This window comes from Loxodonta africana, chromosome 4, assembly GCF_030014295.1.
Source record: "Loxodonta africana isolate mLoxAfr1 chromosome 4, mLoxAfr1.hap2, whole genome shotgun sequence".
Taxonomy (NCBI): Eukaryota; Metazoa; Chordata; class Mammalia; order Proboscidea; family Elephantidae; genus Loxodonta; species Loxodonta africana.
Window position 1 is genome coordinate 55,071,603 of NC_087345.1, and position 243,793 is coordinate 55,315,395.

The 243,793-nt window shown below is 37.8% G+C and overlaps 1 protein-coding gene across 1 annotated transcript; it reads left to right on the plus strand.

Moving 5' to 3' along the window:
- The first annotated feature begins 72,166 nt into the window (after nucleotides 1-72,166).
- Nucleotides 72,167-221,466, plus strand: PAWR (pro-apoptotic WT1 regulator). Its single transcript, XM_064283788.1, has 6 exons — nucleotides 72,167-72,967; nucleotides 170,218-170,349; nucleotides 197,761-197,795; nucleotides 211,531-211,678; nucleotides 213,440-213,544; nucleotides 217,984-221,466. The coding sequence occupies exons 1-6, from the start codon at nucleotides 72,452-72,454 to the stop codon at nucleotides 218,068-218,070; spliced, it is 1,023 nt and encodes a 340-aa protein (XP_064139858.1). The 5' UTR covers nucleotides 72,167-72,451; the 3' UTR covers nucleotides 218,071-221,466.
- Nucleotides 221,467-243,793: the final 22,327 nt, after the last annotated feature.

Below are 243,793 nucleotides of genomic sequence, written 5' to 3' on the forward strand. Positions count from 1 at the left end.
ATTAGTTACAGGATTAGTTCCAAAATATGAACTATGAATATGCTGAAAGATATGAACAGAAGAGGAAACCTGGAAAGGCTGATAAACATACAAATGATGATACAGCCTCATGTACAACCTCATTATTAATGAAATGCAAATTAAAACAACAATGAGATATTTCACAGCCACTAGATTGACAAACTTTTTAAAAATATTACAGAACTGAAAAAGGCCAGACTTAATGGTCTGACTGGGACTGGAATGATTCCGGAGGTCATGGTACCCAGACCTTTTGTTAGCCCAAGACAGGAACCATTCCTAAAGCTAACTCTTCAGACAGGGATTGGACTAGACTATGGGATGGACAATGATACTGGTGAAGAATGAGCTTCTTGAATCAAGTAGTCACATGAGACTATGTTGGCATCTCCTGTCTGAAGGGGAGACAAGAGGGTAGAGAGGGTCAGAAGCTGGCCGAACGGACAGGAAAAGAAATAGAGGCGGGAAGGAGCGAGCTGTCTCGTTAGGGGGAGACCAATTAGGAGTATACAGCAAGGTGTTTATAAATTTTTGTATGAGAGTCTGACTTGATTTGTAAACTTTCACTTAAAGCACAATAAAAACTAAAGAAAAAATTACAAAACTTAAGTGTCAGTGAGAATGTAGAGCAAATGGAATTTTTATATGTTTGGATGTGTCCTTTGGACTCTCCCTAGAAACATAGCTAGTGAGTTTTCTGCAGGGCTTCGAATCAGTTCATTGCAGAACAAACTGGTTAGAAGCCCTAGTTTTCTGGAATATTATAAAAATTTCCTCCTCCCTGAGCTTTCTTACCCCTTCATGAAGACAGTATGAAGGCAGTTCTGGCATTTCCGGCTGGTACTATTAAGTGGGCCATTATCAAGTCCAAGTTTCAAGGAATCATCTCAGCAACATTAGGACCAGCTCTAAGAGTCCTTTCCTGGTCACTGAATCCTGAATCACAGGAAATTACTCCCATGTCAATCAGTTCTCCCTGATTTCAATCTTAAATTCTTCCCTTCTATGTAACAAACACCCTTCAAATCCACTCCCACAGGTTTCCCTGGTTTCTGTTGGTATATACAAGGTAGGTAGTAAGAAGGAATGTGTTATTTCCTCCTAAACTAGGGAGTATATAGCTCTGTTTGGCTGGTTTTGTGTCCTGATCCTAGTTATTATTCTAAATGCAATGAGGGGCTTGAGGTAGATATTGAGGAGGATAAGCATCACTTGAGAAGCATGAGATTCAGGTAAAGGTTTTCAGGATCCTCAAGTAAAGAATGCTATTCTCTAGCAAAGAGAAGGAAGCTATTTCAGCCAACCTGGTATGCTCACGAGAATCTGGGGATTCATGATTTTCAGTCCTGTCCACCTAGATGTTCCCACTCCAGGTCTTAGGATTCCACTCTTTTCCTATCAGGGCCCTAACTGACATAGGAGACCTGTCAAGGTTGTAAATACAATCTACTAGTCTTACAATAAAATCCTGGGCCTGATTTTCAGCCCAAATTGCCCTGTGACTATGCATGATAAAGGTATCTTTAAATAGATAGAGGGCTTCTAACTCTTGAAGAGTGTTCTGAATTAATTGGCCAACCTTTGTCGTTTTCTTCTTTTCTCAAAGTTTCTAAAGCCATTAACAAAAGCCATTGAACTCCACAGTCATAATTAACATTGTCCTGTACAACGCTGATCACATGAGCTAATGCTTTATCTTCTAGCTAGTCAGTCTTGATCACTGTAATGCTCCTAGAGGCCAGAGGTTATCATCACTCCCACTTACCACCAGTAAGAGGGTCTCTCTGATGGATTAACAATTCTGAATCATCCTGAGGCTCTGTTTTGGTGCCATTTCTAGTGCTTAGTGTCTTACCCTGAGTTTCCCCTAGAAAGCAATGCTTGATACAGATAGTTTATTTTGAGAAGTTCAATGAGATTCTTTCAACTGTAAGTTAATATTTTTCACCAAAGTTGGGAAATTTCATCCATAATCCTTCAAATATTTCTTTTCCCCTGTTACATTATTTTTCCCCTCTCCCTCTAGGATTCCAATTGCATACTTGTTAGGCTGCTTGCTCAGCTTACTAAGGTTCTGTCCGTTTTTCTTCGTTCTTTAAATATTCATATTGGATATTTTCTATTAATCTGTCTTCAAGTTCACTGACCCTTTTGCCATCTCTAATCTGGTGGTAAGCCCATCAGATAATTTTTCATTTTGGATATTATACTTTTTAGTTCTAGAATTCCATTTTAGTTCTTTATAGTTCTAATTTTTCATCTGAGAGTCCCCCATCTGTGACTTATTATGACTATCTTTTCCTTTAAATCTTTGAAAATATTTGTAATAACTGCTTTAAAATCCTTGTTTCTAATACCAGCATATGGGTCATTTCAGGGACTGTTCCTATTGACTTTTTCTCCTAACGATGGGGTCCAATTCTTCTTTTCCTTTTTTTTTATACTAGACATTATGGATAATACATTAATTAATCATCCTCCCAGTAAAATTGGTTTTCATTCTAACAGACATTTAAATTACTGGTTGATGATCTTGAAATTGTGTAAGCTTGCTTTTTAAATTTTGTTTGGATAGCTCTATCTCAATTTTACCCTTAGTTTTAGAGCAAATTCTTAGTCCTAGGAAATAGTCTTTACTACAAAGGTGTGTCTCCTATCGGACATTTATTGACAGCTTGAGGTATCTATCAGGGCCCTCAGGCTTGGTAGGATTCAAACCCCAAACGCTACCTCTCCTGAGGCAGGCAACAACTGAAATCTCTGCTCAGCGTTTTCTATCTTTTGCTTTCCACTAGGCTCCTTTGAGATCACGTGTATGCAACTCAGGGGTCAGGCAAGAATTTGAAGAAAGTTGGTGTACAGATTTTGGGACTCTCATTCTCTATGGCTTTCTCATTTCCAGAACTGCCTTTCAATTTACAGTTGTGGTAGTCCCAACTTCTGCCGTTTGATACCTCAAGCCAATAAGACTGCAGCCTGAGTTCTAGTTGTCCTCTGCTAGGGAATGCCCGTAGGCGTAAATCTGTTTAAGCTTCCATCTCCCAAAGTACGATTCCCTTATTTCAAGGGTTGAGTCCCCACCAGTTTGTGCCTGTGTTTGATCACGCTCTTTTTTTTTTTTTTTTTTTGGTCCAATTTATAATTATTACCTGCAAGAGGCTTAGTCCAATGCATACTCTTGTAGAAACAAAACTGCTGTATTTTATAATTCAAAAGCTAGCTTTAAAAAATGACGAGAACAAATGAACCAAAATATAATACTTTGTGTTAGGGAGTAGCTTTATAGGTGATATTTTCCTTTTATCTTCCAAATTTTCTTTAAGAAGATATTTATCTTTATAATTAAATGTTTTATTTTTTAATAGGTGTGATTTGCATGGAATTGAGAGGCATCCCAGATGGTAGGAAGTGTGTAAGTTAGGCGCAAGGTGTGTGTGTGTGAAGAACATGAGTCATTTTTGGGTCACCTGTTGGGTGGAGCAAGAATGGTCTTGCAGGGGTGGGAGGTGCTCGGAAAGTGTAAAGAAACAATGAAACTTTACCATGTACAAAGGCCATTAGCCTCAACCTACTGCCAAATGCTAGGTTGTAAACCTGCTGAATCACCTCATATAGTGAAAGAATCTGCCATAGAAAACCTTGAATATTTTATTTAAAAGCTCAGACTTTATATTACATAAAATAATGACTACAATTAATATGTATGCATTTGTATGCAATTTTAGAAAGGGATAACCGCTGATTTGTAGAGTGATTTGGGGCTGATTTTTAAGGCCTGGGACACATATAATGGGTGATTTTCACATTCCCATGGAATTCCTAGATAGTGGGCTCTGGTATATAAAAAAAAATAAGGCAAACTGTAGGTTAATGGGAAATTTCCTTTTAGCCTGCAGTAACATCCCTCCCCATTTTTCTCTCCTATTACGAAAGTGTATTAAAATTCAAATAAGCAAGAGGAACATTATTATGAGAAAAAAATCAATTCTGCTCTAGCTTACTAAAGTAAATAATTATAAAACCTCGTCCATTCACTTAGCAAATACTGAATGCCTACTATGTGCAAAGCACTGATTCTATTTCAACTGTTACTGCAAATGATTTCTTAACACAGTTCATGACTGATGTAACATAGAGATTGAGAGAATTCATGCTCTCATAATTTTCATTGTTGTAATGTTGCTTATAAAATAAATTAAGATTTTTAATAACTTAAAAATATCAAGCTTCGGTCAATACTCAATTTCTTAGAAGTCTTAACAGCAGACTAAGTAATCCTATCACATTCTCAATAGTGAGGGTAAACAGACCAGAAGGTAGAAAAAAAAGCAGACATCCAAAACTTTTGTCTTGCCTTTATTCACCATATCCAATCACTGCCCAAATCCTTTTTCCCTACTTTCAAAATATGTTTCATGTGCATCCCTTTCTCCTAGCCCTGAGTGCTAACCTTCTTACCTAGTTTACCTTGCATACCTTTATCACCTAATGTTTTCATCCATAATGTAACCTCCGTGAGGGTAGGGACTTTGTTTTATTCAGTGCTGTATTGTCACTTAGTAGTGCCTGGCAGGTGCTCAATAAATATTTGTTACTGATTTCATTATTCCCTGACATTTTACTTTCATTATTTCCCAGTCGTTATCAAGATAAAGTTCAAATTCCTCAGGCTTGCTTTCAAGGGCCAACTTTTATAACTGAGCACTAGATCTTACCACTCACCCCTCTCTTACTTTAACACTCTAAGCAAATATTTACTGAATACCTACTATGTGTAATGCGTTCTGTTTCCCAAAATACTGTTTCTACTCCCCAAAACACCTGTGCTCCTAATTAGAAGACTTGTCCCCTCTCTGGCTACCTAGCCACATCCAATCACCTTTCCAAGTCCGTGCTCACATCACATCTCCTTAAGGGCTTGCATGTAATTTCATCTCACACTCATTTTTCTCCTTTTCTGTTGAATTAACAGTCTGTTTCACCAAGTGAAAAAACCTCTGGCCTCTTTCCTATCGTCCTTTGCACTCTTATTTACCGGTCCTAAATGTCTATGTCTTACCTCCCCACCTGGATTTTTAGAATACTAGAAATTTAAAGGCTCCATGCATACCAAACTTTGATTTTTTCCTACTCTCCATGCCTTTTGCCCTGGACTTTCTTTTGTTTCCTCATTCCCAGAAACTCTTTACTCTCCCTTTTGTTTGACTAGCTCACTTCTCAGGCTTCAGCTTGAAATCCTTTCCTCTAGGAAGCTCTCATCTCCTAAACAAGAGTCCCTACTCTGCTACACACAAAAATACTCGTTATGCTTCACTGTAACTCTCCCTACTTGACTATAAGCTTTGTGAGGGTAAATCTATCTTGTTCATTGCTATACTCCCAGCATCTAGCCCAGCACCTGACAATAATAAGTCCTCAACAAATATTTGTTGACTTAAAGAATTATCTGCTTATTTCTTTTGCTTCTTCCTCATACATAATTATTAATATGTATTAAATATTTAATATATTCCTATTTAATGAAGGAAAGGGTAATAAACATTTATGGAGGATCCATTTATAAACCCAGAGATGGATAAACATTATGACTACTGGGACAATGTCCTGCAGAGTAATTGGACAGAGTTTTCAAAGCCCTCCACCAATTGGTCTCTCATTCTCTCTTTCCCCCCCAAATTTATTGAGACCTACTATGTGCAAGACATCAGATATGCAATGGTAAAAAGATGAAGTCCCTATCATTCAGAGACAACTTAAAGCCTAGTAGGGGAAGATAGAATATTAACCAATAAATAATTTAAGGTAAAATCCAGAAACCCAGTGCCATCGAGTCAATTCCGACTCATAGCGACCCTATAGGACAGAGTAGAACTGCCCCATAGAGCTTCCAAGGAGCGCCTGGCAGATTCAAACTGCCGACCTCTTGGTTAGCACTACACCACCAGGGTTTCCAATTTAATGTAAGGCGGTGATAATTATTACAAAGAAAATCAAAGTAGTAACTGGGGGGAATGGGAATAACTAACTATTCGAGATGAGGTGGCCAGAGACCTGAGGCAAGTGAGAGAAAGAGCTGTGTGAATACATGCAGTCCCTGGGTTACAAACAAGATCCATTCCTGAGTGTGTCTTTAAGAATTTGTAGTTAAGTCCAAACAAGTGCGCACTGTTGTTATTTAGCCTTACTTTAGTGCAAGAAAGGAAACCCTGGTGGCATAGTGGTTAAGAACTACAGCTCCTAACCAAACTTTTGGCAGTTTGAATCCCCCAGGCGCTCGCTCCTTGAAAACCCTATGGGGCAGTTCTACTCAGTACTGTAGGGTCGCTAAGAGTTGGAATCTTGAATAGCAGATTGCATCAAGTGAAGGTGATTGTGATGAGAATTTGGTTTCAGTAGGGATTGGTTCGATCCTTTCAAAGTGAGGGCAAATTTACATAACGTTAAAGGGCAAGCACAAGTTGTCCTTGAGTCAGAGACATTCCTTTTTGTTCCTTATCCTGAGACTGCCTGTATCTGAAAGGAACTAGTGGTGGGAAATGCAAATCCCTGAAGGAGGACTGAATTTAGCTTGCTTTAGGAAAAAGGAAAGAGACAGTGGGCTAGAGCAGAACTAGCCCGGTGAAGATCCCTTGCCATTGAGTCGGTTCCGATTCATAACCCCATAGGGTTTCCAAGGAGCGGCTGGTGGTTTTGAACTGCCGACCTTTTGGTTAGTAGCTGAACTCTTAACCACCGTGCAGCCAGGGTGAAGAGTGGTAAGAAATTAGGTGAGAGAGGTACGAGGGCAAGTAACACAGGTCCTCATGGACCAGTGTAAAGTCCTGGGAGCAAAGGAATGACATAATATATCCTCTTATTTTTCATCATTGACTCAGCTTCTGGTATATATCAGGCACTGTGCCAGGCCTACTTCTTCAACCTCTGAGCTCCATCCAGGAGCCCTGGCAGTGCCATGATTGGCGGTTTGAACCCACCAACAGCACCTGGAAAGGAAAGCCCTGGCAATCTGCTCCCATAAAGATTATAGCCTAGGAAACTGTATAGAGCAGTTCTACTCTATCCTACAGGATTACTATAAGTCGAAATCAACTCAATGGCATACAATATGCTCTATCCACACTACCATATTTGTGGCTGTCAGAACAGGCCCCAGACTTTCCATGCCTTTGCCCACAGTATACCTTGTTTCCCCTATGCAGCTTTCAAGACTCAGCCAAAATGGCACTCCTTTCCCTGAAATCTTGTTTTCCTTGGGCTCCCACAGCACTGCTTTGTGCTTCTCTCACAGTAGTTATAATTAGGAGCAGATCAGTTTCTTCCACCAGACCATAAATGAACAGCATATCTTACTTTTGTCTGAGGCCCTGAAATGAGTCATTTATTCCCTTTACAGTTGTGCAAGTTGAACTCATTCTAGCTAGAGGGCATTTTAAGCATAAAAGAACAATATGTGTAATATGATAGGAAACAAAATGTTTTCAGTAAAAGAAAAAAAAAGATAATCATTGAATTTAAAGAAATACTAACACAAGACCTGTGTTTAATGAAGCATTTTATCATTTATAAATATTAATACAAAGATTTAGTAAGCACCACATAATTAGAATTCGTCTTGTAGCCTCTCCTTGTCAAGTCAGAGGTTGGTGGCTAAAGAGTTTGTTGAGTAATCAGTTACTACAGCTAAACCGTCAGGTAAATTGGCTAGAATGTCAAAGACATAAATAAGGAAAGGAAGAGCAAAAGGAAACCCTGGAAGATGGGTGCTAACAACTTAAAAATCACAAATGTGAAAAAGCCTATCCATTCTTGTACCTTCAGGGCCTGCATATACATGCTAGTGGGGCTCAACCTGCACATGTCCTCTTGTCTGTAGGTCTGGATGCGGGGATACTCATTTCCAGAGCCGTGATGGTGCAGTGGTTAAGTGCTCAGCTGGTAACCTAAATGTCAGCAGTTTGAATCTACCAGCCACACCAAAGGAGAGATGTGGCATGGCAGTCTGCTTCTGTAAAGATTTACAGCCTTGGAAACCCTATGGGGCAGTTTTACTCTGTCCTGTAGAGTTACTATGAGTCAGAGTGGACTCAAGGGCAACTGGTTTGGGTTTTTTTTTTTTTTTTTTAATATTCATTTCCATACTTGTTCCCCTGAGCTAGGAAGAAAAAAGTATTGTGTAAGAAAACCAAAAGCCAAACCAAACCCCTTGACTTCGAGTTGATTCTGACTCAGCGACTGTTTAGGACAGATTAGAACTGCCCCATAGGACTTCTAAGGAATGGACGGTGGTTTCAAACTGCCGACCTTTTGGTTAGCAGCCTAATGCTTAACCACTGTGCAACCAGGGCCCCACTGAGGGGGACTGTAAATACACCGAGGGTAAGTTCAGATGACTGCCCATAATAGTTAAAGACATACACTTGCAAAGTGTTTCTTCTGCAGCCTTGGTTAGAATATATGCATCAGAGAGACAGGCAAATCCAAAACTCCCCATACATACCAAAAACTAAGTGAATAAATAAATAAATAGAACGATGATAACAACAACAAAAATCTGTTGCCCTCAAGTTGATTTTGACTCATAACCTCCCTACAGGACAGAGTAGAACTGCCCCACAGAGTTTCCAAAGAATGGCTAGTAGATTCGAACTGTCAACATTTTGGTTAGCAGCCAAGCTCTTAATCACTACGCTACCAGGACTCCTAAACAATCATAAGCGTAAATAAATAAGAAATAGAAATTTGCAAATAGCAAAAACAATACTTGATGGACTTTTCATTTTTAAAAGAATCTGGTTGAATTCTAGTGATAAAAATAAGGACACAAAAAAAATTCAGAAGTCTAGCAAGGGAAATCTTAAGCAAGATTTCAAATGCAAAGCTATATAGTTCTACTTAAGTACTACTTCTTACACATAATTAGTACTCAAAGTTTTCAATTTTAAAAAACTTTCTGTTATAATTTTACTTTAAATATAGTGAGATGAGTTTTTTTTTTTTAAAGGGCTCAGTTTACACTTTACCAGTATGAAAGTCTTTTTTTTTTTTTGCTAAGTTAATCAATAAACCACTAAGTTAGCAACATTGTTATTGTGTGCTGTTGAGTGAATTCTGATTCATAGCCACGCTTTAGGACAGAGTAGAACTGCCCCATAGGGTTTCCTAGCCTGTAATCTTTATGGGAGCAGATCACCAGGCCTTTTTTCCAGAGGAGTCACTGGTGGGTTCAAACTGCCAACCTTTTGGTTAGCAGCCAGGCACTTAACCGTTGTGCACCAGGGCTTATGGAGTTAACAATGGATGTGTCTATAAGCATAATTTATTAATGCAAGAATGTGTATTAGTTGCTATGCATCCCAAATATAGACACTACATATTAGTAGTGATATTTTATTTGTTACATGTTTATATTTCTGGTTTGGGGACAGTAATAACATTGGGAGAGGTAGTGAGTCTTGAATGGATCCGTAACTTAAAAATTATCACCTGTATTCACTTATGTATCTTTGCAGATGTTAGTAAAAAGCAAGGATGTTTTCTCAAATCATGGTGTTAAAATTTCTATAGAAACCACCAGCATTTCTCATTTAGTTGATATGGATCCTAAAAATAGAAATATAGAAATATTCATTTTATATTCCACATATTTATTACCCTCTTATTCTTTAAAATGTTGTATGTTGGCTCCAAGCTAACGAGTTTACAACCTCAAGTTAAAATGTAACAAGTTAGTTTCACTATCTTGTAATCATTAGGATTTTAAAATATGTATCCCCAGGCACAAAATCTACAAGTTATAATTACATAATAATAGATTCTTTGGGCATTAAGAATTTTACGTGAAACTTATGAGAAACAGCTTATGATGTCTTTGCCAATGCGAGTCTGTGCTGCCAGTGAAACCAAAAGACCATGGGAAAGAACTTTGAAAACTTTGTTGATTGCCCTACTAAATATTATCTTAGGAAAAAGATAACGTCCCACCTAAGCCAAGGAAAAATAAATGAACATTTCACGATCGCCCATTATGTGTGCCAAGCATTAATAAGCACCTTATGTACATTATGTGATTTAATCCTCACAACAACCATGAGAGGCTTTATGATTCCTTCCTGGTTTACAAGGGAAGAAATTGAAGTCGTGAGTTTAGGGCGTAAGCAGTGAAGCCAGCATCAGAATAATATCTGTGTGAGTCAAGTATTCATTCCACCTTATGTAGCTTCAAGAAGTCAAAATAATGGCTTCATGTACTTTTCCTTCAAACCTATTCTGTTCCCACCTGTCTTCAACATGCAGTCTGAACCATTTTACCTGGAGAATTCTGACGGTGGTCTATTGTTTAGGTTTTGTTTGTTTTAGGATAAAACAGGTGTCAATTTGTCAGTATAATTTACATGAAGAATTTAATTCCTGGCATGACTAATGAGTAGTGCCCATAACCTCATCTCTGACCCTAGCCCTTGAAGATGAGTTGTATTTTTGTCATGTTTTCTTAATAAGTCTTTTTTTGAATTGGCAGTCTGAAAATATGCTTCTAGTAAAAAATATTGGAACAACTGAGAACATAATTTGTATAGATTGAAAGTTTTAAATGGGCATTTATATTTGTTTTCCAAATTTTTCTTGTTAGCTAGACTTTTTCAGCCCTCTCAAACATTATCTCAGACCTTTTTCTCTTTTGCTACAATTGTACCTCACCTCTGTTCCTGAAATGTCTTTTTCTTCTCTTTCTGTCACTGGTCCCATTCCTCTCAATGGCTGCTATTGTACAGTGCTATTCTTAGGTTTATTCACCTTCACTTTACAGACTTGTTAACAACTTCCCCTTTCCTTGTCTACCAAATATCTTTCAGGTACTTGAGTATTTAGTCATCATTGTCATAACTGTTCTGAAAATAGCTTTGATAAGTGGGCCAACCCAGAGGACTAGCAATTTCTAAAGTGAATAACACCTTGGGCAAACAAATTATTTTATGATTCACTACTTTCATGACCCCTTATGAGAGAAAGAAAATTGTTATATGGTGAGAGTATAGGTGTAATTAACAGTTTAAATATCCAATAGTTGTAGAAATTGGTTTGGTCTGCTCAGATAATTGTTTTGATGCGAGAACAAGGATTATATTTGCTAAGTGTAAGTTTTCATTGAAAGACATAAATGTTCATTTCAAATGTATGTTCATCGAAGAGTTAAAAACCTTCTAATGATCACATTGTGCACTGAATTCTAATTGAAGCCCTGATGACATTAGTCTTTCATATGCTTACAAAATTTCTTACACAGGTTAATACCTGATTGAGTAAAAGAAGGCATTTTTAAGTATCCACTCTAACCTGATTATTAATTTTACAGAGATCCTAAGCCTATCTACTAAATAAGAGTTCACTATTATAATTTAAGATTAAGTTGTAATTAACAAAAAATTTGGGCCTGCAAAAAATTTATTAAGAAATTTGCTTTATAAAGAAGAAATATTTTAATTAGCAGAGATAAACTTTATAGCAAAACCAAAAATGAGCCACCTCCTTTGTATTCTGAAAAGAAATTTTCACATAAAATATCATAAAGTGACTAAGCTAGTTATCAATGACTGTTAATAATTGAATTATCATTAGCAAAAGAGATCTAAAATGTTCTGAATTAGTACTATTGGAAATATATATCACTCAAACCACTAGGTGGCACCAACAAGCTTTTTCCAAATATGTACACTAAAAAATTATTAAGATAATCCTTGAATTCTAACCACCCATAAAAAATATCTGATACAACCACTACCAACATATCTATAAATTTTACTCATCTGCTTAGGAAAACTTTGTAAAAACCATACCTCTAATAAAAACAACAATAAATAACAAGGTTATTACCTTGACAAATTACTAGCTGCTTAAGAAGCCATTTGTGTCCTTGACAAAAATGTTGATAAATCAATCAAAATAAAAAATAGGGGAGGTGGGGAAACACTGGACTGAAGGTCAATAGCCCTGGTTCTGTTCTCAGCTCCACTATCTCAGTGTCTTGAGTAAATCACTAAACCTCTCTGGTTCCTAGTCTTCTGGTCTGTACAATGACAGATTGGGATTCGAAGAGTTGTTTTCACAACTAACTAAAAAACACTTTATCACAAAACCCCACAGATTTCTAATACAGAAAATAGATGGAAATAAGGATGAGGGTGCAGGGGAATAGAGATTGGAAGTTGGAGGGAGTACAGACAAGAAGCTCCTGCTCAGCTTCCCACCACCTCCCCAGTGTTTAACTTGTGGCCCCTATAGCATAATTTGGAGACAAGTGATACATAAAATTACTAGGTTCCTTCTGCTCCAGGAGTCTTGTGACCCCAAGTACAGGCAGTAACCGGGTTACAGGTTACTAATGTCTTACAGACAACTCTTACTTGCCGTTTAATGGTACGTAAATTTGTCTTCATTTTAAAATGATTGAACCAACCCCTACTGGCAACAAATTTTTCATCATAATCACCTTCGCTTGCTGCATATGAAGTTTGGAAATCATTGGAAAGGCTTTTGAGCCTTTTCTTGCACCAAAGTAAGGCTAAATGAGAACCAAATGCACCTGTTCCAACTTACCTACGAATTCAACTTAACAACTTAAAGACACAGGAATGGATCCTGTTCGTAACCCAGGGACTGCATGTAGTTAGCATTATATGCAAATTCTTAACCATTTTTCCACGTAATTTGCCAAATTACATGAGGTACATAGTACGGTGAAATCTGTGAGAGCCAAAACTCCACTCATTGTTTTTCTGGGTCCTGCAGCTTTTCCTCCTTTGACAGGGTGCAGTCTTACCACTTGTCTATCACTTGTTTTAGTGGAAAATATTCGAGTTTTGCTTCTATGACAGGTTTCTACCTTAATAGTTTCTGGCTTTCACAGGTCTTACTCTACAACTCTTATTTCCTCCACTTTACAGATGAGTAAACTAAAGCTAAGTAATTTATGTCTTTTTAATAATCACTTAGACATAGCATCAGAACACAGGATTTCTGGTCTTTTTTTTCAATTAAGCTTTTTATGATGAGAAAATTGTAGATTCACATGCAGTTGTAAAAAATAATACAGGGAGATCCCATATACCATTTATTCAATTTCCCCCAATGGTAACATCTTGCAAAATCATAGTACAGTACAGGAGAGGTGGAGCCAATATAGCAACGTAGACAGATGCACCGTGCCATCCCTCTGCAGCAAAGACCTGAAAAACTAAAACAGATACAAACTTCAATCCTGGAACCCTGAACATAAAAAGAAGGAATAAAGAACTAGGTCAAACACCGAAAGGAAGAAGAAACTGATGGAAAACAGAGAACAGAGAGAGATGGAGTGGAGCTCCCCTGTCAAATAACATGGCATAGCATCACTGTGTTGGAACATAGTCAGCAATGACCCTGCACAGGGAGTATGGGAAGGCAACTTCAGGGAGCTCCCAACAGGAGACAGACCACCTGCCCCATACAATATCTCCTCGCCTTCCTGCCAGCCCCCCGGTCTATGCCAAAGGATAAAAAATATATATATCAAGCAAACAGCAACCAAAACAGAAGTAGCAATACTAATCTCATAAAATAAACTTTAAGGCAAAATATATCATAAAAGACAAGGAAGGACATTATATAATCAATTAAAGAGATAATCCACCAAGAAGACATAAACTTAATAAATATCTACACACCCAATGACTGGGGTCCAAAATACATAAAACAAACTCAGCACTGAAAAGAGAAAAAGATAGTTCCACAGTAATAGTTGAGACGTCAACACACCACTACTCTCAATAAAGGACAGGATCTAGAAAGAAAACCAACAAAGATACAGAAGATCTAAAGGCCCAAATCAACCAACTTGACCCCATAGACATACATAAAACACTCCACCCAACAGAAGCAAAGTGTACATTCTTTTCCAATGCACATGGAATGTTCTCCAGAATAGACCACATTTTAGGCCACAAAGCAACCCTCGATAAAATCAAAAACATCAAAATAATACAAAGCATTCTCTCTGATCACAACATGATAAAAGTGGAATCAGTAACGGGAAGATCAAGGAGAAAAAAAAATCAAATATATGGAAAATGAGTAACACCTTGCTTAAAAACAATGGGGTAATAGAAGAAATCAAGAGGGAATAAAAGATTCCTAGAATGAAATGAGAATGAAAACACATCATATCAAAACCTTTGGTGCTCAAAGGTCAATTTATAGCAATAAATGTACACATCAAAGAAGAATGGGCCAAAATCAAATGTTAGCCTTACAACTCAAGCAAATAGAAAAAGAACACCAAGAGAAGACCACAGGCACTAGAAGAAAGGAAAGAATAAAGGTGATAGCAGAAATAAATGATAGAGAACAGAAACACAGAAGAAAAACTAACAAGACCAAAAGTTGGTTTTTTAAGAGATCAAGAAAATTGACAAACCATTGGCCAAGTTGACAAAACAAAAACAGAAGAGGAAGCAAATAACTGAAATAAGAAATGAGATGCAAGACATTACAACAGATGCAAATGAAATAAGGATCATGACACAAAGCAATGAAAAATTGTACTCCAACAAATTTGAAATCCTGGAGTAAATGGACGAATTTCTAGAAACACACTACCTACCTAAACTAACATAAGCTGAGATACAAAATCTGAACAGACCCATGACAAGAGAAAAGATTGAAGAGGTAATATAAAAAGAAAACTCCCAACAACAAAAAAAAGCCCTGGCCTGGACAGCTTCACTGGAGAATTCTACCAAACATTCAGAGAAGAATTCACACCAATACTACTCAAATTATTTCAGAGCATAGAAAATGAAGGAATATTCCCAAATTCATTCTATGAAGACAGCATAACCCTGATACCAAAGCCAGGCAGACACCTCCAAAAAAGGAAATTTCAGACTAATATCTCTCATAAATACAGATGCAAAAACTCTCAGAATTCTAGCCAGTAGAATTCAGCATCGTTAAAAAAAAAAAAAAAAACACTATGAACAAGTGGGATTTATACTAGGTACACAAGGGTAGTTCAACATTAGAATATCAATCAACATAATCTACCACATATAGAACAAAAGAAAAGAATCACGTGATCATCTCAATTGATGCAGAAAAGGCATTTGATAAATTCCAACACCCATTCCTGATAAAAACTCTTGATAAAATAGGAATACAAGGGAAATTCCTCAACATAATAAAGGACATCTGTACAAAACTAGGAAACCCTGGTGGTGTAGTGGTTAAAAACTACAGCTGCTAACCCAAAGGTCTGCAGTTCAAATCCACCAGGTTCTCCTTGGAAACTCTGTGGGGCAGTTCTACTCTGTCCTACAGGGTCACTATGAGTCGGAATCGACTCAATGGCAGTGAGTTTGGTTTGTTTTTTTAATACAAAACCAAGAGTCAACATCATTCTCAGTGGAGAGAGGCTGAAAGCATTTCCCCTGAGAAGGGGAATAAGACAAGGATGACCTTTATCTTCTCTTATTCAACACTGTGCTGGAAGTCCTAGCTAGAGCAATAAGGCAAGAAAAAAGGCATCCAAAATAGAAAGGAAGAAGTAAAACTATTCCCATTCATAGATGATGTGATCCTATACATAGAGAACCCTAAAGATTCCACAAGAAAACTACTGTAAATAATAGAAAGATTCAGCAGAGTAGCAGGATACAAAATCAGCATACAAAAATCAGATTCCTGTACAGCAACAAAGAGAGTTTTGAAAGAGATATCAGGAAAGCAATGCCATTTATAATAGCCCCTAAAAAGATAAAATACTTAGAAATAAATTAACCAGGGATGTAAAAGATCTATACAGAGAAAACTACAAAACACTATTACAAGAAACCAGAAGAGACCTACATAAATGGACAAACATACCATGCTCAGGGATAGGAAGACTCAACACTGTGAAAATGTCAATTCTACCCAAAGAGATCTACAGATATAATGCAATCCCGATCTAAAAACCAACAGCATTCTTTTAACGAAATGGAAAGAAAAAGGAATAAGCAAAGCATTGCTGAAGAAAAAGAACAAAATAAGAGGCCTCACACTACCTGATCTCAGAACCTACAGCCATGGTGGTCAAAGCAGCCTGGTACTGTTACAATGACAGACACATAGACCAATGGAACAAAGCTGAGAACCCAGGTGTAAATCCATACACCTATGGTCAGCTGATCTTTGACGAAGGACCAAAGCCCATGAAATGGGGAAAAGACAGTCTTTTTAACGAACTGGATGTCCATCTGCAAAAAAATGAAACAGGACCCATATGTCACACCATACACAAAACTAACTCAAAATGGATCAAAGACCTAAATATAAAACCTAAAGTTATAAAGCTTATGGAAGAAAAAATAGGAACAACACTGGGAGCCATAATATATGGCATAAATATAGTGCAAACCATACCTAAAAATGCACAAACACTAGAAGAGTACTAGATAACAGGGAGCACCTAAAAATTAAACACTTATGCTCATCAAAAGAAAGACTTCACCAAAAGAGCAAAAAGAGAACCTAAAGACGGGAAAATTTATGTCTAAAATTTGTAGAATACTTGGACACCTCAATAACAAAAAGACAAATAATCCAATTAAAAAATTGGCAAAAAATATGAACAGACACTTCACTAAAGAAGAAATTCTGGAGGCAAACAGACATGTGAGAAAATAAGTGCTATCATTAGTCATTCCAATAAATCAAATCCATTGCTGTCGAGTTGATTCTGACTCATAGCAACTCTATAGGGCAAAGTAGAACTGCCCCATAGGTTTCCAAGGAGTGATTGGTGGACTCAAACTGCAGACCTTTTGGTTAGCATCCAAGCTCTTAATCACTGCGCCACCAGGGCTCCTCATTAGCCATTACAGACATGCACATCAGAACTACATTGAGATATCATCTCACTCCGACATTACTGGCACAAGACCAAACAACAGAAAATAACAAATGTTGAAGAGGTTGCAGGGAGATTGGAACTCTTAGGCACTGCTGGTAGGAATGAAAAATGGTACAACCATTGTGCAAAATTATATTGCTCCTCAATACCATACAATCCAGCAGTCCTACTCCTAGGAATAAATATATCCTAGAGAAATCACATGAATAGACATACGCACACCCATGTTCTTTGCAGCATTATTTACAATAGCAAAAATATGGAAACAACCTAAGTGCCCATCAACAAATGGATAAACAAATTATAATACATACAATGGAATACTGTGCAACAATAAACAACAATGTGAAACTGCAAAACATCTCACAGCATGGATGAATCTGGAGAACATTATGCTGAGCGACGAGTCAATCACAAAAGGACAAATATTGTATGAGACCGCTATTATAAAAACCCAAGAAAAGATTTACACACAGAAAAAAACAATCTTTGATGGTTACGAGGGAGGGGAGGGATGGAAAGGGGAAATCACTAACTAGATAGTAGACAAATGTTAACTTTGGTGAAGGGAAAGACAACACACAATATGGGGGAGTCAGCACAGCTTGACCAAAGCAAAGTCAAAGAAGCTTCCTAGACACATCCAAAAACCTTGAGGGACTGAGTTACTGAGGCTGAGGGCTGGGGACCATGGTCTCAGAAGGTATATAGGTCAATTGGGATAACATAGTTTATAAAGAAAATGTTCTACATCCTACTTCGGTGAGTAGAGTCTGGGTTCCTAAAAGCTTGTGAGCGGCCACCTAAGATACATTATTGGTCCCAGCACGTTCAGAGTAAAGGATAATAAAGAAAACCAAAGACACAAAGAAAATATTAGTCCAAAGGACTAATGGACCACATGAACCATAGCCTCCAGCAGCCTGAGCCTAGCTACCACCACCAATCCCACTGACAGGGATCACAATAGAGGGTTCAGGACAAAACAAGACAAAAATGTAGAACAAAATTCAAATTCATAACAAAAGACCAGACTTACTGGTCTAACAGATACTGGAGGAACCCCTAAGACTATGGCCCCCAGACACCCTGCTAACTCATAACTAAAGCCACTACCAGAGTCCACTTTTCAGCCAAAGATTAACCAAAACCAAACCCAGTGCCGTCGAGTCAATTCTGACTCATAGTGACCCTATAGGACAGAGTAGAACTGCCCCATAGAGTTTCCAAGGAGCGCCTGGCGGATTCGAACTGCCGACCCTTTGATTAGCAGCCTTAGCACTTAACCACTATGCCACCAGGATTTTCAAGCCAAAGATTAGACAGGGCTATAAAACAAACAATAACACTCATGAGGAACATGCTTCTTAGTTCAGTCAAGTATATGAAACAAAAGGGACACCACCTTCTCAAAAGCAAAGACAAGAAGGCAAAAGGGGACAGGAAACCTGGACAAATGGATGTGGGGAACCCAGGGTGTAAAGGGAAAGGGGGAAAGTGCTGACACATAGCAGGGATTGAAATCAATATCACAATAAAATTTGTGTATAAATTTTGGAATGAGAAACTAATGTGTGCTGTAAATTTTCACTAAAACACAATAAAAAAATTTTTTAAAAAAAGCTCTTAAAAGATAATAGTACATCACAACTAGGATATTGACATTATTACAGTCAAGATACAGGACAATCCTAACACCACAAGAAATCCGTATGTTACCTTTCTCTAGTCACGCATGCTTCCACCCACCCCTTACTAAGCCTCTGGGAACTACTAATTTGTTCTCTATTTCTATAATTTTTTTTTTTTCATTTCAAGAATGTTATATAAATGGAGTTATATAATATGTAACCTTTTGGGATTTGCATTTTTACACAGCATATTCTCTGGATTCAGCCAGATCGTTGCATGTAACAAGAAGTTGTCCTTTTTTATTGCTGAATAGTATTCCATGGTATTGATGTACCATAGTATTTTAAACTATCACCAGTTGAAGGACATCTGGGATGTTTCCAGTTTTGGCTACTACAAATAAAGTTGCTTTTTTTCCAGTTTTGCTTATTGTGAATAAAGCTGCTATAAAAATTTATATACAGATTTTTGTGTAAACATAAACTTTAATCTCTCTGAGATAAGTGCAATTGCTGGGTCACGTCATAGTTGTATGTTTAGTTTTTTAAGAAACTGCCAAACTTTTCCATAGTGGCTGTACCATTTTACATTCCTACCATCAGTGTAGGAGTGAGCCAGTTTTTCTACATCGTCTTCAGAATTTTGTGTGGTCATTATTTTTAGTTTTTTATTTAAGCCATTCTGATAAGTGTATCTCATTGTGATTTTAATTTGCATTTACCCAATGGCTAATGGTGTTTAAAATCTTTTCATGTGCCACCACCAACCGCTCTGACAGGGATCACAATACAGGGTCCCAGACAGAGCTGGAGAAAAATGTAGAACAATATTTTAACTCATAAAAATAAAAAAAAATGACCAGACCTACTGGTCTGATATTGACTGGACAAACCTGAAGCATATGTCCCACAGACACCCTTTTAACTCAGCAATGAAGTCACTCCTGAGGCTCACCCTTCAGTCAAAGATTACATAGGCCCATAAAAAAAAAAAAAAAAAAGAGACTAAATGGGCACACCAGCCCGGGGGCAAGGACAAGAGGGCGGGGGGGGGACAAAAAAGCTGGTGACGGGAACCCAAGTTCAAGAAGGGGAGAGTGTTGACATATCGAGGGGTTGCAACCAATGTCATAAAACAATGTGTGTATTAATTGTTTAATGAGAAATTAATTTGCCCTGTAAACCTTCATCTAAAGTACAATTTAAAAAATCTTTTCATGTGCTTATTTTTCAACTGTATATCCTCTTTCCCCACCCATCTTTCAGTTTTTTGTACTGTGGTAGCTTTCATGTTGCTATGATGCTAGAAGCTTTGCCACCAGTATTCAATTACCAGCAGGGTAACCCACCGTGGACAGGTTTCACTGGAGCTTCCGAACTAAGACAGACTAGGAAGAAGGATTTGGTGGTCTACTTCTGAAAAGAATTAGCCAGTGAAATCCTTATGAATACCAGCAGAACACTGTCTGATATAGTGCCGGGAGATGAGCCCCCCAGGTTGGAAGGCACTCAAAAGACGACCGGGGAAGAGCTGCCTCCTCAAAGTACAGTCAGCGTTAATGAGATGGATGGAGTAAAGCTTTCAGGACCTTCATTTGCTGATGTGGCATGACTCAAAATGAGAAAAAAAAAAGCTGCAAACATCCATTAATCATGGGAACGTGGAATATATGAAGTATGAATCTAAGAAAATTGGAAATTGGAAAAAATGAAATGGAACACTTAAACATCGATATCCTAGGCATTAGTGAGCTGAAATGGACTGGTATGGGCCGTTTTGAGTTGGACAATCATATAGCGTACTATGCTGGGAATGACAACTTGAAGAGGAATGGCATTAATTTCATCGTCAAAAAGAACATTTCAAGATCTATCCTGAAGTACAACGCTGTCCGTGATAGGATAATATCCATACACCTACAAGGAAAACCAGTTAATATGACTATTATTCAAATTTACGCACCAACCACTAAGGCCAAAGATGAAGAAATTGAAGATTTTTATCAGCTTCTGCAGTATGAAATTGATCGAACATGCAATCAAGATGCATTGATAATTACTGGCGATTGGAATGCGAAAGTTGGAAACAAAGAAGAAGGATCAGTAGTGGGAAAATATGGCCTTGGTGAAGAAACAATACCAGAGATTGAATGACAGAATTTTGCAAGACCAATGACTTCTTCATTGCAAATACCTTCTTTCACCAACATAAACGGCGACTATACACATGGACCTCACCAAATGGAATACACAGGAATCAAATCGACTGCATCTGTGGAAAGAGACAATGGAAAAGCTCAATATCATCAGTCAGAACAAGGCCAGGGGCCCACTGTGGAACAGACCATCAGTTGCTCATATGCAAGTTCAAGTTGAAACTGAAGAAAATAAGAGCAAGTCCACGACAGCCAAGATACAACCGTGAGTATATCCCACCTAAATTTAGAGACCATCTCAAGAAAAGATTTGACGCATTGAACGCTAATGACTGAAGACCAGATGAGTTGTGGAATGACATCAAGGACATCATACATGAAGAAAGCAAGAGGTCATTGAAAAGACAGGAAAGAAAGAAAAGACCAGGATGGATGTCAGAGGAGACTGAAATTTCCTCTCGAACGTGGAGCAGCTGAAGCAAAAGGAAGAATTGATGAAGTAAAAGAACTGAACAGAAGATTTCAAAGGGAGTCTCAAGAAGACAAAGTAAAGTATTATAATGGCATGTGCAAAGAGCTGGAGATAGAAAACCAAATGGGAAGAGCATGCTCAGCATTTCTCAAGCTGAAAGAACTGAAGAAAAAAATTCTAGCCTCAAATTTAACAGTGGAGGACTCTACAGGGAAAATGTTAAACGACACAGGAAACCTCAAAAGAAGATGGAAGGAATACACAGATTCGTTATGCCAAAAAGAATTAGTCAACGTTCAGACATTTCAGGAGGTAGCATATGATCAGGAATCGATGGTACTGAAGGAAGAAGCCCAAGCTGCACTGAAAAAAAAGGCACTGGCAAAAGACAAGGTTCCAAGAATTGATGGAATCAATTGAGATGTTTCAACAAATGGATGCAGCACTGGAAGTGCTCACTTGAGTATGCTGAGAAATTTGGAAGACACCTACCTGGTCAACCAGCTGAAAGAGATCCATATTTGTGCCTATTCCCAAGAAAGGTGATCCAACCAGATGCAGAAATTATCGAACAATATCATTAATATCACATGCAAGCAAAATTTTGCTGAAGATCATTCAAAACTGGCTGCAGCAGTATATTGATATGGAACTGCCAGAAATTGAGGCCGGATTCAGAAGAGGATGTGGAACCAGGGATATCATTGCTGATGTCAGATGGATCCTGGCTGAAACAGAGAATATCAGAAGGATGTTTACGTGTGTTTTATTGACCATGCAAAGGCAGTCAACTGTGTGGATCATAACAAATTACGGATAACATTACAAAGAATGGGAATTCTAGAACACTTAATTGTGCTCATGAGGAACCCATACATAGATCAAGAGGCAGTTGTTAGGACAGAACAAGGGGATACTGAGTGGTTTAAAGTCAGGAAAGGTGTGCTTCAGGTTTGTATCCTTTCACTATACCTATTCAATCTGTATGCTGAGCAAATAATCCGAAAACTTGGACTATATGAAGAAGGATGGGGCATCAGGGTCGGAGGAAGCCTCATTAACAACCTGCGTTATGCAGATGACACAACCTTGCAGCCTTTTGGTTAGCAGCCAAGCTCTTAACCACTGTGCCACAAGGGCTCATGTCTGTCTATCTACCTAGTTATCATCTATCATTTATTTGTCTGACTGCCCATCCATCCATCCATCCACCCATCTATTTATCTAGCTATCTATCTATCTAACCGACTCTATGTACAACAGAACAAAACACTGCCTGGTCCTCCGCCATTCTCACAATCATTAGGCTTGAGCCCGTTGTTGGAGCCACTGTGTCAATTCATCTCATTGAGGGTCTTCCTCTTTTTCACTGACCCTCTTCTTTACCAACCATGACGTCCTTCTCCAGGGGCTGATTCCTCCTGATGACTTGTCCAAAGTATGTGAGATGTAGTCTCGCCATCCTTGCTTCTGAGGAGCATTCTGGTTGTACTTCTTCCAAGACAGATTTGTTCATTCTTTTGGCAGTCCATGGTGTATTCAATATTCTTCTCCAACACCACAATTCAAAGGCATCAATTCTTCTTTGGTCTTCCTTATTCATTATCCAGCTTTCACATGCGTATGACGCGATTGAAAACACCATAGCTTGGGTCTGGCGCACTTTAGTCTTAAAGGTGACATATTTGATTTTTAACACTTTGAAGAGGTCTTTTGCAGCAGGTTTGCCCAAAGCAATGCATCGTTTGATTTCTTGGCTGCTGCTTCCATGGGTGTTGATTGTGGATCCAAGTAAAGTGAAATCCTTGACAACTTCAATCTTTTCTCCATTTATCACAATGTTGCTTATTGGTCCACCTGTAAGGATTTTTGTTTTCTTTATGTTGAGGCATAATCCACACTGAAGGCTGTGGTCTTTCATCTTCATTAGTAAGTGCTTCAATCAAGTGTTTACAATCAAGAAAGGTGTGCATCAGGGTTGTATCCTTTCACCATACTTATTCAATCTGTATGCTGAACAACTAATCTGAGAAGCTAAACTATATGAAGAAGAATAGAGCATCAGGATTTGAGAACGACTCATTAACAACCTGCATTATGTAGCTGATACAACCTTTCTTGCTGAAAGTGACATTATGTAGATGATACAACCTTTCTTGCTGAAAGTGACATTATGTAGATGATACAACCTTTCTTGCTGAAAGTGACATTATGTAGATGATACAACCTTTCTTGCTGAAAGTGACATTATGTAGATGATACAACATTTCTTGCTGAAAGTGAAGAGGATTTGAAGCACTTACTGAATGAAGATCAGAGACCACAGCCTTCAGTATGGATAACACCTCAACATAAAGAGAATAAAAATCCTTACAACTGGACCAGTAAGGAACATCATGATAAGTGGAGAAAAGATTGACGTTGTCAACAATTTCATTTTACTCAGATCTATAATCAACATCACAGAAGCAGCAGTCAAACAACACATTGCATTGGGCAAATTTGCTGCAAAAGGCCTCTTTAAAGTGTTGAAAAGCAAAGATGTCATTTTAAAGACTAAAGTGTGCCTGACCCAGGCCATGGCATTTTCAGTCACCTCCTGTGCATGTGAAAGCTGGACAATGAATAAAGAAGACCATAGAAGAATTGATGCCTTTGAATTGTGGTGTTGGAGAAGAATATTGAAAATAACACAGACTGCCAAAAGAACGAACAAACCTGTCTTAGACGAAGTACAACCAGCATGTTCCTTAAAAGCAAGGATGGTAAGACTATGTCTCCCATACTTTGAACATATTAGCAGGAGTGACCAGTCCCTGGAGAAGGACATGATGCTTGGTAAAGTAGAAGGTTAGTGAAAAAGGGGACGACCCTCAATGAGATGGACTCACACAGTGACTGCAAAAATGGGCTCAAGCATAAGCATAATGAGGATGGCGCAGGACCGGGAAATGTTTCATTCTGTTGTACACAGGGTCACTATGGATCAAAACCAACTCAACTGCTCCTAACAACTTATCCTGTTTGGTGAAATATGTCCATGTCTTTTGCCCATTTTCTAATCAGATCTGTTGTTTCACCGTGGAGTTTTAAGAGTTCTTTATATATTCTATATGCTATTCTTTTGTCACATATGTGGTTACCACATATTTTTTCCCAATATGTAGCTTGTCTTTTCATTCTGTTAACAAGGTTTTTCATAGAACAAAAGTTTTTCATTTTGATGAAGTTCAGTTGTTCAATTTTCCTTTAATGGATCATGTTTTCATGGTCAAGTCTAAGAACTCTGCCTAGCCCTAGAACTTAAAGATTTTCTAAAAGTTTTGTACATTTCCATTTTACATTTGTGTCCATGATCCATTCTGAATTAATTTTTGGGTAAGATGTGAGTGTTATGTTGAGATTCAGGGTTTGTTTGTTTGTTTGTTTGTTCTTATGAGTGTCCTACTGTTTCAGCACCATTTTTTTAAAGGCTATTTTTCTTCCGTTGAATTACATTTTCATTTTTCTTCCATTGAACTACATTTTTACCTTTATCAAAAATTAGTTGGGTACACATCTAAATGTATAAAATAAGAGGAAATGTTCGTTCTATATGGTGTCATGATACATTATATACATAAAACTACATATATGAAAGTTTGTCTCCAAAAGTTAGTTGGGCACATTTCTGTGGGTGTTTCTGGACTTTCTATTTTGTTCCATTGATCTATGCGTCTGTACCTTCACCAGTACCACACTGTCCTGAATAATGTAGCTATATAATAAATCCTGAAATTGGTTGGACTAATTCTCCCACTTCATTCATTTTCAATATTGTTTTAGCTATTTTAGTTCTTTTGCCTTTCTATATAAATTTCAGAGTAATCTTATCTACATCTACAAAACTCTTGCTGGGATTTTCATAGAAATTGCATCAAACCTGCATATATATTTGGGGAATATCAGTGTTTTATAGTTTTCAGCATAGAAGCTCTGAACATGTTTTATGAGATTACCCCTACATACTTCAATTTTTTTTAAACAACTGTAAATTTTATTGCATTTTTTACTTTGGTATCCACATAATAATTGTCAGTAGATAGAAGTGCAGTTGATTTTTGTATGTTTGTCTTGTATCCTGTGACCTTGCTGAACTCAATTATAGGAGTTTTTTTGTAGATTCCTTGGAATTTTGTAAACAGCTATTCATCTGCAAATAGGGTCAATTTTATTTCTTCCTTTCTAATGTAAGCCTTTTATTTCCTTTTCTTGCTTTATTGCACTGGGTAGAAATTCCAGCACTATGTCGCATAAGAAGGGTGAGGCCAGACATTCTTGATTTATTACCATTCTTAGGAGGAAAGCATTCAGTCTTTCACAATTAAGTATAATATTTCCTGTAGGTTTTTTAAGATGCTCTTCATTGTGTTGAGGAAGTTCCTCTCTGTTTCTATTTTCCTGAGAGTTGTTACTGTGAATGGGTCTTGACTTTTTTCAAAGCTTTTTTCTACACTGATATAATCATGTAGGTTTTTTCCATTTTACACATTAATACTGTGGATTACATTGATTGATTTTCAAGTGGATTTATTCCAGGGATGTAAGGATGGTTCAATATCCACCCTTACATCCCCGGAATAAACCCACTTGGCCATGGTGTGTAATTCTTTATATACTGCTGAATTTGATTTGCTAATATTTTATTAAGAATTTTTGTCTGTATATTCATGAAGGATATTGGTCTGTAGTTTTCTTTTTTTCTTTTTTGTATTGTCTTTAGTTTTGGTATCAAGGTAAAAGTAGCTTCATAAAATAAATTAGGAACTGTTTCCTTCTCTTCTATTTTCTCAAAGAGATAAGAGATTGTGTATAATTGGCTTGTTTTTCTTAAATTTTGGTTAAAATTCTCCAATGATACTATCTGAGCCTGGAGATTCATTTTTTTGAGTTTTTAAATTATGAATTCAGTTTCCTTAACAGTTCCATGGCTATTCAAATTATGTACTTCATATTGGGTAAGTTGTGATGGTTTGCATTTTTCAAGGAATTTGTCCACTTCATCTTAGTCGTCAAAGTTATATGTGTAGAGTTGTGCTCATTATTCCCTTACTGATGTCTGCAGGGTCTGTACTGATATCTCCTTTTCCATTCCTTTTGTTAGCACTTGTGTCTTCTTTCTGTTTTACTAGAGATTTGATTGAGCTTTTTAAAGAAACAGGCATTTGTTTCATTGATTCTCTAGATTTTTTTTTCAGCTTAAATTTCATTGATTTCTACTGTTACCTTTATTATTTCTTTCCTTCTGCTTGCTTTGGTTTTATTTTGCTCTTCCATTTTAGGCTCCTGAGGTGGGGGCATAGATTATTGATTTTTGAGTTTTCTTCTTTTCTATTGTATGCACTCAGTACTTAAAATTTCCCTCTCAGCACTGCTTTATCTGTGTTCCACAAATTTCTATATGTTGTTTCTTTGTTTTCACTCAGTTCAATATATTTATTGATTTCCCTTGAGACTTCTCACTGATCAATGAATTATTTGGAAGTGTATTGTTCAGCTTCTAAGTGTTTTGAGATTTTCCTGTTATCTTTCTGTTATTGGTTTCTACTTTGATTCTATTGTGGTTAAAGAGCACACTCTATGTGATTTCAGTTTTTTTAAATCTATTGACGTCTATTTTCTGGCCCAGGATATGTTTATCTTGGAATATTTTCCATGAGCACTTGAAAAGAATGTGTATCCTGCTGCTGTGTGCTGAGTGTTCTATTAATGTTGATATCTTCAACTACAACTGTGAATTTCAGTTCTATCTGTTTTTGCTTCACATATTTTGTAGTGCTGATTTTTTGTGCATACACATTTAGTATTGCTATGTCTTCTTGGTGAATTGGCCTTTTTTTCATTTATAATATTACTCTCTGGTAGTTTTTTTTTTTTTTTTTGCTCTGCCCAAATCTGTCTTTTAGTTGGTATTTTAGACCGTTTACATTTAATGTTATTACTGATATTTTAGATTTTAAGTCTGCCATTTTAATTTTTTGTTTGGCTTTGTTGTTTTCCTTTTCTTGCCTTCCTGTGGGTTACCTGAACGTTTTTTAAAATTCTACTTTGATTTATCTATAGTTTTTTTTTTTTTTTAGTATAACTCCTCGTATAGCTTTAAGTGGCTGCTGTAGATATTATATTATGTATACTATAAGTTATCACAGTCTATCAGTGTCATTATTTTACCAGTTTGAATGTATAGAATATTACCTCTCTTTATGTCCCTTTATACTCCACCATCTATAATATAGTTGTATTAACTATTCCTCTACTTACATTTAAAACCACATCAGACAGTGTTATAACTTTTGCTTCAACCATCAAACAATTTAGGAAACTTAACAGGGAAAGGAGAGTCTATTGTATTTACCCACATTTTACTTATTGTGGTCTCTTTTCCTTCTTGATGTTTCAAGTTTCCTTCTTCTATCATTTTCTTTCGAGAACTTCCATTAGCCATTCTTCTAGCAACACTTCTCTTAGTTTTCTTTTTCTCTGAGAATGTCTCTATTGCACCTTCATTTCTGCAAGATAGTTTCACTGGATTATGGGTCAATAGTTCTTTTCTTTCAGCACTTGAAAAAAGGTTGCACCACTTCTTTCTGCTGTGCATGATTTCTCATGAGAAATCCACTGTCATTTAAATTGGTTATTTCCTACAGGTAAGGTGTCATTTCTCTCTTGATGCTTTCAAATATATATATATTTGTCTTCAGTTTTCAGAAGTTTTACTATGATGTGTCTTGTTGTAGGTTTCTTTTGGTTTATCCTGCCTGGGGTTCTCTCATCTTCTTGAATCCGTAGGTTTATGTCTTGTCAAATTTGAAAAGTTTTCAGTCATTCTTTCTTTGAGTACCTCTTTATCCTTTCCCTCCAAACTCTGATGACACAAATATGAGAGCTTTTGTAATAGACCCACAGTTCACTGAGCCTGTATTCATTTTTGTCAGTCTATTTTTCCTTGATTATTCAGATTTTGTAATTTCTATCATTCTCTTATCCAATTCACTAATTCCCTTTCTTTGTCTTTTCCACCTGCTGTTGGGCCAATCTGTTGAGTTTATTTCAGTTATTGTACTTTAGTTCTAAAATTTCCAGTTGATTCTTACTATTGTTCTATTTTTCCTATTGTCTCCTATTTCTTTGCTGAGACTTTCTATTTTTCAGTTGTTTCAAGCATGTTTGTAATTGCTCATTGAATCATTTTTATAGTGGTTGCTTTAAAATCTTTACCAAATAATTCTAAATTCTCTGTCATTTTAGTGTCGCACCTATTGATTTTCTTTTTGTCATTCAGTTTGAGATCCTTCTGGTTCTTCATATGATTAGTGATTTCTTTTTATTGAAACCTGGACATTTAGGGTATTAAGAGACTCAATCTTATTAAACCTGTATTTTTTGCTGGCTTCCTTTGACACCACTCTAGCAGAGGACTAGATGAGGGATGGGGAGACGCCACCTTCTTACTGCCAGGTGGGAGTAAAAGTCCAGGTTCCCCACTCAGCCTTCACTGACACCTGACGTGGGGGGCTCCCCATTACTGCTGGGTGGAGGTACAAGTTCCAGCTCCCTACCACGTCTCACTGATATCTTCCTGGTGTGGAGGGGATAAGAATCCTCATTATTGCTCCTCATGTGGCTTCCACTGGGGGATGGGGATGGCCTCATTATTGCTAGGCAGTGGTAAAAGTTCTGACTCTTCACTAGACCTCCTCTGGCACCACCACAGTGGGAAAGAGAAGGAATACCTCATAATGGCCAGGTGTGGTGGAAGTCTAGTCTCCCCACATGGTGTGTACTGCCATCTCAGAGTGTGTTTGTGGCTCATTACTGCCTAATGGCGATGAAAATTCTACCTACTTAACCTTTCTCTCCCACCACACTGGCAGGACAGTTGGGGCTCTCTATTTCAGCCTGGGAAGGTGGAAGTCTAGGCTCCCAATTTTGCCTTTGCTAGTGCAAGTGGAGGGAGGACCACAGTTTTTGTCTGTGTGTGTGTGTGTGGTGTTTGGATTGAGTAGAATACTTATTGTCTTAAAATTTTCTGTCTTGCTATGCTATCCCCTTCCTGGTCCTTTGGTTAGAGACAGCAGGCCTTTTTTTTTTTTTGTCTGTCCTGTTGGTGTTTCTAAGCTACAGGGTTCTCCAGCACACAGTTCAGGATATATGAGGCAAAAGGAAAACCCCAGAAATTCATCACTGTGTTATTCCTTGGGCCCTGGTTGATCTTACTTCTCTTCTCCACCTTACAGAGCCTATATATATATTTGAGATACTCCAGCACTTTAACTTGTACTTAGTGTGAGGAGGTGGGTAAAGTATGTGTATCTTCCCAAAAGCAGAAGTCTCAATTCTGGTCTTTTTATCTCACACTTGGAGACAATAATCTCTACCTTCCACAGAAATATAATGAAGGTGTCTCAAAGTATGTGATTAATGTCAGATGCAGAAGAGATCATTATAGTTTAAAGATACTTCATGATGCAAGAACTTGAGTTCCCATTCTAATAAGTGAATGGTATCATATGTCCTATAACTTTTCATATAGTGTCTAATAAATGGTTGACAAAGAATTATCATGTATTTAACTTTTACTATGTTTCAGACACTTTGTCGTGTTTTGCATGCAACAAACGCTCTCAACCACCAATTGTAGTAAGTACAATTACTACATTTATTATATCTACTTTACAAATTAGGAAACTAAACCTTAAAGACTTAAAGTAAATAATCCAGGACTTGAATTTGATCCAGTGCTTTCTGAAACCAAAAACTGAACTTTAACCACTTTGCCATAATGACTCATTCCTTTAGAAATCAAGACAAATATATGTAGAAGGGTCCTCCAGGCACCATCTGCCTAGTTCAACCAAAACTAAACTGTTGCAGACTGATAGACAGACAGATGGATATAAATATTGAATGCAGAAACTTCAAAGTAAGGTATAGAGATACCAAACAAGAAATGAACAAAAGTATTTAGTATAGAAATGAAGATCCTGCTCCCGACAGTGTCGTTTGCCTTCATGTTCCTCAGCGTCTCTGTGGGAGGTGATGTGTGGAGACAGATACTGTTCTTTAAGTGAGTGTGATGTAAGGTGTGCCTGAACTATATGAATCACAAGATGTGAAATATTTTATGTGGCTTTAAAGTGCTCAAGCCTGAGGGGAAAATACATTCCTGGTCCATGAAGTGTTTTGAAGTTGTATATCAATTTCTACCTTTTCAGGTTACACAAAAGCACTTTTCCTATAACCATTAATGTTGTCCTTTCCATTAATCAAATGCTAGCAATGATATCATCTTTGAATTCATTTTGTCTTTGAACATATGAATCCCTAGGAGTGTCTTTCTAAACAAATACTTCTCACAACTATTTGAAGACTCAGTCTGAGCTGATCTTGTTCATATTGTTTCTTTCCCAAATTTTCCAAGTTAATTTCGGTAAATGTTCTTGATCTTTCTTCCCCACCTTTTAAACTACGTCATTTGTAAGAACATTCTGGTTGGAAGAATATTTCCTAAGAGTTGAAGCCTATGAATCAAAACACCACTGTGTAGAGATGTACAGAGATATAAAAAGGGGAACAGACTATGAGCTACCCCTACAGATATATGGAACCTCTGTCAACGCCTTTTTTTTTTTTTTTTTTGGCCTCCCCTTCATCATAATGACCAACAAAATTTATTTACCTGAATGTTAAAAAGTTTGTTTCATTCTCTCACACTTTTCTGCCATAGAACTTTACAGCTAGATATTGTGATTTTATAAGACATTGAGTAATATTTTCAATGTTTCTATATTATATACATTTTGAAATAGCAACATTGTTCATACACTTGAATTTATATAAAATGGAGTGTATTCCTACTCTGAGTCTAAATTGATATATTTTATAAAGTTGCGATTTGCCTTTTTAAAAATTAGCTAGATAATGACATTTTATTACAGAATTTTCAAGGATAAATTTGTGAAATGACATTTTAAACTTTTTGAATTGGATAATTTTAGGAAACTTTGGTGGCACAGTAGTTAAGCATTCAGCTACTAACCAAAAGGTCGGCAGTTTGAATCTACCAGCCATTCCTTGGAAACCCCACAGGGCAGTTCTACTCTGTCCTAATGGGTCACTAAGCGTTGGAATAGACTCGACGGCAGTTGGTTGGGTAGGAAGATATATTTGTACCATCTGGGTCAATTTAGATGATTATTATCAATAGCAATAGCTACCATATATTAAGAACTTGGCGGGTTCTTCATTAAGGATATTACATATTTTTATTTTCTCCTCACAACAACCACATGAATTAGGTACAATTTTTTGACCATTTTACAGATGAAAAAGGTGATGCTTAGAAAAGGCAAATTAATTCCCCGCAAGTTAAACCCAAATCTGACCTCAAAGCCTGATCTCTCCTAGTAAATCTTTAAAAATAATCAGGAGCTCCTCATTCTTACTTGTCCCCTACATGAACAGCTGCTAGCTTTATGATTTCCTTTCTGCTTGAAGAGGACTGAGAGAAATAATATCATTCTTCTTCTGGGAACTTGGTATGTGCCAGGCACAGGTCTAGGCTCATTACAGTTTTATTCCATTTAATGCGCACAAAAAAATCAATGAGATAAGCATTATTATTTTCCCCTTTTGTAGGTAAAAAAAAAAAAAAAATGATGCAGAAGAAATTAAGTAACTTCCCCAACATCACACAGTTAATTTTGTAGGCAGGATTCAATTAACGGAATTCTAACTCCAAAATTCCTTTCTTAACTAATACGCTATACAGCCACAGCTGATACTGATACTGAAGGGCCATGTTCATTTCTGTGGAATCCTGCAGAGCACTAATACGGCATGCACTTTTAGAAATATTTTTCTCCAATTTTCCCTTTTGCTATTGGGTTGAACCATACGAGATTGCTGATATTCACCCATTTTTTGACCTACGACATGGCAGTGTCTCATGGCTCCACATAATGTAACTTGTGTTTCTCAGAATAACTTTTTTCCCCTCCTTGGACTACTTTAATAGCTCTTGTACTCTCTCTTACTGTTCAAACCTCTTACAACTCTATAGCCAAAACAACTAGAATACTAACACATAAGGAATTGGGGCTCGCTTTCCCTGTAATACAGGCCTATTGTTTTCTGACCTTCTACCTTTTGAACACCACTTTATACATTTATTGTGATAACACAGGGTAACAGGGAAATAAGTTATGATGTTAGTGGTTTAGACACTAATGAGTATGTTTTCCCCGTTATTTATTTAGGTTTGAAAAAAACAAGCCTAAGGCAAAAATAGAGCTGGAAAAAATTTCAAAGTAGGTTTCTCCTTTCAACATTTTTCAATCAACATGTATTAAGTACCCCACAAAGTACTGGCACTCTATGACGTGCTAAAGTGTAGAAAGATGTGAAATGGAAAATAATCATCACCTTGGCCCTAGAAGAATTTTACATATTGAACTATTAAGCTTTCTCTGGAATTTTCTGGTTTCTGATTATTTGTCCTTGAGGGAGAGTTATACAAAAATCTTACCAGGGGCCATTGCTCATTCACATTATCGCTGACTGTCTTTGCTAATTAGCAATTATGATTTTTTGAAATGGTGGTCAATAGTTCATAGAATAATTCCAAATGAAAAGCCATATGGATCAACTGCTTGTAAATCCAGTCTCCTTTTCTTGAATATGAAGGTGGCAGGTGAAATGGCATCCCCAAATTCTGTGGTCACCCAGGTTGCTCTGCATCACAAATGTAGATTCAGGGAACACTGCAGGCACAAAAAGTTTGCAGATCAGATTTTCATTGTGCTCTAGGACCCCACACAACACTAAAAAAAAAAAACACTAGTGGACTTTTATTTGGGGCTGAGGAAAGCGAGAGGGACAAGGTTTTTTCTTTGGCCCAAACTCCCTCTTTGAAGTCAGAGTGATAGATATTTTATAACTTCTAGATTTCATTTTATTTATTAACGGTTCTTTTTCAATTTCACATTATTTATTTACCTGGAAAACATTTGCTAAGGGTCTGCTCGTGTGCCAAGACCAATGCTAGGTGCTAAAGGATACGAAAATGTACAGAATATGGTCATTCATTTTGAATGATTCACAATTCAGAATCACAAATAATTATAACATAAGATGAAGGCTAAAGTAGGAACCTATAAGTCAACTACTAAGGAGGAGTAAGTGCTAATACCTTTGGGAGTAAACACAGGTGGGGTCAAGGAGGCAACATTTGTGAGCTCATTCTTAAAGGATAAGCAGACGTTTTCCAGGCAGAAAAGGGGGCAGAGGAAGCCACTAGCAAAAAAAAAAGAAGGAACAAAATCTTTCCATACTAGTGTGTTTGTATGTACCTGAACCTACTTAAAAAGGAGGCGGGGGGGCGGGGCCAAGATGGCAGACTAGGTGGACGCTACCGCGGATCCCTCTTGCAACAAAGACTCGGAAAAACAAGTGAATCGATCACGTACGTAACAATCTACGAACCCTGAACAACAAACACAGATTTAGAGACGGAAAACAAACAAATACGGAGAGGCAGCGATTGTTTTCAGAGCCTGGAGCCAGCGTACCAGTCAGCGGATTTTCTGGAAAAACTAGTTTCCCAGTGATGGCTCGGAGACAGCAGTCCATATCAAACCACATAAAGAAGCAGACCATGACAGCTTCTCCAACCCCCCAAACAAAAGAATCAAAATCTTTTCCAAATGAAGATACAGTCCTGGAATTATCAGATACAGAATATAAAAAACTAATTTACAGAATGCTTCAAGACATCACAAACGAAATAAGGCAAACTGCAGAAAAAGCCAAGGAACACACTGATAAAACTGTTGAAGAACTCGAAAAGATTATTCAAGAACATACTGGAAAAATTAATAAGTTGCAAGAATCCATAGAGAGATAGCATGTAGAAATCCAAAAGATTAACAATAAAATTACAGAATTAGACAATGCAATAGGAAGTCAGAGGAGCAGACTCGAGCAATTAGAATGCAGACTGGGACATCTGGAGGACCAGGGAATCAACACCAACATAGCTGAAAAAAAACAAAGAATTTAAAAAAATGAAGAAACCCTAAGAATCATGTGGGACTCTATCAAGAAGGATAACTTGCGTGTGATTGGAGTCCCAGAACAGGGAGGGGGGACAGAAAACACAGAGAAAATAGTTGAAGAACTCCTGACACAAAACTTCCCTGACATCATGAAAGACGAAAGGATAGCTATCCAAGATGCTCATCGAACCCCATTTAAGATTGATCCAAAAAGAAAAACACCAAGACATATTATCATCAAACTCGCCAAAACCAAAGATAAACAGAAAATTTTAAAAGCAGCCAGGGAGAAAAGAAAGGTTTCCTTCAAGGGAGAATCAATAAGAATAAGTTCAGACTACTCAGCAGAAACCATGCAGGCAAGAAGGGAATGGGATGACATATACAGAGCACTGAAGGAGAAAAACTGCCAGCCAAGGATCACATATCCAGCAAAACTCTCTCTGAAATATGAAGGCAAAATTAAGATATTTACAGATAAACACAAGTTTAGAGAATTAGCAAAAACCAAACCAAAGCTACAAGAAATACTAAAGGATATTTTTTGGTCAGAAAACCAATAATATCAGATACCAGCACAATACAAGGTCACAAAACAGAATGTCCTGATATCAACTCAAATAGGGAAATCACAAAAACAAACAAATTAAGATTAATTAAAAATAATAATAATAATACACATAACAGGGAATCATGGAAGTCAATAGGTAAAAGATCACAATAATCAAAAAGAGGGACTAAATACAGGAGGCATTGAACTGCCAGATGGAGAGTGATACAAGGCGATATAGAACGATACAAGTTAGGTTTTCACTTAGAAAAATAGGGGTAAATAATAAGGTAACCACAAAAAGGTATAACAACTCCATAACTCAAGAAAAACGTAACGACTCAACTAACATAAAGTCAAACACTATGAAAATGAGGATCTCACAATTTACTAAGAAAAACGTCTCAGCACAAAAAAGCATGTGGAAAAATGAAATTGCCAACAACACACATAAAAAGGCATCAAAATGACAACACTAAAAACTTATTTATCTATAATTACGCTGAATGTAAATGGACTAAATGCACCAATAAAGAGACAGAGAGTCACGGACTGGATAAAGAAACACGATCCATCTATATGCTGCCTACAAGAGACACGCCTTAGACTTAGAGACACAAACAAACTAAAACTCAAAGGATGAAAAAAATATATCAAGCAAACAATAAGCAAAAAAGAAGAGGAGTAGCAATATTAATTTCTGACAAGATAGACGTTAGACTTAAATCCACCACAAAGGATAAAGAAGGACACTATATAATGATAAAAGGGACAATTGATCAGGAAGACATAACCATATTAAATATTTATGCACCCAATGACAGGGCTGCAAGATACATAAATCAAATTTTAACAGAATTGAAAAGTGAGATAGACACCTCCACAATTATAGTAGGAGACTTCAACACACCACTTTCGGAGAAGGACAGGACATCCAGTAAGAAGCTCAATAGAGACACGGAAGATCTAATTACAACAATCAACCAACTTGACCTCATTGACTTATACAGAACTCTCCACCCAACTGCTGCAAAGTACACTTTTTTTTCTAGGGCACATGGAACATTCTCTAGAATAGACCACATATTAGGTCATAAAACAAACCTTTTCAGAGTCCAAAACATCGAAATATTACAAAGCATCTTCTCAGACCACAAGGCAATAAAACTAGAAATCAATAACAGAAAAACTAGGGAAAAGAAATCAAATACTTGGAAACTGAACAATACTCTCCTGAAAAAAGACTGGGTTATAGAAGACATCAAGGAGGGAATAAGGAAATTCATAGAATGCAACGAGAATGAAAATATTTCCTATCAAAACCTCTGGGACACAGCAAAAGCAGTGCTCAGAGGCCAATTTATATCGATAAATGCACACATACAAAAAGAAGAAAGAGCCAAAAGCAGAGAACTGTCCCGACAACTTGAACAAATAGAAAGTGAGCAACAAAAGAACCCATCAGGCACCAGAAGAAAACAAATAATAAAAATTAGAGCTGAACTAAATGAATTAGAGAACAGAAAAAGAATTGAAAGAATTAAGAAAGCCAAAAGCTGGTTCTTCGAAAAAATTAACAAAATTGATAAACCATTGGCTAGACTGACTAAAGAAATACAGGAAAGGAAACAAATAACCCGAATAAGAAACGAGAAGGACCACATCACAACAGAACCAAATGAAATTAAAAGAATCATATCAGATTACTACGAAAAATTGTACTCCAGCAAATTTGAAGACCTAGAAGAAATGGATGAATTCTTGGAAAAACACTACCTACCTAAACTAACACATTCAGAAGTAGAACAACTAAATAGACCCATAACAAAAAAAGACATTGAAACGGTAATAAAAAAACTTCCAACAAAAAAAAGCCCTGGCCCGGATGGCTTCACTGCAGAGTTCTACCAAACTTTCAGAGAAGAGTTAACACCACTACTACTGAAGGTATTTCAAAGCATAGAAAAGGACGGAATACTACCCAACTCATTCTATGAAGCCACCATCTCCCTGATACCAAAACCAGGTAAAGAATTACATAAAAAGAAAATTACAGACCTATATCTCTCATGAACGTAGATGCAAAAATCCTCAACAAAATTCTAGCCAATAGAATCCAACAACACATCAAAAAAATAATTCACCATGATCAAGTGGGATTTATACCAGGTATGCAAAGCTGGTTTAATATCAGAAAAACCATTAATGTAATCCATCACATAAATAAAACAAAAGATAAAAACCACATGATCTTATCAATTGATGCAGAAAAGGCATTTGACAAAGTCCAACACCCATTTATGATAAAAACTCTTACCAAAATAGGAATTGAAGGTAAATTCCTCAACATAATAAAGGGCATCTATGCAAAGCCAACAGCCAATATCACTCTAAATGGAGAGAACCTGAAAGCATTTCCCTTGAGAACGGGAACCAGACAAGGATGCCCTTTATCACCACTCTTATTCAACATCGTACTTGAAGTCTTAGCCGGGGCAATTAGGCTAGACAAAGAAATAAAGGGTATCCGCATTGGCAAGGAGGAAGTAAAGTTATCACTCTTTGCAGATGACATGATCTTATACACAGAAAACCCTAAGGAATCCTCCAGAAACCTACTGAAACTAATAGAAGAGTTTGGCAGAGTCTCAGGTTATAAAATAAACATACAAAAATCACTTGGATTCCTCTACATCAACAAAAAGAACACCGAAGAGGAAATAACCAAATCAATACCATTCACAGTAGCCCCCAAGAAGATAAAATACTTAGGAATAAATCTTACCAAGGATGTAAAAGACCTATACAAAGAAAACTACAAAGCTCTACTACAAGAAATTCAAAAGGACATACTTAAGTGGAAAAACATACCTTGCTCATGGATAGGAAGACTTAACATAGTAAAAATGTCTATTCTACCAAAAGCCATTTATACATTTAACGCACTTCTGATCCAAATTCCAATGTCATATTTTAAGGGGATAGAGAAACAAATCACCAATTTCATATGGAAGGGAAAGAAGCCCCGGATAAGAAAAGCATTACTGAAAAAGAAGAAGAAAGTGGGAGGCCTCACTCTACCTGATTTCAGAACCTATTATACAGCCACAGTAGTCAAAACAGCCTGGTACTGGTACAACAACAGGCACATAGACCAATGGAACAGAATTGAGAACCCAGATATAAATCCATCCACGTATGAGCAGCTGATATTTGACAAAGGACCAGTGTCAGTCAATTGGGGAAAAGATAGTCTTTTTAACAAATGGTGCTGGCATAACTGGATATCCATTTGCAAAAGAATGAAACAGGACCCATACCTCACACCATGCACAAAAACTAACTCCAAGTGGATCAAAGACCTAAACATAAAGACTAAAACGATAAAGATCATGGAAGAAAAAATAGGGACAACCCTAGGAGCCCTAATGCAAGGCATAAACAGAATGCAAAACATTACCAAAAATGATGAAGAGAAACCCGATAACTGGGAGCTCCTAAAAATCAAACATCTATGCTCATCTAAAGACTTCACCAGAAGAGTAAAAAGACCACCTACAGACTGGGAAAGAATTTTCAGCTATGACATCTCAGACCAGCGCCTGATCTCTAAAATCTACATGATTCTGTCAAAACTCAACCACAAAAAGACAAACAACCCAATCAAGAAGTGAGCAAAGGATATGAACACACATTTCACTAAAGAAGATATTCAGGCAGCCAACAGATACATGAGAAAATGCTCTCGATCATTAGCCATTAGAGAAATGCAAATTAAAACTACGATGAGATTCCATCTCACTCCAACAAGGCTGGCATTAATCCAAAAAACACAAAATAATAAATGTTGGAGAGGCTGCGGAGAGATTGGAACTCTTATACACTGCTGGTGGGAATATAAAATGGTACAACCACTTTGGAAATCTATCTGGCGTTATCTTAAACAATTAGAAATAGAACTACCATACAACCCAGAAATCCCACTCCTAGGAATATACCCTAGAGATACAAGAGCCTTCATACAAACAGATATATGCACACCCATGTTTATTGCAGCTCTGTTTACAATAGCAAAAAGTTGGAAGCAACCAAGGTGTCCATCAACGGATGAATGGGTAAATAAATTGTGGTATATTCACACAATGGAATACTACGCATCGATAAAGAACAGTGACAAATCTCTGAAACATTTCATAACATGGAGGAACCTGGAAGGCATTATGCTGAGCGAAATGAGTCAGAGGCAAAAGGACAAATATTGTATAAGACCACTATTATAAGATCTTGAGAAATAGTAAAAACTGAGAAGAACACATACTTTGGTGGTTACGAAGGGGGGAGGGAGGGAGGGAGAGGGTTTTTTATTGATTAATCATTAGATAAGAACTGCTTTGGGTGAAGGGAAAGACAACACTCAATACAGGGAAGGTCAGCTCAATTGGACTGGACCAAAAGCAAAGAAGTTTCCGGGATAAAATGAATGCTTCAAAGGTCAGCGGATCAGGGGCGGGGGTCTGGGGAAAATGGTTTGAGGGGACTTCTATGTCAATTGGCAAAATAATTCTATTATGAAAACATTCTGCATCCCACTTTGAAATGTGGCATCTGGGGTCTTAAATGCTAACAAGCGGCCATCTAAGATGCATCAATTAGTCTCAACCCACCTGGAGCAAAGGAAAATGAAGAACACCAAGGTCACACGACAACTAGGAGCCCAAGAGACAGAAAGGGCCACATGAACCAGAGACCTACATCACCCTGAGACCAGAAGAACTAGTTGGTGCCCGGCCACAATCGATGACTGCCCTGACAGGGAGCACAACAGACAACTCCTGAGGGAACAGGAGATCAGTGGGATGCAGACCCCAAATTCTCATAAAAAGACCATACTTAATGGTCTGACTGAGACTAGAGGAATCCCGGCGGCCATGCTCCCCAGACCTTCTGTCGGCACAGGACAGGAACCATCCCCGAAGACAACTCATCAGACATGAAAGGGACTGGTCAGCGGGTGGGAGAGAGATACTGATGAAGAGTGAGCTAATTATATCAGGTGGACACTTGAGAGTGTGTTGGCAGCTCTTGTCTGGTGGGGGGATGGGAGGATAGAGAGAGAGGGAAGCTGGCAAAATTGTCACGAAAGGAGAGACTGAAAGGGCTGACTCAATAGGGGAAGAGCAGGTGGGAGTACGGAGTAAGATGTATGTAAACTTGTATGTGACAGACTGATTGGATTTGTAAACGTTCACTTGAAGCTTAATAAAAGTTAATAAAAAAAAAAAGGAGGCAGAGACAAGATTACAATGTATGTTTACATTATGGTGAGGCAAACTAGAGAAAAATGAATGATTTTAATACAATTGTGTAATCATCAGATTTACATTTTGGAAAATCATTCTGGTTTTAATGTGGAGAATGACTTAGTGGTTAATGAAGTTATCCAGGCTAGAACAGGTAAGAGTTTTTACAAATGGGAGATAGAAGAGGAATTTACAAGATTTGGGAAATAGAAACTCCAAGGGCTGGTTATCAATAAGATGTAGGAGTTCAGAGAGCTACTGATAATCTCTGAGGTTTTGATTGGGGGAATGGTGATGAAAATACATATTTCATCAATTCTAAGAAGCACATTTTTTTACCACATTTTAACATCTTTGAAATTGAGATCTATTTTATATTCAATGTTGACAACATTTTTTTTCTTTCTCTATGATAACAATAAATAATGGTGCATCATCTACAAGATGACATTCTAAATTTAGTAAAATACAGGAAATAAGAAAAAATGCAGGACAATCAGATTTGGGATGGAGAGGTGAGAAGAAGAAAGTCATCACTTATGAGAGATGAAGGGGATGGTTCTTGCAACCATTATGAATTACTGTATTATTTAAACCAAGAGCACATTCAGGTCCTACTGCTTGAGTTGCTCTCAGCACATAAAATACTTGATTATTCTAGATAGATGGTATTTTCTACTCTGGTATCTGGACATTGGGATATGGAGGTCAAACTATTGCTGTACTGGGGCTCACCGGGGAAACGGGGTTTACAGAAGAATGGGGCTATCTATTACATATTTTTCAGTGGCTTACCTTTTATTGAATTTAGCATCTTGTATTATTAGGTGTCAATTATCAAAAAAGCTGTCAATATAAATGAATATCTCCATATTTTCATTCTTGTAGCACTTCAGCAATATAAAATATTTTAACTTGTCCCCATTCTAAAAATAAATGGGCACAAGTCTATCAGCAGAAACAATGAGTCGATTTCGATATGGGCTATTGCAATAACTCACTGACCAAAATACTAACCTGACCAATATACTTCTATCCTTGTCCTTCTGTAGTTGATTTGCCACATATCTATCAGAGTGGTCATTCAAAACTGAAATTTCATGCCATTTTTCTGCTCAAAACCCTACTATAGACAGGCAGGAAGTAGAGGAAAAAAGAGGCTCACTGCTTAGGGGACACTTAGCTTCGGTGTAGGGTGATGAAAAACCTGGAAATGAATAATGATGATGAGTGAACATAATAAATGTAATTAATGCCACTGAATTGTACATGTGAAGAATGGTTAGATGGCAAATGTTTTCTTACGTATATATTTACCACAGTGAAAAACCAACCAACCAAGCAAACAAAACTCCTCCTGTATTTCCCATATCCCTTTAAATAAAATCCAAAATTACCTTAGCCTTATGGTCTATATGATGAGGGTTGCTTACTAACTGACCTGATGTTTTACTTCTCTTTCTACCTATTCACCTCTGTGCATACCTACACCTTTTAGCGGAACCTTCCAGCATCACCAGTTTTGTCCCACCTCAGTGCCTGTGTACTTGCTGTTCCCTTTGTCTGGATTGTCCTTCCTCCAAATCTTCTCATGGTTCCCTCCCTTCAATCAGGTCTCAGTCAAATGTCTCTGGCCCACTGAGACTTTGCCTCAATGCCTAACTAGAAACGTCCAATGTCCCACACTGCCATTATCTGTCTCCTTACCCTTTTTTATATTTCTTAATTCTACTTACTAAAAAAAAAAAAAAAAAAAGTACCTAAAAAATACTATATTTAATTGCCCCCTCCCCCCGCAAATGTAAAATTCAAAGAGAAGGACTTTATTTTATTCACTATACCTGGAACTGTAAGTATAATTAGTAAGTACTCAATAAATAAATATTTATTAAGTGAATTTATTAGTCTTTAAAACCTAAACTAAATGTCATTGTACTAGGTAAAAGTCTATATTGCCCTAAATGGCTACCAAAGCCACAGCCCCCTGTATTAGCTTCCTAGGGCAGCTATTAAAAAAAAAAAAAGCACCACAAATTGGGTATCTAATAAGAACTGAAATGTATTGCCTCACAGTTGTGGAGGCTAGAAGTCCAAATTCGGAGTATCGTCAGAGCCATGTTCTCTCAGAAGGCTCTAAGGTTTCTGGTAGCCACAGGCATTTCTTGGCATTACGTGACTTACAGGTGCTTCTTCATGTGGCCCTGTCTCTGTTTCTCTGTGTCTCTTCTCCTCTTTTATAAAGATAACCCTCAGATGGGATTACAACCTACCGTACTCTGGTATGACCTCATATTAACTGATAAAACTTCAGAGACCCTATTTCCAAATAAGGTCACATTCACAGGTACTGGGGCATTGAGACTTCAATATACCTTTTGGGGGGAATACAATCTATAACAGCCCCTTTCTCAACAAAGTGACCAAAGATCTTGATGTGTAGATCTTCATGCTTTATTTTAAGATTTGAAGATCCTAGCCTTGGCTGATTATTAAACCAGAAATTGGGCCACAAGAACCAAAGACAATTATATACAGTTTTGCTTCTGAAAGTGTGATCTCACAGTGGCACTAGCATCACTTGCCAGTTTGTTAGAAATGTAAAATTTCAGACCTATGGAATCAAAATCTACTTTACAAGATTCCAGGGTGACGTGCACATAGATTAAAGTTTGAGAAGCACTGATTTAAACCATTGTTTTTTTAAGTTGCAGTTATGAAATCACTTTAATGAGTCACAACCAGCAATTTTTTTAATGAATAGAGCAGTATGGAATAGGATAGGATTAAGAACATAAAATGTCAGTGCATCTCATGTACTACAGTTAAGTATTATTTTAAGAAACTATATGCATAAGGGAAACCCTGGTGGCGTGGTGGTTAAGTGCTACGGCTGCTAAGCAAAGGGTTGGCAGTTCGAATCCGCCAGGTGCTCCTTGGAAACTCTGTGGGGGCAGTTCTACTCTGTCCTATAGGGTCACTATGAGTCGGAATCGACTCGACAGCACTGGGTTTGGTTTTTGTTTGGTATATGCATAAGATCATAGTGCAAAATATATTTATTACTGTGGGTTGTGGTCAAAAAGTTTGAAAACTACTGATCCAAACTTGAGGTGAGAATTCAACCCATGGAGGAAAGTGATACTGTATTTTGGCAACTGAATCAATTAGATCTTTTTCTCCTGGACTTTTAAGGCAAGATATACCAGGAGTAGTGGACTAGTAAGGAAAACTATAGAGAGAAACAGGAACTGATGAGTCATGAGAATGGAAGATTACTGAATCTGCTGTTGTATTTAAAACTAGGTTTTAGTTTCTGAGGCCTGATCTTTCAACTGCTGCCTTCTTTCTTGTTTTCCTTACTTTCCTGAACATCCTTATGATAAATCCCCATCACCAGACAGACCCAGTATACTCTTTATACTAAGCTCTTCCTTGTAGCCTGAGAGAGCCTAGCACACTGGCTATTGCCTATACAACACTGTGAGAAGCCAGCCTCTAATCCATCTGGAGGATCCCTCAAGGACTGGAAATTTATATGGCTTAATTTGAGAACCCCTGCCCTAAAGATACTGTTAACATGAACACATCATATCTACTTAACCGCTCTGGGCCTAATCTGTAAAATAAAGGTTTGAACTAAAATTCAGTGCTCAAATAACCTCAGGGACCAGGAAGGTAGGAAAATATTCAAGGCAGCTGGAAGAAAATCCTGGGAGATAATATAGAGTTTAGGAATTTACAGAACTGGGTGCTTGACCCTTTTAAAAGGTCTAAAATCACATTAAAAAACAAAACAAACAAAAAGGGAAAGTCATGTGCTGGTGAAGCAAAACCTGCCTGGGGCCATCCTCAGCCTGCTAGTCACCAATTTGAGAGTCCTATGTTATGTGATGTCTAATGTTGCTTACAACTGATTCTAACATTCCTCTCAGTGAACAAGTAGAACAATAAGTATCAACTGAATAGCATTTCATTTTTTGATTTTCTTAAAATTCTAAAACATTTACAATGGTACATATTAATGTTAATATTAATATTTTCTTATTTCAAATAAAAATCTCGGGTATGTTTTGTGAAACATTTCTTCCTAAATCTGTAATTCATATATCAGTAATTAAATCTACCAATTCTGAACTCTAAAGCCAGATAGCCACGCTAGAATTCCAAAGAAAATCCTCTCTAAAGTTTATTCATTCTTTCATTTATTTATTCATTCATTCAACAGCATTTATTAAGTGTCTACTAACTGATTTCAAGATGAATTATATAGTATTTGCATTTCTGGGATTATTTGCGTTTCTTTTATTTACAATGGTTCGAAGCAAATGAATAACTAAAGAGTTTAGAGAATGAAGACAAAGGAGCTGTTTTTACAAACATTTTTCCAAACTCTTAAAATTTTTCTACTTTTTTCTTATCACGTGCGGAGTAACACATAAATAATTCAGGTCTTTATTCCTAACATTGCAACCTGGAAAAAAAAAAAAAAAAATCAGCCAGAGACTGAAACATCTGAAAGTCAGCAATTTGAGGCCTTTGAAATGTTCTTAACCTCAAAATAAGCATTGTTAACGAATAACAGATTTAGAGGATCATAGTGTCTTTTGGCTGTTTCTGTAGGGAGAAAAATAGGAGAAGATAGAGTGAATTTTAACCATAATGATTGATAATTCCAGTATAAATCCAATTGTTAGCAATCCTTAAACATATTTTTATAGTAATATGACATTTTGAAACTACCCATATTCATCATTTTTTAAAACTGATGCATATGTCAGACTAACTAAAGCCTTTAGTTGCTTCAACAGATATCGCAACATTGCAAAGCCACACAGGGTGCACTAATTACCTAACATTTACTCATTCAACAGATTTTTTTTTTTAATCATCTGCTATATTCAAGGCACTGTGGAGGTTAAAAATGAAAGCCTTTGTACAATCTCAAAGCAGTTTTTGTAGGCCAGAAATATTGAGTATTAATAGATAAAATAAGTAGAGGCCAAATTTTTATGTTTGAGAGAAGAAACACTCTCTAAATTAGGGCCAATTTGTGGCTAATTAGCAGGTGATGAGTTAGTGTATTACTAGGTCCCTTGGATCTCATTCTCCCTTCTTATTCTTGTTTGGCAATTTCATTATCCATATCCTTTTAAGAATGAGCAATTTCAGAGCAAGAAAGTAAAATTTCTATCAATTAAGTTTCCTTTTGGAACATTTTGCCTCTGTATATAAACTATAACTGTTGAGGAAATTATATTTAGGCAACCTCATATGTGTAAAAATGCTAGGGTTAGGCTGGCAAAACAAGACAGAGTAATTAGCAACCATGCTGCCAAGGCATCTTATTTCCCTCACATTCCCAAATACCCTTATAATAAACATGTATCACCAGAAATAACCTGTGTATAAAGCTCTTCACTTCCAAGGTATATGATGACTAGTTAGCATCCCAATTTTTATGATTAAAAAACTGTGAATGGATATTTCTGCTTCTGGCTATGACAAATATGCTTATATTAGATCAACTCTCCCCCTGAGAACACCTATAAATGCTGTATAAAATACGCACACACACACACAAAAGTTGAAAGATTAGAGATCAACCAAGGCAGTCAGGACTTGAGGGGCCACAATCTCAGAGAAAAGGAAAATGCATTGAGGTGAGTGCAACATTCTCTGCTGCTTTTCCTTTTGTGAGGTATTTGCCTATCCACAAGCATAACGGAGGTAAGAGCTTGATTTGAAAGTTGTGGTTTAGAGCTTTTGGCAATCTGATGGAGCTAGAAGACAAAAACTGGAGTTCAAAGCTACTACGAAGGCAAACAAAAAAGATATGACATATAGAAAACAAGCAAAATGGCAGATATAAATACCACCTTATTAGTAATTATGTTAAATACAAATGGCTTAAACACTCCTATTAAAGGCAGAGATTGACAGAATGGATTAAAAAAACATGATCCAATGATAAGCTTTCTGCAAAAGACACATTTTAGTTTCAAGGAAAACTAAATGGAAAAACATTTAGGCCATGCAAACAACAATCAGAAGTCTGTTTTGTCTGGAGTGACAAAACAGACCTCAAGACAAAAATTATTACTAGAGACAAAGAAGGACATTTTATAATGATAAAAGGATCACTCTATCAAGAACATAAAATAATTATAAACATAAATACACCTAACAACACAGCCCCAAAATACATGAAGCAAAAACTGATAGACTTAAAGAGAAAAATAGCCAATTCAATGTAACAGGTGGAAACTTCAATAACCCACTTTCAATAATGGATAGAAGAACTAGACAAGATTAATAAGGAAATAGAAGAATTGAACCAACTGAAACTAACAGACACCTATAAAGCACTTTACCCAACAACAGCAGAACACACATTTTGCTTAAGTGCACATGAACAGTCTCCAGGATAGGCCATAAAGCAAGTCCCACTAAGGTTAGAAGCATTGAAATCATGCAAAGTATGTTCTCTAACCATAATGGAATGAAATTAGAAATCAGTAATAGAAAGAAATATGTGAAATTTACAAAGCTACAAAAGCAACCAAGACTTGAATGCCATGATTTCAGAGAAAACAGAACTGCAGGGAGGGACATGAACTCAACATTCTATACTACTTTTCACCTCAAGACATGAGCTGATTCCTACATTATACAGGGTGAGAGGATGAGAAGCAGCAGAAGGCATCAGCAAAAGGTCTATACAGTTAATTAGAGCTTTCAGCAGTCTCACACAAACTAGGGAGTAGAATCCATCATAAGCACCCCTGATTTTCAATTAAAAAAAAAAATTAAGACCCCTGAAAAGTCATGATCTACAAGAAAGGTGAAACTGGAAATAGGCCAGCCCTTACAAAGCCTGAAATCCCATCCTGAATCATTGATTTAATTAAAGTTATGTGTCTCCTACTCTACTGCCTATACCCCTCAAAAATACAAAGAATCCTATTTGGAAGAAGAAAACATCATCCAGGCCTTCTAAAAATTTTTTTTATATACAATGTTAGTCATTCAATACAAAATTACCAGTTGTGCCAGAAACTAAAAGACTGAAAGATTTTAAAAAATGAAGATGGCAATAGAAACATGCCCCAAAATGACCCCAGACACTGAAGTTATATACACACTTTAAAATAATTGTGATCAATAGGTTTTAGAAAATTAATGAGAGCTGGAATTTATTTAAAAAAAAAAAGCAGAAATTCTAGAAATGAGAAATTTGGTAACCGTAATTATGGTAGATTGATTGCATTGTTGGTCCCAATTGTTCATCCTTCCTTGTTTCCATTCCCTTTACCATGTGGTTTTGTAGTTCCTTCTACTACGAGTATTTTTCCAAGACTTGATTTCAAGTTCAGGCCTGTGACTTGCTTTAGCCAATGGTATAATAACAAATATGACGCAGCAGAGGCTTGAAAAGGTGCTTATGTATTTCTGCTGGTGTGCTTGTCCTCTACCATGAGAACATTTTTGGGATAGTCTACTGGATGATGACATACATGGAACACCCCAGATGCCCCAAATGAAGCTATCCTGAATTTTCCAACAGCGAGTCAATTCTCAGACATGTAATTTAAGCCAAGATCGACATTGATCTAGCTGACATGATGTTAACACAGATGTGTGAGTGAGCCTAGCTAAGATCAGCTGAACCCTGACTCATGACCTATATAACATCTGAGTAAGGTGGATTCTAAATCTAATTACTTCTGCAGATTAGACACAGAGACACACACAAATGGAGGAAGACATGTACCATGTGAACATTGCCTACAAGCCAAGGAATACCTGGGACTACCTATGAGGAAGGAAGGAATCAACACAGTTGAGAACCTTACTTATGCTTTAAGCCTCCAGAACTGTGAGAAAATAAGTTTTGCTCTTTAAAGCTACCTATTTGTGGTATTTGTGTTACAGCAGCAGTAGGAAGCTAAAACAGGACAGGAAACAGATGAGTGGTTGCCAGAGGCTGTGGGTAGGAGGAGGAATTGACTACAAAGGGGCACAGGCAAACTTTTTGCAGTGCTGGAACTGTTTTATATTTTGATAGCAGCAGTGGTTACACATATTTGTTAGTCAAAACTTGCAGAACTGTATATTTAAAAGGTGAATTTCACTGTATTAAATTATACTTTAATTTTAAAAACAGAAAAAAATATAAAGGAAGTAAAAGTCTACAGAATTTAGTGACATTAACTTGGGATACTAACTGAAATGGAACACTTTAGAATAGCTTCCAGATTTCTACATAAAGTGGACGGAGATACCACTGAGGTAGTAAATACAAGAGGAAAGGCAGGTTTGGTTGGAAAATTAAGTAATTTATCTTTGGACATACTAAGTTTGAGGTGTCTGTGGGATACTGAAGAGGAGATATAAATTTATAGATATGCAAGATTGCAAAAATGGACACAATCTATCATTCTTTTCTTTTTCTGTGCCCTTTGATACAATTGACTTTGCAGCTTCTCTCATCAAGAGGTAAAATCTATTTCCCTGCCCTTTGTATCTGGCTTACCTTGTGACTTGCTTTAGCCAATAGCATGCAGCAGAAAAGACGGTGCTGCAGAACAAATCACCGCAAATCTTAGTGGGTTTACTTATTACTTATTAGTATTATTGCCTTCTTCCTAGTCTGCCTTACTCTAGAAGCTCCAATGAAACCTCTCCCCTATGGGTGATCTTGCTAATATTTGAAATAATGATGGTATAGCTTCTAGCATCACAACATGCAAGCCACCACAGTATGACAAACAGACGAGTGGTGGATATAAGAAAGATATTTACCTATGTCTTATTGACTATGCAAAGACATTCAACTGTGTGGATCATAACAAATTATAGATAACATTGTGAAGAATGGAAATTCCAGAACAATTAATTGTGCTCATGTGGAACCTGATAATGGACCAAGGGGCAATCGTTTCAACAGAACAAGGGGATACTGCGTGGTTTAAAATAGGAAAAGGTGTGTGCCACGATTGTATCCTTTCACCATACTTATTCAATCTACATGTTGAGAAAATATTTTGAGAAGCTGGACTATATGAAGAAGAATGCAGCATCAGGATTGGAGGAAGACTCATTAAGAACCTGCGATATGCAGATGACACAACCTAGTTTGCTGAAAAAGAAGAGAACTCGAAGCACTGATGAAGATCAAAGACTACAACCTTCAGTATAGAAAACAAAAATCCTCATAACTCGACCAATAAGCAACACCATGATAAAGAGAGAAAATATCAGTATCTATAAATAAAGTTTTATTGGAACAGAGCTCTACTCGCTCTACTCATTTGCTTCCATGCTGTCTATGGCTACTTTCACAGTGGCAGAATTAAGGAGTTGCAACAGAGGCTATATGGCCCACAAAATCTAAAATATTTACTATCTGGCCTTTCACAGAAAAAAATTGTAGATCCCTGTTATAATTTTCACAAAATCAACTTATACACTTTGAAAAAAAATATAGATAGGGAGAGGCAAAGAGAGAATAAACAATTTAAATAGTTCTGCTATGCCACTCCAGGAGCCTGTGGACTGGATGGACTGAGAATAAGATAGGAGATATTAGGGCTCCATTGCCTCCCTGGGCTCTGTTCCCAACTGCTCTTTCAGCATCAATATTTCTCTGACAGAATATAATTTTAATATTTTACGCACACATACAGAACGTACACACTTCAAGCTGTATACTTCAAAGGAATAAATGATCTCTTCCTATGTGAGAAGCAAGCCGGTTATTACTGAAACGCTGTGTTTGGATTACAACATGGTGCCTTTCAGAGATATTTTCAAAAGTAATTTTGATTATATAGATTAGAGTAGTAGAGTAGAACCTAATCTCTGAGCAAGAAACATATCCGTGGTATGCAAAAATTTTGTGTGTACATACACATGTACATTTTTCTCTAGGGAGAGGCTCTGTCACTGATTATCAAAGGGATTACTCAAAGATAGATAACATTCACTGATTGCATATAATAGAAAGTCACAAAAAAACTACAAAACAATTCTTGTTTATAAACATCAATGCAAAAATCCCAAACACCAGCATACAGAATCTAGTAGCACATTAAGAGAACGATGCATGACAGTAAAGTGATTTTATTGAAGAATGATTCAATATCTAAACATGATATAAAAGCCATAAAAACATAAAACTTATCCTATTTATAGATCAAAAGAAAAAAATTATCTCACAGATACTGATAATGAACGTTATAAAATTAAAAAAAAAAACCAACAACCAACTCTTAAAACGGGAATGGATTGATACCTTTTCTGGTACACATACAAAAATTCCAGAACTAGCATCATACCTAATGAGTGAAAACAAGCAGTACTTCCATTAATATCAGGAATAAATTAAGGATCTTCTTTATCGCCACAATTGTTTAACCAGTACAATTAGATAACAGAAATGAATAAAAATAAAAATTGAAAAAAGTGTTATTATGTGCTGATGATATTACCATTTATCCAGAAAACTCAAGATAATCAAATGAAAACCTTTTAGGAACAACAAGAGAATTCAAAATTAATACAATGAAACCTGTGACAGGAGGGACTTGATGGGATTGTCTTGTTTTTCTGGGTCTCACAAGTTTTCCATCATTGACAAGGCACAGTCTTACCACTCTTCTAACGCTCGTTTTAGTGGAAAATACTTGCGTTTTCCCTCTCTGACAGGTTTCTACCTTACACAGGTTCCAACTTTCACAGGTTTAATGCATCTGGAAACAAAAGGCTTTTATACAACTAGTTAGAAGGAAAAAAAAAATTTTTAAATACCTAGGAAATTGCATGATTTACATGAAGAAAACTAAAACATCGTGGAATGCAAAAGAAGATCTTTCAAATGACATACTATGCCCTTGCTCAGGAAATTTCAGCCTTACAAAAATGTCAATTCTCTTTCATCTATAAATTTCATGTAGTCCCAATAAAAATAACAAGTGATTTTTTTTGTAACTAGACAAACTTATTCTAAAGTTTCAGTAGAAACCAAGCAAACAAGAACCAGAGAAAAAATTTTAAAATAAGAAAAATGAGATGTATTTTTCTATCAGATAGTAAGATATATTATAGCTAAAACATTTAAAACTGTGGTACTGATGCATGTGTAGAACAGTCCTGGCACATATAATCCATGTTTGTTAAATAAATGAACAGTCAAATCAATGGAGTTGAATAGAAAACCTAAATTGGACTCAAATAACCACCAAAAAAACCCACTGCCTCAAATACTTACTGGAATTTGCCGTATCAATAAGTTGGATTTCAAAATAGGAATTTTTCTATAAACGGTGTTGGAAAAAAATAACTGGACCACACACCTTACACAGAATGAATTCCAAAAAAGAAAAAAACTAATCCCGTTGCTGTCGAGTCGATTCTGACTCATAGCGAACCTGGGTCAAATGTTTAAATGTCAAAAACAAATCATAAAAGTACTAGAAGAAAATACAGAATTTCTAAAGCCATAAAAAAAAGATTGACTATATAATAATAAAAATTTTCTGCATCACAAAACCATTTATTGTAAACACAGTCAAAAGAGAACTGACAAATTTGGCAAAATATTTGCAATGTAAATCCCAGATAAAGGACTACATCCCTCACTAAGCACAGAATTTTTACAAACCAAAAGTAAAAAAAACAAACAAAAAAACACAATAGAAAACTGGATAAAGGACATGAACACACAGTTTACAGAAATAAAAATGGCCTTTGAATACCTGAGAAAACATTCAACTTCAGTCATGCAAATACAAATAGAAATAAGACTTATAATACAATTTCATGTTTTATTCATCAGGCAGGCAAAAATCAAATCTTGTGTTGATGAGGATGTGGCCTACTCATACATTGCTGAAAAAAGTGTAAACTGGTGCTGTTCAGAGAGCGATTTGGAAATATCTGTTAAAATTAAAATTGTACAGACCCTTTGCATTGGCAATTCCACTTCTAGGAACTTAACAGACAAATATACTCTTAGATGTGCCAAATGACATATGTGTAAGGACTGATCACCGTAATAACAAAAGATTAAAAATAACAGAAATGTCCATCAACTTAAACAAATGATGGTACAATAATCTGACACAGTGCCGTGGGACCACCAAGTTACAAGGCAGCAATCTCTCTACTTCCTTTGGATCCCTGCAGCCGCTCTCCAACTTCCACTACCCTCACCTTAACACCCCACTTTATTATTCTCCATAGTACTTAACTCTCTGGCATACTATATATATTCCATTGCTTATTTGGTTTTTCTCAGTCTTTCTTGCACCCCTTCTACTAGAATGTAAGCTCCGTGGGGGCAGATATTTTGCCTATTTTGTCCATTGTTGTATCCTCTACACCTAAGAGTGCCTGGCACATGGTAGACATTCAATAAATACTTGTTAAATAAGCAAATTAAAAAAAGAATGGATATGGAAAGATCTCCAAGATCTATTTTAAAGTGAAGCAAGATGCAGTAGCATTACACTCTCTGTTTAAAAAAAAAAAAAACATATATATGCATACACACATACACACATGGGTACACACACACACACATGCTTGCTTATCTAGAGACCCTCTGGAAGAATATGCAGGAAGTTAATACCAGCAGTTGGCCCTGGGAGCAGTAAGGAATTGCATGGCTTGCCATCAGAGGTGGGAGGGGAACTTTATTGTTTAGTCTTTGCTTTTATAGCTTTTGAATATCGTACTACATACATACCTTATGTATTCAGAAACTAATTTTTTTAATTGCAGATTTGAGACAGAAAATCAGTAGCCAGAGGCACAAGAGACAACTAAGAAATGTGCTGTTCCAGCAGTAAAAAGAAAGGAGTTTCAGGGTGGTAAGAAATCTCCAGTGCCTTTGGCCCTGAAGAGCTCAAGTATCCTCTTCCCTACGTAACAGTCCCCTTCAGGGAGCCTTTGTCTCAAGCTGCACTACCTTCCCCATTCCTTGTAAGCACTTCTACATCTTTGTGGCTTTGCACAAGTGGTTCCATTGTTGGAATACATTTCCTATCTTGTCTACTTGAAAAATCTCCTATTCTTTATTGCTGAAGTCATGTCTTCCTTATTCTGTGGTTCCCATAGCAATTTGTTCATATTTTTATTTAGAACCAAATATCATCATTTTGTTTACAAACCTTTTTATACATTCTTTTATGTATCTGCCTTTGTTTAGATGTCTTTACATATCTGTGCGCAGTCTGCTTCCATAAAAATTACAGCCTTGGGAACCCTAAGGGCAGTTGTACTGTCCTACAGGGTATTGACTCCATGGCAAAGGGTGGTCGTGTGGTGGGTGAGCTCCTTCAAAATTCAAGCTGTTATTCATCTCTGTACTCCATTGCTAAGAACAGTAACTTGCATAATACAGGCCTTGCACACAATAGGTGCTCTCCCAAAATGTTCCTTGAGTGAATGACTACAGCTCCTTTCTTCAAGTAGTTTATGTGTTGACTTTAAAATTAGGAGCAATTTCTAATGAAAGATAAAGGAACTAAGACCATTTCAAGTGGTCTTAGAAAACATTAGTCATTAGTACACTGAAGTTATAGTAAATAACTTTTGCCAATAAAATTGCCCTTGGAGGATTAAACTTTTAAAAGTTCAAAAACTGGATTTTGCAGAGAGATGCCAAAATCACCTGAAAGCCATCTGACCAATAAAACCTGACCCTAACCAGATCAAAATCATTAACATATCCAAAGAAAGAATGTGTCCATCAGTAGCAGGGCTAGTCAGCTTCTTTAGCAAACAAAGAGTCGGAATACAAAGGTCCTGGGGAGAGCCTCTCTGTTCTTCGGTTTGGCAGAATTCTCCTTATTTGTGGACATGCGTGCCTCAGGCTCTCTTAGCTGAGGCCAATAAACACTGGATTCCTCTAATTAACCCCTGTTGTTCATTTTCCATATTTACCAAGTAAACTTGCAGTTATGCTGTTAATCCCCTGTGGGTCTGCCTTCTTGGGGAATGCATGCTGATCATGACGACTTTAAAATTTCTATGTTTCCGACATTCATATTTTTCAATAAAAATCAGTAAGTTATTCAGTTGTTATGCATCAGGCAAGTGGGCTACATTAATGTGACTCGGTCTCTGAGACACAAACATGCTCTTCTATTGCTGGTAAAACCAGAGCCTGAAGCCTCCCAATTAAACCCGGCTATGGGTTTTTATGGTGCATACACCAAGGGATGTTTCCCCACCCCAATCAGTGACACGGTGAGATTATTTCCTGGGTAACCTGCACATGGAAACCCTGGTGGCGTAGCGGTTGGTTAAGTGCTACACTACGGCTGCTAACCAAATGGTAGGCAGCTCGAATCTGCCAAGTGCTCCTTGGAAACTCTATGGGGCAGTTCTACTCTGTCCTATAGGGTCACTATGAATTGGAATTGACTCGACAGCACTGGGTTTGGTTTTTTGGTTTTTCAACCTCCACACAGCCATCCTGACTGTGCCAATGACAAACATTTATCTATAGAGCACCTGCTGTATTCCAGACACTGCAAAGCCAAAAGAAAAGAAGCACTTGATAAGTGCTAGTCCAGTAATTCTTAACCTTTTACTGGTTATAGAGCCCTAACATTTTGATGAAATCAAAACAAAGTTTTATAGAAAGGCACACAGAAACTGAGCTTCAATACTTTTTACCTAGTTTAATTCATTGCATTAAAAATTAATTCATTTGATGTAGAATATAAGGATGGGTTCTGGAATCAGACAAATATGTGCTGAAAATTTTGACTTTATCATACACCAGCTGTTTGACACTGAATAAGTTACTCAATCTCTCTAGGCCTAAATTTTTTAATCTATAAAAGGGAAGTAATATTAGTTTAATGGTTAAACTAAATCTATATGTGAAGTGGTAAGCACAGCACCCAGCTTGTTGTGAGGCGTCATAGCGACACTACGTACCACAGGACAAAACACTGGTCCTGCACCATCCTTACAATCAATTGTTATGCTTGAGCCCATTGTTGCAGCCACTGTGTCAATCCGTCTCATTGAAGGTCCTCCTCTTTTCCGCTGACCCTGTACTTTACCAAGCATTTACTCAGCTTGTAGTAAGCAATAAATTATTGCAATAAACATTATTATGTAAAATACTATCTTCATTAATTTGAATGAAATCCAAGTGTGTCGATAACATAAAAGACAACATTAACTTTGCTCAATAGTAAAACCCAGTGAGAGGAGAGTTAAAAAAAAATTTTATTCACTTGAATAATAAATTGGATTGTGTCATCTGTATTATCTGATTTCAACTTTTTTATTTTCATGGCAAGAAGTGCTGAAAACATTGACTTCTATAGGTAAAAGAACATGGTCCAAGACTGAGTGAATTCATGTCTCATCATCACTAAAGCAAAAACCAAACCAAACCTGTTGCCGTTGAGTTGATTCTGACTCATAGCGACCCTATAGGACAGAGTAGAACTGCCCCACAAGGTTTCCAAGAAGTGGCTGGTACATTCGAACTGCTGACCTTTTGGTTAGCAGTCAAGTTCTTAATCACTGTGCCACCAGGGCTCCATTGTCTGTAAATCAATGGAAACATCTTTGGTGTGGTAAACACCATTGAAGTTTTCTATGGGCCAAAATAGAAAAAGAAAAGATAAATTTGTTTCAATTTTTTAGTTTTTTCAGTAGAAGTAACATTCAAAAAATTCTGTGGTGTTTTTAGGTATTGAAGATTTCTTCTTGCAGAGGAAGTAACAAGACTTTCTCACTCATAGTCCACAGAAGGTCCTTTCTCCACACTGGAAAGTTTGCATCATTGTTTGCCTTATCTCCACTTCCTGAACTGATGGCTGAGTTGGTGGGGTTTCTTTTAGCAGCAATCATATTTTGTAAGGAGCCCTGGTGGCACAGTGGTTAAGAACTTAGCTGCTAACCGAAAGGTCTGTGGTTCAAACACACCACTTCTTCGTTCTGTAGGAGAAAGATGTGGCAACCCACTTCTGTCAAGATTTACAGCCTTGGAAAGTCTATGGGGGCAGTTCTACTTTGTCCTATGGGGCACTAAGAGAATTAACTAGCTGGGTTTGGTTTTTGGTTTTATAGTGCCTGTGTAGGACCTTGAATGACAAGATTCACCTTAACGAAAGCATAAATAAACTGTTAAATTGTTCTGAGTAGGCTACCCTTCCTCTTAAAGCAAAACAACAGTGAAATTTATGCATGAAGTTTAATCATATTAAGATTTGGTCCCTGGAAAAGTGAGTGAACTGTGTGTAATGGAGAAGCACTGCCTACTCTGCTCTCTCCTCTAGCACAATTTCTTGAAAAGGCTGAGGTCAGCACTGGGCTCTGATAAGGCTGATGACTTTCACAGTAGTAGACAAGACTACTTTCAGAACTGCTGGCACAGTCCAATTGCTGTTGATGCTAAGACCAATGAGTCATGCCAATGTATGGATCATCTTCAGCAAAGCAGACAAACCAGGTATCTAGCTGAACTTCTCAGGCACTCCATCTGTGCCCAGAGAACCAAAACATTCTTTCTAAACCAAGTTTGCTTCACAAAGACATTTTTTCACATTTTTGAACATAACAATGGCTTATAAAGATTCCAAAACAGGAATATTTCTTGATGGCACCACTGTGCAAATAAAGAATGATAACGAGGAACTGGTTAAAATGAGATGCATCAGCAATTTCGTCCAGTTGCTTGCCTGCTAAAGGAAGGTAGCTTGGGAGGCAGTTTAGTGATCTGTATCCAGATATTTATCCAGATATTATAAGAAAGATCAGTGATTCTAGAGATCATGGCTTTTGAAATTGACATGGCTTCAGTTTTCTTCCTTTGCCTCAAGCCACAAACCAGCTCAAATATTTCCAGAGTATGTGGCTTCATTAAGTTTTCTCCAATTTTGTGGCTTTCACTTGGCAAAAAAATTGGGACATTTTAGGTTGCCTTAAGACAACTTGGAGCAAGTCTAGTTTTATTAAAGTTGTAACTTTTAAAAGCAAACCTAAAGTTGGAGGACAATCAGGAAAGGGTGAGAAGAATGTTATAAGAAGGAGGGTTTAAAGAAGGAAATAGTCATTGTTTGTGCCAAATGATCCTACTGAAAAGTCAAGTAGGAAAAAGAAAAAAAAAAAGAATATGAACACTGGTTTGGCAACATGGAGGTTGTTAATATTTTGACAGAGTAGCCAGTGGTCTGTGGAGTGGTGAGGACCAAAGACCATTCAGAATTTATCAAAGAAAGAATGGTAAGTCTGGAAGTAGCAATACTGACTAAAGATAATTTTTCAAGAATTTTGTCTATGAACATGAACAGAGAAATGACACATCAACCACATGGGATTCTGGAGCCAAGGGACATATTTTTCTTCAAGAGGGTATGCTAGGCAGAATAATGCACCTCCCCGCAAGAGGTCCACATCCTGATCCCCAGAACCTGTGAATATCAATTAAGGTTATTAATCAGCTGACTTTAAGAAAGAGAGATTCTCCCGGATTATCTAGGTGGACCCAAAGCACTCACAAAAAAACTCCATTGCTGTTGAGTCAATTCTGACTCATAGTGGCCCTATAGGACAGAGTGGAACTGCCCCATAGAGTTTCCAAGAAGTGGCTGGTGGATCTGAACTGCAGGCCTTTTGGTTAGCAGCTGTAGCTCTTAAACATTCTGCCACCAGGGCAATCACAAGGGTTCTTAAAAGTGGGAGAGGCAGAATCAAAAGGAGATATGACTATGAAAGAAACTCATAGAAAGATGTAACTGCTTACTTTGATAATGGAGGAAATGAACCACAAATCAAGAAATGTGAGTGACGTTTAGAATTTAGAAAGGGCAAGGAAATGGATTCTCCCCTCAAAAAACCCAAAACCATTGCCATTGAGTCGATTCCAACTCATAGCGACCCTACAGGATAGAGCAGAACTGCCCCATACAGTTTCCAAGGAGCGCCTGGTGGATTCAAAACTGCTAGAGCCTCCAAAAAGGAATGTAGCCCTGCCAGCTCCTTGGTTTTACCCTAGTGAGATTCTTATTGTATTTTTATCCTACAGAACTGTAAGATAATAAATTTCCGTTGCATATGCTGCTAAATTTGTGGTAATTGGTTATATCAGCAAACAGAAAACTCATTCAGAGAGGATATACTAGAGTCCATTTGTATGCTGAAGGGAATGATTTAATCGGGAAGAAATTGATTATGCAGAAGAGAATGAGAATCTATTGTAGGAGCAATGTCCTTGAAAATGGAAAGACACAGATGGGAAAACTGTCTTTTAGAGGAGGAGGGAATGTCATCTAAAAGGAAGAAGGCAAAGAGCAGATCCAGATGCAGGAATGTGAGAAGAGCTGTCTTGAGAAGATTAGCTTGACTCTGATTGATCCTACTTAGTCAATGAAGTATGGAGGCGAGTTCATCAACTGAGAGTCAGGTTGGGATGAGGAAGTACTGAAGGTTTAAAGGAATTATGTGGACTACTCATTTGGGAGCACAGGAGAGTAGGTGTACTAGGATTGTAGGACTGCTGAACAGTATGGACTTCCCAGTTGAGAGTTTAGGAAACATACCATACTGTTTTTAACTAACCTTATTTAGCTGTGCAGGTGCAGGCGCAGAAGAGGCTAATAATGATAAACTTTAAGCTGAGTAGGAAGTTAGGACATGAAAAGGAGTTACAGATAATGAAAAGCTGGGAGGATCAATAGATTAATATATGGTTGGAATGGGGGTGGGAATAAGTGTGCTGGAGGGGGAGAAGGTAGTGGCTGGAAAATGGGATGTTTAAAACTGAGATGTTAGAGGAGCATTTACTGGAGATGACAGTCAAGAGACTAACTGTGGGAATGCCTGACTGAAGAGGGGTAAAGAGGAAAAGGTTATTGGACGCAAGGAGTCAAGTACCTGAAGTGCCAGAATTGATTGGATGGATTACCTCTTTGGATGTAATCACCAAGAATTGGACTTAAAAAGGGATGGAAAGGAAACAGTCAGCCAAGAACTAAGGTCATCAGTGAGTAGAAGAGACTAGGAAGTTGGTTGATGGCAGCAAAAAGGTTACTCCTTGTAGGGGATTGTATAGTCTGGTGGCATTAAAGCTAGTCTGTGGGAAATTCTTCCAAATATCAGATGTGCAAAGTTACAAACAGAGAATTCTGTTGTCACTGATATCTAATTAAAACAGAAGTTCTCTTCTATCAGGAATATATCTGGCATTCAGTTATATACAATTATAGTATACAATTATACCATACATTCTTTTTTTTCCCCCCAGAGAAATTTTATTTAGCAGACAAAATTTCCTTCACATTTATCACTGTTGAAGAAGATAGATCATCTTCCTGGTCATCCTACTTTAACTCATCATAATTAGTTTTAGGCACAAAGGTTTTAGTTTTCTCTCAAAATCAAATTTTAACTATTTGAAGTTACTGCTATAGCAAGCAGATTTTGTGAGAAGATGTGTTGAATAGTTTTCACTGTTAATACAGATTAATCTTCTTTTTAAATAAAGTTATTTTTGGTTTTATAATTGATTTCCATCAGAATATAACAGTGAGACTTTTTTTTTTTTAATGGGAATAGTGTGAAATAGAATTATGAGAATTACTGGATCTATAGTATAATTGAATCTGCCAGGCGCTCCTTGGAAACTCTATGGGGCAGTTCTACTCTGTCCTATAGGGTCCCTGTGAGTCGGAATTGACTCGATGGCACTGGGTTTTTTCTGGTATAGTATAACCAGGGAACCCTAGTGGCATAGTGATTGAGCAAAAATTTACTGGATGGCAATGAGTTTTTTTGGTTTTATAGTATAACCCATTGCTTTTGAGTCAATTCCAACTCATAGAGATCCTACAGAACAGAGTACAAGTACCCCACAGAGTTTTCAAGGCTATAATCTTTAAGGAAGCAGACTGCCACATCTTTCTCCTGTGGAGTAGCTGGTGGATTCAAACCTCTAACCTTTCAGTTAGCAGCTAAGCACTTAACCACTGTGCCACCAGGGCTAAACTATTTATTTGTACTACAAATAGTAGATACATCTGTATGTGAAGTCATATATTTCATGCATCTCAGCTATCAATAATAAAAATGCAGACAAAATAGTATAGAAATGTCAGAGAATAATAATTTAGGTTAATTTTCTGAGTTTTTGTAACATTTGATATTTGTCCAATTATTACAATTATTTTTCGTTGATTTCTTGCTCATTCTAAATGTTTATTTTCTTATCTATTCTTTTTCTCAAAGAGGGTCTACCAAATTATATAATCTTCAAGCACCACAAAACCTAGATCTACCCTAGATAGGCCACAGACCTGGCCCTAAAGTTACCTGCAGCCAATTGAGAAAAAAAAAAAAAAAGTCACCACTTGTCTGTCAGTTTGTCATACTGTGGTGGCTTGTCTTGTGTGTTGCTGTGTTGCTGGAAGCTATATCCCCATATTTCAAATACCAACAAGCCCACCCAGAGTGGACAGGTTTCAGTGGAGCTTTCAGACTGACAGACCAGGAAGAAGGACCTGGTGGTCTACTTCTCAAAAAATTGGTTAGCGAAAACCTTATGAAGATCAGCAGAACACTGTCTGATACAGTGCTGAAAGTTGAGCCCCTCAGGTTGGAAAGCACTCAAAATATGACGGGGAAGGGGCTGCATCCTCAAAGTAGAGTTGACCTTAATGACGTGGATGGAGTCAAGCTTTCTTGACTTTCATTTGCTGATGTGGCACAACTCAAAAGGAGAAGAAACAGCTGCAAATATCAATTAATAATTAGAATGTGGTATGTACAAATTATGAATCTAGGAAAACTGGGAACTATCAAAAATGAAGTGGAACCCATAAAGATTGATATCCTAGGCATTAGTGAGCTGAAATGGACTGGTATTGGCCATTTTGAATTGGATAATCACATGTCTACTATGAAGACAATGACAAGCTGAAGAGGTATGGTATCACATTAATCATCACAAAAGGCATTTCAAGATCCATCCTGAAGCATAACGCTGTCAGTGATAGGATAATATCCATATGCCTACAAGGAAGACCAGTTAATGCAACTGTTATTCACATTTACCCACCAACCACTTAGGCAAAAGATGAAGAAATTGAAGTTTTTTTAATCAACTTCTGCAGTCTAAAATTGATCAGACATGCAATCAAGATACACTGATAACTACTGGTGACTGGACTGTGAAAGGTGGAAGCAAATAATGGCCTTGGTGACAGTAACAACGCTAGAAACTGCATGATAGAATTTTGCAAGATGAACTACTTCTTCATTTTAAGTACCTTTTTTCAGCAAAATAAATGGCAACTATATAGGTGGACTTCGCCAGATGGAACACACAGGAATCAAATCGACTACATCTGTGGAAAAAGATGATGGAGAAGCTCAGTATCATCAGTCAGAACAAGGCCAGGGGCAGACTGCAGAACAGACCATTAACTACTCATATGCAAATTCAAGTTGAAACTGAAGAAAATTAGAACAAGTCCACGAGAGCCAAAGTACGACCTTAAGTATATCCCACCTGAATTTAGAGACCATCTCAGGAACAGATTTGACGCACTGAACACTACTAATGACTGGAGAGCAGATGAGTTATGGAATGACATCAAGGATGTCACATAGTAAGAAAGCAAGAGGTCATTGAAAAGGCAGGTAAGAAAGAAAAGGCCAAAATAGATGTGAGAAGAGACTCTGAAACTTGCCCTTAAACACAGAGTAGCTAAAGCAAATGGAAGAAATGACAAAGTAAAAGAAGTGAAGAGAAAATTTTAAAGAGCAGCTCAAGAAGACAAAATATTACAATGACATATGCAAAGACCTGGAGTTAGAAAAGCAAAAGGGAAAACACAGTCAGCATTTCTCAAGCTGAAAGAACTGAAGAAAAAATTCAAGCCTCAACTAGCAATATTGAAGGATTCCGGGGGGGAAAATATTGAATGACACAGAAAGCATCAAAAGAAGATGGAAGGAATACACAGAGTCGCTATGCCAAAAAGAATTGGTCAATGTTCAGCCAGTTCAGGAGGTAGCATTTGATTAAGAACTGATGGTACTGAAGGAAGAAATCCAAGCTGCACTAAAGGCATTAGCAAAAAACAAGACTCCAAGAATTGACGGAACACCAATTGAGATGTTTCAACAAACTGATGCAGTGCAGGAGGTGATCACTTGTCTGTGCCAAGAAATTTGAAGGACAGCTGTCTGGCCAACTGATAGGAAGAGATCCATTTTTGTGCCCATTCCAAGGAAAGGAGCTCCAACAGAATGTGGAAATTATTGAACAACATCATTAATATCACACACAAGGAAAATTTTGCAAAGATCATTCAAAAGCAGTTGTAACAGTATGTCCACAGAGAACTGCCAGAAATTCAAGCTGAATTCAGAAGTGGATGTGCAACAAGGGATATCACTGCTGATGTCAGATGGATCTTGGCTGAAAGGAAAGGATACCAGAAAGAAGTTTACGTGTGTTTTATTGACTATGCAAAGGCATTCAACTGTGTGGATTATAACAAATTATGGGTAACATTTTAAAAATAGGAATTCCAGAACACTTAATTGTGCTCATGTGGAAACCATACATAGATCAAAAGGTAGTCTTTCTAACAGAACAAGGGTATAGTGTGTGGTTTAAAGTCAGGAAAGGTGTGTGTCAGGGTTGTATCTTTTCATCACACTTATTCAACCTGTACGCTGATCAAATAATCTGAGAAGCTATACTACATGAAGAAGAACTCAGCATCAGGATTGGAGGAAGACTCATTAATAACCTATCATATGCAGATGACACAATCTTCCTTGCTGAAAGTGAAGAAGACTTTAAGCACTTACTGATGAAGATCAAAGGCTACAGCCTTCAGTATGGATTGCACCTCAACATAAAGAAAACAAAAATCCTCTCAAATGGACAAATAAGCAACATCATGATAAATGGAGCAAAGATTGAAATTGTCAAAGATTTCATTTTACAAATACAATCAACACCCATGGAAGCAGCAGTCATGAAATCAAATGACGTATTGCATTAGGCAAGTCTGCTGCAAAAGACCTCCTTAAGGTGTTAAAAAGCAAAGATGTCACTTTGAGGACTAAGGTGCACCTGACCCAAGCCATGGTATTTTCAATCACCTCACATGCACGCAAAAGCTGGACAATCAATAAAGATCAAAGAAGAACTGACGCCTCTGAATTATGGTGTTGGCAACAAATATTGAACATATTGTGAACTGCCAGAAGAATGAACAAACCTGTCTTGGAAGAAGTACAAACAGAATGCTCCTTAGAAGCAAGGATGATGAAACTTCGTCTTGCGTACTTTGGACATGTTATCAGGGTGGACCAGCCCCTGGAGAAGGACATCATGCTTGGTAAAGCAGAGAGTCACTGAAAAAGAGGAAGATCCTCAATGAGATGGATTGACACACAGTGGCTGCAACAATCGGCTCAAGCATAACAACTAATTGCGAGGATGGCACAGAACGAGGCAGTGTTTCATTCTATTGTACATAGGGTTGCTATGGCTTGGAATGAAATTGATGACACCTAACAACAATTGAAAAAGAGAAAATTTGTTAGCTATATAGCTCCCGGTTTTACTATGATTAAAAAAACAAGTTGCAAAGGAAAATACACTATTCTTAATACTAATATCAGATGTACTGAGTTACATGTTCAAAATCAGTCTACAGAAGATACATTTCATAGAATTCTTTCTTACAGTGTCAATCAATATGAGTTTATGATTTAATCCAGTGTAGAGGGAAATAAGGTACAGAGATCTCTGCTATCCTGGCCTTATATGGAATAGTCTAGAAAGTATCTGGAAATACAAAAAATGCATGAACTGGGCTCCTGTTAAACATAACAGATTGAACACACATATCTCTACCCTCTCAAGTAACTCCATTAAAATCAAAGTAAAACAATAAACCATTAACAACAAAGATGGTGGGAGATGAGAAGATATGTAAACAAAAGATGGAAAGCAGCTAGACTTTAGTAGAGCAGAGAAGGATGAATTCTATCCATCTGCAGGAGACAAAACCAATAAGAAGCAATTCCTGTTCGTACTGCAGAACTCCAGAAAGGCTCAGAAATTGGAGGAGCAGCATACGTCTCTGAAAGACAGCAAAGGATGGGGGAGAAAATGAGAGGTTAGTTGAAAAATCTACGCAACGAATAGTTACATTCTCAAGTCCTCTCTACAAGTCCCAGCAGCAAGGACTTGAAGTTCATGCTGTGCTAATACCGAATCACAAATGCACTGACTTGGGTACAGCAGGCATGCTGACCACAGGGACTGAGTAGTGAAAACTGAACATTGAATAATGAGGCCCCCATAGTCGCCTTCTTCTGCTTGGTACTCAAACAGCTGGCAACTGACAACAAAAGCAGAAGTTTGAATGTTTCCCTCCTTGGGGAACTAATCAGGCTATGAGAAAAGCTGTACAAATACTGACATTTGACACTTTCCTCCACAAAATGCCTGGGTGCAAACACCAAAAAAAAAAAAAAAAAAACCAAACAAAAGCCCAAACCTGTTGCCATCGAGTTAATTCTGACTCATAGCAACCCTACAGGACAGAGTAGAACAGCCCCATAGAGTTTCCAAGGAGCAGCTGGTGGATTCGAACTGCAGACCTACTTAGGTTAGCAGCCATAGCACATAGCACTTAACCACTATGCCACCAGAGTTTCCAAATTAGTCTCATCAGTCAACAAGCCCTGCCCTTTCACAAAGCACGTCCAATCAGCTTTTCAGCGCTTTAGTCTTAAATATGAACAAACAGCAGACTGATAATGAAATTTTCTAAGATCAAAGATGAAGACTAAAAAAAGCAAAAAGAAGAAAGGAACGCATATGCAAGAGAAACAATGCAAAAGACCAGCATGAGGGGGAAAAGAGAAAAGATGCTGAATCTGTGGCACAAGAATAAGGTGCTGTGGAAAAAGGTAATTTAGAGACAAGAAGGAGATCTTAAGGAAAAAAAAGTGATGGCAGAAACAAAATTCAATAGAAAGATTGGTATACAAGGTGAAGGAAATTTCCCTAAAAGTGGAATAAAAGAAGAGATGGAAAATAGGAGAGAAAAGATTAAAGTTTATTATACATCTCCTAGAAGTCCAACATCTGCTTAACAATAGTTTCAGGGAGACAGAACAGACAAAACGGAGGAATTATCAAAGATATTGGATAAGAAAATTTCCCAGCTGAAGCGCATTTTTTTAAAAAATGATTTTTATTGTGCTTTAAGTGAATGTTTACAAATCAAGTCAGTCTGTCACATATAAGCTTATACACACCTTACTCCATACTCCCACTTACTCGCCCCCTAGTGAGTCAGCCCGCTCCCTCCATCCAGTCTCCCCTTTCGTGACCATTTTGCCAGTTTCTAACCCTCTCTACCCTCCTATCTCCCCTCCAGACAAGAGATGCCAACACAGTCTCAAGTGTCCACCTGATACAAGTAGCTCACTCTTCTGCAGCATCTCTCTCCAACCCATTGTCCAGTCCCTTCCATGTCTGATAAGTAGTCTTCGGGAATGGTTCCTGTTCTGAGCCAACAGAAGGTTTGGGGACCATGACCGCCGGGATTCCTCTAGTCTCAGTCAGACCATTAAGTCTGGTCTTTTTATGAGAATTTGGGGTCTGCATCCCACTGATCTCCTGCTCCCTCAGGGGTTCTCTGTTGTGCTCCCTGTCAGGGCAGTCATCGATTGTGGCCGGGCACCAACTAGTTCTTCTGGTCTCAGGATGATGTAAGTCTCTAGTTCATGTGGCCCTTTCTGTCTCTTGGGCTCATAGTTATCGTGTGACCTTGGTGTTCTTCATTCTCCTTTGATCCAGGTGGGTTGAGACGAATTGATGCATCTTAGATGGCTGCCTGTTAGCATTTAAGACCCCAGACACCACATTTCAAAGTGGGATGCAGAATGTTTTCATAATAGAATTATTTTGCCAATTGACTTAGAAGTCCCCTTAAGCCATAGTCCCCAAACCCCCGCCCTTGCTCCTTGAAGCGCAGATTTAAAAAAAAATTTTTTTTATTGTGCTTTAAGTGAAAGTTTACAAATCAAGTCAGTCTCTCATACAATTTATATACGCCTCCTATATATTTTTTTTCCCTATATACTCCTAGGAAACCCTGGTGGAATAGTGGTTAAGTGCTACGGCTGCTAACCAAAGCGTCAGCAGCTCAAATCTGCCAGGCGCTCCTTGGAAACTCTATGGGGCAGTTCTACTCTGTCCTATAGGGTCACTATGGGTCGGAATTGACTCAACGGCACTGGTTTTTTTATATATATATATATACTCCTAATTGCTTTCTGTCTAATGAGACAGCACATTCCTTCCCTCCACTTTCTATTTTAGTGTCCATTCGGCCAGCTTCGGACCCTCTCTGCTGTCTCATCTTCCCTCTGAACAGGAGATGCCAACATAGTCTCATGTGTCTACTTGAACCAAGAAGCTCATTCTTCACCACTATCATTTTCTATCCCACAGTCCAGTCCAATTCCTGTCTGAAGAGTTGGCTTTGAGACTGGTTCCTGTTTTGGGCTAACAGAAGGTCTAGGCACCATGACCTCCGGGGTCCTTCTAGTCTCAGTCAGATCATTAAGTCTGTTCTCTTTACGAGAATTTGGGGTCTGCATCCCACTGCTCTCCGGCTCCCTCAGGGGCTCTCCGTTGTGCTCCCTGTCAGGGCAGTCATTGGTTGTAGCCAGGCACCATCTAGCTCTTCTGGTCTCAGGCCAATGCAGTCTCTGGTTTATGTGGTCCTTTCTGTCTCTTGCGTTCATAATTACCTTGGGTCTTTGGTACTCTTCATTCTCCTTTGCACCAGGTGGGTTGAGACCCTTTGATGCATCTTAGATGGCCGCTCTCCAAACTGGGATGCAGAATGTTTTCTTAATAGATTTTATTATGCCAATTGACTTAGATATCACTTGAAACCATGGACCCCAAACCCCCGCCCCTACTACACTGGCCTTCGAAGCATTCAGTTTATTCAGGAAACTTCTTTGCTTTTAGTTTAGTCCAGCTGTGCTGACCTCGCCTGTATTGTGTGTTGTCTTTCCTGAAGTGGAGATTTAAAGGGTCCAATGAGTGCCTAACATAATAATGAAAAAAGACCACATCAGGGCATATCTTCAAGATATTTCAGAAGACCTAGATGAGAAGATTCAAAAACTTCAAAAGAGAAAGGACAAAGGAATGAGAATGACATTGGTCTGCTCAACAGCAATTCCAGAAACTAAAGACAGTATAGTAAAATCATATTCTGAAGGAAAATGATTTCCAACCTAGAGTACGAAACTATTAATCAAGTGTGAAGATAAATTAAAAACATTTTCCAACATGCAAAGTCTCCAAAAATGTCTCACCTTACCTCTGGAATACACTGATGATGTATTCCACTAAAATGGGGGGAAGGAACAAAGCAAGAAAGAGTAAATTGCAGGATTCAAGAAACAAGGGATCCATATAAGAAAGGAATTCTCAGGATGACCACTGAGCAATGAGTTTAGAGAACAATCAGTCAAGACTAGACCAGAAGATGGAGCGCTCCAGGAAGAATGCTCCCAGAAAAAGAGAAGTAAAACTAATAAATTACCCAATGTGTTTTAACTACACTTAAGGGAGGAGAGTTTGGGTATAAATTTGTGGCTGGTATATAGACAAATGGAGCATTGGTGGCACAGTGGTTAAGTGCTTGGCTGCTAACCAAAAGGTTGGCCGTTGGAATCAGCAGCCGCTCCTTGGAAACGCTGTGGGGCAGTTCTGCTCTGTCCTATAGGGTTGCTATGAGTTGGAATAAACTCAGTGGCAATGGGTTTGGTTTTGTTTTGGTTATATAAAAAAATAAGGAGTCCTGGTGGTGCAATTGTTAAGCGCTCAGTTCCTACCCTAAAGGTTGGTGGTTCAGACACTCAGCGGCTCTGTCTGTACCTGTGAAAATTACAGCCTAGAAAACCCTATGGAGCAATTCTACTCTGTCACATGGGGTCACTATGAGTCAGAATCAACTTGATGGCACTTAACAGCAATATAGAAAAATAAACAAATGGTAAAAAAGGCAAGTTTTAACTCCAGGAAAAAGAAATAGCTATGCAACAAGGAAAAGCAGCTGTTAAACGAGAAAGAAAGAAAGAAATGCAATCATAGTATGTATAATACATGTCTTAGCTCTGAACATATGCATAATCATGATACTCTAAACTCTAAACGTTTTAATAAAAATTGTGATAAAAGCATAGACGGGAGTTTGGAAAAAGAAAAGTATATATTTAGTTGGTGTAAAAGAGCTGATTCCTTTTCTTCTACAGAATGAAGTCAATAAAAGATATCTAAAAATTGGAAAACTAAGAAGTAAAATAGCAGATAAGCGTATTTTGAAAAATAGGAAGACTGTATTAGTAGAAACAGCTAAGAGTGTCAGAGTTCTGGGAGTGGGGAGGATAGTGAGGTAATTGCTGTTTTTGTTATAATCCTTGCAGAACTAAAGACTTTGATTTTTAAATTTGTATTTTTTGATTAAAAAAAAAAGAGGATGGATTGCATATGCTCCAGAAATATTTGCATTGAAGACAAAATGGCTATTTCCCAATATGTTATTATTTCAACATGTACAGCCTATTTCACTTCATTAAGACTTGCTATTTAGAATAAGTATTCTGACATATTAAAATGAATCTTTTGTTAGCATCATCATATTTCCTCTTATTAAGATCAAGTAATTAGCTTGATCAAGTAAGACCAAAATTAGCTATTTTAGGCTAGCTTGGAGGTTCTCAATTTGGGATGATTTTGTCCCCCAGAGGACATTTGGCAATGTCTGGTGACAATTTTGTTTGTCACAACTTGGGGGAGTATGCTACTATTATCTAGTGGGTAGAGGCCAAGGATCCTGCTAAATATTCTACAGTGCACAGGATGGCCTCCCACAACAAAGAATTATCCAGCCACAAATGTCAATAGTGCTGACGTTGAGAAACCAAGCTCAGAGTCTTGAGGACTATTTCATCAGAATGCTATACATGAGATTGAGAATATGCACACATCTTGCAGTTTAAGACTGACTCAGCTAAATATCCTGGTGCAATGTTGGAAGCAGCGTGGATGAAATATATACTTGGGAATATTGAGAATGGTAAGGTAAAGACAAAAAAGGTATATTAAATGATAATAATAACAAACAGTGCTTTGTACCCCAATAATCTCCTTTATCCATGGCTTCTAGGGCACTTTATAGGCTACTAATACCGACCCTGGTACTCACAGACAACCTTTTATCTAAGGGTCACAAGCACTTTCATGACACTCGCACAATGTAGGAAGTCTTATTATGCCCACTTTATATGTTTAAGTAAACAGAGGCACAAAAGTTAAGCAACTTGCCCAAAGCCACACAAGTCAGTAGTGGCCAACATTCCTAACTCAGAGTCTATTAATACTAAGACAACTGGTCTAAGATGAAGTGATAAATGTATGTGGCATAAGTATTATTCTAGCTCAAAGTCTATTGTTTTCAAGTTAATATTGTGTGTTCAGTAACTCTCATTTTATTTGCCTGCCACACACACTTTTTAGAGACCCATGGCTTTGTTTGATAGTCTGTTAATGTTTACTGAGGGCACCTTTCTTGCATTTATATGCAGTATCAATTAGTTGTGGTAATAACTCAAAAATATATGTTGTTATTGCTGATTTTGTAGTAAAGAAAGCTGAGTTTCAGAGAAGTTAAATAGCATGCCAAAGATCTTTCAATTACTTAATATATGTTTGTGTTCAGGCTGACTATATGCTCTTTCCTCTATATGGTGCAGGCCCCGAAGAGCACACTCTGATAAATTAAAAGATTACTGTGATTATGTTTAATACCCAGCCCTTATCCCCTCCCCACTTTAAAACTCAGAAAACAAAAGAATGAATCTGCAATTGAGGAATTTCAGGTGTGGCATACGGTGTTGGTACCAGCTAGGCAATCAGACACCCAACTTTTAAAAACCATTCCCAAAGAGGCCTTTATTTTTCCAATGAGTATTCCAGAGCTCTCTCACACCCGTATGTCTACCTCAAAGCATAGACCAGAATTGTGACATTCCCTCTGAAAAATAAATAGCATGTGAATCACTTTCTCCTGCTCCCATTCCTGTCTCAGGCACACACTGACTGCCCACCCACATGTGCCACCTGGGCAAAACAGGCATATTAAGTAGGAAGAAAGATCTGTTAAGTAAGAGTGTGACTCAGAGCTCTCCTAGTTTTTACAAAATGGTGACCTGGCATTTGTAGCCTATGACAATGATGTGCTCTGGCACTATTTGCATAGTGTGAGGTCTTCTCAGGTGTCTGTCAGCAGCAGCTCACCTAGCCCTGATACAGACATTTTTGATGACTTACATCTTAGGATAAGATTTACCCTTTGGCATGTTAAGGATGGAAAAACAGAGACAGTCACCTCCCTAGCTTCTCTGAAATCAGCATCAGTACAGCTTTAGTACTTGCCCTAGGGATCTTTGCTGGTAAATTCACTATCTGTAAAGAGGAGGCGGTGTACAGAAAAGGCTAACAAGAAAACTCCAAATAGGACTGTGTTAGCCAATACAACATGCTGTAGAAACGAGTTTTTAATTTTCTCTTGCAAACCTAATAGTTGGTGTTAGTTGCCACCGAGTCATTCAGACTCACGGCGACACTGGCTGTTACAGAGTAGAACTGTTCATAGGGTTTTCTTGGTTATAATCTTCAAGGAAGCATATCGCCAAGGACTCTTCTTCCTTGGGAAGGTGGGTAGGTCCAAACCGCCAGCATTTAGGTTAGCAATGACAATTTAAGTTTCTCCTTTTAGGCAACTCTTTCATAAGGATTTACAGACCCTTCTTAGAGGGTACTGGGTTTGTTTTGGTTCTTTCCGTCCTCTTGTCTGCCACCCTAGTTCGTCTGAAATTCAGTGGAGCAAGGACTAGGAAAAGGGACGCGTGGGTATTTCCACATCCTCGCTACTCAGGCCCTGAATCACCACCAGTTGACTACACTTTCGCCTCAGCCAGCAGCAATGGAGACTTTCCCCTAGAAAAATTTGGTCTTGTACTTAAAAGGAAGAGTAGTGGGAGACGGGAGAGGCGGAGGAGAGGAGAGGGGTGAAGGGCGTGGAGGGCCGCTCCCGCCCCGGAGTCAGAGGCGCCGAGAGGCTGGACGCCCGGAGGCACCGAGCCCAGGAATGTGCAGTACGACCCGCGGGCGGCAGGCACGGAGCACGGGGCTTCCAGCAGCAGCCGCCTGGACGCGGCGCCGCGCACCTGAGCGCCGGGGGCGGGGCGTCGGCCCGTACGACCCTCCCGGTCCGCGCCGCGCCCCTCGCGCGCTGCCTCGGCCCTTTCCGCCCGAGCTTCGGCGCCGTTCGGCTCCCCTCCCGCCCCTTGTTCTTTCCCTCCTTCTGTCCCTCCCTCGTCCCCTCCCTCCTATCCCAGGAAAGCCGCGAGCACGGGACCGCGAGTTTGCCGCGGCTTGTTCCGCGCCGGCTGCGCGGCCGCTTGGGCTCACCTGGGCACGCCCCCCCGCCCCCTTGCTCCGTGCTCGTTACCCCAAACTCTTCCAAGGTAAGGAGTTCACCGGCCGCCCACGCTGGGGCCGGTCGCCCGCCCCCTCCTCGGCTTGGCCGGACAGCTAGTGTCTGCTCGGGTCTCCGCTTCCCCCGCGAGCCGGAGAGGGGCTCCGCGCCTCGCCCCCGAATCGGGGTGTCTGTAGTGGAGACTTCGGACCGGCGGCGGCCAGAGAGAGGGGGCGGGCAGTGAAACAGGCCGACAGGTGGCGAGGTCTGGTCCCGACGCGCCGACCGCTGCAGGCGCTGATCCTGGGGAGAAAGGGGCGGGCGGCCCGGGCCCTCGGAGGTGGGGTCATCGCTTTCCCCTCCCCTCGAGGCGCGGCGATCCCGGGTCGGGGTGCAGCCCGTCGCCCGCCGTGTAGGTGCGTCGGGGAAACTTTGTTGGGTGGAGACGCGGCAGCCTCTCGCGGTCGGGAAGAAGCGGGCACGCTCTGCGGGAGCTCCCAGGGGCACGGCCGAGGAGGAGACCCTCGGGCCGGGCGAGGACCTCACGTTTCCTTTCCCCGCTCCCCTCTTGTGTTTCCCCTCAGACCTGCCAGCTGCTGAGGGAGCCGCGGCTGTCCCCGCGCCGGGGGGTCGTTCCCTCGCATCCTCCGGGCTGTGGGAAGGAAGAGGCGGCGGCGCCTGGAGCGGGGGTGGGCGGCCTGAGGTGAGAGCTCGGCCGGCCCCGCTGGGAATATGGCGACCGGTGGCTACCGGGCCAGCAGCGGCAGCACCACAGACTTCCTGGAGGAGTGGAAGGCGAAGCGCGAGAAGATGCGCGCCAAGCAGAATCCCCCGGGCCCGGCTGCCTCGGGCGGCGGCAGCAGCGACGCGGCCGCGAAGCCCCCAGCGGGGGTGTTGGGCACCTCGGCAGCAGCCGTGGCCAACGAGCTGAACAACAACCTCTCGGCCGGCGCAGCCGCACCTGCCGCCCCCAGCCCCGGGGGCGTGAACTGCGCTGTCGGCCCGGCGCCTCTGGCCCGGGCCGTCCCGGGCTCGCGGAGGCCCGAGGATGATCCCCCTGCCGCCGCCGCCCCCGCCCCCGCCTCGGGGCCACCGCCGCCCCGGGGCGACGAGGAAGAGCGGGACGGCGGCCCCGAGAAGGGCAAAAGCTCGGGCCCCAGCGCCAGGAAAGGCAAGGGGCAGATCGAGAAGAGGAAGCTGCGGGAGAAGCGGCGCTCCACCGGCGTGGTCAACATCCCCGCGACAGAGGTGAGCCGGACCTTGGCGGGCCTCCTTGTCTCTTCCTCCAGGGAGCTCCCAGGTCTCCGGGCCCGCAGTTTGCCCACCCTAGCTTCGTTGTTCATATCCCTTCACCGAGTTGTGCAGGCAGAGGGTGATGGAGTTTTACTCTGGAACAAATGCTTCCTGGGAAGTTCCCCCCGATCCAAAGTTAGGACATGTGCTTCTCGGACATCCGGACTAAGGGCTCTGGCCCAGGCTACTTTACAGTGGTGGAAAGACAACTTGTGGCTCCAGGACTTGCCTACCTAGGCTAGTCTGTTTATGCTTTATCAGTTAGAAAAATTGACTAGTGGTGATGACGACATATTCAATTTAGTTTCCCACGTGTTCTTAAGCTACCAGATTGCTTTTCTCTTCTTACCGTCTTGACAGTGTTTAATGGCACCTGTGAAGTAAATGTCACCTCAGCAATATCCAAGACAGCTCTATTTTGCAGTGAATCCAAATGCGTATATGCACTATTTCATATGTAAAACAACTTTTTTGGAAATAGTGTTCCCCAACACACAGTTCTTTCTAAGTAATATTTAGGGCAGTAGGAAAACAGCAACCCACAATTCTTTTACTTTAGATGATCTCTTCTCCTATTTGTTTGGTTCTGTGTATTCAGGAACACACTTATGGTCGGGTTTTTTTTTTTTTTTTTTTTTTTTTGGTGTTTTTGAGCAGTCTCAACATTTCTGCTGGAAGGGCATCTTCCCTTTAGAGTGGTGAAACATTTTTACTTAGTGTATGACTGTTTACCACCAACAAAACAATCCCAAATAAAAAATCAGAGCTCACCGGTTTTGGGAAATGATTCATCTATCTTGTTTTACCCAAAGTAGCTGCATCTTTTTTCTCATTGGCTCTCTAGGTTTCACATTTTTTCACTCATGGCCTTCTGATTTACCCAACTTTGACATTTAGTAAATAAAAAAGCTATTAAGAATTACTAACTTTATTTGTGGTTTTAAATAAAAGCATTTGCAATAGACTAGGGCGTATATGAAACATTCCCAGAGTTTTAAGCCTTACCTATGATTTACCTGGAAAATCAGAGTTTTTCTTTGTAGGACATGTTTTTCTAAGAGTGTTTCAGAGAGATTTTTATCAGCCAGCAAAACTGTCCTCTGTGGTTTGCTACTTGCACAAAAGATCTGTTATTCATTAAATTGCTTTAAAAGGAATTCATAAGAGTGGTAATCAAATTTCTAGGTTTTTTTTTTTTTTTTGAGCGAAAAACATGAAGGTTAAGGGGAAAATGAAGACAAGGCTTTGGAAAAGCTACATTCCTCAACTTTATTTTTAAAATTAGCTGATGGTCCAAATAGAAGAATTTGTCATTTTCAATCTTTTCCTCACTCTTCATCTGACAGGGGCTTTATTTTGGGAACTATCTTGGCAGATACTAAACTTCACTTTTTGTGTGTCTGCTTGTGCTAAAATTATTTTAAGTACTTTTTTTTTTTTTAAAGAAGGGTAATGTTTACTGTGGTAAGTAAGTAGAGTGTATCTTGTGAAATCCTGAGAAACATCCTTTGTTAATATTCCTGTTCTGGATAAGGGAACATAGTGCTGAGAATGTAGATGACTCTCCACTACCATTGAGTCTGATACTGTGGAATGTTTTTCGTTTGGGTGTTGGCAACTCCTAAATTTAATCTTACTTAAAAACAAACAATCCAGGGCACCATTTTTGTCTGTGGAATTTGATCCTTTTTAATTGAACAGGGAGTTGAGAACTGCTTTCTTCAGTGGTAACTGTGGCTCTATAGGCTTTGTGCCGGTCTGACCCAATAACACAACATGGTAATGTTTTACCACAGTATCTAATTAGTAGGCACACTTTTTGAGTGCCTCATCTCCATATTTGGCTTTTTAGAAATAACTCAAATATTTCACATTATTTTAATAGTGGTAAAATATGCAACACAGAACTTTGAAAGTGCACCATTTTCAAGTTTACAGATTGTCCCCTTTTAGAATTATGTACTGTTTCTCTTAGTAATTTCAACCTTGAGAATACCTGTTGTGAAGTTTATTGTGTATTACAACCTGGCACTTTTGTTTGAAAAAGTCATATTGCATTTTACAAAATTTTCGGGTATGAAAATATTGTACAGGTGAAAATCTGCCTAGAATCTGTCAATATTCAAAAGTAGAATTGTATTATATCTAATACTAAGATTTTTATACAGTATTCCCAACCAAATTTATGTTAATAGATAAGCATGTAGCTTGTATGTAGTCTGTTTTAATAGTTGATAAACATTAAGTTCTTTCAAGAAGTGGTTCTTAAACATCTGTATGACCCATTCATTGAGACTTTCATTAACTCTTTTTACTAATTACAGAGTGTTATAAAATTATTATAAAGGCACCTGACAGCAGCTAAAGATACCAAAATCAACTAGAAGATTGTTTTAGTAAGTAAGCAGGTCAAAAACTGAAAATGACAGGTGGGGGTGGGAGACTGTGTGTGATGACTGTAATAAAATATGTAAATATCCAGATGTTCTCTAATGAGATAAACTAGTTCTTATATATTAGACTAGAGGTATTTTAAAATGTTTTTTCTCATTCTTTCACCTTTTCTATTTTCTTGGTAATAGTAAGCCCAAATTGGATAATTTGGATGTGACATACTTCCTGCCAGTAACTTTTGTACTTTTATAAGATCAGTCAAATGTTTATTACATGTCTATGTTCAAGGCACCATCCTAAGCACTGTAGAGAAAACAAGAATAAGGCAGTGCATATTCTCAAGAAGCAAACTGTAATCTAGGAAGAATGATAAGGCATAATTACATGAAAAAGCTTAAGTATTGAGCTAACAGTTTAAAAGCCATCTTAAGGCAGCATGTAACCAATGTTTATTAGATATATCGTGTGCTTAAAGGGAAGAGATGATTGGAGTGGGGAAGCTATTGAGGATCAGAGTCTTAAACTGAGTATTTTATATGTATATGTATTTCTGTATGTATATATCTGCATAGAAAGTGAGCCCTGGTTGCTCAGTGGTTAAGCACAAGGCTGCTAACCAAAAGGTGGACAGCTTGAACACACCAGTTGCTCCTCAAGAGAAAGATGTGGCAGTCTGCCTCTGTAAAGTTTTAAAAAAAAAACAAAACCAAACTTGCCGTTGACTTGATTCTGACTCATAGCAACCATATAGGGCAGAGTAGAACTGCCATATAGGGTTTCCAGGGAGCCGGCTGGTGGATTCAAACTGCTGATCTTTTGGTTAGCAGCCAAATTCTTAACCACTGTGCCACCAGGGCTCCTCCATAAAGATTACAGCCTTGGAAATCCTATGGGGAAGTTCTACTGTGTCCTGTAGGGTTGCTATGAGTAGGAATTGACAGCACCGTGGTTTTTTTTTTTGTATTTTGTATGTTAAATGTTAGAATGCAGTGGTTAACACTAGCAGCATATTAATATCATATGAAAATTAAAAAAAAAATACCCCCGCTCAAGCTGTTTCCCCCTCCCCTCCAGTATGATTTAATGGATCTGGGGTGTGGGGTGGATCCCAGGCATTAATATTTTTATAAGGTCCCCATGTGATTCTAGTGTGAGTCAGGGTTAAGAACTATTGGGCTGTAGTCTGGGGATATAGGAATGAATAAGACATAGTCCTTGCCCAGAAGGAGATCTCAAGTAATGTAAGGAAATATGGTAAGAACAGTGATAGCATAGTGCCCTGACCACATTACCTAATTCAAAGAGGAGATGCATAGTCCAGGAAGGCTGCTGAGAGACTCAGACACCTGTTCTCAGAGTACTTCTGAAGTTACTGCTATTTAGTAGGTTTCCATGAATGGGTTGATGGAGATGGTTGCCACAGAAAATATAATCTTTGAATAGGTAGAGGTCATATTGCAGTGAAGTTTTGATTTAAATGATAACAGTTAGCATATATTGAAAACTCACTGTATTCACAGTGGTTGGCTAATGTGCTCTATGTGCTGTTTTAATAATCCTTTCAACAATCCTATGTGGTAATTAAAGCTTCTCTTATTATCTTTTTTTCCTGAGGAGAAAACTGAGGCTTAGAGAGCTTAATTGGCTCAAGATCACATAGAAAGTGAGAAAATGGATAGAGTAATTTTAAATGTTTTTGTGCTTCTAGAAGAAGAATTGCTTTTAAGAATTAATCTGTCTTGCATTATTTAGCATATTTTCCTGTTTTTTCCCCATAATATTTTATTAGAGGTTATTTTAAATAATTCAGCCTGTGGATGAGGAAAACTGTGAAAGCGTGGAATTTCAATAGAAATTAAGGTCAACTTTGTAGACCCAGAGAATGCTTCTCACCCCGTAATCTATATATAGTTTATTCAGCAAAATTTTGAATACCAGCAAAATATAAATCTGTCTTTGGCTGTTGTTGTTAGGTGCCATCTAGTCACTTCTGACTCATAGTGACCCTGCGTACAACAGATTGAAACACTCATAGTGACCCTATGTACAACAGATTGAAACACTCCCTGGTGGCGTGCCATCCTCACAGTCGTTATGCTTGAGCCCAATGTTGCAGCCACTGTGTCAAGCCCATCTCGTTGAGGGTCTTCCTCTTTTTCACAGATCCTGTGCTTTACCTAGCATGATGGCCTTCTCCAGGGACCGATTCCTCTTGAAAACACATCCAAAGTATTTGAGACAAAGTCTTGCCATCCTTGCTTTTAAGGAGCATTCTGGCTGTACTTTTTCCAAAACAGATAAGTTAGTTCTTTTCGCAGCCTGTGGTATGTTCAATATTCTTCAACAGCAGCATAATTCAGAGGCATCAGTTCCCTTTTGATCTTCCTTATTCATTGTCCAGCTTTCGCATGCGTATGAGACTATGGAAGATAGCATGGCACACCTTAGCCTTCAAGGTGACATCTTTTGCAGCAGATTGGCCCAATCCAATGCATCGTTTAATTTTTTTCATAAATGTTTCAATACTTGTTCCAGAACATAAGGACTGTTTTTTTTAACATAACTATGTGTAATTATTTACACATAAGATTAGCAATAAATCCTTACTGTCAAATACCCATTAAGTATTCAAATTCCAGTTGTTTCATAAATGTCATTAATTTTTTTTACAGTTTGTTTGGGTTAAGTTCCAGATGAGGTCTACACATTGGAATTGGTCGGGAGGTTTTTTAAAAAAACGTTTAATCTATAAATTTCTCCTCTAACTCCCCTTTTTCTGGCACTTTATTTTTTCTAATTCTTTTAAAATTGTGCTTTAAGTGAAAGTTTACAGTTGAAGTTAGTTTCTCATACGAAAACTTATACAGACATTGTTATGTGACCCTAGTTACACTCCTCTTCTCCATCCCGAATTTCCTGTGTCCATTCAACCAGCTTTTGTCCCTTTTTGCCTTCTCTCACCTCTGGGCAGGAGCTGCACATTTAGTCTCATGTGTGTACTTGAGCTAAGCAGCACCCTCTTTCAAAGTATCATCCTATGTCTTATAAAAGTCCAGTCTAATCTTTGTTTGAAGAATTGGCTGGACAGAGTCTGTGGCCGTGTCTTCTGCGGTCCTCTCAGTTTGAGTCAAACCATTACATCTGGTCTTCTTACTAGAATTTCAGTTCTGCACCCAACTTCTGTTCTGTCAGGGACTCTGTTGTATTCCCTTTCAGGGCGGTAATTAGCGTCCTTTGATTTCTTGACTGCAGCTTCTATGGGTATTGATTGTGGATCCAAGTAAAATGAGATCCTTGACAACTTCAGTCTTTCTTCTTTTATCATGATGTTGCTTACCGGTCCAGTTGGGAGGATTTTTGTTTTCTTTATGTTGAGGTGTAATCCATACTGAAGGCTGTGGTCTTTGACCTTCGTCAGTAAGTGCTTCAAGTCCTCTTCACTTTCAGCAAGCAAGGTTGTGTCATCTGCATGATGCAAGTTGTTAATGAATCTCCAATTCCGATGCCCGCTCTTCTTTGTATAGTCTGGCTTCTCGGATTATTTCCTCCTCATATAGATTGAATAAGTATGGTGAAAGTATACAACCCTGATGCACACCTTTCCTGACTTTAAACCGTGCGGTATCCCCTTGCTGTATTTGGATGACTGCCTCTTGGCCTATGTACAAGTTCCTCATGAGCACAATTAAGTGTTCTGGAATTCCCATTCTTAGCAAGGTTATCCATAATTTATTAGGATCCACACAGTCGAATGTGTTGCGTAGTCAAACACAGGTAAACATCTTTCAGAACACCAGAATCTTTGGCTAGCAGTCAGAAGATGTGGATCTTTGATTTTAGTTAGATAATAATATGTTGTTTTTCTGTCAAGGTGGGGTTATAGCACTTAGGATAGTAAAAGGAAGGATAAAAAAGCGTTTAATATATCAAAAGCACTTTTAAGTGAATGCAGTTCAGGTTATAATTATTCAGCGTATTTGTTGATCATTATATAGGACAAGTTCTGCTTATAAATCCAGGTAGATTAAGAAATGCCTTTGGTATGCCCATTATGTTCCAGACTGTCTACCTTTCTATGTGATGAGTCAGGAGGGGAACTAACAGTGATTCAGAACTGGAGAAAATTAAACTTGTGAATGGGGTAGATGTAGTGGAAACACTGAGACTGCTTAGTATGAGACTGCTTAGTATGATATTAAGCCTGGCTTTCCTAAACATTTGAGCTTGTTGATAAAGTAAATGGAAATTTTAATGTTATCAGGATTTGTAATGAGTTGTCTGAGCTGAGGTGCTTTTTCCTATGAAAACAATAATTATATAATTAAAGGAGATGATATTTATAAGGTATGTTTATGTTCTAAGCACTTTACATATATTGATTCATTTAATTCTTACCACAGCCCTATGGGAAAATGGAGTAGAGAGAGTAAGTTATTTACTTGCCAGAGGGTCATATATGTGGTAAGAAGCAGAGTAGAGAGAGTCTGTATTCATACCAAAATCTAAAACCCACTGCTGTCGAGTTGACTCTGACTTAGTGACTCTATAGCCTGGTGTTTAATAACCATCTCATCATACTTCATTGTATTACCAACTATAAACTTAGTTTAAGAAAGACAGAGATTATTTTAGTGGTAAAATAAAGGATGCTAATAGGAATCCCTGGGTGGCACAGACAGTTAAGCGCTCGACTACTGGCCACAGGGGTAACAGTTCAAACCCACCACCCATATGCACTTCAGAAGACAGGCTTGGCATTCTGCTTCTGAAAGGTCACAGCCTTGAAAAATCTATGAAGCGGTTCTACTCTGCACACATGGGGTCACCATGAGTTGGAATTGATTCAGCATCAACTAACAACATCATGTTCCTGTAGAATGTGAAAATAGATCTTTCATAAGAGTTGGAGGAAGTTGGAACTCCGTTGGAAAAAATTTGAGAACAAATAAACATAAATTTAGTAGCATCCAAGTTCCTATTTAAAATCATGCTGGGGGCCTGTATATGCCCTTTATTGTTTTGACATTGGTTTTTAGTATCTGTAAGGTAGGCCAGAAAACAGTTGTGCTGCATAACAGTAATGCTGATATAATGTTTTAGAAGTTTAAAATTATTGGCAAATATTAGGGTTTGAAATTTTCTAAGTGCTTTTTTTCTTCTTTTTAAAAATTGAGGTATAATCCACATACCATAAACTTCACAATTTTAAAGTGTACAAGTCAGTGGTTTTTAGTAAATTCACAAGGTTGTGCTTTAAGTGCTTTTATATTTTCATCTTAATTTTTCATTATGTGCCTGGAACCTGTAGTACTTAAAGTTTTAGCATTCCACTCAGTAAAGTGCAACAGTGTTCAAACCAAAAATACTGATGGATATGTTTTATGCTATTTGATTTACCTGTAGGCAAAGGTGTTTCTTGACTAGCCAATTCACTCTTACGATAATTTGTTATTGCTGAGGCAAATTTCAGTTTAAGTCTTAGATATTTGTGTTTATACCCATGTACCTACTGATACAGAATTGACCCTCAGCCATCCGTTACATTCTCCTTCGGTTACTTAAAATTATACTGAGCACCACCTCTGGATAATATTGTAAGAATATTTAATTTCTAAAAGCAACAAAATTATACATTTTAAAGGTAGAAATAGCTTCAATGAGTTTAAATCTTCTCGTGAATTGGCTAATAAATGCTTATTTTACTTTGATAGTCTTAAGAAATATCATTCACTGAATTTTTATGGGTCACAGTATATTTTTTAACAATAATCTCTTATTTTATACAGTTAAATTTAAAGAAAAAGTTGTATTCTGAAAGTGAATACTGTGTTAACGATTTTGCTGAATTGAATAGATAAAGAAATTTTATGTTATAGATTACAGTTCTGTGTGTCCAAACCCATTGCCTTTGAGTTGATTCCGACTCATAGTGACCTCGTATGGAAAGGGTAGAACTGCCGCATAAGAGCAGCTGGTAGATTCAAACTGCTAACCTTTTGGTTAGCAGCCGAGCTCTTAACCACTGCGCCACTGGGGCTCCATCCATATGTATAGGAGTTAGTATCTATAACAGATATTTTTTAATATTGATAGCACACACAAGTGAAATTTTGCTGAAGATAATTCAAAAACTGTTTTAGCAGTACATTGACAGGGAAGTGCCAGAAATTCAAACCAGATCCACAAGGGGATGTGGAATGAGGGGTATCATTGCTGATGTCAAATGAATCTGAACGGAATTCAGAGCGTATCAGAAAGACGTTTACCTGTGTTTTATTGACTGCAAAAGCATTCAGCTGTGTGGATCATAACAAAGTATGGATAACACTGCAAAGAATGAACATTACAAAACACTTAATTGTGCTCATGGCATGCCTGTACATAGAACAGAATAAGGGGATACTGCATGTTTTAAAATCAACAAAGGTGTACATCAGGGTTGTACACTTTCACCATACTTACTTAGTCTGTATGCTGACCATATAATCCAAGCAGCTAGACTATATGAAGAGGAATGGGACATCAGGAGTGGAGGAAGACTCATTAACAACTTGTGTTATGCAGATGATGTAAACTTGCTTCCCAAAAGCGAAGAGAACTTGAAACACTTACTGAGGAAGATCAAAAACTGCAGCCTTGCAGCCTTTAGTATGGATTAAATCTTAACATAAAACAAAAATCCTTACAACTGGACCACTAGGCAACATCATGTAAATGGAGAAAAGATTGAAGTTGTCAAGGATTTTGTTTTACTTGGATCCACAGTCAATGCCCATGGAAACAGTAGCCAAGAAGTAAATGACGTATTGCATTGGGCAGATCTGCTGCAAAAGGCCTCTTTAAAGTGTTGAAAAGCAAAGATGTCACTTTGAGGACTGAGGTGAGACTGACCCAAGCCATGGTATTTTCAGTTGCGTCATATGCATGTGAAAACTGGACACTGAGTAAGGAAGACTGAAGGGAGAATTGATGCCTTTGAATTTTGGTGTTGGCAAAGAATATTGAATATACCATGGACTGCCAGAAGAACAAACAAGCCTGTCTTGGAAGACTTATAGCCAGAGTGCTTTTTGGAAGCGAGGATGATGAGACTTGGTCTTGCATACTTTGGATATGTTATCAGGAGGGACCAACCCCTGGAGACGGTTCTTTATATAAACGCTAAGGGACTCAGTGAGTAGGATAAATAAAATTAAAATACACGTTTTGTAATAAAATCAATATATGCCATTTAAAACCAAGCTTGTCTGTGGGTATATGAGTGAACTACTTAATCTTACTTCTTTGAGAAATTTGCTGATTATGTAAACTATGAAGTACATTTCTCTTTTGGAATTTTTTGTAGAATACTTTTTAGCAGTATTTAAAAGAATGGAAATCTCAGTTATAAAGAAAGACTTAATATTCAGGAGATGAAACTTGAGGAATATGGATAAAAAGTAAGATATTAGTGGGAACAGTCAAATTACTTTTGGCTTTCGAAAAAAGTTAATTTTACTGTACTTGAGGTAAAAATTCACAGCGTAAATTAGTTTCTCATTAAAAATTTTATACACAAATTGTTCTGTGGCATTGGTTGCAATCCCTGCATTGTATCAGCACTCTCCCCCTTTCCCATTGGACCACAGATTCCCCCATGTCTAGTCCATTTATCCAGTTTTCCTGTCCCTTCCTGCATTCTCATGTTTGCTTCTGACTTGTCATTGTCCATTTGGTCTTGTATACTTCATTGTATACAATCACATCAATTGTTGGTTGTTTTATACGCACGTCTAACCTTTGGCTAAAAGGTGAGCATTTGGACTTTAGCTTCATTTCTGATTTAGTAGGGTGTCTGGGGCCTCTAGTCTTGGAGGTTCCTCCAGTCTCTGTCAGACCAGTAAGTCAGGTCTTTTTTGTGTGTGTGAATTAGAGTTTTGTTGTACAGTTTTCTCCTGCTCTGTACAGGACCCTCTTTCGTGATCTCTGTCAGAGCGGTCGGTGGTGGTAGCCAGGCACCATCTAGTTATTGTGGGCTCAAGCTGGTGCAGGTTGTGATTTATGTGATCCTTTAGTCCTGTGGACTAGTATTTTCCTTGTGTCTCTGGTTTTCTTCATTCTTGTTGCTCCAGAATGGATGGGACCAATAGATGTATCTTAGATGGCTGCTCGGAAGCTTTTAAGACCCCAGATGCTACTCACCAAAGTAGGATATAGAACATTTTCTTTATGAATTATGATATGCCAGTTGGCCTAGATGTCCTCTAAGACATTGGTCCCCAGCCCTCAAGGTGTTTGGATGCATCTGGGAATCATCTGTGACTTCGCCTTGGTCAAGTTATGCTAACTTCCTTATATTGTGCATTGTCTTTCTCTTTACCGAAGTTAACACTTGTCTGCCATCACCAGGAAACCCTGGTGTGGCAGAATGGTTAAGAGCTATGGCTGCTAACCAAAAGGTCAGCAGTTTGAATCCGCCAGGCACTCCTTGGAAACTCTTACGGGGCAGTTCTAGTCTGTCCTATAACCCATAAAAAAAACCCATTGCCACTGAGTCGATTCCGACTCATAGTGACCCTGTAAGACAGAGTAGAACTGCCCTGTAGAGTTTCCAAGGAGTTCCTGGTGGATTGGAACTGCGGACCTTCTCGTTAGCAGCTGTGGCACTTAACCACTACGCCACCAGCATTTCCCTTTGTCCTGTATAGCTTCACTAATACTCGAAATTGACTCGACAGCAACGGGTTACCATCACCTTAGTGATTTCCCCTCCCCACTCCTCCCCTTCTGTGTAACCATCAAAGATTGTTTTTTTCTGCATGTAAACCTTTTCTTGGGTTTTTATAATAGTGGTTTCATACAATATTTATCTTTTTGTGATTGACTTGTTTCACTCAGCATAATGCCTTCCAGATTTATCCATGTTGTGAGATGTTTTGTGGATTCATCATTGTTCTTTATTGTGGAATAGTATTCCAGTGTGTATGTATCGTAATTTATCCATTCATCTGTTGATGAGCAGTTAGGTTGTCTGTCTTTTTGCTGTCGTGAATAATGCTGCAGTGAACATGGGTATGCATCTCTCTGTTCATGTGATGACTCTTATTTCTCTAGGATATATTCCTAGGAGTATGATTGCTGGATTGTATCATAGTTCTGGTTCTAGCTTTTTAAAAAAACGCTGTATCATTTTCCATAGTGATTGTACCATTTTACATTCCCACCAGCCGTGCATGAGAGTTCTAATCTCTTCACAACATCTCCAACATTTGTTATTTTCAGTTTTTTTGATTACTGCCAGTAACGTCAAGTGAGATGATATCTCATAGTTTTGATTTTCATTTGTCTAATGGCTGATGACCATTAGTGGTTCCTCAGATGTTTGTTAGCCACCTGAATTTCTTCCTTAGGGAAGCGTCTGTTCGTGTCCTTTGCCCATTTTTTAATTGTATTATTTGTCTTTTTGTTTTTGAGGTGTTGAAGTATTTTATAGATTTTAGTGATTAGTCCCTTGTCATATATGTCATAGCCCAAATTTTTTTCCCAATCAGTAGATTCTCTTTTTACTCTTCTGGTGAAGTCTTTTGATGAGCATAAGTGTTTAAATTTTTAGGAGCTCCCAGTTATCTAGTTTCTCTTTCTGGTGTTCATGCATCGTTAGTTACGGTTTGTATTGTATTTATGTCATGTACTAGGACCCCGAGTGTTGTCCGTATTTTTTCTTCCATGATCTTTATGTTTTAGGTTTTATATTTAGGTCTTTATCCATTTCAAGTTAGTTTCTGTGTATAGTGTGAGATATGGGTCCTGTTTCATTTTTTTGCAGATGGACATCCAGTTTTGCCAGCACCATTTGTTAAAAAGACTGTCTTTTCCCCACTTAGTGAACTTTGGTCCTTTGTCAAATATCAGCTGACCGTAGGTATATGGGTTTATATCTGGGTTCTCGATTTTGTTCCATTGGTGGGTTTCGAATTTTTGACAAGACTTTTTTTTTTTTTAATTGTGCTTTAAGTGAAAGTTTACAAATCAAGTCAGTGTCACATAAAAACTTACATACACCTTGCTACATACTCCCAATTGCTCTCCCCCTGATGAGACAGCTTGCTCCCTTCCTCCACTCTCTTTTCGTTTCCATTTCGCCAGCTTCTAACCCCACCTACCCTCTCATCTCCCCTCCAGGGAGGAGATGCCAACATATTCTGAAGTGTCCACCTGATTGAAGAAGCTCACTCCTCACCAGCATCCCTCTCCAACCCATTGTCCAGTCCAATCCCTGTCTGAAGAGTTGGCCTCAGGAATGGTTCCTCTCCTGGGCCAACAGAAGGTCTGGGGGCCATGACCACCAGGGTCCTTCTAGTCTCAGTCAGACCATTAAGTCTGGTCTTTTTATGGGAATGTGGGGTCTGCATCCCACTGCTGCCCTGCTCCCTCAGGGGTTCTCTGTTGTGTTCCCTGTCAGGCCAGTCATCGATTATAGCTGGGCACCATCTAGCTCTTCTGGTCTCAGGCTGATGTAGTCTCTGGTTTACGTGGCCCTTTCTGACCCTTGGGCTCGTAATTACCTTGTGTCCTTGGTGTTCTTTGGACAAGACTTCTTGATATTTCATAATGCAAGCAGAAGTTGATCCAAACCAAATGTATAGAACCTGAAATTAATCTTCTTCTGCTGGTAAAAGTAACTTGTTAATGTGTTTATTTTAGTCCCCTGTGGAAATATAAGTATGGAGAAAATCATCACCTGTTCTGTTATACATATATTTTTAATACTTTTCTGTGTATCTACATAAAAAAAGAAGAACCATGTTTTAAATACAGCGTAGTATATATTTGATAATTTATCGTGTATATTTTCATACTCCAGAAATAGGGGTGGATATGTTTTTTGCTGTTTGATGTTAAAATACTTAAACATTACTTAGTTGGGAAAGAACTTAACTGCTTCTCTGCCTTATGATGTGGTTTTTGGATTGTCACATTTGTAAATTATCTTAAGATAAATAGCTGTTTACTTCTTTCCATATATTGTGTTTACTGAGACATTCTTCAATTCAGAAAAAGTGTCTGGGTCATTCAAAGTCTTATAGGTACTAGAACCTTCAGATAGTTGTGAGGTGTGTATAGTTTTTTTTTTTTAACCTTGTTTGTAGCTTTTGACTTTGGTTTGAAATCAGTGGTCAGAGCTCCAGTAATCAAACTGTGTGTATGCTATAATGCAACATACTGGTTCCTAAAACTCATCACAGTGTGAAAAATTGCACTATAAAAACCATAAGGATGTATGGGAAAATGGAGTTAGAGGAACAACACTCAAAAATTTTGTCAGTGGCACATCAAAAAATAGAAACCAAATAAGGACGATAGTCTAATTCTACACTTTAAGTGGTTAAGACATACAGAAATACTACAATAAAATGGGACTTCGGGAAAAACATAAAATTTGCTTGTACAAGTGGATATTGGAAGAATTTTAGCTTCTGTGGTATTGTGAAGTGGGGAAGGAGCATTATCTGAAATCAGACTGAAAGTATTACCCCAGATGTAGATGAGTGTGGCATCTAAAACGTGCAGCGAATTGAGGTTACCTGTAGATGTTTGAGGTGTGTGTGTTTTGCATATTTTTATGTGGCTGGATTGCAATTTTCTGCACTTGACTAGTATTTCTTCTAGTTGAGCATAAGCAAATGCAAAGTTTATATTATGCTCAAATTGTTCCCTAACATATCATTTGCATATGTATATATATGCCCGTACATATATAACCATCTGCATTGGTATCTATGTCAACATCTACATTAATCTATGTGAAATATGTAGAACAATGGTTTGTGAAGATCAAGTAGTGAGATGAAAAAGGGATGAGGAGCATACAGTGACTAGAGGTGGGAATACTCATTTAAGAGTTTTGTAATGGTGATTGCTAGGACAAAGATAGTAGAAAAGGAAAAGAAGGGATGGATTTGAGAGATTTTGCTTTGGTATGAAAAATTACATAACGGAATATTTTGAACTGGAAAAGTCTTTAGAGATCATCTACTCCATTATAAAAGGTATTAACTGGGTTTTCCCAGACTGCTCTTCAAAACCTATGTTGCATTTCAACCTCAACCTTTTTATGTCTAGCAGAGCCTAGCAGTATGTTGTTCCAGGGCCAACTTCCCCTCCCCATCTCCATTCTTGCTTATTTTGTTTCTTGTTTCTGAAATATTTAGCCTCTACCTCTTGGTTCATCCAGTCCTGCAAAGATATTCCCTTAATTCTGCCTCACCTTCAAGTTATTGGTTTTCCTCAATTGTTCAACTTCTTAAAGGCCTGACCTCTACCTGTTGTTGTTAGGTGCCATCGAGTCAGTTCCGACTCATAGCGACCCTATGCATAACAGACCGAAACACTGCCCGGTCCTGAGCCATCTCTACCATCCTTGTTATGCTTAAGCTCATTGTTGCAGCCACTGTGTCAGTCCACCTCATTGAGGGTCTTCCTCTTTTCTGCTGACCCTCTGCTCTGCCAAGTGTAATGTCCTCCTTCTCCAGGGACTGATCCCTCCTGACAACATGTCCAAACTATGCAAGACGCAGTCTGGCCGTCCTTGCTTCTAAGGAGCATTCTGGTTGTACTTCTTCTAAGACAGATTTGTTCGGTCTTTTGGCAGTCCATGGTATATTCAATATTCTTTGCCAACACCACAATTCAAAGGCATCAGTTCTTCTTTGGTCTTCCTTATTCATTGTCCAGCTTTCACATGCATATGATGTGATTGGAAATACCATGGCTTGGGTCAGGTGCACCTTAGTCTTCAAGGTGACATCTTTGCTCTTCAACACTTCAAAGAGGTCCTTTGCAGCATATTTACCCAATGCAACGCATCTTTTGATTTCTTGACTGCTGCTTCCATGGCTGTTGATTGTGGATCCAAGTAAAATGAAATCCTTGACAACTTAAATCTTTTCTCCTTTTATCATGATGTTGCTCACTGGTCCAGTTGTAAGGATTTTTGTTTTAAGTTGAGGTGCAGTCCATAGTGAAGGTTGTGGTCTTTGATCTTCATTAGTAAGTGCTTCAAGTCCTCTTCACTTTCAGCGAGCAAGGTTGTGTCATCTGCATAACACAGGTTGTTAATGAGTCTTCCTCTAGTCCTGGTAGCCAGATCTTCGTACAGTCCAGCTTCTCGTATTATTTGCTCAGCATACAGATTGAGTAGGTATGGTGAAAGAATACAACCCTGACGCACACCTTTCCTGAGTTTAAACCAATCGGTATCCCCTTGTTCTGTCCGAACAGCTGCCTCTTGATCTGTGTAAAGGTTCCTCATGAGCACAATTAAGTGTTCTGGAATTCCCATTCTTTGCAGTGTTATCCATAATTTGTTATGATCCACACAGTCGAATGCCTTTGTATAGTCAGTAAAACACAGGTAAACATCTTTCTAGTATTCTCTGCTTTCAGTCAGGATCCATCTGACATAAGAATTGATATCCCTGTTTCCACATCCTCTTCTGAAACGGGCCTGAATTTCCGGCAGTTACCTGTCAATATACTACTGTAGCCTTTTTTGAATGATCTTCAGCAAAATTTTGCTTGCGTGTGATATTAATGATACTCTTCTATAATTTCCATTCGGTTGGATCACCTTTCTTCCAGATGTGTTGTGGAATGACAACAAGGACATAATCCATGAAGGAAGCAAGAGGTCATTGAAAAGTCAGGAAAGAAAGAAAAGTCCAAGATGGATGTCAGAGGAGGCTCTGAAACACCGTCTCGAACGTCGAGCAGCTAAAGCAAAAGAAGAATTGATGAAGACAAGAACTGAACAGAAGATTTCAAAGGGCGTCTCACGAAGACAAAGTGAAGTATTATAATGACATGTGCAAAGAGCTGGAAATGGAAAACCAAAAGGGAAGAACATGCTTGGGTTTTCTGAAGCTGAAAGAACTGAAGAAAAAATTCAAGCCTCGAGTTGCAATAGTAAAGGATTCTATGGGGAAAATATTAAACGATGCAGGAAATATCAAAAGAAGATGTCAGGAATACACAGAGCCATTATACCAAAAAGAATTAGTCGATGTTCAGCCATTTCAAGTGGTGGCATATGATCAGGAACCGATGGTACTGAAGGAAGAAGTCCAAGCTGCTCTGAAGGCATTGGTGAAAAACAAGGCTCCAGGAATTGATGGAATATCATTTGAGATGTTTCAACAAACAGATGCAGCGCTGGAGGTGCTCACTCATCTATGCCAAGAAATATGGAAGATAGCTTCCTGGCCAACTGACTGGAAGAGATCCATATTTATGCCTATTCCCAAGAAAGGTGATTCAACCGAATGTGGCGTCTACCTACGGACTCCTAGTATTCACCACTCAGTTCCTACTACTTTTTTGAAATCGATCTTGCCAAGATTGCTTGTGACGTCTTATTTGCCAAACATGACAGCTTCTTTTTCTGTTTTCATCTTATTTGACCTCTGTGTAGCATTTGCCATTGTCACTCCTCTCCCTCGTATGCTATAACATTTTTTATTAGGCTCTTTTTTGGTTGGTTTATTTAGAAACATGTGAGTGCCTGCTATGTGATGCAGGTACCAAGCTAGGTGATAAAAAGATCAAACTTCCGGTCTTTGTCAGGGAAAAAGATTAAAAAAAAAACAATTATAGTTTGGAGTCCTGGTGGTGCAGTGGTTAAAGCGTTTGGCTGCTAACTGAAAGGTTGGTGATTTGAACCCACCAGCCACTCTGTGGGAGAAGGATGTGGGAGCCTACTTCTATAAAGATTTATAGCCTTGGAAACCCTATGGGGCAATTCTGCGGTGTTCCATAGGGTCACTATGAGTTGCAGTGACTCGATGGCAATGCGTTTTCCTGGTTTAGTGATAAGACCTTTGGTGGAGAAAAGAACAAAATACTGAACTGAACAGAATAACCAGTTTCTGTCGAGTTGATTCTGACTTATGGTGACCCCACGTGTGTTCAGAATGGAACTGTCCTCTATAGGATTTTCAATGGCTGAGTTTTGGGAAGGAGTGTACCAGGTCTTTGTTCTGAAGTGCCTCTGGGTAGACTCTAACCTCCAGCCTTTTGGTTAGCAGCCAATTGTGTTAACTATTTGCACCACCCTGGGACTCCCAGCACAGAATAGGGAGCCACTGATGAGGAGCCCTGGTGGTGCAGTGGTTAAGTGCTCAGCTGCTAACTGAAAGGTCACTGGTTCAAACCTGCCAGCCATTCCATGGGAGAAAGATGTGGCAGTCTGCTTCCATAAAGATTATAGCCTTGGAAACTCAATGGGGCAGTTCTACTGTGTCCTATAGGATCGCTATGAGATGGCACTGATTCGGTGGCAGTGGGTTTGGTTTTTTGGTTTTAATTACTTAAAGGAGTCAAGGAAGGCTTTATATATGACGAAGGTTGTATTGTGCCCTGGCTTTTGACTAGCAAAAAGAATTTCCCAAGTAGAGAGGGGGACAGAGTAACATTCTAGGCAGTGAACAGCATGTGCAAAGGCACAGAGCTGGGAAAGAATAGCATATATTGCATGCCTACTGTATGCCTGGAGCCCTGGTGGTGCAGTGGTTGTGGTGGGGACTTTACAGGTATTATTTCTAATCCTCACATTTGCTCACGAGGTAGGTTTTTTTTTTTTTGGAATAATTTTTATTGTGCTTTAAGTGAAAGTTTACAAATCAAGTCAGTCTCTCACACAGAAACCCATATACACCCCGCTACACACTCCCAGTTACTCTCCCCCTAATGAGACAGCCTGCTGTCTCCCTCCACTCTCTCTTTTCGTGTCCATTTCGTCAGCTTCTAACCCCCCCCACCCTCTCATCTCCCCTCCAGGCTGGAGCTGCCAACATAGTCTCAAGTGGCCACCGCACCAACATCCCTCTCCAACCCATTGTCCAGTCCAATCCATGTCTGAAGAGTTGGCTTCAGGAATGGTTCCTATCCTGGGCCAACAGAAGGTCTGGGGGCCATGACCACCAGGGCTTTTCTAGTCTCAGTCAGACCATTAAGTCTGGTCTTATGAGAATTTGGGGACTGCATCCCACTGCTGTCCTGCTCCCTCAGGGGTTCTCTGTTGTGTTCCCTGTCAGGGCAGTCATCAGTTGTAGCCAGGCACCATCTAGTCCTTCTGGTCTCAGGATGATGTTCATGTGGCCCTTTCTGTCTCTTGGGCTCATAATCGCCTTGTGTCCTTGGTGTTCTTCATTGTCCTTTGGTCCAGGTGGGTTGAGACAGATTGACGCATCTTAGATGGCTGCTTGCTAGTGTTTTAGACCCCAGATGCAGTGGGATGCAGAATGTTTTCTTAATAGATTTTATTATGCCAATTGACTTAGATGTTCCCTGAAACCATGGTCCCCGGCCCTTGCCCCTGCTATGCTGGCTGGCCTTTGAAGCATTCAGATTTTTCAGGAAACTTACCTAAACTAGTTTTTTTTTTTTTTACAAGGTAGGTTTTTATATTCCTCATTTGATCCTCAAAAAGGTTGTGAGTTGCCCAAAGGCCATACAAGTAAGTAGCAGAACTTGGTTTTGACTCCACATCTGTTTGGTGCCAATGCTCACACACTGGTTATAATTGTTGGAAGGAAGGGAGATATGTTATAGCAGGGAAAACTTTGATGTATAGAGAATTCATGATGGGGAGTGAATGAAGAACAGCTAAAGAGTAATGATATGGCCCAGTTGTGATGGAGCTAAACGGCCATGCCAAGGAATTCAGACTTTAATGTACTGTTCTTCGTTAGTATTGTTGGCTAGACAGGACACTTCCCCTGTCCATATCTGTTTATGTAATAATTTTGGCAGTTTTTAGAAGTGAAAAATTTTGCCTGCTTAATTTGAAGTCATTAAGATGATTTTCTTGTTCAGAGACAAGTATCTATTCAAGAGTTGTAAACAGTACCAAATACTGTAAAATAAAATTGTGTAGAACAGAATAAATATGTACTTCCACATGGGTTAAAAAGAAATGAGAGAATAGGCTCTAAACAAAGTTGTACCATGTAATTCTTTCAAATACAAAATAATTCTGTACTGAAAAAATTTGGGAATGACTTTTTTGGGGAGGGGGCAGGAGAGAGTGGAGGGTGGCGGACTGTGGTGATATTGAGTTGCCAGAGTCAGTTCTGAGTATAACCATGTCCAAGTTTATAGGTTGTTATGTCCCTGGGTTTGGCCTTTGCCCTGTATTTAATACAAAAGCAGATGTTTATTTCATTCTTAGGTTCTTTTAGTTCATTTTGGAATACAGGTGGTAAAGACATGGCCTTGGAATCATTTCCCAGATATTAACTATTTGTTCAGCTTCTAAAAAATATTTCCTTCCTTCCTTCTACTCTCCCTTTCTCTCTATTTGGTTATAAAAAGTAATGTCTTATTGTAGAAAATTTGAACAAAAAGGAAAAAATCAAAACAGCAAAATCAGGATTGTGCAGAGATCATCTATAGACTACCACTGTTAATCTGTTTGACATGTTTTCTCCCATTTTTATTTTGATACATTGGGATTATATCCTGTGGACCTATTTATAATCTACCTTTAAATTATGTCATGAATATTACTTTACTTTTAACTTTTTTGAAAAAAGATGTTAATTACTATATAATATTTTTTGTTTCTTTAGCAAATAATTCCCACTATCCAGTGATAAAGGAACTTGGTGGCTCAAGCAGTTGGTGATCAGCTGCTAACCTAAAGGTTGAGTCCTGGTGATGTAGTGGTTAAGCACTTGGTGGCTAACCTAAAGGTCAGCAGTTCAAACCTGCTAGCTGCTCTTTGGGAGAAAGATGTGCCAGTCTGCTTCCATGAATATTCACAACAGCCTTAGAAACCCTGTGGGGCAGTTCTGCTCTGTCCTATAGGGTCGCTATGAGTCAGAGTTGACTCCAGGGCAACAGGTTTTTTAATATACAATAAATACCCAGGAATTTAATGATTCTACAAGTACTACTATAACCTTTTTGGTATCGATGTCTTGTAGACATCTTTCGATATTAACAACATATAATTATGTTGTTATTAATAGTTAAAGAATACTGCATAATTTAGATGTTGTAATATAGTGGTCATATTATTTACCACCTACTTACTGTACATGGGAGCCCTGGTGGCACTGTGGTTAAGAGCTCAGGCTGCTAACTAAAAGGTTGGCAGTTAGAATCCTCGGGCTGCTCCTTGGAAACCATATGAGACAGTTCTCCTCTGTCCAATAGGGTCTCTATAAGTTGGAATCGACTCGATGGCAAAAGGTTTGGTTTTAGTTTTTTATTATATATAATTTTAGATGTTGTGCTCAAACTTTTTCCTTATCAGTTCTGTTAATTAGCGCTGTCAGGATTTAGATGGTTTTTGTCCTTGAGAGGAAACCCTGATGGCATAGTGGTTAAGTGCTACAGCTGCTAACCAAAGGTTGGCAGTTCAAATCCACCAGACGCTCCTTGAAAACTCTATGGGGCAGTTCTACTCTGTCCTATAGGGTCGCTATGAGTCAGAGTTGACTCGACGGCAGTGGCAGTGTCCCTTGAGAAATTCATAATCTAATTTGGGGAACAAAGATCATATGTGACAACTAGAACATTTAAAAAGTGTTTAATTAAATGTTATGCCATATTCTTGGTGCAGGGAAGTGAAAGATTACTAGACGACCGAGTGGTCTAGGAAGTTTTGTGGAGGGAGTGAGATTTGAGCTGGATCTTGAAGGATTGATAAGGGTTGGACAGGTGAAGAGGAGTGTCGTATTGCAGAGAGCACACTAGGCAGTGGTACAAAGGAGAGCAGCCTGGTTGGAATTGGGGGGTTTATAACATGAAATAATAATAGTAAGTGAAATTGGGGAGCAGAATTGTGAAGGACTTTAAACACTAGGCTGAAGATTTTTGGCTTCACATGTCAGGTTATGAAGCATAGAGCCGGGTGTTCACATGTTGAGAGCAGGATTTTGACAATATCACCTGTTGGACAGTGGTGTGCAGAGTCGATAGGAGGAAGGAGAGAACCAAGGCAAGAAGACTAGTTGGAAAGTTATTGCCACAATCTCTTTGGGGAGACATTATTTGTGAGACCATTAGAACACTGTAAAAGCCAAATCCACTGCCGTCAAGTCCATTCCGACTCATAGCGACTGTATAGGACAGAGTAGAACTGCGCCCATAGGGTTTCCAAGGCTGTAAATCTTTACGAAAGCAGGCTTCCATATCATTCTTTCACAGAGTAGCTGGTGGGATTGAATCACCAACCTTTCAATTAGCAGCTGAGCACTTTAAGCACTATACCACAAGGGCTCCTTTAGAACAGTGTAGTAGACTGCAGTTTATTAGCATTCGGTCAGTTTTGTGCCTTGATTGACTGTTAGTGTCCTCACTTGGAGTGCATGAAAATATAATGTCCCTTAAACTTGGCAAAACTTGATTACCAGAATTAGGTAAGAAATCTTAAGTTAGAAGTGAGGGTTATGGAGGTCACTCTTCCACCGAATACTTTGTGCAGTGTTCCTAACAGATAGGCATACAGCTTGACCCACTTTCTGCTTAGAGTCACTTGATAATTTCAAACAGAATGATTCAAATCGGAAATCACATATACTACAAGTTGGTGTCTGGAATATTTTGTTATTTTGATTATGGGTGAAGGAGAGGGTATTTGTGTTTCAGAATAAGCAAGTCATATCAGTAATAGTTAATATGTTCGTGCTTAGTGGGCCTGACACTATTCTAAGTCCTTTCTGTGTTATTAACTTGCTACATGTTTATAAAAGCTCTTTGGAGGTCAGTGCTGTGACCTCTGTTTTACAGATGAGAAAAGTAAGGCACAGAGAGGGTAAAGCCGTACTGAAAGTCTGATTTGAGGATTTAGTTGGTAACTTCGGCCTTGTCCCTACTCTTGATTGTTTATTTATTTTTTGGTGCTTCAGTTTCATACTGAGGTCCCTATCACCTTTTAGCACCTCACATAAACAAAGCTAACAGCTTTATATAAAGATAGCTTTCAGAGGTTTTTTTTTTGTTTTATGGTGGTGAAAGGTCCCTAGGTGGTGCAGATGTTTGCATTCAACTACTAACCAAAAGGTTGGGGTTTGAACCTACACAGTGGCGCTGTGGAAGAAAGGCCTGGTGATCTGTTCCATTAAGATTACAACCAGGAAAACCCTATGGAGTGGTTCTACTCAGTAATACATGGTGCCTCCATGAATTGAAATTGACTTGAAGCCAATGGCTTTTTTTTTTTAATGTGGTAAAAAAAAAAAAGTCTATACTAAATATTTGCCAATTTAGCATTTTTTGCACGTATGATTTGGTGAGATTGGTTATGTTTATCGTGTTGTACAACCATCACCGTTTCCAAATTATTTTGCCACCATTAATAGAAACTCAGTGTCCCCTAAGTTAGTTAAGACTTCCCTATTTCTTTTCCCTCCCTCCTGCTTTTAGGTTTTGAATTATTTCAAGAGTCTTTTTCCCTATATCTACTTATTCTGAGATAAAAGCTACATGTAAGAAGAGGATAAGAGTAGATCAGAGTCCTTATTTTAAAACAGAGTGTGTGATAATACCCAGTAGAACTGAAAACGTGATTTGTCATGGCCAATCTATATGCAGCTAATCTAAAATTAAATTAACTATGGTTATATTGGAAACCCTGGTGGCGTAGTGGTTAAGTGCTATGGCCGCTCACCAAAGGGTCGGCAGTTTGAATCCGCCAGGCGCTCCTTGGAAACTCTGTGGGGCAGTTCTATTCTGTCCTGTAGGGTTGCTATGAGTTGGAATCGACTCGACGGCACTGGGTTTGGTTTGGTTTTGGTTTATGGTTATAGTAAACACTTGAATTTATCTTTATGTCTAATATAAGAAAATTAGAAGTTGAAGCCAACAATAGTGTCATACACTTACTTGATTTCTTGGCACCTCAGTTTCTGAAAGTTCTGAGTAGAAGAATTAACCTATTGTGAGGTGCTTTTGTGAGAAATCAAATTCTCATATAAAGTATACCTACTCTTCTCACAAATCAAGCAAATCAATACAGTTGCTTTTTTTTAAGCTTAATATTTGTCTTTATTAATGAGCCTGGAATCTACACTCTCAGATTGCCAGTATTTTGCAGGCTATAATCAACCAGCATCTAGTCTAGAGTCAGGAGACAGGTACCACAGCAGTTAATTTTAACAGAGAAAATTTCATGTAAAGAATTCTTAACTAGCCAGAAAGAATTGTTTACTAAAAAAAGGTGACCGAAAAGGCAAAAAAAAAAGTACACTTAGATACCATGGTAACAACTACAGAAACTACCTATCACTTTTAGGATGGGGGAACAAAAGACAAGTGTTGAAATTATTAAAGTTTAGAAGTTTAATAGAGAGGGGCCTGGTGGAGCTGAGACTCAGACCTCTGAGAAGTGACCACAGTTTTACTGGTACTGGGTCAGTTAGTTTGGAAGAGGGGCTCTTTAGGGCTGGGACCCAGATCTTTGAGGAGAGGTCTTCAGCTGGCTGGTACTGGAATCACTGGGGGGCACTAGAAGGCTGGCTCTCCAAGTATTGCCTAAGTGAAGAAATGAGACTAGGGTGAAACTGACAGGAACATAAAGAAAGCAGAAAGTTACATGAGGAGCCCTGGTGGCACAGTGGTTAAGAGCTTGGCTGCCAACCAGAAGGTGAGCGGTTTGAATCCACCAGCTACTCCTTAGAAATCGTATGTGGGGCAGTTCTGCCCTGTCCTATAGAATCGCTATGAGTTGGAATCTACTCCACGGCAGTAGGTTTGGTTTTTCGGTTTACTTGAGTGAACATTGCCAAAGTGAAGAAGTGAGACTGAGGTGAAACAGACAGGAACATAAAGAAAGCAGAAAGTAACATGAAGCAAACCTGAATGACCAAATCACTTTTTTTTCTCCAGCCTTGCAGTTTTCCACCAGCTCTTCTATTGGCAGAGCTTGACAAAAATATGATTAAATGGGTTCACTTAATAGTGGTTATGTCGGTTGCGCCGTCAAGGTGATTCCGACTCATAGGGACCTTATGTTGACATCTGACTGGATATCTGATAATATTAAGGAATTGTTCATTATTCTAGTTCTGATAATGGTATTGTGGGTGTGTTTTAAAGGAATCCTTTTAGAGATTATATATTGGAATATTTAGAGATTAAATATGTCTGAGACTTGCGTCCAGATAATATGATGAGAGGAGGAGTAAGGAAGTATACATGAAATTGATAATTGCTGAAATTGTGGTGGTGGATAAATGAGGATTCATTGTATTATTTTCTCTAGTTTTGTATACTCACTGACATCTAGTTGATTCCAACTCGTAGTGACCTTATAGGACAAAGTAGAGCTGCCCCGTAGGGTTCCAAGGCTGTAAATCTTTTAGGGAAGCAGACTGCCACATCTTTTCTCCCGCAGAGCAGCTGGTGGGTTCAAACCACCGGCCTTTTGGTTAGCAGCCGAATGCTTAACCGCTGCACCACTAGGTCTCCTTGCTTTTGTATATGTTTTGAAATTTTCCAGAGTAAAAGAAATTATTTTTTGTGATACATGCATGACTTAATAATTCTCGTTGATGGGTGTGTATATGATCCAAGGCAGTTAACCTTGGTGATAAACCTTGTGAAGAGGATAAAACGGGTAATGGGCTAGAGAGTAGTGGTGGCAGCTGCGGCCAGCAGCAGCTCTTTAGGGTTGTCAGGGAAAAGCCTCTGTGAGGCAAGGCACTTGAGTTGAGATCTGAATTTTGGGAAGAAGTCAGTCATTTAAAAGTAAGGGGAAAAAGCTTGGGGGGTGGAATATTATAGGTAGAGGGAACAGAAATTGCAAAAGTCTTGATGCTGGAAGCTTCTGAATGTATTCAGTTTAGAGAAAAAAGATTTGCATAGCTAGAGTGAAGAAGATGGAAGATGAGAAGTGGTAGGAGGTGAGATTGGAGAAGTAGGCAGGGACCAATTCATGTATCATCACACTATAGTAGAATTTGGACTTTATGTGCATTGGGGAGGCACTGATTGGTTGTCAGCAGGAGAGGGACATAATGTAATTTTTGTTTCATAAAGATCAATTTAGGTGCTAGGTGAATAGTGGGCTGAGTTGTGTGGGAGGGAGCAAGTGCCAGGATCATTGCAACAGTGCAAGGGAAAAAGAGTGTTGGCAGGCAAATAGGGAGAAAAGATTGCATTTGGGGTATATTTTAGAGAGAGAACTGACAGCACTTTCTGTGAAAAACAGAACAATCAAATTATGGTAATTAGTTTTTTGTTCTGAATATTTGGGTGAATGTTGATGCCATGAACTGATAGTACTGTATACTTCTATCTCTGCGGTGAAAGAATGCCATGCAAATTGGCAGCCTTTTTAATTCTTATTGAGCGTCTTTCTTTACCTCCGTCCACATGTTGAGTATTTATTACATGCTAGATTATTCTTTTAAATGGGTATAAAGTTTTAAATATTTAATATTAACTCAGTTTCCTCAATTGTGTTATTTAAATGCTCTAGCCATAATTTCTGGTCTGTTTGATTTGTTTATTTCTTAGAGGAAATAATTAGTGTTGGCATAGCGGTTAAGTGCTACGGCTACTAACCAAGAGGTCAGCAGTTCAGATCCACCAGGCGCTCCTTGGAAACTCTATGGGGCAGTTCTGCTCTGTCCTCTAGGGTCATTATGAGTTGGAATCGACTCAGCGGCAGTGGGCAGTGGGTACTATGGATTAGTTTATTTTTCCTTGAACTTTTAAGATAATTACATGCATTTTATAAGCAGAAGGTTATTGAAAAATGAAGTACATATTATAAAAGCTCCTCAACTTCCAAACACATAATAGAGGAATACAGATATTACTGTTGGTAGTTTGGCTCAATGTTACGTTTAAAATTCTAGTCTGTAAATCATTTGAATTACTAACATTAGTTCATAGTAATTTTTTTTTTTTTTATTAAATAATAATTGTATGACTTAGCCAAATCACTAAGTTACTGCAGAGGACCTCGGATGGTTTACAAAAAGTCCTGCCTACCCTCAGAGGACAAAAATTTGGTACCATTAAAGGAGCTACAGCACAAACTAGGGGATAAATCAATATTTTTCATATGAACAGTCGTTCAGAAGAATATGCCAGAGCTCTAAGGGAAATGACAGAAGAGGAACACCAAAAATATTTCAGTTAATGACAGTATTTTTTTAATTAAATATGTATAACTTTATAAGGTATGTGCCTTTAGGAGATACTACTGCTTATTTGATCATGCCAGATAGAATGTTTATGTTAAAATATTAATTGCATTTTTTCCAGATTTATAGTTTTCATGTGGTTTTCCATTAAATATCTGATCAGGTGTTTCCACAAATACTGTAAATCAGTCTCTCTGACTTTCTAAAGATCTTTAGAAAGGGTTGTTCATTTTTTTTTTTTTTTAATTGATTCAGTGGGCTAGCAGAAGGGCAAACGTCTAGAGCTTAAGTGCTTTCTTTCTGACTAGTTTCGTTTCTAGATGGCAGTATATTTGAATTGAGAGAGGTACTTCCACCTTAAGGTCCCTGTGCAGTGCACATCGTTTGTGCTCTACTACTAACCTAAAGGTTGATGGTTTGAACTCATCTATCAGTGCTGCGGAAGGCCTGACTATCTGCCTCTGTAAAGATTGCAGTCAAGAAAACCCTGTAGAGCAGTTCTGCTCGGTAACACATGGTGTTGCTATGAGTCTGACTTGACAGCAGCGGGCTTGTCCCCCCCACCTTAAATACTGCAACATAAGGACTGTGTTTCTAATGCATTGCTTAAATTCTTTCCTGTGTGATAGTTCTCCCAGAGAAGAGATTTAGTCTTGAGATTGGTGAAATATTTTAGATGGCAAAGTGATGAGAAGGAAGAGACTTCAAATACCTTGCTCAGCACTTCATTTTGTTGTATTTAAGTTTAAAAGTGAAAATAAAACACCTTGAGGCTGTAGCTGCATCTGAAATGAGTGTTTGAATGTAGTATTTTTCTTTTTTAAGCTAGGCCTTCTTTGAGTCTATTAGCGTCCTCAACATGTGGCTTATTGCTTGCTATGTAGGATTAAGAGTGTTTATTGAAAACGTGGCAAATGTGTCTTGTTGATTTTTAAATGGAGAAATGATTTAATTTATAAGCAGCCTCCCTGCCAGATTTATGCTGTCAATTCACAAAACCTTGAAACCAACCAAAAAAACCAAATCCATTGCCACTGAGTGAATTCCAACTCATAGCGACCCTATAGGACAAGGCTGTAATCTTTACGAAAGCAGACTGCCACATCTTTCTCCCACAGAGAAACGGAATTTATTTGTTGAATAAAGCCAGTTGTATGTTCTGTAGTGGTTCTTCCCACAGTCTGGATTTTGCTGATTGCATCCTCATGGCATTATTTAGTATAGTCCTTTGAACTGTGTGTTTATTATAAATTGGTAGATTTAAATTTAAACTAGAGTTTTGATCAAATATAATTTTCAAAAACAATTTTTTTGGGGGGGCAGCAATACTTCATAGGTGGTATTTTGTACTTCCATCAGGAGGAATAAAAGTCTGGTAATCTCTGTGTGATGTTAACAGTCATTGATAAATTACCTAGATAACTGTCCTCAAACTTTTTACTCTCAGCACTCCTTTATATTCTTAAAAATTATTGAAGACACCAGTTTTTGTTTGCATGTAAATACCATTATATCTATTGGTATGTACCAAATTGGAAATTGAAACCAAGAAATTTTAGAAATAACTGTTATTTTATTTAAAAATAATAACGATGAAATCTATATATTTACATAACATTAAAAAAAGTTATCATGCTTTAGGTGAAAACGTACAGTGCAAATTAGTGTCTTAATAAAAAATGTATACGTGAATTGTTCTGTGACATTGGTTGCAGTCCCTACAATGTGTCAGCATTCTCCCTCTTTCCACCCCGGTTTCCCCATGTCTGTTCATACTGTTTTCCTGTCCTCTCCCGCCTTGTCTCTGCTGAGCAGGTGTTGACCATTTGGTCTCTTATACTTGATTGAACTAAGAAGCATGTTCCTCATGTGTGTTATTGTTTGTTTTATAGGCCTGTCTAATCTTTGGCTGAAAGGTGGACTCTGGGAATGGCTTCAGTTCTGAGTTAGCAGGGTGTCTGGGGGCTGTAGTCTCAGGGATTCCTCCAGTCTCTGTCAGACCAGTAAATCTGGTCTTTTTTGTGAATTTGAGTTTTGTTCTGCATTTTTCCTCCTGCCCTGTCCGGAACCCTCCATTGTGATCCCTGTCAGAGGGATTGGTGGTAGTAGCCAGACACCATCTAGATCTTCTGGGCTTAGGCTGATGGAGGCTGTGGTTCATGTGATCCATTAGTCCTTTGGACTAATACTTTCTTTGTATCTTTGATTTTCTTCATTCTCCTTTGCTCCAAATGTGCTGGGACCAATGAATGCATCTTCGATGGCCACTCACAAGCTTTTAGGATCCCAGATGCTACTCATCAATGTAGGGTGTAGAACATTTTCTTTTATGAACTATGTTATGCCAGTTGACCTAGATGTCCCCCAAGACCATGGTCTCCAGCCCTCAGCCCCAGTAACTCAGTCCCTCAAGGTGTTTGGATGTATCTAGGAAGCTTCTGTGCCTTTGCCTTGGTCAAGTTGTGCTGATTTCTCCTATATTGTGTGTTACCTTTCGGTTCACCAAAGTTAACACTTGTCTACTATCTAGTTGGCATAGTGGTTAAGAGCACCTAGGTTGTGAGATGTTTCTTGGATTCATCATTGTTCTTTATTGTTTTGTAGTATTCCACTGTGAGTATGAACCATAGTTTGTTTATCCAGGCATTTAGATTGTTTCCTTTTTTTTTTTTTGCTGTTATAAATAATGCTACAATGAATGTGAGTATGCATCTGTCTTTGATCCATTTTTAGTTAGATTTTATGTATGGCATGAGATGTAGGGGTCATGTTTCTTTTTTTTTTTTTTACAGATGGACATCTAGTTTTACCAGCACCATTTGTTAAAAAGACTGTCTTTTCCCCCATTTAATGGACTTTGGTCCTTTGTCAAAGATCAGCTGACCACAGGTGTGTGGATTTATGTCTGGGTTCTCGATTCTGTTCCATTATTCTGTGTGTCTGTCATTGTACCTGTACCAGGTTGTTTTGACTACCGTGGCTATATAGTAGGTTCTGAGATCAGGTAGTGTGAGGCTTCCATCTTTGTTTTTTTCTTCAATATTGCTTTGCTTATCCTTCCCTTTCCGTATAAGGTTGGTGCTACATAACATTTTTTATGAAAACTTTTCTGAAACAAAAAACTACGTTTTTGTAAATGTCTTCACCAGTCAGTTTAAAAGAAGACAACTGGATTCCCATATCTGCTTCACCATTCAGTTTGTTGCAGTATCAGCATATCATGTAGCCTCTGGAAGCTGTTGTACACTTGTGAGCAAATGAGAGTGAAAAAAGACAGGTAACATCTTATTATTATTATGAAAATAGGTTTGACCTAGCACAACACACTCTGTGAAAGGGTCTAGAAGATGTGCAGGGGTATCCACACCATGCTTTGAGAACTGCTGGTCTAGATCTACTTTATCAGGGGTTGTCAAATGGTGATACTCTAGTTTTATCGTTCCTTTGTAGTTTATTAGCTGGAGTATTTTACAAAGCGAGTTTTTAAAATCAGCCATTTAGTTACCTTGAGGGGCAGTTTGTACAAATAAAGCTTAAATGCTTGATTTGCCCCTTTTAGGAAGATAGAAAGCTTATTGCATTTATTGTCTATACAGAGAGAGAGAGAATGAGAGCTGTTAGCCTCCTTTGTACTAATTGAAACCACCTCCAATTAGAGACTCCTACAAGAGAAACGAAGGCCTCCACTAATACATATGAGTTGCCTTCTTAAATTATTAAGATACTGTTTGTATCTTACAGGTTGCTTATTTTAGTAGTATATCAAATTACATGATATTCGCTTTAAGAAACTGCTTGAGGAGTCTAAAAAGGATTGGAAGCTCCCAGGTTACCTAATGCTTTCACCTGTCTCCTTCCCTATAGAAATGTTAACAAGGTAATGAATTGTTTAAAGTTCTTGTATATTGTGAGATATATTACTGTTAACTCCATAGAAAGAAAGATTTAGGATTGGTTATGGAATGTTGAGTTGTGCTGTAGTTTGATTTTAGAAAACCGAACTGTCTGATCTACTTTCAGAATTGCTTCCAAAATTTGAGCACTCTTGAAGCAAAACAGGGAGTTGTAAGCTGTCATAAATGATAAAACCCAGAGACTAAGACTTGGAATGGAATGAAGCCTGAAGAGAGGAGATGTGTGTCAGAGTATTGTAAGCAATACATTAATTAGGCATAATAAAATTTCAGTTCTTGTTCTTAAACACAAATTGAAAAGAGGAGGACGTTTTAATTCCTTACTTGTGTATACTTGAGATGAAATATGAAATCAGTTTTCCTGTACTTAAAATTTTTTATTTTAATTGACTTCTGGAATTTTTACGATACAATAGAAATACATTGAGATGAGTTTATGAAGCCAACTATCTACAGATCTTAAAATATTTGGCAGTTTAAATATGTATTTAATGGGGGTTAGAAATGAGAAGGATGTGAGTTGAAAGATGGAAGGAAGCTGAACCAAATAGAATAAACTGTCAGCAAAATAAATCTTTTGCAGTTAATCTCTTGTTGTTTTTGGACCTGATAAAAACTGTTTTACAGATGAGAATTTTAGCAGTATAGTTAAGGTTTGGAAGTATCTGTTTTAGTTTTACATTTGTAGACTGTAAGAAAAATAAAAAATACATTCAAAAATTTTTATATTTATAAATTTCTTTGAAAATACCAGTTTTTGGGGGGGGATCTAAGGAATAACACCATCATCCTCTGGAAGCACCTCAGTTTGGAAATTAAATATTTTCTTTCATTGTTTTTATCTTTTTTCACGTTTATTGGTGGCACATATCAAACGTCCTTATAATTGAACTGTAAAACATAACTATTGTTGACTTTTGAGAAATGAATTAGTGAACTCTCCTTCCTCCCAAGTTGGGAATTCAAGAGGAGTTGTTCTAGTTGTAAATGATGAATGCAGCAACTAAATGTTCACTACAAATGTTTTAAAATATTTGGTTTACTTAAGTAGTTATTTTTTGTTAGGTGCTGTCAAGTTGATTTTCAACTCATACCGACCTCATATGACAGAGTAGAACTGCCCCATAGGTTTTTTTTGGCCATAGTCTTTACGGGAGCAGATCGCCAGGTCCTTCTGCTGGAGAGCTGCTGGGTGGGTTTGAACCACCAACCTTTCGGTTAACAATTGAGCTCTTAACCTTTGTGCCACCAGGGCTCCTTTGCACTAGATCTAGTTACTCTTAATTGCCACATTTTTGTTTGGAATGTAAAAGGGACTGCTTTATAAAAGCTATTTCTCTGTGGCCATCAAACATGAAAAGATGGTAAATGTCATTAGCCATCAGAGAGATGCATATTAAAACCACAGTGAGATGTCATTTCACTCCTACTTGGATAGCTAAATAAAAAACACAACAAACAACACCTCAGAAAATAACAAATGTTGGTGAGGATATGGGGAAATTGAAACCCTTACCTATTGCTGGTGGGAATGAAAAATGTTACAGCTGTTGTGGCAAACATTGTGGGGTTCCTCAAAAAACTAAAAATAGAGCTACCGTATGACCCACAATTCCACTTGTAGGTATATACCCAGAAGACTTGAAAGCAGAGACTCAAATAGGTAACTTGTACACCAGTGTTCATTGCAGCAATGGTGTACAAGTATCTGTTTGCCAAAAGGTGGAAACAACCTAAGTGTCCATCAGTGGATGGATGGATAAGCAAAATGTGGTACATACGATAGAATACTGCACAGCTAGTAAGGGAAATGAAGTCTTGATACATGCTGCAATGTGGATGGAGTTTGAAGACATTATACTAGGTGAAACGTCAATCACGAAAGGACAAATGTATGACTTCATTTATATAAAAAGATAAGAACAGAGAAATGCATAGAGATGGAAGTTTATTCAGTGGTTACTAGTGGCAGGAGGGGGAAGGGGGGCTATAGCTTATGGAATACTGCATTTCGGTTTATGGTGATGGAAAAATCTCATTGATTAAGGGTAGGGTTTCAAAGCCGATTAATGTAATCGCTGTCAGTAAGCTGTACACCTGTAAAAAGTTGAATTGGCAAAAGTTATGTGATCGATACGTTTACAACAATGACCAAAATTAAAAAATGTAGCTGCTGAGGCTGCTTATGTACAACCAAACACCTCATGGGATTTGATTCCTTGATTTGGAGGTTTAGGATCATGATTTCATAGAACACCCCATTTAGTTGGCCTAATAATGTGTTTAGTGCTTCTGTTTTACCTCCTGGTTCATTGTATAGTGCCTGGGGTCTTACAAGCTGACAAATGGTCATCCAAGGCAAAACAATTGGTTTCTGAAATTCACCTGAAGCAATAGAGAAAGAAGGAGAGTCAAGAATAGGAGGAGGAAGTGGAATGTGTGGGTAATTGCCTCCATGAACAACTGCCTCCTTTGCCATGAGACTAGAAGAACTGGATGATGCTTGGCTATCATTCCTGAACATTTTGATCAAAGATTCTATAGAAGAGCCCTGAGCAAAAGAGGGAAAATGCAGAACAGAACTTCAGATTCACATGGACTCCAAGCTTTCTGGACCCATGGAGGCTGGATGAATCCCTGAAACTTTTTTCCTCAAATAATCTTTAAACGTTAAGCCAAAAATACTGCGTAAAAAGTCGTCTTGAAACCAAACAATAGTTTAGCTTAACTAGTAAATAATGTCTGCCTTAAGCATTGCGCTCTTTTGAGATTTATCTATTTGGGATCAAATTGGCAACGGCAACCCAAAAGATTAGGTAGGAACCTTATGGGGCAGTGAGTTTATGTTAATGGACGAGGAACGACTCCAAAAAGAAGAGTGAGAATGGTTGCACAATTCAAAGAATGTAATTAGTGTCACTGAATTGTACATGTAGAAACTGTTGAATTGGTGTATGTTCTTCAGTGTATATTCTCAACAATAGCAACAAACATATTTTTAAAAAACCTGTTTCTCCCTTTGACAGTTTCGTTGTTGTTGTTAGGTGCCATTGAGTCGGTTTCAACTCACAGTGACCCTATGTAGGACAGAACAGAACACTGTCTGGTCCTACATCATCCTCACAATCCTTGTTATGTTTGAGCCCATTGTTGCAGCCACTGTGTCAGTCCATCTCGTTGAGGGTCTTCCTCTTTTTCACTGACCCTCAACTTTACCAAGTGTGATGTCCTTTTCCAGGGATCGGCTCCTTCTGATAACATGTCCAAAGTATGTGAGATGAAGTCTCGCCATCTTCTCTTCCAAGGAGCACTCTGGCTGTACTTCTTCCAAGACAGACTTGTTTGTTCTTCTGGCAGTCTGTGGTATATTGAGTGACAGTTTCATATTTGCCAGTGTATAGTACTTTTTCTGGAATCATGCATATGCTTTATAGTTGGATTTATTTTTGTCAGTTATATCACATTATAAATTCATATTCTAGTTAACAGTATCATTCTTAAGTTAACTGAGGGTTAATCACTACATATAGAATAACTTTTATTTCTCTTATAAGTTGGTGTGTCAAAAGCTCACACTGTGGTATTGAAAGCAAGTAAATGTTATTAAACTTTTTTGTTGTGTGCCATCGGGTTAACTCTGACTCATAGCAACTGTATAGGACAGAGTAGAACTTCCCCATAGGGTTTTCTTGGCTGTAGTCTTTATGGGAACAGATTGCCTTTCGGTTAGCAGCTGAGCACTTAACCATTGTGCCACCAGGGCTCCTTTATTAAACTTTAGTTGGCTACAAATCACCTAAGGAGATTTTAGGATGGGATCTATGAATCTGCATTTTAAAGGTATCTCCAGATAATTGTGATGATGTTGGGCCGTAGACAATACTTTTGAGGAACATTGGTTTACAGAGTTTATTAATAGCTTCATGCTAACTAAAACAAATTACTCCATTCAAGTCTACTTTTCTTGACTTTTATTTTACAAATCCTATTTTTTCTTAGATTTCTTAGGGTCATTAAACTTTAGGCATCTGGCATGTAGAGTTGGAGTAAGGAAGCATCAAGAAAACGCTATTATAAAAAGCTAATTATACCCAGTTAAAAAATTGGCAGAAGATATGAATAGGCACTTCATTAAAGAAGATATTCAGGTGGCTAACAGATGTATGAGGAAATGCTCACAGTCATTAGCCATTAGAGAAATGCAAATCAAAACTACAATGAGAAACCATCTCACTCTAACAAGGCTAGAATTAATCCAAAAAACACAAAATAATAAATGTTGGCGACGTTGTGGAGAGACTGGAACACTTATACACTGTTGGTGGGAATGTAAAATGGTGCAACCACTTTGGGAATTGATTTAGCTCTTCCTTAAAAAGCTAAAAGTAGAACTACCATGTGGTCCAGCAATCCCACTCCTTGGAATATATCCTAGAGAAATGAGAGCCCTCACACGAATAGATACATGCACACCCATGTTCATTGCAGCACTGTTTACGATAAAAAAACATGGAAAAAACCTAGGTGCCCATTAATGGATGAATGATAAATTATGGTATATTCACACAATGCAGTACTGTGCAATGGTAAAGAATGATGAATTTGTGAAATATCTCATAGTATGGATGACTCTGGAAGGCATTATGCTGAGTGAAATTACTCAGTTGCAAAAGGACAAGTTTTATATGAGACCACTATTATAAGAACTCAAGAAAAGGTTTAAACACAGAAGAAAACTTTCTGTGATGGTTACGAGGGCGGGGAAGGAGGGAGAGGGATATTCATTGACTAGATAGTAGACAAGAATTATTTTTAGGTGAAGGGAAGGACAGCACACAATACAGGGGAAGTCAGCACAACTGGACTAAACCAAAATGTAAGAAGTTTCCTGATACACCCAAACACTTGAGGGACATCTAGGTCAATTGGCATAATGAATGAAGTTTATTAAGAAAATGTTACGCATCCCATTTTGGTGAGTGGCATCTGGGATTTTAAAACCTAGCGAAAAGCCATCTAAGATGCACCAATTGGTCCCAACCCACCTGGTGCAAATGAGAATGAAGAACACCAAAGACACAAGAAAAATATGAGCCCAAGAGACAGAAAAGGCCACATAAACTAGAGACTCCATCAGCATGAAACCAAAAGAACTAGATGATGCGTGGCTACCACCAGTGACCGCCCTGGCAGGGAACACAACAGAGAGTCCCTGATGGAGCTTGAAAAAAGTGGGGTGCAGGACTCAAATTCTAGTAAAAAGACCAGAGTTAATGGTCTCACCGAGACTGGAGGGACCGCAGAGGACATGGCCCTCAGACTCTTTGTTAGCCCAAAACTAAAACCATTCCTGAAGCGTACTCCTCAGACAGAGATTAGACTGGACTGTAAGACATAAAATGAGAACTGCTGAGGAGTGTGCTTCTTGGTTCAAGTAGACACATGAGACTAAGTGGGCAGCTCCTGCCTGGAGGCAAGATGAGAAGGCAAGGGGACAGGAGCTAGTTGAATGGACTTGGGAAATACAGGATGGAGAGGAGAGGAATGTGCTGTCGCATTATAGGGAGAGCAACTAGGGTCACATAACGATGTGTGTATAAATTTTTATATGAGAAACTGACTTGAATTGTAAACTTTCATTTAAAGAACAAAAGGAGCTAATTTTTAATCGTAAGAAAATAAAGCAATGAAAATTATACTACATTTGGATTGTAAGTAGAGAGAGCTACCACTTATTTAAGAACTCTTACATGGCAGATACTATAGGTAAGCATTTTCTTTTAATTTATTTAATCCTAAATCTAAAGATAGGTGGGCAAATCTCTACTAAGAAGGAACCTGTCCCCAACAACATTCTTTTAACAAAATTAAAAAAAACTGATCAACTTTATATGGAAAAGAAAGAGACCTGAAATACCTAAAGCAATACTGAAGAACAAAGGAGAAGGCCTCATGCTTACTGATCCAGAACTTACTGTACAGCCACAGTAATTAAAACAGCCTCATACTAATACAACGACAGACACATAGATCAGTGGAAACAGAATTGAGAACCCAGAAGTAAATCCATCCATCTGTGGACAGCTGATATTTGACAAAGGGTTGAAGTCCATTCAACGGGGAAGAGACAGTCTCTTTAACAAACAGTGGTGGCAAAACTGGATATCTATTTGCAGAAAAATGAAACAGGATCTGTATGTCACACCATACACAAAAACTAACTAAAGATGGATCAAAAATCTAAATGTTAAAACTAGAAGTAAAGTTTCTGGAAGATAATAGGGCCAAAGCTAGGAGTCCTGATTTTTGACATAAATACACTAGCACAACTAAAAATGTACAAACAGAAGATAAACTAGATAACTGGGACCTCCTAAAAATGAAATACTTATGTGTATCAAAAGACTTTACCAAAAGAGTAAAAAGAGAACCTACAGATTGGGAAAAAATTTTTAATAATGACATATCTGACAAGGGTCCTATCTTTAAAAAGTGTAGAAAACTTCAACAAAAACACGAACAGTCCAGTTGAAAACCGGGCAAAGGACATGAACAGATGCTTCACCAAAAAAGGATATTCAGGTGGCTAACAAACACATGAAGAGATGCTCGTGACCATTAGCCATTAGAGAGATGTAAATAAAAACTACGAGGAGATACCATCTCACTCCTGCAAAAATGGCACAGGAAAAAAAAAAATGTTGGCAAGATTGTAGGAAAATTGGAACTCTCATACACTGCTGGAGGGATAGTAAAATGATACATACAACCATTACGGAAAACTGTATGACGCTTCCTCAGAAAGCTAGAAATCACCTTGTGATGCAGCAATCCCACTCCTAGGTATATCCTAGAGATGTAAGAGCAGTGGCATGAATAGACATATGCACACCCATGTTCATTGCAGCATTATTCATAGTAGCAAAAAGGTGGAAACAGCCTAAGTGCCCATCAGCGGATAAATGGATAAACAAATTTTGTCATGTGCATACGATAGAATACTATGCAACGATAAAGAATAACGCCGAGTCCACAAAATATAACATGGATGAATCTGGAGGACATTATGCTGTGTGAAATAAGTCAAACACAAAAAGACAAATACTGCATGAGACCACTTTTATAAAAAGTCAAGAAATAGGTATGCATACAGAAAGCAGCATTCTTTGATGGTTACTGGGGATTGGAGGGGGAGAGAAGGAGAATCACTAGATAGTACACATGTGTTAATTCGGGTGATAGGAAAGGCAGTATACAATGTTAGGAAGTCAGCACAGCTTGACCAAGATAAATGAAGACACTGAGAGGTACATAAGAATAAAGGACAGTTATGGTAAGTGCTGTCACATATACAGTTTGGCAGTAACAATAATAACAAGCAAAATTACGTGAGTGGGTACGTAGGTTGATATATGCTATATGGGTGTGGGAAGGCATATGGGAGTACATGTGCATGCATATATAGGTGTATTTGTGGCCATATGTATATACTGTTTGTATGTGCTGCATATATAATATATACAGTAAAGCACACAGGGGGCACAGTTACGGATACTTGCTGACATTCCCAAACACCTCGTGGGATTGATTTACTGGGCTTGAAGGCTCAGGACCACTGTCTCGTTAAGATAACGTTCTACATCCTAGTTTGGTGAGTAGTGTCTGGGGTTTTTAAAGCTTGTCAGTGGCCGTCTAAGGTAGAACTATTGATCTCTTCCTGTCTGGAGCAAAGGACAGTGAAGCAAATGAAAGACTCAAGGAAGAAGTTAGTCCACAGGATTAATGGCCACGCCCTCTTCTAGCCTGAGACCAGAAGAACTAGATGGTTCCTGATTACCTACTGTTCTGAGCAAGGGCATAATAGAAGATTGCGGTTACATTGGGAGAAGAGTTTAGAAACAAACTCAAATTTATAAAAAAGACGACTTTTACTGGACTGATAGAGACAGAGGAAGCACAAGAATATTGCCCTAAGAAACCCTTTTAACCTGGAACTGAAGCTATTCCTGGAGGTCACCGTTCAGCCAAATTACAGATTGGCGTATAAACAGTAACACCTGGGAGGTGCTGCTTAGAAGGATCACCTAAATCAACTACAAGGCAAAGTGGTCAACATTTACACAAAATAAACATGAGAAGGCAGGGAGGGGCAGGGAAACTGGATGGATGGAGACAGGGCAGGCATAGTAGAAATGATGAGAGTGCCACCACATTGCGGGGATTGTCACCAGCGTTAGAACAATTCATGTATGAATTGTTGAATGGGAATCTAATTTGCTGTGTAAACTTTCACCTAAAACCCAATTAAAAAAAAAAAAGAACCTGTCTACTTGCCTAATTTTATATAACTAGTAACAGATGGTGCCGAGATTGCAGTACGAGTTTATCTTACTCAAAGTCCATCCTTCTTAGTAATTAAATTCAACTTCAACTTTTGTTTAATGGGAAAGTGATAAGTTGGCAGGTGTTTGGTAACATAACTTGCTTCCTGTGTGATCGTGGAATCCCAATCATTTATACTGTATTTACTATGCATTTCACATTGGGTGTGGAGATCTGCCAAAATTCTTGTTGGTGCCTTGCCCCTTTCTTCTGTCTCCTCTGTGGCTTTTAAGTTGATTCACACATATTAAAACTGTTCCTGTGTTTCTCTTCTCTATCCCTCTAGGAATAGGCCGGTGGGAATGGGTACCATTTTATGAATTTATAGTTTGCAAATGTGTAAGTGGACTTGATATGCTTTTTACTTTATTGCTTTCCCATTTCATTTTCTGAATATGATTGAATAGACTGTAACCTTCCTATACTGTAATTCTCTGAACCCTGTTGAGGGCATGACTCTAACTGATGAATATTTCTTTTTCAGTGATGACACATGGGCTTTTCATAGATGGCTTGTTGCAGTAACTGTTTAGGATGAGGGGAACATGATCCAAAGATAGAATGATAAACTGCCTTCAAAATAAATCAAATTTTGCATTTAACAAATTTCCCAGTTTTAATAGGGCTTTAACTATTCCTAGTGTAAGATTTTTTTTTGTAAAAGTAAATAAAAAAACTGCCTTTTTATAATTAAAAATAAAATATCACCTTGAATGTAATACATTGTTTTTTAAAAGTTGCATGCCATTGTAAAATTTCATAGAATACAGACAACTTCTGTTTTCCCTTTTTTGTTTATCTTCTCAGAGATATTTACCAAATATGTATGGGTATCACCTTTTCTCCCTCCCTTTTGACACACACATACTCACATGGTACCATCTCTATATACCTGTGTCGTGGATTGAATTGTGTCCCCCAAAAATAATGTATATCAATTTGGCTAGGCCATGATTCCCAGTATTGTGTGATTGTCTGCCATTTTGTCATCTGATACGATTTTCCTATGTGTTGTAAATCCTATCTCTATGATGTTAAGGAGATGGGATTAGTGGTGCTTATGTTTTTGAGGCAGGACTCAATCTACAAGATTAGATTGTGTCTTAAGCCAATTTCTTTTGAGATAGAAAAGAGAAGCAAGCAGACAGACATGGGGACTTCATACCACCAAGAAACAGGAGCCAGAAGAATAGCTTTGCTCTGAGACACTCTTTAAACTGGGGGAAGATTAATGACAAGGGCCTTTCTAAAGAGGCGACAAAGAGAGAAAGCCTTCTCCTGGAGCTGACACCCTGAATTTGGACTTGTAGCCTGCTAGACTGTGAGAGAATAAATTTCTCTTGTTAAAGCCATCCGTCTGTGGTATTTCTGTTGTAGCACCACTAGATAACCAAGACAACATGGTTCCATTACTTGAGTTTTCATTCACCATATCTTGGAGATCTTTTTTGCAGTGAATAAACTTGTACGTAGTTCATACTAAGCATGTGGAAGTGTATCTAAAAGGTAAATATCTATAAGTGGAATTGCTAATTTAAAGGTTATATAAAATGCAACATATTTCTAATATTTTAGAGATATTTATAACTGATAATCTCATAGTTTTTGAGGTGCATTATATTGCTCAATTGTAACTGATACCATTACTGCATAATTCGTTATTGTGAATCAAAAACCCATTGTAGTTGAGTTGATTCTGACCCATAGTGACCCTAAAGGACTGAGTAGGAACTGCCCTACAGGGTTTCCAAGGCTGTATTCTTTATGGAAGCAGACTGCCACATCTTTCTTCCACTAATGGCTGGTGGGTTTGAACTGCTGACATTTTGGTTAGCAGCTGAGTGCCTAACCATTGGGCCACCAGGCTTCTATTAGTTACTGTGAAATAGTATCAACAAAAAGGAATTATCTGTCCAGGGCCCTCAAGAGGTGTTTCAGTTTTTAAATAAAGACATTAATGACGCAGAGATCCTTTCAAGGTTGTTGATGAACGTTTTAAAGAATTTGAAAGCTTTTGTTAGTAATCTTCTTGTTGGAAATATTATTAAGAATTTGAAATGTAAGAGTTGAAATGTAAGAGTTAAGAGTTTGAAATGTTAGTTCTAAAAGAAAATTTTTTTCTTAGCTCTGAGTATGTATATACTCTCCATATTAATTCTGTAGCCTGTATGATTTCATCTTTTTTCTAAAGTATCATAAAAGGTTTTTTGACCATTGTAGTAGATGTGTTGAGTCTGTATTTTCAGAATGAGGTCTCGACTAGAGATTAAATTTGAAAATAGTCTCTATGGCAGTGGTTCTCAAACTTTAGTGTGCATCAGCATTATTTGGAGGGCTTGATGCTGGGGCGCATTGAAACAGTTTGTGATTCACTAGGTCTGGAGTGAAGCCTGAGAATTTATATTTGTAACATGTTCCCAAGTGATGCTGCTGCTGTTCTGAGGAGCAGTCTTTGAGAACTGATGATCTGTGCTATTTAAGCCATATGAGAGTAGACATCACCTGGGGAGTTAGATATAAGAAAACAGGTTCTTGAGGGCTGAGCACATTTATTTCATGGAAGCAATGGGTAAATGTAGGGTGAGGTCCTGGCCAGGAGGAAGAGATGAATTCAGGTAGCCACATAAATTTGGAAAACTCTGTGTAGTGTCACTCTCTTGGAAGTTCAGAATACAGGAAAATGCTAAAGAATTTGAGAAGTTCCTGAAGAAATGTGGTTTACCCAGTGCTCCTGTTGTAATAGGTTGTGTGGGTGAGTTAGGTTGAGTAAAGAGAAGCATACTTTGGTTCTTTAGAAAGAATCATTTCTGGATCTTGTGAATTGCTTAAAATGGTTTAGTGGTCTAGAAGTTCTCAGAGAGGCAGACCTGCCCACTCGAGGTGTAGAGGGTGCATCTGTTGCCACTTAGTCTCTTCACTTTGGTGCCAGAAAGAGAGGCCTTCATGAAGAATAATCGAATTGGCTTTCCCTGGAGTTGGGAACCTGTGGGTGTTCACATGATGGCAGAAGGGAAGTTTGACTGATACCCGCATTAATAAAGCCCGATAGGTTTTCATCTCGTGAGAGATGACATTATAATGTGCACATTTTCTATTCAAATAATTTGTACATATTCCTGGAATGATTAGAGTAAGATTATTTTTTTCCCCCTAGGCTGTAATCTTCTTTTTTTCAATTGTGCTTTAAGTGGAAGTTTACAGATTAAGTCAGTCTGTCATAAAAAAAAGTTATATACACCTTGCTATATACTCCTAATTGCTCTCCACCTAATGAGACAGCCCGCTCTTTCCCTCAACTCTCTCTTTTCAAGTTCATTCCACCAGCTTCTAACCCCCTCTGCCCTCTCATCTTCCCTCCAGATAGGAGATGCCAGCATAGTCTCAAGTGTCTACTTGATCCTAGAAGTCCATTCTTCACCAGCATCTTTTTCTGTCCCATTGTCCAGTCCAATCCCTGTCTGAAGAGTTGGCTTTGGGAATGGTCCCTGTCCTGGGCTGACAGAAGGTCTGGGGGTCATTGACCACTGGGGTCGTTCTAGTCTCAGTCAGACCATTAAGTCTCGTCTTTTTATGAGAATTTGGGGTCTGCATCCCACTGCTCCCCTGCTCCCTCTGGGGTTCTCTGTTGTGTTCCCTGTCAGGGCAGTTATTGGTTGTAGCCGGGCACCATCTAGTTCTTCTGGTCTCAGGCTGATGTAGTCTCTGGTATATGTGGCCCTTTCTGTCTCTTGGGCTCTTAATTACCTTGTGTCCTTGGTATTCTTCATTCTCCTTTGCTCCAGATGGGTTGAGACCAATTGATGCATCTTAGATGGCTGCTTGCTAGCGTTTAAGACCCCAGATGCCACTCTCCAAAATGGAAAGCCAGAGTAAGATAAAGCAAAGGCCTGTGTTCTTATCTTGTGGGCAGAAGGAAGAAGTTGCAGTAGAGACTTTATCCATTCTGAAGGCTGAAAGGAGGAGGTATTGGCAGGTACCAAAAGGAAAGCCTTTGGGGTTTGTTTTAGAAGCAAAAAGGTCCTGATGAAGTTTCCCATCACTTAAATCAGTTTGCTTGTTTTGAAATGTATCTGTGCAGTGTGACTTGAGCTCGTCAACTAAACTTTCTATACCTCAGCTTCCTTACCTATAAAATCGGTATAATTACAGTACTTAATTTATAGAGTATTTTGTGAGGATTAAATGAGAAAATAATTTTGTAAAATTTTTTGGTATATACTAATATTCAATCACTATAACATGCTTATAACATGTCTAAATTTTAGTACCCCATAAAGGTTATAAAGCTTTTAGAAGGCTGGATCTGCTGATGATCTGAGTCATTTGGGAAGATTTTCAAACAGATAAGTCATTCAGCACTAGAACCCCTATTTAATACAAATTCTAGAATCTGTATTTAAAAAAACAAAGAAAACCTGTGTAATTTTGGTGATCAGCCATGTTTACAATCACTCACTGATACAGACATTTGTGTTTTTTATAGCTGAATGTTAGACACAGTTGTTGTCAGTTGCTGCCTAATTGGCTCTGACTCATGGTGATTCTGTGTACAACAGAACGAAACGTTGCCTGGTCCTGTGCCATCTTCACAGTCATTGGTATGTTCAAGTTCATTGTTGAGGCCACCGTGTACTTTGAGTGCCTTCCAGTTTAGGGGGCTCATCTTCCAGCACAGTATTGGGCAGTATCCTGTAGTGATCCATAGGTTTTCATTGGCTAATCTTCAGAAGTAGATTAGACTTTCCTTCCTAGCCTGTCTTAGTCGTAACCTCTGATGAACCATTAGGTACTTGGTAAATACTTGATTAATGTGTTTTCGCTTTTACCGGGTGGTCTTTTTTGGTATCTGGATTCATGATGTTCTACTGAATCTTTTTGCTTTTGCTGGTGTAGAGGTTCATGATTTTTTTGAGGTTAATGATTTTTTTAATTTATTGTGTTGAATTACATCTTTTTTAGAAATTCAGTTTCACAGTTTTACTGTCCTTTTATAAGGACACCAGTCATGTAGGATTAGGACCCATCCTACTCTTATAATGACCTCGTGTTAACCTGATAATGTCTTCAAAGGCCCTATTTCCAAACGAGGTCATGGTCACAGGTATCAGGGATTGGGGGACACAATTGAATTCATAACAATTATTAAAATTAATTTTATCTGTTTAATTTTAGTTTTTTTATGTGACTACTAGAACATATAAAACTATGTGACTTAAGTTTTATTTCTATTAGATAGCATGGCTCTGGGGGGAAGAAAATGAATAGACTAATCCAACTTTTAATATTCTGGGACTTTTGTCAGTGGATGAAAAATTTTATATAGAAAGTAAAAGGTTAACCAGGTAGTGAGAGAAAAACAACCATCTGTTGTTACATGACCTCCTTCCTTAAGGAGATGAGTATAGTTTTTAAAAAGCAAAGTAGCCATTAATAGTAATTTATATACATAGGGCTTGGCAGTTTGTAAAAAATGCACATGCATCATCTAATTTGATCACTTCAACCTCATTTTTGGTAATTGTAGAAAAAGGTTTAGTGGTAGGCCATTGATAGGTTTATTATACAAATCAGTGCTTCTCAAATTGCCACCACATCTCCTGTGCAGGAGAAGGTAGATGATTAAAGACATGTATCTCAAGGGGCCTGAGTTAGAGCTATTATGTTTGCCAAGTTCCTTGAAGTCTCTCTTTCAAGCTCCTCCCCCATCATCTTTGAATACGTCTGACTTGTTGCTGTCAAGTTGATTCCTACTCATGGTGACCACATCTGTTCTCCATAGAATTTTCTTGATTGTAATCTTACGGAAGCAGATTGCCAGGCCTTTCTTCAGTGACAGTCCTGGGTAGGTCCGAACTGCCAGCCTTTGGTTAGCAGCTGAATACAAACTCTTTGAGCTACCTGGGAACTTTGAATACATTTAGTCCTCTAGAAATATGTTTTATGTATATATATATAGAGAGAGAGTGCCTCTGCACACCATGGTATCATGGTGTATTTTCAGGAAGGGTGTGTGTGTATATATATACATATATATTTGTGTGTGTGCATATACATATATAGCTTAAAGTGAAAAATAGAGATTCTGAGAAAATAGAAATATGTCATATTGAGTATATGTTGAGGGCCCACTTTATGAGTGTTCTGGACATACCATAAGAGAATGTAATGTTTCCTCCTACTTTCTTTTTTCTTTTACACTACTTCTCTATTCTTATTTTGGGATTCTGTGAGTGTCCCCCCTTCTCCTCTCCCAACACACACATAAAATCATTTCCTGTGTATGGAAAGACCTAAAATTTTAGGATTCATAAATGCAACTTTTCAAAACAAAATTTTAATTAGCAGCACTTAGATCTGCTTCTGAAAGGTCACAGCCTGGAGAGCCCTGTGGAGCAGTTCTACTCTGCTTACATGGGGCCGCCATGATTTGGAATCGACTAGACAGCAACTAACCACAGAACAACCGCACAGATAAGATAGCCAAATTCACCAGATATTTAAATCGAATAAAAAAAAAATTTATAAATCGAATATAAAAAGTAGTTATTTTTTATGGGTAGAGTTAATTACAGATCCCAGGTCTTAATCTTTTTAAGCCCCAATTTCCTAATTTGTAAAATAGGACTAATCTTTATCTCTGTGCTAATATATGGGTTCATAGTAGTAATGATGGTGATAATAATAATAAAAGCTAGGTTTTTATGGTTAGACACTTCTAAGCCCCATGTGCTGACGTAATTATTACTCCCATTTTATAAATGAAGAAATTGATGTGTCTGGGATTTAGACCTACTCAACTGTGTTCACTTGCACCCTCTAGCCTTGACCACCAAATTATTTAATACGTGGGGTACTCATTAAATTGTAGGTTACAAGTAAACACAAAACAACCGTAACAACAGACACTGATTTAATGGGAGAAGTAAACAGTTAAGCAAGAGGTTGAAAGGTTCTTACCTAAGACCATTCTACTAGGTAGAAAAACTGAGATTCAAGCTTAGGTCCATCTGAGTCTACAGGAAATGATATGATCTCTTACCGCTTAGTTTGCTTATCTGCAAAATACAAAGAATAGCTGTCTTCAGGGAGTGATTAAGTGTAACTGCTCAGGTAGTATCGGACTCAGATACTCAATGAATTTGAGTGATGATGATGATTAATATCATAGGTATCTAGTGGCACTTCATGCATAACAGGTAAATTCCACATTAACATCTTTTCCATTTTGAAATACCATCTTTTTAATGGTCTTATAAAATCTTCACTGACTTTTCTTCTTCGGTAATTTTTTTGCTTTCTCTTCCTTACTGTCACACATATTTCCCTGGCTTGTGGCCTTCCTATGAAATAAAATTAATGTCCAGTTTTGCTGTTTTCATTGAGACTTGGGCAGTTTTTGCTGCAGATGCTTATATATTGTGCCTTTGGTTTCTGTCTTCTTTTATTTCTCTTTTTAGTACCTCCCCCACATTCACTTATGTTCCATATATATTCCATGTATTTTACAGTGGTCTTTATTCAGTAAATAATTATGGGAGACTCTGATGTATCAGCTTCTCAGATTAGCTGATATATCTGAGAAGCTGATATATCAGAGTCTCCCATAATTATTTACTGAATAATAACTCAAGAAGCTGGACTGTATGAAGAAGAACAGGGCATTAGGATTGCAGGAAGACTTCATTAACAACCTGCGTTAACACAGATAACACAACTTGCTTGCTGAAAGTGAAGAGGATTTGAAGCACTTACTCATGAAGATCAAAGACCACAACCTTCGTTATGGATTACATGCAACATAAGGAAAACAAAAATCCTCACAACTGAACCAGTAAACAACATCATGATAAATGGAGAAAAGATTGAAGTTGTCAAGAATTCCATTTTACTTGGATCCACAGTCAACGCCCATGGAAGCAGCAGAAAAGAAATCAAGACGCATTGCGCTGGGTGTCTTAGTCTTCTAGTGCTGCTATCACAGAAATATCACAAGTGGATGGCTTTAACCAAGAAAAGTTTATTCTCTTACAGCCCAGTAAGCTAGAAGTCTGAATTCAGGGCACTGGCTCCAGGGAAAGGCTTCCTCTGCTGGCTCTGGAGGAAGATTCTTGTCATCAGTCTTCCCTTGGTCTGGGAGCATCTCAGCGCAGGAACCTCAGGTCCAAAGGATGTGCTCTGCTACCAGTACTGCTTTCTTGGTGGTATGAGGTCTCGAGAGATAAAAGGTGGTGCAGGCCACACCCCAAGGAAACTCCCTTCATACTGGATTAGGGATGTCACCTGGTACGGGTGTTACAATCCCACTGTAATCCTCTTTAACATAAAATTATAATTACAAAATGGAGGACAACCACAGAATACTGGGAATCATGACCTAACCAAGTTAATACACAAATTTTGGGGGGAACATAATTCATTCAATGACAACTGGGCAAATCGACTGGAAGAGATCTCTTCAAATTGTTAAAAAGCAAAGATGTCACCTTGAGGACTAAGGTGCACCTGACCCAAGCCATGGTGTTTTCATTGGCCTCATATGCATGCGAAAGCTGGACAATGAATAAGGAAGACCAAAGAAGAATTGACACGTTTGAATAGTGGTGTTGGCATAGAATATTGAATATACCATAGACTGCCAAAAGAATGAACAAATCTATCTTAGAAGAAGTGTAACCAGGGTGCTTCTTAGAAGCAAGGATGGCGAGACTATGTCTCATATACTTCGGAGAGATCAGTCCCTGGAAAAGGACATCATGCTTGGTAAAGTAGAGGGTTAGTGAAAAAGAGGAAGACCCTTGATAGGATAGGTTGACACAGTGGCTGCAGCAATGAGCTCAAGCATAGTAACGATTATGAGGATGGCGCAGGACCGGGCAGTGTTTTGTTCATTTGTATGTAGGGTCACTGTGAGTCGGAACCGACTTGACAGCGCCTAACAACAACTAACAACTGATACATCAAGTACTATGCTATATAGGGTTGCTCTGAGTTGGAATCGACTCGACGGCACTGGGTTTGGTTGGGTTTTTATGGTAGGTGGATAGGCATACGATGAAGTATTTGACAGAGTCCCTCCCTCCCATAGACATACATTAAATAAGTGGCCATTAGTAAGATGAGTTTTACAGTGGGGTAAGTATTGGACAGTGCTTCTTAAAATGTGGTTTTGAGTCTGGCAGTGTCATCACCTAGGAACTTGCTAGAAATGCACATTCTTGGGCCTCTCCTTAGAACTCCTATCTTAACAGTTCTCCAGGTAATTCTGATATATGCTAAAGTTTGAGAACCTCTGTTACAGGCTATTATGAAAGTATGTAACAGAGGAAAGTATTCTTGTCTTTTAGGTGGTAGTGGTCGTGTATGTGTGTATGAAAGTCATCCTCAGGAAGTGATTTTTAAGCTCTCTGCTTTCTTTCGTTTTCCTCTATCCCCTCTTCTGTCAGTGCGTCCTGTAGCACTTCTATTGCTTGTTTTTATCTCTGTCATCTTGAGTTCTTATGTGGGACATAATAGCTGGAGCCCTGGTGGCGCAGTGGTTAAATGCTCGGCCACTAACCGAAAGGTCTGTGGTTCAAATTCACCATCCGCTCTGCGAGAGACAGATGTGGTAGCCTGCTTCCATAAAGATTACAGCCTTGGAAGCCTTATGGGGCAGTTCTTCTCTGTCCTATAGGGTCACTATGAGTCGCAGTCGACGCTGTGGCAGTGGGTTTGGTTTGGGGGTTTGCTTAATGACTCCTTTCATTCTCTACCTTTTCAGTTGACAAGAAAGGACCAGACTCCTGTCAGCACCACCATGAAGTTTATCCTAGAAAAAAAGCATATATTATCTGTGCTGTTTCTTGTTTGTCTCTCTTCATTTCCCCTGACCACTCTTGACTGGGATAAATTCATCAGAGACTTTCTGCCTATTGTAGTTGATCGCAGAGCTCCAAGTACTTCCACTTACAACCCTTTTTGTCTGTGGTATATTTGCTTTTAATGCCTTTTAATGGCTAGTTTTGTCTCCCAAAGTATTGATGCAGCTTAGCACTAAACAGTGAAGAATATGTTGTATTCGGTATTTTTTTATTACTATTTCTTGCAGTCTTGTCTAATAAAATAATTAGTTAAGAAGAGTAAATCTTTTCTTTCTACCTCTCTACTTTTTTCCCTCACTTTAATTCCTCTTGGACAATTTGCAAAACTACCTTTGGGGCATATATAGTCTTTAAAACACAAATATTTTCTTTTGTTATGTATCAGAAAGAAAAAAAAAGTGTAAACAGTATAGGTCACAGACAAATCTGAGTGTCACAGAATAATTGTCTAAAACTTTTGATGGTGTTCTGTCTTTATCATTGGCAGGATTTTTAAATAAGGTGTAGTCTCAAGATACTGTATCTTATTTTCCTTTCTAATTGTGTAAGAATGCAGTAAATATTCTGAGTGATTACAGATACGAATGTGCATAGTTCTAAAATCTCCTTAGAAGGGAGAATGGTAAGACTTTGTCTCACTTATTTTGAACGTGTTATCAGGACAGACAGTCCCTGGAGAAGGACATCATGCTTGGTAAAGTAGAGGGTCAGCAGAAAAAGAGGGAGACCCTCAATGAGATGGATTGACACCGTGGCTGCAACAGTGGGCTCAAACATAGCAATGATTATAATGATGGCGCAGGACTGAGCAATATTTCATTCTGTTGTACATAGGGTCACTATGAGTCAGAACTGACTTGACAGCACCTAACAGTATAACAGCAACAGTTCTAAAATGAAATTTATTGTGAAAAAAATCTTTAACACTTCAGTCTTATTTAGAAATCGGTTGGTCTGGAACTAGTAGACTTTTTCTAGACATGTGTTTCTATTGAACACATGGGCATTAGGCTGCTAAGATAGACGGTAAAGGGCAGAGGCAATGTTTTTAATGACATGAACAAGTAAAGTCTGTCCGTCTTTGTGGCAGTCGTTGTTGTTAGGTCCTGTTGAATCGGTATGTGGCTGTTTTTGGCCTTCTACATTTGCTCATTTTGTCCAGTATCTAAAATGCCCCTGCTACAGAATATTACAAGGATTTTTACATTATTTTCTTCAACATATATGAGTCAAGAGGACAAATAGTCAAATCTTTGCTTTAAAACTTTTATTTTTCATTTTGGAATATTTAGCAGTTTGAATCTGCATATACTTAAAATAAGCAATGAAACATATCTGCTTCTTGATATTTGTTTTGAAGGATGACTAGTTTATTATCTTGGAATTTTATTGTTATATAACAGATAAATCTGCATTTATTTTGAAGATTGTTCACTAAATTTAATTAATGGATTAAATTCTTATGTGTACTGATGAGGTGCATCTGTATATAAACATAAATTTTTTAACACAAGGCAAAAATGTTTCTCTGGTTGGCTGATTGGAGGAACATAAATAATCCTATGACATTAAGAAAGAAAAGCTGGAAGGATTTCAAGTATGTAGTTTCCTATTAAATTTAAATAGGGACATAGACCTCCAAGTTGACTTTTCCTCACGGTTAATGAGTGTATGCTTTAATAACTCTCGGATTGATTCTGATTTAATTTCCTTTAAAGAATTAAGGATAATTAATTACTATTACTTATGATGAGTACTAAAAGATGCATTGCATTGGGTAAATATGCTGCAAAGGACCTCTTCAGTGTTGAAGAGCAAAGATGTCACCTTGAAGGCTAAGGTACGCCTGACCCAAGCCATGGTATTTTCAATCGCATCATATGCATGTGAAAGCTGGACAGCGAATAAGGAAGACCGAAGAAGAATTGACGCCTTTGAGTTGTGGTGTTGACGAAGGTTGAATATACCACGGACTGCCAAAAGAACGAACAAATCTGTCTTAGAAGTACAACCAGAATGCTCCTTAGAGCATTATTTTCTTCAACAGAAGAAACTGCGTCTTACATACTTTGGACACGTTAGGGGGGATCAGTCTCTGGAGAAGGACGTCATGCCTGGCAGAGTACAGGGTCAGCGGAAAAGAGGAAGACCCTCAACGAGGTGGATTGACACAGTGGCTGCAACAATGAGCTCAAGCATAACGATTGTAAGGATGGCGCAGGGCCGGGCAGTGTTTCTTTCTGTTATGCATAGGGTCGCTATGAGTTGGAACTGACTCGATGGCACCTAACAACAACAACAACGATGAATATAGCGTGTTAGTGCTAGCTGCAAGAATTGGTTGGCATCTAGGATTCATGGTTTTTCTTAACTGTGAGACCTAAGATAAAAATTTCAGTAGATTTCCTACTTTGGTGAGTAGTGTTTGGGGTCTTAAAAGCTTTTGAGTGGCCATCTAAGGTATTATACTTAGTATTCCACCCCATCTGGAACAAGGGAGAATGAAGACACAAGGGAAATATTAGTGCAAAGGACTGATGGTCGGCAACTATGACAGCCTCTGCCTGTCTGAGTTCAGCACAACTAGATGGTACTCAGCCACCATCACCCACTGCTCTGATAGGGGTCATAATAGAGGGCCCTGGACAGAGTTGGAGAAAAATGTAGAACAAAATTCTAACTCAGAAAAAGACCAGACTTACTGGCCTGACAGAGACTGGAGAAACCCCGAGAGTATGGACCCTGGGACACCCTTTTTAACTCAGTACTGAAGTCATTCCTGAGGTTACCATTCAGCCAAAGATTGCCGTCGAGTTGGTTCTGACTCATAGTGACTCTATGCACAACAGAGTGAAACACTGCCCGGTCCTGCACTGTCCTTATAATCGTTGTTATGCTAACTCTCTTTTCTGGTGACCCTCTGCTTTACCAAGCACGATGTTCATTCCCAGGGACTGATCCCTCCTGACGACATGTCCAAAGTACGTAAGACGCAGTCTTGCCATCCTTGCATCTAAGGAGCATTCTGGTTGTACTTTTTCCCAAGACAGATTTGTTCCTTCTTTTGGCAGCATATGATATATTCAGTATTCTTCGCCAGCACCTCAATTCAAAGGCATCAGTTCTTCTTCAGTCTTCTTTATTCATTGTCTGACTTTCACTTGCATATGATGGCGATGGAAAATAGCATGGCTTGGGTCAGACGCAAGGTGACATCTTTGCTTTTCAATACCTTAAAAATGTCCTTTGCAGCAGATTTGCCCAATGCAGTGCACCCCTTGATTTCTTGACTGCTGCTTCATGGGTGTTGATTGTGGACCCAAGTAAAATGAAATCCTTGACAACTTCAATCTTTTCTCTGTTTATCATGTTGTTTATTGATCCAGGTGTGAGGATTTTTTGTTTTCCTTATGCTGAGGTATAATCCATACTGAAGGCTGTGGTCTTTGATCTTCATCAGTAAGTGCTTCGAGTCCTCTTCACTTTCAGCAAGCAAGGTTGTGTCATCTGCATAACGCAGGTTGTTAATGAGTCTTCCTCCAATCCTGATGCCCTATTCTTCATATAGTCCAGGTTTTCGGATTATTTGCTCAGCATACAGATTGAATAAGTATGGTGCAAGGATGCAACCCTGGTGCGCACCTTTTCTGACCATAAACCACTCAATATCCCCTTGTTCTATCTGAACAACTGCCTTTTGATTTATGTTCAGGTTCCTCATGAGCACAATTAGGTGTTCTAGAATTCCCATTTTTTGCAATGTTATCCATAATTCATTATGATCCACACAGTTGGACACCTTTGCTGCATAGTCAGTAAAACACAGGTAAACATCCTTCTGGTGTTGTCTGCTTTCGACCAGGATCCATCGGACATCAGCAGTGATATCCCTGGTCCCACATCCTCTTCTAAATCTGGCCTGAATTTCTGGTAGTTCCCTGTTGATATACTGCTGCCAACTGCTTTTGAATAATCTTCAGCAAAATTTTGCTCGTGTGTGATATTAATGATACTGTTCTATAATTTCCACATTCGGTTGGATCGCCTTTCTTGGGAATAGACATAAATATGAATCTCTTCCAGTCGGTTGGCCAGGAAGCTGTCTTCCATATTTTTGGCATGGATGAGTGAGCACTTACAGTGCTACATCTGTTTGTTGAAAAAGATTAAACAGGCCCATAAAACAAAATGAGACTAAATGGGCACACCAGCTCAGGGGCAAGGATGAGAAGGCAGGAGGGGACAAGAAAGCTGGTAATGGGGAACCTAAGGTTGAAAAGGGAAGAATGTCGACAAGTCATGGGGCTGGCAACCAGTGTCACAGGACATGTGTATTAATTGCTTAATGAGAAACTAATTTGCTCTGTAAACCTTCATCTAAAGTATAATTAAAAAAAAAACAACACTTCCTCGAAATATTCTTATTGGGCATGTATCTTAGCATCCCAGCAAAGCACGTTTGTGGCATTTTCTAGTATCCATTTCCCAGCGCTGTTGAGTTGATTCCGACTCATAGCGACCCTATAGGACAGAGCAGAACTGCCCCATAGAGTTTCCAAGGAGCGCCTGGTGGATTTGAACTGCATACTCTTTGGTTAGCCCTTACCAAGGTGAAAATATGGGTCATATATTGTCTTTGAGAACAAATCTTCAGTTTCAAATGAGTTACCTTGATATCACCATGATCTTTCTATGTTCCTTGTGTTGCATCTTCTCAATCCAACTCATAATTTTAACCTGTTTAATCTGTTTCCATTTTAGTTGCACACCCAGCACCATTTTGTATCTTATCAATTGAAGCCATTGACTCATTATCCCAAATTAAAGTACAAATATTTGAATATGTTTTGACATTTAAAAAATCGGTTTTACTGTTTCACAGTCAAATGTGGTCATTTTCATGCGTTTATTTAATGTAATAATTTCTTAAAACATTTCTGGCTTGTTTCTATAGGAATCCCTGGGTGGTGCATATGGTTAAGTGTTCAACTACAGGCTGAAAACTTGACGGTTCGAACCCACCCAAAGGAGCCTCAGAACACAGGCCTGGAGGCCTGCTTCATAAAGGTTGCAGCCTTGAGAAACCCTCTGGAGCAGTTCTACTCTGCGTACATGGGGTTGCCCTGAGTTAGAATCAACTCAACAGCAACTAACAGCAACAACTTGCTTCTATAGAACTGTTAGTTTAGAAAGTTAATCCAAATGAATGGTGACGTTTATGTATGTAATTATCAAATATTTTGGAGTTTCTTATAGTCTTCTATTTTAAATAATAAGAGCAGTAATTTATACATTTTTTTTTATTAACTCAAAGGTGTCAATGTCCTAATTTTAATTTCTTACAAATAGAAAAAGCAACAGAGGAGGAAGAAAAAATGTCATTAGATTTCCTAGTCTTCTAGGTAAACCAACAGAAATTCTGGGATAAAGGAAGAGGACTCTTTGCCTTGTTGCTTTCCTCTACACCATGCTGCTTATTTCATAATCCTCCTTATTGTACATGGGTTTTTTTAGGCCTTATTTTACATTTGACGTTTCCTTGAAAGATTGCCTGAGAAGAAACTCTTCCTTTGCTTCAGTGATGTCATACTCTCCAAGGTTCTCCTCTCATTCTTTGGACACTTTGCAATCTCCATGCTATATTATTTTCTTAAGTGTTGGCATTCTTTATGGTCCTATCCTTGATCCTCTTCTGAATCTGTATATGACTTCTCAAGCAATCTCAACAATCCAGATAGCTTCAGTTACCATGTATATACTGATAGTTTGTTTCATGGAGGTGTAATTGACATACAATAAACTGTGTGTAGTTGAAGTATACAATTCCACATGTTTTGAGGTGTGTATACATGAAAGTATCACCTCAGTCAAGATAAAGACCCATTGCTATGCAATGGGACCTACTCATAGGACAGAGTAGAACTGCACTGTAGGGTTTCCAAGGCTATAATCTTCACGGAAGCAGACTGCCGCATCTTTCTCTTGTGAAGCGGCTCGTCGGTTTGATTGCCGTAGCAGCCAAGCACTTAACCGATGTGCCACCCAGGCTCCTTCTCCTTTGTCTATTTTTTTGTAATCCCTTATCCCATCCCAAGGCAACCACTGATCTGCTGTCATAATAGATTGCATTTTTTAGAATTTTATGTAAATGTAATTATATAGTATGTGTTTTTTTTTTTTTTAACTGTGCTTTAGGTGAAAGTTTACGGAGCAAATTAGTTTCTTTTAAACAATTAATGCCCCGATTGTATTGTGATATCGGTCCCCATGGTGAGTCAACACTCTCCTCTTCTCGACCTCAGGTTCTCCATTTCCATTCATCCAGCTTCCTTGTCCCTTCCTGCTTTCTCATCTTTGCTTTTGGGCTGGTGTGCCCATTTATTCTCATATACATGAGACTAATAATAATACATGTATTATTGTTTATTTTATAGGCCTATCTAATTTTTGGCTGAATGGTGGACTGTGGGAGTGACTTCAGTACGAGTTAAAAGAGTGTCTGGGGCCATACTTGCAGGGTTTCTCCAGTCAGCATGTACTTTTTTTTAGTAACAGCGCCACTCATAATTGTCTTGAGATTCATCCATGTTGTTGCATGTATCAGCTTTGTTCCCTCTAATGCTTTTAGGTGGTTCTTTGCCCAACCGTAGGGGTGTTTCTTCATGTGCATGCACTGGTCAGTATTTAGCTTAAGTCTAGAAAAAGGGGAACCCTTTCAGATCTCCGAAGATCTGTGTGCCAGTCTACCTGCTGGACATTTCAGCTTTTTTCTGAATATTCATAATTTTCTCCTGCTAAACTTCGTTGTTCTTTTTGTTCCCTAACTTGTCAGTAGTACCACCGTCTACCAAGTTTTTCCATGTTATTGGCGCGAATGTTCTGAATTGACACGAGTTTTTTCCGTATTTTTTTGTCCCACCTCCCATGACAAATGCATTCAGTCACTACATGTTGTCCATTTTAGTTCCTAGATATTGCTCAGATTCATCCACTTCTCTCTCAGCTAACATGTTGTTAGCGTCTGATGAGTTGGCCCCCAAATTAGCACAACAGAATGAAACACTGGCAGGAACATGAACCTGATGCTTTATGTAGTTCAAGTCCTCATATTAGTCTGAAATTGGAGAAAGTCTAAGTTCCTTTTCAGATTTTGAGATTATTTTCATACATCCATTCAAAAACTTAAATGCTTGGAGAGTGGTGACATATACACCAATAAAAGTAGTTTAGTGACTGTAAGTTATATACAGAAGCTAGGCCTTGCTTATGTTAGGCCTGAGACAATTTGGTTGCTGCCAGTTTGGCAGGTGTGGCTGCTTTAGGCCTGTCCACCTCAAGACTTCAGTGTGCTTTCAAATCATTTTCAGCTCTTGTTAAAAGGTAGATTATGTTGAAAGAATCTGGGGTGAAACATGAGATTCTGCATTTCTAACAAGCTTTTAAGCAGTGCAGTAGAAAATTAATAGAAATTCTAAGTGATTTTAATAAAAACAAACTTGTACTTTTTTTTTTTTTTTGCTTTTCCCTTCCAGAACAACAGTAGTGCTTGGTGTTGTTGGCCATCAAGTTGGCCTCCAACTCATGGAGACCCCAAGTGTTACAGAGTAGAACTGCTCCATAAGGTTTTCTTGGCTATAATCTTTTTGGAAATAGTTCTCCAGGCCTTTCTTCCGTGAATCCACTAGGTGGGTTTGAATCACCATTAGGTTAGCAGCTAATTACAAACAGCTTGCACCACTAAAGCTTCCTGTGGCAATACTTAGAAAGCTGAAAGGATTCCTTGATTATTACTGAACAGAATGAAGGGCATTCAAGTGCTAGCAGTCTCCAGTACCCAATTTGTAACTCCACCTCAGGGTAAAGCACCCCAAGAGCTAGGATCTTTGAGCAGCTTTCCATGCTAAGAAGGGAAGCCAACTTTCTCAGAGCCTTGGACATTGATTTATGAGAAAGAGGAATGCATTGCTTTTGGACAGGTGGGCAAAAGGGCTGTCTTTTGAGCCATTGGCTTAAAATTGATGCAAAGCTTTGTCTGTTATATGTAACCACAGCCTTCTTTTTTTTTTTTTTTTTTTATATTGAGCACATGTACTACTTTATTTTTTCCTTTGTCACATTATAACAAGTAGATTGACTAGTCTGTGTCAATTTCCTCCATACTTACCCCACCTCCCCTGGATTTTGCTGCTTCTTTGATTGAATAGTATTTGTAATTAAGATAAATTTGAATGCAGTCATGTTTAACCAAACATCATGTATGCTAACTGAATGATAGGACCTGGCAGGCCATTGGTAGGTACATGTTCATCCATTATTCTGGTAACTGCTGTTGTGCCAATAAGGATGCAATCTCCCTGAGTCATAGGACTGGAATATTCTTTGAGTATTATCACAAGGATCTTTTGGTTTCCCCCTATCTATTCTTTAAGGACTATTATTTGATTCTCGTTAATCTTTTCATCTTGCTCTCTCAGTTTTACAGCAGCTGTGTTGACTGTGTACAAAAATCGAGCTGACCTGACAATTTGGTTATTGTAGGAAGATTTCATATCATTCAGATAGTGTCTCTAACCGTGCTTGATTTTCTGTATTTTACCACACTGTTAAGTAAGGATCCTTTGAAACAACTTGCGTTTTTAGGCCTAAATTAAAAGTTATAGAATTGAATCGGGTCCTTTTGTCTACAATTAAAATAATTTGTCAAACTTTTTGAATAGTAATTTGAAATAAAACAGGATGAATTAGGAAAAAAAGAACTGAAAAATAGTCAAGTGAAAAATATTTGAGGAGGTCAAAGATTGCATCAATTATAATTATTCTGCTTTCTAGTAGAGAACACCTGTTGACTCTTCAAAAGTAGATCAGTTGTTCAATGGTGTACTTGAAACAGGCTTTCCTGCAGTTGGAATGGTTAATTTACCAGTAAAAAAAAAAAAAAAAAGATAATTTTAATTCACAGTCAGTAGTTTTTCTGTTTACTGATGATGGGCAGCATAAATGTGAAAACTCATGAGACAACATTTTAAGTCCTTTAGAAAAGAAACTCTTTGTCCAATCCTAAACCTAATTCTTTGCTTATAAGCCAGATTTCAGTACCTCACAAACTAATTTAAATCTCCTCAGGAATGCACAGTGTCCCCTGCCAGAGGTTTTCACATGGTGATTGATGAAAAGATTTCCTGAGGAATATGCACTTTGTAAATACATTTCAGGAAGAAGTTAATAGAGAGATTGGAAAATGAAGTAAGTGCATGATGGTCCATATGTTATCTTTTGTGATTGAACTCTTTCCAAAGAGTTTTTGAAAGGACACATTCACTATGTAATCACAAACCTGAAGCTTTTTCATATAAAAGCTTTAAATGAGTTGTTTTGAAAGCCTTCCTTTTAATCAGCCCAGATCCTTACATTCATCAGATTGTGGTCTGTATTGCAACGTATGTTAGTCAATGAGTATCTCTATAAAAAGTAGTTAGTAAATTAAATATTTAAATTCCACTCACGCTGTTGAAAATCTTTTAGGGCCTTTGCAGTTATAAGCTTAATTGCTTTAATCTTTTCTTTCCTTTTATGTCATAGGTTTTCAACACTGAATAGTTCAGTCCCTTCTAGTGCCTTACAAATAGTTTAGTAATCCACTATAAGGGACCTAGGAACTTAAGCAGTGAAGCCATTGATTTCCCCCTTGTTCTTTGAGCCTTTGCTAGTTTGGTGTGCTTATGAGCACAGCCTGATCCTCTGGCCAGACCGTGCTAAAATACCTGGTAGAGGCAGCTGTATTTGGAGAGATTGAGCAGAGAGATGGAAGAGTAAAATTTGGGATCCAGGATTCAGACTTGTAAGGGAAAACTTCAAATGCAAATTACATGTCATAATAACCCAGTGCCATCGAGTCGATTCCAACTCAAAGCGACCCTATAGGACAGAGTAGAACTGCCCCGTAGAATTTCCAAGGAGCGCCTGGCAGATTTGAATGGCTGACCCTTTGGTTAGCAGACATAGCACTTAACCACTACGCCACCAGGGTTTCCACGTGACATAATATCTTCAGCCAGTTCCCTCTTTTGGTCGTAATTTGCTTTTCTTCAACATCGTACATGTTTTCACTTCCTAGGTGTTTGCATTTTTTTCCTTCACTATCTATTCATGTTTATGGTGTATTTTATTTTCTGGTCTGTGACTTGGAGTAAAAATTAAAGTGTAAAGAAAAAAGTACTAAATTTTAGAAATGTAGTATTTTTTCTTTAACATTTTTGTTTATTTCATATGATGATGCTTTAGGCATTCCCCAGGCACTTAGTCCTTTCTGTTCAAGATCACTTACTTTAACACCCAGGTAGCATTACTGATAGCAGATTTATTACTATAGAATGCATTCGTGTGCAGTTATTTTTTCCCATCATACAGGCCTATTCACACTGCTTTGCTCTGATAAAGTAGAGGGTTGCTTTGACATTAAAATTTTGGGCTGGATCCCACAAGTTGTTCTTTCCTTAGCTCATTTATATATTGTAACTTGCAAATTGACTGCATAATTAATATGAAAATGTGGGGTATAAAAATCTGCTTTTTGTAGTACCCAAACCAGAGAACCAACATCTGAGCTTTTGTTGACTAATCTTAGCTAAAGCTTACCTCTGGGTGTGGACTCAGAGTTGGAAACACAGTGAAAAAAGGAATGGATGTTGATAATGTTTAAAGTATTAGTGTAGCCCTTGATTTTTATGTGAAAGAATATTTGAGGTAATAGGGTCTCCCATTGCTCTATGTAACAAGGAGGTTTTTAAAGCTAAATTGTGATTGGCTTCCAGTTAAGGAAGAATGTTCAGCTAGAGCCAGTGGTATTTACCAACTGCGCCTGTGAAAACATTCCTTTTTGCCCTCAGATGCTCACTCAGCCTTCTGTTTTCCAAGTGACATTATTATAGCCTTTAGTAGTCAGAAAAATTAAAAGCACATTTTAAAAGCATGAACAGCAGATTCTCCTTTCAGTTTCACGAAATTACTACTTTTTATGATAGTGTAAGTGTGGAAAGATTTCTGGAAACTTAGAGGATTTAAGTTTAATGGCCTTGACTTTTTAAGGACTCAAATCATGGGCAAAACCAGGATCGTTGTTGTCTCTTTGTTGGGCTGCTTGGTAACTTCTGACAAAAGTAGATATGTGACCATTACAGGAAGTTTTGGGCATTCTTTTTTGCAGTGACTCTTTATTGACTCTGAACCAGCAATGTTAAGTCCTCAGCTAGGATCAGGTGAACATGATGAGCTCTGTCAAATTTAAGGTTTTTCTGGACACAATACCTTTTTGGGATGCTAAATGGAGCAAATCTGATCTATTGTCTGTCTGTTTACCTACTCGTCTTTAATCATTTTATTTACACAATGGATTTCATATATATAAGACTTTCAAGTTAGGAATGTTAGAAAACTATATTGAGAATTTAATTGTGATACTTGGTTATTAAAATTTATTTTTCCCTATATTATACATTTTTTCCTCTTCAACTCCCATCTCTACCAGCGGGGATCATAGGTAAATTACTTCGTTGAATCGTAGATTTTTAACCTGTAAAAAAGTGTTATATAAAGACTACTGTTTTGAGTATCTAACTGGGTGCCTGGCATGTAGTAAAACCTTTGTAAGTGGTAGCTGCTGTTAATATAACTTTTAGTTCTCTTTTTTATCTTGCCTAAGTGCTTTCTTATTTCTTCATTTAGTCCATTATACAATGTTTAGAACTCTAAATATTAGTAGCTTAAAGAACTGATTTTACCTAACATTATCTCCTATCTTGGGAAAATGTTCCTGAAAAAGCATCTCCATGGTCAGCCTGAACTTGCTATGAGTAATAGATGGATGGTCTGATCCGCAGTTGGCCCCTGGCCTTGTTCTTAGTGATGATTTTTAGCTTTTCCATTGTATCTCTGCACACATGTAGTCTGACTTGATTCCTGTGTATTCTGTCTGGTAAGGTCCATGTGTATAGTCTGTTTACGGTGGTGAAAAAAGGTATTTGCAATGAAGAAGTCATTCGTCTTGCAAAATTCAATCATGCAATCCCCGGCATTGTTTCTATCACTGAGGCCATATTTTCCAACTGCTGGTTCTTCTTTGTCTCCAACTTTTGCCTTCCAATTGCCAGCAATTATCAGTGCATCCCGATGGCACGTTTGATCAATTTCAGACTGCAGAAGTTGGTAAAAATCTTCGATTTCTTCATCTTTGACCTTAGTGGCTGGTGCGTAAATTTGAATAATAGTCGTATTACCAGGTCTTTCTTGTTGGCGTATGGATATTGTCCTATCACTGACAGCATTGTACTTCAGGATAGATCTTGAAATGTTCTTTTTGACGGTGAGTGCAATGCCATTCCTCTTCAATTCATCATTCCTGGCATAGTAGACCATATGATTGTCTGATTCAAAATGACCAACACCAGTGTATTTCAGCTCCCTGATGCCTAGGATATCAGTCTTTATGTGTTCCATTTTATTTTTCATGACTTCTGACTTTTCTAAGATTCATAATTTGTACATTCCACATTCCGATTATTATTTTTTTCCATATTCCGATTATTAATGGATGTTTACAGCTGTTTCTTCTCATTTTGAGTCGTGCCGCATCAGCAAATGAAGGTCCTGAAAGCTTCATCCACATGATTAAGGTTGACTCTACTTTGAGGAGGCATTTCTTCCCCAGTTGTCTTTTGAGTGCCTTCCAACCTTAGGAGCTCATCATCTGGCACTGTATCAGACAGTGTTCTGCTGCTATCCATAAGGTTTTCACTGGCTAATCCCTTTCAGAAGTAGACTGCCAGGTTCTTCTTCCTAGCCTGTCTTAGTCTGGAAGCTCAGCAGTTACTCATATGCAAGTTCAAGTTGAAACTGAAGAAAATTAGAAAAGTCCACAAGAGCCACAGTACAACCTTGAGTATATCCCATCTGAATTTAGAGACCATCTCAAGAATAGATTTGACACGTTGAACACTAATGGCTGAAGAGCAGACGAGTTGTGGAATGACATCAAGGACATCATACATGAAGAAAACAAGAGGTCATTAAAAAGATAGGAGAGAAAGAAAAGGCCTAAATGGGTGTCAGAAGAGACTCTGAAACTTGCTGTTAAATGTCATACAGCTAAAGCTGAAGGAAAAAATGATGGAGTAAAAGAGCTGAACAGAAAATTTCAAAGGGTGGCTGGAGAAGACGAAGTGAAGTATAATGATGTGTGCAAAGAGCTGGAGATAGAAAACCAAAAGGGAAGAACACATTCAGCATTTCTCAAGCTAAAAGAACTGAAGAAAAAAATTCAAGCCTCGAGTTGCAATAATGAAGGATTCTACAGGGAAAATATTAAACGACTCAGGAAGCATCAAAAAGAAGATAGAAGGAATACACAGAGTCACTATACCAAAAAGAATTGGTTGATGTTTAACCATTCCAGGAGGTACCGTATGGCCAGGAAGTGTGGTACTCAAAGAAGTCTAAGCTGCGCTGAAGGCATCGGCAAAAAACAAGGCTCCAGGAGCTCACAGCATACCAGTTGAAATGTTTCAACAAACAGATGTAGCGCTGGAAGTGCTCACTTGTCTATGCCATGAAATTTGGAAGGCAGCTACCTGGCCAGTTGACTGGAAGAGATCCATATTTGTGCCTATTTCCAAGAAAGGTGATCCAACAGAATATGGAAATTATCGAACAATGTCCTTAATATCACACGCACGCAAAATTTTGCCGAAGATCATTCAAAAGCGGCTGCAGCAGTGTATTGACAGGGAACTGCCCAGAAATTGAAAGCAGGATTTAGAAGAGGATGTGGAACCAGGGATATCATTGCTGATGTCAGATGGATCCTGGCTGAAGGCAGAGAATACCAGAAGGATGTTTACCTGTGTTTTATTGACTATGCGAAGGCATTCAACTTTATGGATCATAACAAATTATGGATGACATTGTGGGTAGAATGGGAATTCCGGAATACTTAATTGTGCTCATGAGGAATCTGTACATGGATCAAGAGGCAGTTGTTTGGATGGAACAAGGGGATACTGCATGGTTTAAAGTCAGGAAAGGTGTGCATCAGGATTGTATCCTTTCGCCATAGTTATTCATGCTGTATGCTGAGCAAATAATCCAAGAAGCTGCACTGTATGAACAAGAACAGGGCATCAGGATTGGAGGAAGACTCATTAACAACCTGCGTTATGCAGGTGACACAGCCTTGCTTGCTAAAAGTGAAGAGGACTTGAAGCACTTACTGATAAAAATCAAAGACCACAGCCTTCAGTATGGATTACACCTGAACATAAAGAAAACAAAAGTCCTCACAACTGGACCAACAAGCAACATCATGATAAATGGAGAAAAGATTGAGTTTGTGAGGGATTTCATTTTACTTGGAGCCACAATCAACACCTATGGAAGCAGCAGTCAGGAAATCAAAAGACGCATTGCATTGGGCAAATCTGCTGCAAAAGACCTTTTTAAAGTATTGAAAAGCAAAGATGTCACCTTGAGGACTAAGGTACACCTGACCCAAGCCCTGGTGTTTTCAGCCATCTCATATGCATTTGAAAGCTGGACGATGAACAAGACTGAAGAAGAATTGATGCCTTTGAATTGTGATGTTGACGAAGAGTATTGAATATACCATAGAGTGCCAAAAGAATGAAGGAACCTGTCTTGGAATAAGGACAACCAGAATGCTCGAATAAGGACAACCAGAATGCTCCTTAGACACAAGGATGGTGAGACTATGTCTCACATACTTTGGACATGTTATCAGGAGGAATCAGTCCCTGGAGAAGGGCATTATGCTTGGTAAAGTAGAGGGTCAGTGAAAAAGAGGAAGACCCTCAATGAGATGGATTGTTTGACACAGTGGCTACAACAGTGGGCTCAAGCGTGGCAACAGATGTGAGGATGGCGCAGACAGGACCAGGCAGTGTTTTGTTTTGTTGTACATAGGGTTGCTATGAGTCTGAACTGGCTCGACAGCACATAACAACAACACGGTCAGCCTAGATTGTGTCAATATAAATCCAGAAAACATTTGATTCCTGAAGCATGTTCTATTAAGAAAACATCCCTAGAATCTGATTTGAAGGAATCCTTGAAGTTTGAAGGAATCTTAGTTTATCTGGCCTCAATTTTACCAAACAATTTAGTCTGTCTCTGTAATAGTGTGCCTCAGAATTTAGACATTTACAGACTACTGCCATTTCTGCAAAGTGCTTGTGTTAATGTGACTTTGAAGCAGTAGTATCTGTGAGATTATAGGTTCAGTATGCTGGCCATATTTTTTCTAATGTGCATTGAAATAACTATGTAACCATATTGTTTGTGTATTATCTAAAATTGTATTGAATTACTTCTATACTCATTGCTCAAAGCATCACTGATAGGATGATCATCTAGCCTCTGGTGGAAAATAATTCCATTTCTTTGTCCTTTTACTCTCTTTCTGTATAAAACTTGGGCATAATAAATCATTTTCTTTGGTAATGAAATATGGCTACTTGGTGAATGGAAAGTTTATATGTATATATATATATATAAAATACAGCAAGTCTGATGAGTCTGAAAATATAGGGGATGTTTATTTGTTAAGGAGCCTCGATAGCACAGTGGTTAAAGTGCTCAGCTGCTAAATGAAAGATCAGCAATTCGAACCCACTAGCTGCTCTGCTTCTGTAAAGATTTACAACCTTGGAAACCCTATGGGGCAGTCGTATAGGGCTGCTGTTAGTTGGCATCGACTCGATGACAGTGGGTTTATTATATTTTTAAAAAAAATAATATTTTGGGAACCAAGCGAAGGAAGAGGGCTGGAAGTCCCACTCTTTTGTGTGTATACTTTAATTCCTTGTTCCAGTATGGTTCCTCACCTGCACCCTTTACTATAATAACTGGTATCTCAGAGTCAGGCACCTCTTTTGTTCAGTATTGTTGAGAGGAAACCATCCCCGTGGGGGTGGGGAAGTTTCTCAACAGAGGAGAGTAGGGTGAGAATCCTAACCTCTCCTCATGCAGACTTTACACCACCTCTCCTGTTTTTGCCCACCCCTCCTCTTTTCCTTTAGGGCTTCTCATGCCTCTAGTTTCTAAGCCTCCTCTCTTAATTTCTTGGCATAGTTTTTTTTTTTTTTTTTTTTCCTGGTTGGCATATAGATTTCAGCTTTCTCTGCTGTGCTAAATCAGCAGTTGCTCATCTGCTTTTGATATTCCAAAATTTAGCTGTCATCTCTAATTCTGGTACCTTCAGGTTTTTGTGTGTATGTGCTAATATCTTAATATCTCTTTTTTTAATTCATTGCCATTTTAGTGGACGGAAATTGAGATTAAATATATTATTTCCTCTACTTGGGTTTTTGGGACTAGAATGTAAGTTCTATGAGGATAGGAATTCCGTCTTGTTTATTTGTCCCCATTGCTGACATAGTACATGTAAAAGTTTAAAGGAATGATGTATCATCGGGTTATGTTTGCATAACAAATAAAATGTTATGAAGTGTTTTAATAAGCACAGTTTTATTTTAGCATGACTAAGCCCTGTGGTTATGTAAAAATGCCCCCTTTCTATGTTTGAGGGTCCCTGGGTGGTGCAGATGATCAGTGAGAACTCAGCTGCTAACCAAAAGTTGGAGGTTTGAGTCTATTCATGCATCTTGGAAGAAAGGCCTGGCAATCTACTTAAACAATCAGCCATTGAAAACCCTATAGAACGTAATTCTACTCAGACCCCATGCCATGTGTTAGAGTCGATTTGACGGTAACTGCTTTTTTGGTATTTTGAGGAAATGGGTTCAGGAAGTAGAGGGACTTGCTCAAGGTTACTTGGTGACAGAACCTGGAGTCAAACTCAAGTTTTAAATTCAGATCCTGGGTAAATGTTTACTGAAGTGCGCTGCCTCTAAATTGCTATAACCAGATCAGCAATGAGCTGGCTCAGTGGGCCTTCAAATTGTACAAAGAAACACTATAGTCGAGGTAGTGAGGATATTGAACTAATAGCTATGGCAGTATTTTGGAAAAGTTTTGTAGGGTATTGTTATCATTAATATGGTGTATGTTGTTACCAAGACCTGTGTTAATCAGTTGATGAATTTGGGAAGTTATAAGAACATTAGTGTTTTTGTCAGTACCGAAAGAAGATGACGGCTTTGTGGAGGCCCGGTGAGAACAGAGGAGTATTTTCTCCTGGAGAGAGTCGCAGAGGAATTGGACTCTAGGCAAGAGCTGGACTTCAGTTAAGGGAAGATGGGAGAGATAAGGAGTGTTCTTTGAAAAAATGGAGACTTCAGAGATTTGTATATAGAGTATGTTAGAGTTTACACAGTAACTTTTAATATATATGACCTTTTGTTAATAGTATAAGCTAGAGTAGTCTGTTGATGTTTTATTACAGCCACAATGGTATTTCTGTTTATACCCTTTTCCAAATATTCCCAAACTTTCTTGGTTCACTACACTAACCTTAGTGTGCTAGTAATTTTTTCATGCTGTTCTTAGATTCAAAGAAATACTAAATAGTTCTATCAGTAGCTAGGTTCAAACAGGTTAATAAGTATTTGTGTCCCAACAACTTAGTAATCAATTGAATAAATAATACATATAAATTTAAAGAGGAGATATTTTTATTTCATTTTTAAATTACCAAATTTTTCTAATTTGATGTGTGTACAACCTCTTACACCTTGGCATCAGGTTGGCACCATTACCCTCATTTTCTGTTCCACGTTGATTTTATTTATTTGTGTGGTTCTTTTCTTCTTTTTTTAAATCATGGAGACCCAGTTTTACAAAGATATGATGGTATCAAAAGGAATGTAGAACCGTCTTATTCTGAAACTCTGTTACCTTGAGCTAATGGTTCATGTGGCATTTGGCAGATGTTGAGAATTCAAAATGCCTTGTGGAGTTCATTGCATTTAGTGTGCTGTTGGGGAACTGACATCTTTATTGAAGAATTACTAGAGAATTTGGAATCTTAGTTTCAGTTTGAAACTTCAAGTAAGTTGTCTTTCTTTACCTTGGGTTTTTAGTGTATAAAGTCAGATACTTTTTCGGTGCAAAATAAAACAACAATAAAAACGAAGCTGCTTCTTTTTACTTAGTCTTTTTAATGTAAGTAAAAGATTTTTTTAACTTTCTGAAGAAAGGCACTATTTAAATGCTGGCCATTTGATAAATAGGAAAACAACTGATGTATGGAGAAATAGAATTTTTGTTACCTAGTGTCCACACAGGGTCCTATTTAAATCTTTTACTTAAGTGATTTGGTCAACAGTAAACATGTGCTTAACACTGAAGGAAGGTATGTAAATGAATACTTCATGGTTGTAATTGTTAGGCATATAATCTGATCTGAACTATGTAATGGGAAAGACATGTTATTATCATTCTTTAAAAGCTTTTGAAAAGTGTGCTGCACAAGAGCATTTTTCGGTAAATGTCGGAATAAGACTAAATAAACTTACCATTTTCTGTAGACGTTTTGTTTTCTTTCTCATTATAAAACTCCTGTTTAGTCCTTCTGACATATGAAATGAAGAACTTTGGATCCTTTTAAAATAAACTGAGATGCAATGATAAGGGATTTTGGCAATTTAAATCTTCAATTTCAATTACAAAGAAAAGAAACCACATAATAAGCACATTTGTACCAAAGAAATGTTTTCCCTTCTAAATAACTGTTGTGTGTCAGTGTTTGATTTGACACATCTGAATCTATAGTGTTATTATCTTACCGTTTGCTTTCATACTAAATTGTCTAAATTTACAGAGAAGCATGGACACAAATATTATTTGAGAAAATATATTTGTTCGTGTCTGTTCAGCAGTGTCACTGAAATATTTATATTGTTAGGATTGCAGTCACACATTTAGATATTGCTTTATTTTTGCTATGTACAATTCTCATATTCCTTGACAGTTGAAAACTAGGAGGTAACTAAGAATATATCTGTCTAACTCTGTGAATGACAACTAACAACGACAGCAAACTGCTTTCACTTTTCCCCTTGTAGATCGGTGCCACAGCTTGCATCCAGGGGTTGGTTGGTTTCTGGATTTAGAGTAGGTATTGTACGTAAATAGTGTTTTCTGAAAGCTTTTTTATTTTTTAAAATAGATTTTTGTAAATATTTCTTGTTGAAGCAGCAGAATCAATGGCTTTTAAAGCTGTACTAGTATATGTCCTCGCAATAATGTAGGCCCCGTAAGCTTTCAGTGGTCTTTTAAACTGTGTCTGCTTCTGCTTTCAAATAGCATTTAAGTGCTCATTCAGGGGGACCTAGACATTGGTTTTTTTTTTTTTTTTTTAATAATTTTTATTGTGCTTTAAGTGAAAGTTTACAAATGAAGGCAGTCTCTCACATATAAGCTTATATACACCTTATTACATACTCCCACTTACTCTCCCCCTGAAGAGTCAGCCCGCTCCCTCCTTCCAGTCTCTCCTTTTGTGACTGTTTTGCCAGTTTCTAACCCCCTCTACCCTCCCACCTCCCCTCTAGACAGGAGATGCCAACGTAGTCTCAAGTGTCCACCTGATACAAGTAGCTCACTCTTCATCAGCATCTCCAACCCATTGTCCAGCCCAATCCATGTCTGATGAGTTGTCTTCAGGAATGGTTCCTGTCTTGAGCCAACAGAAGGTTTGGGGACCATGACTGCCGGGATTCTTCTAGTCTTAGTCAGACCATTAAGTCTGGTGTTTTTGTGAGAATTTGGGGTCTGCATCCCACTGTTCTCCTGCTTCCTCAGGGGCTCTCTGTTGTGCTCCCTGTCAGGGCAGTCATTGGTTGTGGCCAGGCACCATCTAGTTCTTCTGGTCTCAGGATGATGTAAGTCTCTAGTTCATGTGGCCCTTTCTGTCTCTTAGGCTCGTAAATACCTTGTGACCTTGGTGTTCTTTATTCTCCTTTGATCCAGGTTGGTTGAGACTCACTGATGCATCTTAGATGGCTGCTTGTTAGCATTTAAGACCCCAGATGCCACACTTCAAAGTGGGATGCAGAATGTTTTCTTAATAGAATTTATTTTGCCAGTTGACTTAGATGTCCCCTGAAGCCATAGTCCCCACACCCCCGCCCTTGCTCTGCTGACCTTCGAAGCATTCAGCTTATTCAGGAAACTTCTTTGCTTTTGGTCCAGTCCAGTTGAGCTGACCTTCCCTGTATTGAATGTTGTCCTTCCCTTCACCTAAAGTAGTTCTTATCTACTATCTAATCAGTAAGTAATCCTCTCCCACCCTCCCTCCCTCCCCAGTCTCGTAACCACAAAAGAATGTGTTCTTCTCAGTTTAAACTATTTCTCAAGATCTTATAATAGTGGTCTTATACAATATTTGTCGTTTTGCATCTGACTAATTTCACTCAGCATAATGCCTTCCAGGTTCCTCCATGTTATGAAATGTTTCACAGATTCATCATTGTTCTTTATCTATGCATAGTATTCCATTGTGTGAATATACCATAATTTATTTATCCATTCATCCGTTGATGGACACCTTGGTTGCTTCCAGCATTCTGCTGTTGTAAACAGTGCTGCAGTAAACACGGGTGTGCATATATCTGTTCGTGTAAAGGCTCTTGTTTCTCTAGGGTATATTCCGAGGAGTGCGATTTCTGGGTTGTAAGGTAGTTCTATTTCTAACTTTTTAAGGAAATGCCAGATCGATTTCCAGACCAAGACATTTTGTTCAGAAGATTTTCTTTCTACTTTTATGAGCTATGACATGACACTAAGAACCAACCCAAGCAAGCCAATTATACTTGCTGTGTGTATTTTTATACCTTCTTTGAGTGTTAAGTATATTGATTCAGATCTGCAGGGTACCAGATTAAGAGCCGATAAGAGATAGTTTAGAATGTTGTACCCCAAACTGATAACTATCTAACTTACTCAGTTCCCCCTTCTGTCTCTGTCCTCTATTCTCACTTCATTTTCCTCCTTTCTTGGACATGTATTGAGCTACTATATGCCAGGCAATATAAAAGGTGCTGGTGAATCCAATATAGTGGTTCCTATTCTTAAATAATACAGAGCGTAATGTGTGAAAATTGCCTGAAAGTAGGATTTTCTTTTGTAATACAAAATGTGGATTTAATTCTAGTATAAGAAAGTAGCAAGAAATACAAATAAGGATACTTTCTTGAGCCATAAATAATTTTGAAACTCTCATACAGTAATTTACTGTAGTTTCAGATTAAGAGGTTTTTTTTTTTCCTGCCGTTAAAGTCCATCCTATCGTAAAAGTGACTTTGTGTTGAATACTGGTACCTTAACAATAAGTTGCTATAACAGATACGATGTTTTGTATTCCAGGAAAGGGCCCCAGTAAGATCACAAGACATACGCCCTAATCCAGGAATTCTATCATTGGATCTCCAGCATTGTTTCTGTCACCAAGGCCATATTTTCCAACTACTGACCCTTCTTCTTTGTGGTCTTGGTGATAGAAACAGTGCTGGAAATCGAATGATAGAATTTTGCAAGACCAACGACTTCTTCATTGCAAATACCTTCTTTGACCAACATTAAACGGCGACTATATGCACGGACCTCGCCAGATGGAACACACAGGAATCAAATTGACTACATCTGTGGACAGAGATGATGGAAAAGCTCAATATCATCAGTCGGAAAAAGGCCAGGGGCTGACTGCGAAACAGACCGTCAGTGGTTCATATGCAGGTTCAAGCTGAAACTGAGGAAAGTCAGAACAAGTCCATGAGAACCGAAATATGACCTTGAGGATATATCCCACCTGAATTTAGAGACCATCTCAGAAATAGATTTGACGCATTGAACACTTGTGACTGAAGACCGGATGGGTTGTGGAATGACATCAAGGACATCATACATGAAGAAAGCAAGAGGTCATTGAAAAGACAGGAAAGAAAGAAAAGACCAAGATGGATGTCAGAGGAGTCTCTGAAACTTGCTCACGAATGTCAAGCAGCTAAAGCAAAAGAAACGATGAAGGTAAAAGAACCGAACAGAAGATTTCAAAGGGCACCTCTAGAAGAGAAAGTATTATAACGACCTGTGCAAGGAGCTGGACATGGAAAACCAAAAGGGAAGAACACCCTTGGCATTTCTCAAGCTGAAAGAACTGAAGAAAAAATTCAAGCCTCGAGTTGCAATAGCGAAGGATTCTACGGGGAAAATATGAAACGAAACAAGGAGCATCAAGAGAAGGTGGAAGGAATACACAGAGTCATTATTCCAAAAAGAATTAGTTGATGTTCAACCATTTCAAGAAGTAGCATATGATCAGGAACCGATGGTACTGAAGGAAGAAGTCCAAGCTGCTCTGAAGGCACTGGGGAAAAACAAGGCTCCAGGAATTGACAGAATATCAACTGAGATGTTTCAACAAATGAATGCAGCACTGGAGGTGCTCACATGTCTATGCCAAGAAGTATGGAAGACAGCTTCCTGGCCAGCTGACTGGAAGAGATCCATATTTATGCCTGTTCCCAGGAAAGGTGATCAAACTGAAAGTGGGAATTATTGAACACTATCATTAATATCACATGCAAGCAAAATTTTGCTGAAGATCATTAAAAAACGGCTACAGCAGTGTATCATCAGGGAACTGCCAGAAATTCAGGCCATATTCATAAGAGGCCGTGGAAGCAGGGATATCATTGCTGATGTCAGATGGATCCTGGCTGAAAGCAGAGAAAATCAGAAGGATGTTTACCTTTGTTTTATTGACTATGCTAAGGCATTCAACTGTGTGGATCATTAACAAATTATGGATAACACTGCAAAGAATGGGAACTCCAGAACACTTAATTGTGCTCATGAGGAACCTTTACATAGATGAAGAGGCAGTTCAGACAGAACAAGGGGATAGTGATTGGTTTAAATTTAGGTGTGCGTCAGGGTTGTATCCTTTCATCATACCTATTCAATCTGTATGCTGAGCAAATAATCTGAGAAGCTGGACTATATGAAGAAGAATGGGGCATCAGGATTGGAGGAAGACTTATTAATAACCTGTGTTATGCAGATGACACAACCTTGTTTGCTTGAAAATGAAGACGACTTCAAGCACTTATTAATGAAGACCAAAGACCACACCTTCAGTATGGATTGCACCTCAACATAAAGAAAACAAAAATCCTCAACTGGACCAATGAACAATATCATAATAAACTGACATAAGATTGAAGTTGTCAAGGATTTCATTATACTTGGATCCACCACCAACAACCATGGAAGCAGCTGTCAGGAAATCAGACAACACATTGCATTGGGTAAATCTGCTGCAAAGGACCTCTTTAAAGTGTTGAAGAGCAAAGACATCACCTTGAAGACTAAGGTGCGCCTGACCCAAGCCATGGTATTTTCAATTGCATCATATGCATGTGAAAGCTGGACAATGAGTAAGGAAGACCAAAGGAGAAGAATTGATGCCTCTGAATTGTGGTGTTGGTGAAGAATATTGAATATACCATGGACTGCCAAAAGAATGAACAAATCTGTCTTAGAAGAAGTACAGCCAGAATGCCCCTTAGAAGCAAGGATGGTGAGACTGAGTCTTACATACTTCGGACATGTTATTAGGAGGGATCAGTCCCTGGAGAAGGACCTCATGCTTGGGAAAGTACAGGGTCAGCAGCAAAGTACAGGTCAGCCAAAAAGAGGAAAACCCTCATTGAGGTGGATTGACATAGTGGCTGCAACAGTGAGCGCAAGCATGACAATGATTGTAAGGATGGTGTGGGACCGGGCAGTGTTTCGTTCTGTTGTGCATACAGTCGGCATGATTTGGAACTGACTCAGTGGCACCTAACAACAACCACCTAGGAGTATGCTTGGTAAACCATTTTCTCTTGGTGCATTTAAGTTCTTTGTGACTACAATGAAAACCCAATCATAGGGTGTTCCCAAGTCCCTTAAAAAAAAAACAAAAAAATTCCCAGAATTCTGTAGCGTTTTTCAAGAACTGCTAGTTTTCTTTTAAAGGTTGAAACCTAACCAAACCAAACCCATTGATTCCTACTCATAGCGACCTTGTAGGACAGAGTAGAACTGTGCCTTAGGGTTTCCAAGGCTGTAAATCTTTACAGAAGCAAGCTGCCACAGCTTTCTCCCATTGAGTGACTGGTGGTTTTGAATCACTGACCTTTTGGTTAGCAGATGAGCACTTAACCACTGTGCCACTAGGACTCCTTTTTTTTACAGGGTGCCATCTGTTAACCCCCATGCATCTGTGAGTTTGTCGCACTCTGGTGGCTTGCATGTTGCTGTAATGCTGGAAACCACGCCAACAGTATTTCGGATACCATCAGGGCCTCCCATGGTGGACAGGTTTCAGAAACATCAAAAGAAGGTGGAAGGAATACAGAGAGTCACTGTACCAAAAAGAATTGGTTGACATGCAGCTATTTCAGGAGGTAGCAAGTGTTCAAGAACTGATGGTACTGAAGGAAGAAGTCCAAGCTGCACTGAAGGGAATGGTGAAAAACAAGACTGGGACAATTGATGGAATAAGAATTGAGATGTTTCAAGAAATGGATGTAGCACTGGAGATACTTACACATCTTTGTCAAGAAATTTGGAAGGCAGCTTCCGGACCAACCGACTGCAAGAGATCCATATTTGTGTCCATTCCAAAGCAAGATAATTGAACAGAATGTGGGAATTATTGAACAGCATCATTAAAATCACAGAGAAGTAAAATTTCACTGAAAATCATTCTAAATCAGGTGCAGCAGTAAACAGGGAATGGCCAGAAGGTCAAGCCAGATTCAGAAGAGGACGTGGAACAAGGGATGTCATTGCTAATGTCAGATGGATCTTGGCTGAAAGCAGAGAGTACCAGAAAGGCATTTACTTGTGTTTTATTGACTGTGTGGATCATAACAAATTATGGATAACATTTCAAAGAGTGGAAATTCTAAAACACCTAAGCGTGCTCCTGAGGAACCTGTATGTAAACTAAGAGGTAGTTGTTTGAACAGACCAGGGGGATACTGCATAGTTTAAAGTAAGGAAAGGTGTGCATCATGATCGTATCCTTTCACCATACTTATGCAATCTGTATGCCAAGCAGATAATCTGGGAAGCTAGACTATATGAAGAACAGGATATCAAGATTGGAGGAAGAATCATTAACAGCCTGCGATACGCAGATGATACAACCTTGCTTGCTGAAAGCGAAGAGGACGCTTGAATCACTCACTAATGAAGATCAAAGGCTGTAGCCTTCAGTATGGATTATACCTCAAAATAAAGAAAACAAAAATCCTCAAAACTGGACCAATAAGCAACATCATGATAAGTGCAAAAAGTATTGAAGTTATCGAGAATTTTATTTTACTTGAATCCTCAATCAAGGCCCATGGAAACAGCAGTCAAGAAATCAAAGGACGGATTGCATTGGGCAGATGTACAGCAATAAAAACTGCTAAAGTGTTGAAAAGCAAGGATGTCACTTCAAGGACTTAAGGTGCACCTGATCCAAGCCATGGTAATTTCATTCGCCCCATAGGCATGCAAAAGCTGGGTAATGAATAAGACCGAAGAAAAAGTGATGCCTTTAAATTATGATGTTGGCGAAGAATATTGAATATACCGTGGACTGCCAGAAGAATGAACAAATCTGTCTTCGAAGAAGTAGGGCCAGAATGCTCCTTGGAGGCAAGAATAGTGAGAATACGTGTTATAGGAGGGACCAGTCCCTGAAGAAGGACATCATGTTTGGTAAAGTGGAAAGTCAGCAAAAAGGAGAAGGACCCTCATCAAGATGGATTGACACAGTGGCAACAGTGGACTCAAGCATAACAAAGATTGTGAGGATAGTGCAGGACTGGGCAGTGTTTGGCTCTGTTGTACACAGGGTTGCTATGAGTTAGAACTGACTTGATGGCACCTGACAAGAACGACATCTATTATAAGCAACCATATATTGAAGATGTCACTAAGTGACTATAGTTTGTCTCAGTCACGCTTTTGTGTCCTTTTTAAATAATGGTGTATTTAATAATGCATTATAGTTGGTCAGTATTTTCTTTCTTAGTGGCACATAAAATGGTATATTTTCAATCAGTGCCATCTTAGATTCAATGAAACACATTATACCTGTTATATCTCATTTCTCCCAGTTCCTTTTGTAGCATCTCAGATAAATATTTGGGTCTTCCGAATTCTCAGAAAAGTAGTTATTATGTAGCATCTTTTGGTAAATAATTTGATTTTCTTAATTCTGTTAGTAAATATTGTATAAAATATCTGCTGTATTTGAGGACTTGCTTTGTATCAGTGAAAGTAGAGAAATGCATATGAAAGCTGAATACTGAATAAGGAAGATCAAAGAAGAATTGATACCTTTGAATTATTGTGTTGGTGAAGAATATTGAATATTCCGTGGACTGCCAGAAGAATGAAACAAACCTGTCTTGGAAGAAATACAGCCAGAATGCTCCTTAGAAACGAGAATGGCGAGAATTCATCTCACATACTTTGAACATGTTACCAGGAGGGGTCAGTCCTTGGAGAAGGACATCATGCTTGGTAGCGGGTTGGCGAAAAAGAGGAAAACCCTCAATGAAATTAGTTGGCACAATGGCAGCAATAATGGGTTCAAACTTAGCAAAGATTGTGAGGATGGCCTAGGACTGGGCAGTGTTTCGTTCTGTTTTACATAGGATCGGTATTGGTCAGAACCGACTCAACGGCACGTAACAGCAGAGTAGAGAACAAGCTATTCACCATAAAGTAGTAAATATGGCCTGGTGATTAAGAGAATAGGGTCTGCAGCCAGATTGCCTGAGTTTTGAATATAGCTCAACTGAAGTGATAACAGATCCATCATTTGTTAGCACTGGGATTTTAGGCAAGTTGCTTAACTGCTTCCAGATCCATAAAATGGGGATAACAATAGTACCTTCCTCCTAGGGTTGTTGTGAAGGTTAAATAAATTTTGTTCTGAAAAATATTAGAACAATGCCTGGTACATAAGTGCTATGTAATTACTAGCTGTTTTGTTGTTTTCATTTTTCCTATGCTTGAGTTAACATGAGTAGTGTTCTCTGTAAAAAATTAAAAAATCAATGAATTACCTTTCTGTTTATTCAACAGACACTGTGAATTAAGGGTACAAATAGAGTTTAATGTTATCTAATGAATGAAAGTTAAAGTAAAAATGAGTTGAGTGTTTAATGATGTCATTTTGTAGTATGGTAATTAGACATAATTAGGATTAAATTTCTAGTTCTTTTTTACCTTTCTTTAGTATCTAGCCACTGCTGCAGGATAGCATATACAATTTAGTTATTCTCCCTAGCTTCAGATTGCCTGATGTATATACGCACTCATAAGCTGTCACCCAAGCTAATCTAGGACTCAGTTTCTTTAAACTGCATCCGTGGATCTCAGAGGATCATCTCCTAGGTCCTTTCTCATCTTCGTGCCAGGGAATTAGGTATCCAAGGTACGAGTGAGATTGAGGAGGCAGAATCTTCTCTTGTTCATAAAGATTGCATTGCGTATTTGGGTCATTAAGATCACAGGAAGAGCCAGGCCTGGGATGGGGATGAAGGTATTTGAGAGATGGGAAAGAAGTGGAAAGGTTGGGAGTAAGAGATTGCAAAAGGAAGGAAAAAACACTTGGTGGGTGTAGGACATGCTGGGTGAAAGTAGATTTAATAGTTGTTCATTTATTTACTTAATACTTCTTAAGTATCTAGGATATGTTAGCCTCTATGCTAAGTGTTTACATTCAAGGGCAGTTTTGGTTTGTTTTATTATAGACATAAACTTTTTATTTCTTGTGAGAGGAACAGCTGTTTAAATGGAGGTATATATTAGTATGAATGATTTATACAATGTTTAAATTATTTTCAGTGTCAAGTATATGAGTGGGAGGGAGGATGTGCGTAGCAGCTCAGGAGACAAGGAAGTTTAAACAAGAATGTACAACTTTTTGAGAGCTGCCAGATAAATATTTCTAAGGAAAAAGTAATACTGAAGATGAGCTTTACAGGCACTAAACCAAAAGTGGAATCTAGACACAGAGCTTTGTGCTGTGCGAGTGGGGACCTTAGCAAAACTCTGACTCAATTTGTTCCTCTCTAGGATCCCCTTTCCTGGAGCCTTCCCTTATTTAGTAATTTCTTTCTAGTGGTATTGAGCAAATAGTGATGTTCTCTATTGAAAATTCAGGCTGAAGGAGGCAGAGAAGCTGCTTGTTTGGTGGTTTAGTTTTTCAACACGTAGAAGGGATTCCAGTATAATTGCTCAGTTCCAGAGCATTCAGTGCTATCATTTATTTTGTTCAAGTATATGTCCAAATGACTGTCATTGTGTTTATCTAAATATCTCTGAATTCTGAGAAAAAATATATTGGAATTGGAAAAATCTCAGCAAGTGGTAGATCGGTGTTTGTTCTATAGTCTTATTTTCCCTCATCTCAATAAGTGTTTTGACTGTAGGATATTATGAATATTTTCTTAAAGAAGCATTCTCATAGAAACTAATAAAGACATAGCTTATTTAAAAAGTTTCAAGTTTCTTGGCTGCAGTCCTTTTATACCTGACTTAATTTCAGATCCTTTTAGTTTTTCAATCACTGCTTTTCATTAAGGGGAGAGGGTTGAAATTAAGGGTGATCCTTATTGATTTTTTAAGGCACAGGGAAGTTTTGCTTGTTTAGGACTGAGGAGATGTGGCTTTGCTGCATTTGTATAGTGTTTCTTAAAGCATGCTGTGTATGAGAATTCTTGAAAATCCTGTTTCTCATTAGAGCCTGTGATGTCAGGAATTGAATGGGACTAAATGGCAAATAGTTACGAGAAGTTGTTTCTGTGTACATGAGGATTTTTCAAACTGTATTTCAAGCAGAAGGACTTTTGATTAAACAAGTGAATATTTGCTACTAAAATTGTTTGAAAAATGTTATAGGAGGGTGTTAGGAAGTATTAGAGAATAGCATTTGTGGTGCAAACAGTTAACTTGCTTAGCTGCTAACTGAAAGATTGGAGACTTGAGTCCACCCAGAAGTAGTTTGGAATAAAAGCGTGTCAACCTACTTCTGAAAAATCAGCCATTGAAAAATTTAGGGAGCACAGTTTTACCCTGACACACATGGGGTTGCTATTAGTCTTGAGCTGACTTAACGGCAATTGGGTTTTTATTTATTAAGTTCCCATTTTGTAGGTATCATTGTCCCTTGGGAGGTGAAAATGGTTAAGAGCAGAGATAGTAAGCGAAGGGTTGGCGATTTGAACCCATCCAATGATGCCTTGGAAGACTTGGCGATCTGCTTCCAAAAGGTCACAGCCTCAAAAACTCTTATGGAGCGCAGTTCTACTCTGCAGCACATAGGATCACCATGAGTTGGAATTGACTTGACAGCAACTTTTTTTTTTTTTTTTAAGGTATTACTGACTAGAGACTGAAGTATCTTGAAACAGTACTAAATGAGGTCCCTGACTTTGAGAACCTTAAACTCTAAGTAGATAGGATTTGGATATGTGAAAGAAGAGATCAGTGCTATACAGTATGTAATCAAGAATTTGAATGTGTTAAAAAGTAAGAAATTAAAAGTGTATAATCTGATTTTTATATTTGAAATAATCAGGCAAGGTTTTATTCAATAAATAAATAATCCATAAATATAAAGCACCTACTTTTTTTTTTTTTTTTTTTTTTATGTGCTAGAGATGTGTACTTATGGCTGGATTACTATAGAGAAAAAGTAAGAAGAAGGCGATACCAGTTCATAGAGTATTGACCAAAGAAATCTGTAAAATGGAAGTGAAAATAGTGCCTGTCTGTAGGGTCGCTATGAGTTGGAAGTGACTCTATGGCAACCGTTTTTCTTTTTTTTAAATGAGGATTAAATGAGAATCCAAGTATTAGAACAATGGCTTGTACACAGTAAGTGTTCAGTAAAATTTAGCTATTATTATTAGCATGTTTGTAAGTACATCAGCATGTTCTCTGACAAGTTATAATAATGATACTATTACATTTACTGAGTTTTGTCTGCCTGTTATTGTTTTTAGACTTTTAAACATATGTCATTTATACTTACCACAACTTTATGGAATATAGGTATTTTGTTATCCTCATTTTACAGGTAAGAAAAACTAAAGCATACAGTATAGTTACATAAATTGCCCAAAGTCATACAACTAGGAAGTTGAAGAATAACCGTCATGAGATGAGAGTATATCATTGGATGTAGCTGAAGAAAGACTGAATACTGAACTTTTTAAATCTTAAAATAGACAAGTGTATTTTGGATTACATATTATCTTTGATTGTTTACGTCATTGCCTTTCTATGGGTATAATCAATAATTTGTGAGGTATCGAGCTGAAGAGGGTGATGTTTATTTTTCTAACCTTAGTACCTTTTACTGGTTTTGGTGTTTGTTTAAAAGTCATAATAAATCTATTTAAGATAATATATTTCATACAGTTGTTTTGATAGCCTTATTTCTTACATTAGTGGCTAGTTTCTTTTCCTAGCATTCCTTGTGTGTCTTATGTTAAGGAGTTTTTATGTTATGAATAGTTAGGCCTACTACTGCTCTTAACTGCTGAGCTTAGGTTAGACCTGGGTTATGAATAATAAAAGAAATTGTATAATGTAAAACTGAGGAAAGAATTTTCAGCTAAGACTAGTATGGTCTTAGAGTCTTTCTTGCTAAGTTTAATAACTTAAAAGAAATAAAAAAAATTCCAGTGGGGAAAAAGTCAGCCATTGATGGAAAATGATGTTAGCAAAGTTATTATATTCAAATACAATTGTACAATTATTCTGCTTGTCAAGACTTGTTTCTAATTCACCTGTTTGAATAATCAAGGGAGATGGAATGATCATTCTCTGCATTCATTTCCAAAATAGGCAACTTGTTGAAAATATTAGTAAGTTTTCATAGTAGAATGGACTCATTGCAGCAATAAGCTTTAAATTAGTAAAAAGCTAATTTAATTTTGCACATTGGTGCCATTGAAATTGTAGGGTCTTCATTCTGAGCTGGGCCCTTATCACTTGTCTGGAAATCTCTTTATATAAGTTTATTTCACTCACTTTTGTATTTCTTACAGTATCTATTTTAAAGTTTTAATTGGTCTCAAGCCCATTTCCTTACCCTCAATTTCTACCGTGATTATCAGCAGAGGAGCACAGAGGAATACTCAGAGGAACTAGAAAACTCTCAGTTACAACTCCTTCAATTTTTGTGTTCCTGTATTGTCTAACCTGCATCGAGATCCATCCTAAGAGTCTTCCCTGCAGTTTTTAGTAGAAGCTCGGCCTTTTACCTGTACCTTGGGTATTCGTTCCCCTCTGGTACACCTCAAATGCTCAGCACCAAACTGCTTATCTTTTCTCCTTTTATATTTTTTACCTATGTGAATGACCTACCGTGAGCTTAGAAAACTAGGAGTCATCTTGTTATTGCTTTCTTACTGTTTTGCCACCCCCAATCCAGTCACATTCCACCTCTTTTTGCTGTAAGTCTGTCCAAGCATGTATCTACTTTTTTTTGCTTTAGTTCTAACTCATGGCTGACCTATATCACCACAGCCCAATTATGTGGGTAATGCTGCTGCTCTCAATTTGCAAGGTCATACAGCTGATAAGCATTGTCAGTAGTTTTCTTCAAATAATTTATACGTTAAGTTAAAATGTATTGAAATAATTGTTCTGCCAGAGGAATACATTAGCCAGGAATGCCCAAGAAAGTTTTAAAAATGAACAGTAATGAAGATAACTGTTACATATTATTAAAAAAAAAAATTAGGTATTATTAATTTATAATGATTAAAATAGTATGGTTTTAGCATTAATATACGTAGATCAATGGAATAGAATAGAAAGCTAAAAAACATACCCATATATAAAAATACATAATAAAGATAGCATTTGAATTGGTGGAAGGTGAATGGATTACTCCTAGCCCCTGATTATGAACCCAGAGTGGGGTGCTGTACTCCTCCAGGAGCCATGAGTCACACTGCCAGTGTGGAAGCTCTGGATTATCCCATGCATGTGGCTGGAACAATTACTTATTATTTAAAAAGAAATCCTTAGGTTCCAACCTCACTCTAATGTGAGATTAAAAAAAAAAAAAAAAAAATTTTTTTTAAAATGAGTTAAGTTAAAAAGGAAATAGTAAAAATTAGAAAATATGTGTCTATTAGATCTTGAAGTGGAAAAACGTTTTTAAAACATAAAACCACAGTGAGAAAAATCTCAAAAGGAAAAAGATTGATACAAGTTAAAAACTTGTTTTTCAGAAAGCACCTTAAACAGAATCAAAATATAAACTAGAAAAAGACTTTTTACAACATACGATAAAAAAAAATATTTTTTTACATATGATTAAAAAAAATTTTTTTTTATGATAGTGGTTATTATTCTTATATCATTTAAAGAGCTTTTAGAAATATTAAGAAAATGAGTAAAGAATATGAAAGTTGACGGGGACATCAGTATACAATCCAGAGAAGAAATATATAAATCTAATAAATATATAACATTCACCCTGCTAACCTAGGATTCAATGAAACCATTATTTCCCTAACATGTTGGTAGAGAATTTTAAAACAAAATATCAGCACAAGACAACCTTCTTTAGTCTTTCTGGTGGGAAATTTCGCACCATGTTTATATTCATATTCTGATGTAATACTATACAGCTACTAAAAATTTGTTGAAAGCGAAGAGGTGATGTAATCAGATCTCGACAGGAGGCCCACAAGTATCTGAATTTAAAAGAAAAAAAAGACAAAAGTTCTAAGAGGATTTGTACCAAAATGATAACAGTTGTTTGTCTTGTAATTAAGAATGATTTTTATTTTCTTCCTGTTTTTTAAATTTCTGTAATGTACATTCATTAGTAGTTCTGTAATTGGGCACCAACCATAGCTGAGCTCATATCTGATAGTATTGGTATAGAACTTTAATGGTGGAAAGGTGCTTTGAAATTGCAGAAGAATGAAATCCTGTCTGCTATTTCCTATTTATTTCTGGTTTTTTGGAAGATTATATTTTTGATAGGGAGCCCTGTGGTGCAGTGGTTAAAATGCTTAACTGTGAACCAAAAGGTCTGTGATTTGAACTCACCAGCTGCTCTGTGGGGGAAAGATGTGGCAGTCTGCTTTTGTGAAGATTTACAGCCCTGGAAAAGCCTGTCGGGGCAGTTCTGCTCTGCTCTATAGGGTTGCTATGAATCAGAATCAACTCGACAGCAGTGGAAAAAAAGAAAAGTAGGTTTGGTTATGTTTATATTTTCAGACTTTTTATAAAATTAGATTTTTTTTGGTCTGAAATGCTACTTTTTGTGTTATTGTGGACTTTTAATCGTGAAATCAAAATACTCCAATTATTATGTTGTTACAAAGCATAACAAATTCATTATGATAAACAACAAAAAACAAACCAGTTTCTATTGAGTTGATTCCAACTCATGATGATTCAATGTGTTTCACAGTAGCACTGTGCTTCATAGGGTTTTCAATGCCTGTGACCTCTCAGAAGTTGATTGCCAACCTGTTTTTGCTACCCAGGGACTCTTGTTCAGAATGATTGATCCAGTTAATTGCTATTTTATAACACTGACTGGAGTAGTCTATAATTAATCTTGAAAATTCATAGGTTTAAATTTAGTCCACTTAGTTCTCAAACTTGCTAGTTTAGTGCCCACGTATACGCTCTCTCACTCCCTCTCTCTATGTATATGTGTATATGTATGTGTCTATATATACATATATATTTATTTTTAGTAGTTTTTATTCATTGTAATATATATATACACATGTTATTTTGTCAGCTATCTAATTAGAGAGTTCATTTGCTTAATTTAGCTCAGTTCTTTTCACACAGAGATACTTATTAACTTGATCTTATTGCCATTTTCTTTTAGTTATGTTGGAAAATTACATGTTAGTGTAATCCATTTCAAAATAAAAGTTTTGGTTTAGGAAGAGGGAGGGAAGTTGAGGGAAAGCTAGGCAGAGGGAGTGAAGACAAGGTGGTATATATATATGGTAGATAGAAGACTAATGGAGCAGAAAAAGTAGTACTGGACGGAGAGCTAGATAAAGCAGCAGCAGTACTAATAGGATTACATGGTCTCTCTGAAGAAAATGAGTCAAATCCATTTTAGCCCCTCTGATACCTTTCATGGATATAGTAACTTCCATTTTGAATAGCAAAAGCACTTACCACATTTCTGTTTGTAAGTATGTGATCCCAAATATAGACACCTTCCCCCCATAGAGCTTATATACTTTTTTTTCGCCCTCCCCAAAAAGCTTTTCTAAGATTGCTTACTTGGTTGTCTTTTAAAATGTAATCATTATGCTTTTAGAGCCTCACTTGTATGATTTATTGTATGTAAATACAGTTGAACTTACTGTTTGAAATTTGCTTTTGGTTTTAGTTCTGTTGTAGGTCTCATTCTGTTCCATATGAAACAATTTTGCGCTACCTCCTCAGTGTTAGAGCTTGATGGAGATGTTTATACAGTCCAAAAATTTAATGCATAAGAAGCCGTGGTGACACAGTGGTTACGTGCTCAACTGAAAGGTCGGCAGTTCGAACCTACCAGCTGCTCTATGGGAGAAAGATATAGCAGTCTGCTTCCATAAAGATTTACAGCCTTGGAAACCCTATGAGCCAGTTCTACTCTGAGTTATCACTATGAGTCAGAATCAACTCAGTGGCAGTGGGTTTGGTTTTTTTTGAATGTTACATAGACTGGAGCATGTAGGTACTTAGTTCAGCACACATTTATTGAACATCTGTATATGTCATGTTTTCTAATAGGGGTATGAAATACTGTGATGATGCTAATACTTTGATGGTCCGGTCTGTTGCCTCAACTAAAGTCTTAGAGCTATGAAAACGACAGTATAGCATGGTGGATCTCAAAATTTTGTCTGATAAAAGTGTGCTTCACTAGTGACTCAAATATCAGGAGTAGCGTTGCAGTTAGTGACATTTTCCAAAATGGCGAGCAACTTAATAAGATTACAAACTAACTAACATATTCCCTGGATTTGCAGAGTAGTTTAGTCCTGAGGAGCTCTAGTTGTACAGTGGTTAAGAGCTCGGCTGCTAACCAAAAGGTAGGCAGCTCTAATCCATTAGCTGCTCTGTGGAAACCCTGTGGAGCAGTTCTGCTCTGACCTGTAGGGCCACTATGGGTTGGAATTGACTCGACAGAAATGGGTTTGGTTTTTTGGTTTGGTGTCTTCCTGGAAGATTCTGTGTATATTTTAAAACCCTGCAGTCTGCCTCCCCACTTAATTTTTTTTTTTTAATTGTGGTGATTATTTTTGTTGTCGTTAGGTGCCGTCAAGTCTATTTCAGCTCATAAAGACCCCATGTCACAGAGCAGAACTGTCCCATAGGTTTTCCTAGGTTGTAATCTTTGTGGAAGCAGATCACCAGATCTTTCTCCCACTGAGCTGCTGGGTGACTTTGAACCAGCAGCCAAGTGCCATCAGGGCATCTTAAAATGTAATTAAGTTCAGATAGTTATAGACAGATTTTGTATGACTGAAGTTATATGGGATGTGGGTTAATTCTTTCATATGTGGAACAATTTTTGCAAATTGCAAGATAACTAGCATTCCAGGCTTCTGCTGGATAAACCAGTAGTTATCCCTCTGTCATAAAGATGACCAGAAAAGCTTCCACAAAATTCCAAAATGCCTCCTAGGAAGTGTTACTGACTCAGTGAGAATCACTGGACTGGAGCATTGTGGCCAAAGGAGAGACTTGCTCCAGAGAGGTAGAGGAAACACCAACACTGCCACTAGGCTCCATGGTATGAGGGAAAGATCATGTATCACTAATATTTTAAGTGGTAAACCTAGGATTTGAATCGAGGTCTCTGATTAAGTTTTTATTTTATGGTTTTGTAATTAAACATTTCAGAGATGACTATAAAGAAAATAAAACAGAAAAACCCCACCTTCAGTCTAGAGAATGCTTGTATATTATATATTTTTCTATCATTCATATGTAAGTTTTTTTACTTTACGTTAAATTGCCAGCATTTCCTAACATCTTTGTTGGCAGTTCAGATCTACCAGCTGCTCTTTGGAAACCCTATGGGGCAGTTCTACTCTGTTCTATAGGGTTGCCATGAGTCAGAATGGACTCGAAAGCAAGGATTTTTTTTTTTTTTTTAAACAGAGCCCTAGTGGTTAAGAGCTTGGCTTTTAACCAAGAGGTCAGCAGTTTGAATCCACCAGCCGCTCCTTGCAAATACTGTAGGGCAGTTCCACTCGGTCCTATAGGGTTGCTGTGAGTCGGAACCGATTGGACGGAAACAGTTTTGGTTTTGGTTTCTTTGAAAACACAATTTGCAAATAATATACCATTTTGTTCTTTGAAAACATAATTTTGAAATAATATCCTACCATTTTATTCTATGCTACTTGATATAAAACATTTATTTAGGTCTAGCTTTTTTTTTTTTTTTCATTTAGTCAGTACATAGGTAAATTTTATTATCATTTCAAAAAGCATTATTATGGGAGTTTTCGTCATAGTAAAAGTAGGCAGAATGTGTAATGAAATCTGCATATACCCATCCTTCTGCTTCAGCAATTGGCAGCTCATGGTCAATTTTATCTGTACCACATATCTTAATCATCTACTGCTGCTGTAACAGAAACATCAAGTGGATGGCTTTAACAAAGAGGTACTCTCTCACTGTCTAGGAGGCTAGAAGTCTGAATTTAGAATGCCCGCTCCACGGGATGGCATCCTCTCTCTTGGCTCTGGAGAAAGGTCCTTGTCATCAATCTTACCCATCTAGGAACGACTTAGGTGCAGGGCCCCTGGTCCGAAGGATGCACTCTTCTCCCAGTCCTGCTTTCTTGGTGTTAGGAGGTCCCCACGTCTCTCTGTTCACTTCTCTCCTTTATATCTTAAAAGAGATTGATTTAAGACACAACCTAATCTTATAGAATGTTGAAATATACCATGGACTGCCAAAAGAACAAACAAATCTGTCTTGGAAGAGTACGGCCTTGCTCCTTAGAAGCAAGGATGGCGAGGCTGCGCCTTACATACTTTGGGCATGCTGTCAGGAGGGATCAGTCCCTGGAGAAGGACATCATGCTTAGTAAAGTACAGGATCAGCAGAAAAGAGGCAGACCCTCAACGAATTGGATTGGCTGCCAACAATGAATGTGAGCATGGCGCAGGACTGGACAGTGTTTCTAGTTTTGTGGTATATAGGGTTGCTTTTTTTTTTTTTTATGAGTCGGAACTGACTCAGTGGCACCTGACAACAAAAACAATCTTGTAGATTGAGTCCTGCCTTATTAACATAACTGCCTCTAATCCTGCATTATTAACGTCATAGAGGTAGGATTTACAACACACAGGAAAATCACATAAGATGAAAAAATGGTGGACAGTCACACAATACTAGGAATCATGACCTAGCCAAGCTGATACATTTTGCGGGGGACACAGTTCAATCCATAACACCACACATTGTACTCATTCTACCTCTTCTGTTGTTTGGAAGCAAATCCCAGATGACATATTTCATTCTTAAATATTGCAGTGTATACCTGTAAAAGATACCAAAAATTCAAACCTGTAGCCATCCGAGTCGATTCCTAATTATAGCAACCTTATAGGACAGAGTAGAATTGTCCCTTAGGGTTTCCAAGGAGGGGCTGGTGGATTTGAATTGCTGACCGTTTGGTTAGCAGCTGTAGTTTACCACTGTGCCACAAGGGCTCCCTGTAAAAGATAAGTTATCATTTTTTAAATAAAAGACAACGTACCATTATCACACCTGCAAATTTTTTCTGAATCTCATCAAAGTACCTGTTTAAACTATCTCTTATTGATAATTTAGGAGTAGTTTCCTTGAATGAGGAAGCAGATGATGAGTAATACATTGCTATTGGTTTATATGTCCTTTTAAGTTTCAAATGTACAGCTCTTCCCTCCTTTGTCCTCCTTTCTCCCCACCTGCCTTTTTTTTCTTTTTGCAGTTTATTAGTTGGAAAAACTAGGTCATTTGTCCTTTATAGCAGAGGTCAGCAAAGGCTTGTTTTTGTGTGATGGACAGCTAAGAATGATTTTTACATTTTTAAAGGGTTGTAAAAAAAAAAAAAAAGATGCAGTAGAGACCTTATGTGGCCCCAGAAGTCTAAAATATTTACTCTTTGGCCTTTTACAGTTTGCTTTAGAGTTTCCCATAGTTTGGATTTTCATGATTACATCCCCGTGATGTTACCTAATATGTTCTTTTCTCAGTATTTCTTATAATAGCTGCATCCAGTGGCTTGATCATATTATAGATCAGTCTTTTTTGTTTGGGAGAGGGGAACTCTTATTTAAAATTTTTTCATTTCCTCTGTTTGTATTTCTTCAATCTACAGCTTTTATAAGTTTGCTTTATGGAGGTATCATTTACATACTGTAACATTCTACTTTTTTAAGAATGCAGTTTGATGCGTTTTGACAAATGCTCACAGCCTGGTAAACCACCATGGGAATCAAGATAAGGAACATTTCCATCATCCTTCCTGCCCCTTTTCAGACAGCTCCCTAACCCTGCACCCAGCACCTGGCAATGACTGATTAGCTTTCTGTATATAAATGGAATCAAACTATTTATAGTCCTTAGGTTCTGGTGTCCTTCACTTAGCATAATGCTCTTGAGATTTATTCATTTTCTTGCTGAATAGCTTCCCTTACTATGATTTGTTTATCAGTTCACTAGTTGATGGACATTTGGGTTTCAAATTTTTGGCTATCATGATTAAAGCTGATATTTTTTTGCGAGGATATAATTTTTTATATAAGTTTTGGGTGAACATGTTTTCATTTCTCTTGGTAAATAACTAGGAATGGAATCTCTGTGTCATATGTTAAGTGTCTGTTGAAATTTATAAGGAATTCCCATATCATTTTCAGCTCCAACTAGAAATGTATGAGATTTTCAGTTGCTCCAAATCCTCACCATCACTTAGTATTATCAGTCTGTAATTATACTCATCCTGGTTAGATGTGTAGTAACTGCTGGTTGTAGTTTTAATTTGCATTTCCTTAATGACTAATGATATATTGAGACTTTTTTCGTGTCCTTACTGCCCTCATCTATGTTTTCTTCGGTGCAGTGTCTTCCCTAGTTTTGGTCATTTATTGGGTTTTTTGTTTTCTTATTATTGAATTGTAAGAGTTTGTTTTATATTCTAGGTACAAATTGTTTATCAGGTATGTGGTTTGCAGATATTTTTTCTCAGTCTGTGGCTTGCCTTTTTCTTAGGGTTTTTGAAGAGCAAAAGTTTATAATTTAAGTCTAATTTATCAAATTTTTCTTCTGTAATTCAAGCTTTTATGTCTTGTTTTTTCTTTAAAAAAAAAAATCACCTAAATCAGTATCACTCAATTTTTTTCCCTATGTTTTCTAGAAGTATTAGTTTTAGCACATGATGTTTTCGATAGGGTCCGTTTTGAGTTGTAACTGATGGGACATGAAGGATTGAAGTTAACTTTTTTTCTATGTGGGGGAGTCTGTAGATACCCACTTGTTATAGCACAGTTTGTTGAAAAGATTATCATTTCTTAATGGGATTGTCATGACACCTTTGATAAAAACCAACTGGCCATTCCTGTGTAGGTCTACTTCTAGACTCTTCAAACTGTTCTATCGATCTATGTGACTGTCTTTATGGAGTATCGTATTGTTTTGATTATTATAGCTTCGTGATAAGTATTTAAATCAAGGAATATAAATCCTTGAATTGGATTCTTTTCAAGAATTTTTTTTTCAGATTATTTTAGATCCTTTGCATTTCCATTAAGATTTTAGAATTTTTTTCTACCAAAAAATCAGCTGGGATTTGCCTTGAATTGATAATTCAATTTGAAGAGAAATTGTCATCTTAACAACATTTAGTTGCCTGATCCACGTACACAGTATATTTTTCCATTTATTTAGGTCTTTTAAATTTTTCTTAGAAATATTTTGTAGTTTTCAGGGTAAAGGTACAGCTTTTTTGTTGTTAATTTTATCTGTAAGTATTTTAAATAATATTTCTATTAGATTACAATTTTCAGTTTTTTGGTTGTCAGTATATAAAAATATAATTGTTGTTTTGTACTGATAATTTGTATCTTGAACCTGTTAACTCGTTGCTGTCGAGTCACTCCTGACTCATAGTGACCCTGCTATATCTTACGACTTTGCTAAACTCATTTATTAGCTCTAGTAATTTTTTTTTTTTTAGTAATTTTTGTAGATTCCTTAGGATTTTCAACACAGAAGATCATGTTGTCTTTGAATAAAGAAATTTTACTTTTTCCTTTGCAATATATGTCCCTTTTATGTCATATTCTTGCCTTATTGCACTGACTTGGACTGCTAGTACAAATGTTGAATAGAAGTGATAAAAGTAGAAATCTTGCCTTATTCCTGATCTTTGGGGAATATTTTTTTTTTTTTTCTTTCATGATTAAATATGCTGTTAGTTAGATGTGGGCTTTTCTGGTCAAACTGAGAACATTCCCTACTAAGTTTGCCAGAAGGTTTTATCGTGACAGTGTGTTTAATTGTGGCATGCTTCTTATTAATATATTGATGATCATATATATTTTTCTCTTCATAATTCTGTGAAGATTGTGAATGGCACTGACGTTTGAATGTTAATCTAACCATGCTTTACTGTGATAGACCTCACTTTGGTCATGTTTATCCTTCTTTTATACTTTGCATTTGTTTTGGTAAAGTGCTGTTAAGATTTTTCTGTTTATCTTCACCAGATATATTGGTCTGTAGTTGTTATTTATTTTAAATGCATCCCATCGCCTGGTTTTGGGATCAGAGTAATGTTGTCATCAGAATAAGTTGAAAATTGATTCTTTCTTCTGGAAGAATTTATATACAGATGATATTTCTTCTTTAAATGTTTAGTAGAATTTACCAGTCAAACAATCTGATCTGAAGTTTTCTTTGTAGGAAGGCTTTTAAACAAATTTAATTTCTTTAATAAATATAAGGCTATTCAGGTTATCTATGCCTCAGTGAGTTTTGTTTTTTCTTTCAAAGAATTTGTCCATTTCATCAAAGTTGTCAAATTTATTGGCACAACGTTTTTCATAATATTTCCTAACTATCCTTTTGATCTTGGTAGAGTTTCTAGTGATATTTCCACTTTCACACATGACAGTAATTTTTTGTCTTTCGTTTTTTTCTTTCTGATCAGACCAGGTAGAAGTTTTGTAATTTCATTGATCATGTCAGAGAACCCAGTTTTGATTTTGTTAATTTGTCACCCCTATTTTTCTGTTTTTTGTTTTCATTGATTTCTCACTCTTTGTTTTTCTCTTTCTGTTTACTTAGGGTTTAATTTTCTCTTCATTTTCTAGCTTTTTAAGATGGAAGTTTTGGGGGAAATGAATATGTCAATTTGGTAGATATTGCCAAATGCCTTTCCATAGGGTTGTACCATTTTGCATTTCCTCTAGCACCTGTTTTCCCAAAATAGGATTATCATACTTTTGTGATTTTTGCCAATATAATAGGTAAGAAGAAGTATTTCAGTGTAGTTTTCACATCTTTTCATATGGTTGACAGCCTTGGTATCACAATGGTTAAGCACTTTGCTTCTAACTAAAAGTTTGGTGGTTCGAACGCATCCAGCAGCTCCATGGGGGAAAGACCTGGCAATCTGCTTCCGTAAAGATTACAGCTTGGAAGACCCTATGGGGCAGTTTAACTCTGTCACATGAGGTCACTGTGAGTCGGACTCAGTTCGATGGCACTTAACAACAACATCTGTGTAGGTTGAGCATCTTTTAATATGGTTAAAAGTCTATGGGTGGCGCAGATGGTTAACACACTTAGCTGTTAACCAAAAGACTGGAGGTTCAAGTCTACCCAGAGGTACCTTGGAAGAAAGGCATGGCAGTCTACTTCTGAAAAATCAGCCACTGAAAACCTTATGCAGTACAGTTCTATTCTGAAGTGCATGAGGTCGTCATGAGTCTTAATTGATTAAATAGCAACTGTTAAGAGTCATGTATGTTTCTTCTGAGAACTGTCTTACCTAGTTCGTTTTTCTGTAAGTTTCTTTAGGTTTTTTTTTTTCTCTACTTTTTAGAGGTTCTTTGTAAATTCTGAATGTTAAGCTGTTTATGGTTTTTTGTTTTTTTTTAATTGAACTTTAGATGGAGGTTTACAGAACAAACTAGCTTCTCATTAAACAGTTAGTACACATATTGTTTTATGACATTGGTTAACAACCCCCACGACATGTCAACACTCTCCCTTCTCGACCTTGCTTTCCTGTCCCCTCCTGCCTTCTCATCCTTGCGCCCTGAGCTGGTGTGCCCATTTAGTCTCATTTTGTTTCATGGGCCTGTCTAATCTTTGGCTGAAGGGTGAACCTCAGGAGTGACTTCACTACTGAGCTGAAAGGGTGTCTGGGGGCCATACTCTCGGGGTTTCTCCAGTCTATGTCAGGCCAGTAAGTCTGATCTTTTTTTGTGTGTGAGAATTTTGTTCTACATTTTTCTCCAGCTCTGTCCGGGACCCTGGATTATAATCCCTGTCAGAGCTGTCTGTGGTGGTAGCCAGGCACCACCTAGTTATATTGGACTCAGCCTGGTGGAGGCTGTGGTAGTTGTGGTCCATTAGTCCTTTGGACTAATCTTTCCCTTGCATCTTTAGTTTTCTTCATTGTTCCTTGCTCCCGAAGGGATGAGACCAGTAGAGTATCTTAGATGGCTGCTCACAGGCTTTTAAGATCCCAGATGCTACTCACAAAACTAGAATTGTAGAAAGCTTACGGTGTTTTGTACTGTGCAAAGTATTTATTTTTATGTAATCAAATATATATTTTCTCTTTTTACTTCTAAATTTCGAGTCATAATTTGGAAGGTTTTTTTCATTTCCAGACCCTAGAGGAATTCACCTGTTTTTTTTTTTCTAGTACTTGTTATAAGTTTAAGGGCCCTGGTGGTGCGTTGGTTAAGGCGCTCAGCTACTAACCAAAAGGTCAGTGTTTTTTGAAACCCCCAGGCACTCTGAGGGAGAGAGATGTGGCAGTCTGATTCTGTAAAGATTACAGCCTTGGAAACCCTGTGGGGCAATTTTCCTCTGTCCTATAGGGTTGCTATGAGTTGGAATCAACTCAACAGCAGTTTTTTTTGGGGGGGGGGGGGGAGGAGGTATCATTTTGATTTTTACCTTTAAATCATTGATGCATTGGAATTTATCCTGGTGTGTGGAATGAGTCCAGTTTTATCTTTTTCAATATAGTTATCCAGTTATCCCCAAACCACATATTAAAAAGTTCATCTTTTCCTGCTGGTGTGAGATACCATTTTTATTGTAGACTCAATTTGTCCATGTAATTTAGTCTATTTCTGTATTTTCTATTCCTTTGATTTATAGTTTTTTGAGTCCGTACTCTAAGGACTTAAAAATAAACTAACCTAAATTCCTTTCTTATTTGGTTACTTCTCTTTTTCAAGTCTGCAGCCTATAGCTTTTTTTTTTCTTTCAACATTAGTAGTTTGTTACTAGCAATGATACTCATATATATTTCTTGCTCAGAGTTTTTACTAAAATGTTGGCTCTCTAAAGTGCAACTTATAAAATAGCAGCTTAGGAAAAGGCAAAGAGCTTGAGGAGAGTCAATAATGCTCGTTATTATCTCAGTTTAAGAGATGCTGTTCCGTAAAATCATACTTTTTTGTTTGAATTTCAAATAATTGTTAATCCAAGTCTCATGTAACTTCCTCACTAACCCATGTAAAAGTAACTTTTGTGTATTTATCCACAAATGAGCATTGGGAAGAGGATTCTTTCCCTCATCACTGATGAAGGTATATATATAAAATCAGTATTTTCTTCCTTCCTTCCAGGTAAAAAGCTTATAATCTATAGAAGGAAACTTAAAAAAACTTTTTTTGTTCTCATTCACATTCTTTTGCTAGTACTTATCGCGTGCCTCCCAAAGGTATCAATTGTGTATTTACAGAATTATTCATCATTGCAAGGAATAGAAGTAGAAAATGTCTTTACCCCCTTTATTCATTAACTCAATTCTTTTTCCTTCATCCTTCTGTTGTTTCTCACCATTTCCACCAAATTTTTCCTCCAGTTGTATCTATCCCAGTTATATAAGATATCTTAAGGAATTTGTAGGATGCTTGTGGCTAAAAGAACTGTACTGGTTGCTAGCAGAACTTTGGAGGAAAGTTGTGATTGATTAGCTAATCCCTGTTCTAAAAGCTACTGAGGATGTAAGACACACTCAACAGAGGGATAGTATGTATGATGAATAGGGTCTCAGGTCAGTGGGTAACAGTGTTGCCGTGGCAAAGAGTGTTCAGAATTTCAGTTTGAGGTGCCATGGTCCATCTTCCTGATTTGCCTCACCTTGGTAACTCATCCATTCGTTTATCAAACATTCACTGAGTTTTTGTTAAAACTGTGCTTTTAAGGTGATCTACATTTATTGAGAGAATGGGAGGATGGAGGTTAGTTGTGAGAGACTAGGACTCAAAAATGAATATAAAAATAAAGTAACATCCCAGTGTTCTGGGAGTTCACTGCTACCTATCTCAACTTTTACCTTCCATCTGCACTACTCTGTGACCTAAGAATTCCGGCTTTAAGCTACTGACATTGGATCCTGTCATCAGAGATTTTTGCACTGGAGAATGAGGAATGATTACTTTCGCAGAGTAGAAAACTAGAGATAAGACCACTCCTTATTGTTTTTGGATATTACCCCCTTGCTTCTCAGCCCTTACCCTCCATTAAATGGTTGACCTCTTGTCTCAATATTATTTATTGGAGAATTCCATGATTTAAAGGGCTTTTTGAAAATACTATTTCATTTTCCTTTCTGTACTCAGGCTGCTTTCTTACAGTATCCATTATTGTGGTTTTATATATTTTAATGTTACCTAGAGTGAGTGTTCTGTCATACCTTTTTTTGATCAGTTTTTGTGACTGTTTCAGTGTTTATCCTCGTAGATGATCCACCCCCCTACTTTCCAGATTAATTCCATTAAGAATTTGATTACAGTCCCATGTAACAGAACAAGACTAAAGGGACATACCAGCCCTGGGGCAGGGACTGGAAGATAGGAGGGAACAGGACACCTGGTAATAGGGAACTCAGGGTTGAGAAGGAAGAGTGTTGACATGTCGTAGGGTTGCTAACCAGTGTCATACAATGATGTGTGTACTGTGTGATAAGAAACTAGTTTGTTCTGTAAACCTTCATCTAAAGTTCAATAAAAAAATTTCTTTGATTAAAATTTTATTCAATTTATACATTGATTTACATATTACTGACAGCCTCACAGTAGTAGGTTTTTCTCAATTTAAGTATAGGTTTTAACTTACAGCACTTGGTAGAAATTTACCCTTTCGTTCACACAGATACTGTCTGCTTGCTTTTTAGTTTATTTTTAACATATTTTGTAACTGGTACTACTGTTACTTGAGGAAGCTATTTCTTTTTACCTTATTAAAACAACCACCTTAAGTAACTCTCACGATTCTAAAATATTTTAGGTTATTTTCTTGATAAGATCGTATCATTTGAAATGATGGTAATTTTGCCTCCCTTCTAATGATGAAATATTCTTCTTACCTAATTGTATCAGCCAGTTCTTCCAAAATGATGTTAACTCTTATGGTGATAGTGGGCATCAGTGTCTTGAGTCTGATTTCACTTTGAAATTACTTGATGTTTTGCTGTTAAACATGATAGTCTCTACTGGTTTGAGAAAGTTTTAAACAAGTCCTAGGAGAAATAGATTTTTTCTAATCAGGACTAATTTCTGATTACTGTTACTACTTACTACATTTATTTTATTGATGCTGGGATATGTTGTTTTTCACAGAGTCAAATTGCCTATTATGTCATTTAACTAGTCTCTCCACTTTTGTTCCCTGTCCCTGTTAACCTTTACATTGCTATATCCAGGTTCTTTTTCCAAACACAGATTTGATTACGTTGTACTAATATTGCAAGGAGTTGTAGCACTGCACCACTATTCCATGCTGTGTAATGAGAAGTCCAAACTTCCCAGACTATTTACTTTTTATGTTCCTTTGCGATCAGTTGTGATCAGAGCATATGGCTTTTCAGTTCCCACCTTTTTCAAGAACTGTGAAGCATCTGAGATCTTACCCTGCTTGCAGGCTAACATGTTTGCTGTTTTTGTCATGGATTCTGGTAGAAGACACTAGACTCCTGAGTCAGAGTCAAGGACAATTAATTATAACAAAAGCAGTAGTGACAGTATCATCATTTTTCTTGTATCCATTTCCTAAGCTCCAGTTCCAGTGGAGTCATATAACGAGGGCCAGGTGACACCTGTGCATGCAGTTGGTTGCAGTACAATAGAGGAGCCTGAACATGCTCTGGAATCTCAGCCTGCTTGTTCCTTTAATTTTTCCCTTCCATTCTCTTCCCAGCCTTCTTCTGTACACCATCCTAATCATCTGTCTGAGTTGGATGCTTTGCTTTCTTCGTTTTCCCTAATTGTGGCCTTGTGTCTTTAAATTTCTGGACACTCCAGTGACCCTTCCTGATTTACACAGTGACTTTGGTCTTTCTTTTCTCTATGCACAATTTATGTAAGCCCTCTTTCCTTTCCTGCCATACTGTGTTTTGGTCATTGTCTTAGTGTTTACAGAGTGCCTACAGAAACACTATTTCATTTATCCCTCAGAAAACGCCTTAGGCAGGGCTTCGAATCAGTTCTTCCTGGTTTAGTCATGGTTGAGGAAGCAGCACCAGAACTGACTCTAATTTTTAAAAAATCTGAGTGAACCAGAATGACAAAATGATGTTTTAATTTTACAGGATAGTAAAAATTACAGAAAAATTATAGGCTGAAGCCCTGCTGGAAACCTGATCCCCCTCTTAGAAAATCAGGGCAGTGTATGCATTGCATAGTAACCAAATCTGTTGGCTGTCGAATTTAGAGCAGAGTTGGAAACAGCGGTGCCCTGCTCAAAGCCAGGCCACTTTGCGTGTGTGTTGCTCTCCACAACCCTGCCAGTAATCCAATCTCATACATCAGGCTCCTGAAAGGGCACACTACACCTCTTCCAAATCTCCCATTCCCGGGCTTCAACCTGTAATTTTTCCCATTCTAGTTATCATTGTAAATCACCCAGATTATAAAAATTTGGGATGTACTGGTATTTCTTTGTTGGCCATGGCTGAACTGGGAAGAATCATTTTGAATCCCTACATCTAGGGCAACGCATTACTTAGGAATGTGTTGAACTGCGAGGAACAGATAACCCATCCTAAAATGTTTCCTGGATAGAGTTTTTTTTTCTTTTTTTCTTGCCATGTGAAAAGTGTGCAGATAGACAATTGCTGGTGTTGATTGAGCTTTTCAACAACACCTTCTGTAAGCTTTTCCACTTGCTGTTTCTGCCATCTGAAATTCTTATTTCTCTATTTCTACAAGTTCAAATTAAACCTGTCCTTTAAATTACAACCTCTTCTTCCTATCTTAGGAACTACCAAGTTAGAAAATGGCCTTTATCACTAAGTTATCTGTATAAATAGCTCGTTGATATTGTTTGCTGCTGTTGAGTTGACTCATGACTCCTGGTGACCCCATGCACAATAGATAAGGCCATTATGATCCATTGGGCTTTTATTGGCTCGTTTTTTAGAAGTAAATCACCAGGCCTTTCTTCCTAGTCTGTCTTAGTCTGGAAGCTCTGCTGAAGCCTGGTCAGCATCATAGCAACACACAAGGCTCCACTGGCAGACAGGTGGTGGCTGTGCTTGAGGTGCACTGGCAGGGAATTGAACCTGGGTCTCCTCCATGGAAGGCAAGAATTCTGCCATTGAACCACCAATGCTTCATTATACATGTCTTAATCTTTCAAATAAAGCAACCAAACCCACTGCCGTCGAGTCGATTCCGACTCATAACAACCCTGTAGGACACATTAGAACTGCCCCATAGAGTTTCTAAGGAGCGCCTGGCGGATTCGAACTGCCGACCTCTTGGTTAGCAGCTGTAGCGCTTAGCCACTATTGCCACCAGGGTTTCCAGTCTTCCCTAATAGGCTTTATAAGTACTGTGTCTGTAGTGTATCTTTTGTTACCCTCCACCAAGTGCCTTTTTAAAGGCAGACGCAATCAGTTTACTTGGTGAATGAATGATGAAGAACGACTGAATCCTTCCTTTAAGAAAACCCTGTTACTGGTCATTAAAGGTGAGAGAAAAGATATGTTGGCAGAAGTATGAATGTGAGGGTACAGATTTTAAGCAGATAATTGGGTTTCTTCGACATTTTCCCCAGTGAATTTAAAATGATTTCATTTATAGAAATTAATTGTACATATTGCTTGAAGGAACACCTTTATTGTGTAAACTAGTTTCTGAGTGCTCAAATAATATTTCTTTACTGCTATCAATTACTCTTCTCATACTGTCAAAATATTCTATTAATTATATGTGTAAATAAAATGGAAACTTCTTTCTTTCAGCGCTTGGATGAATATGAAGATGATGAAGCAGGGCAGAAAGAGAGGAAAAGAGAAGATGCAATTACACAGCAGAACACTATGCAGAATGAAGCTGTAAGCTTGTTAGATCCGGGCACTTCCTACCTGCTACAAGTGAGTATTTAAAAATACCAAGAAGTTGCTAAGCATTTTAATAATAATTTTTCCAGCCTCATTTTGGTAGCATCAGCTCACTTTAAGTATTTTTAGTGAGTTTACCACTGAGTTTCATCATTTCTAAGTGTTTTTTGACTTAAGCAATTGGCCCTTAATACCTGGTCAATTAATACTTGTGACTGATTAGACAAGTTTATGCTGTGTCTTGTCAAAATAACCGAGACAAAAAAGTAAGAATTAGTAATTTTAAGTGAGTAGACAGCTCTGCTATAGATTGGTATTATTTCAATCAGGGTTAGATAGCAAAGAAAGAGTTGAATAGCAAGTTTCTTCAGCATCAAATGCTTAAACATATTAAAAACATGTAGTATTGTGAATTGCCAGAAATACCTATATTTCTGTATAATTATAAAATTAAGAAAAAAAACTTTAACTCCGTTTCAAATTAGCTGTTACTTTGGGATCTTATGGCATAGATAATTGGGAGTCGATGATACAGGCATGCCTTAGTACAAAGCAAATCACTTTACAGAATCATTTCATATAAACTGTAATTTGGGAATGATGCCGATCTAATCTTACCTTAAGTCATTTTGGTGATATTTTTAGATATCCACAAACTGTATTGTCTTTTCAGAGTTCCAGTGCTGACTTTATAAGTACCTTTTATTATGCTATTACTTTATAAGGAGTTTCAGAGCAGTACATCCTTGTCCCCATTTTCTTGATGAAAAATGATGAAATATAAACCTGTCTATTGATTTGCAAAGTAGTGAAGGCATTTGGCAGACAGGTAAAATATTTCCAGCTGCCCAGAAAATGGGGATGTAAAACTTCCTTACACTCTGTTCTTTGAGGCAGATATATCAACAAGAAGATTCATAGAGTGATGTAGGTTCAGCTGTTCTCTCCCACCCAAAATACTGGTACTATAGATGATTAGAGGAGCCCGGGTGGTACAGTGATTAAGCACTTGGTTGCTAACCGAAAGGTCGGCAGTTCGAACCCACCTGCTGCTCCATAGGAGAAAGACATGGTGGCCTGATTCTGTAAAAATGATAGCCTTGGAAGCCCTGTGGAACAGTTCTACTCTGTCCTGTAAGGTTGCTATGAGTATGAATTGACTTGATTGGCATGGGTTTGGTTTTTGTTTTTATAGACATTAATTACTGTAGTTTCAGGAAAATTACTATATAGTGTAAGCTAACAAGCAGTGCTCTCGCAACGTATCTGTGACTGTCCATATTCTACATTATCTTTGGCATTTTTCTAACAAAACTGAAGTTAAATCTGGGGGCTGATTCCAGTGAAGACTTCCCACAAGATACATGCTTAATTTGTTGGGATGGAGACAACTGGGCATTTTGAAGCCATCACGGTCTGCTTCTTTATGTGATTTAATATTGACTGTTGTCTCTGTGCCATCTATAAGTTATTCTGTTAGTTTATTTTGTTTGTTTACTGTATCCTGGCTTCTTGCTTCGTTTTGTTTTGATACGTCCAAATAGGTTTCTTGAGTGAGCTAGCTTGATTACTTTCACCTTTGAAGCTCTAACGTCCTGTCACCAGATGGCTAGAGCTGTTACCAGGTATGTGAGCCTAGGAGTCCATTTGCTTTTCTTGTATGGATTCAGCTCAAATGTCCAGGTAGTTGGTCATTAAGTGCATGGTACAGGCTCTGTCCTACAGTCTTAGAGGGGCAGGGGTGACTGGTATAGGTACCCGTATCTGGCTGCAGCAGGGGGCCACACTCTGAACAAGGCAGGGGGCTGACAACCATCCCCTGAGTCTGTGAGGAAAGTGCGTCCCTGTTCCCTAGAGCACACAGGTGGGTGGGTTCTGCAGATGGACCTTGGGCACCCAGTGCTTTTGGTTGTGAGTACTAAGAGGTACCAGTTATCCTTGGACCACTGTTGCGGGTGGCTGGGTGACCTGAGTGGAGCCACCAGTCCTTATGCCCCTAATATGGGTAGGTGAGGACCCTGTTTAGTAAGCAAAGCTGTGTTAAACATCAAACACCCACCTCTGCACTGCACAGCTGAAATGGTTGCAGTGTGCCAACAAGGGTCTATTCTCCCAAAATAGGCCCCACACAGGTTCATGCAGAGGGGAAAGGTATTCAAAGTCCATGGACCGTTTATTCCTGGACAGGAGCCACCTCTGTCCTGAGCCCCCCAGGTTAGTAGAGCTGGCAGATTATTTTTTCCCCAATTGTGAATTTATTCCTTCTCCAAGGCTGAAAGAATGGCTCAGGGTGTGCAACAGGACCTATCTCAGGCCCAGGGAAATAGACAGCCACTGCAGCCGACTTGAGGGCTGGGAGCGTGGTAAAATATACGCAAGTACTTAGCTTTTGCTGAGAGCGCCGTTCTTCTCTGGTTCTGGAAGTGTGAGTAGGCTGTGTGGCTGGCTGTTTCTCCTTGAGGAAACTGTGGCTGAACGCTACCGCCATCCTGCCCCCTCCGTCGCTCCTGGGAATGGTGCCTGAGGGTTCCCGGTGATTCAGGCCTGGCAACACGTCTCCGTGCTTCGCCTGCCACTCAGTCCACTTTCTGACTTTGCCTTTGATGTTCAGAGCTTCTGGCTTGTCATAAATGCAATCATTTCACTTGTTTTTTCTGATCTTTGTTGTAAGAGGGTTCACCAGAAGCGCCTGACTACTCCGCTACCTTGGCCCTGCCTCACAAGATAGCATTTTAATGAACAACATAGGCTTTGACTTCAGGTAGCCGTGGTTTAGTTCTTGGCCTTGACATTCTGGCATACTCAAGGTGTTATACTTAAGTATCATTATGTAGCTTGGCTTTTAGAAGGAGGCCTGATTTCCTTCTGTAGAATGAAGGCTCCACCACTCACAGCTGGGGAGTGAAGTGTTAGAGCTCATAGGGTATTCGTAAATATATCCACAAATACGCAAAGTCTCAGTTTATCTGGGCTCACTGAAGAGCTTTTTGCCTCATCCAGTTTGCCTTCTTCCTATAGTTTTTCTAATCTCTGCCGAGGTCCACTTTTCATTTCTCCCCATTTTTGTTTGTTTTACTGGTATTGGAGATGTGACTCACTGGGGATCTTGGCTCCAAATGTCTGTTTTGCCAGGCTCTTTGCTTAGGATAAGAACGAGGCTCAGACTTTTCCATGGCCCGAAATTGTCTCACTGAAGTTGGAGTGGGAACAGCAGCTGCTCTGTCTGCATAGCGACCTCTCTTTGAGTTACTACCTAAATTCACATTCCCTGTTACTCATTGAGCAGGAGAAAGATGTGGCAGTCTGCTTCCATAAAGATTTACATCCTTGGAAACTCTATGATGCAGTTCTGCTCTGTTCTATAGGTTCGCTATCAGTTGAAATAGACCTGACAGCAGCAGGTTTTTTTGTTATTACTCATTGGAATCCCTGGTGGTGCAAATGGTTAATGCACTTGACTGTTAACCAAAAGGCTGGAGCTTCAAGTCCACCAATAGGTGCCTTGAAAGAAAGGCCTGGCAGCCTACTTCTGAAAAATTAGCCATTGAAAACCTATGGAGTACAGTTCTGCTTTGACACACATGGGGTCGCTATGAGTTAGAATCTGCTTAAGGGCAACTTTTTGTTTAAATTATTACTTATATAGGATAGATAATTGTTTATACCCATTGCTGTCAAGTTGATTCCCACTCATAGTGACCCTATAGGACAGAGTAGAACTGTCACAGAGTTTCCAAGGCTGTAATCTTTTTTTTCTTTTTGATTAGTGTTCTATTGTGTTTTGGTGAAAGTATACACAGCAAATTAGGTTCCTCTTTAACAGCTTTTATACAAATTGTTCCATGCCATTCATTACAATTTTTATGTGTCAGCGTTCTCATTGTTTCCGTTCTGTTTGTTGTGTTTCTATTGATCTAGCTTCCCTTTCCCTCCGTGGCATTTCATCTTTGCTTTTGGGTAAATGTTGCCTTTTGGTCTCATATAGTTTAACTGTTTAAGGGAGCAGATAACTCATGGGTGATATTGTTTATTTTATAAGCCAATCTGTTATTTGGCTGTTAGGTGACCTGCAGAAATAGCTTTAATGCCAAGTTCAAAGGTTATCTTAGGGTGATAGTCTTGGGGCTTCCTCTAGTCTCAATTGGTCAGTAGGTCTGGCCTTTTTTAGGAATTTGAGTTTTGTTCTACATTTTCCCCCCATTCTATTGTTATATTCCTGGTCAGAGCAGTCAGTAGGGGTAGCTAGGCACCATCTAGATCATCTGGTCTCAGGTTAGAAGAGGCTGAGGTTTGTTCTGTTTGTTGAAGCCATTCACTTGTGGTATTTCTTTTATAGCAGCACTAGATAACTAAGACAGTACATTACTACCACCTAATATTCAGATCTCATTCAAGTTTTGTGAACTATCTTATTTCCTCATTTATAGCAGTAATTCTAAATCAGATATTATATTTAATTGCCATGACTTTTCAGTCTGGAACACTTCCACAGTCTTTCCTCGACTTAATCTTAATACTTATAAAGATTATAGGTCAACTATTTCATGATACTTCCCCAAATTTGGGTTACCTAATGATTCCTGGAAACTCTGGTGGCACAGTGGTTAAGTGCTACAAACTGTTAACCAAGAGGTCAGCAGTTCAAATCCTCCAGGTGCTCCTTGGAAACTCCACAGGGCAGTTCTACTCTGTCCTATAGGGTCGCTGTGAGTCAGAATCGACTCGACGGCAGTGGGTTTTAATGATTACTTATTATTAGATTCATATTATGTGTCTTTGTCAGGAATATCACAAAATTGATGTAGTATTCTTCTCAATGCATCTTGTCAGGTGGTGCTTGCTTTTAATTTGTCCCATTGCTTGTGATAATCATTTTGGTCGTGTGATTAAGGTGCTATTTGCCAGGCTTCAACACTGTAAAATTACGCTTTTCCCCCTTCTTAATAAGTTATGGGTAAGTACTTTGAACCGTGTAGCTGTCTCAGTCCCCACCAAATAAACTTTCTTCCTCTCTTCCCTCCCTGGTGGTCTTTATCATCCATCCATCCATCCATCTTGGCTTACTAGTTCCTATTTTATCCAATGGGATATACATATACCTTGTTAACATCTTAGTTTTGTATTGGTGCTGTAAAAATTACCACAAACAATTTATGTTGCAGTTCTGTAGGGTAGAAGTCCAACACAGGCCTTACTGGGCTAAAATCGAAACTGTATTTCTTCTTATAGATTCTAGGAGAGATCCATTTCCTTGCCCTTTCCGTCTCCTTGACACTGCTTGTATTCCTTGACCAATGTCCCTCTTTTCCTTCCTTAAAGCCAGCAATGGCAGGTTGAGTCCTACCTTGCATCATTCCAATTTTTCTTCCATGGTCATATCTCCTTCGAGCCCTCTTCTTCTGCCCCCCTCTCTCTCTCTTGCTTTTAAAGACCCTTGTGATTACGTTCAGCCCAACAGATAATCTAGAATAATCTCCCCATTTTAAGGTCCATTTGTTAGCCAGCCTGAATTCTTTGCCATGTAACCGAATATGTTCTTTAAGTGTCATTATTTTGCCCCCAGAGTTCCTGGATGGCACAAACTATTAACTGAAAGGTTGACACTTCAAACCCACCCAAAGGTGCTTTGGAAGAAAGCCCTGTCAATCTGCTTTCTAAAGGTCACAGCCATGAAAACCCTATGGTTTTTCTGCTCTGTACACATGGTGTCACCATGAGTCAGAATCAGCTCAACGGCAGTGGGTTTGGATTTTTTTTTAATTCTGCCTCCATGCCATGCTTACTAATTTTGATACACGAATTGTTCCAAATGTGGCCATTGGGAACCCCTTCAGGATTTTATGTCCTGAGGAGATGGGACCAAGACGGTAAAGTAGTCACTTATTGTGCTCCCTCTTAAAACAAAGACCCCAAAAAACAAGTAAATTGATTATAAATGACAATCCAGGAGCCCTGAATATCAAAGGCAAAGTTAAGGAATTGGACTGAGCAGCAGGGGGAGGGAGAGATGGCAGGGGGAGAGATGAGAGAGGGAGAGAATCCGCAAAGAGCTGCCAGACCTAAGCCGGTGGGAACCGGCACCCTGCAGGCTGGGTTGGCTGGCAGAAGGGGTGAGGTAAGCAGTGGTGCTCTAGATGTGTTTTCTACATCAGGAGAGAAAAAGTGGCAGACAGTCTACTCAAGCCTCCAGAACCAGTGAAAAGCAGCACTCAATTGGCAAAGCATAAGTACATGTCTCTAACCTACCACGTGAATCAAAAAACAGCCCTTTGGGAGAAACCTCTCTCCCGCTTACCTGCTGCCTCCCCACTTTGCACCGGGTCCTGGGCCGACTTCAGAGATTGCCACGTCCCCTGGGCTGGAAGTAGGACCTGTCATGTGCCCTGAGCCATTCTCCTGGCCTTGGAAATAGAACAAATTAACAAACAGCAAAAAATAATCTGCCAGCTTCCATAAGCTGGGAACTCAGCTTCTTTGCCTAGGCACAGGCATAAGGGGTCCATGGACTTTGAATGCCTTTCACGCGTGCATAGATCTGTGTGGGCCCATTTCCATAGCCTAGGCTCTCATTAGCACAGTACAACAGGGTAAATACCTGAAGCCTCACTTCAACTGTATCACGTATATGGTCGAGTGGCAGGTTTGTGACACTTGATACCGCTCTGCCTGTTAAACAGGATCCTCATCTACCACATTGGGGGCCTGAGGACTAGTGGCTCTATCTATGCCACATAGCCACCCGCGACAGGAGTCCAAGGATAAGTGGTGCCTCCCAGCCCTTACAGCCAGCAGCATAGGGTGTACATAGTCCAGCTGCAAAATTCACCCACCTGTGTGCTCTAGGGAACAGGGACATGCTTTCTTCCCTGACACTCAGGCAGCTGTCAGCCCTCTGCCTTGCTCCGCATGTGATCCCCTACTGCAGCCAGATACCTGTGCCTATGCCAATCACCCCTGCCCTTCTAGGACTGTAGGTAAGAGCCCACACCACACACTTGGTGACTGACTATCTGGACATGTGAGCTGAAGCCATACAAGGAAAGTGAACAGACTCCTGGGCTCACATACTGAGTAACATACCTGGTGACAGAACGTTAGAGCTTCAGGGGCACCAATAATTAAACCAGCTCACACAAGCACCCTATTTGGGCATATCAAAATAAAACAAGAAGCTAGGACACAATAAGCAAACATGAAATAAATATACATAATAGCCTGCTGATGGCTCAGAGGCAAGAGTCAGTATCAAATCATATAAACAGACAGACCCTGATGGCTTCAGCAAGCTCCCAAAACAAAGAATTAAGAAACCTTCTGGAGGAAGAGAACTCCCTGGAATTACCAAAGGTAGAATACGAAACATTAATACAAAGAATGCCTCAAGAGATCAGGCAGAATGCAGAAAAAGCCAAGGAAGACACAGACAAAGCATTAGAGGAACTTATGAAGATTAGAGAAGAGTATAATGACAAATTTAACAGGTTGCAAGAATCTGTAGACAGCAAATAGAAATCCAGAGGATTAATAATAAAATTTCAGAATTAGACAATTGAATAAAAAGTCATAGAAGCAGAATTGAGGCAATGGAAGTCAGAATTAGATTGAAGATAAAGCATTTGACACCAACTTATTTGAGGAAAAATAAGGTAAAAGGTTTGAAAAAAAAAAAAGAAGAAACTAAGAATTATGTGGGACTCTATCAAGAGGAATACCTATGAGTGATTGGAGTACCAGAAGTGGGGGATAACAGAGGAAATTGTTGAAGGTTTGTTGGCAGAAAACTTCGCTGCTTTCAGGAAAGATGAGAAGATATCTATCCAAGATGCTCATCAAACCCACACAAGGTGGATCCCAAAAGAAAGTCACCAAGACATAATATAATCAAACCTGTCAAAACCAAAGATAAAGAGAATTTTCAGAGCAGCTAGGGTTAAACAAAATGTCATCTGCAAAGGAAAATCAGCCAGACTAAGCTCAGACTACTAAGCAGAAGCCATGCAGGTAAGGACGCAATGGGATGACATGTATAAAGCCTTGAAGAAAAAATTGCCAGCCAAGAATTATATATCCAGCAAAACTGTGTCTCAAATATGATGGTGAAATTAGGGCATTTCCAGATAAAAGTTTAGAGAATTTGTAAAATCCAAACCAAAATTACAAGAAATACTAAAGGGAGCCCTCCAGTTAGAAAATCAGTAACATCAGATAACAACCCAAGACTAGAATACAGGACAGAGCAACCACATATCAACCCAGATAGGGAAGTCACAAAAATAAAAGCTGAAACACTGAAAATAGGGAAACAGGGATGTCAGTATGTAAAAGATGCCAACATTAAAACAAAAAAGAGGGACTAAAAGACGTAGTCATAGATCTTTCATATGGAAAGGAAGTCAAGGCAATATAAGGAAATAAAAGATTGGTTTAAACTTAAAAAAATAGGGGTAAATATTAAGGTAACCACAAAGAAAACTAACAATCATACACATCAAAATAAAAACAAAGACTCAACATATGCAAAATCTACAGCAGTGAAAAAAATGCAAAGAAAATACATAAAGAAAAACGACTCAGCAGAGAAAATTAAGTGAAACGAAACTATCAACAGTACAAAAAAGAAGACATCAGAATGATAGCACTAAACTCGTAGCTATCCATAATTATGCTGCAACTAGATGGTCTAAATACACCAATAAAGAGAGAGTGGCAGGATGGATTAAAAAACCCAATCCGTCTATATGCTGCCTACAAGAGGCACACCTTAGACTTAGAGACACAGAGAAACTAAAACTTGATGGAAAAAAAGACATCAGGCAAACAATCAAAATAGAGCGGGAGTGGCAATATTAATTTCTGACAAAAGAGACTTTAAGGTAAAATCTACCACAAAGGGTAAGGAAGGACAGTATATAATGATTTAAGGGTCAACACACCAGGAGGACATAACCGTAATAAATACGTATGCACCCAGTGACAAGGCTCCAAAATACATAAAACAAACTCTTGACACTATTGACAAGAGGGAGACAGCTCCACGATAACAGTAGGAGACTAACACACCACTTTCAACAAAGGACAGGACATCCAGAAAGAAGCTTAGTAAAGACATGGAAAGATCTAAACGCCACAGTCAACCAACTTGACCTCATAGACATATGCAGAACTCTCCACCCATCAGCTGCCAAGTGTACTTTTTTCTCCAGTGCACATGGAGCATCTCCTGAATGGACCACATATTAGGCCATGAGACAAGACTTAACAGACTCCAAAGCATTGAAATACTACAAAGCATCTTTTCTGACCATAAAGCTGTAAAAGTACAAGTCAGTAACAGAAAAGGCAAGGAAAAAAAACCACACATGTGGAAACTGAACAACACCTTGCTCAAAAACTACTGGGGTTATAGAAGAAATTAAGGATGGAATAAAGAAATTCACAGTATCAAATGAGAATGAAAACACATCCTACAGAACCTTGAGGACACAGCAGAAGCAGTGCTCAGAGGTAAATTTATAGCCGTAAATGCGTACATCCAAAAAGAAGGGCCAAAATCAAAGAATTATCCCTACAACTCAAACAGAGAGCAGCAAAAGAAGCCCTTGGGCACCAGAAGAAAGGAAATAATAAAAAATTAGAGCAAAATTATCAGAAATAGAAAATAGAAAAACAATTGAAAAAGTTAACAAGACCAAGAGCTGGTTCTTTGTAGAGATCAACAAAATCAATAAACATTGGCCAAACTGACAAAAGAAAAACAGGAGAGGAAAGCAAATAACCCGAATAAGACATGAGATGGGCAATACCACAACAGACCCAACTGAAATTAAAAGAATCATAACAGAATACTATGTAAAACTATACTGTAACAAATTTGAAACCCTAGTGGAAATGGACAAATTTCCAGAAACTCACTAACTACCTAAACTAACACAGAGGTAGAACAACTAAATAAACCTATAACAAAAGAAGAGATTGAAAAAATAATTACGGAACTCCTGGCAAAAAAAGCCCTGACCCTGACGGTTTCACTTGACAATTCTACCAAACTTTCAGAGAAGAGTTAATACCACCACTATTAAAGGTATTTCAGAGCACAGAAAGGATGGAGTACTGCTAAACTCATTCTATGAAGCCAGCATAACCCTGATGCCAAAACCAGGTAAAGACACTACAAAAAAAGAAAATTATAGACCCGCCTCCCTCATGAACTTAGACATGAAAATCCTCAACAAAATTCTAGCCAATAGAATTTAACAACATATCAAGTAATTCACCATGACCAAGTGGGTTTCATACCAGGTATGCAGGGATCCTTCAACATTAGAAAAACAATAAATATAATCCATCACACAAATAAAACAAAAGAGAAGAACCACTTGATCTCATCAATTGATGTAGAAAAGGCATTTGACAAAGTTCAACACCCATTCATGATAAAAACACTCAGCAAGATAGGAGTAGAAGGAAAATTTCTCAGCATAATAAAGGACATTTATACAAAACCATCATCGTAAATGGAGAGAGTCTGAAAGCATTCCACTTGAGAACTTGCTCCAGACAAGAATGCCCTTTATCACCGCTCTTATTCAATATTGTGCTGGAGGCCCTAGCCAGAGCAGTTAGGCTAGAGAAAGAAATAAACGGCATTCAAATTGGCAAGGAAGAATTCAAAGTATTTCTGTTTACAGATGATATGATCTTATACACAGAAAACCCCAAAGAATCCACAAGAAAACTACTGGAACTAATAGAAGATTTTAGCAAAGGATCAGGATAGATAAACATACAAAAATCAGTTGGATTCCTCTACATCAGCAAAGAGAAAGTCAAAGAGGAAACCATGAAATCAAAACCATTTACAACAGTCCCTAAGAAGACAAAATACTTAGGAATAAATCTAACCAGCGACATAAAAGACTGATACAAAGAAAACTACAAGATACTACGGCAAGAAACTGAAAGAGACCTACATTAAGTGGAGAAAAACATACCTTGCTCATGGATAGGAAGACTCAAAGACTCAACATTGTGAAAATGCCTATTCTACTCAAAACAGTCTACAGATACAATGCAATCTTGATCCAAATTCCAGGGGCAGTTTTTAACGAGATTGAGAAACAAATCACTAACTTCATACGAAAAGGGAAGAGGCCGTGGATAAGTAAAGCGTTACTGAAAAAGAACAAAGTGGGAAGCCTCACACTACCTGATTTTAGAACCTATTATACTGCCACGGTAGTCAAAACAGCCTGCTACTGGTACAATAGATACATAGACCAGTGGAACAGAATTGAGAATCCAGATGTATGAGCAGCTGATATTTGACAAAGGCCCAAAGTCCATTAGTTGGGGAAAAGACAGTCTCTTTAACAAATGGTGCTGGCATAACTATCCATCTGCAAAAAAAAAAAAAAAAAAAGAAACAAGACCCATACCTGACACCATGCACAAGAACAAACTCAAAATGGATCAAAGACCTAAATATAAAATCTAAAATGATAAAGATCATGGGGAAAAAAAAAAAACAATATTAGGAGTCCTAACATATGGAATAAACAGTTTACAAAACATGACTTAACAGTGCACAAACACCAGAAAAGAAACTAGATAAATGGGAGCTCCTAAAAATCAAACACGCTTATCCAAAGGCTTCACCAAAAGAAAAAGACAACCTACAGACTGGGAAAAAAAGATTGGCTACAGCAAATCCAATCAGCATCTGATCTCTAAAGTCTACAACATACTGCAAAAACTCAACAACAACAAGACAACCCAGTTAAAAAGTGGGCAAAGGATATGAACCAAAGAGGACATTGAGACAGCTAACAGATACATGAGGAAATGCTCACGATCATTAGCCATTAGAGAAATGCAAATCAAAACTACAATGAGATACCATCTCACCCCATCAAGGCTAGAATTTATCCAAAAAACACAAAATAATAAATGTTGGAGAGGTTGTGAAGAGACTGAAGCACTTATACACTGCTGGTAGAAATGTCAAATGGTACAACCACTTTGGAAATCGATTTGGCACTTCCTTCAAAAGCTAGAAATAGAACTACCATATGACCTAGCAATTCCACTCCTGGGAATATAGCCTAGAGAAATAATAGTCATCACATTAATAGATATATGCACACCCATGTTTGTTGCAGCACTGTTCACTGTGGCAAAAGATGGAAACAACCTACATGCCCATCAGTGGGTGAAAGGATAAATTATGGTATATTCACACAACGGAATACTATGCAATGATAAAGAACAACAGTGAATCGCCAAAAAAATCTCATAATGTAGATGAATCTAGAATTCATTATGGTGAATGAAATTCTTCGCAAAAGGGCAAATAGTATATGAGACAATTATTATAAGAGCTCGAGGAAAGGTTTAAACACGGAAGAAAACATTCTTTGATGGTTGTTGGGTGGCAGGGAGAAGAGTGTTCACTAACTGCATAGTAGACAAGAATTATCTTAGGCGAAGGGAAGGACAACATACAATATAGGTTAAGTCAGCACAACTGGACTAATGCAAAAGCTAAGAAGTTTCCTGAATACAACCAAACCCTTTGAGGGACAGAGTAGCAGGGGCAGGGGTTCGGGGACCATGGTTTCAGGGGACATGTAGGTCAGTTGGCGTAATGTTTATTGAGAAAATGTTCTGCATCCCACTTTTGGTGACTGACGTCAGGGGTTTTAAAAGCCTGCAAGCAGCCATCTAAAATGCAATAATTGGTCCCAACCCATGTGGAGCAAAGGAAAATGAACACCAAAGACATAAGGAAAATGTGAGCCTAAGAGACAGAAAGGGCCACATAACCAGAGACTCCATCAGCCTAAGACCAGAAGAGCTAGATGGTGCCTGGATACCACCAGTGACCGCCCTAACAGGGAACTCAACAGAGAGTCCCTGATGGAGCAGGAGACAAGTGGGGTACAGAATGGTCTGGCCGAGACTGGAGGGACCCCAGAAGACATGGCTCCCGGACTCACTGTTAGCCTAATACTGAAACCATTCCTGAAGCCAACTCTTAAGACAAAGATTAGACTGGACTAGAACACAGAAAATGAAACTTGTGAAGAGTGTGCTTCTTATCTCAATTAGATGCATAAGGCTAAATGGGTAGCTCCTGTCTGGAGGTGAGATGAGAAGGCAGAAAGGGTCAGGAGCTCCTTGCATGGACATTGGAAAGACAGGGTGGAAAGAAGTATGCTGTTACATTATGGGGAGAGCACGTTGGGTCGCATAACAATGTGTGTATGTTTTTGTATGAGAACCTAACTTGAACTGTAATCTTTTAATTAAAGCACAATTTTAAAAAAAGAGTGACATTAAAGTCTTGCAGCAAAAGGAAAAAAAAAATTTTTTTTGTTCTTTTGACTCGTCTCCCATCATTTTTAGACAAGCAATTCTTTGTTTTCTGACATATCATTACCTCATATCTTTCCTGCCCCAACCTTAGAATCATCCAGCCATTTCTCTAAGAAGCCCTGGTTCCTTTTACTGGAAAATAATATTTTGAAACTAAGATCTGGGTCCTAGGTATGTTTATTGTTATTGGGGTATCACCATTCTCAGTCCCATTCCATGTACCAAAGGGGAGAAAAAAAAACAAGGCAGTTGGTGTTGAGTTGATTCTGACTCATAGTTTATTCGAGTAACTTCAGTATTATTTTGCTGTGTTCTACAGAGGTTATATTTGTCTGATCTTATTTCACATATGCTTTTGTATTTGTTTATACTTTACAAGTTCTGATCTGCCACTGCACCTGTAAAGAAAATGTTCATGGGATTTCCTTATTGTGCATTCTAAGCTTGAATGAAGCAGAATGGTTTATTTAAACTTACACAAAACAGTTTGTGGTTTGCCAACATTTTTCAGTTCTACATAGGTCTCTCCTCCTCCCTTTAGTAATATAAACCATCCCAATGCAAGGAAGATTATTTCGGGAAAAGTATATTTGAAATCAGTTGTATAACAGACTTTGGGGCTTTGGAAGACCTAATTATATAATCTTTTAAAGTTTTAAGACCAGTATCAGTCTTAGCACTAAGCAGTTTCAGTGATACTGGTATGTCTTGATTTTTCTACATTTAGAATGCAGTTGTCAACTTTAACAGTTACAGTAATTATTAGGTTATCACCAATTGCTTGGAAACCCTTGTGACCACAGGACTATAGAGGCTTCTAGTGAACCAGTCTAAGTTGGAATTTATATGTGTATAAAATTTTATTCTAACTTTAGGGACATGATGCATTTCCTCCTGAAAATTATCAGAGACTCTTTCACTGCACCATATAAGTCACAGTCCTAACATTTCTAACTCAAAAAAAAAAAAAAACAAAAACTCAAGACATACCTAATCTCACCTTTGGCAAGGGCATAGAGATCACCTTAAACTCCACCTATAATTGTCAGTTTTAAATACACGAGAGAAGCCAGATACCCCTCCAATCTCTGATAATACTAATACAATATAATTTATAAATTTAGGGAATATTCATCATTAAGGTATGTAACTCAGTTATTAGAATCACAGTGAAGTAACATTTAGTTACAAAATGTATAATCTCTAATAAAAAATCCATATTCAAATGTATCAATAAAGAAAAAGCTTAAGTGTTGTTTGTCTACTTCAGAATCTTAACTATTAAAATATCAGTTATAAAGAACTAAGAAATAGCTTAAATTCTAACTGTTTACACACCTTGGACATGAAGATAGAGTGATTTGGTTTGATAATGTCAGAATTCTAATGATATCAGTTGTACCAATCTAGCTGTATAGAAAACACTATGTAAAACTTACTGGGATGTGTTTTAAGTGACTAGTTATTTATTTAGTCATTTTTAAAAACAAGAAATGTAGAAAACTGATATTATATGTCTTATTAATATGCTTAACTGGAAACTTGTCTGATACTTTCAGTTAATTATAGTTGGGTCGAAGTTTAAAATCAGTATAGTACCACTATAGTTTAGTGTTGCTAAAAAACTCCCTCCATTTCATATTTCTTTAAATTCTTCTCTAAATGCGTATTAGTAAAAGTTTTACCCATGTTAGGAAATTTCATTATGGAATATGCTTATTACTTCAAGCCTCAGAAATACTCTTTGTAGCCAGGTTGTTCATACCAGGGTTTCCATTTAATGTATAGGCCTTAGTTTCAATTCATATAAGATTAGGGTATTTTACAAATGAAAATCTTTAGTCAAAATACTGTTTGTGAAACTCTGGGGAGAAAAGTTCCATATGAAATTGTTGTCATCTGGAAGAGGCTTGCTGGCAGTGGGTTTGGTTTTTGGTTTGGTGTTTAATAAGATGTACTTTTTTACTTTGAATGAATAAGCATAATCTTAATATTTCTTTCTAGTTTATCTAAATAAATACCAGGGATTAAACCCTTTGGTCTATTGTGCTTTCAAAAATAATTTAAAAAGTAGATTTTATAAAGTATATTCTTGTCATTCACCAAATATATCATATTTTAATAAATAGGGGATCTGTTTTATCTGTTTCACACGTTTGGTATACAAAGTAACATATTCCTAAATCCAACTTTTTATATATCTGAAAGCTTTTAATTCAGTTAATATTTCTGTGTTTTGCCATGCATCAGTTTGGTTACTTATATCTGAGGTTTAAGCTCAGTTTAACAGTTTGAACATTGTGCTAAGGTAGGAAAAGATAACCCCTGGTTCAGGGGCAGGATCATTCAAACGATTAACTAGGCATTTGCCCTGTGATTTATGGAATCTACTTTTTTTTCCTGAACTTTTAACATTTGAAAATCCTAGGAGGAACTTGGTTGGTGATTTGATGTTGGTTTTGCATAATTGTTGTAGGATGAACTCATTCTGTGCTACCTACTCAACTAATAGCAAGTTACCAGCTTCATTCCTTCTCTTTTTCATTAATGCTATAGTGTTGTTTGAATGACCGATTCTTCTCTTTTTGACACTAAAGAGAAGTCATAAATTTACATGTCGACTGCTTTCACGGAGTTGTTGAAAAGCATTACAAAAGAATTCTTTTTATAAAAATTGTCTTCATTCTTACAGTTTATCCTAGAGTACATTTAAAACTAGTGTTTAAGTTTCAACAGCCATTTATAGGAAAATGGACTCTTTGGGTCTTACTAGAAAACCTAAGGATTTTTTGTGAACCATATTATTTCCAAACTAGGTAGAATTGAGCAGGCATGGCGTGCTTGGTCTTTTTATTGCATTTTCTTCAATAATATGATAATGAGCCTTTCCTGCATGTTAGATATTATGCTAAGTGCTTTTATCTCAGTTAATTGCTTACAACATCTTTATGAGGTAGGAGCGATATTTTCTCCACGTTACATGTAAGAAAACCTAGGCCCAATAAGTTGCCTAAAGTCACATAATATTAAGTAGTAGAGTTGTGTTTTGGATCCAGGTAGACTGACTCTAGAGCCCTCATATTACTTTATTGCTTCTGATTCTATGGGGAATGTAACAGAGACTAGAGAGTAATTTTTCATGTAAAACGTATAAAAAATCATTAGGTTTTGGGAGGACTGCTAAAATAGATCTCAGGCTATGCTATCTTTTGCCTAAGATAAGTTATTCTTTTTACTGTTAAGGCTGTGGATTCTGTTGGACCTAGAAATCAGATTTACTCAGGGAAAATTACTTCTTTCCTCTCTTTCTCATTATTTTTGCTTTCAGTGACCCACTGCACAAACTGTTGCCCACTGGGCCCCAAACTTTCCCCAAGCTGGAATAGCATAGCTTCAGAGAAGCCATTAAAACTTTAAAGATTTAACTGCTTCATCTTTAGGGGATGGATACCACACTAATGACAGGCAGCTAAGAAACTCTTTAAAGTTTTTGCTAGGGTTTTGTTGCTGTCGCTGCTATAAGTACAGCTGATGTCTAGAGAACGTTAAAATGTCTTTGAACCAACTGTCAAAGCGTTATTTCCTCAGAGGTAACCCTGTGCATGGGTCAAGCCCATACACAAGGACGCTATAGGATCCTGTCACCTGGTTACTTTGTGCAACTGGTTACTTTCCAAGTGATGATTTTTCTATATCTGTAAGTTATTAAGAAAGTTGTTTCTGTAAGTTGTCAGTATATGTATAATACATACTCGTTGGAGTAAAAGCTTATATTTTACTTAGAATATAAGGCAGACTTTAAAAAATTAAGAGCAGGTTTTATTTCAGTAATTGACTTAGGCTGTTGTCATTATAATGGGAACTTATTGATTTGGAATCAAGACAATTATTACTTATCAAATTTAGATTGTAAGCTGATTGTGAAGGTGTTTTAGTAATTGTTTTACTCACTTAATGTCATTTAATCCCCACAACAACCCTGTAAAATAGGAGTTGTTGTTATTCCTGTTTTATGAATAATGCTGCATTTAGCATTGGTGTACAAGTATTTGTTTGAGTCCCTGTTTTCAGGTTTTTTGGGTATATATCTGGGAGTGGAATTGCTGGGTCAGATGGTGATTCTATATTTAACTTTTTGAGGAACCACCATACTGTTTTTCACAGTAGCTGCACCATTTTACAATCCTACCAGCAGTCAATGGGGTTCCATTTTCTCCACATCCTAGCCAGCTCTTGTTCTTTTCTATTTTTCTGATAATAGCCATCCTGTTGGGGGTGAGGTGGTATCTCATTGTGGTTTTGATTGACATTTCTCTTATGACCAATGACATTGAACATATTTTCATGTGCTTACTGGCCATTTATGTATCTTCTTTGTTAAATAGCTATTCAAGTCATTTGCTCGTTTTTTGATTGGGTTGTCTTTTTTTTTTCTTATACATTAGATGAAGGTTTACAGAACAAACTTGTTTCTCGTTGAACAGTTACTACACATGGTTTTTTTCTTTTTTAATTTTTATTGTGCTTTAAGTGAAAGTTTACAGATCAAACCAGTCTCTCATAAAAAAACGGTTTATGTATACCTTCCTGTATACTCCTAGTTACTCTTACCCTAATGAGACAGCACCCTCCTTCTCTCTACCCTGAATTTACATGTTCATTCAGCCAGATTCTGTCCCCCTGTGCCTTCTGATCTCACCGCCAGACAGGAACTGCCCACATAGTCTCGTGTGTCTACTTGAGCCAAGAAGCTCACTCCTCACTAGCATTGTTTTCTGTCTTATACTCCAATCCAATCCCTGTGAAGAGTTGGCTTTGGGAACGGTTCCTTTCTTGGGCTAACAGAAGACCTGGGGACCATGACCTCTGGGGGCCTTCTAGTCTCAGTCAGACCATTAAGTCTGGTCTTTTTACGAGAATTTGAGATCTGCATCCCACTGCACTGCTTCTTCAGGGATTCCCTGTTGTGTTTGTTCCCTGTTAGGGCACTCATTGGTTGTAGCTGGGCACCATCTAGTTCTTCTGGTCTCAGGCTGATGTAGCCTCTGATTAATGTAGCCCTTTGTATCTCTTGGGCTTATAATTACCTTGTGTCTTTGGTGTTCTTCATTCTCCTTTGCTCCAGGTGGGTTGAGACCAATTGATGGCTGTTTACTAGCATTTAAGACCCCAGAGACCACTCTCCAAAGTGGGATGTAGACTCTTAATAGATTTTATTATGCCAGTTGACCTAAATGTCCCCTGAAACCATGGTCCCCAAACCCCTAGCCCTGCTACACTGACCTTCAAAGCATTTGGTTTATTCAGGAAACTTCTTTGCTTTTGGTTTAGTCCAGTTGTGCTGACCTCTCCTGTATTGTATGTTGTATATTGTCTTTCCCTTCACCTAAAATAGTTCTTGTCTACTATCTAATTAGTGAATCTCCTTCTCCCTCCCTCCTTCCCCACTCTCATAACCATCAAAGAATATTTTCTTCTCTGTTTAAACTGATTTTTGAGTTCTTATGATAGTGGTCTCATACAATATTTGTCCTTTTGCAACGGACTAATTTCATTCAGCATAATGCCTTCCAGATTCCTCCACGTTGTGAAATGTTAAATGGATTCATCACTGTTCTTTAATGATGCATAGTATTCCATTGTGTGAATATACCATAATTTATTTATCCATTCATCTGTCGATGGGCACCTTGGTTGCTTCCATCTTTTTGGTGTTGTAAACGGTGCTGCAGTGAACATGGGCTTGCATATATCTATGTTTGTGTAAAGGCACTTATTTCTCTAGGATATATTCCAAGGAGTGGGATTGCTGGATCACATGGTAGTTCTATTTCTAGTTTTTAAGGAAGCGCCAAATCGATTTCCAAAGTGGTTGTACCATTTTACATTCCCACCAGCAGTGTGTAAGTGTTCAGTTTCTGTACAACCTCTCCAACATTGATTATTCTGTATTTTTTGGATTACTGCTAGCCTTGTTGGAGTGAGGTAGAGTCTCATTGTAGTTTTGATTTGCATTTCTGTAATAGCTAATGATCATGAGCATTTCCTCATGTATCTGTTAGCTACCTGAATGTCTTCTTTGGTGAAGTGCCTGTTCAATATCCTTTGCCCAGTTTTTAATTGGGTTATTTGTCTTTTTGTTGTTGAGTTTTTGCAGTATTATGTAGATTTTAGAGATCAGACTCTTGTCATAGCTAAAAACTTTTTCCCACTCTGTAGGTAATCTTTTTACACTTTTGTTGAAGTCTTTGGATGAGCATAGGTGTTTCATTTTTAGGAGCTCCCAGTTATCTAGATTCTCTTCTGGTGTTTGTGCATTGTTAGCAATGTTTTGTATACTGTTTATGCCATGTATTATTGCTCCTAGCGTTGTCCCTATTTTTTCTTCCATGATCTTTATCATTTTAGATTTTATATTTAGATCTTTGATCCATTTTGAGTTAGTTTGTGTGAATGGTGTGCAGTATGGGTCTTGTTTCATTTTTTCACAGGTGCATATATATAGTTATGCCAGCACCATTTGTTAAAGAGACTGTCTTTTCCCCATTTAACTGACTTTGGGCGTTTGTCAAATATCAGCTGCTGATATGTGGATGGATTTATGTCTCGATTCTCAATTATGTTCCGTTGATCTGTGTATCTGTTGTTGTACCCATATCAGGCTGTTTTGATTTCTGTGGTGGTATAGTATGTTCTAAAATCAGGTAGGGTGAGGCCTCCCACTTTGTTCTTTTTCAGTAATGCTCTACGTATCCGGAGCCTTTTCCATTTCCATATGAAATTGGTGATTTGTTTCTCCATCTCGTTAAAAAATATCCTTGGAATTTGGATTGGGATTGCATTGTATCTAGATCACTTTTGGTAGAATAGACATTTTTACAATGTTGAGTCTTCCTATCCATGAGCCAAGATATGTTTTTCCACTTATGTAAGTCTCTTTTGGTTTCTTGCAGTAGTGCCTTGTAGTTTTCTTTGTATAGGTCTTTTATGTCTATGGTAAGATTATTCCAAAGTATTTTATCTTCTTGGAGGCTACTGTAAATGGTATTGATTTCGTGATTTCCTCTTCGATGTTCTTTTTGTTAATGTAGAGGAATCCAACTAATTTTTGTCTTGTATCCTGACACTCTGCTGAACTCTTCTATTTGTTTCAGTAGTTTTCTTGAGAATTTTTTAGGTGTTTTTGTGTATAAGATCATGTCATCTGCAAATAGAGATACTTTACTTCTTCCCTACCAATCTGGATGCCCTTTATTTCTTTATCTAGCCTAATTGCTCTGGCTAGGACCTCCAGCACAGTGTTGAATAAGAGTGGTGATAAAGGACATCCTTGTCTGATTCCTGTTCTCAAGAGGAATGCTTTCAGACCCTCTCCTTTTAGGATGATGTTGGCTATTGGCTTTGTATAAATGGCCTTTATTATGTTGAGGAATTTTCCTTCTATTCCTATTTTTCTGAGAGTTTTTATCATGAATGGGTGTTGGACTTTGTCAAATGCCTTTTCTGCATCAGTTGATAAGATTATGTGGTTCATGTCTTTTGTTTTATTTTTATGATGGTAAAAGAAAGATGGGGATTACATTAATTGTTTTTCTAATATTGAACCTTCCCTGCATACCTGGTATGAATCCCACTTGGTCATGGTGAATTATTTTTTTGATATGTTTTTGAATTCTATTGGCTAGAATTTTGTTGAGGATTTTTGCATCGAAGTTCATGAGGGATATAGGTCTGTAATTTTCTTTCTTTCTTTTTTTTTTTTGTAATGTCTTAACTTGGTTTTGGTATCAGGGATATGCTGGCTTCATTGAGTGGAAATTGGGGGTATTCTGTCCTTTTCTATGCTCTGAAATACCTTTAGTAGTAGTGGTGTTAACTCTTCTCTGAAAGTTTGATAGAACTCTGCAGGGAAGCTGTCCGGGCCAGGGCTTTTTTTTATTGGGAGTTTTTTGGTTACGTTTTCAATCTCTTCTTTTGTTATCAGTTTATTTAGTTGTTCTATCTCTGTGTTAGTTTAGGTAGGTAGTGTTTCTAGGAATTCATCCATTTCTTCTAAAATTTTCTTTCAAACTTGTTAGAGTATAATTTTTCATAGTAATCTGTTATGATTCTTTTAATTTATGATATCACACATTTCATTTCTTATTCAGGTTATTTGCTTCCTCTCCCATTTTTCCTTTGTCAGTTTGGCCAATGGTTTATCAATTTTGTTAATTTTTTCAAAGAAGCAGCTTTTGTCAATTGTTTTTCTGTTCCCTATTTCATTTAATTCTGCTCTAATTTTTATTATTTGCTTTCTTCTGGTGCCTGTGGATTTCTTTTGTTGCTCTCTTTCTATTTGTTGAAGTTGGAGGGATAATTTATTGATTTTGACCCGTTCTTCTTTTTGTGTGTGTCCATTTATTGATATAAATTGACCTCTGAGCACTGCTTTCGCTGTGTCCCAAAGGTTCTGATAGGAAGTGTTTTCATTCTTACTGGATTCTATGAATTTCTTTATTCCATCCTTAATGTCTTCTACAACCCAGTCTTTTTTGAGCAGGGTATTGTTGAGTTTCCAAGTGTTTGATCTCTTTCCCCTGCTTTTTCTGTTACTGATTTCTACTTTTATGGCCTTATGGTCAGAAAAGATGCTTTGTAATATTTCAGTGTTTTGGATTTTGTTGACGCTTGCTCTATGACCTAATACGTGGTCTATTCTAGAGAATGTTTCATGTGTGCTGGAGAAGAATGTATACTTTGCTGCTTTTGGTTGGAGTGTTTTGTATATGTCTGTGAGGTCAAGTTGGTTGATTGTGGTATTTAGGTCTGTGTCTTTACTGAGCTACTTCTGGATGTTCTGTCCTTCACCAAATATCATGTATTGAAGTCTCCTACTATTATTGTGGAGCCGTCTATCTCACTTTTCAGTGCCGTTAGTTTGTTTTATGTATCTTGAAGCCCTGTCATTGGGTACATAAATATTTAATATTTATATCCTCCTGGTATATTGTCCCTTTAATCATTATATAGTGTCCTTCTTTGTCCTGGATTGAACTTTAAAGTCTATTTTGCCAGAAATTAATATTGCCATTCCTGCTCTTTTTTGATTGTCATTTGATATGTTTTTTTTCTTCCTTTAAGTTTTAGTTTGTGTCTCTAAGTGTAAGATGTGCCTTTTATAGGCAGCATATAGACAGATCATGTTTTTTTTTAATCCATTCTGCTGCTGTCCATCTCTTTGTTGGTGCATTTAGTCCATTTATGTTCAGTGTAATTATGAATAGGTGTAAGTTCAGTGCGGTCATTTTGATGTCTTTTTTTGTGTGTTCCTGACAGTTTCTTTTTCCCACTTAATTTTTTGTGCTGAGTGGTTTATATATTGTGTTTTCCTCTTATTTGTTGTTGTTGATTTTGTTTTTGCTGAGTATTTTTTCTTGTATTTTATTTCGATGAGTAGGATTGTTATTCTCCTTTGTGTGGTTACCTTAATTTTTACCCCTGTTTTTCTAAGTTGAAACCTAATTTTTGTTTCTTTATATCGCCTTAACTTCCTCGCCTTTTGAAAGATCTGTGACTACATTTCTTTGTCTCTCTTTATTGTTTTAATGTTGTCTTCTTTTACATGATGACATTGCTGTTTCCCTGTTTCGAGCTTTTTTTTTTTAATCTTGATTTATTTTTGTGATTTCCCTATCTGGGTTACTCTGTCCTGTGTTCTAGTCTTGGGTTGATAGCTGATATTACTGATTTTCTAGCCAGAGAACTCCCATTAGTATTTCTTGTAGTTTTGGTTTGGTTTTTAAACTTTTGTATATCTGGAAATGTCCTGATTTTACCTTCATATTTGAGAGACAGTTTTGCTGGATATATGATTCTTGGCTGGCAATTTTTTTCCGTCAATGTTTTATATAAGTCATCCCATCGCTTTCTTGCCTGCATGGTTTCTACCGAGTAGTCCAAGCTTATTCTTACTGGCTGTACTTTCTAGGTGACTTTAGTTTATCTCTAGCCACTCTTAAAATTCTGTTTATTTTTGGTTTTCGCAGGTTTGATTATAACATGCCTTGGTGACTTTCTTTTGAGATCTACCTTATGTGGAGTTTGATGAGTATTTTGGATAGATATCTTCTCATTTTCACGATATCAGGGAAGTTTTCTGCCAACACATCTTCAAGAATTTTCTGTTATCCATCTGTGTTCTGGTACTGCAATCACTAATAGTTTTTTTTTTTTTTGATAGAGTCCCACGTAATTCTTACGGTTTCTTCATTTTTTAAAATTCCCTTATCTGATTTTTCTTCAAATTAGTGCCAAGTGTTTTGTTTTCAGTCTCACTAATTCTGCTTTCCACTTGATCAGTTCTGCTCCTCTTTCTGTTGAGCTAATTCTGTAATTGTATTCTGAATCTTCTGAATTTCTGATTGCTGTCTCTATGGATTCTTGCAGCTTATTAAATTTTTCATTATGTTCTTGAATAACTTTTAATTTCTTCATCTGTTTTGTCTGTGTGTTCCTTGACTTGTTCCCCGTTTTGCCTGATCTTGTTCCTGCTGTCTTGAAGAACTCTGTATATTAATCTTTTGTATTCTGTATCTGGTAATTCCAGGAATACCCCTTCATCTGGAAGATTGCTTGATCCTTTGTTTTGATAGCTTTTTGAAGCGATCACGATCTGTTTTGTTATGTAATTTGATGTTGATTGTTGTCTGCGAGCCATCTATAAGTTATTGTATTAGTTTATGTTATGTCTGATTAGTGTATCCTAGCTAATTTATTATTTTTTTTGTTTTGAAATGCCCAGATAGGTTGCCCGAGTGAGCTAGCCTGTTTTCACCTTTGAAGCTCTAATGTTCTTTCACCAGATGGCTAGAGTTGTTACCGGGTGTATGAGCCTAGGAGTCCATTTCACTTACCTTGTATGGATTCAGCTCAGTTGTGCAGGTGGTTGGTCATCAGGTGTGTGGTACCTGCTCTGGTATTTAGAGGGGCAGGGGTGATTGGTGTAGGTGTCTGGTTGCAGCAGGGGGTCACACTCTTAACAAGGCAGGGAGCTGACAACCATCCCCCAAGTGTCTGTAAGGAAAGCACGTCCCTGCCCACTAGAGCACACTGGTGGGTGGTGCTGCAGACAGACTCTGGCACCCAGTGTTTTTGGTTGTAAGGACTAGGAAGTACCACTTATCCTTGGACCCCTGTCATGGGTGGCTAGGTGACATGAGTGGATCCACCAGTCCTTAGGCCCCTGATGTGGGTAGGTGAGGACCCTGTTTAATAGGCAAAACTGTGTCAAACATCAAACACCCACCACTTACCTCAGGCTGAAATAGTTGGGGTCTGCAAACAAGGGCCTATTCTCCTGAAATGCTGCCCACACAGGTCTATGCAGGGGTGAAATTTATTCAAAGTCTGCAGACCATTTGTGCCTGGACAGGAGCCGCCTCTGTCCTCAGCTTTCCAGTTTAGTGGAGCTGGAAGATTATCCTTTCCCCAAATTGTGAATTATTCCTTCTCCATGACCAGGAAAATGGCTTAGTGTGCACAGCAGGACCTATGTTAGGCCCAGGGAAATCGACAGCTGCTGAAGCTGGCTTGAGGGCTTGGAGCGTGGTAAAATAAACGGAAGTACTTAGCTTTTGCTGAGAATGCCATTCTCCTTTGGCTCTGGAGGTATGAGTAGGCTGTGCAGCTGTCTCTCCCTGATAAACCGTGTCCGGAACGCAACCACCAGCCCTGCTGCAGTCACTACAGTAAATGGTGCCTGAGGGTTCCCAGCGATTGAGGTCTGGCAACTCCTCACCACTTCTCCCTTCTCCTGCTGCTCAGTTGGTTTTCTAACTTTGCCTTTGATGTTCAGGGCTCCTAGCTTGTAATATATATAATCGTTTCACTCGTTTTTGGTCTTTGTTATAAGAGGGCTCGCCGGAATCATCTGACTACTGCATCGACTTGGTCCTGCCTCCCACATATCATTTTATAACATTGGTAACCACCCCACGACATGTCAACACTCACCTCTCTCATCCTTAGGTTCCCTATTACCAGGTTTCCTGTCCTCTTCTGCCTTCTACTCCTTGCCCCATGGGCTGTCTTTTTTGTTGTTGAGTTGTAGGTCTTTTTATATTCTGGATATTAAAGCCCTATCAGAAATATGGTTACCAAATATTTTCTCCCATTCTGTAGGTTGTTTCTTCACTTTGTTGATAAAGTTCATTGATGCAAAAAGTTTTAAAATTTTGATGACATCTAGTTTATCTATTTTATCTTTTGTAGTTAATGCTTTTGGTGTCATATCTAAGAATCCATTGCTGAAAAGTAAATGTCAAAGCATTACTCATATGTTTTATTCAAGAGTTTTACTATTTTAGTTCGTCCATTTCGTTATTTGATCCACTTTCAGTTAATTTTAGTATATGCTGTAGTGGTGAAGTGCTACAGCTGCTAATCAAGCGGTCAGCAGTTTAAATCCGCCAGGCGCTCCTTGGAAACTCTATGGGGCAGTTCTACAGGGTCACTATGAGTCGAAATCGACTCGATGGCAGTGGGTTTGGTTTTTGGTCTGGTAGGATATGGGTCCAGCTTCATTCTTTTTCATGTAAAGATCCAGCTGTCACAGCACAGTTTCTTAAAGAGGCTATTCTTTCCCTGTTGGATGGACTTGGCATCCTTGTTGAAAATCAATTGGCCATAGATATGTGGATTTATTTCTGAACTCCCAGTTCTGTTTAATTGGTCTGTGTGTCTATTTAGACCATTTAGGACCTATAGACCGATTATATCAGTACCAAATTGCTTTACTTACAGATTGCTTTATAGTATGTTTTGAAATTGGGAAGTATGAGTTCTCCTACTTTGTTCTTCTTTTTCAAGATTGCTTTGACTATTTGGGTCCTACTTGAGAGATATGGAAACCAAGGCTGATAGAGGTTGAATAACTTATTCACAGTCTCACAGCTACTGAGTTGCTTAGCAGTTAGAACTTGGATCCAATTCCTTCTTTTAACCATTTGGTTTGCTAGATTGTTTCCTCACATTTATATACCTTTTACTGCACCGTATCACTAATGCACTTGGCTGCCAACCAAAAGGTTGGAGGTTCAAGTCCGTCCCAGAAGTGCCTTGGAAGGAAGGCCTGATGATTGTCTTCTGGAAAATCAGCCGTTGAAGACCCTTTGGAGCACAGTTCTACTCTTACAGTTGGGGGATCACCATGAGCGGGAATCAGCGCTCCCTGACTTTTTGTCTTTTCTTTTTTATAGTGCTCTGTATAGAGTCAGTGTTTACTGCTTTACTGTGAACCTGGTCGTTTTATAAAGGGACTTTATTGTTTGATTTTAACCAGATCAGAAATTCTCTAACTGTAATGCCTCCCTTGGAGACTTTTAATGATTAATTGGAATAAAAAGAATTATTTTTAGACTCCTAATTTAATTTTGATCTGTTTTATTAAAATGAAACTCCAAAAATATTTGGGGAACCTGGACTGTCAAAAGATTGAACAGAGGAATTTCCATCCGAATGGTTCATGTTAATAGGTTAATGTTAATTTTCAGCAACGCTTTTTTTTCCCTGTAGCTTAGAATGAGCACAATAAAAATTATTTTCTCACTTTTCATTTTTAGCTATATATAGTCTTTAAAAATGAGCATCAGTCAGTCACCATATTATATAATAAATTCTACCTTCTTTTTTTTTTTCCACCAAATAAAAATGAGAACATGAAAAAGATTGGACATGGAATGTATAAAGATTTTAATGTTTTGGGGGGAGGTTTTGTCCACTGACTGCCCAAAAGGATTTGAGCTAGCTGGTTCATTAAAGATACTTCACTTGTTCATTTTTCTGAACTTTAAAAATACTTCCATATTCAAAAAAAATTTTTTAAGTGATTGATGTTGGCTGAAAAATCAGATGGAGAATCTTGCTTGTTTTGTTTGACCAGCAGTATGAATTTTTTAAAAAAGTAATGGTAATTGCCTCAAACTGCTTACTTTCAAAATTAGATAATCCTCTATCAACTGTTTTTATATGATCAGTAATTTGTGTGCTTGCACACACGCTCAAACTGATGTTACTATTTTCACTTTACAGGAGCCATCTAGAACAGTTACAAGCAGATACAAAAGGTAAGAATCCTTAAGTTATGACTTACAGTGTGTTGTAGTCATTAGTGTAATGTCTCTCTGGCCATGGCTTAACTAACTAGAACTGTTTCCAGCAACTTTTAAAAGGTAAGACACCTTAATATATATATATATATTTTTTAATTGTGCTTTAGATGAAGGTTTACAGAACAAACAGAAGCAGTTAGTACAGACATTGTTCAGTGACATTGGTTAACAACCCCACAACATGTCATCACGCTCCCTTCTGAACTCTGGGTTCCCAATTACAAGCTTTCCTGTTCCCACCTGCCTTCCAGTCTCTGCCCCAGGGCTGGTGCGCCCCTTTAGTCTTGTGTTGTTCCATGGCCTGTTCAGTCTTTGGCTGAAGGGTGAACCTCAGGAGTGATCTCATTACTGAACTGAAAGGGAAGACACCTCAATAATGTGCTCTTAAAAAAAATTAAATTGTAAGCAGGCATGTAATGTGTGTTTGACCGTGGCTTACTCTGTAGTCTTTGAAAATTGCCAGCGCCATAAATTTGCATGTGCCTGATGAGGTTAGCAAAATGAAAACTTAGAATCTCTTTCCCTCATGTATTTAAACATTGAAAATAAAAGTTTACCACCTGTACACTGAGTAGCACCTCTACCAGAGAAACTGTGGCTATTTGTGCACATGTGTAGGCAGAAAAAATTAGGTATGAAAAGTTGTTCAGTGGAAGTGCCTTAGCTTTCTCCTCTCTGCTGAGGCCAGGATGGTAGCAGAAGCATGTATAAACATGTATAATACTTGTATTAACAATCATAGAATAATAGGAAGTCTTACTGAGTGTTTATAATGTCTAAGGTGCCTCATGCAGAGATCTCATTCAGTTCTCTGTTATATTATAAAATAGGTATAATGTTTACTTCATTTTATGGATGAAGGAAAAGAGGTTAAAGAGGTAGAGTAATTTCCCTGGGGCTACAGAGCTAGTTAGCAGTAGAGTCTGTATTTGAACTCAGACAGCCTGACTTCAGCCCACCTTCAGTCCCACTAAGGCTACATACTTTGTAACTGTCCTAGGTTGCCTGCCTAGTTGTACATATAAAACCTTTGTCTTTTTATCTAATTATTAAAGTTTGAATTATTTTTGTCATTATATTCCTTTGCGGTAAAGCATATAACACTTTAATATTAAGTTGTATATAAATAAAAATCAATATTTTATTTTTTACAACGGGCCATATTATCTATTAGGGGTAGGTAATCAACAATTGAATAAGTAGGTCTGAAACAGTTTCTACCACTTAACAGTTTGTGTGACCTTAGGCAGGTTTCTGTGAGTTAGTTTCCTTACCTTAAAAAAAAAAAAGAAAAAAAAAATTTTTTTTTCTTAAAGATGGGGTTAATAGTAGAAGGTAGGATGATTAAATGATACATATAAAAAGTGAGAATTAAATCAATTAATAAATTTAAAATACTTAGAATTATACCTGGTAGACAGAAAAAAATTCAATATGTTCATTGCTGCTACTGATTTTATTTTCATTTTTTGAGTAATTTTAGTTTAGTTATGATGAAACCTGTGATTCTTTTAAATTGCTTATATTTATACATTGCTTGGTAATTTTTACTCATCAACAGTAGTTTCAGCTGAAAACGATCCCTTCCCCCATCTGCTTTTTTTGGCCAAAAATAATTTCCAAATAGCTTTGATTTGTCCAGATCCCAGGTCACATTCTCAAACCGAAATAATTTTTGTTATCAGCTTTTGGTTTAGGGAATAAAGGTAAACTTGGATAACTTGTCAGGTTTGATATATCAGTCGAATATATTTAATTCTAATTAAATAATAGAATTTTAATACAAGTACTTTTCAGATTTATGTCCTGTAATTAGAATCAATAGGGAATAGTTTTCTTATAAATACTAATCAGAAGCTTTATATATCACTGTGTTAATCAGGGAAGAAAATTGTTTCCCAAGGTGCATTTTTTTTTATTTTTAAGCCTTTGAAAAACATTCTTTTTACTTGTAACATGTTTATGTCCTTACACTTCTTTTGTTTTCATAGCTTACAGCATATAGTTTGTTACTTTTGTTAAAAGTAATCAAAACTCAAGGAAGTGGAAACGAACTTTATTCTGAGCCATTATTTTATATGCATACAGACCATTCTGATTGCAAAAAAAAAAAAAAAAGCAAATGGCTTGAAGTTTGAAGTTGGCTGGTTATATTGAGGCTTATAAAGGAAAAAGTTGTGGTCGAGTCGATTCCAACTTAAAGCGACCCTATAGGACAGAGCAGAACTGCCCCGTAGGGGTTCCAAGGAGCAGCTGGTGTATTCGAACTGCCAGCCTTTTGGTTAGCAGCCCAACTCTTGACCACTGTGCCACTAGGGCTAAAGAGAAGAAAAGAAAAAAAAAATTTTTTTTTTTTGAAGAGGAAGTAGGAAAATAGAACATCAACCATTTGCTAATCTTAACATGATTGATTGAACTTTGCCCTTCCTCTTTTACTGAGATCAACTGATTTAAAAAAAAAAAAAAAAACTTAAAATCAAAGCAAGATACCTATTATTAATTTTTCGCTTTGACGCTTTTCAGCTTTTAGAATAACTTAGCCATGTTTAATACCATCTTTAAAGAAAAGAAAAATGTTTAAGTTTCTGATGATTATTCAGGTTCACAGCTACTTCTAGTTTTAAAACTGTTTAAACAGTGGGAAAAAAAAAACCCCTCCCAGAATCTATATCTCAAATTAAAAATTCCTTATCTAGTATGAATTTATATTTTACATTATCAATTCATTACTTTCATTAATCTGCCAGCAAGTTGTAACAATGACTAGAGAATGGATGTTTCCTGGTGAGGGTATCTGGAGACTAATGGGGATGAAAAGAAGGAATGGGCTGAAGGATAGAAATTTGGCATCGTATGCTAGACAGTATTTTCAGTAAACCAAGATTATATACAGCTAGAAATAATTCTTAAAATGTTACTAGAGGGTTCAGGCACCTGGAAAACAGATTAAATGTATGCTTTTATAAATTGTGAGTAAATATTTAATTTTTTTTTCTCACAAATATCAAGAATGTACTTTTGGAGCATTGAGTCTGTTAAGCACTCAGTCTACTTATGCTGTATTTTTTAAATTGAGACAACTCTTGTCTTTCTAGACCATCACGTATTCCATATTCTTTATAGTTTACCCCTTGTAAAGAAATGTTTAACTTTGGGGAACTGTTTGGTAGGGGGTCATGAAATTTCTGAAACTCACTATTAGGAAGAACTACTATGTCAATCAATGTAACTATGGACAAAATATTGAATGACACATCAAAAGAAGATAGAAGGAATACACAGAGTCACTGTACCAAAAAGAATTGCTTGATGTTCAACTATTTCAGGAGGTAGCATATGATCAAGAACCAATGGTACTGAAAGAAATCAAACTGCACTGAAGGCATTGGCAAAAAACAAGACTTCAGGAATTGACAGCATACTAATGGAGATGTTTCAACAAACAGATGCAGTGTTGGAGGTGTTCACTTATCTATGTCAAGAAATTTGGAAGACCGCTTTCTGGTCAGCAGACTGGAAGAGATCCATATTTGTGTCCGTTCCAAAGAAAGGTGATCCAGCAGAATTTGGAAATTATCAAACAATGTCATTAATATCACACGCAAGTAAAATTTTACTAAAGATCATCCAAAAGCGGTTGTAGTAGTACACAGTCAAAGAACTGCCAGAAGTTCAAGGCGGATTCAGAAGAGGATGTGGAACAAAGGATATCATTGCTGATGTCAGGTGGACATTGGCTGAAAGCAGAGAATACTAAAAAGATGTTTACCTCTGTTCTATTCACTCCACAAAGGCATTCAACTGTGTGGATTATGACACATTATGGATAACATTGCAAAGAATGGAAATTTCAGAACACTTAATTGTGCTCATGAGGAACCTGTACATAGACAAAGAGGCAGTCGTTCGAACAGAACAAGGGGATATTGTGTCGTTTAAAATCAGGAAAGGTGTGCATCAGGGGTGTATCCTTACACCATATTTATTCGATCTGTATGCTGAGCAAATACTCCGAGAAGCTAAGATATATTGGAGGAAGACACGTTAACACATTAACAACCTGCGATATGCAGATGATACAGCCTTGCTTATTGAAAGTGAAGAGGACTTGAAGCACTTACTGATGAAGATCAAAGACCTCAGCCTTCATTATGGATTACACCTCAACATAACGAAAACAAAAATCCTCATAATTGGACCAGTAAGCAACATCATAATAAATGAAGAATATATTGAAGTTGTCAAATTTAATTTTACTTGGATCTGCAATCAACGCCCATGGAAGCAGCAGTCAGAAAATCAAAGGACATGTTGCATTGGGCAAATCTGCTGCAAAAGACCTCTTTAAGTGTTCAGCCGCAAAGATGTCACTTCAAGGACTAAGGTGCGCCTGACCTAAGCCATGGTGTTTTTCAGTCACCTCATATGCATACGAAAGCTGAACAGTGAATAAGGAGGACCAAAGAATTGATGCCTTTGAATTATGATGTTGGTGAAGAATAGATAATATACCATGGACTTCAGAAGAATAAACGAATCTGTCTTGGAAGAAGTGAAGCCACTTCTTCCAAGTGAAGATGCTGAGACTTTGTCTCACATACTTTGGACATGTTAACAGGAGTGATCAGTCCCTGGAGAAGGACATCAAGCTTGGTAAAGTACAGGGTCATTGAAAATGAGGAAGACCCTTTATTAGGTGGATTGACACAGTGGCTGCAACAATGAGGTCAAACATAGCAACAATTAAGAGGATGGTGTGGGACTGGGCACTGTTTCATTCTGTTATACATGGGCTTGTCATGAATCAGAACCAACCCAAAGGCGCCTAACAACAACCCCCCACCCCCATGTAATGTAATAGGTTACATTTGTATATTTTAATTTGTTTGCAAAGCACCTTCGCATACTTTTACCATATGAACTCAACAATAGCCTAATAAGGCACACAGCAGGCAGGTATTTTCTTTTCTAGATGTGGAAAATGGCTTTATTTAGTCCAGTGAACTTTTTATTGTACCACATCCCCTCGTAGCAAAAGGTAGTTGAGTTTACAAGAAAGGAAATATTTTGAGTTTTTTCTTATATAAAAAAAAGAGCATGGACAAATCAGGATATGAATGTTAAGAAGGAATTAATCATCTTGAGTAAAATGTAGATGTATAACCCTATTTCAGTTCTGTAATGTTTCATGTTATTATTGTGAGTTTTTAACTATAATTCATGTGGTTTTATCAGGACTTCTTCCCATACAAATCTTTGCAGTTACTGAAAATGATCAGGGTAGAAATTTTGTGCAGTTTAAAAAATTGTTTTCTTTATTTTAAAAGCGGTAGTACTTATTGAAGATTTAAGAAATGTTAAAAATTAGGATTAGAAAAACCCATCCGTAATCCTACCATCCAAATCTGTTACTGTTAACGTTATTTTTATTTTTTACTCCCAGTTTATTTCCCAAGCTTTTTAGTTGTTGTGTAACTGTGATTCTAATGGATGTAAAATTTCGTATTCTGGTGTGCCCCTCACTTAATGTAACACAGGTATCTTCAGCTTTTATTTTATCTTAAGTGGTATAAAGAATGGGTGATACTGAGCGATCTCTACTTTTCCCCTTTTCAGGCACGTATAGTTTAAATATATCAGAGATCTTCATTATAACTGCTTTTGGAACCCATAATTTGTCTATAAACTATAACATATAAACTGTAATACATCACTGTGAACAATTATGCAGCCATCAAAATTATTCTGTTGAAAAATATTAATTATGTGGAAAAATTATGAGGAGGAAAAGAGCATATGAAAAAGTCTATCATAATATAGATTCAGGATTCTTGAGGTCAGTAGGTATCATGAACCAGCTAAAATTCTATGTAAAACAATGTAGTGTTTATTTTTCTGGGAGATCTATACTTTTCATGAGATTTTCAAAGGGATCTGTGACCCAGAAAGGCTCAAAACTACTGATTTGTTGTAAAATGTTAGTAGTTGTTATCTCTGGGTTGGTGGGATTACGGTTCTATTCATTCATGTTTGCTGTCTTTTCTCTAGTGAATATGTATGATGTTTAATAGCCTGAGGGTTCGTTTTGATTTTTAGTTGTTGGACTGTGTGTGTGTGTGTTTAAAGGAAGAAGAGAGAGAAGACTTACGCAGAACAAGGGACTGTTACGAGGAGTGAGGACTGGGGGAAGATGGAATAGTGAAAGATGAAAGTATGGAGGGCTGTCATGTACTTGTTGATTATTTAGGAATTCCATGATTTATCCAGTACTTCTGAATGTTTGATATCCATTTTAAAAGTAGGATTTTACCCATGAGTCTTGTATTTCTTTTAATTGCTAAGCTCTGAAATATCTATTTTCGTGGAAAATTCCTCTAGCTGTAATCTCATAATGCTGCCAATCTTTTTCTCATGATTGTTTTAGAATAACAGTGTTTTTCCCCCAACACAACACCTCCTAGCCACCGGGTATGTCTTTCCACAAAACATGCGAAAATTCCCAGGGTAAGGGGTGGGGGGGCTTCCAGTAAAGGGTGGTATTTTTCTTTGATGATACTGTTTATCCCTTTCCCTTTTCTGAATATTATTGTTAATGTCTTCATAGCTAAGGGTGGGGGGGGGTGGTTCTTTTTGGAATTTATTATTAGAGAATTATGTTAACATTCCTAAGTAGAACGTTACAAACTTTTTGGAGTTAATGAAACAATCTTTTATTCTGGGTATTTTGCAGTGTGCATATCCGGCCTTCAAAAAGGTTAAAAACATTCTGTTTTTAGAATAAACAGAGCTAAATTTGGCAGTAAAATCAAGTAACACGATTCTTCCCTATTATAACAGTATTCTTTCCAAACCTAATATGTACTCGGGGATAAAGCGCTGATTTTGTTTTTCAGTACAAATTATTGCTTGCTCTTGAATTTGTATAATAACATTTATGTGTTGACAAACCTAATGTGAAGGATTTTTTTAAATTGTTAAACTGTTTTGAAATACTGTTTTAAGCTTGTTTATCAAACAACTACAAAACTATTAAGGGACATCCATATTTCTAGGGTTTTATAAAACTTAACGGACATCCATATTTCTAGGGTTGTTTTGTTTGTAGTTGTCAGCATTGTAGTCTTTACTTGAATAGTCTTGTGATTGATGCAAATAATAAGACTTTATTTTTTGGGGTGGAAAGATGACCTTTAAAAGGTTTCCAGTGCTCTTCTGGAAGATGGTGTGGCTTCAGTGGCACCTTCCTCTCCTGATTTTCTTCCTACCCTGTCTACCCGTACTTCCCTTCAGTAGCTTCAGTTACCAACTGTACATGTGCTGATGACTCCAATACCTGTATAACCAACTACTATTAAATATCTGCTTTTAAGTATCTCAGAGACGTCCTAAAGTCAGCATGTTCAAAAGCAAACTTATGAAACCTCACAGGTTGCAGGAGTTGTCATCAATATCCACTAATGTCCACAGCTGAAAACCTGGACATCATTTATGACTCTTTTACCACCCCATCCACATCCAGCCCTACTGAGTCTGTCTCCTGATTATCTTCAATGCTACCCCACCATTCTAGGGTACCATCATTTTTCACGTGGATCATGACAGTAGCCTCCAAACCAGCCTCTTCATCTCTACTGTATTCTTTTAAAAAGATTGTTACTTTTCCTGCCTCAATGGTTTCCCATTAACTTGAAATGAAATCTAAAGCCATTGTCTCTAAACGGGGATGATACACAAGATAATTTATTAGGGGCAGTAGAAAAAATTAGAACTTCTATTTATGTTTATCTTTTTATCTAAAAAAAAAAATGAAGATATTTACCGTGTACTATTTTTTTTTTTTTTTTAGTCATTTAGGCCTCTCTTGCTCTCTGTGTCAGATGCTCATTTGGTACTGGAGGTATCTTGAGGATACCCCTCCCCAAGATGCTTTGTTCACTTTCTACAAGTTACACACTACTGTAATTTGAAAGTCTATTTAAATGAATGTATGGATCACTATCTAGTTTAACCTAATAGTCATGAATGGATAAGTCTGAGGAGGGAATTTAAGGAGAAAATTAAGGATATACCTGCAAAGGTGATCACATGGTAGTTTATTTTACAAAGGACACAGAATCTATTCTCATAAATTCAGAAAAATCTCTTAATCCTGATTATGGAGTTTTAAAATTTTAGATTTTAAAAATTCAAAATCTTACTGTGGGGCGTCTTTTTGCTGTGGTAGTCATTAAAAATCAAGTATGCAAACTGATCTTAGAACTAGCTCTTCAAATCTTTGTATCACAACAAAATGTTAAAGTAAGATCTTCAGAAATACTGAAGCATATCCAATTAAACTTTTATTGAAAGATATTATCAATCATCAGTTTTAGTGTGAAGAAAACACCATAAATAGTTAAAGGAAATTTTAGTCTGTTTTATTCCTTTATGTTGTATTTTTTGTGATAATGTTTATTTTTATATTATGGTCATATTTTTCGTAGGTATATAAACATGCATATTACCGTGGGTATGTAATGAAGAAAGTTTGGTGACTGTTAGTTTAAATTCTTTCATAAGATAGCTTTCAGGTCTCCTGCTTGCTTTTCCTGCTTCATTTTTCTCTCACACCTGTGTTTACATTTCACACTTTAGCCATATTGGACTTTTCCTGTTTTTCAAATGGGCCACATACTCTTTGCTTCTAGGTATTTGCACGTTCTCAGTCCTCTTTTAAGTCTAAATTTAAACATATTCTGGCATAATGCTTCTCAAAATGTGGTCCTTGAGCTGTTACCGATATCTTAAAAGATAAGAACAGAATTTGAGAGTAAGCATTTAGACACTTGAATTGCTATTTGACATTATCATCACATCCAAGAACATGATCAATAGATTCCTCTTTGAATGGGATGTAGACTGTTTCCTCAATTGCTGTGATAAGTCAGTTACATGTGGTGTGTTAGTCATGTCTAGCAAGACAGTGTTACAACTGTGATATTTTTGTTTAGCCATTTGTAACCCAAAAATGTATAAGAACTGAAGAAAATTTAAGCATTTATTTATTTTTAAAACTTGATTTCTAAAATATTGTGTTAATTTTAGTCGGACTTGTTTCATAAATAAAATAATAAAAAGTACATAAAAATAAAATGATAATTAAAAGCCTTTCTTTTGAATTTCTAGATTTATAGGTATTAGCTAAATCTGGAAGTCAAATTTATATTGTTTTTAACCCTAATTTACCCATGATATAAAACAAGCTTTACTGGACTTTTTTTTTTTTTTTTTTAAAGAAAAGATAAACCTTCTGAACGTGACAGTACAGGCAGTCTTCAGGTTATGAACATTTGACTGACTTACAACCCCTGGTTACCAACCAACCCCCGTAAAGCCTATTATATTAAAAACTCAAAGTACATACAGTGGTTTATAATAACAAATGGGGGCTACTTTGTGATGCACATCAAAACATTATTATTACTGTATTATTATCTTAAAGATGTTTTAGCGCATCTGGAACTGCTTCTTACCCTGGAGAGGTACACTTTATACTGAGACAAACACTTGACTAAGTGACATTAGATACTGTTCTGCTGACATACCTGTTCTAGTTTACATACAAATTTGACTTAAAGACCAATTTAGGGGTGGATCTCGCTTGTAATCTGGGGACTACCAAATGATGATGATGGAAGTAATTTCAGAGATGCAGAGCAAAAGAGTGTTCGTTAATAGTTTTGTTGGGAAACTTTATTCCTCCTGTATTGAGTTCAGTTTCAGCCATAATTTATGGGGAAGTGCTAAAACCACAGTGCTCAGGTGCTAACTGAAAAGTCAGTGGTTCAAATTCACCAGCTGCTCCATGGGAGAAAGATGTAGCAGTCTGCTGCTGTAAAGATTTACAGCCTTGGAAACACTAAGGATTGCTATGAGTCTGAATCAACTGGGTGGCCCTGGGTTTAGGACTTCTTTCGTTGAGATTCTTGATATGTCACCTGAACTTAACAGTATGCTTGCTATATCAGTTTAAGAATAAACAGTAATTCACTAAGAATGTAAATGTCCTAATGCATTAAATTTGAGATCTTTAAAAAATTAAATGACCGTTTGGAAGTGGATCATAATCGATGTTACCATATGCTGAAGTACAGTGGTTTTCAAAAGGAAATTTTCAATCAAGAGTACTTGAACTTTGGGAATGAACTCTTAGCGCTTTTGCAAGATAAAAAACCAGGTTGGTTTTAAATACATGAATTAGACTTGTTTGCTAGCTTCTTGTCCTTTTTTGGGGGGAGTGGGTGGGATGAAATTAACCTTCAATTCAAGGAAGAAATATAAAATGTTTTTCAATGAAAGATAGACAAAAATGGAAGTTAGAAACTCAAAAATGTTTCTACAGATTGCTATATGTTCCATATTTTAGTAAAAATTAACGGCAAAATAGGTGGTGATCTTGATATTGTACATTTGCAAAAAAATTATAATCAAATACCTTACAGATTTTGTGGGACACTTTGAATTTCATTTTCCATCAAAATAAAATCATGCAGAATCCGTTTTACTTCATCAAAAATTATTTTAGATTTAACTATAACTATTGAATAAATTATTGGAATTGACCATCAATGAAGGATTGAAGACAAATTTGGAACAACGTAATTCTCTGCATTTTGGATAAAAGTTAAAAATGAATATCCTGATCTTGCTGAAATTGCTTTATAATCTTTCCATTCCTGTCACTATGCTTCTGTAAGACTAGTTTTTCCTGTAAAGGAATGAATTAACATCTGGGAGTGAGAGCTTAAATGCCAGGATATCATCCTATATACCAGTGGTCTCAAACTTCTTGGTCCCAGGATCCCTACACTCTTAAAAATTTGCAAGAACCCAAAGAAGCTTTTTTTTTTTTTTAATTTTCATGAATCTTATCTGGAACAAGAAGGAGGAAGGATTTATTTTAAAATGTATTTTGTCAAAAAAAAAAAAAAAAAGGTCTGCCGTTTTACATTCTCTAATCCTAAAACTTTTGTACCAGGATACTCCTTATCTTTGTGGCTAGCATTATCATCAGTCCAACCTAGACAGATAAATTAACAAGTGTGGTAGCCAGCCTCCATCCAAGAAAGCTACAGTGAGCCACCTCCAGGTATTTATACCTTTGTGTAATCATTCCCTCCCATATTGCACCAAATTTGATCCATGTGACCAATAATATAAGGCAAAGTGATAGTATGTCACTTCTGGGATTGGGGTTTAACAGATAGTGCAGTTTCTTTTTGGGTCCCTTTGTCACCTCCTCTCTCAGACCACTTGCTTCGGGGGTATAGTGAGGAGCCCAATAGAAAGGCCCACAGAGCAGAGGAACTGAGGCCTCCTGCCAATAGCCAGTGAGAAACTGATGCCTTTTGCCATTAGCTATGTGAGTGAGCTTAGAAGCAGATTCTCCCGTCCAGTTGAGGCTTCAGGTGACTAGCTCTGACTAACATCTTGACTAAAACCTCATAAGACACCAGCCAAGCTACTTCTAAATTGCTGACCAACAGAAACTCTGAGATAATAAATGTGTGCTGTTTTATACCACTAAGTTTTGGGGTAATTTGTTATATAGTAATGGATAATTAATACAAGAAGCAAGATCATTTGTTACATTAAAAACTTTAAATATTGACATATGTGCTATTCAGAGTTTGTGAATGTGTTTAATATAGGAAATTTCTCTTCATAACTTTTGGTCAAAGTAGGCCTGGAATGACAGTTAGAAGTGCAATAGCAGTTTTCTGTATGTATTGCCTATATGTATAATTTTACTGAAAAATATATGGTTTTATGTAATTATTTTTGTTCTAATTATATTTATTGAAATAATTTCATGGGTTCAAGTCTAATAAAACATTTAGGCTTCTATTTTGTATGTTCATTTTTATTTTTTTAGTATATTTAATTTTACAAAAGTATTGGTCCATGTGGAAACATATCGAACAACATAATTAATGTCACATGCTAGTAAAATTTTGCTGAAGATTATTCAAAAGCAGTTGCAGAACTTCCAGAAAATCAAGCCGGATTCAGAAGAAGACATGGAACAAGGGATATCATTGCTGATGTCAGGTGGATCTTGGCTGAAAGCAGAGAATACCAGAAAGATGTTTACCTGTGTTTTATTGACTATGCAAAGGCATTCAACTGTGTGAATCGTAACAAATTATGGGTAACATTGCGAAGAATGAAAACTCCAGAACACTTAGTGGTGCTCATGTGGAACCTGTGGATACACAGACCAAAAGGCAGTCACTCAAACAGAACAAGGGGGTGCTGTGTGGTTTAAAATCAGGAAAGGTGTGTGTCAGAGTTATACCCTTTCAGCATACTCAATCTGTATGCTAAGCGAATAATCCAAGAAGCTGGACTATATGAAGAAGAAGGGAACATCAGGATTGGAGGAAGACTCATTAACAACCTGTGATATGCAGGTGATACAGCTTTGCTGCTGAAATGAAGAGGACTTGAAGCACTTATTGATAAAGATCAAAGACTATATAGCCTTCAGTATGGATTACACCTCAATATAAAGAAAACAAAATTTCTCACAGCTGGACCAATAGGCAACATCATGATAAACGGAGAGAAGATTGAAGTTATCAAGGATTTCATTTTACTTGGATCCACAATCAACACCCATGGAAACAACAATCAAGAAATCAGATGACATATTGCATTGGGCAAATGTGCTGCAAAAGACCTCTTTAAGTTGTTAAAATGTAATGCTGTCACTTTGAGGACTAAGGTGCACCTGACCCAAGCCTTTATATTTTCAATCCCTCACATACATGTGAAAGCTGGACAGTGAATAAGGAAGAATTGACACATTGGAGTTACGGTGTTGGCGAAGAATATTGAATACACCACGGGCTGCCAGAAGAACAAACAAGTCTGTCTTGGAAGAGGTACAGCTAGAGTGCTCCTTGGAAGCAAGGCTGGTGAGACTTTGTCTCACATACTTTGGAGAGATTAACAGGAGGGACCAGTCCCTGGGGAAGGACATCATGCTTGGTAAGGCAGAGGGTCAGCGAAAAAGAGGAAGATTCTTGGTAAGATGGATTGACATAGTGGCTGCAACAATGGGCTCAAACATAGAAGTGATGGTGAGGGTGGTGCAGGACCAGGCAGTGTTTTGTTCTCTAGTACATAGGGTTGCTATGAGTTGGAACTGACTTGATGGAACCTAACAACAACAAAAACATTGGTCCATGATGGATTAATATTTAAACAGGAAAAAAAGACAAAATGGTTCTTCACCACAGATAGTCTAGATTAGGCCCCCTGTCTTAGTTCTTACGACATTCTATACTTTACCTTATCATAATGGTTATATTGCTTTTTTATAATTGGTTAGATTCCCTGCTAAATTGAAATCTCTATGAAGGGCAGGGTCCATGTCTATGTTTCCTGTTATATCTTCAGTACCTTCTACAGTGTCTGATACTGGGTAGGTGCTCAATGGATATTGTTTGAAAGAATTAATGTTCCTTTTAAAACTTTTTCATTGTGTTGGAATAATGATTAACTTCTACAGCTGTAAATAAGTTGTCTACTATAACTGTACCTCGTAAGAGGAATGTTAATTGTTTAGGGTTAAAAGAAAATATTCTTAGCATTCTTCTTAGTGAATACTAGGAATTTTTATAACACATTTTTTTTTCCCCTATAGCATAACCACTTCCTCTGAAGAAGATGCCTCAAGTAGATATCCCCGACCAGATAGAAGTGGGTTCAGTAGATATAACAGGGATACAAATGCTTCAGGTAATTTGGTCTCAAGTAGCACATTGGAAAAGAAAATTGAAGATCTTGAAAAGGTATGAATTACAAATTATTTAACATTTTTTGATACAATTACTGTAAGATTTTTTATTTATTTTTCACTTTCACAGCTGCTAAGAGAAAAAGCATTGAAATTTACAGGGGAGACACTACCATAAAGTGGTAGAAGAATGAGGGACACTAGTGGGAGATATTAATGTTAATCTGTATTTACATATATAGTCAAATAACCCACTGTCTTTGAGTCAATTCTGACTCATAGTGACCCTGTAAGACAGAGTAGAACTGCCCCATAGGGTTCCCAAGGTTTCAGTCTTTATGGAAGCAGACTACTGCAAATTTTTCTCCCATGGAGCGGCTGGTAGACTTGAACCTCTGACCTTTGGTTAGCAGCTGAGTGCTTAACATTGCACCTCTAGGGCTCCTTATAGCAGCTTTAAATGTATAGTTTTTAGACACATGGTGGCTAGGCATTTTGTGATTTCCATAATACATTCGTATTCGTGTCTGTTGATGCTAAAACTTTAGAAATGGAGCTAATTTTTATATTATATTTAATGGAGACTCCCATTCTGCCAAGTGTTATCTCTAACATATCAGAACAGTCCCTGCCTTTGAAGTGGTTAGAAGTCAGAGGTGGCACATACACTCTGTTTGTTTATTTTGTATAGAGATTGTCATTTGTAGACTTCCCTCTGGATTCTGAGTTAGGGCCACCTTTGGTGTTGGAACCAATTTTGTGTAAGAATAAGCCTGTTTAGAATTATCTTTGAGAACAAATCAAATGAATATTGGCACGTATTTATTAAGAATAAGGGTCTCAGTTTCCGTAGTCATTCTTCCCCTAAATTGATAATGGTGCTGAATTTCTTTCTAATTGCTGAAAATATGTTTTGTTTTACTGAATTGAAATTATTTTCTGTGATACAAAGGTTATAAATAGAAATTTACATGACATTATGATTATTCTTAGGTAGCTTCTAAGCTTTAACACTGGTTTCTACATGGAACCATTATTGATTAAAAACTTCAGAGAATGTGTAGTCTAATAGTTTTCGTGGAGGTTCCTCAGAAAGGCATCTGGAATTCCACAGAAGTTTGGACTGCAGTAATTGGCAACAGCTCATTAATGCAGATAACTTGCAGCTTTCTTTGAAGGGGTAACAGGAAAGGAGCCAAATTCTGGGCAAACCCTTTTCAGCTTTGCCTCCCAGATGTCTGACCCAGCCCATGGCCCTGGATTCTAAATAAGATTTCTTTTGATAAGGGGTTGCATTGTTTAAACAATAAATAAATAAATAAATCTGTAGTCTAATCAAATTCATCCATCTTTTTCATTGTCAGTTAATAACAACCTGAAGCAAAATTGAGGAACATTGTTTATGTCTAGAGTTTTCTAGTGGGCAGTCTCCTTTTCTTCTTCTTAAGCTTCGTATATTTAATAAAAATTTTGAATTTTCTCACACAGGATATTATCCATATAATATATGGCTCATAAATAATGGTAGTGATAAGCTTAAAGGGCATAAATCATTGAGTATGTTAGTAACTGCTAAAGACTTGTATAAACCTGTGTTTAATCAAGAATCTACCTTACAGCTTCTATATTCCCCTTGTTCCCTGATTCATCCCTGGGGTGGATTCTTCCTTCTCTCACCAAATATTTTAAAAAGAGCTCATTGAAAATCTTCATATATCTGAGGTACTTCACCAAAGTTGGTAGACGTATGCCATTTATAGAAGATTATGAACAACCAGTTACTCCCCAATTAATACTGCGTAATTATGTCTACCAGGAAGTAGTAAGAGAAAGGCAAGAAAACTTAAGACTTGTGAGACTAATGCAAGATAAAGAGGAAATGATCGGAAAACTCAGAGAAGAAATTGACTTGTTAAATAGAGTAAGTATTTCACATATTTCAGTTTCATGGTTTCCTGTTTTGTTGGCAGTTGTATCAAATATATAAATATGAGAAATTATTTAATTGCGTTACCCTGTTTAGCTTTTTTTTTTTGTTAATGAAATAGTAATTTGTGGTCGTAAGAGCCATCATTTTATTTCATCAGGCCAATTATTAGTTTTAATCACTAAGTTTTATTCTTTTGGAGATTGATTGATGAATAGATTTGTTCTGTGCTTTATTAGAGTTGAGAGTTGATGCGTAACTTGTCACTACCATGCATAAAAGGGCTTTGGCAGAGTTGACTCAGTGAAAAATTAAAATCAATAGTTTCTCTCCAAAAGAAATTCCAGATATTTTGAGGTCTATTTTCATCACTTTTTCCCCAGTTATACTTTCAAACAGCCAATTTTAGGTTTAGCCTTATCACAGGCTGTGTATTACGCGCCTTTGTAGATCTTCCCTTTTTTTTCAGCTCCAGAATTACTGTGCTGCTTAAGAACCAGGTATTAGTGCTAGGCCATACGAGATGAGAAGAGATTCCAGAGTTTGGCTTTTTAGAGGGCTTTTAGAAAAGATGGAGGAAAGGACTAAGTTTGCTTCAGGGAAAAAAGGAGCACATCTTTCTATCCAACCTTAACTCTAACCAGGAAAGAAGAGAAAATAGAGATGCTTCATTATGTGCAAACCCATTCTAATAAAGTTCTAAGGCATTAACTACAGGCTATCTGTTAGGAATCGTGAAAGCTGGAACGAAGAAGGATCGGTAGTTGGAAAATATGGCCTTGGTGATAGAAACCATGCCAGAAATAGAATGATAGAATTTTGCATGACCAATGACTTCTTCTTTGCGAATACCTTTTTTCAACAACATGAATTATGACTATACACATGGACCTCACCGGATGGAAGAGACAGGAATCAAATCGACCTCATCTGTGGAAAGAGACCGTGGAAAAGCTCAATATCATCAGTCAGAACAAGACCAGGAGCCGGCTGTGGAGCAGACCAACAATTGCTTATACGCAAGTTCAAGTTGAAGCCGAAGAAAATTAGAGCAAGTCCACAAGAACCAAAATACAACTTTTCGAGTATCTTACCTAAATTTAGAGACTGTCGCAAGAACAGATTTAACACATTGAACACTAATGACCAAAGACCAGATGAGTTGTGGGATGACATCAAGGACATCATACATGACAAAAGCAAAAGGTCATAAAAAAGACAGGAAAGAAAGAAAAGACCAAAATGGATATCAGAAGAGACTCTGAAACTTGATCTTGAATGAAGAGTAGCTAAAGCAAATGGAAGAAATGATGAAGTAAAAGAGCTGAACAGAAGATTATGAAGGGCAGCTCCAGAAGACAAAGTATTATAATTAAATGTGCAAAGACCTGGAGTTAGAAAACCAAAAGAGAACACGGTTGGCATTTCTCAAGCTGAAAGAACTGAAGAAGAAACTCAGGCCTCTTATTAAATTATTGATGGATTATATCGGCAAAATATTGTGCGATACAGAAAGCACTTTATTGAAAGAAGATGGAAGGAATATACAGAGTCACTGTGCCAGAAAGAATTGGTTGATATTCAGCCATTTCAGGAGGTAGCATATGATCAAGAACCAGTGGTACTGAAGGAAGAAGTCCAAGCTGCACTGAAGGCAGTGGTGAAAAACAAGACTCCAAGAATTGATAGCATACCAGTTGAGAAGTTTCAAAAAATGGATGCAGCACTCTAGGTGCACACTCAATCTAAGCCAAGAATTTTGAAAGACAGCTTTGTGGCTGACTGGAAGAGATCCATATTTGTGCCCATTCCAAAGAAAAGTGGTCCAACAGAATGCAGAAGCTATTGAACAATATCATAAATATCACATGCAAGTAAAATTTTGCTGAAGATCATTCAAAAGCGGTTGTAGCAGTACATCAACAAGGAACTGCCAGAAGTTCAAGCTGGATTCAGAAGAGGAAGTGGAATGAGGAATGTCACTGTTGATATCAGATGGGTCTTGGCTGAAAGCAGAGAATACCAGAAAGATGTTTGCCTGTGTTTTATTGACTAAACAAAAGCATTGGGCTGTGTGGATAATAACAAATTATGGATAACATTGTGAAGCATGGGAATTCCAGAACACTTCATTGTGCTCATGCGGAACCTGTGCATAGACCAAGAGGCAGTCGCTCAAACAGAACAGGGGGATACTGTGTGGTTTAAAATCAGGAAAGGTGTGTGTCAGGGTTGTATCATTTCACCACACCTATTCAATCTGTATGCTGAGCAAATTACCCAAGAAACTGGACTATCTCAAGAAGACCATGGCATCAAGATTGGAGGAAGACTTATTAACAACCTGCAGTATACAAATGGCACAACCTTGGTTGCTGAAAGTGAAAAGGACTTGAAGCACTTACTGATGAAGATTAAAGACTACAGCCTTAAGTATGAATTGCACCACAACATAAAACAAAAATCCTCAAAACTGGACCAATAAGCAACATCGTGATAAATGGAGAAAAGTTTGAAGTTGTCAAGGATTTCATTTTACTTGGATCCACAATCACTGCCTGGGGAAGCAACGGTCAGAAGTCAAACAACGCATCACACTGGGCAAATGTGCAAAATGTCCCTTTGAGGACTAAGGTGTGTCTGACCCAAGCCAGGATATTTTCAGTTGCCTTATATGCGTGCTAAAGCTGGACAGTGAATAAAGAATGAAGAACTGACACATTTGAATTATGATGTTGGAGAAGAATATTTAGTATACCACGGACTGCTGGAAGAACAAACATCTCTGTCTTGGAAGAAGTACAGCCGAGTGCTTGGTAAGTGGAAGGTCAGTGAAAAAGAGGCAGACCCTGGACAAGATTGATTTAAACAATGGGTGCAACAGTGGGCTTAAACGTAGCAATGGTTGTGAGGATGTTGCAGGACCGGGGAGTGTTTCATCCTGTTGTACATAAGGTGAGTCAGAACCAAGTTGATGGCACTTAACAACAACATCAGTTAGGAAACTGAAACTCAGCTGAAGTAATTTTCTCAAGGTCATATGTTGTTAATTACATAGTAGTTGGCTGAGCCAGTATTTGACCTCAGATACTTGACAGCCTTAATTCTAAGTTCTTTCTAGTCTTGTAGACTGCCTTTCATGTTTCAAAACAGAGACATTCATATATTGGTGCTGGAATTTGATTTACTAAATTCTGCAGATATTTTTGATGTAGTAGAACTGTCTTAGTTACTCTGGACGTTAAAAAAGATTGAGACTCTTGCTTTTGCAGAGTTTATAATTTGGTAACGACCTGTGAATGTATTTTATCATTTAATTCTGTTAGGTAGATCTCAGTTACAGTAATTTTTGAAATCTTGTGTTTTTACTTTAACAGTTTAGTTTCCCAACATCTTTCATGTACTTTCTGAGTAAATGCAAATTCTGTCTTTGCAAGTCTGAAAATTATTTATCTAATTATTTATCTAATTTTTCAAAAGCAGTATGCTAAATTTATCAGAATGCTGCTATTGTATAGCATACTTATAATTCAAATCGATTGCATTCAAGTTTTAGTACTTGAAATTGCAAGGAAAAATCTATAAATGTTTTCTTTTTCAAGCGTTAGTAGACAGTCCACCTTCAAATAATGTTTCTTGTAACTAGAATTTATAGTGGATTTTCTTAGTATTACCAAATGGTTGTGTATATATATGGCAGTAGTACTAATGTGGGAAACATAGAGCTGGAGAAACACACCCTTAAAGCTAAAGGGTGATTACCTAGTTTAGTGGTTTTCAAAGTTTTTTTTTTTAGCTCTAAAATCTTTCCCACAAACAAAATATTTAAAAAAACAACATATAAATTGAACCAAATCCACTCTATATGCTCCAGATGCCTCTTCTGTATGTCTCATTTCTCTCATCTCCCCAGCTTCATACCCCACGTGTACGTTTGTTAAGGATTACACGAGGAAGTAGGAGTACATTCAGAACTTACAATGGGACCTGTTGATGCCCAATTTGACTCAAAGTTGCAACTCAGGGCCCTTGAACCACAGCTGGCCTGCATATGTGTTTTGTTAGCCCTCTATTTTGGGGGGCTGGGGCAGGTGGGAATTTATTTTTAACTAAAACATTAAGTTATTTACAGTGATTAAGAATTGGGAGATTCACAATTAAAAAATCCTGATTTCTAGCTTCTCTTGAAAAACAAACATCTGGCCAACACTGGGCCTTCATTTGCTCTTGGTAACAATGAGGAGTTGAGCAGTGGCTGCTCCCTTTAGGTAGGGCATATTCTATCTAAAGTTTTTTCAAGAATTTGCTTACTTTCAAAATTAACAGTTTAATTGTATGAATTATCTTAGAATGCATATTTTTAAAAATGTTTTTATCTGTGTCGGAATATTTGTATTTTAAAATCTCATATTATTTTTCTTTTTTCCCTTAAGGACCTAGATGATATAGAAGATGAAAATGAACAACTAAAGCAGGAAAATAAAACTCTTTTGAAAGTTGTTGGCCAGCTGACAAGGTAGAAGATTCAAGGCTGAGTGTGGAAAAAAATTTGAAACTACTGATTGAACGTTATGGTCAATGCTAGGACAATATTCCTATGCAGCAATACATTAAAATAACTAAGTGTGTATATTTATTTCTAGAAAGCTGACAGATGTTTATTTTCAAAATACTCCTTTTTCATGATTAGTTTCAAACAAAGTATCCACCTTTTATTTCATAGATAAGTAATGCCTTTTCAGTTATTGAAAGGATAGTTTATGGCTTTTATGGTTTTGTGTGGTATGCAAATAAAATATGGTTTAAAGTCACAACCATTTAAATGTATTTTATCTAGGGTAGTGCGTTTTCTCCCTAAAGCAATATACATGGTCTTTGTTTACATGAATCCAGATGTTTTGGGGGGAGTTACCTGAAAATACCTTATTACTGATGTGTACAACCTTTTGTGTGTTGACAACTTACTCAACAAAGTCTTTGCCCACTGTCATTTATTCTTTCAATTTATTTTAAGTGATTTAGATCATAGAATCACACTATTTTGTATAGCAGTTATCTTTTTAAAGGAAAGCTGTTAGAAAAAGTCACTTAATATCATGTACTAGTTGACTAAATATAAATTTAAAAAAGAATACTTGAATTGTGCTATAGTAAATGAAAATTTACTATTTTGTATTTGAATATTAAAATCACTTTAACTTTTGAAAAACAGTTTTAATTTTAATGTAAAATTTCTTATGTAGGTACTAATTTTTTTTTTAATGTTCTAAGGTTTATTAGTGCACATGAAATATTTAAAGAATTGGTTATTCTTCAGGTCTGGAAAGTGTACAATTTCAGTGTATAAGGAAAAATTCATACTGTTGATCATTATGCATATTAACATGCATTAAAAATCAAAACAAAAAATTTGTACATAAAGCGTTTATGCTTATATCAGTAAAATAGTACATAATCAGAAATAGTACTAAAATACTTTGCCTAATTTCAAAGTTTGAGAATAATACTATGACAGTTATTCTCACTCATCTAAGAGATTATCCCCCTACCCCAAATTTAAGTAATTTTCTTCCTAACAATTGAATTTTTAGAACAATTATTTTTGAGGAATTATACAAATTTTCTCTTCTATGAAATATCATTAGTGTTTATGGTTATTTTATATTACATTTTCATGTTGAGTAAGAACCCACCTTTAAAATACATTAACATTAAAAATGTCTGCCTGATGGTTGAATCTTAAATAGTTTACTGCTATCATCTTATCCAATTAATGTACATAAGTGGCTTGAAATTATTAAAATCCATTTTGGGTGCACTTCGAAGTCTTCTCCTTCACTTACCAAGCCCCTTCATTAAACTGTTAGGAAAATAGGAAAGGTGAGACAATTTGAAAAAAATGTGTAGTAAATAAGTATCTGTCAATGAATTCTGAAACTCTCTGTAGTTAACAGGGCCCCCCGCTTCCACCCTCATCCCATCTTTTAGTTTCAGAAGTTTCAAACTTGGCTGGTCATCAGAATCACTTCGGATGCTAAAAAGAATTCTCTGACTATAGCTCTTAGATAGGCTTAGGTTGAGAACGTGGAATCCAAAATGTTTAAAGTTAACACATCTGATGGTTTTGATCATCACCTGGGTTTGGAAAAAATGTTACCTCTTTCCTCCTGTATGTTCTCTTAGAGGCCCTGGAATTAACATAATTTTAGCTATTAGCATTTTCCCCCCTTTGAGTTTATTTAATAAATAACCTGGTCCCAGGACAGTTTTCATATATTCATATATATATATATATATGTCCTGCTCACCAAGAGTTCAATGTTAGATTACTAAACTTGGTATAGTTGGCAAAATTACTGCATAAGGTCTTCCTTCTTAAAGACTATTATGCAGCCTGGGAACGGCGATCTGCCGCCCAAATGTCTGAAGGAGCATGCCACACTCAGTGACTCCCTTGGCTGTAAGGCACTTAATCTCCTTTTAACAGCTAAGTGGTAGACATGTCAGTATTGCCTAATGTTCCATTCACCTTTTGGATGTTGTGGAAATGCTGCCATTTTCTAGCCTTAAAAATAATGTATTCATTTTTTAGTTACAGAGAAAAAAGACAATTATTTTGAATTTTCTATTTAATCCATATATAGGTAAAGAAACATTTTACATTTTAAAATTATACCATTAAAGACTGAAACGTTCTTGCAATTTTCTTCTTCTTCAGTTCATGGGGAACATTTCCCACAGAGATTTTTGCTTTTTTAACATAAAGATGCCTAGTGCAAATACAGGAGACGTGGTAACTGTGGCAAAAACATTTCACATACTGTCCACTGCCCCCTCCCTAATATGTATATTTATTTCACACTGAATATTGAAAAGATGAAGTAAAATCTGGTACAATTTCTTCTTAAGGTTTATAAAAGTGTTGAGATTTTTAAAAGGTAACTGAAATAACCACTACCTTAGAAAACTTGGCTATTGTCAATAAAGTGCTAGTGTTTATGAAATTATTCTGTGTAGAAAATTTTTTATATGTCCTGGGAATTTGTAGCATAATAAAAACATCCAAAGTTCTAATGCGTTTATGAGATCATTTTCAAAACAACATCCTTATTATCTTTAAAACAAACATGAAAATTACTGAAGTGATATTTATCCCCCTTTTTCTAGAATTGTTGGTAACTTGATTGCACTACAGTTACCTGCAGAGAGGAAGGGGAAAGCTTTTGGTGGTGTATTTCTAAATAAGGGATTTTACCAAATTTAGTAGATTAGAAGTCAGAGTTGCTTAAGTAGTTTAAAACATAGAAAGTTAAATATCAGGGGCAAGTACATGAAACGATGTATTTTTAAGGTGAAAATCTTCCTCAATTACATGTGGCTTATGTTTTCTTATGTTTATGTATTAATCTGGATTTTTCTAATTAGAAATTAAAATGCGATGTTTTTAGTCCGCGAATACTTTGTTGGAAACAGCGTAAGTCAATATAATGGAAGCATCCATGTGTTGGAAGACAAAACTTCAAAGATCTTGAATTTGATAATTGATCTGGTCTTTTGGACATTTTTCACATGTGTAGTGACAGTAATCTTTCATCTTTTTTGTAGTTACATGATTTTTTTTTATCATTGCCTAGTAAGTCCCATCCAGCGTTGGGACTTGCTAGTCATGATTTTGTTAATAACTAGTTACAGAATTCAGACACAAATTTTCATTATTACAATATGAGAAACCAAACACACCAGCTTTCCGTTGCTGGGTTTTATTAAGTGAGAAAGAATTCAGGAATCAGAACTTTAACGTGTCGAAGTTAGTGCTGAACATCCTCATGTTGTATGTGAAGCATTCCCAATATGTACTGTAAAGCTTGACTTTTGTATTGAAACTATGCTGTCATAAATAAAGAACATCCCATTAATCAGGATTGTAATTTGTATTACTTACCTGAGAATGAGTGTGACACTTTTATTTTCCTGTGCCATTAAACTGAAAGCATTGTACCAACAGCAGACAACTAATATTTTGCTTATCAGGTGCACCAACCTGTTGTTACATTTTCTCCTTGGTTTATAGAAACTGATTATTTCACTACCAGTTTAAAGACTTGAACCATAACCCAAGAAAACCTAAGCCCGTACTGTTTTTTGTTTTTTATTTTAGTTAGGTAGAATCTCATAGCATGTTAAATCTAAACCCCTATCCTCCCAAAAATAATTATGTGAGTGTACGAGAACATATGTATTGAGGGCGTTTACATTAAATTCTCAGACCCATTTCTTGAGCAAATATCTTAAGTCATCTGGGTATATGATACTGTTACAGATAATAAACCAAAAAAACCTGTTGCGGTCAAGTTGATTCCAACTCAGCAACTGTGTAGGACAGAGTAGAACCGCCCCGTAGAGTTTCCAAGGAGTGCCTGGTAGATTTGAACTGCCAACCTTTTGGTTAGCAGCCATAGCACTTAACTGCTAGGCCACCAGATATTTCCGTATAGATATTACAGTTGTTTTAAAAAAAAATAGGCACGGACCAACCCTTCCTTCTAGTAATATATAATCTACATATAGTGTATGTCAGTAGCACAAAGTGCAGTCTGATTAGCAGTAGCCTGTCCGATCTGAATAAAAAAGAGAGAAAACCAAACCCAGTGCTGATGAGTCGATTCCGACTCATAGCGGCCCTATAGGACAGAGTAGAAGTGCCCCATGGAGTTTCCGAGGAGCGCCTGGCGGATTCAAACTGCCAATCCTTTGGTTCGCAGCCATAGCACTTAACCACTATGGCCACCAGGGTTTCCCTAATCTGAATAAAAAAGAATAGCTCACTCAAAAGGCTTAAAAAAAAATGTTTTTTTTTCTTTGTTTGTTGTACTCATTGTCTTTTACGTCTAGTTAATAGGTACTGTTTGATTTGCTGCAGCATTTATTGAAAAGCTACTTGCACTTTGGGAAGTACGTTACCATACTCTTTTAGATAATTATTTATGCATTAGGAAAAGGACATTTTTAAGTTATTTATAACAGTAATAAGGTAAAAAGAATTTAATGTATGTCAGATACACCAAATTGTTGATGGTATTCAAATATGATTTTGAGTTAGTATTTGTGTATACATTATTGGTTTGTTTTAAAGTATTTAATTCTACTCTAATCAACACATATATTGGCAGTTACTCTGATAGTAATAGAATATTAGTGATGATCACTTGATCAACATTGATTACGTACTGGTGTTTGTTTTGTTCCATTTCTCTTTTCTCCATATACCTAATTAGGTGTATTTTCTTTGGTGAACTTGTTTCTTGAATGATTTGGCAATGGTATTTAGGGTTTTTATTATTATGTTTTTCTTCTAAATTTAAGCAGCTGTCATTGCTTCCAGTGGAGACCATATGAAAGTTAAAACATACTACTTAGTTGAAGAATTGGGTAATTCAGGTAATCCAAATATTTGTGGGGAAACATTTAGATCATGTATTGAACACTTTTTATTGAACACTTTTTATTGAACACTTTTTATTGAACACTTAGGAAACACTGGTGGCATAGTGGTTAAGTGCTACGGCTGCTAACCAAAGGGTTGGCAGTTCAAATCCGCCAGGCGCTCCTTGGAAGCTCTATGGGGCAGTTCTACTCTGTCCTATAGGGTCACTATGAGTTGGAATCAACTCGACGGCACTGGGTTTGGTTTTTGGGTATTGAACACATAAATATTGCGTAAACAGCTTTCATCATTCTCATTGCATAGATTCTCTTTGCAGAATAGTCTCCTTTATGTAGATTCAGTGTTAGTGTGCTTTGTATGTAAAATAAGAGTCTCTCAGTAGAAAAGTAAATTTTCATTTACTTTTCAACACCAATTAATTGATTTTTCCTTCCCGTACTATCAGTAAACCCCTGACCATGAGTTTTCTTTTTAAAGTTGAGGGGTGATGCTAATATTTTAATTAGTTTATGCGCCTCATACTGGCACAATATGCATTACTTTTAAATTCTTTATGTGGTGTATTATTTTAGAAGGAATGATGTTTTAAGAAACAAAAAGAGTTGGTAGGATATGAATATATTAATGGTGGAGCTTCTTAAATAAGTGAGGAAGTGCACACATGCTCATCCTGACTGAAGAGTTTCCGTTTGTGTTTTAAAACTGCGTGAATAGTTTTTAAATTAAAAATTGTAACTGTTATAAACTAAATCTCATGGTGTTCAAAGAATTTTAGGTCCTTAGTTTGAAAATGATAAGTCGGGGTCTGGGAATGTAAAAATCCAGCCTTTTTGTTTCTTTAGTAAATGGTTTACATAACCTTTTGTTGACTGTGTCATTCTTCATACAGCTACACCAGCTAATCAGTCTTCCTTACTTCCAGAACCCTAAATTCGCCTTCTCAGTAATGTCGTACATGTCTAACATGTGAACCAGCATCCTTCAGGTCAGTCTGTTTAGACAGTGTCTCAAGTCCTTATGTAAAAGCATACTCCATTAGCAAGCCCACTGAAAAAATTTTGCAAGGTCCCACAGTCTTAATTGAAGTGGACTCTATCTTAGACTTCCATCAAATCTTTTTTTTCTTTCTTTCTAGATACAATTCCCACTGTTTGTATGCTTACACATGCACATACTTCTATCGGCAATTGTAAACTATCCACATATTTCCTTAATCTTATTGCTCCAGTTTCTTTTCTTCACCTCTACAAGAGGTTACCTTTTCTTCCTGGTTAGCTTTTGGGAAAGAATTGTGCCATACCGATCCTTCCCATTAAAGGAATAGGAGTGGTTATAATATCCTTTACATTTCTTTTGATGTCTGTCCTGATGAGGGTAGAAAGGAAACTTGGAAGCAAAATTGCTCTTAATCTTGGACCAAAAGTACAGTTGTACTCTTTCAAAAAACTTCTGAGCCTTAATCAAAGTACTTTTAATAAAGAAAAAAGCTTTTTATTTGGTGTCAGTTAGTTGGGCAACATGAAAAAAAATTAATATGAGCCAATCTAGAAAGGTAGAGTGGACTTTTACTTTATAAATGTGAAAGAAAAACAAGAGTTTGATTGTTGTGTATGTTTTCTATATTAAAAAATGCTCAGTTATTCAGTATAAATTATCTTAATCCATATGTGATCAGTTGCTATCCCTGTTTAGACCTGCCATGGGACGTGAAATTCACAGTCTTTACATTATGTTACAGGCTTCTTTACAGAGAAATACTTGTATTCCTTTAAAATGTAGACTGTTGTGGTTAAACAAAAGTAGATTGTTATCAGTGGACATTTTAACTTTAAGGAAACAAATTATTAAAAATTAATAGCAGGGTATCTGATTTCTTTTATTCTTGTAGAGAGGAAGTATAAACAAAGCTATCAGTCAAAGACAGAGAATCCAAATTTGAAGAGTCTGTAAATTACTTTTGGTAAGAATACATTCATCTGCTAATGTTAAGAAAAGTTGGAAACTACTAGTACCCATAGCAGATTGAAAGCTTCATGTATGGATGTTTCAGAACAAGAAGCAACATCACTACTTTGAAGTAAAATTATTTCATTCGTTTACTATTTTAAGTGTGGCCACTGAATCAGTGAAGATTGTAATGGGGTAAATAGTGGACACTTTAAAAATGCTAATTGGAGGTCTTGTTGTTGTCAGGTGCCATCAAGTCGGTTCTGACTCATAGGGACCATTGTTGTAACCGCTGTGTCAATTCATCTCATTGAGGGTCTTCCTCTTTTTCACTGTCCCTCTACTTTACCAGGCATGATGTCCTTCTCCAGGGACTGGTCTCTCCTGATAACATGTCTAAAGCATGCGAGACATAGTCTCGCCGTCCTTGCTTCTAAGAAGCACTCTGGTTGTACTTCTTCCAAGACAGATTTGTTCGTTCTTTTGGCAGCCCATGTTATGGTCAGTATTCTTCACCAACACGATAATTGAAAGGTGTCAATTCTTCTTTGGTCTTCCTTACTCATTGTCCAGCTTTTGCCACGCATGTGAGGCGATCAAAAACACCTTGGCTTGGGTCACGCACCTTAGTCTTCAAGGTGACATCTTTGCTTTTTAACACTTTAAAGATCTTAAGATATCTGAAAGTGCCTCTGTTTCTCCTTTTGGGGGGGGAGGCGAAAATGTGTATAACAAAACAACCATCCATTCAGCCTTTTCTACATGTACAGTCTGATGACATTGGTCACACTCTTTGCATTGTGCCACCAGTCTAGCTAGCTATCTACTCATACTGTTTCACCACCATTAACTTAGGCTATCTGTTCCTTAAACTTCTCCTTTTGTTTTAGATTTTGATCTCATACAGATAATTCTTTAAAAGAGTGCACTGTTCAAGGAGAACATTCTTTACTCACTGAGCTAAACTGTTGTTTAAAGATGACTTCTTGGGATAATTTCAATTTAAGGCTTAGAGATTATTTCAGGGCTCTAAATTCAGGGGTTCCCTTAGTCCCAGTGGGTCCAATACATCTGCTTTCTATAAGATTTTTAAATTCTTTCCCACATTTTTCCTCTTTTTAATCAGGATCCATCCATTGGGTCCTTGATGAAAATGTTCAGTAATGGTAGCTGGGCGCCATCTTTTTCTTCTGGTCTCATGGCAATGGAGGTATTAGTTCAAGGAGGCAGTTAGACCTGCAATCCATTTCCCTCTCCAATTCCTGGGTCTCCTCCTCCTGCTGTCTTCTAACTTTTTTTTTAAAGATCAATATGCCTTAAGAGTTCAGCCAAGCATAGTGACTTGCTTAGGTAGCAATTTGAGTGTAACTTTAACCCCAGTAGCCATACGTGCAGGTATTATGTATTTTATTTGATCCTTTTAAACCTGTGCAGAGTACAAATGGAGGGTAAGTAATTTGCCCAAGGTCACAAAGTTAGTCTGACTGCAAAGCTTTGGGCTTTATACTATGATGACATACTTTTATGACATCGTCATTGTCCTGTTAAATATTTTGCTACTGGTTTTCAAAGTGATGTCCCCACACTAGTAGCATTGGCTTCACTTAGGAACCTGTTACACATGCAGATTTTTGAGCCCCACCCAGGACCTACAGAAGCAGAAACTTTGAGGGTGAGGCCCAACAGTCTGTGTTTTAACAAGCCCTCCAGGTGATTCTGATGCAGGTCAAAGCTTGTGAACCACTGTATTATGGATGTCTATTTTTAAGCAAAGAGCTTGAGTCTTTCTTTTTGGATATTCTATAATTAACATAACAGAAACTTGTAAAAAAAATGATCCTTTTTGTTGATGCTTACATTGCAAAAGATGGTATCAGGAAAAGCTTCAGCATGGATATTGGCAGCTTGACACAAACCCCATTAGTTTGGTATTTGTTATCTTTGGATCGCAGATAGGTTCTCAAGTCTGGGAGACTATGAAATAAAATCTTTTTTCTGTGTGAGGTTTCTCTCTGTTACTGCCAGAAGGTTCTTGGTAACAATAATGCATTTTTGTCAAATTTTAAAAATTGATACAAATAAATATTTCTTTTCAGTTACATATTTTTTCACGTGTGAACACTGTGGGATGGGCTATGGGGAAATGAATGCTCAAAGCTTACCTTCTGTGAACGTAGGAATCAGTAGCATTTTCTACTTATTGATCAAATGGAAGAAATCCACAATATTGCATCTCAATGAATAAAGAAAAAAAATAAAAGACTATTGATTTGGTATCATTTTTATATAATGTATTTAAATCTACTATTTTTACTTTAAAAAAATTTTGAAACAGTGTTGGATTTGCAGAGTTATTGTGAAGGGTAGTGCAAGAGTTTTCATATGCTCACACCCAGTTTCTCCTACTGTTAATGTCTTGGCATTAGTATGATACATTTGTCACAATTAATGAGCCAATATTAATACATTATTATTCACTAAAGTCCATACTTTATTCACATTTCCTTAGTTTTTCCCTAATGTCCTTTTTCTGTTACAGGATTCAGTCCAGGATACCACATTACATTTAGTCATCTTGTCTCCTTAGGCTCCTTTTGGTTGTGACAGCCTCTCTCCTGGTTTTTAATAACCTTGACAGCTTTGAGGATTACTGGTTAGGTATTTTTCAGTTGTTACTGTGGAGAGTTTCAGATATACACAAAAGTGGAGAATATAGTTAAATGAACCTACGTATCCTTCATTCGGTTTCAATAATTATCAACATCTTGCCAATCTTATCTATCCCTCTTCTTTTTTCCTTTGTTGCTCAGGTATTTTAAAGTAAATCCCAGTCATTATTTCACCTGTAAATATGTCAATATGCGTCTCTAGTAAATAGGGACAAAAATAACCACAATATTATTACGTCTAACAAAATTAGTGTTAATTTCTCAGTAGCATCTGTTGAGTTCAGTTCTTGGAGAAACAGACATGCAAGAGATCTATTGGAGGAAAACACTTGTGAGGAAAACTTGGGAGACTGGGAAAACTGTCGACCTTGATGCAGGTCTGGTTCTTGGGAATAAGGATGGTTGGTGTGGGTTTAGATCAGCTTTACACAAAGAATTTGGTTTTTGTTCTTGATTCCTGAGAGAGAACCTCTAAAACCTTGGAATTTCCCCAGTGATTGAAGTGTCTTTGATGAGGCCTCCAGATCACACTTGAGAGTTTACACCCATGAGGTGCCTCTTGGGTGGTGGGGGCTGGCCAGGCCAGAAAGACTTACCACCTGGTATCAGCCCAGCTTAAGGGGAGGGGACTGGAGAATGATTCGCTCAATAATGCTTATGTAAGGAAAACCCAATAAAGTTTCTGGACATGGAAGTTTTATGAGCTTCCTGCTTGGTGAAAGATATGGGAGGGTAGTGCATCCCTTTTTGGGACATGGATTCCTTGCGCTGGGAACCTTCCCAGACCTTGTCCAACGTGTCTCTTCATTTGCATCCTTTTTGCTGTAAAAAAAAAAAAAAAAAAACTGTAATGATTAGTTCTCTGAATTATTGTAGTGAATTATTGAACCTGAGAGAGTAGTGTGAGCTGGAAGGTCAGAAGTGAGAGGAAGCCCTGGGAACCCTTGAGCTTATAGCTGGCATCTTGAAGGGGTAGTGGGAAGACCCCAAATGTTTAGCTAGCAAGTCAGAAAGGAGGGTGTTGTGGGGACTCCAAAGCTGCTGTCTGAGGTCTTGGGCAGGCCTGGCAGTCTGGAGTACTGTGCCCTTTACCTTGTGAGGTCTGACTTTGCTTTGGGTGGTTGTTACGGTCAGAGGAAAACGTGTGGCATGTGCAGGTGGTGTCAGAAGTGGAAGAGAAGGGACCAGAATTGATGATAAACTGATTTGGATTGATCAACGCATTTGGTGTCAAGAGAAGTGGGCTTTTTATTTTTTCCAGCAGTGCAGTTCTAAGAGAGTTTAAGCAGGGCTTAGGGGGAATCCTCAAGCCAGAGTTGCCTGCTTGCCTGAGTAGTCCCACATCTTGCAGGAATGAGCCTGCTTTGTATTCCTGTTATGTTCATTTGTTGGCTGGGAGCAACCAGTAAGTAGGAAGCATGGCCTTGGCTGCCCTTGGTGGTGGATTAAGAGTACAGCAGCTGGAGCTATCAGGCGATTCCCCTCGCTGCAGTAGGAAATCCAAGAGGCCCATTTTGTGGCTGTCACATCATCTAATACTTTGTGTTCAGATTTCTCCAGATACCCCAAAAATGTCCTTTTACAGTTGGTTTACTCAAATAAGTATTGAAACAAGAGTCATTGATTGCATTTGGTTAACGTCTCATGAGTTGGACTTGACAAACTAACAACATCTCTTCAGTTTTTTTAAACCTATAAATTACACCCGCATTTTTTGCTGTTTTTTAAATTGAAGAAATATCATTTGGTCTGTAGAATTGTCCACATTTTTGGATTGACTGGTTGCATTTTCATGGTGCTGTTTGACATATTTTTCTGTCCCCCTCTATTTTCTGTAAATTGTTAATTAGCTGTAGAGGCTTTATTAAACTATATATATGTGTGTGTGTTTAACAATAATTCATAGGTGGTGTCAGTCATCTAGTGCTGCTATAACGGAAATACCACAAATCGATGCTTTTAACAAAGAGAAATTTATTCTCTCACAGTCTGGTAAGCTACAAGTCCAAATTCAGGGTGTCATCTTCAGGGAAAAGCTTTCTTTCTCACTCTTGGCTCTGGAGGAAGGTCGTTGTCATCAATCTTCCCCTGGACTAGGAGCTTCTCTGCACAGGAACCTCGAGTCCAAAGGACACACTCTGCTCCCAGCACTGCTTTCTTGGTGGTATGAGGCCCCTCACTCTCTGCTTGCTTCCTTTTCATTTCTTCTAAGATAAAGGTGATGTAGGCCGCATCCCAGGGAAACTCCCTTTACATTGGATCAGGGATGCGACCTGAGCAAGGGTGTTATATCCCACCCTAATCCTCCCTAACATAATCTAATCTTGCCTCATTAACCACAGACAGAGATTAGGATTTACAGCACATAAGAAGATTACATCAATCACAAAATGGAGGACAACCACACAATACTGGGAATAGTGGCCTAACCAAGTTGACACATTTTGGAGGGATACAATTCAATCCATGACAAGTGGTGTATATTTATTGAATCACATCAGAAGATGCATAATGTCTGATTGTCCCACTTTTTTTTTTAATTGTGTTGTATGTGAAAGTTTACAAATCAAGTCAGTCTCTCATACAGAAATTTATACACACCTTGCTATGTACTCCTAGTTGCTCCCCCCTAATGAGACAGGACACTCATCTCCACCCTGTATTCCCTATGTCCATTCAGCCAGCTTCTGTCCCCCTGTGCCTTTGCATCTCCGCTCCAGACAGAAGGTGCCCACATAGTCTCTCATGTGTCTACTTGAGCCAGGAAGCTGACTCCTCACCAGTATCGTTTTCTATGTTATAGTCCAGTCCAATCCCTGTCTGAAGAGTTGGCTTTGCGAGTGGGTCCTGTCTTGGACTAACAGAAGGTCTGGAGACCATGACCTCCCGGGGCCTTCTAGTTTCAGTCAGACCGTTAAGTTTGGTCTTTTTATGAGAATTTGAGGTCAGCATCCCACTGTTCTGCTCCATCAGGGATTCTCTGTTGTGTTCCCTGTCAGGGCAGTCATCGGTTGTAGCCGGGCACCATCTAGTTCTTCTGGTCTCAGGCTGATGTAGTCTCTGATTTATGTGGCTCTTCCTGTATCTTGGGCTCGTAACTACCTTGTGTCTTTGGTATTCATTCTCCTTTGTTCCAGGTGGGTTGAGACCAATTGATGGATCTTAGATGCCTACTTGCTAGTGTTTAAGACCCCAGATGCCACTCACCAAAGTGGGATGCACAATGTTTTCTTAATAGATTTTATTGTGCCAATTGACCTAGATGTCCCCTGGAACCATGGTCCTCAGACCCCTGCCCCTGCTACTCTGGTCTTCAAAACATTCAGTTGTATTCAGGAAACTTCTTTGCTTTTGGTTTAGTCCATTTGTTCTCACCTGTCCTGTACTGTGTGTTGGCTTTTCCTTCTTCACCTAAGATAGTTCTTGTCTCCTATCTAATTAGTGAATACCCCTCTCTCCTTCCCTCCCCACCCTTGTAACCATCAAAGAATATTTTCTTCTCTGTTTAAACTATTTCTTGAGTTCTTATAATAGTGGCCTCATACAATATTTGCCCTTTTGCAACTAATTTCACTCAGTCTGATGCCTTCCAGATTCTTCCATGTTGTGAGATGTTTCATGGATTCATCATAGTATTCCATTGTGTGAATATACCATAATTTATCCATTCATCCAGTGATGGGCACCTTGGTTGCTTCCATCGTTTTGCTGTTGTAAACAGTGCTGCAGTGAACATGGGTGTGCATATACCTGTTCATGTAAAGGCTCCTGTTTCTCTAGGATATATTCCAAGGAGTGGGATTGCTGGATCGTATGGTAGTTCTATTTCTAGCTTTTTAAGGAAGTGACAAATCGATTTCAAAAGTTGTACTATTTTACATTCCCACCAGCAGTGTAGAAGTGTTCCTGTCTCTCCACAACCTCTCCAACTTTTATTATTTTGTGTTTTTTGGATTAATGCCAGCCTTGTTGGAGTGAGATGGAATCTCATTGTAGTTTTGATTTACGCTTCTCTAATGGCTACTGATCATGAGCATTTCCTCATGTATCTGTTAGCAGCCTGAATGTCTTCTTTGGTGAAGTGTCTGTTCATATCCTTTGCTCATTTTTTAATTGGGTTATTTGTCTTTTTGTTGTTGAGTTTTTGCAGTATCATGCAGATTTTAGAGATCAGACTCTGATCAGAAATGTCATAGCTAAAAACTTTTTCCCAGCCTGTAGGTAGTCTTTTTGCTGTTTTGGTGAAGTCTTTGGATGAGCATCGGTGTTTGATTTTTAGACGCTCCCAGTTATCTAGTTTCTCTTCTGGTGTTTGTGCATTATTAGTAATGTTTTGTATACTGATTATGCCATGTATTAGGGCTCCTAGCATTGTCCCTATTTTTTCTGCCATGATCTTTATCGTTTTACATTCAATATTTAGGTCTTTGACCCATTTTGAGTTAGTTTGTGTGCATGGTGTGAGGTATGGGTCTTGTTTCATTTTTTTGCAGATGGCTATCCAGTTACGCCAGCACCTTTTTTTTTTTTTTTTATTAACTTTTATTGAGCTTCAAGTGAACGTTTACAAATCAAGTTAAACTGTCACATATAAGTTTATATACACCTTACTCCGTACTCCCACTTGCTCTCCCCCTAATGAGTCAGCCCTTCCAGTCTCTCCTTTTGTGACATTTTTGCCAGCTCCCAACTCTCTCTATTCTCCCATCCCCCCTCCAGACAGGAGATGCCAACACAGTCTCAAGTGTCCACCTGATACAAGTAGCTCACTCTTCATCAGCATCTTTGTCCTACTCACTGTCCAGTCGCTTTCGTGTCTGATGAGTTGTCTTCGGGAATGGTTCCTGTCCTGTGCCAACAGAAGGTTTGAGGACCATGACCGCCGGGATTCCTCGAGTCTCAGTCAGACCATTAAGTCTGGTCTTTTTATGAGAATTTGGGGTCTGCATCCCACTGATCTCCTGCTCCCTCAGGGGTTCTCTGTTGTGCCAGCACCGTTTTTTAAAGAGACTGTCTTTTCCCCAATTAATGGACTTTGGGCCTTTGTCAAATATCAACTGCTCATATGTGGATGGATTTATGTCTGGATTCTCAGTTCTGTTCCATTGGTCTATGTATCTATTGTTGTACCAGTACCAGGCTGTTTTGACCACTGTGGCAGTGTCATATGTTCTAAAATCAAGTAGTGTGAGGCCTCCCACTTTGTTCTTCTTATTCAGTAATGCTTTACTTATCCAGGGTCTCATTCTCTTCCATATGAACTTGGTGATTTGTTTCTCCATCTCATTAAAAATGTTGTTGGAATTTGGATTGGAATTGGTTGTCCCACTTTTAATGAAGTGAAAATTGATCAGGTTCAGATGCTGTTGGCTTGATCACTCTATTTTAAAGTTCCCCATCAACCTTTATCTAATAGTTTTAGGAACCTAGAAACGACTGATGATTGTTGCCTAGTTCTCTAATTCTACTATTTGTTTTACGTTAATAGTTGGAATTCTTTTAAAAAACTATTTTCATCAATTATTTAGTTTTCCTAAAATATAAGGAAAATGAGATGACATTTGATTCTTTCCCTTTATTTGCCAGCTTTCCAATAATGAGTCAGAAGGCTACTGACCTCCACAGGTAAGTCATGAGTTTGTTTTGTATATTTGATGTTTTTTAATCCATTGCAGTCATTGTTTTTTTTGTCCAAATAGTCTCATCTTTGGCCAGTGGGAACCCCTTCAAGTAGTCCCGTGTCTTTTTCATCATCGATAGCTCCCCCTGTTTTCTGGGATAAGATGTTCTGTTTACTGCAGATTTTCAAGAATATCACAGAAATCCATTTTCATTCCTTTTATTTATTTTCTCATTTTATTTGCCAGTAGTAGGTCTTAGCTATATCTTGATTTTTTTCTTGGAGCATTTAAATCTATTCTTGCCTATTGGGAAACCACAGTAGGTTGATTATAAAAGTCAAGATTTTTTTTTTTTTAATTTGGAGTATTTAAAAGTACTTTAGATGGTGTTCAAATTAGGATATAGCCACATAACTAAAATATATGGGTTGAGTTAAATGCGAAAAGAGATCAGAACTATATAAATTATGTATTAAAGTTAAATTTGTAATAGAAAAGTTGTGCCAAATTGACTTTGTCACTCCCCCCTTCTCATTAACCTTCGACCCAACATTAAAATATGAGCTTTAATAGACTAGAGACTTCATCTCTAGTCACGTTTGAATGAGGGTTTCTGCAGAGGTGCCAGTCATTGTTAAGTTTCTGTAGCTGGTTGCGAGGCAGTCCTTGTGAGTGAGGAGTGTTTGATGATGGCTAGAGCCAGGATGTGAAGGTGCCCTGTGACTGATTGAGCCACTTAGAGGTCCTGCAGTGCTTAGGATTAAAGTTCAGTTGCTGGCAGTCATTACCAGGCGAGGTTGGCAACACTCTTCCTCTGCTCTCATCAATACCATCATATAAAAAAGAGAGTCCACAGTTGATATAGTTTATAAAGAAAGTGTTTTACATCCTACTTTGGTGAGTAGCATCTGGGGTCTTAAAAGCTTGTGAGCAGCCATTTAAGATACTCCACTGATCCCACCCCATCTGGAGCAAAGGAGAATGAAGAAAACCAAAGGTACAAGGGAAAGGTTAGTTCAAAGGACTGATGGACTACAACTACAGCCTCCATCAGACTGAGTCCAGCACAACTAGATGGTGACCAGCTACCACTACCGACTGCTCTGACAGGGATCACAATAGAGTGTCCTGGGCAGAGCTGGAGAAAAGTGTAGAACAAAATTCAAACTCATAAAAAAAGACCAGACTTACTAGTCTGACAGAGACTGGAGAAACCCTGAGAGTTTGGCTCCGAACACCGTTTTAATTCAGTACTGAAGACACTCCGGAGGTTCACCCTTCAGCCAAATATTAGGCCTATAAAACAAACAATAATACATGTACCGTAACCATATATATAAGACTAAATGGGCACACCAGCCTAGGGGCAAGGATGAGAAGGCAGGAGGGGACAGGAAAGCTAGATGAATGGAAATGGAGAACCCAAGGTCAAGAAAGGGAGAGTGTTGACATGTGAGGTTGGCAGCCAATGTCACAAAACAACATGTGTATTAATTGTTTAATAGGAAACCCAGATGGCGTAGTGGTTAAGAGCTATGGTTGCTAACCAAAAAGTCAGCAGTTCAGATCCACCAGGCACCCTTGGAAACTGTATGGGACAGTTCTGCTTTGTTCTATATGGTCGCTATGAGTCGGAATCGTCTTGGCCATGGATGGGTTTTTAATTGTTTAATGAGAAACTAATTTGCTCTGTAAACCTTATCTAAAGCACAGTAAAAATAAAGAGGGTCCATTGCTTTCTTCCAGAATGCACAAACTAGCTGTCGCCTGGGATCCTTGCATTTTGCATCTCATATTTTTCACAAAATTTATTGTGTGCCTGCTTTGTGCTAGGTACTTTTCTAGGTGCTAGGAATATAGCTGTGAACAAAACAAGTCCTAGCCCACACTATTTTATTTCTTAGCAGCCCAGTAAGACAGTATTGACACAAGGTTGACAAGAGTTGCTCCTCAAAATGTCCTTTGATCCTTTCCAAAAGATGAAAATTGAACCTCAGTTATTTTCTGACAGAAATAGCAGCCTCAGTAAATGCCATGGTTTGTGTTTTAAAAACCGTACTGATGGGTTTAATGTTTGGAAAAGACAGATTTATTTCCTTAATCTTGAGAAATGGGGAATGGTTGGGGATTTGATGCATAAATTCATGTTGTCATTAATGTATCATACAATTTTATTGTTGCTTAGAAGTCATGTTCTTAATGGCTAATGATAGTTTGTTTCATTGTGGTTGATACCCCACATTTTCCAGTACATTCTGATTATCTTAAGCATTGGTAATTATTCACAGACAATTTCTGTGCTTAATTTTATAATGGATCCCCAAATATCTGTGTCCCTATAGCTCTTAAATTTCCCAGAGTCACCCATGGGTAAATAGGACTATTTATTGCTGTGTTTTTCTTTCCTTCTTAGCTCTGCAATTGAGGTGGAACTAAGTACAGTATACTTTACAAGATGTTGATATCTAGTTACTTGAGAAAAACTCCCCTATGGTGAAATCATTCTTTTGCCCTTTTTTTTTTTTAATAATTGAGTGGTCAGGACACTATTTTGCTGTAATTTTTGCCTAAAGATTTATTTCATTTGGGAAGGACATGCGTGGGAGAATTAAATCCAGATTTGAGGCTGTACTCCCAATTCACTTTTAAACTTAGAATAGTATTTAGCCTTTTATACTTTGATTTTTTTTTTTTAAATTCTTAAAATAATAAAAACAACTTACCTTGAGAAAAGCTGTTTCCCCTTCCATGACTCTTGAGAAAGTTTTCTTATTTGGACTCAAATGGGCTTATAACACCATCCTGACTAATTTTTTAAAAAGCTAGTTATTTCTGTGTAGATGGGGAAATAAAACTCAGAGTGGTGTTTTACCCTGAAGTTGCATGGTATGGTATAAACTAAGTCAAATATCTTGCCTCCTACTGCCAATACCTGAAAACTGAAGTGCTTGACCACTAATAAAATTAGTCAGCAACACAAGTCTGTTTAGAAGGGAGGTTAGAAATTTCAAAATAGTATAAAACCATAAGATATAGGAAGTCATAAAAATTAATTTTTGAGCAGAAGGAAAATAGAAATGAAGCCTTATTTGATTTTATCCTTGCCTCTTTGGAGCTTGATTTCAATCTGTTAACAAACAACAGTTGGAAGCAGTGTTTCCTTAAATGTGGTAGTCACCATACTCCCTGCATCAGAATCACTTGGAGTGCATACACATACTCAAATGAATCAGACTGAATCTGTCCTCAGAAAGCTTATGCGTAATTAAAGAAGAGAATTTACACAAGCCGAGAAGAGGAAGAAATTAATTCCTTAGAGGACTGGGGAAGACTTCTTTACAATCTATCATTTGAGACAAGCTTTGAAGACATCGGGAAGGGAAGATAGGTATCAGTTATAGTCAGGAATATTTAGAAAAATGTATTCAATATCTGATGAACCATGGTATTACACCTGAGTGCTGTATTTAAGGCTCTTTCAACACATACCACCTAATGAAATTTGAGCAGTAGCATCCAAGTTATATATCCACTTGAATTCAAATCCCGGCACTACCACTACTAGCTGTGTGATCTTGGACAAATTATTTTCACTTTGCTCATCTGCAACAAGGACACAGTAATGTCTAACTTGACTGGGTCACTGTGAAGAATAAATGAGATAATGCATGTGAAACACAGACACAATGCCTGTTGTAGCTATGCTGTGAAGAAGAATTAATGATATAACCTTTTATAGTGTGATGTCTACCAATTAAGAAGTTGAGAAGATTGTAATGGTTCTATTTCCTGAAATTAAAAAAAAAAGTTACTAGGAAGCATCTGGATTAGTAATAAAGCTCTCATCTGGTCTTATATTTCTGATTTTCTAGGACAGTTCTCTGCTCTCAGAAGTCCAAGTGCAACAAATTAGAACTCTGTCTTAAAAAAAAATGCAGTAGGTGTTGGTACAAATGTGGAGCAATCTCTATGTTGTTGATTCCGACTCATAGTGACCCTGTAGGCCACCAGGGCTCATAATTTCTATAACCAACCAACCAAGCAACCCACCCACCAATTGCCATCGAGTTAATTCTGACTTATAGTATGATTCTGACTCAGAGTGACCCTATAGAACAGAGTAGAACTGCCCCAAAGGGTTTCCGAGGTTGTAATCTTTATGAAAGCAGACAGCCACAGGGGTGGATTATCTAATTGCAACGTAAGCACAGTGCTTACCTTGCTTACCAGATCATCTGTAGTGAACAATTTCACATTTTTTCACCACATCAGAGATTCTGTTTCTAGGTATGGCTGGCATTTGTCTCTCAACCCCATAGCACCTTCCCACTGAATCAAAGCCTCTTCAAGTTTACAATCCCTGACATCTTTGATCATTGATCTGGTGAAAGTATGTGAAATTGTTTACTACAGATTAGTAAATAAGCACAAGTAAGCCCATGTTTACCTTGCATATTGAGTAATCTGTCCCTACTGCCACATCTTTCTCCCTTGGAGTGGCTGGTGGATTCAAACCACTGACCTTTTGGTCAGCAGCCAAGTGCTTAACCACTCCACCACCAGAGCTAGGTCTGGTAAACTGTGGGTACTCCAGAAGCATCAAACAAAGGCTTGGGTAAAGGAAAACAGCTTTTAGAAAAAAAATCTTGAGTTACTTGAGAAGCTGAAAGTACTTCCCAGTTAGTTTTCTCTTCCTCTTCAATTCCCAGACTCAAACCTGGACCTGTTTGCCTACCAAAAAAAATGCCTCTGCCTGGACTCCTGAACAAATATATTCCAGGGCAGTACCATTAACGCAGCTGATAGGGGAACTAAACAAACACAATGAATCAGCTTGAACTCACGCAGATTGGCAATGAGTCATTTTCTTTTTCTACTTCACTTATTTTTTCAGTGTACCTAATTACTAGTGACGGGTATGTCCTGATAGCAGAGAACAGGAAGCATATCAAAGCAAGAAGTTGTTTGTCTACTGACTTGCTCATGTTTAACAAGAAGCACTTTTTGTTGATTTAGGTATGCTTATTATAAGAATCCCTGGTGGTGCAGTAGTTAAGCACTCAGCTGCTAACCAAAAGGTTGGCAATCTGAACCCACCAGCCTTTCCATGGGAGAAAGATGTGGCAGTCTGCTTTCATAAAGATTTACAGCCTTGGAAACCCTGTGGGGCAGTTGTAGTTTGTTCTTTCGGGGAGCTGTGAGTCAGAATAGACATGATGGCAATGGGCTTGGGTTTCGGGTTTACTATAAGGCAGTGAAACACAAACGGCAATTACAGGTGTTGGTACTAGGGATGATTTTTCTGTCACTGTGGCAGAAGGCCATAGAAGCACTTGACCTAGAACAAAACATTTTTCCTCTTGAATTACGCAAGTTTGAAAGTAATGCTTGTTTTATGACCTAGCTGGAGTTTGGATATTTTATTTGTCCAGCTATATATATTTTATTTTATAATTGTACACACAGGCTAATTCCTTTGTGTTGTATTTTCCCTTCAAATAGTATATTGATTTCTTATAGACCTTACTGTCACTGTCAGTGTGCTCAGCTTAAGTATGGGTAAGTTATTTGTGATTATCTGAAATTTTTGGACTATAAGAAAGTTTACTCTTTGTTTAAATTAAGTTCAGAACTAGTAGGAACTTTATTTTTTCCCAGCAAGTGAGGTTGATGAGAAAAATCAAGAGGATAATAGAATCTTTCCAACTAAAAATATTTGGAACATCAATTTAAATTGGTCATTGTTAGCAAAGATAATGTGATCTAAAGAGGTGGATGGATTTTCTTAACAGCTAAAAGATGGCAGACTAAGCCACTAAACAGAAAAAGAGATTTAAAAGGCACCTTTTAAAATATTATTTGCCACTGGGGGAAAAAAAAATAGTGTCCAAAGAAAAAAGCTATTCCTGAAATAGTGAAGTGTTACCATGTCTAGAAATAAGACTAGGGCATCCCATTTCTCTTGTTTCTAGATTTATACCCTTTTTGATGACTCTAGGACTATGTTGCTATGGGGAATTCCAGGACTGTCAGCTAATGGTACAGAAATAACTGGTGTTCAGGGTCTGAATGCATTTTTGTTTTGAAAGCCCATAGTGAGAGGTATTGAAATACCAGCTGAATAAGTGAATACAAGATTGAATGGTTGAGTAAATAAGAATTCTTGGTTGCTACACTAGCCTAACCCTGATTCTTAACTCTTCTAAGTTTTATAACTTACCCTGTTATTTTATATCCCCTAGCTTTGTTTATTGTCTATAAAGTAGAGCTAGTAACATCTTACTGCATAAGGAAGTAGTCATTGGGTGGTGCAGATGCTGGACTACTTACTGAAAGGTTGGCTGTTCATACTGACCCAGAGGTGCCTCAGAAGTAATGCCTGGCAATCTTCCAAAAGGTCACAGCCTTGAAAACTCTATGGAGTGCAGTTTTACACTGCAACACATAGTGTCACTGTGAGTTGGAATTGACTCGATGGCAACCAACAACAACAACATAAAGAAGGAGTCCTGGGTGGCACAAATGATTAAGCACTCAACTACTAACTGAAAGGTTGACTGAACCCACCCAGAGGCACCTCACAAGAAAGACCTGGTGATCTGCTTCTGAAAGATCACAGCCATGAACACCCTGTGGAGCACAGTTTTACTCTGTAACACATGGGGTCAACATGAGTTGGAATTGACTTGATGGCAAATGGTGGTTACCACATAAGGTTCTTAATAAATGCTTGCTGAATGTCTGAATTAATTACTAGATCCAACCCAGATATACAAAGTTAAATTTTCTGGCATGTTTATCTGGGTGGCTATCCTCTTAACAAGATCTACTGGTTAGACGGGGCAGAGCCAACATGGTGCCCTAGACAGGTGCATCATGCTGTCTCTCTGCAGCAAAAAAAAAAAAACTAAACAAAACAGAAACATCAATCCTGGAACCCTAAGCATCAAATGGAGGGAATAAGAAATAGATCAAACATCAAATGGAAGAAGAAAGTGAAAGAAAACAGCACAAGAAGATATATGGAGCAGAGATCCCCTGCCTAACACGGCACAGTGCCACCATCATGGAGCACAGTCATCAATGACCCTGGATAGGGAGTACAAGAAAGCAACTTCACAGAGCTCCCAATAGGAGACAGTACCCAGTAACCACAGAAATGCACTTTACCAACCCTCACCTTTCTGCCCTGCCTCAGCCACCTCACAAAACCAGTGTACAGTGAAGTGGGCTTACCTCCCCTTCTGATGCCCTGCCCACCCAGAAAATGTGGTGAGAGCTATTGAGCCCATGGACGAGCAAGCAGCAGACATGCCTAGCTTGCCCACCCTAACATATCAAAACAAAACAAAGAAGCGGGACAAAACAAACAATCATGTGATAAATAAATACTTCAATTTTTTGAAGACAGCAGAGAATAGCAAAACAAATAAGCAGGATGAGATGGCTCCAGGAAGTGACCAAAATAAAAAATCAGATGACCTTCTGGTAGAAGAAAAGGCAGTGGAACTACCTGATATAGAATTCAAATGACTAATATTTAGACCTCTCCCAAGAGATTAGGAAAGAGATTAAGGAAAACACAGACAAAACCAAGGAAAAAATAGGCAAAATAATGGAAAAAACAGACAAAAACAAAACAGCCAAAATCAATGAAAATACAGACACAGCAATACAAGAATGCAGTAAAATATTACAAGAATAAAATGTGCAAAATAAACAACTATAAATCATATAAAAACAGCAACTAGAAATCCAGAAGATACACAACAAAATTTCAGAAATGGACAACTCAATAGCAGGTTTTAGGAGCAAATTTGAAACAATGGAAGACAGAATCAGTGAGATTGAAGACAAATCCATGGATGCCAATTTGAGGAAAAATCAGACAAAAGAATGAAGAAAGATGAAGAAAAACTAAGAATTATGTGGGACATAATCAAGAGCAAAAATTTAAGCATGATCAGAATTCCAGAATGGGGAGAAAATGGAAAACAGAAGATTGTTGAAGATTTGCTGGCAGAAAACTTCCCAAATATCATGAAAGATGAAAAACTTACCATCCAAGAAGCTCAATGAACCTCATTTGGTATAGACCCCAAAAGAAAATCACCAAGATACACCATAATCACACTTGCCAAAACAATAGACAAAGAAAGAATCCTGAGAGCAGCTCAAGAAAAACAAAAAGTCACAAAGGGAAAACAGTAAGTCTAAGCTCTGATTACTTGGCAGAAGCCATGCAGGCAGGAAGGCAATGATATGATGTATATAAAAATTTGAGAGAAAAAAACTGCAAACCAAGAATAATATAGCCTGCAAAATTCTTTCTCAAATATGATGGTGAAATTAGGATATTTCCAGATAAACGGAAATTAAGGGATTCCGAAAACCAAACCCAACTTACAAGAAATATTGAAGTGAGTCTGGTTAGAGAACCAACAACATCGGACAACAACAAGAGTCTAGGACACAGGACAGCATCAGCCAGATACCAAACTAGGTAAAGTACTCTCAAAAATAAAACAAAGCTAAGACTTAAAACAGAGAAACAGAGATGTCAATCTGTAAATGATGACAACATCCAAACAATAGAAGGGAGAAAGAACAGTGTGGGTATAGAACTTATAAATGGAGAGAAAGTTAAGGCAATATCAAGTAAAAAAAAGACTGTTTTAAACTCCCACAGACAAAAGAACTTGGCACAGGAGAGTAAGAGAAACAAAACAGCACCACCACCAAAAAAAGCTCTACAAAATGACAGCAATAAACTCATACCTATCAATAATCACACTGAATGTAAATGGCTTAAATGCACCAGTAAAGAGACAGAGTGGCAGAATGGATTAAAAAAACTATCCTTCAATATGTTGTTTACAGGAGACACATCTTAGACACAAAGACATAAATTTATTAAAAATCAAAAGATGGGGGAAAAAAGGACAGGAGTGGCAATACTAATCCCAGATAAAATAGCCTTTAAGGCAAAATCAACCATAAAAGACAAGGAAGGACATTATATAATAATTAAAGGGCCCATTGGCCGAGAAGACATAACCTTAATAAATACACACCCAACGAAAGGACTCCAAAGTACATAAACTCTAACAGCACTGAAAAGAGCAATAGACAGTTCCACAATAATAGTGGGAAACTTCAACACACCACTCTCAGTAAAGGACAGAACATCCAGAAAGAAACTCAAAAATACAGAAGATCTAAAGGCCAAAATCAATCAACTTGACCTCACAGACATATATAGAACACTCCACCCAACAGCACCAAAGAATACATTCTTCTCAAACACACATGGAACATTCTCCAGAATAGACAACATTTTAGGCCTCAAAGCAACTCTTAATAAAATCCAAAACACCAAAATAACACAAAGCATTCTCTCTGATCACAGTGCCATAAAAATAGAAATCAGTAACAGAAAGAGGAAGGATAAGAAATCAAATACATGGAAACTGAATAACACCTTGCTTAAAAACCACTGGGTAATAGAAGAAATCAAAGAGGGAATTAAAAAATTCCTAGAATCAAGTGAGAATGAAAATACATTGTACCAAAACCTTTGGGACACAGCGAAGCAGTGCTCAGAGGTCAATTTATAGCAATAAATGCACACATCAAAAAAGAATGGGCCAAAATCAAAACATTAGCTGTACAACTTGAACAGGTAATGAATAGCAAAAGAAGACTACAGGCACCAGAAGAAGGGAGTGATACAGATAAGAGCAGAAATAAATGGAGAACAGAAAAACAATTTTTTCTTTGAAAAAATCAAAATTGACAAACCATTAGCCAAACTGACAGAAAAACAGGAAAGGAAGCAAATAACCCAAATAAGAAATGACATGGGGGACATTACAACAGACCCAACTGAAATAAAAAGGATCATATCAGAATACTCTGAAAAATTGCACTCCAACAAATTTGAGAACCTGGAGGAAATGGGCAAATTTCTAGAAACACACAACCTACCTAAACTAACACAAACTAAGATAGAAAATCTGAACATACCCATAACAAGAGAAGAGATTGAAGAAGTTAAAAAACAAAATAAACTCCTAACAACAACAAAAAAGTCATGGCCGAGGCAGCTTCACTGGAGAATTCTACCAAATATTCAGAGAAGAGCTCATGCCAGTACTACTCAAACTATTTCAGAGCATAGAAAAGGAAGGGCTACTCATGAATTAATTCTATGAAACCAGCATAACCCCGATACCAAAGCCAGGCAAAGAAACCACCAAAAAAAAAAAAAAATTACAAACCAGTATCTCTCATGAATATAGATTCAAAAATTCTCGACAAAATTCTAGCCCATAGAATTCAGGATCATATAAAAAAATAATAGTAATTATACATGTGGGATTCATAACAGGTATACAAGGATGTTTCGACATTATAAAATCAATCCACGTAATCCACCACACAAATAGAACAAAAGAAAAGAATCACATCATCAACTCAATCGACACAGAAAAGGAATTTGATAAAGTCCAACACCCATTCCTGGTTTTAAAAACTCTCAATAAAGTAGAAATAGAAGGGA

Excerpts from the sequence above, each read along its gene's own strand:
- PAWR (XM_064283788.1), top strand. The coding sequence starts at position 72,452 with ATGGCGACCGGTGGCTACCGGGCCAGCAGCGGCAGCACCACAGACTTC. Across the intron at positions 170,350-197,760 it reads GCACTTCCTACCTGCTACAA|GAGCCATCTAGAACAGTTAC; the intron begins GTGAGTATTTAA and ends TTCACTTTACAG. Across the intron at positions 197,796-211,530 it reads GTTACAAGCAGATACAAAAG|CATAACCACTTCCTCTGAAG; the intron begins GTAAGAATCCTT and ends TTTCCCCTATAG.